Source organism: Python bivittatus, unplaced genomic scaffold, assembly GCF_059951505.1.
Source record: "Python bivittatus isolate LINGU-HERP-01145 unplaced genomic scaffold, Pbiv_v1 ctg000020_np1212, whole genome shotgun sequence".
NCBI lineage: Eukaryota > Metazoa > Chordata > Lepidosauria > Squamata > Pythonidae > Python > Python bivittatus.
The window spans coordinates 16281638-16569995 of record NW_028277030.1 but is presented as its reverse complement, the minus strand read 5'-3'; the positions used below and the strand labels follow the sequence as shown (position 1 = coordinate 16569995).

The following is a 288358-nucleotide window of genomic DNA, read 5'->3' as shown; positions in this document are numbered from 1 at the left end:
TAGATGCAGGTAACCGATCAAAGTCTTGTCCCTTCTTGTGAACATTGTTCTAATTTCTCCAGTTAAACATTCCAGAAATATAAAAGCAATAAAATAAACCCTAACCTCTTGTAATACTTTTTTTTTCTGCCTATCTAGCTCTGTTCTACGTGTGTGTGTGTGTGTGTGTGTGTGTGTGTGTGTGTGTGTGTTTTCCCTCCTCCTGTCTTAGTATTCCCTACCAGCTGGAAACTTTTACTCCATTGTAAGATCAATCATTGTTGTTCTCATTTTTTGCAGTGTGAATATCTGGCTATTTTTCCAGGCTTTTAAATTCCAGCTCAATCAGCATTTTTTCTTCTTGTTGTTTAATTGTATGCTGTTGATTCTGCTTATTTGTCACCTGCCCATTCCAAGATCTAGACATATGAAGCAGGTGATAAATATTTTCGTAAACAAACATAAAAAACTGTTAAAAGACAAATGCTGGATCAGACCAAATACTGTCAAATCCAGCATCAGATGGCCAGTCTGATGTCAGGAGGAGCTCCATAGGAAAGACACGAACATGTTAACATCCATTCTTTCACTGCTCCTAGCATGGTGCCTCTTGTAAGTAGAAGAAAGGTAGAACCATGACAACTGGTCACAACTAATCGCCTGAAGCTCATTTGCTTTGTTTAATGCCTTTTAAAGACACCCACCCTGGTAGGCATCATAGTTAATCACTTTGCACTGGCTTTTCCTTTAGGCTGAATCAGCTTCCTTGGATGTATTAAGGTTCAACTATTTTGAAAGATTAACACACTGTGAAAGCCCTCACCATCATTATTTCAGATCTTGGAACTGTGCCCAGCGTGCCATATCTGGTATATACTTACCATAGAGTTGCACGCAGGCATGATGATTGTAGAAATGTTATTCTTGGTTTCTTTCATCACAATCCCCACTGTGAATCTGCCTTTTTCTCATCAGCTGTACACTGACTCATTGTCTTCAGAATTCAAAGGTCTCATTCCTAAGGTTTGTTAAAGAAACACACCTGGCCAGATTTCCATAGCAGATTCAACCATACTGAACGCTGTTCTTGATCTCTGAGCAGTCTACTGAGGACTATATCCCATAAGTGGTAGATAAGGCCAGGACAAAAATTGTGTCCTGGCCTTGTCTACAGTGATTTTGATTTGGCTGTGTTTACATTTAAATATAAATAAAAATTAAATATAGCTTATATGGTTTTCCTCCAGTGTACTATTTAATAATTTTTCCCTGCTACCATATTCAAGATTACAATTTGGTGATAACTTTTGGATGGTCTCTGCGGCTTTTGCCAAGACTTTGGGGGAGGCTTTAAGCAGCCTTGAGATCTGTTTGTGCACTTCTGTGCTCAGGGAAAGCCAAATCAACCACATTGTGGCTTAAGGCACTACATCAACCAAGGCTCCTAACTTCCTCTGCAGTCACTGGCTCACAGTGGACTGAGCTATTTGCACCAAGGCTTCCCCAGTTCAAGGACAGAGGAGTGGGAAGATATGGCAGTGATAAGGTCCAGCCTCTCATCTCCCAAGCTGAGAAGTCCTGTGTGCAGAGTGTTCTCTTCATGACTTCTATAGTCACCATGGACATGCTATGCAAACATGCTTCTGCACCACTACTTGAATATGCAGCTGTTTTTGCTTAGAGTGTGAAGGACTGCACTGCACTGCAGGGTCCCAGGAGAGCTGGAGCTCACAGTAGCTTTGCAGTGAAGGAAAAATAGTGATGTGGAAACAGGTGTTCAGGATATAGATCTTTCCTAGCTTACATCCTTGTCCAAGCTAATCTGCATTTCAGGGCACCGAATGTGAGCACTCTTCCTTGGCCTCAATCAGCGGCCTTCATTCTTCCAGGCCCCAGCTTTCAGCACCAGGTGTGTCCTGTGCAGATCGGAACATAGCTCACATGCCTCACTCAACCGCAAACACACGTCCTCCTCCCAGTTGCCCGTGTTTATGAGCACAAGCTTGGTCAGAGAAGGTTCTACCTCAGTTGAGCTTCTGGCTGGCATTCAAGGGTGTGTAAGCACTGAAAAGGAAAGTCTCTTTGTCACCATTCACCAGTCTCTGATTTCCAGACTTTCCACTTTCCCAGGCTGCCCTCCCTCCATGTGTCTTATTAATTACTGTTGTTGTAATCCTTGCTTGTGATTCTGTAAGAGAAATACTTTCATTACAGGTAATGTTTCTTCCAGAGATTAACATCCACCTGCTTTTGTCAAGTCCTGTGAAAAGTGCTAATATAAGCCTGGCTAGGTGTACAATCCCTCAAAAACACACAGAGAACAACCTGTCTTTTTACATCTGCATGGATTTTTGTTCTTCTCAGCTCCAGATGTGAACATATGGCCATGGCCTTCGGGAATCCTAGGGACAGGGGGAAGATGTAGACAGAGAAGACAGGCCAATTTGTGTCCTTCTACTCTTCCCCATCTTGTTATCAACTGAGAGGGTGGCTGTGTATTTTTTGAGAGATGGTAGACACTTCTTTGCCTGAAGGTATGGTGGTTCCATCTTTCAGTGAAAGCCACAGTCTATATGCATTACAAAAATTAAGGCAATTATTCTTTTATTTGCCTGATCTAGGCATTCTCAATTCTCCCATGTGTTGAGGGGAGTGTGATAGGCATGTTATCTGCATACAGACAAATGCATGCATGCAAACATACATACGCTGTTATTTCCATGCAATTTGAATTAGAGTTCAGACCTTATAGGATTATAATTGCACAAGAAACCTAGAGGAGTAGGCTAGACTCCCCATGAAGGTATACTCACATACCTGTAACCTAAGAACATTAATAGGGATAGTGGGCATAGTTCCTATCTATAATCTTTACAATCAGCAGTAGAAATTCTAGAGCCAAAATCTTCACTTGAAGTAAAGAATTAGAAAGGTCAATTCCCCTTCAATTCAGGCTTGACTTCTGTTCAATACATTCATGTGGTTTTCTTGGCAACTGTTTGGCAGTGATCTGCCAACTCGTTCTCCCAGGACTTTTTGCCCTACAGCCCTGGGAATGTCTAATGGTCTTTTTTCCATGTCTGGCTCTTCTTGAGATCAGTCAGGGTCAACCAAGTGCTGCCACCTCACTGGGGAAGAGAAAGGTTAAGGTGCTTGTAAATTCACCAGTGAAGAAAAGCAAGGAAACAGTAAGTACCAAGGGTGCCTTAATTCCTGAAAATGAAAGCATTCTATCATCTCCCCAATATGGTGCTTCCTTGCAACTTAGCCACAGTTCTATGCCTTTCAGTTGCAAAGCTCTTTTCTTCTGTATCTTGTTAGTACAGCTGAAGCTCAGGACATCAAGATGGCATGATAAGCAGTGCTGAAGCTCAAGAAGCAGAACAGCACCGCAAGCAACACGCTCATCTGGAATAAATATCTGGCTTAGTAAGAACTTGATATTTCTAAATACAGGCCCTCTAAATCAGATCAGCTAATGAAGGGGAAAACATTCAGATCTAAATCATTGTCCATGGAAATAGGGCTCTAGAAAAATTTATAAAATCTGACAATAAGTTGGGAGGTGGGGGTGAGAATACAGAAAGTGCAGCCTATCAACATAGTTTCACATGTTCTTTACTGTCCTTGTATGTCAATCACACTCTCAAATGAATCTTCCCCAAAGCCTTGTTTCTTTGCTATTAGAGCACCTTTTAGTTATGTGACATCACCCTGGAACCCAAGAGAGCTGAGTTCTGGCCACTTTGTATCTTTCTTCAGAAAGGCAGAAGAAGCAATGATGGGTCAATAGCTTTTGAAAGCAATGTTTTTTAGAAGGTAAATTGCAGCATCTGTGGGAGAAGGGATGGGAGGGCAAGTAAAGTCACATGCATTGTGACAACTTTGTGCAAATGCCACAAATTGTGTAATTTGTAAATGATAACATGATGTACCTGATACAACTACAAAACTCCCACCATTTGCACAATGACATCATAATCTGTATGACATCATCATGGCTTCTTAGAGTTGTCTGTGACTGCAGCTCCTATTTTAACCACTGAATGCTGATGGGGATTTCTTTCCAGAATGTTGCTATTATTTAATGCTGCATTTCTTGCTTTGAATCCTAAGATAAGTTCACTTCAGGGAGTTATCAAAAAGCAAATTTCTCCTCCCTCCTCCTTCCTATAACCACTGATATACTGCCTGGGAAGGTCAGGGATCCTCATGAACAATCTCAGATGGGCATGAAAGTGGATTACTGTGAAAGAAAAAAGATTGGGAAGAGTTCTCCTCCTGAATGTCCTTGAATTAGCTCATCTTAGGATCCAAAGCTATTACTGACCAATTCCTACTTTCCCTCAGTTACCACACTTCAATCCACATTGCAGCCTACATTTTCTAACATCTTGGCATAAGCCAATTTAAGGAAAGGTGAAATTAGAATGTTTAAGAGGTCACTACACAAATGTAATTCCGATACAGAATTCCCAGCATAGTCACCATGCTTTACACACAAACTACGTAGCTAAAAGTCTCTAACACTCCCTTTCCTGTGGAAAGATAGTTATTGATTCAGGAACAACATCTTGAATCAATCATCTCTGAAACATTCTTGGGAATCCCTGATTGTGTAAACAACCCCAAATAGAAACAGAAGTACAGCTTTAGTGAATGTTGCAGATCATCCTAGTAATCATTGCTCTGATGTGAGAAGATGACACTGCCAAGAGGCTGTGTCAGTTTCAGCCAACTGGCTAACAAGGGGACCTGACACCCAGAAAGCTCTTTTGGAACACGACTCTTCTGATGCACTTTTGGTTTGACTTGCCTGATTTAGCACACTATATTTAGAAGAAGATCTCATACACAGTTCGGTCCTATCCATATTTATGCTAATCTGACTTGGAGGATACAGATTGCAAGTGATCCACTTGGATGACGTGCTTCCTCTTGTTGCTGCAAAATGCCTCAACACATCTTTGAGACATAGCTGACCTGCCCCAATTGGCCAATCCACCTGCTAAAAAAGGCAGTGTCTTTGCCCTGCTGTTTGGAAGCTAGGCAATGCTTTGTTTTGCAATGTTGCTTCAAAGCATGATTTGCTCAAATATCCAAAAAAGTGACCCTCACCATATTAAGGAAGCAGAGTTGAACACAATGGGACTTGCTCTCAAGAGTACACATAGGACTGCAACCTTAGTCTGCAAGTTTATGGTCCCTGATCTAGGTCTGCCAAGTTTCCATCAACAAACAAAAGAATAAGTGTTTACAACAGATTGCATAAATGGAATGACCTTGCATGCATGACCACATTCATCACCTTCATAGGACAACCAACCTGCCAAAAAGGTCATGCTTGGATCTTCATGGGTCCAGATGGCTTCCTGATCACTCTGATTCTTTTCTGCCAACTTAGCTAAAAGCTCTCTGGAAGAGATGAAAGATCTCTGAGTTAAAAGAAAGAAAATGAGTCTCTTAGTAGTCTTTTCAGAGTAGGTCAGAGCAATAGTTTGTCAGAAGAGATGCAAGTTTTTCAGTCTAAAAACTAAATTTGACTTTTAAGTAGCATGCTAAAGGGTACACTCCACTCCCAAAATAGGGCAATACCAGGATAAAATTGTGGGTGAGGCCATGACAAATATCAAATGTCTTGAATTGAATACAATGATTATTCCCTGTGTGCATAATCATTTTCCTCTTAAGTCCTATTAACTATTATAAATAGCAACAACTTTTGGAGGTGTCTTTGCTATAACCAAGGTTTTGGAGTCACACATAGCCTTGATTTGTCAGGTTATGTTCCCCCGGAGCAGAGGAGAATTGGAGAGAAACATGGACTAAATATAACTGAGCACAGACTGGAGCCCAAATTACAGCCAATAGCAGATTGTAATGGCAGCAAAGGAACCAGTCCCTTCCCGTCACTATTTCATCTTCCCAGAGTCATACAGTGGTGCTATTCCAAGTCCTGAGATGTCCACTGCATCAAGCTACAATAAGATGGCAACGATGCATCAACCAGGCTCACTGTGAATATTTTGCTAAATCTCTTGTGGCTAAAGTTACTCATGTCTTCTCCAAATTGGTTTTTACCACTTTCTATGGATGTACCTGTGTGGGGTTGTCATGATGATACAAGGATTTCAATTAGTTGATAACATGAAATGAGTTCATTGTACGCTTGACCTTTGCCCTTGCTATCTGGTTAGGGTTGTCAAGGGAGGCCAATTCCCAGAATTTGTCGTTTCTGGGTAATTTGATCAAGCATATAATGACATCTCAAGATTCTTGGATAAAGCAGCATATTCTAGATCCATCTGAGGCTGACTTCAGACTTTGGAACTGAAATTGTTTGGTCCTTCAGTCATTTCTCTGTGCCAGGAACTAGACTAGGAATAGGTCTCTGTTGGTTTTGCTGGATGTCTTACCAATATTTGATTCATTAGTAATAATGCCTTTCTGAACCATGTAGTTGGGATGGGATTGCTAGAATATTCTTCTTAGGCAATTTTTTAGACTTAGTTTTAAAAATTCTGTTCATTATGCTATTTGGCATTTATTTACATCAGGACTGGATTATTGCAATATTCAACTAGGTAGGGCTACCTTTACTTAAAAACTTTAATTGGTCTAGTATCCAGCAACGATGTTATTAGGCATTCATACACTGGGTTCCTTTCATACTTGCCTTGCAGCTGCTATATTGGTTATAAATCTGTGACTGAACATCACCACAAATATTGCTAATTAGTTGTAAGGATCTAAACAGCTCTGTAAAGATCTGTAAAGATCAGTGTTATTTCAGGGACCATCTTCTCTCAAATAAAAGTGCCAAGGCTAAATATACTTAGGAAGCCTTTCTCTAAATTTCAGGATTGATGGATTGATTGATTTTACTGTACCTATGTGCTGGCATTGGGAACAAACCCCCCAAATCTGGCTTTCTCAGTGCTAGTGTTCATGTTGTGGATTTCCACCAGCACCCAGTATGGTTTTGCTGGCCACACTCTCTCTTGCTGTGTTCTCCTAGATGAGTAATTTAAAGAAAAGGTGAGTGGGCCTTTATTCTTTAAATCATTTCCTTCCCTATGTCTTTGATTATCTGCTAAACCTGTCTCTGTTTTATCACAGTTTTTTTCTGTGAACTTTCTATGGTTTTAATGACTGTAAAAGCAAATAGGGTATAACCACCAGGCACCAGAGATGCCGCTTTGACATCGAGTATGAAAATCACCACTTCATTTTTTTTCCTAGCAATGATCATTTTTGGCTCTGTGTTGTTCATCATGCACTGAAGCTGGGACTAGACTAGTGCTGGTGCAGTTGAGTTACATCAGCATAAAAAAAAATTTGATATAAAGTCGTCAGTGGTACTGGAATTTCAAATTCTCAAGCAAGGGGTCTTGATTAGATTTCTAAAGATCTCTGGATGGTATAATTAGAACATCAGATTCTGTGCCAACCTTATGTACCTAGACTCCTTTCAAGGAGTCTGAAGCAGCATGCTTACCCCATCCATCCAAATAACTCTATAAGTAACTAGCGCCAGGTCATCTAGAAAGCCTTGCAACTGAGGAGGGGTGTCCTTGGCCTAATTCCACACTGCAGCCAGTTCACCAAATGGCTTCCTTGCAGATGTGGCCTGGCCTTCAATATCTACTGTTTCCAAACTTGATCTCTCAAATGGACTTTCAACATGAAACTCACCTAGTATGTTGAATGTAATTAATTGAAACCATGATGTAGGCAAAAGCTTTAAACACTAAAATAAAATCGAAAGCATGTTAAAAGCTGTTACATAGACTTCTCCACCAAAGTCTTTGATGTTTTTCATTGTAGGAACTGCAAACTGCCAATCTGTCTTCTGCAGGTTTCAAAATAGCCAGAAGTCATTGCTAGTGAATAGACCTGATCTAACTGCAAAGGCCTGGCAAGTTGCAACTTGTACCTTCTATGTGCTTCATGCCGCAATTCATACCTTCTTGTCCTTAAGAAGATTAATAAAACTCCCCATTTGATTTCTCAAGGCCATTCTTTTTCCTGGCCCAGCAGGATGAACATTCTTTTTGATATTCACTCAGTAAAGGACTAGGGACATTGTTTTAAATTCAGCCAGTCATTTGAAAGCAATCCAGATTTTATTTTTACACAATGCAGAAATGAGCACTGAATGCTTTCATCAGAATAGGAAAGGCTATGCTCCCTATAGTAACGTTACCACAGCAGCGGGAAAGCAGTGGGAAAATCCAAACAGTTATTAAAAATCTTTAAACCTTAATTGTTTAGGAATTAGGCAGTAGGTGAAATCACATATTTTTCTGCACAGTAAGCAGAATATTATTTACTCAGTTCTCAAATAACAGAGTAAAACTAGGCTGAATAAGCAACATGAAGTTGTCTTCCATATAGTTCGTCTGACCTCATATTCTCTGCTCTGACTGGCAGCTGCACTCTAGGGTCACAGGCGTTTTCTTGCTTCTGCTCTCTGCTATTTATGCTCTGGATCCTGTTTGTGTTTACTTGGCAGTGAATTCCAGTGTGCTAAGAACTCCTGCTAGGGCAGTCTCCAAATGCAGCTGCACCAACGCCCATCACTCCAAGAAGAATGGTCAGTGGGGAGAGATGCTGAGAGTTACAGTTCAGCAGTATCTTTACAACGCATGTACTCTCCCACCCAGCTATGGTCCACCTCAGGATATAAGTATCCTAATGACCTTAAATGAAGATGGGGTGAAAGTTAAGCGATCAAGGGACAAATAATAAAGATAATAAATATCTCGATGAAAATGTCTTGGCTTTCATAGTGCAAATCATGAAGGTCTCAAGGCTAGGACATGCTCAGACATGATCTTTGGAAAGATGCCATATCGTGGTTCTCCTTAAAAAAAAAGTGCAGAGAGTGAACAGGGAAGACAATGCTCCTCTATCCTTTCTGTTGTTGCTTAGACTAAAGGCAGATGTCATAAGATGAAGAAACAGAATATTCTCCTAAGATCTTCCTTCAGATCTGAACTAGCAGGCCTAATGTTGTACTAGTTCAAGGTCTTCAGCCTTATTCCTCCTCAGCCCCTATAATTCACTCCTGCTACAGTCCATAATTGCCAACACTTCAGACTAAGCAAATTTGGGCACCCAACAATCCGATGCTTTGTTTTTTCCATCAATTCCTTGATCAAGGAGCCTATAATGTGTAGTTTCTTTTCTGTCTAGGAACACTCATAGGACAAAAGTAGTGTTCACAAGTTGAAAACAAGGATACAAACAAGATTCACGCTTTTCATTTTTTAAAGGCATTAAAAATGATGCAGTAATTAAAACAAGAGTAGAAATTGGAAACATAAAAGCTAGATAATGATAAAATCAAACAACAAAACTCTGCAGCACAAGGGGGAGGGTACTTGGAGAAGGAGGCATTTTAACCTATATCAAAAAGGTCTAGGGGGATAAGGGATAATGAATCTCCATGAGGAAGGTTTCAAAGTAGTGGGGCCCACACTGAGAAAGTCCTGCCTTTTGTGCTCAATAATTCTGAAACAGGGAAGCCTCTAAATAAGCAGCATGATGTCTAAGGACACGTAAAAGCCTGCAGATATCTCCTTGGGGGCCTAACTAGGTTCCTTCACCCATCTGACTTCTTTTCCCAGATGGTTCAATTTAGTAAAATGTGAATTGGGCAGGCTGCAAGATAGAGGGACAGCCTCTAGCATCATTGTTCTTTCCAAGAATGTCTTTGGGCCTCACAGGCATTCTGGGAATAAAAATAGGTGGGTTGATGCACAGCGCCGCTTTATTATGGAGTATGCCTATCTGCCCAGAACAAAATGTGCTTTGTGAGTGGTCACCCTCCCACCTTCCATCCCCTACATTTGGTGGATGTGTGCAGAACATGCCTTCAAAATTCCAAATGGCCAGCTGGTCCAAAAGCTCACCTATCCTTATGTTTAAGACATACACAGAGATAGCTAAAAGAAATGCAATAATCCTTATTTCTCCAGCATGATTCGACCCTGATTCCTTTCACGTAATGAAGTTAGAGAATGTCATATACTCTGCATTTTTTGTGATGCAGCTCATGACTTTAAAAATGGCATACAAAATTGTTTGTAATTAGGAATGTTGAGTGCAAAACGGTGCCATCAGAAAAAGATATGTACAAAAAGTGTATGATGGGGAAACTTGCATATGAAAGTAAATGTAACTTTGACTCTGTGTGTGTTGGGGGGGTGTAATATGCAGAATGATGCCAATATCTATCAATAGAATGGATTTATAGTAAGACTATATGCAGAATTGAAAAGGAGTTGCATTCTGGGGTTAGGCTCATCCATATAGAATTTCTTTGAAGTTTGCAATAGTAATAATAGATGTTCTTATTAGAAAAATCTCCTTATCCAAGAATGCTTATGGATCATATATCCCAGCAAATGCCATGACACAGGATTCCACCATCCACAGATTAAGTGGGATGTTGAATACACGCTTTAAAATTGCCCTCTGTGAGTATCTACTTGAACATGGGACTAGCAAGAGGTGTGGCCAAAGGGGAAGAGTGACCCCAGCAGCAAGCCAGCCGACCAGCTGGAGTCCCCCTCTTGCATTCAGTCAATATATAAATACTCTTTTCCAATGCGAGTCCAGCCTGAATGCTGATTCAGCCAATTGTCTAGCTTTAGGCAAGTTGCCTATTTTTGTTCAAGTGTTATTTTAAGTGCAGCATATGGAATGACTCCTTGGCCTTTTGAAATAAAATAAAGCACACCTAAGTTTCTGAAAGTTGAAAAACGGCACTGGCAAATTGCTCAAAGGGGCCTCATGATATCATCTGAAGCCAGCCAATCGGTGGCGTGTGCAACAGGCTCGGGTTCCAAAGAAAGCAGAATGGCTTTCTCCTGCTCTCGGTCCCCAAGAGAATACGGGGTGGGTAAACAAGAATCCAGAGAGCGTGCTTTGCCCACACTACAGATGTCTGGATGTATGCTAGGATGAGAAAAACAGTAAACGATTGACTCGAAAAAGCAACAGGAGCTGTGTTATTTAAAAAATCCCAAACTTATATGGATGTTGATTTAAATTTGGGGCAAGCCCCCGCTGCCCTCTGAAAGGCAATATTCCTTTTGGATTAATCTGCTGGGAAGGCACAGATGGTGAAGCCAGAGCCAAAAGTAGATACAGGCAGAGCCAAAAGAGGATGAAAATCCCTTTGCTCCTGGCTATCACTTGGCCTCACCCTCGGTTCTGTAGCTTCCCAGGGTGGGGGACACATTGCTCTTATCAGAAGTTTAAAGCAATATTTTTGGAGTAAAGTTGAGAGTTGCGTATAGCCCTAAATCCATGGTTTACCCTGCCCTGAATGATGAGCGATCCTGTATTTCTGTTGCCTTACTATCCTTTTATATAGACTGAAATATATAAGAAAATCTTTTCTTCGGCAGCTGCTATTTTCCAACTGGTTCATCAATCTGAGCCTCAAGGAGGGGGATGAGAAAAACTATGGATCAAGAGTTTCCACAAGCTAGACTCCTATGATCAGGAGTGATTTTCACATAAAATTAAGTGCACAACTGTAGACAAGCGGACGTGCGTGCACGCACACATCATTTTCATTAAGTCCTTGTGCATATTCACATATGCTATACACATGGAAGCATCTGTGCATGGTCAAAAGGCATGGGAAAATATTTACACACCAGGCTTTTAACTTCCCACAGCAATGCCTGGAAATGAGCTTGCACTACTTAAGTCAAAATCGTTCCTGTCAAAACTATTTGGAGATGGAAGGCAGTATTTTGATCATAAGTAGCTATTAATTATCTATAGCATACATAAAATGCTGGAATCACAACTAGCTTCAGAAACTGGTAAATGTTTATCCATCCCTAAGTTTTCTTACGTTCATTACAATCTATATCAATAATTTCAGGGTTAGAATTGTATAATCACATAAAGAGTGATTGTAAAATATTGGATTATTGTTGTCATTGATTAAGCCTGGCTGTGATTTAGTATTGTTGCTTGCGTTCCTTGGATTGCGTGTGTGTGTGTGTGTTCTTGCAGATTTATTTCTTTATTATTTCTTCAAGAATTTCAGTAAAACAAGTTCAGTAAAGCAAGCAGCAGAAAAAAATTAGTGTCTTTTATTGATCACTAGAAAAGACACAACAATGGTGACAAATGTGGTGTTGTAGTCTCCCAAGCTTTGCCTTATCTCTGGAAGGGAAGAAAGGGATGTAAAAAAATAAATAAACAGAGGAAGAATAATGCTAGCCTTGTCATGGTGAGTTAATATAAAGAGATAAAAAGCACAATGGGATGGTTAGCTTTATTGGGAAGAGTAGTGTATTTGATATTCCCACAGATGGCTGGCCGTAATATACATTTTTTTTAAGCAAATGAGATACAGTAGTTCCTTTAAAAAGATGTTTGTTTTACTGATGCTACTGAACACAAAGCAGCTTATTAAGAAGCTTAATTGCTCCAACCCCCCCTCCCCCCTCTCCTTCAGTGCTACAAAACTAGTCAAAGTAGTCCAGGAACATTTATCACCAAAACCATTATTGATTGCAGAACATTTCAGGTTTCATAAGCTCAAACATCAAGAAGAAGAGTCCACTGGGGCTTCCGGTGGGAATTAAGGGTGGCTTAGGTGTCTTTGAAATAGTGGAGATGGCATCGGAGCTGATCGGTGGCTGCCAGCAAGAGCTGGCCACAACTTGCTCCGGATCAAGGAAGAAGCAAGAAATCAACCCATTTGCCTTCCAGACGGTTGTTCCTTGAAAGTTTGAGATAAGGGCTAAATTTGCAACTCTGGAAAAAAATGGAAGAAAGAATAGATAAGATGGACAGTTATGGGAAACAAATAGCTGGAGAGATAAAACAAATTTCTGGAGAAATGAAGCAGGTTACTGAAAAAATGGAAACATTGGAGAATAGAGGAGAAAGCAGAGATCTTGAATTGGAGAAAGGACTGGATAATACGGCTTTGCTGGAGTTAAGGGAGAAGAAATTTCACCTGAGATTCAGAGCTATTCCAGAAATATCAGGGGAAGTTATTAGAAGAAGGGTAGTTCAAGTGTTGGCAGAATTTTTAAATGGAGAGGAGGGAAAATACTGAAGAAGTGATTGACAAGGTATATCAGGTAAATTGACACTCTGCAGCAGTAAGACATGTACCAAGATATGTATTAGTACATTTTGCAAAGAAAAGGACCAGGGATCAAGTTCTGCAATGGCATTTCAATACTAGACTGAAGATTGACAATGTGGATATAATTATATTAAAAGAAATTCCCACTAGACTTTTATGTAAGAGAAAGGTGGGTTTTTTCCTTTTTCTTTTTTTTGACAAAGGTATTGAAACAGAAGATTTGGCTGACTGGGATAAACTGGAGGGATTGTTTTTTACTTTCCAACAGGAGATTTTGATTGAATTCTGTTCATAAAGCCAAAAACATTCTGGAAAAAACTAAAGGAGACCTGGAGGAGATGCAAATGGAGGAGGATGAGCAGACAATCTCAAAAGTCAGACAAGTCCTGGAGGCAGATGAAAAAGAGGATTCTGAGTTGGGTGCCACATAGACTTTTCCAACCTACTGACTTAATTATGGATTACAAATGGCTAACATGGAATATTAATGGAGCAAATACTCCACAAAAGAGAAGAAAAGTGTTTCACCATTTAAAAAAACCCCATAAGATGTAATTTGTTTACAAGAAACTCATATTAGAAAAAAAGGACATAAAATATTTGATTTGTAAGAATTTGGGACAAGAATCTATTTCAGCAGGTCCAAAAAAAAGTTAATAGAGTTATGTTATATGTTAACCCACAATTAAAACCAAAATTAGTATTGGCTGATGAACATGTTAGATTTGTTGGAGCAGAAGTCGACTTACAGGGAATTAAAACATTAATCAATCTACACTCTGAATGAGGATAAAGGACATTTTTTTAAATGTCTTATGGAAAAACTGACGAATTTTTCTTATGAAAATTGGTGCCTGATGGGAAATTGGGATGGGGTGGTATACCCACAACTGAAATATCAGAGAATATCAGAGAAGGAAGTTAAAAAGAATCAGGGTAAATTACCTAAAACATTTTTTGATTTGATGGACAATTTATCGTTAGTGGATATATGGAGACAGAAAAATGGCACTTCTAAAAAATATACCTATTTTTCAGAGAGACGCAGATTGTTCTCAAGGATAGATATGATTTGGATTTCAAAGATTTGCCAATACTTCTAAAGTAGAGATTTTATCAAAGACTTTTTCTGGTCATAACCCAGTGAGTTGGACCCTTAAAAGAAATCTAATTCATTCAGATGGAGGCTAAATGAAATGTTGCTGCAAAAGGAAGAGATAGTGAAAGATTATAAAAAAAATATTTTTTTTGAGAATAATCTAAATAAAGGTAGAGACTTGAGAATGGTTGGGGATGCAAGCAAAGCTTTTATTAGAGGGTATTTCATACAGCATAATATTGAGTTCAAAAAGAGGGATCAAGAGAAAATGTAAGCCATTTTGGAGGAGATAAAGAGGAAAGAGGATGAATTAAACCTAAGTATTTCAAACCAAATTAAACTTCTGCAGCAACACCAATCCATGTTAACATTGAGAGAATTGGAAAAAAAGATGAACTATGTCAAACGAAAAAATTTAAATTTGCAAATAGGCCAGGGAGATGGTTGGTGTATAAATTAAGAAAGGAGAAAGAAAAGAAAATATTACGAAACTTCAAGAGGATGATACTGTAATAACAGACAATGAGACTATACAAAAAAAAATTCATCAGTATTCTTCTAAGTTATATCAAAGAAAGGATCTCTCTCTGGAAAAAATAGATGACTGCTTAAAAAAACAAAATTTGCCAAAGCTTTCAGATAATCAAGGACAGATTATGAATGGACCTACAACAATAATGGAAGTAGCTGAAACTATAAAAAAGATTAAACCAAGTAAAGCACCAGGACCAGATAGGCTTCTGGGATCATACTATAAACATTTTGAGGATGAAATTCTATAACTGCTCCAATCTGTGATGAACCTTATGTTGGTGGAAGGTGGAATGCCAGAGTCTTGGAAAGAGACCAATATAGCATTATTACCTAAAGAAGGAAAAAAACTTGACTCTAACTAAAAATTATAGGCCAGTATCATTATTGAATAATGATTATAAGCTGTTCACAACAATTTCAGCAAATAGAATGAAAATATATATTACGAGAATTTATTCATGAAGATTAGTATGGATTTTTACCTAAAAGACAATTAAAAGATGATGTTAGAACGGTGCTGGACATTATAAAATATTTGGAGCAGCATAGTGAAAAAGAAGCCAAATTAATTTTTTGCATGCAGAGAAAGCTTTTGACAATTTAAATTGGCCTTTTATGTTTAAAGTTTTGGGAGATATACACTTTGGAGAGAATTTTATAAAAGGAGTGAAATCAATTTATACATCACAGAAAGTGCAAATTATTGTGAATGGAGATTTAACTAAATCATGTGAGATACAAAAGGGAATGAGACAAGGTTGCCCACTGTCTCCCTTGTTGTTTACTTTAGTTTTGGAAGTTTTGAAAAGAGATGTAAGGAGAGATGAGAAGATAAGGGGCATAAAAATCAAGAAAGAGCCGTATCAGTTGAGAGCCTTTGAGGATGATTTGGTGTTGGTGCTGGAGGACCCCTTGAAGGGGATTGAAGTTTTAATGAAAAAGCTGAAATAATTTGGTGTTTTGGCTTGTTTTAAAATTAATAAACAAAAAACTAAAATGTTGACAAAAAAATAAGGATCCACGAACAAGAAGAATTGATGAACAAAATGGGTTTTAAGGTGGAAAAAAAAGTTAAATATTTGGGGGTGAATTTAATAAATAGTAATTGACTTTGTTTCAGAACAATTATGTTAAGACATGGAATGAAATTACAAAAGATATGTTAAGATGGAAAAAATTACAGTGGTCATTGTTGGGAAGAATTTCAGTAATTAAGATGAATGTTTTACCTAGAATGATATTCTTGTTTCAAACAATACCGGTTTTGACAACTGATGTTCCATTTAAACAATGGCATAAAGGTATATCTAAATTTGTGTGGCAAGGTAAAAAACCACGAATTAAGTACAAAGTTTTACAAGATGCTAAAGAAAGAGGAGGTTTAGGTCTCCCGAATTGGAAGGTGTACTTTGCAGCTCGTTGTTTGGTTTGGATGAAAGAGTGGGTGACTTTGAGGAATAGGAGGTGATTGGAACTAGAGGGACATGATTTAAGATTTATGGTACGATAAAGTTGAAGTTAATGTAGATTTTAAAAATCATTTTATTAGACATACCATACTGAGAATATGGAACAGATAAAAATCTACATTGTCTCCAAAGGTTCCTTTATGGTTGTCACCACAAGAAGCTTTTTATAGAAGAGAAACAACAACTAAACATAAATGGTTAACTTATGGTGACGTATTGGAATTTTCTCAAAGAGACTTTAAATTAAAGTTAAGAGGGGAATTGATATTAGAAGGACACACGTGTCAATGGTTTTCCTATGTACAATTATAAGAAATATTTAAAATAGATAAAAGGACATATGGTTTTGAATATGGTAAGACTGAATCTGAAGCAGAACTATGTACTAATGATATTGCAAAGATGTATAAACTATTATTAAAACTAGAGACAGAAGATGAACAAGTTAAGGACTGTATGATAAAATGTGCTAAAAATTTTGGCTATAACATACAGATGGAACAATGAGAAAATATGTGGCAGAAAGGAGTGAAATTTACATTGTGTTATAACCTTAAAGAGAATTTTTATAAAATGATGTGTCGTTGGTACTTGTTGCCAGAAAAATTATCTAAAATGTATGAAGGTATTTTGAATGTATGCTGGATATGAACAACATGAAGGGACATTTTATCGTCTCTGGTAGACGTGTAAAAAAGCAAAAATTTCTGGAATGAGGTACTGTACATATTTATATACAAAAGATTTTAAAGATTAATATTCAATCAAAACCACAGACTTTCCTTTTGGGCTTGATGGATAAATTCATGGAACTTTGTTTTATATATGATAACAGCAGCAAGGCTTTTATATGTACAGAAGTGGAAAGATGAGATATTACCTACAGTGGAAGAATGGATGGTGAAGTTGATGGAGTTGGCTGAGATGGCAAAATTGACAGCTTTGGTTTGAGATAAGACACTGTAATTTTAGTGCTAATTGGAAACCTTTTTTGGACTTCTTGCAGGACACAGAAAAAAATGTAATTATATTGTATGGATTCGATGATTAGAAATAATATGGGTTAATAGAAATAATGCAAGTTACATTGTAAATTGAGAGCAAGGTTTTGATGTATATCATTACTTATATCTGTTGCAAGGAAAAAGTCAATTCTTTTCTTTCTTTTGCTGCTTTTCTCTTTTCCTTTTCTTTTCTGCACTTTGGATATTCTTTTTTCCTCCTCCTCCTCCTCCTCCTCCTCCTCCTCCTCCGTCATCATCATCATCATTATCATCATCATCTTAGTTTTTGTTAGTTTTCACTGTTCTTTTTTAAAAAATTTAATAAAGTTATTATATAAAAAAGAAGACTCCACTGCAGTATATGTAGCTGGACTTAAATTTTTGTCTGAATGTTGCAGCTTTGATGAAGGGCTAAATGAGACATTGAAAAATCAGTCTACAGAATTCTGAGAGAAAACATTCCCAAAAACTTTTAACAGAAAGAGATTTAACATTTAAGAGTCCATTTGTAACTCTTATATTTATGGAAACTGCTGCTCGAGAAATCACACAGCTGCATTCAGGAATAAAGACAAATGTGCATAAGTTTGCAATAGTAAACTAACAGTAACAGTTCAAAATGAACAGTGCAATCATTGTAGCAGAGCTTCACACATATCACTTCAATGCAGATTTAAAGGAGAAGCCTGCAGATATATTCAGAGAACCTATTCCTCAGGAAAAGTGTGTTTATTGATTTATTGCTTATGACCACCCCTCACAGAGAGATTCATCTGCTAAAAATAAGCAACCAGGTTACTTAAAAGGAGTACAATAGTAAATGTTATACATGAAATACTTTGATAATGAAAGGGAAACAGGGGTAACTAACCTGGAAATCTATAGCATAAAAGTTATGCTATACCTGTGAAAAGTGAAACCTGAAATATGGCTCAAATCAGAAGTGAATGGCAAAACCATATCAGTGCGATTAGATATTGGTTCTCCTGTATCAGTTGTATGAAAGTGCAAATTTGAGCTACTAACCTTAAAATCATCAAAAATAAAAATGTTCAGTGGAGAAAAGATTAATCCTATTGGAGTGATACCTGTAAATGTAAGACACAATGACCAGTAAGATGTATTACACTTACCATAATGGGAAAACAAGTGGACCATCTTGTGGAGGAAGAAATGGCAAACTGAAGACGACTCTGCAAAAAGCGAAGCTGATGACTGCAGTGAAGAACAAAGAGTCAGGGAGTAGACCGGCTCTTTGGAACCTCTCTGGACAAGGAGAGGATGGGAGATTGCCCACATGCACTCTGAACAGTTGCTCCTCACAAGGAGACTGCAAGACAATGGTCCCCAGTGGGTTTTGAGCACTTGGAGATGATAGGAATAGCCATCTTGCTAGCAACCATGGTTGGCACCTTTTAAAGGACACTAAGTTTACAAACTTCCTTTTCTAATCACATTTGGAAATTGCTTATTAACTACTTTTGAGCTATTAAAGACCTTCGGATCAACAAGTCTGAAAATGCTGGGTGGGTTTCCTTTTAATCCTTAATGAAAGAAAACTTGATTCATAAGCTTAAGAATTTTTAAAAATTGAAATAAACAGCAAAAAGCTAAATAAGACTGATCCTAGAAATCTGTAAATGGATTAAGGGTCCAGATAAATTTGGAATAAGATCTTGGAATTAATAATAAAGAATCCTTCCCATGGGAAATAGATTTTTTTCAACTTTTTGCAAGACACAATAAAGATAAGCAATTTTAAAAATTGGACACTAGAGGGAACTAAAGATTTTAGTTAAAGGAAAAAAAATACACAACTCTGATTGACAGCTAATTAACTGGGATGTATAAAATGATGCAAAATATTATAACATTGAAAATACTGAAGGACACTTTTGAAAAATGGAATCAGAAGTTAGTATCAATAATGTTGATAACGACATTTGCTTCTATGGATAGACTGTGTCCAAAAGTTGTTATGGAAGAAATGGCAGATGAGGAACAAGTTTTATTTCACAAGACAGAGATGGCATTGAAAGTGGATCAACAAATGACATGCTACAAGAGTGACATGGAAAAGGATGTCTCCCATACAAAAAAAGCCAACAACGGTTGCTGTTTCAAAAATCAAACAGGACATACAAATAATAAAACAAGAGAGTGACCTGGATAATTTTTTTATATTGGATTTACAGAAGAGGCTTGTTAAAGCTTTGAAGAATCTTGTGAGAAGAAACAAAGAAGAAATGAATAGTGAAATTCTATAACATTATTTGAATGGACTAAAGATTAAGACTGTTAGAAGTAAAACGAAAGAATATAAAGTTGGTTTATTTGATCAAGGTCAAACAAGATATGTTGTTATTTCTGGTAAACCTTAATGAACTTTCAGCTGACATCAGGACTGAAAAGATGATGCTTTAAGGATTTGTCTATAGCTAAGAGATGGGATATGGGATGAAGAGATAATTGGTTGTAAACTAAGAAGGGCCGAAGAGTTACTAACATTTTTTATACATCACTTGTTGTGATGAAGGTTGGAAGTCACTTCTTTATATATATTTATTTTCTCTTTCTTTATTCTATACTATAGAATTATGGTATAGAACTATATGTTTCTTTTCTTTCTTTTTTCTTTCTATTTTCTACATTTTTTAAATTTTCCTTTGCACCTTTCACCCTTTCTTTTTATTCTTCTTTCTTTCTTTTAGTTTGTATTAGATTTTACTATTGTAATAAAAAATACTTAATACAATTATATTTTTAAAAAAGGAATAGAAGTGGATCAATACTTTGTGGTCATGATTGGCTGAGGAAGTTGCCACTGGATTAGAATTTCTTCCGCAATCTGCATGTATTATTCCTCTCACGGAGACACTAAAAGTATGCTGAAAAGGGTATTGGGATGGTACCATGCCTCTGTGTGGGCACACACAAGCACATCAAAGGTAAAATGGTGTTCCAGGAGAATGTCACACCCAAGTTTCACAAGGCATACCCAGTTATATATTCCCGTATGCAAAAAAGGTAGAAACTGGAATGCTTTCAAATGTTCACTGGAGACCATGAGATACACCCATGGTTCCATAGCTAAAAAGAGTGAACTGTCAGGCTCTGTGATGATTTTAAACTCACCAATATTCCTTGCCTAGAATTGAGGACATTTTTGCTAAATTCACTGGGGAACAACATTTCAGCAAAATAGCGCTAGCCAGCAGTTATTTACAGATGGAACTGAAGGAAGATTCCGAGGTATTTCTCACCATAAATACACACAAAGGGTTATATTGTTATAGCAGACTTGTTTTTGGAGAAGCATCAGCACCAGTGCTGTGGCACAGAGCCATGGACTAAGGGCTACAAGACTGTCCAGGCTATTTAGATGACATCATTGTCATCGGAGAAAATGATGAGATGCATCTGCAAAACCTCAAGACAGCGATACAGATATTGGCAGACTATGGCCTCAGAGCACGACACAACAAATGTGAGTTTTTTAAACCTAGTATTACATGTTGCAGCCAACGCATTAATATGCAAAGCTGACACAAATCTACCGAAAAAAATTCAAGTCATGTATGTCTCAAGGCCACAAGACTCATCACGGCTATGACCCTCTTTAAGACCCATTAATTATTATAATAGCTTCTGCCAAATTTAGTCACCATGCTTCAGTACCTGAACACTTTACTGCAAGTGGGAAGGGCACAGCAGTAGAAAACAGTGCCAATTAGCTCTCATAGAAGGAGAGAAAATGAGGCATCAGACCCAGTGCTCACACATTATAACCCTTACTTACCAGTAAAAAATTGGTTTGTGGTGCCTCTTAATATGCTATCACCACAACTATGTCCCATGTCAATGAATGATGGCAAGGAACATGCAATAGATTTTGCCTTACATTCTACTCTTAGCTGTAGAGGAAAATTATGCACAGATAAATAAGAAAATACTGTTTTGATTTGGGGGAATGAAACACTTCAACCATCATTTTTATGGAAGAGATTTACTCTTGTCACTGAACATCAACCACTGTTGTCAATCTTCAGGCAGCAAAAAGGGATTCCACCTGAAACGGCTGCTCAAATGCATCTTCCCTGGAAGACACTGATACAAAACAGAATTTAAAAGGACTCACAATCACACAAATGCATGTGAATTATCTCATTTATTTTGACAGAGTAAACAATCTGAAAAATCCACAGCATATGGGGAGTCTTTCCACATGTTTTCCCTTACAGAAATTAAGAGTCTTCCCATCGCAACTGAGGTGATTCAGAGAAAAACTAGGGACATCTCAAGTCTCCACAGCAACACAGAATGATTGGAATGCACAGCAACAACATCAGTTTATGAAGTTTTACTACCACCATTTTGGACTTACAATTGATAGCAGTTGTATTATGTGGTGATTTAGAGTCATCATACTGTCCAAACTAAGAGGTCAGTTGTTGGAAGAGCACTACTGTACTTCCTAGCTTTGTTTGGTGGCCAGGACTAAACCAACAACAAATTGAACAGCTTGCATTGAGTTGCTCAGGTGGCCTACAGGGCCACAAGAAGCCCCAAATAATTCCACCCATAGGAGTGGCCTACTTTGCCATGGCAAAGAATCCATATAGGCCTTCAAGACCATTTTTGGGCACAATCTTTCTAATGTGGTGCATACATGTTCAAAATGACCAGAGATGTTTCCAGTGACTTCAACAGCAGCCATGCATACCATAGGGGTGTTGAAGGACAGATGTTCTAGAACAATTAGTGGGTAACAAAGGACCATGATTCATTATTAAACAGTTTCAAACATTCCTGAAAAATAATAGGTATATAACATTAGCATCATACCATCCAACTATAAATGGATTGACAAAAATGCAAGTCAGCATTTCAAGCAGTATCTGGAGAAAACATCACACTAAATAAAAAAACTTGCAAATTTTCTATTTACATATTGCAACACAATAAATGCAACAACAAATCAAATACTCTTGGTGGTATTTTTAGGTCACGCTTTATGGTAAGGTTGGATCTTTGCAAATCTAATTTGAGAAGAGGTGTTCAGGACAATAACGGAAACATGCTGAATAATCTTGTAATGTTAAAACATGACAAATTGACCAGCTAAAGAAAACCATGGTACAGAAAGAAGATGTTACACCTGATGTCGTTGGAGACTCAACTGTAATTCCTAAGTTACCACCATTACCCCAAAAGTAGACATACAACCAGTGGTTACTCCATAGTTGCCAGTACCACCAGACACACAGAGAGTTCCTGTTTTGGGTATAAATGCCATTCAGTGTGCACACAAAAGCTACCTGGACTTGGAATTATAATACTGTAGGGTCTGTATTTTGACAGGAAGACATGTAGTGGAATTGGTCATCAATATTATTGATTGATTAAGTATTCCTGTGATCAAGTATTGCTGCCTGATTATATTGGGCTGCTGTATGTGTTGCAACTGTTGCAGACTCACTGGAGTTAGATTTTCTGGAAGCCTCAGTAAACTAAACTTCAGAAAGCCCACTCCTGACTCTGCTGTCTTTTGCTGATCAATAGAAAAGATACAACAGTGATCACACTCATTTAGAAGGTCAAACATCCATTTCCCTGGATAAGCTTTCACAAATGTTTTGATGCTATTATTTGTATTGTCTTCTTGATCTTCTGCTAGTATTGTAACAGACAATTTTACTGTCTTGGGTTGATAACCATAGGATGCAGTCTAAGGGTCAGCAACAATTTGGCCCAGTTGTGTTGTGATGAAGTAATGTGCCTGAGATGTGCATCGGCTGTGCTCATTTTGTTGTGTTGTTATTATTAAGGTTAAATTATATATCTATATTCATTGGGAATAAGCACCTTCCTGAGTAAGCTCCTCTAGAATATGACTGGGATTGGGCTGTGGTGAATGGTTGTGTAATGGAAGAAGTTATGAGTTAGCAGATTGGAGCAAAAACGTGGCTCAGTGCTGCTGTCTCTGCACTTGAGGTTTATTGGAAAGAAGAACAATTTAAGTACAAAAAACCTGCATCAGACATGAGGTTCACTCTTGGGAGTTGAAAAGACCCACAAGTGTAATGAATGCCCACGGCCAGAGGTTTTTTCTGTCTCACCCTACCTCCACTAATGTGTGGTGAGGCATATGTAAGATACACACACTACCCTCCATTTCAAGTGGATGAAATCTCTGAGGTGAAATGGGTATCAAGGTTGGAGCCTACTATTCCCAGCAGTTCCACCCTTTGCTCTTGGCACTACGCACCTTTTTAATGTGGTCCACAATAGGATCTGGTAGTCAGGGCAGTCAGTGAAAGAGATAATGGAATCTAGTAACCTTCACCTGATGAAAGGCATGTATCATTATATGATAGCATAGGTGAAGCCTGAGCTTCTGTCCCCACTGCTGATTGCCCTCCAACAGCTGTTTCAACCAAGGAACAGGCCCCCAATTCTTCATGAGAGCAACTAAGGACTTGGAGAGAAGTTGGAGCAGTTCCTCCTCCTGATTCAACCATGGCTTTTAACCCAAAGGAGTCGATTGATTGGCTATTCAGTTCCTACCACCACCTTCTCCACTTCTGCAAGTATAAGAGCTTCTCCCAGCGTTGATCCCCACTTTCAACCTCCCCACAATGATGCAAGCTGCTAGCGCCACTGCTGCAGCAGCAGAATAAGAGGTATGTTTCTCAGCCTTGCCTCCTTGCTCTGGACCCCTTATCCCCTATTGACTACTCCCCCATTGCATTTCTTTTGGAACAGCCTGTTCCAATTTTATGTTAGGTACTGACCTATTGGACCTTGAATCAGGAACTGCTCTCCACTGTAGGTTGGTCAACTACTAATGATTTTATGAGGCCAGCATCAAAGATACAACTGCAACCTAACCACTTAATTCTAAGTCCTACCATAGTCCAGAACTTCAAGAATTGGAAATGTCTGCTGCCCATTACTTAGAGGTACAATAGACTAGCTCACTCTCCCAAACTGGTCAACCTGTCCTTGATATATAGCAGTTTGAGGTGGTGTTTTTATAGAGGGGACTTATTTGAATGATGTAGCTAATCCAGAACGGCCATGGTGGTAATGGTGGGGCTATGTAGGTGCTGGAGTGTATAGCCTTAAGGCAAGTCTTTTTTGAAAATGGGGGAAAAGGCTCTATTACATGTATGTATCTCTCTAACAAGCAGCAATGATATCACTACCAGCATAAAAACAGTGCCTAATTGGAAGAATTAATCTCCCCATATGAGCAAAGAGACATGCTTCAAGGAGGGGAGGAGAGATAACCTTTTAAATGCAACTGATGGGGCAATTGGAAAAACATGGAAATGGTTAGCAGTGTTTCTCAAACTTGGCAACTTTAAGATGTGTGGGCTTCAACTCCCAGAATTCCCCAGCCATCCATACTGGGAGTTGAAGTCCACACCTCTTAAAGATACCAAATTTGAGAAACTCTGGGTTGAGGAATCCCTCTAATAACCCCACGTCAGTGCTAAATAACTGAAAAAGAGTAAAGAACACACCTGAACCAGCTATTGTAATGATATGTAAGAAAGACCTTGGAAGACTGGGCAAAGAGATGCTGACAAGGGAACGGTCAGATAAGAGACAGTGTAACCCACAACTGGGTAGTGGGTGGGGCAAGAGGCTCAGAAGAGACCCTCCCTAGTTTCTCAGGCTGTAAAGGAGATGGGGTGGGGGAGGATTGTACTTTCAGACTTGCAAGATTCTGTCAATGCAGCTTTACAATAAAGTAGAATTAGCTCATCTGGTTGTGATTCCTATCTGGTTTACCCTGTGAGGCCAACAGCTGTCCTTCACAGCAATTCCGAGTCTTCCTCTTTCAGTCTCTCACCACTGGTAGTCAGATCCATAGGGGCCCCTTCAGTTGCCCCACTTGCTCCTTAAAGGGCTGCTGCTTCACTCTGAATCTCCACTCCCTCAATTCACTCCACCCGCCAAAAAGCATGATCGATCCTAACTACTAGATTGGCCCAGACTCAAAGGATTCTACTCCAATTGCAAGAGTCAAGACAACACCCCAATCAGATTGCCCAAACTGCATGGAGGACTCACAACAATACTGTACCACTAGAAACAAGCGCGTTTTTCAGTACTCGAAACAAAACAGTCTTTTTTTATCCCACATTCAAAACAAAACACTTAAAAGGTGTGTTTGGCTCCAAGCAGAGAATGCTTGAAATGACTATTTGGGACTCAAAATGAGTTCTGTTCAAAACACTGACTTAAATCCATGTTAGCAGTGGCGCAGCAGCAGCCCTTACCAAAATGGCTGACTTCCAAAACAAAGGGTGAATTCCACCATAGGTTTCTGGCCAAACAGTTCCCATCTCCATTGACCTCCTCATTGTTTTCCATTCTGTTTTGTGTCCCTTGAGAGACTTACGCTCTCCAATCATACTGCCTCATTTCATTTGCTTCAAGAGAGCTTTTATAAAAAAAGAAAACAGAAGGGGCTCACAGTTCTTTGGCATAACAAAGCAAATCTCCAAGACCTACAAGTATACGCATACAAAAGAAAAACTGGAGGGAACCGAAGGCCATCACGGAGTGAGAGACAGTCTTCTTTGGCTTTGCTTTTATTAGAGATTTCAACCCATCCAAACAGAATTCTGTTTCGAGGGCCAAATACAACATAAAATAATAAAAAACTTCAATCACAAACATTAACACAAACAGGCATCAAGTACTTTCAACTATTCTTGCAATGCAACAGGCCAAATCTGCAAATTGAGAACAGGTCCTTTAACTGGCAGGCTCTTAAAGTCAGCTCTTGCTTGCTCTGCCTGGGATCTGTACACAAAGTACCCATCGCACATATCTTCATTAAGTGTTTACGTTAAGCCCTTTGTGTATCATGCTAGTCAGGTGTTTGTTTTGGCGACGAGAACCTAGTTTCCGTCATGGATGCCTTGAAGCAATGCTTGCCTTTGGATGCGCAATCGGCACCGTGAACACGGAACACTCCAATTATATGCTCCGATGTGGCGAGCGTCCTGCAGCAGAGTGAGCGCAGCTCTGCTCTTCAGAAATCGTTGGTGGGGTTTTATAAAAGCCAGAGCTTAAGGCCAGCACATCTCCCATCTCAGGTTCTGTTCCTTGCCCTGGGAAACCTCTCTCCCATTCTTTCCACATGTGCACTTGCAAGGAGAGAGTACATGGGAATGAACTGAGTCTGCTGGACGGTATGGTCAGAAATAAATTCACTGATGAGTAAGTTAGCCAGCTTTTCCTTCCCTTAGCAGGCTCTGGAACCAAGATGTATGAATTGCTTAAAAAAAAAATCCAGTCCACCGTGCTGTCAGCATTATTAAGGCAGCATTTCAGTTCCCATGTTTTTCTGTGGACTCTTTTTTTTTTTTTAGTCATAATGATTTACTTTAACAAGAGATGAGTCTATGGAGGCTTCCTATGCATCTTCCCCTAGCTTACATAATGGCTAACTGTTACATCAACTGTTTGATCATGAAAAGACAAGTACTAGCAAACTCTGCCATACAAACTGGAGGGAGGGAAATGTCTAAAATTGCTTCCAGCCAAATTCAAAGCAGAACATTTTTACGTCTCTGTTCTGGAGCTTCTCTGCTTCACGGGGAAACTAGCTTCAGGTTTAAAAAAAAAAAAAATAGACAGCTGCTGTCTAGTGTATGAGACCATTGCTTCAAATGGCTCAGTACTGTACTGTAGCAAGCAGGTTTCCAAGAGGAGTCTCTCCCAATCCCACATGGATTTGCCAGGTGTTACATCTCCATCCTTCTGTATACCAAGCCTGTGTGCATCACTGAGTTTGTTCATCTACGTTGCTTACCATAAGCCTGTGGACAAAAATTAGGCTGGAGAAAGCATCTCTCTTATGAATCCCTGGCAACAAATCTACTTGTTGGGTTGTGTTAGGCTGTGGCATAATCACTACAAAGCCAGTGGCGGGAGAGCGGGTGTCCCCTTCAGCATCTTCCCTGCTCTCGAATCACAGAAACACATGCACATCTCTTAGTGTGAAGGAATGGTTGGATGAAGGCCGCGCTCGAGGAGATAAGCATTCCCTTAGCCCTCAACAGGAACATGGGAAGTTTAAGAAGATGAGACTGGCACCACCCTAAGGAATTCACGGTGTTGTGGCTGGCTGGCTTGGGAAGTTAGATTCAGTCTGGAGAGATTCTGTCTTGAGGTGGAAGCTAATAAACTCAACAGAACTGTATTTGTGCTGTCTCGGGGAGTTCTTTGGGCTGAACCTGACCCTTAGCCCCCCTGAAATGTCATTAAAGCTCATCAGGCCTTTGCATACGGAAGAAATTAGCAGTGCCATTGGTTGTGCTAAATAGGGCATGGATGCCCACCTCCCCCACCCCCACCCCCACCCTGCATCCTTAGGCAAGGTTTGAAGAGACCTGAAGCAAGGATTGAGCAGCCCCTTCCCAAGATTCCCTACATCACGCCAAGGTCCAGGTCAAGTACTGCACAGAAAGTTGGAGGAAAACACACGCGCACATTTTGCTGACTGCCCATGCCAGTGAGTTTATGTTTTAATGCAATTTAGCTGAAATCTCAGAGTATTTGTGCTAGCTATAATTAGTAAAATATGTCTAATTCTCTCCATGCTTAGAGAGGTCTGAACTAGCGCCAGCTCCCTATACTTTTCCTGACATGCAGGATAACACGGAGACCACCATACTCTATTTACCAATAACTGTTTATTTACGTTCCATGACATCTAATAACTTTTGCTCTCTTCATCCTGGCTAGCCGTAGTGGAAAACATAAGAAAACAAACATTGACTTAGTTTCTAGCTGAGTCCAGAAAAAAAATTTTTTTTTTTATCCAATCCTCCTAGCTTGTTAGGCTTTGGGCATTTCTCTTATTTTTTAAGCCTTGCCAGGAAAATAAGAAAGGAGCAGGGAATAAGATAACAAGATAGCTCCTTTCTCGTTCAGAACTAGAGCAAGAAAGCTGCTGTGATCAGGTTGAGCTTCAGAGCTTGCACAAGGATGATCTTTCTTGATTTTGGATCCAGTAAAAAGAGGAGCATGTTGATTTTATAAGTTCTTGTCTCTAACACAAATTGCTCCTCTTAAGAAACGTATAATCAAGAATTGCACTTCTGAAGCACTTAAGATCAAAAAGCTTTCCAGGCTTTTTCTGTTTTCTTCTACTTAAAAAAAAAAATTAATTTAAATTATTGGTAGACCACCATTAAAGGTGAAAACACACCAAAAGCTACTTACACTAAAATAAATAAATCAGAAATTAAAAACATTAAACTCAAAACAATGCAAAAGTTAAAAAGAAAAACCTCCAAAATATTAAAATCTCAGTTCATGTTGGAAAGTACCCAGCGGAAAGTTTGGGCCAGGCTGCAAAAATTTGGATGACCACAAAATGGCAATAAAGATACCAAAAAACGTTAACTATGTGCTGTAATCTACTGATTGACCAGATTTTTATTTTATTTAATTTAAGAGACATATAGGGCTGCCTATCTTATATACAAAGCCGGGCAGATCACAAAAACAGCAGTAAAAAACATGAAAGAAAACAATAACGTCAACATTAGGAAAATAACTCCCAGTGGCCCAAAACTCTACTCTTCCATACGTTGACATTTGCATCGTCTAAGCATTAGCTTCACCCTCCCCAATGCTTTACTGTTAGATTTGTTAGTTGGGGTAAATAAATAGGACTTTAGAGTTTTCATAAAAGCCAGCAGTTCCCATGGTGAGATATTTGATAAATATGGAGCCATATTATCTTGTTGAGAAATATGTCTTCTTTGACCAAGATCCATCTTACAAAGGAGAACAGGAAAGAAGAGGTCTTGTTTCTAGTCAGAAGGAGTCTGGTAGCACCCTTTCTGACTAACACTTAGGCACCCTGTGCATCTGATGAAGTGAGCTGCAGCTCACAAAAGCTGATGCCTTTTAATAAGATTTGTTAGTCAAAAAATGTAATTCAGAGAATTTCTGAATGTGTACAGTATTTGGTTTTACAGAGGGGCACAACCCTATCTAAGGCCAGTTGTAAGAGTATTTGATTTCCTTAGACTCAGCATGCTCATTTTCAACCACCCAGATACTGTCAAAGCAGCCCTGGATTAACCATGAAGCAAAATAAGCACCTGTTTAGGGCACCAAGGGAAAGAGGCACCACAGCGTGTTCTCCCCTAGTTATCATGCCCTTAACTCTTTCACTGCCACGCTCAACGTTAGTCAAATTTTTTTGTAATCGTCCTTATCTGCCGTGTTCAATTTGAATCTGCATTGTTTTAAAAAATGTTTCTTTGGCATGGTGAGTGACTAAAGTTTAAAAATTAGGTTTGAAGGTGTTGTCAGATATCATGTTTGTTTCAATCTCATGGTGTGAGAGTTTCTCTTCCATCAAGGGCACCATTGTTGGGCTGTGCTTAGGGCATCAATTGGCCTTAATCTGGCCCTGGTTCAAAGAGCTCTACTACTTTTCAAGAGAAGGAAATCAGAGGCAGTATACTGCTGGTCGTAGAAATAAAAGGCAGGCAATGTGATTTGCAAACTGAATGTACTTTTTTGCATTTCCAAAACTTTCCTGTTCTGATATTGAAGCCGCATCAGACAGGAGGGACAATGAATGCAGAAGACAAATCTAAATATAATATTTAAATGTGATGGATGTGATTTGAACATATATCTTCTATCCTAAAGGCAAGTACCTTGGCATGATTGGAACAGCATTTACATTTTTAAGTAAATAAAATAAAGTATGTCCACCAGTGGTGGATTTACAACAGATCTGCAATTATAATATCGTGTCTGCTTTCATTCATAGGTTAGCACATTCTGCCACAATAAATAATGTATGTATAATTATAGAAAAGCTAAGATCAGGCAAAGCATGTAATAAAAGCAAATTGCAACATTAAAATAGTATTTTGGTAGTTTTCAGTTCAATTAATTCATAATATTGCAAACTCTGAGAATTATACAATGAGTAAAATTGGATTTTCCATCTGTCACAACAAAACTAAAATAATATCTACTATTACTAATCTAAGAATGATTAGAAATTAGCTTAGAAATGAAAAGAAGTTGGCAACGTATTCTGAGCTTTCCCCTTTCCTCCAGTTTCTTGATCACTCCTTTTAAAGCGCATGGATAAATTTGGCCAATATATGGATTCAGAGGATAGAAGGTTACATGGGATCAGAGATCTGTTTATAGACAAAAAACTTGTTTCTGCTGATTACATTTTCAAAGGAATTCATTGTAAGTGCTAACTTGGTTCCTGTGGTAACAAGTTCTGTATCTTTTTTCTTTAAAAGGTTCTCTGACCTTAATATATATGTATATATTAAGAGAACCTTTTTAATCTTATATAAATAACTGATATCAAATACGATAATATTATTTTTAATTATGGTGTTTATTTGATTATTAGCCTCCCAGAGCATTGGATCAATTGGGCAGTTGTATACAGTAAATATAAAAAATAGATAATAAAACTGATTAAAAATACACACATAGAATACTTAATAGATAGGTGTAGGTATATCACATTGATACACAACTGCATATCTGCATGTATAATTCATAAGTTTCTTCATAAATAAAGACTGATATTGCGGCATTGGAAAGATAAATGTATGTCCCCTTTTATTCAATGGATTGAAGACCTGATTGTACTTGCCACTTATGAGCGGATTGCCTACAGACATAGACTTTGTATGGACAAGTATATTGAAATATGGGACTCATTTATACAAAATACAGTAGGTTAAAAAAAATAAGATGATATTGTTGTTAGTGGTGGTGGTGGTTGCACAGTCAGCCAGATGTTTAGACTGGATTTGGCATTTTTATCCAACTATCGAGTCCTTCCCAAGAACCTGGGATAGGCAGATGTTGTTGTCTGATGATGTTAAAGGTATCATTGCAGGATGTAAGCTGTTCCAAGTAAAGCTGCCTTTTGCTATTGACTGATGCTGATTTTGTCAATGTCAATGGTGTTCAAGTGCTGTTCCAGATGTTTTGGGATTGCACCTAAGGCACTACTGCTGCTGCTGCTGATGATGATGATTACAGTATCAGCCCAAATCAACCCACTGCAGGAGGAAGGCCTCTTTGTTGAAAGTTATAGACTGTAATCTACCATGTTGGTCCAATGCAGATTGACAATAAATGCCTTTTGATTTTCCAGCTGAAAGACACTGACAAAGACCAGTCATCCAGGCAGCTTCTCTACTTAAGGCAGGACTAGAAGCTGGGTCTTCCCATTCCTAGTCCATTACCTGAACCACAATGCCACATTAAAAGTCTGGGTTCAAACCCCATGTGCTGACTTAAGTTTGTAATTCTTGGCATGTAATGTAACACTTAAGTTTGTAATGAGAATTGCTTAGAATTGCCACCTTTTTTAAATAGTTGCATTGACAGGCAGCTATAACACAGTCCTCTTCTTGTTGGGGATATCTATAATGGTTTAATTTGGATATGCTGATAGGTATTTAACTTATCTTGGTTTCCCCATAATGTATTAACAGAATTTGCATAGTTTATTCATAAACAAAATGTAAGGAACTTACCTCCCTCTCTCCCTAAAAAAAGGATGGTTTGAGGAAGCGATACTAGCAAATGTTTCCTTTCCTATGTATGGTATACAGAGGTAGTACAGCTGCTATGCCCCAGATAACTAGGTGAAGATCAATTACTTGAAGGCTATATCTATGGTAAAAAAGAAAAGAAAAAAACCCTAGTTTTTACCATCCCAACCAAAGTTATCAGGAGTGGTCACATACATTAAGGAATGTAGACAAAATAAGAATTTTGGGTTTTTATTTTTTTATTTTTTATTTTTTAAAAAGGAAAACCACCCAACTCTTGTATCTTAAGTCCCTGTTGATGTAATTATAACCACACAGTGGTGTGGGTACAGTGTGGTTATTTTGTATATGGGGTGGAGGAATTGTGGTCAATCTGTATGCAAATGTGTCTGGATTTTCTGCTGTTGATGGAGAGGCAGTGCTGTGCCCCAAATCGTGTGGTCTGTTTTGGGCTCCCAAGCTCATTTCTTTTTCCAAAAGGAGGGTTACTCCTCTTTCATCTCTTGGATCCAAGTACACCATAATAAATAAAATTCTTCCTGTCTGAAAGATACATTAATTTTGGTGGTCTCAAAAGTAATGAAAATAAATACTTGACTTGGCATGCAGAGTCTCCGACTTGACTGAAGACCAGAATGTGTGTACTTGGAGCTGTTTTTACAAGAATAGAAGCTTTGGAAAACCTTGGCTTAAGATCGCCTGGACCTTATTTGTGAAAAAAAATAGACAATAAAGGTGAGAAGTGGACAATGAAGTCTAATTAAACATGATACGAATTTTGCACTGGAATGGAAGAGTGGAGGAAAGCATCATACCAAAGGGTTGTTGGAAGGACCTCCGGATACACTCCCTGGCCAGCCACGGCATGCTTCAGCCAACCATACAAACCTATTCCACCAGCAACAGCATCAATATCCAGGCGCTGCACTTGAGGCACTTGTCTTCTATTCATTTGTCTGGCAGCAGTGCTGCCATTGCTTAGAAGTCAAGTCACATTGACTTCAGTGGAACTTAATTTCCAGCTTATTGGAAAAGTCCAGCCAAAGTAAAATAGTTTAAGGCGCTGAACTCTTAAATGTGCATGTCAATAGGTAAGACCAACTGAGATAATTGGGACCAATTGCTGAATAAACCATGAAGAGAAACGAGCATGTTTTTAGTTAAGTTATATAATTGGCAAGGCAGACGATATGATTTACTTTTAAAACGCTCACTAGGCTTCATCTTTGCTCATAGGACTGCTAGTTGTTCAGTGGCCAAGTTCACAGACTAACTGAGCAACGATCAAATTCCTGTAGTGATTCTTTTTTAATCCATGGAGTGCAAGAGAATGCATGACCATGTATCTACATCCAAACTACAGTTCCAATTACTTTCTTATCACCTGTATAGTTACTGTACTGCAATAATTCAGTGTAAGATCTGCCATCTTTGATATAGGATTCTGTATTAGAGCTGTGCTCCAACATGGTGCCAACCCCTAACTCACTGCACAGTGCAACAATTGGAGTAAGTTTTAACCTGGAGATAGGGAGACTTAAAATCCTCTGTGAAACCATCTATAACATGCAGTTCAGGAGTTCAGTGGGCTGGAAAGGTCAGGCAATGTGCCATCCATCCAAAAGGAGAACTGTAAAATTGTATGTATGTATGTATGTATGTATGTATGTATGTATGTATGTATGTATGTATTTATTTGCTTGTCTAATGCCTTGGTGGAAATGGGCAGTATTGGATTTTAGGACTGACAAACATGACCTCAAATCAGAGTTACCCTTGCACTTGGGCACTTCATTAGACCCTTTTTAGATGGGTGACAAGATTGTGGGAGGCTGGGGGCGGAGGGATGTATATTTGCTGTCCTTGCAGTCATCCCTCTCTTTATCACTTTGTATGGTTTTGTTGATGGCAGCACTCGTCCTTACTAACCACTCACTGATTTCTTTTTGTCCTGGTCTCCAGTCCTGTTTCTACTTGTTGCTCCTTCAGTTACTTTGCTTATCCAGGCTTTCCTTTCTTTACATCCCTTTTCTTTCTTTCCTTTTACAACATATTCTAATCTTCTATTTGTTTAAAGTCAGTAATTTTAATTGTACTCATATTTAAATTTATTTTACTGATTCATTTGCCCCTCCTCCAAAAATCATGTCTTAATCATGAGCATATATGCTTGCCTGTGTATGGTTATTCTGACTATTAATCTATTTTGTCCTTGTAAAGGGTTTGCTGCCCAACACATCGATCCCATTTTGGCCTTAGCAATAGGAGAGCGGGTGCTACATATTCAGCTGTGTCACCAAAGAGATCAGTGGTGGGTGGAGCTGTAGTTGTATGGACACCAATCTTATGTGTCACAACTCTGGGCAGCCAACAAACAATAATAAAACTAAAAGTGACTAAAAAAGCAGCGTCCAAAAAGCAAATCCCAAAGCCCTATACAGCACTCCCCAACCAGTCAACAGTTAGAATCACTGGGCTCCAGCTTCACGTATCCCCCCAGTGCTTGAGGGAAGAACCAGCTTTTTAAGGCCTTTTGGAAGGTGAAAACGGTGGGGGTTTGCCAGATTTTGGGGGGAGGGTGTTCCACAGGGCAGTGTCTGTAATGGAAAAAGTACACTTCCCAGGTCCCATTAGGTGACAACATTTAAGGGAAGGGACCAGGAGCCCACCTACCATATTGGACCTGCTGGAGTGGGCAGATACTCTTAGGGAGAGGTGGTCCCACAAATAACATGGTCCCATGCCATGCAGGACTTTAAAGGTGATAACCAGCACCTTGAATTATACTCAGAAAAAAACCGGGAGCCAGTGCAACTCACACCACAGTGGTATAATATGGGCAAGCCAAGGGACACCCCAAACTGCATGTGCCACTACATTCTGGACCAGTTGTAATTTCCAGATGGTCTTCAAGGGCAGCTCCATGTGGAGCATCTTGCAGTAATCCAACTGGAAAGTGACCAAGGCAGAAGTGGCTGTGAGCAAGGCTTCCTGGCCCAGGAATGGCCACAATTGCCACATAAGATGAATCTGTGCAAAGCACCCCCTAGCCCTGGTTGCCACCAACTCCTTAAGCAGGACCCGCAAGTCCAGGAAGACCCCAAAATTGTATATCAGCTATGTCCAGGGGACTGCAGCCCCATCAAGAATCAAAGATGACACTACTCCAGATCTAGAGGGACTAATACCCCAAAGCCCCTCCATCTTGCTAGGCTAGTTCCTCCCCATCCAGATCCTCACAGCCTTCAGGAACTGGGTCAGTTCCTGAACAGCATCGCCTGCACGCTAGGGGTGGAACTGTACAACTGCGTATCATTGGCATACTATATCATATATCATACTACATCATCATGACACTATAATAACTTTGCCCACGAGCCTGTTTCTTCAATCCAGTGTGACATTTATGATAAGCTCTCCTTTACGATTAAGCCAGCTAGGGATGCAGCCATCCTGATTTGGTGATCTGTTGTTCAGTCGTTAAGTCGTGTCCGACTCTTCGTGACCCCATGAACCATATTGCGCCAGGCCTTCCTGTCCTTCACTGCCTCCCTGAGTTTGCTCAGTGATCTGAGCACGTGGCAAAATGTCAGTAAGGGTTGCATTGATAGCTGGTGCATTTCCATGACTAACAAATGCTGGTTTGGATCTACAGAAGTCCTAAACAGCTTCTCTGAAGGGCCATATATACCCATTCGACTCAGACTCTGCTTCCAAGCCAGGCCTGTTGGTAGTCTTCCCGTGAAAGTGATTTGGTTAGTGGACCAAAAGAGAGCCCTTCCTGTGGAGGCCTCAGATATGCCTTTAAAAGGGCTTTAAATGATCGTTTCAGGAGATGCTTTCATATGATTCTGAAGTGGCTGCTTTCCAGTACAGATTTTGATACAACATATTTTGATATGATGTCTTATTAAGGCTCAAGCTAACAATTTATTAAAATCATAGTTTCCTTTTTCCAGATAATGTTTAAAGGTTTGGATATTTGTTTTTAATCCATAGATGAAAAGGAATATATTGTAAAGTGCTTTATAGGAGCTACTCTCAGAAGGACAGCATATGAATAACTTTCTGAATAAATATAAATTCATTTTTAAAGTCTCAGTGTACACATACAGCAGGTTGCAGGCTATATACGAGTCCTGTTGTATAATGGCCTTATATGACCACACATCATCAATGCTATTATACAGTATATATTTGTATTCATCATAGGATATAAAAATTATTTAATCTATCATGCATGTGAAAAGTAGGATTCAGGCAGAAATAAAGCTACATAAGCTTCTAAGAATCCATTTTGACAGAATGAAGATTCTTCTGTGCAAAAAACAAAACAAAACTGGGAAGTATTTTTCAAAAGTGAAAAATGCATAAATACAACAGACATAAATTTGGAAAGTGACCATATCTAAATACTTCAATGCACAATAAAGAACAAAAATACTAATTAATTCCTGATAGAGTTTTAAGTACCTCTCTCCTAAATTTACTTTTTTTGACCCTTCTATATTGTGAAAGACTGCTAGGTGATCTCTGCCAGATTGGGCTGATTTTTAAATAGTCTAGACATATCGTAGATATAGATACTGTTGATATATAATGCCACTTCCCCTGAAAAGAAATTCATAGCCTATTTATTTTATATCCTATCTACCCTAGGTGGTTACTTACCTTGAGAGTTTATCTTGTGAACTGGCAAAAAGAAAAAAAAAGCAAGAGATGGAGAAAGACAGGAAAGGTATTTTTATGATACGTATGGATAGCCAAGCAACCATAATATGGCAGGAGATAGAAAACCAAATTATTGAGTTTCAGCCTACTTGCTCTTTTCCCTGGCCGCCATTTCAGAATGACATTAGACCAGCAGAAGTCAGCCTGTCCTTTGGGGAAATCTGCATGGACAGATGAGATTGTGTGGTAAAGTTTAGATAACAAGGACCACCAGAAGGAAATCTATACTTGGATGGGTTCCAAACATGGAAAGGTCAGAGTTTGTTTGTTTATTTGTTTCTTGTTGCTAACAACTGTCTTGTTGATCCATAAGCCTCCTTCCCATCCTGGAAGTGAAACACCTTGGTCATTCTAATGTGTTTGTTCAAATCCAGGGAAATATAATCAGAAAGATAACTTGGTGCTATTTGAGAGGTTAATCCTGATCAAGCAGCCCCTATTAACTGACACCAAATATTAGTGTATAAGATGTGAGAGCTATGGTTTAGGTAATTTAGGTATGGTTTAGGTAATTTAGGAAAAGTGAAATTACTTTAAACCAACCTTCAGATCATTTGCACTGAATAGACAAGGAATTTAGAGAGTTCCCCAGACTTTTTTCCCAAACAGGGTTTGGGAAATCTCATAATATATCAGCATTAGAAAGAAATGCATGCAAGAACCACTAAACATTACAGTTATGCAGGATAATACAGGTGGTAGTAAACTCTAGAATGAAACAGCTGAGGAGTGAACATTTATCTCTAACCTTGCTCTAGCACATCTCAAAGATTTAACAGTTCGTTGTCATTTCCTAGACAATATATGATGAAATGTAATTAAGGAAAGTATTAGATGGACCATGGCATGCAACTAATTTCCACTCCAAAGCCAGGAAGAGTTGCTCAGTCTCAGAGAGGGACATCCAGCACTGAAACTTCCCTTCTGTTGCCACTTTCTTAAAATCCCCAAAGGAGTCACCAGTGGGTGTGAAAAGATCAGTATTATTGTGTACAGAAAGAAGAACCACCTTGTACCCATCCCCCACCCATTGTGAATACAACCTCCAGGAATGTTTTTCTGCTCCACTGTTTGAAAACTATAAAACAGTGCCCAGGTGGACTTACTAAAAAAAAAAAAAAAGCCCAGTGGAAAGGTAGATAGTTCAGGGAAAGAAAAATAGTAATAATCAAAAAAGAATCCTGCCAGTTTTCACACTGGGGCTTTCAGCATGTTAGGCAAGAATCTTTATGCTGGTAAGGTAGAATTGCTAAAACAGAATCTGCAGCAGCTGTTATTCAACAAAAATGGTGAAAATACAAGAAGGGAATTTTTATTTTAAATCTGGTTGTTGTGCCTGTATAAATGTGTGTTTTGACGCTTTAACTTTCCTCTGTGTGTATAGATACACACACACACACCTGCAAGCATAAAAGCATATATGTCCAGGAAGACTTGCCATTAGGAAGAAAAAGTTGGGAGGGAATAACAGCTGGGGAATTGTCCGGTAAGAGGACCTAGTAGCCAGCAGTCCAGACTAAATACCTTGCAAACTGCTGCCGAAGTGCCTCAGTCTGGACCAGATTTTCTTAAACCAGAAACTTTAAGGTAAAGCTGGCATGAGCACAGGACAGGAGGAGCTTAAATAGTAAATGCAGTTGTTGAAACTGCTATTCACTGTAGAAGAGAAGCATCCGCTATAGTTTCAATCTGTAGCTGAGAGAGAGCTTCAAGAAGCAATTTTCATTGCACCTGAAGCATGTGGCTTCTAGTTAAGCCCATAGTTCACACAGTTAATCTTTCTTCACCATCGATAATCAAATTCATAAGAATGTGTTGCTTTTTTTATTCTGTTTTTCACAATTATTATTATTATTATTATTATTATTATTATTATTATTATTATTTACACAACAGTGTGAAATCACAACTGCCATTTCTTTAGCTGGTGTTGGCCTTCATTCGCATCAAGTTCTTCCCAAGAGCCTAGGATGTGGTAACGTGTCAGCGTAGTCTATGTGCGGATCCAAGCAGGGTGGCCTTTTGTAATTGACAGATGGAAATTTTGTCAATGCACAGATTTTCTAAATGTCATCCAAGGCTTTTTGGTATGGCACCCAGTGGGCCAATAACCACTGGGAACCACCACTGCCGGTTTATGCCACCATCTTTCAACTTTGGTTTTCAGGTCTTGATACTTTGTGATCTTTCCCCATTCTTTGTCTTCTATTCTACTATCCCCTGGTATTGCCACATCGATTATCCACACTTTCTCCTTTTCAACCACACTTAAATCTGGTGTGTTATGCTCCAAAATTTTATTAGTTTGCATTCGGAAATCCCACAATATTTTAACCTGCTCATTTTTTACTACCTTTTCAACTATATGTTCTCACCAATTTTTCATTACTGGCACATGGTAATTTTTACAGATGTTACAGTGAATCATTTTGGCGACTGTGTTTATTATTATTATTATTATTATTATTATTATTATTAATTTTTATCCTGCTTTTTTTTATATATCCTGTATAACTCAAGGCGGCGAACATACCTAATATTCCTGCCTCCTACTTTCCCACAACAACAACCCTGTGTAGTGTGTTGGGCTGAGAGAGAAATACAGGATAATCGCCCCATCTCGCACATGCACATTCCAGGAGATCTAGGTCAATTAATAAGAATTAAAGAGGCGGTGCCCTGGCATAAGAGCTATCTGGTAACACTGTGCAGCACTTTGGGTTCCAAGGGGAAAAGGACCTTCAGAGCACACGTGGACACCTAGCCCCTGCCACCAGCTCCCTGGGATTCCACAGCAGCACTGGCCGCTACGCAGCCCCAGGAAGAGACCCGCCTCCTTCAGCGGTTCCTGCAGATGCAACATCGTGTATTTTTTAATTTCAATTGACAATGGCCACTCACTCTGTGACCTGTGGGAGTTTACAGTACAGTACCATGAGGACTCCTCACATGCTCCCAAGCATTCTTCCTTTCAAATCCAAGTGCTGCACTGCTCTTCGGCCCAGACCAGTGGTTCTGAAACTGGGGGTAATTGGGGCATATCCTGGGGGTAACGAAGCCATGGGTAATTGCTTGTTTGTGAGTCGAGGATCCAGTTTGGGACTGCTGCTGGCGAGAGGTTTATGTAAAACAACAGAGCCTGTGACATTATTCGCGACCAGGGAAAGGGATAATTGGGTCAAGCAGTTTAAGAACCACTGCGGTAGACCCACATTTTATTTTTCACAATAGCCAATTAGATGCCTTTGAAAACCCAGAAGCAGCACTTGGGTACAGCAGCATTTTCCCACTTACATTCGCAAAGCATTTTTGTGTTTCAGTAGCTTTTTCCCACTTGCGCTCCCTAGTGATTGGTATTCAGAAGCCAAAGCGGAACCAATACAGATCCCATCAGGATTGGTAGCTGCAATGATTGGATGGTGGAACAACCAATCAAAGCAAATCAACACTAGGCACCTCCTCCCAGCAGTCCTCTGGAACTCCTTGCCTCAAGATAGTATTATACCAGGTATATGATATGCAAGATTCCTGAGCTCTGATATAATTTGCTATTTCTCCTCCCCAAGGTTTTAAAATTTTGTTTAAAATGTGGCCCTCTAGAGCACACAATAGAGAGGTGGGATACAAATATTCTCTACGCATAAAGCAAAGTATCTCTGTGAGTGCTGTTTTGCTCCTTGAAAGGATTACATATCTCTTAGTCATGCCAGCACGGAAGAATCCTACCATCCTTTTACATCATGTGGTGTGGTGTTGTGTTTTGGAGAAAAATGCATAGTAGAGCCACTGAAATATATGGAATTCTTCATTGAAAAAAAAAGTTAAAGCCATCCCAGCAAACAGAACCGTATAGCCTTTAAGGCCTGCCCAGGGGTTATATTATCTGTAACAACTAAATCTAATTAGTATTATAATCACAAGAAACATTTTCAAGTTGTGAAGATAAATTTGCTTTCCCTGGAAATCAGCTTGAACCTGAGTTCCTGGTGGAAGTGGTCACAGGAGCAACTGGTTCATGCATGATTCAAATGCGCTGCAGTTCAAGGACTCTGAATCAACACAGAAAACCATTAGCGAACTCTGGCTCCATGTCCAGCACCAAACTTTTCCCCTGCCTGCTCCCCTCCACCCTATTGTCAGGGATTGATCACGTGGACCTTACATGGTCATAAAAGGTTGCAGTTGTTCTTGCCTTCTCAGATCTTGCCCATTTTAAGTATGTTTGGCAAGTTCACCAAAACACCCAGGGCAACTTTTGTACCATCCGTTCTTTTAATTAGCTTTGTTAAACGAATAAAGAGTCTGTGAGTGATTCCTCTTGGAAGGCAACTGTCTACCGGAGATAAAACTCAAGCTGAAAGGTGGATCATGGTTGGGGGACAACAGGTCCTAATGCCTTTGGACATGATCTGGATTCAATTTGATTTGATTGGTTTGAGGGAAAGGATAGTAGCTCAGAATAAAAATGCTCATGTTGCAGGTGAAGGTATCAGACTTAATCTCTCATTTAAGAAGTATTGGGTAGCAAGGCTGAGAAATCCTTGGTGGGGCCACTGGAAAACTGTACAACAGAAAATCCTGGAGTAAACTGACAAAGAAGCACTAGTGTGCATGTATTTATTTATTAGAATTATATCCAGCCTTTTGTTCAGAGTGCAAGCAGGCATACACAGAGCTCCCTCCTCCCTTTGTTCCCCACAACAACTTTCAGAAGTCGGTTGGGCTGAAAAAAAATTGGCTTGCCCAACATCATTCAGTGAGCAGTGAGCCTCCGTGGCTGACAGTAGACCTTAACCAATCAGGTTTAAACAGTCAAACCAACTCTGGCCCATGAACAGGTACAATGAAATGATCTTCTCCCTCCTTTATGTTGCTACAGAACCCTTTAGTGGATTTTCTGTAATAACTGGGATTCCAAAAACCTTCCTTGTGCATTAATAGCAAGAGTGAGGAAGCTGTGGGTCTCATCATGCTGGCTTATTCCTCCAGTACCAGTGTCTTCGCCATCCGTGCTCCCTGCAAGCTGTATGTTCCATAATTGTGAGAAAGAGCCACAGTCCCCCCATGTCTGGAGCTCTGCACAGGTAGGCTGGTATGTGTGGAGTTGCCATATGTGTGACCACAGGAGAGAGCGGCCATCAGCAACGCGCATGACTTCATCATTGGGCTTCTATTGCATGAAAAGATCATGAGTAGCTGTAGCTCTCTGTCTACCGAGGGATGGGCTGCTGCTACACTGGGCAGGTTGTATCTGTCATAGTTTGCTATGATACCAGGATGCCTGTCTGGAACACTTCAGAATAGCTGTTGCAAGGAAGACAGATGGGAGTTTAAAAGGGGGACCACAGCCTGTGGGGAGTTTAACTGGGCTAAAACCCATCACTGCTAATCGGTAACATCCTAATGTTCAGTACTCCCGAAATTAGCACCAAGAGCTACAAACAGCCACTGGCACTAAAGTTCATCAGAAACTCTGCTGGCCTGTAGATTCTCCTTGTTTCTCAGGAAACTTTATTTTCACTCCTGGAAATACATTCCATCACAGTTGTGGAATAAAGCCTGAAAATAAGGCAGTCTGAACTTGGATGCTTCAAGGAATAAAACAAACAGATATATTTACTGTATAACTTATGTTTGAACCAGAAACTTGTTTACTTAGAAATAAATCCCACTTACAGTTTTGTTTTTGTTTTGTTTTTTAATAGAGTGAAGCCATGTTACTTGATTCAAAATATATTTACTTGGAAAGAAGTCCTTTAGGTTCAGCTCGATCTACATCATGCTATGATACTTAAGTTTTCTGTGTTATAATGCTCATCTATGTAAAAAAAAATACACTTTGCATGTAACGTAAAGGTGTGTGGTTTTGTAAATGCTAAATTTTGGGGGTAGTAGGAACCCATTGTTGCACTGCCAATATGAATTGTCTTTTTAGAATTATTTCTCACTGTCCCTATTACTCATACTTAAAGTTTATATAGATATAAATCAATCTTAGCCCTCTTTTAATGATCTTTTCTACCAATGAAGCTACCGATAGGGAATATGTTTTCATTTTGATTGAGGTGGCATAAAGCACTTGCAAGTAAATAAATAAATAAATAAATAAATCCCCTATATTCTTAGAACAATTTAGTTTACAATACATATTCCTCTTTAAGAAATTATTTGTTTTAAACTAGAATAAAAGAGAAATTTCATTGGACAGTTTTTCATTCATAGAAGTCTTTTACATTTTCAACTGGAAAAGGATGTGCTAAATCTTCAATTATACAAGGGCAGGTCCAGACAGAAAAGTTAGCTATTCTAGTGGGGAGAGCTATAAATTATATTTATAATTCCAAGTTGATAAAAGAAATTAAAATAACCCAAAGGGGCAGAAACTAAAATTAGAAGGAGTCAATATTGGACCTGGTGATAGGTAGCCCACAAAGTTTTGGCCTTGCTCACTGTATGCGCCATTCAATATCCAGCAACTAATGACTAGCAAAATTACTGCAGTCCTTTTGTCCCAAAATAACATAGGCATTTTGTTTTATCATCAGGGTTGAGGAATATAGCACGCTGAAACTGAAAGTAAAGATTAGTGAAACTGTTCAACTGACTCATGGAGACAAGAGCAGAAGACTTGTGGGATGAGAAGTACAACTATTTTTCAAAAAAGAATGCTTATTAGGTGTGACAAGCCATGTATTGTAGAACAAGGGTGCCCTCTAGAGTACCTACAATTTGGCATCCCTGAAGAGAAATATGGTTTGTGTTTTGTTCCCAGTATATATTCCCAGTTTGATTCATTTCCATAACAACTATATTGGCTGAAACTCCTCAGAATTCTTGGTAATATAATTCTGAATTGGTAAGAAGCTGAAAGAGTTCCCTAGATCATCTGATAAGCTACCTAGATCATCCCAATTAGAGATGGATTGTCTCTCATAATTGGTCCAAATATAATCCATCTCAGTTAAGAAACCAGCTTTTACTGTTCTCAAATTTTAAGAAAAATTTGAATAACCAGAAGTCCAAATATGTTCTCATGTTCCATAAGAACCTCTTTCATGAAAGAATTCTGCACATGGTCCAAAATCTAAAATTCCATCCAAGTAGGTAAACTGTCACTAACTACATTTGATACATTTCCCTGATCAATGATCTGTTTCTTTCCACTCTTCTCCTTCCCATTCCCATTTGCTTTGAAATACCTGCATTTTCTAAGACTGCTTAGTGACAAGGTATGTTTGTATTCTAAGGATGGTCTAGTGGGTCTGTAAGATTTGGAAGACTCCATAAAAGGAGTAATAACTCCTTTTTTTCTAGAACTGCACACATATTACATGTTTAGTCCTGTCCAACCAAATTATCTTACCAATGGTTCTTGCAGCACACAGTCAAATTAACAGATCAAAGGCATTATTTTGGGAATATAGAATCCTCACATTTTCTTCAGGAAGTATCTCATGAACCCTTGAAAAGAGGAAAGTTTATTACATCACTCTTTCCCATTAGCCAGGCAACTAATAACAGATGGAGTCATTGCAGTCAATCATTTTGTCTTGTTCACAACCTTCTCCTTCAGAAGGGAGAAGAACACAGAAAAAAATCAGTGTTTCTTCACCTGCAAGAAGGGAAGAGTTGGTTGAAGAACATTAGGGAAAAACAACAATGTTATATTTGAGCTCATGGGTGCAATCAAACATATCATTGACTTCTGAGAGGTGGATTTTAATAAATTCAGAGATAGGATCCCATGGCAGGAGAAGCTAATGAGAAAAAGAGTTCAAGTGGACTGGAGGTCAAGAATATAATAAAAGCAGAGATTTTTTAAAAATCCAATGAGGAAAAAAATGAAGGACAATAGAAGAAACCAATGTGATTACATGAAACGCTTAGTGAAGATCTGAAAACAAAGAAAGGACAAATAACAGGAAATGGAAAAACAACCAGGTCACAAAAGATTACAGATAGGTAGCCCAGAACTGTAGAACTGATATCTAGAAAGCAAAAGCTCAAACTGAGCTGAGAATGGTGAAGGGTAATAAGAATAACTAAACAGACTTATTTAGATGCATTTGAAACAGGAAAAAAAGTTTTTTCTCTGCTTAGTGAAGATTGCTGAATGCTAATAGATAAAAAAGATATGGAGGAACTAAATAATTCCTGACAAAAAAGCATATGTTCCACTAGGATATTGTGAAAAACAGAATGAGGAGACAAAATTGAATATTGAAATTTATAGGAATATGGCCAGGTAATACCTTTGTACTTTGAATCAGTTTCAATCTCTAGGACCTTAAATTTTCCTCTAATACCCCAGGATGAACCGCTTTCCAGGTATAGTACTGAAGGAACTTGAGGACAGCTTGGCAAATTTTTTAAGTATCATCCTTGAGAAATTCTTGATAGATTGTGGGTGTGTAGGTTGTATCTGTAGGTGTGACATATCTTGATTACAGGAAAACATTTCACTAGTACCCTCTGCCATTCTGAGAGCGAGTTACTGAAGTGAGCTGGACGGCATGATGATTAAGTGGCTACATAGCTGGCTCGGATTACTCAAAGAGTGGTCATCAATGGTTCCTCGTCAAACTGAAGTGAGATGTAGTGTGGAGTGCCAAAAGATTTAGTCTTGGGTCCTATATTTTTCATCATCTTTACACTTGGTTGAAGAGGTGGAGGGCATGCTTATCGAATCTGCAATGACAGAAAACTAGGTGGGATAGCTAACACCCAGAAGTGAGAAGTAAAATTCAGAGTTATCTTGATTGCTTAGAGAAATACCGTAGGCTGAAAAAGAATAAATATGAAGCCTCTTCTTAAAAGATCCCAAACTTTTGGATAGTTCAAAACTATATTGCATATTACAATTTTACAATATTTTTACAATGTAAAGGGAAATAAAAGAAAACCTAAGTCACTGTAAATAAAAAAGGGAAGGAAGGAAGGAAGGAAGGAAGGAAGGAAGGAAGGAAGGAAGGAAGGAAGGAAGGAAGGAAGGAAGGAAGGAAGGAGACGTCCTTCAACTAAAAACCACAAATCAAACACACAGGTGTAGGATGGGGAATATTTAGTTTTTTAGTAGAACTTGTCAAAAAGGTATTGGAATAGTAATTGACTGCAAACCGAATATCAATTAATACTGTGATCTAGCTGCAAAAAAAGACAAATGTGATTAAAGTTGCATCAACAGTGGTATAATTTCCAAATCATGGAAAGAAATACAGTAGTTCCACTTTATTCAGCATCGGCTAGTCTCTTTCTGAAGTATTGTGTCCAGTTCTGTGCACACCTTCAGAAGGAATCAGATAAACTGGAACAAGTTCAGAGAAGGGCAGTGAAGATGACCAAGGTACTGGTCGTCAGTGAAGAGAGATGGAATTGAACAAGTTTTGCCTTGAAAGAGAATGCTGAGGGGAGATATGGTAGTTTCTTCAAATCCCAGATTTTGAAAGGCTTTAATGCAGAGGAAGATCAAGATCTGTTTTCCGTCATTCCAGAGTGAAGGACATTGAATTTAAAATCATTATTCAATGTCCTGATTGAATCATTATTCAACTTATTCTGACTGAATACTAATAAGAGCAGTTCTACAATGGATTCACTTCCAGTTTTCAATGTGTAAGAGTTCTGCAATGGAACTGTCTGTCTAGGATGTTTTAATTTGGATTTCTGTACTGAGCAGAGGTTGAACTTGATGCCATGAAAGACTCCTTCCAGTTGTAGGATTCTTCGATAAACTCCTCAACCCTTCCTTAAGTAGTTGCAACAATAACTATGCAAATGTACACTAAACCTGAAGGCTTCTTATGCTAGTCCTGATTTTAATTACTATTTTTTTCTTTTTTTAACTTTTCTCCAAGTGTCCCTTACTCCTTACCCCTACATCTAGTAACAAAGATAAGAAGGAAACATTTTTGGATTCACTCTCCCCAAGGAATAGGATGGGGGCAGTGAACGCTTAATTTTAAGGCGATTTTTTTTCCTAGGGCACTTTCAAAATAGGATTTGTAGGATCTCTATGGCTCCTCTCTATTTATAAAATCTGGTTGTCAGTAGTGTTGGGGCAGAGTAGCATCTCCATCCTTCCATAAAAGTAACTTCATTATGGTGTGGCCTGCCAGGACAGGCACATGGCACAGGGGCAAATTATTTCCAGGACCGCTATCTCCAATTGTTTGTGCTCAAACAAGGTCCAATAGAGGGGCAAGCTTTGGGTCCCTTCTAGGAGACAATGCCATCGAGCAAGACCCTTCTCTGTTACACCACCTACCCGTTGGAACAGCACGTTCTCTGAGATTTGGATGGTCCTGACTCTGTTGGCCATCTTTAGGGCTTTGAAAATCTGGTTTTTCCTTGAGAATGAGCCCATCCTGAAATAGTTTGAGGGAATGTTAATATGATTGTAGTTTGACTTCAGTTGTGTTGTACTGCAGTGTGTTTTTTATGTATTCATGTTTATTAGTCATCATTGTTCTGTGTTTATAATTCCAAGCGAGTCGCTCCGAGCTGCAATTTGCAAGTTGGTGCACACTATTTAAATATTATATTTAAATATTTAAATATAAATATCACATTTATATAGCCACCCATCTTACACAAAGCGACTCTGGGCAGTGTACAACAATTAATAAAATAACAAGTGAATGAAAACAGGCATATAAAAAGATAAAAAGTTATCATTAAAATAAAAATGTTATCACAAATTTTGAAAAAATTAAACATAAATAAATCTGATGCTACCTCTCTGAAGTAAAGAAGCTGACAATACTAACTTCACACTGATGCTGCATATTTTAAAGAGAGGATCTGGGCTTGGTATTATCTTTCATGATTAAGTCGTCTGATTAAGAATATTCTGAATGTGTCAGACCAGACCAGGTTTGGGTCACTGCATTTAAAAGTATGAACCTATCTGTCCCCATCCTTCTCTCATGTTGAATTTATTTGAGCAAGAAAGATTACTTCTAAGATATGCCACTTCTCGGACCCTGAAATTTAGTGGCCATCATTTTGGAGACTAGAAAGCAGAGAGCCATTTTGAAAAGGCTTATAAAGAACAACAAAAACTCACAAATGAGGGGAAACGGGTGTCTGCAAGGGTGTTGTCAAAAAAATCAAGATGGCTGCCACAATGGTGTGATTAAAATTCAGTCCATTTTTAATGTGCATTACATACATGTGGTACACATAACAAGCAAAGCTTCGATGGCTGCCATTTTGACTTTTTTTTTAACCATACCTGCAGGGACCCCTAAAATAAATATATATTAAAAGCTATATTGAGTATAATTAATAGATTTTAAAACTTAGTATTAATATTTCTAAAGAGCTGTAATGTACTTCAAGGGGGAAAAATTGAGCTTTGTGGTTAAGTAATGTCAACCAGACCAACCAGATCAATAAAAAGGAAGATATTTTGAAATTTCCTTCCTTTCATGGGAACTAGATCAGCATGCATTTAGGATATTTAAAATACAGGCTGCTCTGCATTGAATCAAAAGTATTAAGCTAGATATCCTAAATAACTTAAATAACTTGTCCTCACTTAAATGAGGTCTGGAGGTTCTATCGAAGCTTGCGTGCAAGTTTAGAGTGGAAGAATTAAACAACTTCCAAAGGCTGGTGTAACCACGTAAGTTAAAAAGTATTGTTGAACCAGCTACCCACAGTCCTGTAAGGATAAAGTGAAGTGACAGAGAATTGTGTAAACTTTACTGGGCTCTTGTGGGGGGGGGGGGCCGGGCCGAAGAATAATAATACAACATGCAAAATATACTAAAAATGGTTGGGGATGGTACTCTTGATAGCTCCATGAAAGAGAGTTTTGAGTTCTCCCCACAGCTATAGAGTAGGGGTAAAAGCTAACTGCCAGCTAGAATCTTTACTTCGGCATTTAAAAGGAGAGTAACAATTTCAGTGACATATATATTGTCACCTAATTTGTCTTTAAAGTGTAATTACTGATTTTTGAAAACAAGCATAGATATCCACAGTAGTCATTGCTGAAGGTCACAGTACCCAAATGTCTCATAATACCAGAACCTTGACCTAGGGCTCAGCTATACAGAACTACCGTCAACGCAGCCCTGTTTCTTTGAGCGCATCAGAAACAACGGGCTCCCTCTACTGGCTTCTTCCATGCTTAAACAACTGAAGGTTCTGATATCTTCTCTCTCCAAGAAACTCAGGAAATCTTTGTAACTTTCTTGAGTTGTGGAAATGGAATTCAGGTATTTTATTCTGGCAGCTTTATCAAAAGTGTGCTATTAAGGAAAATTCTCATGGGAGGGAAAAGACTGCTAGGATGACTTGTCTTGAATTCTGATTCACCTTCTAAAAAGTGAGGGGTTTGTCTTACTAAACTGTTGCATGGTAGGGTTCGCTAACTGCTATCCAACATCCTAGGATCTAGGAATAAAACTTGCTGTCAAAAATATTGGAAAATCTCAGGTATGTTTGTCCTGCTTTTTATCAGAGTTTACATTTAGAGAAAGGTTCACAAAGGTGCTATGAAACAATGGGGGGGTGACAGTCAAGTGGAGTTCAGAAGAGTGAGATCAGTAAAGGGGAAGTAAGGAGGATGAGGTGGATTGAGTGAGTTGGACAAGAGCAGTGAAGGAGAGGCTTTGGGTAAATGAGGAAAAATGATCAGAAGGACATTTATGGGCGGAGTGAGTTGCTAAGAGAGGCTTTAAATAAGATACACACACAAACAATCAAGACACTGATGTCATCCAATAATAGAGAGGCCTTTCATTTTGGCATGGGTTGCATCAATTTTAAGGACTTTATCTGCCACCAGTTCTTGTAAATATCAACTAGCCAAAACCAAGCTGGAAAAAATAGACTAAATCTCAGCAATTCCTTTTCATATTTCACCTCCTAAGTGCAGTACTGGACAGAATCAAGGTTTTCCTCCATTATAAAATCCCAATTCAGCTTTAGAGCCAGTGCTATACGGCCTGAAGTTTGCCAAGCCTTGGTGCAGTGTTTCTAGCACAGCCATAAAACTTTGCATAGGAGGCCTCTGAGGAAAGCTGATGCTCAGGTGAACAACAACCATTAATAATTCACAGAAATTGCTTTTCTGTTCAGGAAAAGGAGAGCTCTGTGCCAGCAGCATTTCACTGGTGAGCTGCATCTGGCTAACCTTAGCTTGGCCACTGGATACTGGCTCTCCATGGGTCCAGCTGCCAGGTGAATCTAGCGCCAGATGTTACTGCTGTAATAATTTTGCTTTAGACAGATGTTAGGCAATTAGGAGAAGGGAAAGAAAACTAAGAAGATTTCTATCATATCCTTGCCAGAAAGCACTTGAAGATGTTTAAAGAAAAAAATAATACTCATGGATGTCACATTAAAGGTGGGAAACCACAAGAAAAAGTCATTGGTAGGAAAACAGCAGTTGGTTTCTTAGACCAGTGGTGGAGAATTTGTGGGGCCTTACCCCATTTTCTCCTCCCAATACCCAATTATTAGCAATGTGGATGTAAGGCATTGACCTATCACCTATTTATGCTTTCCAAGCATGGCCATCCCACCTGCAGTTCCCCTCCCCTCTTATCTATGGTTAGCCACAATGGCTACAGAGGCAGTGCCTACAGTTAGCCACGACGCCTAAGCTTACTCTTCCCAACACCCACAATTTGCAACATGCTCACCTATCCATGACAGAGCTAGCCCTCCCTTGCAAAATGGCATCACTGTTGCTCATTACAAGCTTTTAGCTTCTCACTAATTCTTATGCTACTTCAGATATTATTGTAAGAAAATATTCCAACAATTCCAAAGAATTAGAAGGCCCGCTGCCACGTGCTGGCTGACTGAGCAAAACACACCAGGACTGAGCAAGTTTACACATGCGCAAAAACTTATCCATCCTTCTGTATATGTGGAAAATAAGGCCCGAACCTCAGGGACATAAAAACCTCTCATTGTCTCTCATCCAATTTCAGGGCTTCGTAATATAACCATGATGTTTACCCTCCGTACTGTGCAAGGTCATCCCAGCTAAGAGACAATGCCATAGATTCAATTCTGGAAATCATCATGTGGCCAATGACTGGCTGGGAAGCTCTGAATAACTAAATAAAGTCACCATGTTTTCCTGAGCAAGTAAAGAAAATACTTTTAGCCTTTTACGGTCACTTGTGGGGTGAAGGAAAACTTTCAATCCAAAGACAACATACCCTGAAGGCAGACTTGCCAAAGGCCTGTGGAAGGCTAGGCACAGAAAAACGCTTCTGCTTCAGAGGCTGAGAAGGAAGTTGGTTAATTGGGCTTTCCTTGGATCCTGGGAAAGAGAGGGCTATTTCCTGTTAAACAGCCTTGATTATATCGAAGCATTCATCAGCAAATACCAGCAAGAAAATCCGACAGCAGGTTCTTGAGCCGGAGACTCAAAACCGCAGAGAAGAAGCACATGAAAGGTTTCCCCCACTCCTTTGTATTAGTATGTTCTTTTCCTTTTTTAACGCATAATTTTTTTCCCACACAATTTTGTTAAAATTTGTTTAAAATGACTTGTTAAAATGACATGTTCCTCTACCTTTGGCTACCCAGCTTTTGAAATGGCTTGCAACAACCATCAGTATAAACTGCTACCAGACAAATTTGTTTAAAATGACTTAATAAAATTCACCAAAATTGATTCTTTAACTGGCTCATTAGTATGAATTCAATCCCTTATTTCATCAGAAGCCTATCATCATTGTCATCATCATAGGCAAGGAATAATAAAATATTTAACTTCCTAACTAACAATCACCAAGGCTAGAAGATATCTGCAAATATCTGAAAGTATAAAATATCTAAGTTGTTCATATTGTCGTCGTCATCATCATCATCATCATCATCATCATCATCATCATAGCATTTGAGTATGGTCAAATTAATTAACTTCTATTATAATCTTTACAATAACTGTGTAAAACAGGTTAGTCAAAAGTAGATTTACTTTTATTTTAGAGGAGACACCAAATCTCATTAAGTCATTAATTTTACTGGATGGCCTTCAGCCAGAATTCTGTCTCAAGCATCCCCATATCACCCTACATTGTCTATTTTACAGATTGATAGTAATAATGTGAAGATATTATGTGGCAAAAATGGTAGCAGCCAAAGCAGTAATGAGCAACTTGTTATTTGACTAGTAAGAGCAACTTGTTATTTGATTGAAAAGTATTTTGATAAAACATTCATCAGTCCCAGACTTTTCTCCGCTCTGTCTTATTTGCTACTTTTTTGCTACTTTTTCAAACCATACAAATATATCCAAGCAGTTTTGATATTAGGAGAAATAGAGGCTGTTGTAAATTGGATCTCATTTTCATGTATAGTCACATGGCTTTCTCCTTTTCTCTTTCTTTCTAGTTTTGTAAAATATAAATGTTGATTTTTGTTGATTTTTCAGAACATGAAGAAAAGAAAAGAAAAGAAAAGAAAAGAAAAGAAAAGAAAAGAAAAGAAAAGAAAAGAAAAGAAAAGAAAGAAGACTTCTACAAAGATTGCAACCACGTGGAGTAAGTCTCATTGAACTAAGTAGGACTCATTTCTTGAGTCACTATGTGAAGCCCTTAAATTAATTACAGAGATTCAATTATTACTTTCCTTTGTTTAATCCCATTGTATTTCTGGTCGTGGCCCCCATGACATGATGTGTGCCCAAGGGGGTGTTGTGTAGGTCAGATGATCACCTGAAGTCTCCTTTTCCCTCACCATTTTGAAACTCCTTGTCACCTAAAGTACTGTGCTTCTTGTCATCCTTGGCACTACTTATTTCTTACTCACAACAGGCAATTTGCTGCCCTATGTTCCACCCCATTCCTAGTTGTACTGGCTACCACTGAAGTAGTTTAGACATTGCTGAGGGGTGATGAATCTGCATAAATCCTTCACAGTGTGATTCTCCAGAGGCTACACAATTTGACTTCTCAACATCCCTTACCATTGTCCATGCTGAACATGTAGCTCAGCAACTTCGATTAGGACACATGTTCCCTCCACTTGTCCTAGATGACTATGAGTATGTGTGTGTGATGAGATAACATCCTTTATTCCAGCTAAGAAATAGCTACCCACGTATTTTGAGCAGCTTAGATTTATAGCACAGATTAATTTGTTTACACATATCTCAACAATCTGAGAATGTTGTAGATGGCCTGCTGTTATTTTTTGGCTTTGCCCTTGCTTATTTATTACACAAGTCCACCCCCAGTGCAGTTTGGAAAGAGATGTGAGCAGCCAAGCGGATGAAAGCTAAAGGATCGTATTTACTATTTGCTGTAGATAAAACACAAGTAATCTGTCACCAAATGAAAATCAATCTAATCATTTTAGCTTTCAATTCCGAAGTTATTCTCCTTCCTTTCCTTACCTTGAAAGCTCTGACTCTGTGAGAAAAGAAAAACACGGGAGGTGTAAAAGTATCAGAGTGAGATTTCTCTGCTAAATGAGGTTTGTTTATTCCAAAACTGGTTGGAAAAACTCTAGGTGTAAAGTATCCTTCATCTGCCTCAGAACCTCCCAAAATTATGGGAGTCTTAATATGTTTATGCTTTGGTAGACCACAAGTTTTAGGCTTATTCGCTTTTCCAGAATGCAAACCTTCACAATAAAAGAACCTCCTTCATGTTTATTCTCACCAAAGCATTCATTCCTAATTAGGTGAACCCTGCTCAGGATTTCAGAAAGAAATACATATTGCATTCAGGGCTCCAAAGAAGCAGATTCTTTTAACAGACCAAAACCCAAAAAAGGATTGTTCAGATTTTGAACTTTTACATGTCTGCTTGAAATTAGAAAACTTAGACTGCAGTGTTAAAGACATTTCTAAGGGAGTGAACCCCACTGCATGAAAAGGATTTACTTCTGAGTAAACATATTTACAACTTTTACAAGAGATGAAAGAAAAGGTCAAGTAAGCTGCATTTTCTTCTACCCCACTCTACTGTGCAGTTCAGAACATCATTATTCTCTAAATAATATGATGCAAGTTTCTGTGCAAAATATGTGCTCAAAATCTGTATATAACACATCATGTATGAAAATGTCTGCACTACCTAAAGGATACATAGGGGAAGACAGTAATGTATATAGAGAGAAAATTGCATACAAAGGTACATATGCATTTGGGTACACTTTTTACAACAATATCACAAGAAAGAAATTAGTATGGACTTAATGGTTGGGCCCTAGTGAAAGTTATATAGACTGGGTATAGACTGACTTGTCTTTCAATAATTGTTTCTCCTAAGAAAAGATAATCAGTATATGAGACTCTGTACCTCTTGTATGTTGCTCGGATAGACTGTGCTGCCTCTAATGAATTTCACGCTCTTGGAACTAGGAAGCAACTTCTAGAATCAAATTGTTGAGTCAAAAAAGAAATGACAAAAAATCAGCCCAGGAAAGAAGAGAAGCTTAGCTTTTTCCTTTAAAAACTCTAGCTGTGCCCCTTTTGGGTAACTTTTGCTATAAAATGTGATTGTGACATAACTTGGAAAAGACATCCTGTTATGGCTAGAGAGCTGTGTGTGTATATATGTTATTAATGCTACATTATTATTACTATCATCAACATCATCAGGAAATGGACATAATGAAATCCTAACCATCATGGTATTTTACAGAAGAGACGATTTGCAAGGGGGATAACTTAGAACAATGAAACAATGGAACATCGTAATATCCACCGTTTATTCATTCCATATCTCACATTCGCGCTGGGATGGTTACTCTTGTAGAGTTGCATGTTTAATATACAAAAGCTTTGAATTAACAGGCATGGTTTGCAGGTGGAGAAAAGGCTTTCTTTATACTCGTGCTACAACAGGGAATAGAATGTCTTATTCAGATCCTTGCAGTAGTTCTGGCTCTGGGTAAGGTACCCAGTGGACCCCTACCTGGAAAGTTCTTCACAACCACTGCCACCACCACCACAGAGCAACCTGCACTCCAATCAGCAACCAGTACTCTCATTCTAATTGCCCAGAATGCCTGTCACACATTGGAGCAGGAGTAGGAAAACTTATGGATGCCAATGTATCCACAAATATTTCCCTGGGGGCTGGTGAGATTTCCAGGCTCATTTGGCTTTATTTTTGCTTCTGATTATTTTCATTAATATAAAGAAATGAATGGGAAGCTTCAGGCAGCAAAGCCACAGCTGCACCTTTCTTTAGGAGAACGCCCCTGGTCCCCATGTAGTCCCCACAGGCATTCTCTTAGAAGGTAACTATGATGGATTGCTGCAGGTTGGGAATGTCCAACAAGCAGGCTAGCTGGGAGTTGGGCTGACTGAGAACACCCTTTCATATCGTTGGGGGAGGGGTTAGAGAAGGAATGAAGGCCAGCAGTGGTGAATGTGCTTGATGGCTGGCCAGGACCATCCTGGCAGCTCTCTTCTGACTAGAGCCCACTCACAAAGGGCGTTTTGGAAAGCACGTACAACATGCTTTCGAAAGAGGTCAGACAAGCCAACCAGCCTGGAATGGAGCCGTCTAGCCCTTAAGAAGTCATTGTGAACAAAGTAGCAGCTGCTGCTGCTGCTGCTGCTGCTGCTGCTGCTGCTGCTGCTGCTGCTGCTGCTGCTGCTGCTGCTGCTGCTGCTGCTCTTCAGGGCCCAGTTCCCTAGAAGACGACCTTCACCAGACACCATATTGCCAAGGATGCTGGTTCTGTCACTACAGCCTCTCTGTTCTGCAATGCCATGAGGTTTCTCTAAAGCACAAGAGCTTTGAAAAAGCCCTTGGGTCTTCATCAGAAGCACCTCCATGTGTCGTGTAGCCAGGCCCTGAGACAGTGTCCTCAAGTACCAGCTGGTGCTGGAAACTTGAGTGAGGCAAGTCTCGAGGAGTGCCATGTCCACGGTCAGAGAGTTCACTCCTGGGGAGGGTGGAACAGCAATCGAGGGCAGCTGTTTGTATGCTTAGCATTAATATCAAATATAACGGTAATTTAAAACAGAAACTTTTGGGTACAGATCTGAGCTGGGGAAGCCAAGTTATGAAATAATATTTGCATCTGGAGTTTAGAAGCAGCTAAGAATAAGCCTGCCAGCATTTGCCATATGGTGCATCTTCAGAGAATATTTAAATACGTAAACACAGTGAGTTAATAAAGAGAATTGTAAGATAAATATTTCTCCCTCAGCTAGCGGCAGGGCAAATTATCAAGATAGTCAAGTCCAAGTGGAAAGTCTGAAACTGTGGGATGTAATGGTAACATGGCAAAGTATCTCCCTTTTAACTCCCATTAGCAGTTTCGAAATGACAGCCAACCACTTAATCATGCTTATCACACCAAAATGAATTAAACACCAAAGGTAATTGCCAGGGTTCTCCCAAACGTCTCTTAAAAGTTAAAAGAGCATTTTCCACTTGCAAATTATAACTTTCTCCATACCCTTTTTAATACTTTACCCCAAGTAATGAAGATTCTCATTTCAGCGGTCACCTTGATTACTTTATAATTGTGAGATACAAATGCTAGAAATGGGCCAGTGGATGGAAAGTTTACAAATGGTTTTATTTTCTACTGCTAGATGGGATGTGTGTGTTAGTGTGCTGCGCCATATGTTCTTCCTTTATTGTTACTATAAACTGCCTACAGAACATAATTATGGATAGTATTTAAATACCAAAGATAGAAACAGCATGGAAGCTGCATAATACTGAGATACTTTTCCAGATACTTTTCAGTTTATTAGTCTTGAAAACTGTATGAAAAAAATTTCACACAGCTCCCACCCTAAAGAGGTTCAGGAAATTATTAAAAACTTAGTTGTTCTCCCAGGCCTTAGGATAGGGTGGTTCTAGAGTCCCCATTAGTTAAATTTGGTCCTTACAGTTGGTTCTATTGTTCTTCCAGTCAGCCTTCTTCACATGTATTGTTTTCCATTTTTTATTCGTAAGATGCCCAGAATTGTTAAGGAGTTGTACGGCCTCAAAATTGGATAAATAAAAACTGCTTTAAAAAAATTTCAGCAGACCTGGGGCTAGGGTGAGCTCTAATCCTGCTCCAATTGTTGGTATGTCTGCAGTGTTTGCAACGGCTTTACTGTTTCCCCGTTCTGGGTTTTAGTAATTATATTCTTTTTGTTTTGGTGGCTTGTGTATTTTAATTGTTGTCAGCTGCCCCAAGTTGCAAACTTGATTGAGGCACCTCTAAGTTTGATTGGTAAAAAAATGTTTTGGGAAAATGCTGGGAAATATCTATAGGAGCAGCAAACCTTTATTCCAAAAATAGGTCCACATTTCCATGTGCTTGAGTGTTGTGCATAAAAGTGCTTACAAATGTTTAAAAAGAAAAGAAATGGACAGATTGATTTGGAAAAGAGGCGGGATGGGATGAACTTGTGCTGCTCTCTGTACTAATACTGTAATAGAAAGCAAAACGGGCAGGTTTTTCTATCTGTATGCCTGGCTCATATTATTGTAAGTCCCTTGAGAAGTGTTGCTAGTTAAACAGTAGTCTATTTTGCCAAGATCAAACTGATAGATCTCATGAGATTATTTATGATTTGTTTGAACTTTGGCTAGGATCAAAGCAAAGGGATGAGCACACAAGCTGGACTCTCTTTAATAAAATCCTGATACATGCAACTGGAGGCACAAATTATAAATATTGAGATGGAGATGAAGGAATACTTACCTTTTTTTGTTCAGAAGGTGTAGCGAAGCTACCAATTCAGTCACTGTCATTTGAGTCTGTGTGCGTTGGTTAATTCTGTTTAGAAAAACCTGTCAACCTCTTTCCTAGGAATAATTTTCAATGAACTCAGTGAGACTCACTCTGTATAGCTATTTATGGCATTGCACTCTGCCATATACATATAGCACAAAAGAAGGGCTTGCCTAGTGATTTTGAATGAGCTTTTGATTAGATTTTGAACAAGAAAGAACAAACTGTTGCTGTCCTAATGGTGTGGCGCTTATTGTTTAATTGCTGCCAAGGCAGCTTCTTAAAGAGGCTACAATCTTACACACGTTTTCCTCTGAATAGACCATTCTGAACTTCACCATGCAGAGATGCAGATTATCCGCGGAAGTTCCTGCCTATTTTTGAGTAGGATGCCACACCTTACAAGAATGAAATAAACATAAGGGAATTATTACTGGCACATTTGGTTAAGCTGGGCCTATATAAAGACTATGCCTTTAGAGCAGTGTTGTCCAAACTTGGCCACTTTAAGATGAGTGGACTTCAACTCCCAGAATTCCCCAGCTGGGGAATTCTGGGAGTTGAAGTCCACTCATCTTAAAGTGGCCAAGTTTGGACAACACTGCTTTGGAGCTTTGGAGACAGAATTGGTACCAGCGTGAGGTTGGGAGAGCAAACACATTTTTACGAATTGTACTTTGGAGGCAGTTGAAACAGCTGTCATTCTACTATAGGTTCTGGAAGGTTGGCAGAGATGCTGTTCTGCTTATCCCTCCAAAATGAGTGATACTGGTAATCATCACAGCATTAAAACTTAATACAACAAATTTAATTGAAACAAAACGTATTACAAACACCCAATTAATTAAAATCAGTTTAACTGTCAACCATTGGGTTGAATAAGAATGCCTCTACCTGCTTGAAGAAAGAAATAGATCTGTTCCCACGGTCAATGTATCACGGCACAATCCTTGCTCCACTCTTTCCCATGTTCATCTTGTTCCCAGGCCATGAGCATAATAGCCTAAAAGTCATCATTAAGGGTACTGATATAAACGTCGTATTTTTCCTCTGGGTAATATCTGTACCACTTTGCCATCTGTTACCTTGGAGGTAAGGTGAGGGGACCTGTTTTGGCTCTGAGGAGAGGTGTGTTTTGGGAGTGTTAGGAGCCATAAGGGTGTTCCCTCCCCTCTGGCCACCAGCCAGCCTTCCCCACCACTGTTTCTCTTCCAGCATGGGCCCCCTCAAGTAGTACTTGTTCCCCAAGTCCTTTTCATACCCATCCCTTCCACACACGCACACCAATTTTTGAAATCGCTTTCTCTCCATGGTTCCACCAAGGGAAAGGAAGGAAAGCAGAATTCCTCTATTTTGTTTGCAGAAAAAGGGGCATATTTGTGTTATGTTGTTTGAACAATATCCTGAAATTGTGTCAGTGAGTTTCCTTACTTTTAGATGTAGCAACTCTGCTTTTTCTCATTGCTAGGTCCGAAAATAATGAGAGATGTTGAACTGGGCTTTTGTTGCTTAATTTGCGACTTTGCTTATATTTAGTTTCAATTCATTTCAATTAACTCTACCCTCACTCCCCAGCCCAAATTAAAGAGTAATTGCCCTGCTACTAGCCAGGTTCAATTTTCTGACTCTGCAGGTCTTAGCCAGTTGCACAATCATGGCAGGGCCTATAGCCTTCCTTTCTGAGGCTATTTCTGTCCCAGTGTTTTCCCATACATTTCTTTGTATTTGACTTGGGATCCTGAAATTCCAGAGCGACTCATCCCCCATTCCTGCTGCAGTGCCCTGCTGCTTTTCCCCACAGGCTGGTCAGGGGTTGAAAGAGACAGCGGCAAAGCTAGAGAAGAAAACCAGTGATGTTGCCTCTTATGAGTGGTGCACTCATAAATCAGGGCAAGCCAGCAAAGGCACAAGATGGATTGGCAATGGAGACAGCTGCTTTTATGCAGGCATTGTTTGTGGGCTCAGGGATGGGTGGGTAGCACTTTTAAATCAAGACTTGTAAAAGCCTGGAGTGGAGTGGGGTGGGGAGTTAAACTGGACTTCTCTTGGCAGAGTTCAGAATCCTGAGAGTGGCCACTGAGATGGCCATTTTACACATCTCAGCTCCACATGCCTCAGATGGTGGGAAATTACAAGTATGGTCTCTCCGAAAGATCTTAAACATGTGATCTTTCAAATAGCCTTGTCCTTCTTTTGGATTTTTATGACACTCACAAACAAAATTCACATACAAGAAAAATTGCTTGGTCCATTGGAGCTGATGCACCCTAGATGTGCTCATTGCCCTTGGAGCTTTGCTTCCTTCATGCCTAACATACAATTTTTCTGCAACTTTCCCTGATGCAGGCTTTTTAATAAAAAAAAAGTGTTCTTTACAAGCTCCATTGTAAAATGAAAAAGAAAGCTATTCTTTTGTCAAACCACAAAGCCCCAGGATACACCTTTCTTGTATGCAGCTTTCAGCAATAAATGTGGTTTAGACAGGAGGAAGATGGATGTCCACAGACACCATTCAAAGCTGCAATTTGTTCTGTACTGCATCTGAGTCATGGATTTCACATGATCGATTTCTTTTACATTTTACATTTCTTTTACATGGATCTCACCTGATCAATTTCCTTTACATTCCTTGTTAAGCCCTGTGGGTTTCTACATCCTCCTCTTGAAATATATATCCATGAACAAAAATGGATGCTGATACATAGAAATATAACTGATAACTACATATTGCAACAAATCCCAGAGCCAACTCTACCTGTTATACACACACACACAAACACAGAGAGAGAAAGGGAGGGAGAGAGAGAACTCTTAGAAGTCCAAATACTATCAGCCATGCCAAAAAGAAAGAGGTCCCAATAGCTTTTTCATTTGCTTAATATAGAACACTTGTTTTTGTACCTAACATGCCAAAAATGATTGTGCTACAATAGGTCTGGCAGTAGAAATTATATGCCCTAATGGAATCTGTAAGTTAAAAGAAACACAGCATAGACTACTTTCAACATTCATTGATGCTACAGAATTATCACTCACTCGACAAGTACTGCCAAGGGTGCCCCCTTTCTTTCTGCCTCTACAAGTGTGATAGCCAGAATAGAGGTATGCAACCTTTTGCAGAATGAAGGCTGTACCTGTCTTTGGTGCAGAATTGGTTGGGGCCAGAGGAAAAACCGAAATGGGTATATTTACATTAAAATCTAATTAAAATTCATCCCATGCAGTTAATACAAGACTTTTCGTGTATTGACTAATTCCCCCACCCTTTCAATCATGTTCAAAATTATAATCCTTCAGAGATCTGGGAGGGCTGAATGCAATCTTGGGATCACAAGTTTGTTCCTGCATGATCTCTACAAGGCATCCATTTTATTACTTCCTCTCTTTCCCATGCTTGCATGCTGTATGCTGTAAAAGATGCAGTGGGAAGTGAAACTTTATGCTTCCACTGGATTTCGGTTTTTGATCACAGACAATATTCTGTTTCCAGGAAATCATGGAAAATGATTTCAAGTAAAATATGAAGTGTAAATTTGACTGTAGATGTGTCTGCTTATGTATGTTTACTCTTGGAGACGTAAAGAGGTCCACTACAGCTCATCTCAGGCCCATCAGATGGCCTTGATTTAGCCCTGAGCATTATTTTTAGTGTGGGATCAGTACTGGATTTATGGAAGTCCTGGCTGGAGAGGGAATGACATGGGTCTTTCTTTCTTGATGAGAAATAAGCACCTGATATTCTCCAAAGTTTGGATTTTGATTCCCATCAACCACAGCCACTGTGGCAACTGAGAAAGGACTATGAGACTTATTACCCAAGAGATCTGGAAGAGGCATGGTTCCTTACTGTTGGTCTAAATCAATGTCTGGCAAAGAGGAAAGGCTAAAAACAAATGCAAAAAATCCAGACTGTTGACAGCTTCAATATTCACATTAAGAAAGTAGGCGACCATAGGGCATGCAATCCTGCCAGAAAAAGAGATTTTCATACCATTAGCAATTCAAAATTGGATATCGTATTTACAGATACCCATAGAACATATTCTTAAGCAATCCGTTGCATTTTGCTTATCTAGACTGAAATCATTGCTGTAGCTACATTAGTAAGCAATATTTGCAGACTTGCAGACAAGTAGAATCTTTACCTTGTATTATTTTAAAATGTGCTGTTCATAATCATATAAGAAAACTCCATACTGAGTTTCTTACCATTTTGAGGCCTCTTCTTCCTTCTAAGGAGAATTACCCTTAGATAATTCTCCAGATAATTCTCCTTAGAATTAAGGATTTTGTTAGAAGTTACTAATCAGGAATATAATGGCAATATAGGATAAAATGGTGGCCACTGAGAAATCTTGTTAAAAATTTAATTGAAGGGCATATTCTTTGTGGCACAGTTCTTGCAATCTTGATTTGTTATTTTATACTCAAATGCTGCATTTTTATCTTTTTATGTTCTGATTTGAACAGCAACAAACAATATAACCAACAAACTAACTAACTAGTGCAAACAGTATGTGTGAATAAGGTAAATAGGGATCTTCTAGTTCAGAATGTTCAGAGTTTGTTTCACAGATGAAAGAAAAAGCATTTAAAGTTAAAACATTGGCCTTGTAGAATGATCTTGTTCTCAGTTCAGTTTGCTTATTTACCCCAACAGTCTTAGAGTCAAGATCTTACATAAACCTTTGCTTGCAGAGAAAACTGCTGGAGACAATCTGCTATGTGAAAGACCCCCAACCAAGTGATTTCCCAACATTGATTGGCATGTGCTTATTTGCCAATAGATCACTTCAGAATCTCACATGGTAGGAATACCCAAAGGGATATGTAGACATTACCAGAGAAAGCAGTGCTCTTGGCCAGTGAAACTAAACAGCATGCCTTGTGAACAAATATGCACAAAGAACAGAAGTTGCTGACAGGTATGAAATAATTCAGAACCAGGTTGCTCCAAAGCTTTAAAACAATTTCATAACACAGTAATAGAATACATCAGGGTATGTTTCATACTATATCTTAATCTGAATGGAATGCAGATTAAGGAGGTCGTTCAAGTGGTTTGATCACCCAGTGTTTCAGAAATGCCACTTGCAAACTTAGAAGTATTGGGAAGTAAGTGTGGATCTACACTCTGAATTGTTCCTACTTAAGCCCAAGATTTAGTGTTTCTTGGTTCCATATGATTAGTATGAGCACATGAATGAGGGATCAGTCTGCTGTTCAGAGCATCCATTTCCCTTGTCCAACCTCAGGAATCCTAAATGATGTCTACTTATCAAGTATCTTAATATGTGAGCTACACTTCAAAACTAAGAATTTGAAACTAGCAGAAGATGCAAGTAGTCCCCAGTTTAAGAACAAGTTCCGTTCCCAAGGTCTGTCCTTAAGTCAAATTTGTATGTAAGCTGAAACAGTATTATTGTATAACACTGTATAAGTAGTATTGGGTAATTAACTCAAACCAAAGTGTATTTAACTCAAACCATTGTGTATTTAACTTGAATTTTGCTACAAGAGGCTCTGTTCTTAACTATGGGTCATCCTTAAAACCAGGCATTCTTAACAAAGGGACTACTGCACAGTATATTGTGCTATGATTTCATTGCCATATTTGTACAAGGATATTTTTTTTTAAGGAATTGTGTGAAACTAATATGTGGATGGCCTTGCAGAAAAATCTTTGCTTAAGAGATGCCTCCCCTCACAAGGTTTAAAGAAGACATTGCTATTTGTCATTGTCTAGCAAGCATTAAATATCTAGATTCATATGACAAATGTTAAGGAATCTTGAAATTCCACAGGTCACCAAGGGGAAAAAAATGAGTTTAAAAAAATAGATTAAGTTGCTTTAACTTTGTCCTAGGTTTCAGCAGTCTATTCCATTCTTTTTTCCCCAAGTAATTGTTTTATTGCATTATAAGATGCAAATAATGCATTATAAAATACAGGTATTAGCTGAGTACAGTAATATTTATGCAATATAAACTAGAAATTGTTAACACTATGATAGTTTGGATAAATTAAATCTCTAAAGATAAGGAGAAATACATTTATATCAATGGTAGATATGGTTTCTAACATGTTGGTAAACACAAGGTTGCTTGAATTGTACAATGAAAGCTAAGTGTGGCATTGATAGACAATTATGAAATTTATATACATATATACACACACACACAGTATTGTGCAAAGGTTTTAGGCAGGTGTGAAAAAATGCTTAAAGTAAGAATGCTTTCAAAAATATATATTGTAATTGTTTATGTTTATCAATTTACAAAATGCAAAGTGAGCAAACAGAAGAGAAATCCAAATCAAATCAATATTTGGTGTGACCACCCTTAGCCTTCAAAATAGCATCAATTCTTCTAGGTACACTTGCAGACAGTTTTTGAAGGAACTTGGCAGGTAAGTTGTTCCAAACATCTTGGAGAACTAACCACAGATCTCCTGTGGATGTAGGCTGCCTCAAATCCTTCTGTCTCTTCATGTAATCCCAGACAGACTCAATGATGTTGAGATCAGGGCTCTGTGGAGGCCAAACCATCACTTCCAGGACTCCTTCTTTACGCTGAAGATAGTTCTTAGTGACATTGGCTGTACATTTGGGGTCATTGTCCTGCTGCAGAATAAATTTGGGGCCAATCACACACCTCCCTGATGGTATGGCATGATGGATAAGTATCTGCCTGTATTTCTCAGTATTGAGGATACCATTGATCCTGACCAAAACTTCAACTCCATTTGCAGAAATGCAGCCCCAAACTTGCAAGGAACCTCCACCATGCTTCACTGTTGCCTGCAGACATTCATTATTGTACTGCTCTTCAGCAAACAAACTGCTTCCTGCTACAGCCAAACATTTCAAATTTTGACTCACCAGTCCAGAGCACCTGCTGCTATTTTTCTGCACCCCAGCTCCTATGTTTTTGTGCATAGTTGAGTCGCTTAGCCTTGTTTCCACGTCGGAGGTATGGCTTTTTGGCCACAATTCTTCCATAAAGACCATTTCTGGCCAGACTTCTCTGGACAGTAGATGGGTGTACCTGGGTCCCACTGGTTTCCGCCAGTTCTGCACTGATGGTACTGCTGGACACCTTCCGATGTCAAAGGGAAGTAAGCATGATGTGTCTTCCACCTGCTGCATTAAGTTTCCTTGGCCAACCACTGCATCTGCAGTCCTCAACATTGCTGGTTTCTTTTGTGCTTCTTCAAAAGAGCTTGAGCAGCACATCTTGAAACCCCGGTCTGCTTTGAAACTTTTGCCTGGGAGAGACCTTGCTGATGCAGTAGAACTACCTTGTGTCTTGTTGCTGTGCTCAGTCTTGCCATAGTGTATGACCTGTGACATGAAACTGTCTTCCACAATCTCACCTTAGTAGCAGAGTTTAGCTGTTCCTCACCCAGTTTTAAGCCTCCTACACAGCTGTTTCTGTTTCAATTAATGACTGTCTTCCAACCTACATATGAAATTGATTATCATTAGTACCTGCTTGGTATAATTGGTTAATCATACACCTGACTCTAATCCTACAAGATCCCTGACTTTGTGCAAGTGTATAAACTGTGCAAGTGTAAGAATTGATGCTGGTTTGAAGCCAAAGGGTAGTCACACCAAATATTGATTTGACTTAGATTTTTCTTCTGTTCACTCACTTTGCATTTTGTAAATTGATAAACATAAACAATTACAATATATATTTTTGAAAGCATTCTTACTTTACAGCATTTTTTCACACCTGCCTAAAACTTTTATACAATACTGTATGTATGTGTGTGTGTGTATATATATATGTTTATGTATATATATATGTGTGTGTGTGTGTGTGTATGTGTATATATGTATATGTGTGTGTGTGTGTATATATATATATATATGTATATGTATGTATGTTTCTATCTTTGAACTTAATGCTTAATACCAAGTTCTCTATTGTTATTTATTATTGTTGATAAATGTTAAAAGAAAAAAGGAGCTGCTTGGAAAATTAGATAAATATTTGGATTTCTAACTTTATAGAAAAATGTATGTATAAGCAGTCTATTCCATTCTGATGCTAATGTGTTTCAGGATATATAAACTCAAAACAGTGGCATTCACAATGGTCAGTATGACCCTTGCAAGCAAAAGATTCCAGATTCAATCCTTATTATCTCCAGGAAAATTTTCAGCATAACTCTGGGGAGATCTGCAAGTCAATATCACTATCAGTAGTCTAAATGGACCAGTGACCTGACTCTGAAAGACACTTACATCTTACAACTCTATCATCCCTCTAAAAAAAAAAAAAATCAGTCAAAATGAGTTTATTGTCAGAGATTGACAATTAAGGGCATATGGCACTTTAAGATTTTTAGTGATGTAAACAGATAATGGATCTTCAAACAGTGCTTCCAGCAACCTATTGAAAACAGTGGAAGAGCTTCTGTGTTTGTGCAAACATGAAATCCTCTTCCAGGTATTGGAACTGGTAGATGGGCTTCTAGACAACGTGAAGCACTTCAGCAAGGAGAATTGTGATGCCTATCACTTCCCTACAGCAAAGCCAAGCTACCTCACATAGTCCTCCTGTTTACTCAGATATTGGCCCCTTTGAATTCAATAGCATATCCTTTCTCCTATATATGCATAAAGATTGAATCCCCCAAATATGCAGTAACTCCAATTAAATGTCATGTGTTTTACTTCAAAGTAAAGAAGTACATTAAATAATGCTTCCCAATCAAGAATCATGAGGTTTTAGCTCAGTCATGAGGTAAAATACCTTTCCTTGTCTAATAAAAGGATTTTTAAAAGAAATTTATTTATTATTATGTATTCATTTAAATTTATTATAGCTGCCCACCTCCAGTGGACTCTGGGCAGAGTACAAAACCTCAGAATCAGATAAAACATAAAACCATACAGATAGCCCAGACTAAAATGTTCTTAAAAGCAACACAGATCATACAGGGATTGGGGGGACCCAATTGCAGCTTGAATTTGCAAAACCCCAAACAATTCCTTGTTGGCACTAAAGAGCTACAAAAACCTCTCTGTTGTGCTATTAGTTTTTGCAGCTGAGATCTGATAACCCTAGTTCTTTTTAATATCACTGCAAGAAATAGTAGGCTTATTCCTTGTTCTTCCCCTCCTATTGTCTTGGGAAAGAGCTCTGACTGTTCAGAAAATGCAGGATTATCCCCTACAACAAAAGTCCCAGGTATAAGGAAGTTATCAACCTCTGCACCCATACACAAGCATGAAAATAAGGTGATCAGCTGAGAACATATATTTGGGAAAAACAGCTGGGTGAGCAACGTCTACATCAGAAGACAAGGTGGTGAACAGGGAACATTTTCCACCCTCCCCAAACGGTTGCAAAAGGAGCAAAAAACAACAGCCTGGCTGGGATATTCAGCTCTTTCCAAAACAATCAAACAGAAAACCCCTTCCTATTCAAGAAACTTTATGAAGCAGTTTCATTTAAATAAACACTACAGACGTTCCTGAGAAAGGATCTCATGTGGTCTGAAATGCTGCTCTGGGAAGTGGGCAGGTTTCACACCCTGGTTCTGTAAAGATTGGGCATCCAGACTAAAATTGGTCTAGTATCTTCCAGCTCTGGTGCATTTTTAAGTTCTAGCCCAGACTTGGTCTGTGTGGGAAGCATACTTTCCAGTCTCTGGTTTAGTGACACCACAGCTGCTGGATTTTTAAGGAGTTTGCCCTTTTCCTCCCCAGCATACTTGCAGAGCTGGCTCTGCCAAGAAATAACATTTAACCATGCTGAAGTCAGAGTGAAAAGAGAATTATTCAACATGGATCTGATCTGTGGGGTCATCTGATATTGACTTGGGTTTTGCTCATTGCCAAGTTGCTACTTTGTGCTTTTTAACCACTTGGAAGCAAATTTTGGTAAGCAAGGTTGATGAGCCAGTGAGGCATCTTAAATTTGCAATTCACTGGAGCAATGGAGATCACTGAGCAATGTGGTTGGCAAGAAGAAGACTGCTTCTCAAATGTTCGGCCTGCATCCAGATGAAGGAACTGTTAAAAAGGCAGAAGACTTCAGGCTCACAGCAGGATCATCAAAAGTTTTGCAGGCCTTAAAGAAATAGAATTCCACCTCCCCCCCACAAAAAAAAATGCATATTTCAATATATTTAAACTTGATTTAGATTAATTCAGCTTTAAAACATTAACTTTTTTTTAAGAGATCCCTATCAGGTTTGTAAAATTACCACCTTAATTGTTAAATTGTATGACTTTCAGGTAGGGACTTCACCTGTTTAATGCCTGTAAGAAGCAGATAGCATGATAAAACCTAACCTGTAATTTTTAAAAAATACCTCACTATAGAGGATGAAAGAAATAAATTTTGGCTTAAAATAGGAGGAAGAAGGAAAGAAATACTGGTTGAGTCCTTACTTTTGAAAACATAATAGTTGTTATTCAACCTCTTCTTCATCCTTAGGTGAATTATACAGGTTCCTTGGCATTAACTGATTTATTTACTTGATTTATATGCTACTATTCTCTTTGGAATGAAATCAGGAGGTGAAAATCAGCTGAAGACAAAGGGAGAAGGGGAGAGAGAGAGAGAGAGAATATTTTGAAGGGTGTGCTGTGTTAAAAAAAAGAAGCCAAATTGGGGAGTGTTCCAGGAGGCTAGAGGGCAATGGGCTTTTTTTTTAAATGTGAGGTTGGATATTCCTTGTTTATTTTGTTTGTTTCTCCCTCTTCCCCACAACCCTTGGGAGCATCCTGGGTGCAAACTGAAACTATCCAAGCTGTTAGCAGAGCAGAGGCACATGGGGTATTTATGTATTTGTTCAATTATTTGTTTCAATCTGAGGCTTGGAATTAGCCTCTAAATGAAGTGTCAGAGACTATAGTTTGAAAAATGGATGAACCCAAGCCAAGTAAGTGTGGCCAGGGCAAAACAAAACACAACAAACTCAACCATTATTTTATTAAATACTGTGCATTTATTACTTACATTGAATGAATTAAAAATAATTTTAGTCCTTAAATTAAAATGGAATTAATTCAATCTAAGTTAATGCTATTGCTGCCATTGTGTTTAATAATTTTCCCTTTCCATCACCTTGAAATGATGGTTTTGCAGCAATTTCCGGAGGGACCTCACCCAGACTTTCTGAAACCACACACAGAGCTGGGGGCTCAAGTTGTGTACCATTTGGCAGGACCTAAGCTGAATGTCTGCAGTCACCTCCCCCAGTTCCTTCTTATGATTGAATATTAGTCATTCCCTCTCACACAGGCCTTCATTTCCTATTCCAGCTTGGTGAAAAGGTCTAGAGTGTTCAGGATGCCTAAATTTGGGGGTACTTTTTGATGAACCAACTTGATTAACTTTGCTTTTCTTCTGATCACCAATGACATTCAGATATAAAAGTGAAATTCGGTTGAGAGGTGACACTTTGTGCATCATTGTCTTATACTCCAGTGAGAGAGACAGTAAAGAACAAAATGATCAGAGCTGTCTGGCCCCCAGACCAACTACAAATCCTCATGACTTTCCTCTTGATTCCCAGTATCTATCCACTGTTTGCTTGATTTTACAGGTTTCAGATGATAAAGTTGGCACCTAAGTTGGTCAGGTGGCACTTTGGTAATAAGGAGCAAATGGCCAGGGAAGCACCTAGGGAAGAGCTGTGCTTCCTGAGAGAGAACATCTGTCAAAATACAGGCTGGGAATGGAGTCAGTGGCAACATTTAGATCCCAGGGCATTAAGGCATGGCACTTTGGTTGCTTAAATAAGCTCAATCGTGGCACAGACCTTAGTTTTACAAAATTTGACTATCCCTGATTTCATCTGACTAGCAGGCTTGGAAATCAGTATTCTGTGCCTACTAATTCTGAAGGCAATTACCTACAGACTAAACTAGAGCATGAGAGATGAAATGGCCATAAAATCAAGGAAGGAAGGAAGGAAGGAAGGAAGGAAGGAAGGAAGGAAGGAGAAAAAGATGGATGACATCTTCAATATAAGTTTAGCCTTATGAATAAATTGCCCAATGGACTTTGATAAAGATATCCTCAGATGAAAAGGTCAAAGAGTTGCCCTGGATGTGACAAGGAAAAAAGAGCTAGATTCAGATTGATGTAATACTGTTATTATAGTATTATTGTATATGGCTAATCTGAACAACCCATGGCAGTTAACTATATACATAAGCATTGAAGAAACTATGCAAGTAAATATATCCATTCCAAAGAACAGCATAATGCAACAAAGTCAAAATATAAAAATAATATGAAAACTGTAACCAGGACCAGCATAACAAACCCATCTTCAAAGGGAAGAGTTCTGTTTAGCCGACTTACAGAATGATGACATTTGGTGCTGCCTGAACCTCCAGCACAAAACTGTTCTACCAGGTGAGAATAGCGCAGGAAACACTGTCTCTCTCACCTCCTGGAATGAGCATGCAAGATGAGTGCCCAGAACAGTTCAGTTCCACCTGGAAGAGGTGGCCCTGAAGAAGCCTAGAAGCCAAGCCATGTGGGTCTTTCAGGTTCAAAACCAGAACTTTGAATTATACCCAAAAATCTATTAGATGCCAGTGTAGCAATCCACACCATTTACCTGGGTGTAGAGTTTCTCACCCACCCACACAGAGGCTGCTGCATTCTGTATCCACTGCAGTTTCTGAATAATCTTCAAAGGCTCATTGCAATTATCTAATCTATCGGTGAGGAGGGTGAGAGTTATCATGGCCAGGATCATGATTTACAAAAAGTGTGCAAGCTTTCATATTTCCAGGAACAATTCATTAGGCAAGACGTCAAAAAAAAAAAAAAACAGAGGAGACAAAGTTCTGGCTGACCTTTAAGCTGGCACTGGGGTGCAATTTTAAATGGAAAGTGAGAGTAATACGTAGATGTAGAAACTGGATCGTAGCAGTTCTAGAGCAGCATTGCCCCAAGGTCTCTCCAAAGCTTGTTGAGGAGAAACAAGCAAATAATTATTAATTCTCATAATGTTTATGTAAAAGAATAATGTATCTAAAAGTGTGTAAGTTTTTATGTGCCTTATCAGATAGAGAGTTAGAGGTGGAGAAAGCAAATCAAAGTGAAAAGCTGACCCTCCCCTCCCCCCAAATTGTGAAGTTTTTAAAAAGTGGTAATAGAATGTTACACTGTGCAAAGAAACCATAATCTATTTTAAACTCAGGAGAATATAGTCAATTGTATATATGAACTCTTGTCAAGAATCCTATATGGGCAAATCTGCACTAGCTGTTTAAGCTGCTCCTGTCCTGTTCTCATACCAGTTTGACTTTATGTTGGTTTAAGAAAATCCTACCTGCAATTGGGATGTTTATTTGAAACAGGACACTGGATTAGATGGGATTTCAGCCTCCTAAAGCAGAGAACTTCATTGGTCTCAAGTGCAGCACGCCCAAAGCAGAATCGTATCTCCTTCTTTTCCTCTTTAACCTACAGAATGCACTCCTGAAAGTGACCTGTGATTAAAGATAAGCCGGATAGATATTTTATCTGTAGTTGGTATTATTGCTTTTACTTCTGTTAATTATAAGGTCATTGGGCTAACTTGTCTGTCCGTCAGCTCTGATGAAGTTGGGTGCAGATCAGGGAATATATTGAGGTCACCCTGGATTTTTAGCATGCAGCAGAAGACCAGAAGCACTGAGCATCTTTTCTGTCATCAGATCCTTTCACCTAACCTATGCCATGCTCCTCTTTAGGTCTTTCCAAGGTTTGGGGGCAGGGACAGGAAGAAGAATTTAAGATAACTTTTCTAACCTCAAAGGAGGGAGGGAAAAACGACCAACCCAGTGAGTAGTGTCACAGGAACCAAAGGTTTATTTCCTAACATTACTAGTGGAAATGTAAGGAGGGAATCCCAAGGTAACAACAATTTGTAGAAATATCTCAAGAAGTCTTTTCACCAGATAATAAAACTCAAACACCGTTTTTTTTCTTTTGAACATGAAGTATACATTTTATAATACCATCTAACTGATTCTTGGGATAAACCTATACTCTTATTCTGACTGAAAAGGAACCAAGAACTCCTTTAATTATTTAGTCTCTTTCAGAGTAATGCATGGTGCAAAAAAAAAAAAAAGATAATTAAACACTAAGGATAAGAACATTAGTAAAATGAGAATCTAATCTAATACTAGTTCCAGCTAGTATCACAGTTATTTTTGGAGTGCCAAATCACAATTTTTGTTTGAATAATTAATTATCTGGCCCTTGTGGCTGCTTTGAAGATCAGAAAAATGATATTCTGGGGGTGGGAATTGAATGATTTCCTCCCTTGTGCCTATCCAGCCTAGAGATGCTGCTGTTGGTGTGTTTGTGCAGGTCTTAATAGGATAATGCCTTTATTCCATTCCATCAAAATGTCAAGATCTGTGAAACAAAAAGTGCATTCATTGTTCCTCATAGATGTATTACCTTACAATGCATTTTTCTAATGGACAACATAGCTACTTACAGTTTCTTTTATGATGTGCTTCCTATCTTGATAATCCAATTTTGATACAAGGAAGTTCCATCAAGGAAAAGAATAGGAAGAAAGGATTAAGATCCAATCCCAGAAAACAAATTTTCCTATTTTGAAAATCATTTCTCCCCGTAGATTCTAATTGGCCAAATAAAAATTATGAGCACTTCAAGTCATAAACTCCCAAGTCATGTCTGATTCAACTGTCGGGGGAAAAAAATCTATGGAAATCCCATATATTTAGAATTAAACCACAGCTTGCACAGAGGTATAGGATGAAATGTACTTTTGCTTACTGGAAATGCAGTTTTCAAATATTGGTACATAAATCAAAGAAACTGCCATTATAACAAATATTTTATCTTGCAAGTGGTTTGATCCAGCTGTAGCCACATGTAATAACATGTAAAAGTTGATACGTATCTGAAGCAAGATTGGGGACCTGTGACCCTCCATATGTTGCTGAAGTTAAACTCCCAGTTTTCCTCACTACTGGCCATAGTACTGGGGCTTCTGAGGGCTGCAGTTTGGCAATGTCTTGATGTTCATAGATTCCTACCCCCTTTCTTGCCCTTCTGAGGTAGCAGAAAAAAATACGTTGCATGCCCCTCTGAAATTGCATTTAGTTGGTTGCAAATTCTTTTCTAGTGTTTAGGAACCCAGCTGAAAAAGGTACACATAAATATTTGTATATATAGCCTGCAAAGATTATATACACTGCATTTTACACCCATTTTTTGCTACTCTGCATATTTTTGTATGCAATTTGTCATGTCAAACATCTCTTTTGTTCATACTGTTATCAAATAGAGTCTTCTGTGTACCTTCCTATAATGTACACATTTTAGTGAAGTTTCAAGTTAGGAATTTTATATTTCAGACACAAGGTGAAATTAATTTCCATATATTTGAGAGAAATAAACTTCTTTCATGTAACTTCTGTGAGAAGCAAGATGAAGGAGAGGCCCATGTTACAGCAAGGAGGAGAGTGTGAGACTGTTGGCTTTTTTAAAACTAAAGAACAGAAATTAAGATGATCTGCCCCTCCTGTTCTCCTCACTGAGAATTTTTTAAAGAAATTCACATAGTCATCCCATTTCTGTTCACTCCCATTTAATTCTCCATTCTTCACAAATACAACAAATTAGGGAAGAATTAATAGTTTGGCACAACATTGCAGATTCCTAGTTTTTGCCATTAGCGGTGAGGATAGATTAAGAGGAGGGCCAAAAAGCAGAAATGTAATCCAGGCACAATGGAAGTTTTGAACATAAGGATTCCTGAAAATCAGTAGGGGTAGACGCAACAGTCTCTATAGGTGCATCATTCCCCAAATATGCAGTTTGCCGTAGAACTAAGACCAAGAGTGCTCTTACCAATTTTGACAAATTTGGAGCTGCTATCTTTCCTGTATAAAGCAGAGCTTGCCCTCAGCATCCTCCACTGCATGCAACTTTGAGTATTATGGTGGTTTTTTATCTGGAGTATCCCTTAAAGATCTTCGGGAAATTAAAATTGGTGCAGAATGCAATAGCCTGACCATTCATAGAAGCAAGGTATTTGGATCTTAGTAAGCCTGTTCTGCTCTTGCTGCTTGTTTGTTTCAACCCCAGTTTAAGATGCTGATACAATTTGGGACCCCTTATCAGAAGTACTGCCTGCATCTCCCTGAGCTTCCTTCTGTGATCAGCATCTGAGGTATTGCTCTCTGATCCGCCTGTGAAAGCTGTGAGATCAGCAAGTACCAGGAGCAGGGCTCTTTCTGAGGTGCCTCCATATTCTGACACATCCTCCCCCTTGAAGTAGGAAGAGACTCTCTTCACTGGTGCTCAGGAGGATTTAAAAGATTGGGTTGTCCATTTGACTTTGGTTACATACTTAGTATCGTGTACAACTAAGGCTTCAAATTAATCATTATTTTAAAGACATCTAGAAAAACAAAATCTGGATGATGATGATGATGATGATGATGATGATGATGATGATGATAGGTCATTTCACTGAGATACTGCTGCACATCATGGTGTAAGAGAAGCAGTCTAACAAAAACCATTTGAATTTCCAGTTCCAGAAGTGGTGAATTGTAGGGGGCTCGAATGCCACCACCATTTTGAAGAAATGTTTCATGTGTCAGATTTTGCACTCCAGAAGGCTATTAAAAGCTGCCATCTGTCTTGGTAAATTTTCAAAGATTTTGATAAACTTTTCAGAAGAAATCTAGAATTAAAGGAATCAGAATTGTCGGTTCTGCTCTCTTTAAGGAGAGCAAAAGTGTTAAATTGGGTTAGACTTAGTGAGAAAAGACCAGTCTTGTTTTTGTTTTGTTTTGTTTTTTAATAAAAAGGCCAATATGAGTTTCCAATAAGAAAGACATTTCAGCAAATGATCAGACTAGAGCTTTCTCAGAAAAGCCAGATTCTGCTTTCCAAATAATCTCTTGTGTTTCAGGAATGTGCCAAAACATTTTTTATGCATATGTTTACAGAAATGACAGTACAGCATTGAAATGGAAATGTACCGCTTCAGAAAACTACAAGAAATACCACCAGAACCAGATATAAATGGGCTGGCCTGGTCTGTGAGGTTTCGACAAGAACACTGGCATTTCTTCCAAGCAGGATAAAGAGTCGAGTGGGTCCAGACCCCTTTGATATGGCGGGTCCAGGTCATTAACTACTAAACCTCAACTAGTACTGGCCTAAAGTAAGTCAGTCATTTGGACAAGACCCAACGGACTGTCTTTCTTCTTCTCTGGCTTAGCCTTCAGTCACATCTGATTCCACTCTGTGGAATGCAGCTCAACTGGCCTGGACAACCTTCCCTCTTGACACCAGGTGTCCAACATGGCGGGAGGAGAGAGCAGTGGGCATCCCCCTCCCCTCCCCTCCCCTCCCCTCCCCTCCCCTCCCCATTAGTGCAGGAGTTAATGTCTGGGGTACTTCTGGTTATCATTCCAGTCATAAACAAATGATAAAATACTTCCAGGAATAAATGAATCCCTAGGTCAGCCATGCTGTGAAAAGGAAAATGTTTAAATGTGTGTGTGTGTGCGTGTGTGTGTGTTTAACCAAACATAGTTTAAAGTTGAGTAGGATTTTAAATCAACACAGCTCAGTATAAAAACATGCATTTTTTTCTCTCTCTCTCATAAAGACAAGCAGGGAAGTGTTAAGCTCCCGTCTTCAGTTATTTCACATTCACATCTAAAGGTCGTTTGGAATAAGAGAGTCAATATTCCCGTTAACTCTGTTCGTTTGAAATTGTGTATTTGTGCAGCTGTCTCTGGAAATCTTAATTGGAGCAGAAGTCCAGTACGACACCACTCTGGCCAGCTCGAAGGTTCAGCCCTGCAAAAACAAACAGAAGGACTAAAATCAACAACAACAACAGCAGTAGGGGCTTGGGGAGAGGGAAAACAAGGGGGAGGATGCTGCCAGGCCAATTCCTTCTCCTTTTTGACCTGGCAATATTGATAAACAAAAGGTACATCAAGGAGAGCTTTCATCTCCAGCATGATCTGCCATCTCTTTGCTCTAGTGAAGCCATAGACTTTTTCAGCCCTCTGACTGGGCTGGCTGGCTGTTCTGAGAGCTGGAGTCCCAGTGCATCAGACAGAAGACACCAGCCTGGGCCAGGCTGCACTAGGGTGGGGCAGTGCTGACAGAAACACAGGGAACAGAAAAAATGCTAATCTGCCTTCAAGTTTTGTTTTGTTTTTAAGCTACAGAGCATATTGCAAGGTCAACCATTAACCTAAAGGTAGCAGCAGCTAAACTTTTTCCAGTAGCATATTAAACAACTATGAGCTGGAGCAAAATTGTCTTTGGTGGAGGTCTCTGAAAAACAGCAGAGATGATGCAGTATGTGCTTTCCTATAAGCTTGGAGCGGGGAGATGGGGGGGGGGGCACCTTTTGTAGTTCCTGAGGTTTCACTACTGAAGTTCAGCAGATTTTTCAGCAATAATAGAAAATGGGCACATAACAGAGCTGCGATCAGCCTAAGGCATAAGGAAAGTTGGTTGAAATTCCATTCCACCCCATCCTTGAAGCTACAATCAGGCCTACCTGATCTAGGCTGCAGAACTCTGGAGGCTGTTAGATGGTAGTAAAGAGGTACAGAAAACTCTATTGCTGCCATCTAGTGGTTATTTCTATCTTTGCAGCTCAGATCAGCGGCTGCTGTTGACTGAAAATATAATTTAAAGTAAAGTGGCCCCCAGAATCAATTAGATTGTCCATTCCCATTTATCAGCTCTTCTTGGTGATCTGGGGAGCAGTACCTGAACTGCTGATATTTTATGCATGGGAAGATTGAGCTTCTAACATTCATAGCTTTGATTTCCATAGTGTTGTATATGTTCTTGGGATAGGGGGATGCAATTTCAGTGGTATTTGACTATTTCTAAACCTCATTTGAACTATGAGGGAAAATGAGATTAAAATACTTCAGTCTGCACTAGACCATCTTTGTCATGTATTAACTTTATTTACCTCCTGAGATTTGGGGAAGGGGCATCAGGTCAGACAATGGCATCATAAATGTGGGGGGCAAACATTTCCAATTTATTGTTCAGGTGATTAGGAGGTGAGAATGGGAGCCGTCTTCCTTGCAAAGGCCTTGTGGTTGCCTACCCACTCTGATCTTAATGTTTTTGAGAGGAAAATCATGCTGCCGAAAATTGGAAATTCTACTGATTTCCACCAGCACCACTTCAGGGGCTGCATATTCAGGCCATCCATGGACACCCACAAGGAGGGTCAAGGTGGTATCTGTGAGCACATGAGCATGCATGCAGTGCACATAAAAAGGAGCAGAGCTTCAACTGCATAATCACAATCGTCTTCGTGCTGATTTTTGTCGTCCCCCTAAAGATGCCTCCATGTGGATCTCTGAATTTAATCAATCAGTGCACTGGTCCTTTAGAGAACATCTTGATGTCTCAGAAATAAAACTAAATATATGTTTCTAGTGTCATTCATGCAGCCTTACAGAATGGTGAAATTATTCTTGGGCTGAACCATTTTGAACTAAAATTCTGAAGATCAGTGATAGAATGTTTCTATGTATGTAAAGATATGCCTCCACATAAAGCACTACATCATAAGGAGAAATAATTTTTAACCCAGCTTTCTTCTGTGATAACAGTTTTCTGTGTTCACTGATGGTGACAAGTAGTGATGATGACTGTTTCTCCATGAATGATCTATCTACCTATGTTTTCATTGGTACAGAATCAAGCACCAATGTATTGCTCCCATCAGGACTGGACTCCAAAAATAATAAGCAGGAAATAATTTCTCTTTTTTCTAATATTTAAAAAACACCATAATTTGAAAAAGAAATGTGTAAATATTGTGCCTTGCTATTCTCAAAGAATGAGGATGTATAACAGTACAATAATAATCAGAAGTATACAGTATAAGATAATTGGTTATCATATATATATACACATACATACATACATACATACATACAAGATAAGTGATCATAATAGTATGCTCAGCCTTCTTCAGGCAAAAATGGTTTAAAAACTTTTAGAAGTATTTTTAAAAATCCTTTTTAGTACCAGCATCATTTAAAGTATAGGTTAAAATAATGAACTCAGCACTGCTTTAAGCCTGTACAAAATAGTACTCAGCTGTTTCTTTTGTCTTCTATCAGATTTGGGTCAACTTACGTGGATTGATCACTGACGGTAGATTCAGGTCTGAGCAAACTGAATAATTTCAATCCATGTAAGGGCAGTTGGATTCTTAAAAAGGGCAGGGAGGATAAGTACTGTATCATCGTCAAACACAATTACTCTGCAAAAATGTTGCAGCCTTTAAATAAATAAAATAAAGTATTATGAAAGAGGAAAATGTCATGTCTAGAATAATCTACATTTTCCAGTTAATTACTAGGTAATGTGGAATATGGTAAAATATCTGTGGCTCTTTTTTAAACCCTACTTTCTCTTTTGAGAGTTAATCTGAACAGTGGGGTGTTCTAATCCTTAATGTCTGAAACAGACATGCTAGCAATTAAAATGTTAGGAAACAGGCTTTTCTATCCTTCACACCTAATTTGCTATTGTTTCTTTTCAAGTCTTGGGCTTCCCTGTGGCTTTTGTGCCCCTCCTTCTGTTTTATGGTAGCCTTTATGTGTTTTGTATGGGGGGTCTTGCATGGCACATAAGGATCCTTGAGGTCTAGTTAGAATCCCCTCTCAGGTTTAGCACAAGGAAAACACAGACCTGATTGATTGTTCTCTTCACGCTGAAGAAGGAACCATGACTCTGCCAATTAGGCAATTAACCCTTTTGAACTGTAGAGCTCTTTATGGGGTAGCACTTGATTAGTCCAATCTCCCATTCTGCCTCACATTCCTACCCCCCTCCCCTTTATTCTTACTGGACATTTACCATAGAGTCGAAGTCTCATCTATCGACAGTTTTTCAAACATAGACAAGCTCTCTCCAAATGTTCAGTTCTAAGAAACACCTATGCTGAATTTTTGTAAGATTTACCCCATGCACTTTTGCTCAGAGGATGAAGTCTTTAAATAAGATTATAGTCAATATCTTATTTTGATTATTTTAATTAGTATATCAATATGACCTGAAATCAAATGTGCAAATCCCAAAGGATGAAGTAGTGTGGGGAAAAAAGCACAGCTTTTCATACCTTTGTACAAGCTTGTTGTAAAGTATAGTATTTATTCAAGCTCATATGGAGGTAAGAAAAGCTGTTTGGGTCCAGCATTCTGTTTCCACTGTGGCCAGCCAGCAGTTTCTATGTAGACTACAACCAGTGCCTGATGGACTAATATCTTTCCACCGATATAAATAGTATATGGCTATGATGGTCAATGGTACTAATCCACAGTTTTATCCTCCAAAAATTGACTGAACCCCTTTTAAAGCCATCTAAACTGAAGGCCGTTGCAACATCCTGCGAAAGGAATTGAACTGCGCTATGTGTGAAACTTTTCCTCTGTCTTTTGTATAAACTGCTTCTCATTCCATAAGCAAAAAACAAGCAGCAATTAAGTTCATGCTATCTGGTTAATCATATCATTTGCACGGAGATAAATTCAGATATAACTCAGCTTTAAGACTCAGTTTCAAAACCATTTTTTGAGATGGTGCTACCAGAGCCCTGATTTTTGTAAGGTACTATAACACAATATAACTGTATTATACAGTTCTTAACTCACTGTAAGGCACTATAGCAGAATGGTGGCAAATAACGTGAGTTAAATTATATTCTAACCAAATAAGTACCCATTTCAATTCAATTCCTGGCTTAAAACTTCCAAGCCTGAGTGTTACATTTTTAGAACCTGACACCCAGTCGCAAGTACCAACCTAGTTTAGGAAAACTCAACGTTCATTTTATTTTCTGCATATAATAATTCATGAAAGCCAGTTTGATCTAATGGTTAAAGTACTGGACTACAAGAGGGAAGACTGAGTTCTACCTTAGGCAGGGAAGCCAACAGGCTAGGAAGAAGGCAATAACAAAACTTTCTGAAAGTGTTATCAAGAAAACTGCAGGAACTATAGTTGCCAAGAGTCAAGACTGACTTGAAGGGGGAAAAATCCATAGGTAAAAATACTTTTGTAGAATAAGATTTTTGATTTTCTCTTTTGTTTCTGTTGGGTTCTAGTAGAGAGAATCAGGAAAAACAAGAGGAAGTGGAGAGGTATTGATGGCACTTCTGTCTTCTTATCCTATGGACTAAGATGGTGAAGCAGACAATAACATGCCATCGATCTCCTCCTCATTTTCTGGTAAAGAAACTGTTGTGAGGAGCATGAACCTTTCTACTCTGCTGTGGACGTGAGTAGGGTTCAGGTAACAGCACCTGCTCTCTTCTGCCACTTACCCCACCGCCAGCTTAGACTCCTATATCTCACCTAATACAGGATGAACATTTCATAGGTCCATTCAGTTATCAAAGTTGATACTGTAATGGCTTTTACAATGATAAGTGGATTGTTTTGTTTCTTATGTATATGTTTATTTCTCATCATCCAAATCGTTTAGCAGGTTAAATTTTCAACTGGAGACAAATTCTTAGCAGAATAAGCCAAATGAGAACCATCTCCTCCTGATATGTGTGAAAAGGTGCATAGTTCCTGCATTGAAAACCAATGGATTTGGGTATGCAGTGGTGAGCAATCTATTAGATACATTTCATCTCATGAGGCATGTCAGGAGGGGATAGGCCCAAGAAAAGTGGGGAGGGAGACAAAAGGGAAAGTGGGTGAGTGAAGGGTAAAAAAAATGTCCAAGTAATAATATGCTGCTCCATGATATACTTGTTTTGTTTAAGGGATACTGAGTCTGAGTATATTCCTCTTCCAATGTAATGCAATGGTAACATTCTCATTGACTTAAGCAGCTACAGAATTGGATTGATGTAAACCAGCAAGTTAATGGGTGATAAAGTATCCTTCTCACCTCATTAACACTGTAATATAACATAAAACACGCATGCTGTTCAAACAATTGAGCAAACAAGACTGAAATTTGCAACAATTCATCTTTCCCATCAATTTGGTGGCAAACCACATCTGTGCTATTTTTCACAGTAAATGTTCTGGAGATGGCCCCAAAAATTCTAGTATGGGCCAGGGAATGTCCACTTCTATTGTAATGTAAAGTGGCATATTAACAATAAACAACTGTAACTACTTTGTAATCTGGCATATTAAAAATAAAAATAAACATGGTAGACTAGTTCAGCTATCAAAGACAGTGGAACAATAAAACTACATAGAAACATATAGGTGAAACAATTTCACCCAACCCAATAACATTGCTGCAACAGTATGAGAGGGCTAAGAGAACTGGCTTTATTGTAATGCAGAACAGTAAAAGTGTAGAATCCTGTTAGAAGCTAAAAATCACTACAGAAAAACAAGTGAGCTATGTGAAAAATGTTAAATAAATGATTATCCCCCATACCTATAACAAATGGAGATAGTAATTCTAGATTACTTTACAGGGATATTAACAGGATTATGGGGATAATGTATGTGAACCATTTGAATAGTTAACTGTATAAAAATAAATATTGGCATTATTTGGAATACATGTTGGCAATCATTTTATGCTGTACCCATTAAAGGTTAGACTGGATCTGGGAGATGGTCAACACCTTTTTGTGTGAGGGGTGATGCCAGCAGTTTTGAAAGAGGCTGTGGTGCACTCACTCTTTCCTTTTGAGGGACGTTCACTGAGACTGTGATCAGAGAAGAGCTATAGAGTACCTTAGAGAAAGCAGATTATCTGGACTCTTTTCAGTCAGGGTTCAGACCTGGCATGGGTCTGAGACAGCATTGGTCACTCTTATGGATGACATCTGTTGTGACCTGGATGAGGGGAGTATGCTCCTCCCAGTTCTGTTGGATTACTCAGGGGCCATCGGTACCATCAACTTCTAGTATCCCTCTAGACCCCCTCCAGGGCTTGAGGATTGGAGACATTATTCTGCAGTGGTTCTGGTCCTTTCTCAGTGGGTAGGTTTAGTTGCTAGTGGTGGAGAAAAGTGAGATCGGCCAGGTAGTTTCTCTCAGTCTTCTTTCCCCTGCTTTTCAACTTTGACATGAAGGTACTGAGGTCATACATCAGTTTGGGGTATAGTATCATCAATATGTTGATGATACTCAATTTTACATTATTACCCCAGGTCATACAGAAGATACTGTCAACCCATTGCCTGGAGGTTCTGTGGGTCTGGATGGGATGAACAGGCTGAACTCAAGCAAGATGGGATTTCTGTTTGTCCATCATGATTTTCTCACATCTCCAGTGTTGCCTCTTGATGGGATGGCACTGCCCCTGAAGGAGTAGGTTTGCAACTTGGGAGGTCTTCCTGGACTCATAGCTACTGCTAAAAGGGCAGGTAGAAGGTTTGGCCAGAGGGGCCTTTGCCCAACCTCAGCTAGTTCATTAGTTGCAGCTTTAACTGGAACGTGAGGATCTCCAAGAGTAACTCAGGCCCTCCTCACCACTCTTCTGGACTATTGCAATTTGCTCTACATGGGGTGGCCTTTGAAAACTACCCAAAACTTCAGTTAATCCAGAATGCAATGGCTTGGTAGTTGGTTGGTATATGTCAACAGGAGCATGTGACACCAGTGTTCCAGAACTTGCACAGATTTCCAAATGCAATTCAAAGTGCTAGTTTTGATCTTTAAATCCCTACAAGTCTTGGCTCCAACATATTTCCAGGATCATCCCTGCCAAGTAATTTTGGCCCACTCACATGTATGTCACAGGAAAACCTGCTAGTGCTTCCTTATTTTTCTGAGGTATGGGGGATGGAAACTCCTAGATGTTGTTTTTCTGTGGTTGGACCTAGACTTTGGAATCCCCTCCTCCCAGAAATTTGATCAGCTCCCACTTTATTGGTTTTTTATACCTTGATGAGAGTTATTTCTGAGAGCCTTTGAGTTACTAGCATCACCAATTACTTATCCATTAAATTATTTTCATTGTTCCTGCGGATGTTTATGTTGTATTATTATTGTTGGTCACACAGTCAGCCAGATGTTTAGACTGGATTTGGCATTTTTATCCACCTATTGAGTCCTTCCCAAGGACCTGGGATAGGCAGATGTTGTTGTTTGATGGTATTAAAGGTATCATTGCAGGATGTTAGCTGTTCCAAAGCTGCCTTTTGCAATTGACTGATGGTGATTTTGTCAATGCCAATGGTGTTCAAGTGATGCTCAGATGTTTTGGGATTGCACTCAAGGCGCCTTTGCATTCTTTTGTCACAGGCATGCAGGTCTTTATATTTTGTGATTTTTCTCCAGTTCTTTCTCTTCTATTCTGCTGTTTCCAAATATTACAACGTCCACCATCCAGACTTTTTTGTCTTTCTTATCAACAATTAAGTCTGGGGTGTTGTGTGGCAGGTGCTTGTCTGTTTGAATTCTAAAGTCCCAGAGCACTTTACCTTCTTCATTTTCGATTCCTTTGTCTGTTTTGTGGTCCCACTAGTTCTTGCTTGCAGGCAAATGGTATTTCTTGCAGATATTCCAATGCACCATTGTTGCTACTTTGACATGTTGTTGTTTGTAGTCAGTCTGTGCAATCTCCTTGCAGCAGCTAACTAAGTGGTTCACTGTCTCTTCAGCTTCTTTGCAGAGGCAGAATTTCCTGTCTGTTGCTGTCTTCTTGATTGTGGCTTTGTATCCATTTGTTCTTAAGGCTTGGTCTTGTGCAGGCAGAATTAGCCCCTCTGTCTCTTTCTTCAACTTAGGCTTTGCCAGGTCTTGTTGTTGTCTGCTTTGCCTGCTAGTTTTTTTGTGTACTGGCCATGTAATACGTTGCCTTGCCATGTCTCTTTTCTATTCTTCATTTGGTCTTTCTTGTAGGCCAGTTTGGTCTCTTCAGTATTCAGTAAGCCTTCATGGTATATAGCTTCAATGCATCTTCTTCACTGTCCTTCAAATATTCTTCCAATGCCCTTTTTTTTTTTTCTTCAACTGTCTGATATATTTGCAACATTCCACACCCATCTATGCTCCTTTGTGAGTAGAGTCTGTCAACATCACTGTGTGGATGAAGAACATGATTCATTGTCATTACTGTTCTGGTCTTCCTATCCAGGGCTTCTGGTTCTGCTTGAGTCCAGTCCACTATTCCAGCCGTGTATCTAATGCCTGGAATAGTCCAGGTGTTAATTGCCTTGATGGCATTTCCTCCACTGAGTTTGCACTTTAAGATCTTCACTCTCATGATGTAACTACTAACCTTCTTGACTTCAATGTGCTTGACATTGTCAACTTGAAGAATGCCCAGGTATTTGTAGTGATCTTCTTCATCCAGACTCTTGATGTTATTTCCATAGGGCATCTTGATTCCTTCAGTTTTCACTATTTCCCTGTTGATGGTAAGGATGGCACATTTGTCTAGTCCAAACTCCATTGCAATATCTTGGCTGTATATTAGGACAGTGTTGAGCAACGATTCTATTTCAGATGGTGTTTTCCATACAGCTTCAGATTGTCCATGTAAAGGAAGTGGGATAGCCTGGCAGATGTTTTTGATGTTTGGTAGCCATGGCCTGACTTGTTCAGTATTGTTTACAGAGGAATCAATGCAATGACAAACGGTAGTGGTGATAGTGAGTCTCCTTGAAAGATTCATTTCTTGATATTAACCTCTCCCAGTCTATCACCATTGACCAGCAACTGTGTCTTCCATTGTGCCATTGATCTTTGCACAAAGCTTCTGATGTTTCTACTGACTCCCGTTATTTCTAGGCACTTGATTATCCAATCATGTGGCAGGGAGTCAAATGCCTTCTTGTAATCAGTCCAAGCTACATTCAAGTTGGTCTTCCTTCTCTTGCAGTTTTCCAAAATCATCTTGTCAATTAGGAGCTGATCCTTTGTTTCTCTGCTGTTTAGGCAGTTTCCTTTCTGCTCAGATGGAAAGAGCTTGTTTTCAACTAGATGCTGTTGGACTGCATCAGCTACCATGCCAGTTAGCAATTTGAAAGTTGTTGTTAAGCAGGTAATTGGCTTGTAGTTGCCTGGTGCTGCCCCCTTTTGTTGGATCTTTTATTATCAGGTAGGTTTTGCCAGATGTTAACCAATCTTCAGTTTCACCTCCTTGCAGTATGTTGTTAAACTGCTTGGCAATGAGTGGGTGCAGAGCAGTCAGATGTTTCAATCAAAAACCATACTTTTCTTCACCTGGTGCTGACCAATTCTTGATCTTCCTTGCCCTTTTCTCCACCATTTCTGCTGATATTACAAGTTCTTTCATTTCAGCTTCTTTTTTATTCTTATCTACCTCCTTTATCCAAGCTGCATTCTTGTTGTATTTCTTTGGGTTGTCCCATAGCTGCGCCCAGAATGCCCTGTTTCTTTTTTGTCAGGTGTTGACTGGTTCATTGCAGTCTCTCCACTGATGGATTGGTAGAAACGTTTCTGATTTGACTGAAATTGGAGATTCTGCCTATAGTGTACAATTCAAGCTTCATATCTGCTGATCTTTTTGGCTATGGCTGTTATTTGCTGCTTTATTATTTCCAGTGCTTCTTTGATCTTCCTTGTTTCTAAGTGATATTTCTTGATTAGATATTCTTTGGTCTTTTTCTTCTTCAGCTTCTTTTCTTTCATCTGTTCTAGCTTGCTTGCATCTGATCTTAGCATGCTGATCTTATTTTCCAACCTGATCTTCCACTTTGGTGGTGCGCTGTTTGGCTTTTTTTTTTTTTTCTTGTTTGTTGATCTTGCATCCAAGGTATTCAGTTATAACTGCAGCTGTGCTGTACATCAGTTGGTTTGTTTCTTGCAGTGAGCTGGTGCTTATATCTGATATTACACTATTGGCATCTTTTAATACTTGTGCTAGCTGTTTCTTTGTAACAAGCTTCAATGCAGGCAACCTTATTCTGTTCTTTTTGTGCAGTTCTAGATGCTCAGTTATTCTTTGTTTCAATTCCTCTTGTTTTTTAGTTAGAGGGCTTTGTTCTTTCTGAGGAGAAGGCAGAGGAGAGGGTGCCTGACTTGGGAATGAAAATGATTCAATAGCTATGCTGGCTTCCTCTACTGCCAACTCCCCCTGGTTTGCCTCTACAGTCTGAGCTACTTCTGGCAAGGCTTCAATTTCTTTGCCCTGGGTAGATCTTTGCAGTTCTTCCAATTCTACTTCTGTGTATACTTTATTTCGTATTATAAATTAGCATTGATCTGCTAGCCTCTGTTCTGTTATTTCTGATTCTGGATGTTCTTTCCAGAACCAGTGTATTCTTTTCAGAAATCCTCTTCTTGTTTGTCTTGATTTGTAATAGCAGATCATTATTTCTTTGTTTTCAGTCTTTGTATATTTGTGACGGGTAAACAACTTTTCTTTCAGTAGTCCTGCAGCTGCTGGCTTGGTTGCTCAGCCAACAGTCCTGAGTCCTGTAGCCCACTTGTCACCAGATGTCCAGGAACTAGAACACCTAGCACGGTCCTTGTTGACCCAGGCGACGACCGATCCAAGTATAGGTTTCTGTAAATTACGTCTCACCATACTGTTTATGGGAGAGACGCTCTTCGTCTGGCTCCTCTGATGAGACCTGTCCAGTATGGTTGAACCTCTGGCATAGCGTTCATCCTCTTTGGAGCATGCAAACCCCATAACCTAGTGCCTCACTGGGGTATTGTCATTATTATTATGTTTTAATGTATTTGTTTACAACATTGTAAACCACCAGAGTCTTTTGACAGCAATGTCTAAAAATTCAGTAGATAAATGAATGAACAAATAAATATAGATTATCTAGGAGGCTCTAAATATCTTTCTCATGCAACCTGTTAATAGGGGCACAGAAATAAAGCTCCGGGAGTTTGCCAAAACTAAACACAGAATTTTTTGGCTCATGTTATTTCACAGTTGGCTTTTTAAGTAAAAAATGTGTGACCTCACTTTAAAGTAGAGAACCTGCTGCTGCAGAATATAAGGTAACATGGTTGTTAGTTCCAGTAAAACTATGCACTGTATGAAACATGTCAAAAATGAGTTCTTTTTCTCCACAGGGATCAAGAGCTGAGCGTAATGGATCATTTACTCCCTTGTTAAGTTAGCTCATTGAGTTTTAAGGGTGTTGACAAGCTTGTATGTGAGAATGATCTGGCATTATATTATTTACTTGGCTTTCCAAAAAGTATTTGACAAATTCCCAAACCCTTAGGTTTGTAACGAAGCATAGCAATCATGCAATAAGAGATGGATTGTTGTATGGATTGGCAATTGGATAAATGGCAGGAAGCAAAAAGCAGGGGAGTTTGTACAAAGGACAGTTTTCACTGGTTGGAAGTAAACAGTAAAGTGCTAAAATATTATTACATTGGTTCATAAAACTTGGATCTGGAATGAGGAGTGAGCCGTGCATCTACCACATTTGCTGATTGTACCAAATTATTCAGGATGGTGAAACCAAAAGAAGCAGAGACAACAAATGGGTTCCAAACTGGTAAATGAGATTCATTATAATGCAAGTTAATGCAGAGAGGAACAAAATATCTAGACTTCACATATGAAGTTAAGGAGATCCAAATTGTATTGTCGAAGGCTTTCACGGCCGGCATACGATGGCTGGTGTGGGTCTTCCGGGCTGTGTGGCCGTGGTCTTGAAGTTTTGTTTCCTAACGTTTCGCCAGCACCTGTGACCGGCATCTTCAGAGGGCAGGAGCACAGACAGGAGCAGTTCTCTCTGTGCCCAACTGCTCCTGTCTGTGCTCCTGCCCTCTGAAGATGCCGGTCACAGATGCTGGCGAAACGTTAGGAAACAAAACTTCAAGACCACGGCCACACAGCCCGGAAGACCCACACCAGCCATCAGATCCAAATTGTCTTTGACATTTTTTTAAGGCTATTAGAATCTTGGGAAAAGTCTTTGGGTTCAAGTATAAAGTAGTAAGAATGCAGCAGCCCTTTCCATCCTTTCACCTGTAGCAATCTCCTAAATGGTAGACATCTCTTTTCCTATATGGATGAAGAACATTTTTGTGACTTTGCCCATACTGTTTGAGAAGATTTGTAGGCTTTGCCCAGTTGGACAACCTCTTATGGTCTTAAAGTAAATAAAATAAGGTTGTTGGTAGGTATACAAAAACTGGATCTTTGAGGCAGGAAAAGTGGGACTTACTCCTTTAAAAAGGTATTGATCTCATTCCTCCTCCCCAACTTTGCTGAACAGGAAAACATAAGCCCCAGACAATGGGGATGGAAGATACAGGAAGCACAAGGGAAAGATGGGCTAATGCCAGTGGGAAAGCTGCCCCATCATAGAATTAGCTCCAGAAATCCTATCCAAACAGAGGCCTCAGGATACCACTTCACCTACCCACCTCCATCCTTCTGAGATGAAGTTCAGGATATTCTGTTTCTGCCTTCTTTCATTTGTGATCCATCTCTTTCTTGTTCTTCATTTCTCCAGCTAGAAAAGTTACAGCCACACCTATAAGACCACCACTGTTGAGTCTTGAGATTGAGGCAAGACACTGAAGTACACAGCGTTGCAAAAGAACTTTGTTTGACAGCTTCTCACTAATAAAATGTACTAAAACAGACTTTGCTCTTCAGACACTGAAAAGATGAATTCAGGCTGAGATCCTATACGCTGGGATAATAACTCTGGTCTGTGATTGTAATAACCTCTGTCTATCTATATACTGGGATAAGGAACTTTTTAAAGGCCACAGACTATGCTTGATGTTTGTATGAGCAACAATGCAAAGTAGGCAGGAACTTATCCCACATATAGACAGAGCTTAGATTATTACCTGAGTGATTTAATTTACATCCTGCCTTTATTTTGTACAACTCAAAGCAGCACACATAATGCTTCCTCCTATTTTCCCCAGAACAACACCCTTGACAGGTAGTTTGGGCTGAGAGAAAATAACTGGCTGAAAGTCACCCACTCAGCTTTCATGACTAAGGGAGAACTCACGATCCCCAGTTTTTAGTCCAGTGCTTTAATTACTACACAAATCTGGCTCTCCATTTGCTGGAGCTTTGTGGCATGAAGGGTTTCTTTGTTTTTAACTGTGTTACATTTTGCATGATGCTTCCTGATTCAACAATAGGAAAACATTTTTAACTGGGGGTCCCCACAATCATCAGCAGCACTGATTTAAACCCTTAATAGGACAAGGGTGTTAGCACTTGGAACTATGAAAGAAGCTAAAGAAGTCACAAAGTCAGATATCCTGGTAATATCAGTAACCTATTATAGTAAGAAGAAATGAAGGAACATAATATACACGGGCCAAAATGCAACTATTTCTTAGAAACAAACTCAAGATAAAACTCTGCCCAACAGCTGCAGCTCTTTCAAACTACATACGTTACTGTGGGCCAAAAATGTATTGCTGACACACAGTGAGCAGTTGTCTCCCCGCGTTAGCTTGAATGCCAAGGTAATTTCTGAGAAACTGGGACAATATCTTTTTTTTTTCTCCATTACTTCTTTGGAATACCATGATAATTACTATAGTTTAAAAATGTGAAATCTTATGAGATAGCCCAACTTCACGTTTTCTCAAATGAGTTCACATTAGTTTTGATTTTATGTGAATAGTATTTATTTACTTACCAATTTTGCCAGTACAACATACTGTGAAATTGGATAACAGCCCCCACTTCCTGAAAAAGTTTCAGACCCTTGCTCTGTCCTAACATTGACAGTTGTCAAGACTGACTGAAAATAAATTGTGTGGAACCAGCCAAAGGTTTATGCTTCACGTGTTGCACTTCTCTTTGAGAGAAGGTCATGGTTTTCCACCTCTGGGTTGTGTCCCACTAATTTTTTTCCGTAGGCTTCCAAGAAAAACCCAAAAACCAACGGGACCTGTAGAGCAATGCACAAATGGCATCTCAGACCTCTCCAACCCCTTTGCGTGCAGAGAAATGAGGGGAACAATTTCACTTAATTTTTCTAAAGAACTAAGGAAGGCCACTGGTCTCAAAGGAGTAGCCGCAGAGATGCTGTTGGCAGCCTGCCAGCCACATTGCATCCTTTGCAATACCTGCACTAGTATTTCCAGGGCACTGAAGGAAGGAAACGGCAATCATAATTTTCTCCAAAGGATATATTTGGAGAAAATGCCACTAAGGTGGCTGATTTGGGGGTAAAGGAGGAAACATTTTCTCAAGGGAAAAAAATATCTTTGGCAAAATACCTTTGAAGTCCTGGTTTTAACTCTAGGCCAGGGTTCCTCAACCTTGGCAACTTTAAGACGGGTGGACTTCAACTCCCAGAATTCCCCAGCCAGCCTTGCTGGCTGGGGAATTCTGGGAGTTGAAGTCCACCCGTCTTAAAGTTGCCAAGGTTGAGGAACCCTGCTGTAGGCCTTGCATCCCAGAGACAAGGGAGAGCGCTCAGGTCCAGCTGGAAATCAAATACAGAGATAGGATTAAAACACTCCCCACAGCAGAGTTCTGTCCTGCATTAAAGTCAACACCTCCCCGAAGGCTTACTTCAGGTGCTCCCGGGGGGGTGGGGGGGCATGGATTCCCTTCCACAGATTTGGATGAGCTCCGTGGCTTCCTTTCTCCCCACCCCACCCACTTGCACACCTGGGCAATCATTTGCACATCTCTCCTTTTTTTCTCAACTCTTTCCTTTCAGCTTCCTTGAGTTCCTCCTCATTCTTCTCCTTGCTAAATTCATGTCGTGTGTTTACTCCTTGCCCCACATTTCTCTCAACTCAGTTAAAAATAACAAGCCCTCGATATTTGGGAAATTGCTGGGATGATTTTTCTTTTCCCTGGAAAAGGTTTCCTTCTTTTTTCTCCCCCCCCTTCCCCCTACTGAGAGTTCAAAGGGACAAGTTTCCAGGGAGAGAGAGAGAGAGATCTCCTCACATCCACTCTGGCCACCAGGAGGGAGGAAAAAAGGGAGGGAAATGGTGGGGCAAGGAAATATACTGTTTTTATTCCCTTCCAGGACTCATTCTGGAGTCAGCTAAGGCTATGATCATGCTGCCTTTAGGCCAGAAGAAAGCAAATGAGCTGGACAGATTGGCAGAAATGAAGGTACTTTTTATACTAGCATAAAACACATGGAAGTTTGAAGAAACTATAAAGGGGCTATGGATTGGATACAGTCTTCTAGGCAAACACAGTTTACACACAGTTTCCTCTGGAGAGATCAATGGAACAAGCCATAAATAACTTTCCACACTGATTTTGATGGGGCTTCAGTGCAACCAACTTAGTGTTGGCCTAATCCTCTGTTTTCAGGTGCTCTTCTAGGACTGTCATCATCAGCCTTTTCAGAGTCAAGAACCACCATTATTCCCAGCCCCCCCCCCCCCCCCCGCCCTGCAAATCCACAGTTCACTAGCAAATACAAGACTTTGGATGCAGGGCTACTTGGATGCCATACACACACTGTCTTGCTTTTTATTGTGAAGAAAAGACAATAAAGAAATATACTGTAATAAATGCAGCAATTGAATGCATCAAACTTTGTAAGAGAATTTTTACCATTCACCCAAGTTACAGTTTCTAACTCTAAAAGGGGGGAGCAGGTTATGGGATGGAAACTAGTTTGTTTTATTTTCCCAGGCTCACTTTAAAACCTTGTTCTTTTTGTTTTATTTTTGTTTCAATTTTTCCACTGTCTTTAATGGTGACCCTTCTGTCAAAGCTGCTTTGTGCAGCTTTGCTATTATGCACCCAAATGTCATGATATTTTTATCTCTTCGTACAGTCAGAATATGCTAAGTGACCCCTTTCAGAGGCAATTAAGCAAAAATAAATGTGTAAATGGCAATGATTGCAGCAAGATGAATTAACATTTTGCATTTTATTTTATTTCTACGTTCATTTTAAACCCCTTTATATCCTTGGAAGGGCAAATACGCTTTCAAACGTCATCTAATTCCGGTGAAAAACAGCATTCCACCTCCATTCATAAAATAAAAATAAAACCTCTCGGGGCCTAATACTCTGAAATTGCTCAGGCTCATTCCCCATTGAAGGTTTCACCCCGCTGAAAATTGCAGAAGTTAGAGCCATTAATGTTTATTACATGTAGGAAAAGAGAGGCAGGTACCCATTGGCCCAGGGCTATAGGCAACCACCAAGCCTCTTTTTTGCAGCCCCTCAAGACCACTCTAGCCATAATTGCAAAAAGCCAATAGTACAGTTTCTCAGCATTTTGAGGTGGGGAAAAAAGCCAATAAAATGCTAGAGGAAACCCTAAAACAGGCATAACACCTGCAAGGTATTCTTCAGTTGATAATAATGCTAGACTGAAATATCTCTTCTAATCTATTGAAAGTTTTCTCCCTGCTTAAAGAGGTAGGGTTTTTTACATTCTCAGGGTACATTAGAATTTAGAGATATTATTGTTTTGAGGTGGGGGATGATGTTGGTTTATTTTTCTTACACATTTTTCCATTATTCTACAGTTTCCATGGCTGCCCGTGCTTCTTGATCTGAAAAAGCCCAATGAGAGATTTTTTTTTTCATGAAGTCATCCTTTTAGATTTAGTAGAAGTCAGGAAAGCTATAGAAATGATTGTGCAATCAACCCAAAAATATCTCAAGCCACCTCATACTGTAACTAAACAAAGTGGAAGATCTCACTATGACCCAGTCATGATTTCTCAAAAAGATTCTTCCCCTTAAAAATAATAAAATAAAAGTGAAAGCAATTTCCTATACTTTCTGACAGATTAAAAAAAATAGGGAAAAATACAAAACAGAAACTTACTAAATTGCTAGTAGAAATACAGGAAAGAAGATTTTGTCATTTTGATGGATAAAATGTTCTGGAAAACTAGGATTGCTTTTATTTAAAAATATTTCAGAACACACAGAACCCAAGTCTTGTCAGCTTGTGTTCAGGTATCGAACAAAACAAGGATGTATAAGAGAACTTACAACTCTTAAGATGATACTGGTTAGTTTCAGTGAAGTAGCTACCATATGTGCCCTCAGCTCATGCTTTGGGACTAACTGCAGATGTTCTCCAAGAGTCTATGGAGGCCATAATCAATATGGTGCTGAGTTCTTGTGATGGAGCATACTGACTGTTGATAATTTGTAATAAAATCTGGTATTTTGTGGAAAACCTGACAACTAAACATAGCCAAATAGGTCTGTTTTGCTCTCTGCATATAATTCCTGACCTTACTATATGAACTATATCCTCTTATCTAATTTGAGAAAAGTGGTTTTCCATACAGCCCCCCAAATACATCTAAAATGCCCCTGTGATATACTATAATTACATTAACCAAGTTCAAGTATTCTATCTTAATATAATCCCAAATTTGATGGTGGGAGTTATCAACTCTTTCTCTTATAAAATCACAAAGTTCTCATACATAATATAAAACTCTTTGCATCTGGAACACTCCATGTAAAGGAAGAAGTAGTCCTCATTTAGTGACAACAACTGGAACCAGCAACTTGATCGTCAAGTGAAGCGGTCACCAAGTGAAACCACAACTGTGCTTATGATCTTACTTCCTTTGCTTTACAAAAGTCATAAATGCGAGGATTGGTCGTAAAGTTACTTTTTTATCACTGATGTAACTGAACGATTGCTAAATGAGGCAGTTGCTAAACAAGGACTACCTGTATATGAATCTGTGGCAGCTAGAAGAAGGCTGGTGTTCACCCAAAAAGAAATTTGATAATCCAAAATATATGGAAAATTACAAGTCATAAAGAATGACTTTTGAAAAGCACCTCTAATCCAAGATCCTGCAGGAATCAAAATAGCTGGGAAATTATTTTGCTAGGTGTTATTTGTAGAAATGTAGCAGTATTGTTCCCATTCAGAACAGCTTGCTTTTTCTCTCATTTAGGAAGAGTAAAATTGGGGGTCATGCACTTTTTTTTGCTTGTCAGTTCTATACAGTAGTGATTACCCCAACTATTGAGTAATTTTCCTGGTAGATCAGATGTATTTTATATTCCCTTTTCCTTGTAGATTTTAATGTTAATATGACCTTTAAAGTTTATTTTTGTTTTTGTTTTAGAGCTTGCAGTACTAGGAAACAAATGGTGAATCTGGAAATTTTATTATTATTATTATTATTATTATTATTATTATTATCATCATCAACATCATCATCATCATCATCATCATCATCATCATCCATGGTACTGCTGTTACTATAAGATTGTACAAAACTTAATAAACGGAAAGTTTTGTATAATGTTATAATAACAGTAGTACCATGTTATAACTGTTACAAATTGACTAGAAGCTTGATGATATGTTTCTTGAAGGCTTTTATATCTATGTATCTATATTCTTTGAATTCATGAGGGATGGTAGTAACACTGCTGAAAAGCTACTGAGCTGTGAGGATGCAGGAATTATGTAGAGATCATGCTAGGCTCATACCTACTTTCTGGTGGTCAAAGAAGATGTGTCTGTTTGTTTATTGTATCCTCCTGTTGGGCTTTTAGCAGCTTCACAAAAATGCAAAAATATTTAAAATTCACAATCAATAAAATCCAAATACAGAAAATGCACTAATCAAAAATCAGAATAGTCCTAACACAATTCAAAATAATCCAAAAAACAGGCATCAAGCCCAAAATGCCCTCTGGAAGAGCTACATTTTCAACTGCTTCTGGAAGGCGACTAAGCTTCAGACTAATCTGATATCCTGCAAGAGTCCATTCCAGAGGGCTGGTGCTGCTACAGAAGAGCATCACCTCTGTGACTCAGCCCCCCACACCTCCCAAAAGTGGGGAACCACCAGTTGCTTTTCCTGACAAGACTGAATTGTTTGGGTCCATTATAGTGGGCAAATGCGGTCTTGTAGGTAACTTGGTGCCAATCCATAAAAGGCTTTATAGGTTAACACCAGTACTTTAAATTGCACCTGGAAGTCTACAGGCAGCCAATACCCAATACCCAGATAAGCAGGAACAATCAAGGAAGAAACGATACCCCAAAGTTACCATATATGAACAGCCAAACTCCACTCCTTCATGCATTGATAATGTTACCTCTCCTGTTAATTAAATATTTGCAAGAAGAAAAGCAAGCGCAGAGAATGCCAAAACCCTTTTTTTTTTTTTTTTGTTATTCTGTCAAAATATTCTAGATCTAGAAATCCTGGACTCATCTTCTCCTTGGCCATTTTCAAAACAGTACTCAATCTGTTTGCACGGAGGAGGATCCACACCAGCCTGCCAGGCTCCTCCTTGGATCTCAGTCTTCAACCTAATTGCAGGTTGTTTGAATATGGCTGTTTCCTCTGGTGAAAGATTTCTATCCAGGAAGGTGAATATAGTTCCCTAACCTGTTCTAGAATCATCTCCTCACCTGATATCTGGGTGGGAATAAAACAGGAAATCCCCTTTCCCCAGAAACAAGCTAATAGATACATGGCTCCAGTTTTCTCTTTTTAATTGGGTTTAGCAGGCTCAAGCCTGTGTGTGTGGTGTTAAATTACAAACTGAACACTAGAATAATCAAGGGGGAAAAAGATGTCATTAAACAACTAAGATGTAATTAAACAACAACTAAACAACTAAGGCAACTGAGCAAGCATTTGAGAGAATTGCTTAGTTGCCAATTTAATAGATTACATGAGGCTGAGATTTGCAGACCAAAGAAAACTCAATAAACTGTAAATAGTCTGAACAAATGGATAAAGAAGTAGAAAAAGAGTAAGCTGAAGCAACTGTAAAATTGCCCCAAACTGAGCAAGCAGCACTGAACAGAAATAAAAGAACCCTCATATCATTAGCCAGCCAAGACTAAGAACAAAAAAATCATTTTTCTCTCCTTGAATCCCACCTCTTACCTCTCGTTGAAGAGAAAAGAGACTTGTATTTTGAGAATACATAATTTTTCCCCAACTACCCAGCCCACTATTCAAATATAAAAGTTAATTAATTCACAGCACCATGTCTATTATTCAGGCATAGATGCCATTGCTCTTGCACCTGCAACACTCAAGAGGGAAGTCTTGCGGCATGGGAGAATGTCAATGTTTGCACCAAGGAGACAGTAAAAAGGGTAGAGGACCAAAGGGAACAATGCCCGATACAGTTCTGCAAGTATTCAGAAAAGAGATAACTGGCTGACTTGAACAAGGTGGATTTTTCCTGAAAATAGGTCCTACTGAATCTAGCGTGTCATTCTTCACAGTAAACATACATAGGATTATAATGTAGATCTCCAGTCTTAAAATCAATAATTAGGGAGTAAGTCCACTAAGTTGCTGAAATTCATTTTTAAGTTAACTTACCTACCTGAGAATAAAGGGATGTACTGTAGTTGCAAGTGAAAACTTATATAAAATTAGGAAACATAGTAAATGAGGTAGTTTCAAGGGGTTCATTCAGCCAAGCCAATGCTCTCTTTCTGTGCACCTTAACATTAGCTGTATAAGAGATTACCCACAAATCCATTTTAAGAAGCATATTGTTGGAATGTGCAACAAAAGCCTTGGACTCATGGGCCAGTCATTGCATTCCATTGTTAAGCACTGCAATTTGGTATTTTCTCTAATTGTCTAAATGAAAAAGCCTCCTCCAAAGAAAATGCCATCCCATGCATTGATTGTAGTGGCATGCAGCGATTTTTCAGAGCTGGCATAACAATTTTCAGTGATGGCTGTTTGAATAGAAATACAATCTTCCTCACCATAGCTGGAAAGACTTCCTGAATGCCTGCTCCGACTGTCATCCAGGTGCAAAGTGTTGATGGGCAACTTCAAGGTTCTTCTCTGCTGTAATAGGACACATGGCAAGCCTACTGAAATACGAACAATTGGACATCATATAATAGAGCATGTTATCAACAGAGGGAACAGCTTGAGCTGTTAAAGGTTAAATATAAAAGCAGGGATGCACAATTTATCCTAGGCTGAAGACTTGATCTTTGTGTGACATGCTGGAGGTTGCATTCCAAAATGTCGTGGCCAAATCTAAAATTACATTGGATTAAATTTCATTGAGTCAATGAAACAGTAATACAGTGGTACCTCGGTTCACGAACTTAATTCGTTCCGCGACTCTGGTCACGACCCGAATTGGTTGCGACCCGAATCAAATTTTCCCATAAGGTTCAATGTAAATACGGTTAATCCATTCTGACCCCTCCGAATTTGGTCGCCAACCGATTTTGGTTGCGACCCGAATCAAATTTTCCCATAAGGTTCAATGTAATTACGGTTAATCCGTTCTGAACCATATGTTTTGTTTTTTTTAAACCACAAAAATATGACACAAAGTACAGTACGAAGAGAGAGAACGCTAACCTTGCTCGACGCGACTTCTGGCGTGGAGGACAGGAAGGCGGGTGGGGAGGCGGTTATTGCTTGGAGGGAGAGTCCCCCTCCCTACAGGAAGCCACGACCACATGTCACAGCAGGGAAAATGGCCGTGGATCCTGTTTGTCACCCAATCTGGCGTTCGCGAACGGAAGCAAAATTTTGCAAACGGTGCTGTTCGTGACCCAAATTGGTTGTGAACAGAAGCGTTCGTGACCCGAGGTACCACTGTACAGTTAATGAATACTCTGTAATTATATATTTGATAATTTCCCCCTAAAAATTATAATTTGGTAAAATCTTTTGTAGGTCTCTGGGATCTGTATCCAGAGGCCTTTGGGGGAACCACACGTGGCCCTGGAGCCTCAGGTTGTGCTCCCTAGAGTTAGAGGTTAGGAAAAATAAATAAATAAACCTTCCAAAATGATCCCATACAGAATATGGCTAGAATTCAAACAGGAATTAGTTAATAGGTGAGTCTCTGGCTCTCTTCCACCATGATCATTGATGCATCTTGCTGATATGTCAGAGACGGAAAGGTGTTACCAAGGCAATTACTGCTTTCCACTCTTGCTGCCTTTCCTGGCTCTCCAGGATCCTGAAGGTTCGTTTCTCATATTTAAAGACAAACTTTCTTTACCTAACATGAATTAAGGCATCTTAATAAACATTGGAAAAATTCAGAAAGGGCATTATTTAATCTGGGAGTGATTTCCATGAGAAAATTGTACCTCTTCATAATTAAACTATTCCTTAGGACATTTCCAGGAAACCATAACAGTTAAAAGGAAAGGATGGCAACAGTGTCATCATCATCAGTCTCACCCACTTGTTTATGTAGAAAAATATGAAGAGGGCTGTACAGACAGCAGTTGAGCCTCTGCTTTGCCACACTGGGATAAAACTGCACCATTCTGCTTCCTTTCGTTACATACTGAAGTATGGGCTACAAAATTTGAAGAACAGAGCAATCCAGCTCTGAAGGTGAAATAGTTTCTTAGTTGTCTGATGGATCCAATATTTTCCCTAGGGGAGAGGAAGGAGAAATGGCCTTTTTTTATTCTCTCTGCCAATTTTTTTTTTTAAATCCCCCCTTGTTGCAAGCAACAGGAAGGAAATGCTTGAGAACAGGAATAGAATTGGTCTAAATATTTCCTTGGAATGGGAATGGAGCTGGAGAAATCAGTTTCTTCAATACCTAACCCAATCCACAAGTACCACCTTCCCCATTTTCCACACTCCAAGATTTAATATCTGGGAGGGAAGGAGTTCAGATGTAACTGCTGAGGGCAAAAGAAGAAATGTAATATTGGATTTCCCTGTCTGAGTTTGAAGCTTGTTTCTGGCCTTGGAGGGGAAATTCTAATGCAACTTACAATTCTTGAGACATCCTTCTAGGGCCTATGGAATTTGCAGCCTGGTTGTAGTCAAGATATCCACTATATATAAAACTTTTTGAACAAAATACAGAATGAGTGAATTGGAGGAGACTTCAAAGGTCATCCCAGTTCTCCTTGGTGAGGCACTAAATTAACTGCTACAGCATTCCTAATAGACTGCCATCCAATCTCAGTTTGAAATTTTTTAACAAACTATCACCTTCCATAATAGGCTCATACTATCAGGAAGTTTCTCCTAATGCTAATTAATTCCTAATTAGCTAATACCTGTTTTTCTTGTACCTTTAACTAATTGACTTGGATCCTACATTCTGGAGCTATAGAAAAGTAACTGATTATTTCTGACTCACTATGCACCCCTAATGTTTTCTTCATGGAACATAACACTACAAGTAAGATAACGTGTGACATGCTTATTTATGGGTATGGATAGCAAGTTATATCTAAGAAAATGAGCTTGAACTTTAAACATGGATCATAGGGTATTAAATAAAGCATATTGGTTTAAATTGCTTCAGTCTAGCAACAAACATTTACATGGCCCCCAGATTTCCCCACAAGTTTTACATTATTTGATTCTACAGTTCTTGGCCCTAAGCTTTCCAGAGCAACGTGGAAGTTTTGCTTGACTGATGCATTTGCGGTTGTGTGGTTTTTCTGTAGAAATCCATCTCCTTGCTAATAAAATGTAGTCTCTTTTTGCAGGGGTTAGGTTCCAAAAGAAGAGCTGGAGATACACAGTGGAACAGTTGATACTGCAGGGGAATGTCAAAGAGGCAGAATATAAAATTTACTCCAAGTAGAATTTGGCTTGCAGTTCCTACTTATCATTCCAATGGAGTTTTCCATTATTTTGAGTGACAAGGATTCTGATGCTGGGGCTCTCAGAGATAACCCTCTTTGCAACCCCACGCTGCTTGCCCAGGTTGCTATCAGAGATCAGTAATATTAAGCAGACCATTTAAATAATTTCCCTCTTCCAGCCCTCTGATCCCAGATCTGGGTGACTGAAACTTATTGTTTACCAGAAGATTTGCCACTTAAAATGAAGCCATTCTAGGTACTCTGAGCTTAACTGACACTCACCCAAGTTGTTGCCAGCAGTTTTTCAAGTTGTTTTCTTCTGCATATTAAGAGACAGCATAGCCCTTTCTCGTCTGGCTGCAAAGCAGCCAAAAAGAGCTTTTGATTTCCGTTCTGGTTTGCAAAGCTCTTGGCTTCCATGGAAAGGTGTTTAATGAAGCACATACCGTAAAGGTATGCGCTCCATCACAAAGTCCTGCTTCTGGCTCCTTTGCAATGCATGGTTACACAGGAGCCTCAGAGATACGAAGGCGGCAAAGCAACCTGTAAGGAACTGGATCCTGTGGACGAAAGCTTCCTATTGATGAAATCATGCCAAGAATGTGCTGAGACCTTATTTTCACTCTGCCTTCATACAAAGCCAATCTTTCCATTGATTTTGGTATTAAAGTTGGGAGGGGAATTTCAAAACACGGTTGTGGATCTCAGCGGGTTCACGATATCCTAGTCTAATTTCTAAAGCAGATTGCTGACCTGGGGTTCGTTGTGCCTACCATCTATATCAAGCCCAACACACTGAGCAGGTAGGTAGGTATGGCAGGTAGATAGATGATAGAGAGATAGATACTTTAATTACAGTCTTAGACCAAAATACAAAATAAAAGTATAATCAATAGATATAATAATCTTGTGGGACCACAAACCAGACAAAGTAATAGAAGATGAAGAAGCTAAAGTGCCCTAGGACTTTAGAATTCAAACAGACAAGCATCTGCCACACAACACCCCAGACTTAACAACTGTTGATAAGAAAGACAAAAAAGTCTGGATAGCAGACATTGCAATACCTGGAGACAGCAGAATAGAAGAGAAAGAACTGGAGAAAATCACCAAATACAAAGACCTGCAAATAGAAATAGAATGATTGTGTCAAAAGAAAGCAAAGCATGTACCAATCGTAATAGGTGCCTTGGGTGCAAACCTAAAACATCTGGAGCACCACTTGAAGACCATCAGCATTGACAAAATCACCCTCAGTCAATTGCAAAAGGCAACTTTACTTGGAATAGCTTCCATCCTGCGATGATACCTTTAACACCAGCAAACAACAACATTTGCCTATCCCAGGTCCTTGGGAAGGACTCGACGGGTGGATAAAAATGCCAAATCCAGTCTAAACAACTGACTGACTCTGCGACCAACAATAATACTGTAATGTTGTCTTCTTTTAAGTATTGGTCTTGGGCCATAAATAAATATACATACTTGTACTCAGATCACTTGTCACGCCTTGCTATATTTTGGTGATAAAGCAAAGAATTGTATGATCAAGGAGTGATCCTGTGCTGTTGCAAAAATCTTCATTTTGCACTCACAAAGACAGAAATCTTCCATGGCTCTCTGCTGTTTCTAAGCTGTGGGCTGCTCTTATAGCAAAGGTCTCTTTTCCCAACCACCATCATCTTTAAATTCTTGATCTTCAGGTTAAGCGGCCTCCATCAACCTCCTCAGTAATGGTTTCCACTGTGGAAAAGCCAAATGTGTGAGATGGGAAGCTATATAAATGTGACTTATAAATAAATAAATGTGGTGTCATAGTTCTGCTGTGTTGCTGGATTGAGAACTGGACTTTGTCTAGTTGCCTTTTTCTGACATAATTTCTGATACCCATTCTCACTCTATATGCCCCCCTCCCCCATTGTGCCCTTCTTCAATATCATTCCTGGAGATGCGCGTCCCAGAGCAATAGCCCACTGACTGGAGTACTCCTGATCAGCATTCCTGCAAGATAGACATGCTCTTTTTCATGTACAGCAAATTTTAACCCCTTTTCTCCACAACTATATTTATTCCGCTTCTCAAAATCAGCCACCATAACATTCCTTGCTGATTGAGCATCCTCAGTTCTCCCTGGGCTGGAAAAGTAGCCTTGTCCATTTCACCCCAAGGATCCCCATCCTGTCTGTTGATGTGGAAGCAGAGAGTGCTATGAGTCCCAGGCAGAAGCTGTCTCAAGCCTACCCCAGCCACAAAGGGCAAGATGGTGCCTGATTCAAGAGCAGCTGCACTTCTGAGCAGGGTGTGGATGAAAAGCAAGTGAGCAGATCAAACTTGAAAACTAAGTAATATTCACAGCTTTTCTTCTAAAGAGTATTAATAGAAATATGGCACCTTCAGGAAAGCAGGCAGTCAGAATAACAGATCATTGGCTCAGTACCAATGAGAGATCAGGAAAACTCCACCTGTCCCTTTTCAGGGTTAAAGAAAAGAAAATGGAGCTGTGGGGAGTTAGACCAGTATATTATCCTACTCTGTATGGGAGTCTTGCTATTTGTTATTCAGCAGCTGCACAACTGAATTTAGAGTGTCTTTTTTATATTTATCGTGTTACAATACTCAGAAACTAGTGTTCTGGTCAATGTTGTGGGATTTTTCCTTTTTTTTTTTTTTAAGGTTCCCACTGAACTATTGGTGAATGTCAGATTTCAACAAAATCTTTCATTCTCCCCCAGTGTCACCAGCTGCAATAGGCTGGAAAAAATCCAGCACAACTATAGATCCAGTTTCAGTATTGTACAATTATTCGCCTATTGCTTTCTCATCCATCAAGTATTTTATATTATCAGGAAGAAATGTCCCCAATATTATCTGTTTCTTACCTTGCTTACAAAGCTGAGGTGTCTGTGCTTCATGTACAAGATGGATTTTCATTCAAGTCTACTCTTCTGATTACTGTGGTTATTCCTGTAATCTGATCAATACCTTCAAGGATTTTCAGTCCATTTTGTGCTGTATTTTCCCATTTTATAGGCTCTCTTCAAGCTACATTAAGTGAGGTTTGCAACTGTTTCAGTCAATAATTAGTCTGGTTTCTGTGAGTCTTTATATATGTCTTTTAAAATTGCCTATAACAGATCTCCAACCTGAAAGTTCACTACATTTTTAGGGTATCAGTTTGAGAAAGTCTGGCTTTTAAAACAAAAGCTTTTTCCCTATTTGCTGAAAATTTGGCCAGAACCATCTTGCGAAAGAATAGTAGATATTGTGAAAAGATATTGCCAACCAGGTGTAATACATAGATGTTACAGACAGCAGTAGAGGAGCTATCTCCCACTGAAAACAACTGATAACTAACTAATGAGGAATAAAAGCAAATGTTATGTTGAAAAAAATTGAAGTATAATGAATGAGGTTTTTACAACAACAACAACTACAACTACACCCTCCTATTAGCTTAGTGTTCCAGCCAGCCAGTGTGAAGTAATTTACTTAACCACCATTAAGATTTTGACGTATCTCCCATGTAAGTGCCACTATCAAAAGAAAACCAAGATGCTCAGGATGCCACTGTGCCAGTCATAAAATTTGACTTCGGTCACAACTGTAGATGGATGTGCTGGGGAGGATGGTGGCTAATGCTTTCATGCATAATTTGTTGCCCCAGCACAGCGCATATTTCCAAACATGATATGAATAGACACACATGAAAGTAAACATATACTTTTCTGGTGGATCTTGCTAGTTAAAGATTCTCTCTTTGGCTGCCAGAGAAAAATCCATGATGGCAGCTGTCTATTAACTACAACAACTTTATGAACTCATAGGTTAGAGTTTTATCTCAGGTGCTCAGTGCTGTGAAGGTGGTTGCAAGATCACCCTTGCCTTTGGGCCTAAACTGGAGGCATGAACGCCTCACTCAGCCTGCTTCCCTTTGTTCTGTGTCCTTGGCCTTTCACATTCAACCGAGTTGAGGTTTTCTTCTTCCCCCTCTCCCTCTCTTACGACCACCATGGCTGGTTGCGGAGGTTCTCCCCCTTCCCCCACGTTCCCACCGCCTTCGTTCTTAAGTAGTTACAGTTCATTTGAAGGAGTGCATTGTGTATCGGAGACTTTCTACTGTGCCTTGCTTTTGTGAATGGTGGATTTCACCTCAGTTGGGTGCAGACAGCACAGTTGCTTAGCTTTTGTGTGGTCCTCACTATCACACCCCAAGGTGGTATGGTTTCAAGGCCCGGCCATTTACAAGGGCTAATTAAGATCCCACTTACAACCCTTCACCCCCACCTTTAATTCATACATGAAGCAGCCAGCAAAAGGTTTTGATTTCCTTTTTGGCTGGAAGACCTTTTGGCTTCTGTAAGCAAAGGAGGATTAGGAAGGGAAAGCACATAAAGGTATGTCCAAAATCAGTGTGTCAAAATGGCTGTCTCCCAGGAATGAAAAACATTATGAGCAGAGAGGACTAATTAGAAGCCGGTTCAGAACTGAGAGAGGCCAAACATGGGTGATCGGTTCCATGGTGCAGACAGGTCTCCTGTTCCCTCATTTTCTCAGCGGCTGACTTTAAGATAAATATCCTTTTTATTTTTATTTTATTTTTCTCATCTAGGCCATAACTGTCTCAGAAGCAACAGCCGGATAGAAGGAAAAATTATACCAAACAACATGGCATACTCTCGTTGTCTGGGCTGAAACAAACTAGGCCATTAAGGTGCCCTTTAAATCTATGAAGGCACTGTCCAACACTTCTTTATAAGTTCCACTGGGTACAGTGGAATTTATTTCTAGGTAAGCACATACCGGATCACAACCGTGAGGTAAAGGGTTGTTGTTTGCATTTACTAAGGAACTAAGTCTGTTGGAAAAGAAGCAGCTATCTCCTCCTGAAAGAGATCATGATCCATGTAGCCCAGGATGGCAGTTTTGAGTAGAAATGACTCCTTGGGGTTTCAATTAAGATTTCTTCTTAGCCCTGCCTGGCAATTCCAATAACTGAGTTCACACACACACACAATGTGTTGTACCACCAAATGATGGCCTTTCATCTTGGCTAGACCTGGCATTTCTTAGTAATGTTGGGTCACAATTGTGAATTCAAAGGTCTGAGGCATGGAGGTCAAGCTGCTGTTGGAGGTCACTGTCCAAAGGAACAGAACCCTGGTGTAACTGAGCCAAGGGCTTGTCGTTCTTGTTAAGTTGCTCCAATGAGTGGTCACTAATTTGCTGGTTTGAAAAGGGATAAAGCATGTTTATCCCATGGGGCAGAGGGTTTCCAGGGGTGCTGTCTTGATAGTTGTGTACTTCCAACCAGACTCAGAGCAGAGTGTTCTCAGGATCATCTAGGGAGCAACACTGGAAGAGGACTATCCTTGTTTATCTTTGCAAGTGAGTAGAGGAATGTGTTACAGGCCTTTGAATTGGTTTGCCATTTTTCTTAATGTCTTAAATCAGTGTAACATTTGTTATCTTCTGTTTCCTGTCACATAGACCTCCCAGAGAAAACAGAAAATGTGTAATTTTGCAAATTGCAGACAGTGTTGTCTGTCATCCTGTCCACACAACAAAAAAGACATAGGATTACAACATGGGTCTGCAAAATCACATTCCTTCAGTGTTTTAAATTACTATATACGGAGTTGGAATGTAGATTTGTAATGGGAGTTGTAGACTCTAGTATTGCTCACATTCTTCTCAGTTTACTACCAGTCCTATCTCCTAATGTCCACCCATTACTCTGAAAGCTTGAAGAAGTGGTGAAACATTACTTTTGTTCCTATCTTAGTCATAATGAACTATCTTGTGTCCAAGGTTTGACCCCAGTTGTCATTACAAGAGGGAATGTAATTTAAAGTAGGGCCACCTTGCAAATCCCTATAGCTGACATTTCTTCTTGTTCCTTACAAGCAAGTCTTGCTACTTACCTGCAGTGATAATTTATTGAGCAAACAGAAAAGTTCTTCTTTTCTGAATGTCTTTGCAGAGATTCTTCTGGCTCCCTTTTCGTATGAGAAATCTTCCTTTCTCAACAACCATCTCCCTTGTAAAGTAAAGTTCATATCTTGTATCTGAAGTAAAGGCAATAACTTTATATATGATTCTGATTTTGTTTTAGTGGTTTCACATCCATCCCTGATCAGCAAACATTTGGGGTGAAGGACCCAAATGATAACTAATTCACACTGGGAATTATCTGAAGGTGATTAGTAACCCTTTGCCACCTTTACTGTATATTGTCTTATGCTATATATTGTCTTATGCCTGCTAATCTAAGACATTTTGCTCTCTGAGGCAATCACAAATTTACATACCAAAACCCTGATTCCCAATAGCTGAGGTTGGTCGTTACTTCAATAAATTCAAAGAATTATAATGTTCTGTCCTTTTATGAAACCCCAGTTTTATGAACTTGCTCAATAGATTTGAGTTTCTTGATTATTCACAGTATAAAAGCCTGTAGATGTAGCCAAAAGTCATAATTGAGTAGTGACAGTAATTTATTGGATACATCTTTTATAGTAATGAGCACCTAACTGCAAACTGAAGCATAATTAAGGAAAAGGCCTTTTAGTTTGCTAAGTCTTTAACTCGGCAAGGTTGTCATGGCACACATAAATCAAGGAAAACTTATATCCAGGTCATTCTTTGTTTGTAAGCACTAAGAAGAGCAATCTCCCAAATATTTACATACACTCTTCAAGGTTTCAAGGCTGCTTAGATTATTTCCCACCATTGTAACAGGATTCCAAATGTACACTTCTGAGCTTCATCATGAATAATGCCTGTAAAAGGCTTGATCCACAGAACTACCTAACATCAAGACAGAGAACTGCATGAGAGCCAAAGTGCCAGTGCTATGACTACCAGATATGCAAGCAGGGATCCCAGTCTGTCTTGTGATATTACCTGAAATATAATATATGTGCATGAAATGGAAGGACCAAAACACAATTCTAAATTTTGGAATTCAAGAGCTTGCCTAGCCTATGCTTTAGGAAACCAGCAGGCCAAACTCCTGAAGCAGCAGCATCTTGCATGGCATCTTCTCCACACCATACAAGAATTAGCACCAAAAAAAAAAAAATGGGGGCGAGCCTATATTGCCACTGTTCAATGCTTCTAATCACTGTATGGGGGTGGGGGGGTGGGGGGGCTGAATTTTGATAACAAAATAGTTGGGAAGGGAATAGTGGCATCTACAGGGAAGGAGGACACAAGCAGCATCACAGCATCACGAGGCCTTTGATACATGCACAAAAGGGGCGGAGCTTGCTGCGCCACACTGCAATGCTGCTACCCGTCATTCTGACTGCAGCAGCAAGCTCCTGCAGGTACCTGTGGAAGGGAACTTAAAATCACTCCAGTCTATGCAGTTGATCCAACCTACATCAAGACTTGTGGGCTTGCTTCAAAGTAAAACCAAGGCAAGAGACCTCTGGTCCTCCAGCTGCTGCTGAACTATAACTCCCAATCACCCTATTCAGCATGACCAGTAGGTAGGAGATGCTGGGAGTTGTATCTACATTTGGATGGCCACAGGTTCCTTACCAGAATAAAATAAAGTTGTGTGCTACATAATTCACATTGTAGTTGACTGTTAGAGACACGAGGTACACATTTAAGGGCATTATGTTTAGTGATACAAGATGTGAACTCAACCGCTCAACTGTGCTTCTCATGTGTTTTGGACATGTTCCTACCTTCTCTCCTTCTTCAACAAAGTTATTGGTTGACCAAGACTCATCCTGAAGTTCCCCTGAAGAGCATGTGCAAACAAGCCTATGTGCAAATTAGTCGCTGAACAGGATGTGCACTGAACAGCATTTGCAAACTAATCTGTGTGCAAACCAGTCACGAGATGTGAACTTCCCTCATTCCTGTTCCACTATCATTAGCTTTCATGGTTGCAGTATAGCTAACCCAGGTCAGAATCCTTTTTCTGTACAGACTAACTGGGCTGCATCAGGCTGAATAAATCTAAAACTTAACATGGGCAACCTTTAGCTGGTTGCAAGTCACCTTGATAGGAGGGTTGAATATTTTTAAACAAGGAAGGGAGAAAAAGAAAGAAAGAAAGAGAGAGAGAGAGAGAGAGAGAGAGAAAGAGAGAGAGAGAGAGAGAGAGAGAAAGAAAGAAAGAAAGAAAGAAAGAAAGAAAGAAAGAAAGAAAGAAAGAAAGAAAGAAAGAAAGAAAGAAAGAAAGAAAGAAAGAAAGAACGAGCTCATTGGACAATTAATGACTGAGTTTCCCACATGCAAAAAACTCTCTCGCTTTCTCTCTCACTCACTTCATTGGGAGCATTTCTGCAGCAGTGCACATATTAGCAATTTTTCTGAGCAATCACAACATACCTTTTTTTCTTATTTAAGGAAAATAAAGTTTATTTTAAAAGGCTTTTGACTAAGAGTGCATTTTTTAACAAAGTACATAATCTTCTGAAGGGCTCCCCTCTCCTCTTGCCACTTCATCTCGCTGTCCTCTTGCTCGCGTCCTGGGAACAGGATGACTTCCTTGGGTAGCTTACATAGCGACTGTATACAGAGATCCAGTTATGCTGGACTGTCACATCAATCCAAAATACATTTACATTTTGCAGCCTTTTTCGTTTTGTTTTGCTTTGTTTTTCACAGGCACCTACATTATGCACTTCCAGTTGGCATGGAAAAGTCATCAGCCAATTGCCAAAGAGGCCAAGGCTGAGTGTGCTATGCTCACACACAGCTATTTGGTCAATCCATTTCCATACAGCTCTAGCAGCGGCTTTAGGACTTAATGGCCTTGATTTTTTCCAGTTTGGATAGAAGAGCCAGCAGCCTCTGGCTGACCAAGAGCAGGAAGGTCACCCTGCCTGTGGAGAGAACATGCTGGGGGCATTCGGTGACAGGATCCTGACATCCCTGCTAAGCATTTAATAATAGGTGCCCCCCCCACACCCCGAGCAGCTTGGCTCCAGTGGAACGCAATGGGCAAGAGAGCAAAACAAGAAGAAATCCTTTGCATACCGCATTTCAAAACTCTGCCTGTGCTTGGACAAGGCTGAGTGTTTTGCAGGAAGTCAACACAATGGAATGGGGAGAGACGGGTGGACTAGCATAACAAAGGAGGAACACTTATTTACCGTCCTGGCACATAAATTCTGAGTTCTACTACTGATATCTAAATTCTCACTGAGCTCAACCCCTGGTAGCAAGTTTTAGGGTCTCAGTGTAGTTTGGTGAAAAGCTGGGGGACAGGGGAATGTATGAACAGCAGTAATACGTCTATGTGTTTTAAATAATTTTTAATTGCTGAGGCAGTAATACCTGGTTCATGGAACTGCAATATACAGAGAAATGAAATAAATAGCTTTATAATATAATACATATATATTTTATATATGTATATATAAATATATGTATTACATTTATATGCATAAATATAATACATGCATTTATATATATATAATAGAGCTGGTTTTTAAAATACTCCCTTATCATTGGTGTATTAGGTTATTTTACTTAGTCATTTGAAGGTCATTAGCAGCATTCTCCAGAAGTGAGCAGAACAATGCAGGATCACAGACTCGTGACACCTTATGTCGTTGGAAAGGTTACAAAGGATTGAGGTACTGAGCCCTCCAGGGAAGCCCAATGACAGATCAGCAGACCATCACGTCTCGGCCTAGCTTGCAGCAGGCGATGTTTGCGAGGGCTGCAACACCAGAGAATTATCCAAGGATTTTCAGGGGTTGGGCGGGGGGCGGGGGGGGAGAACTTTGGCTTTCTTTGGTTTTGTGGTTTTGGTTTTATAGTATTATTATTATTATTATTATTATTATTATTATTATTATTATTTTTAACATGAACTTTTTCCCCTCTAGGGATTGGCTTGAATATGTTGTCCTTTCCGAAAGTCGTCCATTCCAAATGAGAAATAAAGCACCTGTATGTCAATCCACAGCACAAAAAAAGTCAATTTAAATAGAGCCATTCATTTTTTTCTTCTTCAAGTTACAATAAATCTTTTACAGCTTCCCCAGTGGATTTCTATTTTTAACCCAGTCTTTTAAAAAAAAATTAAAAAACAATGTACAAAAATAGAGCTTCTCCCTTATTTTTAGTGTAAAAATATCTCTCTGGTACAGTCTATTTTCGTAGTTTATTTGCAAGACACTGCCTCGGTCTTTTAACTGGGGTTGGTTGGTCGTATTCTCCTAGTCCTCTTCGTCACTGTGGTGTACTTGAAAGGTTTCTGTAACTCCACTTGTCCCTTTGGGTATCGTTTCATAAAGTGGACATCTTGCTGGTTCTCCCGGGTCTTGGGCCCTTTCCGAGGCCTCCCTTTTTTGGTGAATCCAACATACCAGCCTGAGTACTTTGCCGACATCAGGGCCGTGTAGTTGTTCTCCAAGACTTTTTCAATGAAGACACATTCTTTGCTGGTGCCATCCGGCTGCAAGGGAAACAAAGAGAAGCTCAAAAAGTGCCAAGGGTCTGCAAGCCATGGGACCGACGCACTTTCCCCTTCTAGAAGACAAGGGCAGGGAGGCCCCTTCTCCTAGAAGAGAAGCCCCCAAATCACTTCGAGTGTTACAGCTGCAACCTCCGTCAAGGGCAGAGGCGTGTTGCTACATTCAGCTCAAGGGCTGGACCTGGCTTTCGAGGATGGTGAAAGTGAACATCATTAAAATCCAAGTCAACTCAATAGAGGAAATATGATTACATTTAATAATTTCCTCTTTCTAACAGATTCAAAAGTATAATTTGGTGACAACATTTGGAAGCACTCTGGGGGCTTTGTCCCAGGCCTTCAGGGGCCTTGTGTGGGCCTGAAGCCTCAGGCCATTCCACCCTGCCCCAGAGATATATGTATGCCATGATAGTGTAGGGCTGAGGTAAAAGCCAACAGTTTGGAGTCACAGGACTCTGTTTCCTTCAGGAATGTAACTGTCCTTTGGTTAGAAAAGGAAGTTTCTAGCTTATATGGCTAGGGAAAAGTTTGTGAAATGATGGCTGACATTCTTTCACTTACCTGCCCATGAATAACAAAACCAGAATTATGCAGAATTGCAAAAAAAACGTGCAAAACAGATAACTCTTGCAAATACCAATTAGGCAATCTAGCCTTTTGACATTTAATTTTTATTACCTGGCTGCTTCCTGTTTTTTTAAACAGCCCAGCACAGAAGTGCATTCTAAATAAATGTAACATGCTCAGGCCAAAAGATTCCTTCCTATTCCTCCATAAAAAAGGGTCCATCATGCATGAAATTGTAACTGTCTCCTTGCTGCCACAATTGTAGCTGTATGCAGCCAAACCTTTTGTTCAATTCCATGGCTGGCCAAGTTCTCTTCCAGTCAAATTTCATAAGAGATTGCAGTCATATACACTTGAAAGAGAAGATGTAATATTGGTTTGCTTTCTTAAAAAAAAACCTATATAGTTTGTATTAAAATCTAGTTTAGAAGTATAAGCAAGTAATTCAGCAATATCAATGAAACCCTCTAATCAGACAAAGTTAGGGACAGAACCTAGCAAATCACATTAAGTTTCTCCATTAAAAGATTCATATATGTTAAATGGAAAGATCAAAGATAACTTACTTCTTTAAACTACACAGGCTGGACTTGTTTCAGAGATAAGTAATAATTGTAATGCTTATAATTTGTGTTGAAATAACACAGATGGACTATATTTGAGGATTTGTTTCTGCCAAGTTGGAGGCAAGAAGAAAATTCTTTAGCTTCTCTCTGGAATTGATCTATTGATTTCCTGCCAACATACAGGGGAGTCATAGAGATACGATTCTAGAGATCTGAAGTAATACTGTATGTTGTCTCTTTGCACCAAAAACTTGGTTCTTTCAAGCAACTGTGGCTGTTGCCAAATCAGCAACTTTCAGAACTATGAAAACACTACCATAAATGATATAATTCTAGCTCTCTGCATCTAGACTTAAGCAAAGAGGGAAGGGAGGAGAGGGAAAAGAAAAAAAGGAAAGTTAAGGCCAATCTAAAAATAAGGAAAAAATGTCCTCAGTTCACATTCCAATGCAAACTTAGTTTATACTTCCCCGAGCAATATACAAACTGAAACAGAGTTACATTTCAGTATTTGCACTTCTCCACACATTATGATATGGTTTCCCAAAAAAAATGCATTCAAGCATTATACATGATTGCACACTTATTACATTTATTGCACACATATATTTATTATAATATTTTGTGCAAATACAAAAGTGTATATTGTATGCTATGAGAAAATGCTTGTGGAAATGCATCCATTTGGTGAAATGTGCAAAAAAATTCATTTTTATGCAGACTTAAAAAAATAATAACCTGATGCAGGAATGGGACAAAGTGAACATAAGAGTGGAAAAACAGGAAATTGAACAAATCTAAAATGGACAGATTCAACCATTCCTAGTCATCCAAAGATGTCACAAAGATGTTAGTCCAGAATAAACATTTAGTGCCTTGTCTGAGAACGCAGCATGTCTTAAATCAGGCTTGTTCAAAGTTATGACTCTAGCTCTTATTATTAGAATAAAATTAAGTAGATTGTTGTTGTTGCTGTTGTGGCTTTTGTCCCAAAGGTCCAACCTTTACTTTAGCATCTCAGTGTAGCATCTACTTTTAGGATGCCAATTCTTGCGTAAAACTGATGACCTGCAGAGCCAAAGAAAGAGCATTTCCCTGTCTTTAAAGTAGCAGAGTAATCAACATCCAAGAACGCTCTGATTTGGAAGATCACCACCACCCCTGCCCCAAATATCCAGGTAGTAAGAAAAAAAGCAAGCACTATGGGCTTGGTGGGTTTGCTTGTTCTCCACCCCATTCCCAGAAAAAGAAAAAAAGAAAGCTTGTCTTCAGTTCTAAGAAGCTAATTGCTCTCTCATGTCTTTATTTGCTCAATTTTCATGTTAACCCCTGCCTTCTCTGCTGCCACTTCCTTCCTCTGTGCCTGCTGGGATTACGACGCCACAGATGGTAGCTTGGCACTAGCAGCAGCTCCAGCCTGAGCACAACCCCTTCCTGCTGTTGCTGCTGCCTTTCCCAACCCCCCACCCTCCCAAAACCTCTTTTTCTTTGAAACCCTACCCCCCCCATGCTCTCCCAAGACATCTTCTCTTATCAATCACAATCTCCATAGGATAGCAAGTACAGGCAGCATGGGGCACCATGCCCAGGCAGCTTCTCGTAACAGAGAGCTGCATACATCTAATCTCTGAGGCCACCATTATATGCATTAGACATTATACTATATAATGCATAAAAGACATCATATTGTCTTTTGTTGTCCTGTTTTGGCAAGAAGGTTATTCTTATTAACAGGGTTGTGTTGGCTTGGAGGGGGACTAAATAACAGTGTTCGCTCTCCTGCTGGTCAACTGGATCAGCTGCTGATCGGCTGGCGGTGAGTGATGCCTTTGGTGTCCTGTTACTGGACAGCTGGAGGGGCTGCTATTAGCTCCCAGTGATCTGAACATGCTCCCTGAGTGTACAGGCTGGCTAGAATCCAGCTGTAGATCCTACAGCTGACTTCTGGGGTAGGGAGGAGGGAAGGCTGCAGATCACTTTTTCAGGCAATGAAAATAACATTTATAGACCAAAAGATGTAGCATATGCATGCTTAGGCACTACTGACCATGCTCACAAAGCACTTGGATAACTTCTCTGTAGCCAAAGCACTTGACTTTGTTACAAGGAACTACATTTCTCCATTTCCCAAGCATGGGGAATGCTGTTCTTGAAATAGCAGAGCAGAGGCTGCTATGGTTAAATTCTGAGCAGAAATAATTGGCGGGAAGGCGGGGGGAGCGGCAGGGAGAAGCCACTCAATTCATGATGACATCAAGTTCATTATAAGCAGGATAAATTTCGGTTCTGAGAATTAAGCTAGACATTCCTCAATACAGCATGTGTTATGCATCCCAGTTTTCCCTTTATTACAGCTGATGTAGACATCTTTCTAGAAAATGCAGTTCAGTGAGAAGGAATAGTTTTTTCTCCCTAGCGATCAGAGCCAACTCTCTTTCCTTATCTTTCACACACACACACACACACACACACACAGAATACTTAGTTAGCACCTATACTTTTGTTATAAACGCTCTTAGTATGCCATGGGGGAGGTCCATTACAATCATGCTGGGGAGGAAAGGGTAAAACTTCACCTCCTTATAAGAGTCCCCCTTTCTCCTTCATTCGGCATTTGTAATGAATCCAGAGAAAACAGGAGGTATCGTTGCCTGCTAAATATTAAGGGAACATTTGATTAGGCTCTGAGATAGATAATTAAGAACTTTGTGCTTGCATTTGTTATCACTTGTTATCACTTGCCCAGGAGATGAGAGCTGGTGAGAAAATATGTGTCCTCAGCTGCTGTGAAACATGTTGGATGTGACAGTCCCTACCGACTCATGTAAGCTGGCCATTGGCAAATCTTGGTGTTTCACTCAGAAGCTGAATTATGGGAAAAGCTAGGAAGCCAAAATCTGTAAACCCTCCCTCTTAATGTGTTCTCAAAAAAACATTAGCTGGGGATTTACTACAATAATCTGAACACTGTTTTACTGCCAATCACAACAGGGGACATATGTCATATATTTCTAGCATCTCCCTTTACTTTCCATTGAAGAGGCTCAGAATATACCAGCAGACTGGAGCCTACGTCATTATTTCTAAAGGCTCCAGCAATGAGGTGATGCCTGTATTATGAATGTAGTTATGTGTGCCTTTTTTAAGATAATGCAGGAGACTGTAAAGCCTATAATACCGCAATTGAACAAAAATACTCAAAATGCATATTCAATATTAACTAGTGTGTTTGCTGCTAAAGCTTTATATCCCCTCAAGTACTGCTATGTTGCCTTAGTGTGGAGGAGGGATGTTCCTAGAAGGGATGAGTGAAGAACGTTGGAAGTGCCAAGAGTCTATAACCCCAGCAGGGTCACCCAAGGGGTGAAAGTCATCTCAGTTGCCCAGCTAAAGCAAACAGGTTCCTATACTGGGCAGCACTAATATAGGAAGATGCTGGAAGCGGATGATCATTTTAGTGACCACAGCAAAGGCATCATTTCATACTGTGCAGGAGACAGCAATGGCAAACCACTCCTATATTTTACCAAGAAAACCATGTGGATAGACAACATAAAGTGATTAATGATATAGTGCTGTCAGGTCAGATGGCACTCAACATGCTACTGAGGAAGAGCTGAGGATCTTTCAGAGTACTAATGGTGGATTATGACCACTAATAGCTAGATTAAAGCCTTCAGATGTCTAGTTGCAGATGTTGTCATGTAAGAAACAAAAATCCAAAGCTGCAAAGACAGCATTACAGTGGAAACATGGAATATAAGAAGCATGAACATGGGGAAACTCAACAAAGTGAAAAATGAAATAAAAATGGGAAGAATATATTGAAATTCTGTATAGTAGAGATGTCAGCATCCAAGATACCTTAGAAGATACTCCCTATATACAAGTACCTATGTATAATACTAGAAGATGAATTTATATCAGCATTTCCGTTACTACCATAAAAATTGCAGGAATTGATGGAATATCTACAGAAATATGGCAAGCCACAGAGTAAGAATCAATAAAGGTTCTAACTAAACTATGACAGAAAATCTGCAGAATGACACAGTGGCCAACAGATTGGAAGAGGTCAGTCCACATACAAATACTAAAGAAAGGAGACTTAATGTATAAACTATCATACAATATACTTAATTTCACATGCTAGCAAAATAATACTTAGGATCATGCAAAGCAGATTAGAGTCCTACATCGAAAGGGAGATGCCAGATGTTCTAGCAGACTTTAGAAAAGGCCAAGGAATACAAGACATTATTGCTGATGCATGAATACCAAAAAGAAGTCAATATGTTTCACTGATTATAGACAGGCCTTCAGCTGGGTTGACCATGTCAAGCTATGGAATGTCCATGGGAAAATGGGTATCCCAGAACATTTCATTGTCCTTATGCAAAGCCTATACACAGGATAGAAAGGCACAGTCCAGACAGAACATGGCAAAACAGATTGACTCCAGGTCGGCAAAGGAGTGAGACAAGGCTGCTTACTCTCCCCTTATTTATTCAACCTGTCTGCTGAATATATACTGAGCGAGGCTCGATTGGAAGAAGATGAGCATGTTTCAACATTGGAGAAGCATCAATGACCTGTGCTATGCTGATAACCCTAATCTGACAACTGAAAATGCAAACCATCTGGAAGCTCTAATAATGAAAGTCAAGGAGTACAGTGAAAAAATGGGACTAAGATTAAATATAAAGAAAATCAAACCAATGACAACAGGTACAGCAACCAGCCTTGGAACTGACAATGAAAATGCTGAAGTGGTAGATACCTTCTGCCTTTTAGGATTCACTATCACTAGTAAAGGAACCAGCAGTCATGCAATATGCTGCAGACTAGCATTTGGCAGGGTAACAATGAAGTCCCTGGAAAAGATATTCAGATTTCATTATGTCTCTAGACCCACTAAGATCAGAACTGTGCACGCAGTCATTTTCCCTGTGACATGCTATGAAGAGAAAGTTGGACTTTGAAGAAGCAGGATAGAAAGAATATTGACACTTCTGAACATTAGCGTTGGGAAAAATTCCTGAGAATACATGGATAGCCAAGAAAACAAACAAATGGTTCAGAGAACAAATCAATCCAAAGTTCTCACTCAAGGCAAAAATGAGCTGGCCCAAATTATCATATTTTGGACACATTATGCGAAGACCTAACTCTTTGGAGAAGGCTCTAATACTGGCAAAGATGGAAGGAAAGAGAAGAGGATAACTAACTAGCAGCAAGGTAGATGGACTTGGCTACAGTGATGATGAGTGCACTGTTGGAAGATCTGAAGGGCCAGGTTGGGAATAGATCTTCCTGATTAAAGTCTGCCTATGTACTCACTAAGAGTTGACACCAACTTGATAGCATATAACCGATCAACCAATCCAAGCTTTACAAACCATCCCAGTCAAAAACACTGGGTGGTTCACAACCACATTAAATCTGAAATGTCACATAAAGGTAAAACATAATCAGTTAAATAATCATTAAAAATATATACTTCATAATCATCATAAAACCCTAAAATCAGAAATCAAACTAGCATAAGCCCTGATAGTACTGTGCTCCAAAGGTTTACTAGAGAAGGGCTGTCTTAGTACTCCCCTAAAGGTGACCAAAGTCTACCCATCCAGAGGGCATTCAGATTGGAAAGGCTATCACATAGTAATGGTCAGTGGTTGAAAACAGAAGATTGGACAAGGTCTACTAACCGATCTCCAATTGCCCTGCACTGGACTAACAAGATTTTGTTCCCAATTATGTAATCATGACAAAAATTAAAACATTTTTTGTCTTAATTCAGCTTCTGAAACTCAGAAAACTTAAAAGGAAAATAAAGAATGGATGATATTATTTTTTATTATTGCTGAAAGGATTGCAAGCTCATTATGCAAGCTGAGCTAAGCAAGTTGGACACTGATCTAATGTTTGGCCCATTGTTAGATAAGTGATGTGATGCTCATTAGGGCACTGATTGCAAATAAACTCATCTGAAAATGAAAGCTTTACTCCATCTAAAGGAAACAGCATCTCGCGCTCTTCTGGAAACACACATGCAAAACTTCATGTTGTATTGTAATAGCTTCTACAGCTGTTCTCGTGTTTTTGCTCATGCAAGAAAAATCATATGGACTTTTCAGTTTGGAAATTAAGACTCCCAGTCCCCTGCTCAGCCCAGCTATCTTGCAAATAGGCCTCGCTAGCAGATGGTCAGGCACAGTGTCTGCTTCAATGTAGCTAACCAAGAGTCCAGTGTCTCCCAAGAGAATCTCCTCCACTGCCCAAGAAACTTGGATCAAGTAAACTTTTCTTTGTAAATACTCTAGTGCAAGATGTAAAATGAACACTTCTTTGTGAGCAACTACTTTCTGGGTGCAGAAAGGCATATTTAGTTCCAACCCAGTGAGTTTTCACCCTCAAATTCTCTTGAATCCAACACTGCCCTCACACCAACCTTTGGAATGTATCCTATCTCCTGTCCGCGTGTGGAAAAGAAGGAAAAAAGGGGTGGGGGGAATATCACAGCAATAAAAGCTCATAAATCTAAGCAAAAAATTGGCAGATTGTGGTGGGTATCAAGGAAGATAATTGAGCTGGAGCTACAACTTTTACATAATGAAACTATTGCATCAAATTGTCATAAGACTCTCCTGTTCTCAGCTGTCTGACTCCAGGCCAAGAAATCCTGAAAATATGACCAGGGTGATTCCCCATAGTCTATGCATTTTCAGCTGCTTCATAACATTGTAGGCCAGGCCATCCCTAACAGTAAAATGAAGGCCAAGCGTTACTCATTACATGCATTCTCTCCCACATACTGGCCTCTGAACTTCAAGAATCCTCTGAGAAACATACTCAGGAGTCTTAGAAGAAAGTTGAGCAGATATTAGAAGGGTATTGCAACAGTTAAACTGGATTCCCAGAGTATGAGTTTTGGCAATGAAAGGAGCAAGGGAAGGTAAGCAAGATGGAAACAGGTTCATGTGGGCACCATTTCCACGAAATAGAGTTATGTTCAGTGAACTACTTCACATTGGCTATCATGTCTTGGGAAGAGGCAGGGCCACAGCTCATTGGTAGAGCATGAGAAAACATCTCTTGCTTCACATCAGATAAGCTATGGAATTTGTTTAAATGGATTTTTAAAAGGATGTGGCTATACAAAGAAATCCATTATAATGGCTATGTGCTGCCTCAGGATAAGAGGGAGCAAGATCCTGAAGAAATCCAGTGATTCTCCAACCATAGCAGGAATGAATTACTGCCATCATGTTTTCTTGCACGGTTGTGAGGGATCTGGTTGGCCACTATGGGGAATAAAATGCTGAACTAGCTAGCCTTTTGCTTAGATCCAGCCAGCTTCTCATATGTTGTACAATTCAAGGGTAGCTGTATCAATTAATATAAAGCAGCCTTATTTATTCAACACATCCCAGTGCTGAAACAGACATGCCTGTTAATCATGTGAATGTATGGAAATGCCTAGTTCTTTTGTTTTATTTTTTTTTTCAAAATAATAGCCATAGGTAATCATTACTATAAAACATAAGGAAAGGACTGTTCCTTTTCCCCCATGGCATGTTCACCATGAAAAAGGCTCTCCTAAGACCCGCTGGGAATATACTTTCAGAGATGCTATTATTCCAAGCTAAGCGCATAAAGACACAAGTTCCTTGTGGCCCAGTGCAGTAAACATTTTTCATCTTAAACAAGATTCAGTGGAAATATTACTGATATTCCACAGATATTCATCAAGCATGACACAGAATAAGAGTATTTCATCACATAGATTCATCCTAAATTTAAGGACATTCCCCATTCTTGCTCTTTAAATTTCTAATTTATTGGTCAAATGTTTAGTCCAAAACTTATTTTTTTATTTCTTATCAGAAAGGAATATGGGGAGAAATGCTATTTTCAAAGTATTTATTTTCTTTAACATCATCACAAGACATACCAGAAGTCAACAGAATCTCACAGATTTATTTTAAAAATAACTTTATAACCCATAGTTATTTAAGCTGAAACCTTCCTTATGACCTAGAAAACATTGTTTTTATTGTATTCATCAGTTTACACCTAATATTTACTAATTTGGTTTTGTGCCTGAAATGCCTTCCTATTTGATGGCATCCATGACAGAAGTTAAATCTACAACATATATTTATCAAAAGCTTAAGAATATTTTTAAAAGTTGATACTACTGGGATATATCAGACATGGTACAAAGAATTGGAATCTTCAATGATGCTCCATCAATGGCAGGATCTTCTTAAAAATGTTAAAATGGTATTGACAGATTTGAGATTAAAGTTGAGTCATCAAAAAGTTATATTTAAAGTGTATTGGACTTCCCAAAGAATGTACTTGAAAAGATGGACATCAGAATTTCTCTGCTGGTGACGTAAAAAATTTGAGGGTTCATTGACTTACATGATATATCTTGTAAATTTTTGTCATTTTCCTAGAATAATATTTTAATGTATATAAGTAGATTGATGGGAAAATCTTTAAATGTTAAATATGTTAATGTGATATTCGCTTATATACCAAAGCTTTGGAATCTGACTGTCTATAGTACTGTGGATGGTGGGTGGTTAAAAGAATAATATTGAGAAATTGGAAAAATTGCATTATGCCAGGTACTAAGGACTGGTTTTTGGAAATGTATAACTTACCTGTCCTGGAAAAGGCAATATTTTCTAGTAATCAAAGGATGAAGCAATTTTCTTCTTTGGCAGATATTTTATATTTTACAATAATATTTTATTATAGTATTTTATTATATTTATATTTAAATAAATATTATTATTATATTATAAATATTATTATATTTACTATATTATTTATATTTATATTTATTTATTATATTATTATTTTATTATAGTAGTATTTATTATAGTATTTGATTATAGTATTATATGGCATTTTTAAACCTTTTTTTAAATTTTAAATGACCATGTTTAATATATAAGGTAGAATTTTTTCTTTTTCTTTTCCTTTTTTTTTTAGTCATTTTTACTTTTTGGATTGTTTAGTTTAACTTTATTGTTGTATATCTTGATATCTTTTAAAATAAAAAAAAATTAAATGCACCTTCAAAAGTCAAAGATTTGAATTTCACTACATTGTTTTTTAGTTCCCCTTAAAATTAAGAACTCCAACATTACATAATCACTCCACCCAATGTATCTGCTGAGTCCTGTTAAGGGTTCTCTGAGTGAGTTAAAAGTTTGGCATTTCCCATTAACCCACGCTCATTCCATCAGAAGTAAGATCAGTGTAATTTGTAAATTATAAAAACTCACCTAAGAAATTTTAAAATATTTTATATATATATATAAAAAATGAATGTGGCTTTTGAGGATCACTGCAAATGCATCAGCCAATGTTTGCAAGCAACTTGCTGGATCACTTCAGTAGATGGCCATACTTCATGACAACTCTCATTCAAGGACTTTTAGATTATTTCTTTTTTGCTGCTTTTTTGTGAAGACCAGAAAGGTCTTCACAAATGTACAGTTAGGTCGCCTTCAGGTTTCTTTCTAACCAGTTGGTACCAGCAACTTCAAACCAGAAAACAGCTGACACATGAAGAACATCTTTACAGGGTTCTGGGTGGAATATAACAACTGAAAACTCTTCCTTCAGGATGCCACAAACCAACTGTTGGCTAAGAAAAAAACTTGAGTTTTTAAACCTCTCCTTAATAGCTCCTTCAAATATATTTTTACAAAAATAAATCTTCCTTTATTTCCCGTCCTGCTGAGGTACTACGTATAATCTCATGTATTGTCTAACACTGTATGAAGTATTTTTCGCCAAAGGTGAAGTTGAGATGTGAAATGGGAGATACAGAAACAGGAAGAAAATTTTGTCCATGGTTTGGCTGAAATAGCTAGATTCTTACTCTCCAAAAGTCTACCAATATCAATCAGCAAAATCTGAAGCATTCTAAAGACAGCCCAAACTGAAGATAATATAAAACAGCTTAGCAGAAAGCTTAAATATTTACATTTTTGTTCCACTGGATGTCAGGTTGACATTTTCTAACATTTTAAACATTATCTACCTGGCAGGGTAACCAAATTGGAATTCAACCACAACAGAAAGCTCAGTGTTTATATATATTAATAGCTTCCATTTATGAAGTATGTGATTGAAATGCAGCTCCGTTCAACAGACAAAATGTGTGACCTTCTTCGACAGCCACCAACAGAGTATTTTACACATGGCTGAATGATAGCTGTGGAGAATATGTCAGACCCAAGTATCATATTCCCTTTATACTGCATTTGATCTAATTATTATAAACTACAACATCATTTCTCTTATGGATGTAGCAAAAAAAAAAGTTTTGACAAGTTCAGTTTCTGATTTGGATATTCTAGTTTCAGCAGTACAGAAAGTTGTATCAACTCTTCTGGATGTTCTAGTCTCTCTCTCTCGATATAGATATAGATAGCCTTTAAGTCAGTGTTGACTCCTGGTGATCGCCTCGACAAGTCTCTGCAGTTTTCTTGGCAAGATTTCAGAAGTGGTTTGCCCTTGCCTTCTCCTTCCCAGGGCTGAGAGAGAGAGACTTACCCAAGGTCACCCAGCTGCCTTCATGCCTAAGGCGGGACTAGAAGTCTCCCGGTTTCTAGCCTGATGCCTTTACCGCTACACAAAACTGGCTCTCCTATCGAATTTACACTCCCTATACCGGCAATAGTACTGTGAAAAATCTGCATGCAAAATCATTTGGAGGGCAAACAGCATCTGGAAAAGAAAATTCTTGTGGAAATGAATTGCTGTCTGAGATATCAATGTGGAATGTGCCTTCAGAAGAACAGACAAATATACATCTCACTGAAAGCAATGATGGAGAGAGGCAGCTTCTTTATTTAGGAGCCATCTAAACCTGCATCTCATTGAAATAAATGCAGCAGCCAAACTGACTCTGCATTGCAATGTGCATTTGATGCATATTTTTATATCCATTCAATATCTACTGGCAAATTGTAAAAACAAGGCTATCAATTGTATATTCTGTTGAAATAAGTAAAACTCCTTTATAAACTCACAACTCACCATACAAAATAATTCTGCACCTCTTAATTGACCTCTTGATTTTTTTTTCTTTCCCCTTCTAGGAATTCTTACTGATCTTCATGCTTACATGGACTGGAAATTCATCCCCTGTGAGCCCTTTGAGTTAGGCTAGGTCAGGAAACAGATTCCACAGGAAATACTGGAAGTCTACTGATAAAAACTTTGGTAACAGAATCTTGAAAACTTGACAGCATTTTCCCTTCCCTCCCCCTTAAACCAAAGAGAGTCAAGGTAGGGAAATCTTGAGTTTCTTTCTAACACCTTCTTCCCTTCCTGGGCTTAGTCCATGTTTTGCTAACACCATCACATTCCTTTTCCAAAATCATCTCTGTGTTCTCTAGCCCATAATATTATTTTTAATATGAGGAAGCAAGCATATATGAAATCCCCCAACTGTTTGAAAAAGATATTACTTCACTGCTGAAAAAAAAATTATGTGTTCTCCTATGCTTTCCTGCACACTGAAGGCCATTGATTGATTGATTGATTGATTGATTGATTGATTGATTGATCGAACTTATTTGGCTGCCTACATCATATAGTGATCGTAAATGGCTCACAGCAACTGATAAAAACAAAATAAAAAGAGGACAACCCTTCCCACTAGGTACCAGACCAATCAACTGTCAGCATCCTAGCTCAATCCTCATCCTAGCCCAATGCTTGGGGGAAGAGCCAGATCTTCATGGCCTTCCAGATCTCAGGTGGGAGGCTATTCCAAGGGGCTGGGGTGGCTACAGAGAAGGCACGCCTTCATGGTCACATTAGAGGATAACATCTGAGTACACACATACTGCAAAACAGCCTCAGTTTTAAAACAGGTACATCAAAAAAACCCTTCAGAGGTGAAAGCTAAATATAGCTTTGTTTGGAAAGTGTAACAATTTGTTCATGGCCCTTTAAAATACACCACATCATCTGATACTGTACTGTACTCTAGCAACTATCAGGTAATGTTAAATATATTGACCTAGAAACCTTTATCTCAGGAAAAAATAAATAAAAGCCACATTTCTCAGTAAAAAATGTTGCTTCATCTGTTTTATTATAGAGTTAGTTCAAGTTAGTGACTTACATGCTTCAGGTCCTAATGTGAGCAGGGGAAAAATGGCATATGAAAGATACAAGCAAGGGTGGAAAGAATAAAACGTTTAAAATTCCAAAGAATCTCATGAAATAATGAAAATATTAAAGTGATCGTCTAGAAGGTTTGAATTCCAAGCCTTGTGGCTTCTCAAGAAATGTTGAACAGAGATAGTAAAAGTTAGGGAACTATTTTGGCATGGGAACAAAGCACTTCATAATATAAATTTCATTCCCCAAATATATTTGTGTTATATTCAAATAATATGCTATTCAAATATAGTGCTTTTTTCAAATAGGTGAGTGAAATAAGCTAGCCAAAAAAGTACTACAATTAGCACACTGGAGGAAACATTCTAAGTCCCATGGCATGGTCAACTCGTTGGAAATCACTGCTTTGGTAAAAGTCCTTCTGTAATAGTTGGTTTTCTCCTTATCTTTATCAATTTAGGGTTTTTTTCCCCCAATATACTAAAGGGAGCCCCTAATAAAGGCTAATTGCCCAATCAACTATACCCAATGATCTGGTAGCAGACAATCCAGGGAACTAATGGGTGCCTTGCTCATTGGGAGCTACCATCTTGGATAGCATCCACACCACTTTTGTGGTGATGGAAAGCTGTCACTACCTGTACTTTGTACAGTTAAAAAAATGCCCCTGCCACCCCCTTTTTGCTCCCATTCCAATGCTACCCACTATCGAAGGGGGAGAAAAAAAACCCCCACGGTTCCCATCTATATATGCAGCAGCTTGAGAGAGGATTAAGGTCACGTTAACCCAAGTCAATACAACACATACCAATTGGGTTAGGTTCAGTATACCTACAAATGATCCAGTGTACTCTGGGGAAATTATGGTGTACTCCTTGTCCCAAAATTAACAAGGTTCTGGGATCACTAGTTTGCACTAGTCATGCAAACATCTCCGTCCAGAGTTACGTTTCTAGTTCGCCATCAGCAAGAGGGTAGCAACACTGCACTTCTGAACTGAAAGCTGCTAAACCCCAAAGTTGCAATCACAGTATATTATCATACTATATTCTGAGAATTCACTACAGAGATATTGAAGGTTTTCTATCAATGTTAACTGTTACCTTTTTATCATTTTGCTGAAATGATAAAAGGCAAAACATAAATAAGAAGTTAAAATCCCTGCATCCCAACTTGGTGATCTGATGCCCATAAGAGAAGAATAAAGCCCAATTACTAGTAAGGAGGGAAAACCTAAGCTATGAGAACTAATAAAGGGCAATTGGTGGGTGAAGGTATCATGAGAAACTAGGCATCAGAATAAGGATTAGCAACCTGCAGGACTATGGACAGCTCCAAGGCAGAGAACTTGCTCCAACCACTGAGAGAGCCAAATGATAAATCACTGTATCAAGCCCTGGCTCTATTGGGGAATGCTCTGCCTTGAAATCTACCTTTCTGCTTCCTTGGAAGACAAGCTGGAACCTCAAATGAAGAGAACACAATGCTTGCTAGCAAGATTGTTCCACTGCAAATGAATTAACCTGCTGACCTTGGATTTATCCTGCATCTGTCCTACTCCTTTTAGATTTGGTCATTAACAAATGAGGGGCACTGGCATAATCTAACATCACATTTTCAAAGAGTTATTATGGGTACCCTGCAATCCTTTCTTAAACTTGCTTGACAGTGTGATGATGAAAGGTTTTATCTACTTCAACTTTTATAATTTGTCATATAACAACTGTAGGATTGCAGGTACTCTAAGCTATAAAAGGCCTATTGTCCTACTCTTTCTGGATAGCCACAGTTATTTTATGAACAAAACTTCTCATGAACATTTTCCACTTATGTTCATGAGATATTGTGGATTGTAGGAAGGCAGGGTTAAATAATTCTATTCAGCAGGTCAGTATTCCCATGTAGTTTCCACACAGCTAATTTATAATCATCAAGTAAAACTTCAGGCAGCAAGGCACCCTCCAAACTGGCAGATAAACTTGCAGAATTCCCACAATGGTTATGATGGCTGGGGAACTCTGGAAACTGAACCCCATCAATCTGGAGGTCATCCTGACTGCAGAAAACTGTTTTACACCAAACTGGAAATACTATAAAAACGTTTGCATGGTCTATGTGTGTTAATTCCTGTCTTTCCAGCAGGAAATTCCTGATTACCACATTGCAAAATGGCTACATTTTGCCACCAGCATTCCATGGGAAAGTCTTGCTCATATAGCTCAAACTGAGATTCACACTGGCCCTTCTAGCCTTAGTCCCATCCATATTGATTAGCAGCACCTCTCCTAAATGCTAAGAGAGAGAGGGCCCTTTTCCCAATTCTAAGGTTCTGAAGAAACCAGGAACCAGACTTGGGATTTTAAATAACAATGGTCCATGAGCCAAGCAATGTGTTAAGATTAGGGCTATCCAAGACCATCTCCTTGGAGCACAGCTGGCCACCACTTCCTTCGAAGAATATGAAGACAGACTTCATGCCAGTATAGATCTTAGACTTACTGGAAATGATCTCACTGATTTATGTGCAACTGAGAGGTTATTTACCATGCAAATGATGATTGAGAATTGTAATCCACTGCACTCTAATTGCTCAGAGAAGCCACAACTCTAAAGATTATATGTCTAAAGCTGAGTTCCATTGTTTGTATTTTTTTATTGTTTGCACCACTGTCATGTTACTGTCATTAGTGTTATTTTTAATAACAATCACTAAATGTCTAGAAATTGAACATTAAAACCTGTAATTGGAAGAGGGATCCATCAGAAGCTTTGGAATACCCAGATACTGCCAAAACCTTCATCCTGTATAGGATGAAACAATGAAAGATGCTCTTACGTGAACAGAGAAAAACTGATTGCACTGAATATGCAAACAGCTATATGATATGAACATCAGTAAACCTGACATTGGGCCTAATGCTGGACGTACTTTTGACAAGTTAAAAAAAAAAAAAATGTGGTTCAGAAGCCAAATTCAGGGAATAATAGAGATTCCTGGGATGCTAAAAAAAACAGCTTTGGGGCATTTTGCACAACTGCCTCTGAACGGTGGAAGATGAACAGACTCTATTATTATACATCATCATCATCATTATTGTTGCATATTTTATGTTATCTGTGCAGTGATCAAAAGAGCAAATTTCAACATAAAAAAAGAACAAAAGCCTGTTTTAGTATCAAAGAAAGGGAATAGCTAGTGAAGACAGGCTCACCTCCACTGAAGTTGGAGTAAAATGCATGAAATTTAGACTTGACCTTGACTAGCCTGCTCATGTTTAAAACTATTAGCCTTGTCTACACTCACTGTATTTGCTACGTTGGCTGATTTGGCTACATTTTTTGTTAATGTAGACCAGCTGTGTATATGCACAGAACACAAACATACAATAAACAGATTTAGAATCCTGTTCATAACATCATGGGCAAATTGAGCTGTGAAGTGACAAACAATAATGAACAAGAAAAAAAAGTGTGTGTTGTGTGTGGGAGAGAGAAAGACAGAGAATGAGAGCAAATTCCAGGAAGACTGCATTCCGAGATCTTGAAATAAAACTCCGCTGGAAGCCTTGGCACAGGAGAACTGGTGGAGATGTAATTTAGCTTTGATGAAGGAAAGATGGAGAAGCTCATTCTTCTTAGGTCTGGAGATGAATGCCACTTGCGAAGGTACCTTGCCTAACAAATCACAAGGCAGGTAACTCATCCCGTTTCTCAAAAACCTGGCCCTAGTCAGACTCCCCTGCTCTTATTTGTAATGCCCTTTGTAGACGACAATAGGAAACCAAGACTTCAAAGCTCAAACCAGGTTTTCAGCTGGGGAAGAATCCAAAGATGTTCACTGGGAAAGAGAAGGAAGCCAGATGGCACATGCTGGTATAGTAAAGAGTTATGATGAGTAAGTCAATAGGAAAGGAATCAGTTTCATTACTGGCAAGTGAACTTAATGGGATTCTTCCCTCCCAGAGTGGACTTAAATATCTGTATCTTAACCCAGGCACAAAGATGTATTGTGAGCTTTACTGGCTGTTGAGTATATTAAAAATGCAGTTACTCAAGTTATTGCCAGAAAAAAAGCTGAAGCTAGGATATTAATGATGAACATGACATTCAGTATCACTAACATTTTTTTCTTGTTTTGTGTCTTCCCCCACCTACCTCCACCCCAAGTGCCTTAAGATGCTATTAATATGGGCAATGCAACTTGACTGGAGAAGTATGTTTCTATAACAGAATGTTCATACAGTTTCCCTTTTGATCAAGCCAATCTATCTGTTCAACATGTCAGAAATTGGGGCAAAAAAAGGAAGGCCAGGATAAGAATCAAAGGTGATATTTTACAATGAGGTTATAGACACACACATGCAAACAAAATACTAGTTTATAGGTTGATAGTCTAACACCATTTTTTTAAAAAATAGAAGAAATCTATGAATAAAATAAGTCTCCTGTTAAAGTTTGAATGAAAAATAAATTATTTCTATGTCAAAAGCTTTCAGAAGCTATAGAGACAGCTAAACCACCATCCTCCAACCAGTAGCCTTGATAGGTTGGACTAAAATTCCCATCTCCTCCTGCCAGCCTGACCAGTGAACAAGGTTGCAGGAATATTAAAATATTAATTAATATTAATAATAAAAACTAAATGTGCATGCCACCTGACTCCCAGTGACTCTGGGCAGTTATTGCAGCCCAACTGTTCACTTAGGAGGGGTATTTCTTTTCTGACCTTACATATGCAAATAGAGTAAGAATGGTAAGGTAATAGCACTAATTGGTACAGATGAGATCTGATGCAGCCCAGTGATTTATAAGACTGCAACCTCAGAAGTCCCTGGTGCAAGTTTCACCCCTTATGTGATTTTGTTACATGTCATTAGGCAAGTCTCTCTCAGTGGCAATCTTCCCCGTTCCATCTGGAATATTCGAATAACAAACAATACAGATCTACCTTTAAGAACTATTGGAAAAATTATAATGCATGTGGTGCTTTGTACATTAAACACATGACATGAAGTATTATTTTTTATTCATAATAATCCAATAATTATTTGAATAGTGGGATAGAAATGATTTTTCAAATAATTACTGTATTCTTTTTTTTATTAATTTATACTCTTCCATTCCTGCAAGAAAACCAGGCAGTATACAGATTTCATCCTTTCCCTCTCTACTCTTACAGCATCCTTGAGAAGTAGATCAGGTTGAGAGTCAGTGAACAGTTGAAGATTTCTAGATGGCTAAATGTCAATCTGAAGCTGGATCTCTCCATCCTAATCTGATAATAATCACTATTTTGTACTACCATTGTTGCTAAATGATGATCTCCTGATCCAGTAATATCACCTTTATCAGCTTAAAAAATCTGCTACTGTGAATAGAAGTATTCCTTGACAATTTGTTTCTAATGCTAGTTTTCCTAGTCAACAGAGAAGCAGTGTTATCTATTCAGTGTGTAGACAAACAAAACACTCAGTTTATTCTCTGAATGCTTCCAACATTACCAAGAAATAAAGGAGCACCTGTAAAAATCCTTTTGTGTTGTTGGTCACTGCCTCTTCAAAGTGGCTCTGACAGTCCAACAGACATCAGGAGAAATGGCAGGGGTTCCCATATTTGAAGGCACGATTCACACAGAAGTTTGCTCAAAACTAAATAACCTATCTTTCTGCACCTGGTTTTTATTTGAGAACGTGGCTTGCAGACCTACAACTCTGTTTTCTCTAAACTAAATTCACACTGTCTCCCACCACCAAACACTTAGGTTCCTCCCACCCAAAAAATTCTGATGCCAATGTAAGAGTTAATTCTGGAAGGGACGCAGGGAAGGTCCTTTCTAAAACCTCTGCTGTCTGAATTGCCTGTTCCCTGCCTGTGTCACACTCCAAGCTTGCCAAAAGTGTGACACAAACAAACCAACAAGAGCAAAACATGGGTGGGAACTATCCCTAAAAAGTAATAGAATTCATTTTAATCTGAAGCTTGCAGCTAAGAAACTATTGCATGGGCAAATGTTGTACAATTCATTGCATGCTTCCACTGTGAGTGTGTGAAGATCAAAGGTAATGAAATAGTCTTGTAATGTAAGAAGCATAAAGCCGATCCCCAATAAGATCTAAAGACTGCAATAGCATTCCATTTAAACGGTTCTTATTTTAAGAGTGATACCCCATTGTCTAACATCTCAAAATGTTTCTGCAGTTTTCTGTTTCTGCCTGTTTAAACCACCAAGGTAAGAGAGATTTCTATCATGTAATGCAAACTCCCAATTGTTTTGGAGAGAGAACGAGAGACGCACATCTTTTAACAATTTATGCAACTGTAAAATGGAAACCTGCATGTACCCAGAGAAATCAGTAATAAAACCCCAGTGGTTAGCCACAGTACTTAATTTTATGAGTTAGGGGGTTTCTTTTTTTTTCTTTTTTTTTTCTTTTTTTAAGTAAAAGCATGAATGCTTGAAGAATTCCACATTCCTCAAGTCCTGCTTTTCATTTGGGGTTGACAGGCAAAGTTCAGAACACATCATTATGGGAGTTCACAGTCACTGCTAAAGGTAACACTCATATTACAAATGAATTAATAGAAAACACTTACCTTCCCTACTAGCTTGCCTTTCCTGTTCATGCAAAGGTAAAAGTCTGTCTCTTTCCCTTTGATCCGGACTTGACTGCCAAATGTGTCTGTTTCCACTAGAAGCTGGGCTTGTAAAGGAAGAGGAAGAAGAAGGAAAAAAGGAAAAAGGAAAAAAAATACAAGCATTTACCAGACCGGTCATAGAGTGGATGAAGAAGATGCCCCCTTATATGTTCTCCACATCAGAGACAGAGTATCTTTGCTATATGACTGAAGGCATGCAATACAAAAGGAGCACACCAGCTCTCCTAAGTGATCCATTATATAACATAAGGAAAGCTTATGCTGTGGTACACAGTTGCTTTTTGATAGAAAGACAGATAGGATGTCAACTCTAATTAAAAGATCACCGTAGAAGTGAGAATAGCATTAGTTCCACAAAACAAGCCACCTTCTTTCAAATTTCAGGGGACATCTGGAAATGACTGATTCCAGATTGTATTACATATATATGACAAAACCAATCTGTACTGATTATACATCCCCTTCCAAAACCAATCCAGGTAAATCAAGAAAAAGAATGGGGGTGGGGAGGTGAGTTGCTACTACTACTTTCTTACTACAACTTTGTATGGGAGCAAGTAAAGAATTAAATTAAAAGGAAAGCTGGTCCTGTCAGTGCAGTCCTGGGGAAGCCACCTGTTTCAGATGGCATCGTGAGAGGGGGCGATAACTGCTGGCAGGAACTGGCATCTCAAATGATGAGATCAGAGCTTCCAGTTACTCTCATCTTTTGATAATCAACTGTCTCGGGATGGCACTATCTAGAAGGGTGTCAACTAGAGCCAAGCTGAGATTTCTCAGAAGATATTTCCCAAGGAGGTTCTTGAGATTATTGTCTTACTTCCCAACTGCACTAGAAAAAAGATGTCTGCTTGGCTGAATTTTCTCTGAAAATTCCCCGTATTAGCCTTTATCCCATCCGCACATTATCCTAATCCACCAAAGATGGAACATACATTCATGGAGTGTACTTACAGATTTTAATATTTCTTTCAAAATAAATGAGTCCATGCATATTTTATCATGCCCTGAAATCCATACATTAAAACATTCGACCACATGGGGCAGCTCATCTCGGTGGCCTCAGAAGTAAGAGGAATATGCCAATAGCAGCTCACAATAACAGAGATCATGCCCAAACAATGTGTGACATGTGACACCTACAGTAAAATAATATATTGTGTTGTGTTCCTGCCAGAGACTCCAGCCAACCAATCATGTCTTCTCTGAGATTATTCCAGCACGTTCCTCCTCTCTGCACCTCTTCCCACCCTACCCCCCCAAAAATGCAAGGCAGCATTTGAAGCCATTGTGCATGTTCAGGCCTTTTTAACTTGGTCAATGGTTTCCTCTACTCTTCCTTAAGAATTTTTTCCCCGTTTTCTATGAATCTTGACCTCTCCCTGAGCTTGTTTATAACTCCATCTTGTGTATTCATAGCACAATTTTAGCAGTGGGAAGATCCATATTTGGAAAATCCATTTGCTAACTGTAGCAAAGATTCTTCTGGAAGTTTTAGAATGATCTAAGCTACCTATAGGTTCAAATGACCATTCATTGTGGTGCAAAAAAAGTAAGGGCAGGTATTGAAAATGGACAGGTACATTCTTAATTTAAATCCATTAATTTTAAGGAGCCTCATGCTACAGAGTTAGAATAAGTAAGTTAACCTAACCTGACCAGACCAAACTCAAACTCTAAACTGAAGTTGATCCAAGATGGACCACAGGAGAACTTATTCACATCACGGTTCTAAGTCCAAAGCAGCCAATCTTGACTGCACAGCAGTGCAGTGAGCCAAGTTCCAGGAACCAGGCTCGGCAGTTTCAGAGAGAGCTGTGAACAGATGCTTTGGAAAAGAGACAGCAGGTGTTCCTTGGTTTAAAAAAATGCCTGCAAGGAAGATGTTAGCAGAGATGGTAAGAAAGGCCCACAAGGAACAGGGAAAGAGCTTTGCCAAAGAGTCGTGAGAAAGAGCTCTTTCTGGGATCCAAGAGAGCTGCTGCCAGTCAAAACAGACAACACTGGGCAAGGAAAGCCAATGGATTAACCCAGTGTGAGGAAAGTTTGTATGCTGGCCAGCATCACTGCAAGTTAACTTTGCTGCTTCTGTCTGCCAGTGTTGCTGCAGTTATAGGTCAAGAGCTCAGGGAATTCAGTCCTTCAACTTTTTTTTTTTTTTTTTTTTGCTGTGTATAATGTTGACTGTCAGATAAAAACAAGTTTTGGCAAACTCTGTCCTGTAGATTCAATAACAAATCCTAATGACAAAAAGATTGCCTATCTCCCATCCTCCATTCTCTGGAGCCAAATTGTCAATTTCAATCATGTTAAAGCAAATGGCATGGCCTCTTTTAAAAGGCACATGTATCTCTCTACTCCAAAGCACTCCAAGGAAAGCTGGGCAGTTTCAAAACTACGAGATATATCACCTCGCTCTCAAACTAAAACAAGTATGAGTAATACCCAGGCTGATTTTAATTTGAAAAGTATCACCTTAAAAAGATGTCAGTTCCCTGCTGTGAAAATTAAAACCATCTGGATGGCGTGATTTCCAATAATTAATGTAGCTCTCCTTTGACACAGTGACTAATTAAAATATGATACCCTCTGTTTTTTTTTTAGTACAACATTTGAATAAATTGTAAAGAGCCAATAAAATAATGGAGTAATTTTGGAAGAAATGAAAAATACCCTTTTTGGCTTTTTGACTAGGCTAAGAATCGTATAGCCAAAGCTTTATGCTAGCAAGAATTAAGCAAGGCAAAACTGAAGCAGGTATCCTTGGAAAACCACCAGGAACAACATCCAACCATCTCAGTTGCCACTGGGAAACAGGTTTCAAATGCACACACTTTAGAAACAACGTACTAGAATGGACAAGAGCACACCTACTTGGAAAGAAGTACTCCTCAGTTTAATCAACCACAAAGGTGCACAAGTGATTCCAGGCAAGCTTATGATTCTTGAAAACCTTGGGCTTCAGTCCCAGAGATCTCCAGAAGTTGTCATCATATTGGCATTTTTAATGAGACACAGGGTGGCAGAATGAAATACCCATTTTAAACTTAACACCAATTGATGATCTTATCCCTATAAAACAAAATCAAATTCAATTTCATTCTGGCTCCACCTACTGCATTTTAGAGCCTGGCCACTGACATCCTACTCAAAGACCCAGTGGGACCCCTTGCTTTGGACAAAGCTGCCCTCTTCTGATTTAAAGGATCATAATGTGAATTTGTGATGAGGCAAATGGACTATGGACCTTAAGGATCAGGGTATACAGTCTGAATCAGCCCATATTAGAGGCTGTGAGTCCACTTCTGGGATATATAAAGGCAGTTAGGCAAAAGGGTACACTAAGAGAAGGCCGCCCTGATTCCATCTGTTGTTTTTGTGGTTTATATATTGATTGTAAATAACTTTAGTCCTGCTGGGGTGTTAACACCAGTTGGAGCGCTGCACCCAAATGTCTTGTATAAAAGGTTAGGGTTGTAGATGCTAGCTCTCCCTCTTCAGTTCTCAACTTTTCTGCACTGAGCAAGTAAGTCTGAAGGGGGAAATAAGTACAACTCTTAGAAGGACTGGTGACCCTGCTTTATCAGGGTCATCAATCACTGAGGAGACTACTACTTGCATGCAAGTGAATTGAACAGTTGCCCTCTCCTTTTTAGACCTTGCCACTCAGCAAATGGGGGACTGATGGGGTGTGGCCAGGCTTCACAGGGACATGGAGTGTGGCCAGTGTTTGTACAGCCCCACACTTACACCCAATTGTTGCTTAATACGTGAACAGGGCTTATTGCCCGCTTCTGACTTTTATAGGGTGTGGAATGTGCTTGCACTGCTGAAGTGGGATAGTTTTTAATCAGTTCTATATTGTGAGATGGAACTGCAGGATACTCATGGTTCTACATTTTCAACCAACCTTTTAAAGGAGTCTTTATGGTGGGACAATATTTTTTTAAACAGGATCATATTCTTCAATGTTTTACCACTGAGTCACAGTCATGAGATGGGGGGCTATATAAGCCAGCCAGCCAGCCAGCCAGACAGACAGACAGACAGACAGATAGATACCATTACAAAGTTGCGAACTGCACATTACACTACACAACCTATATTATTGAAAACCTATAGACCTGACTTCTTTGCACAATGGGAGGGGTTATTTGCGTGAGAGAAGAAGTGGCAAGGAAGAGTGCTTAACCCTTCCAGCACAACTTCCATTCCTAACTAGGTATAACCCCCAGGACACCTAGGCCCACATCTGCAAAATAAACATAGGCTGGAACTCCACAGAGTAAAAACTTCAAGAGGAAGGAATTTCAGAGAAAAAATAGCAGGCAAGGGAAACATTATGCACATATATCCTTCTCCCAAATCAACCTCTTCTGAATCAAATGTAATGCATAGCCTGCCGTGAGATTTGTCTCTTGAGGAAAAAGCCAGCTGCAATGCGCTCCTTCCGTTAGCAAATTCAAGGGGCAGTGCCAACAGGTTTGTAAGGAAATACAACTACTGAGAAATGTGGTCACTAAGAATCGACACCAACTTGATGGCACATAATCAATCCTGCCCCCCCCCCCCCAAATTCTGACTGCATTCTGCCTTTCCTCCAGGAGCTCAAGAAAATGTACATGATACTCGTCTCTCCAATATTTCCCACAGCAATGACCCTGTGGATTAGGTTGAACCAATGCCCCCCCCCCCAGAAAGAACCTCCCTTCCTTAACAAAATAATTCAGAATCTATTTGGAAGCAGTACTCCCTTTCACCCACCCAATAAAACCTGCATGCAACCAGTCTGCAAGGAATTTTGCCAAGCTTGTTTAATGGCTAGAATCAGGCATCCACACTGATGGCTTTTAAATGGATTTTATGGATGAATGGCTGAGTGAAAATAATAAAAATTGTTTTATTTGCTCAGAAATTATTCCATACATATAAATAGGATCACACCAATTAGAACTGCATCAAAATTCATTAGATATGGCTGTCCAACATATATTGCATTTTCTTTCCTTATGTAATGGTTAATCAAAGCACTCTATAAAAATCCTATATGGAAAACACAGCACTGGTTTCACACTGTTTTGCTCTCAAATGTGAGCATTTGTTGTTGTTGTTGTTGAGAACAAGGCTCCCCAGCCTCTATTACTTTATAAATGGCTAAATAGTGTATTTTACTATGATAATTCAATGGATTTTTATGTGTTTCCATTTGGAGGGGAAGTCCCATTTACTAGAATAACTTTCAGCTTGCACTCGAGGCCAAATCTAACGTCTATTCGAATGCAGTGTAGAGAAAACAAAACAATTGGCAGTGAACAAGAGATATAAATTTTCTATGCTGTTGCATAGAGTTTCATGTTATAACCAATTCTATATACCCATTTCTAAAGAAGACGACCAAAAAAAAAAAATTCCTGTTGGCTTATTCAAATGTAAGCAATAATTATATCAATACATTCTAAAGCATGATGCTTCCAGATGGCAGAATTGACTAAACAGATTTGCATAAGTCAAAGTCTACATTAAACTAACAGAAGCCTTGCCTATTTTGTGTCTGTTACTATGATCATCACTTGGTCTGGAGTTTCTTTGTTCATGCGTAGCACAGGAGACCTTAAATACGTTCCAGGAGATTGCTGTATTTTCATGCTTCTCTATGCTCGTATTTGAACTCCCCATCCGACCCACGTTGACTGGGCACAGGGGCAGAATCTTTAGGGAGCAATCTGAGTCACATTCAGGATATTCCACTGGCCCTTCAATCTGGGTTTCAGAGAACTGGGCAGGAAGTCAGGTACGTTTAGAATTCAGCAGAACCTCTGCTCATCACATATCTTTTTTACTTCTGCTGCCAAAGTAAAAGCTAGAAAAGAAACTTGATATACTGTAGGAAAAAACAATAAATAATGAAAACAGAGAGACTAGGTTACGGGAAGATCTTCAAAATGGTCCTAGTTCTGACCAGAGGTTCAGTTGATTTCTATTTACTTAGAACTGTATCACTTTACTCAGAACTGTATCATCCTGGGCAGCTCAAAAATTTATTCCTGTTGCACAGGAGGAGAAATAACAGCACACCGTATTCTCTTCCCACATCAATCTCTCTCTAGGCCACTCACAAGCCTGTCCAAAAGCCAGTGTCTCCAAGGTCCCATGCTGTGGTGATTATAAATGCTCCAAGCACAAGTTAATCAGGAGGAATTTATTGAACATTTAAATGGGCTGGGTGAATTCAGATTACAAGCTATGCCTAATATAAGAAGATGTTCTTTTCTCTGTATGGTGAGCAGGTCTTATTACTCTGTACCCACTAATAAAAGTTGAAAAAATTCATTTTACAAATGGGAATATGTACGTTTGTATATTTACTCAAAGGAGCTCACTGTAATTTTTTTTCTCCCAGCCAAGTGAGAAATATCCTGAAAGTAAGTTTGGACTATGCTACTCTGACCAGCGGGAAAGGTTCTTGTGGATCTAGAATTCAGGTAGTAAGGACAAAAGGGAAACAGTAATCACAAAGAATGAACAATAGGTGTGTTTCATGCATTCCAAACAAACATAACATTCCTGGGAAAATTGAAGTAAAATATTGAGTTTTGGATTAAACAGAGGTTTTCATAAATGGGCACAGAAGAAAAACAGGTTTTTGCTACAGCCCATACTATAAGTTTCTGTAGGACTTCCATTTTTCTATAGGATATAAAAGAGAGAGCTGAAAGCTCTCCACTCTGCAAAGAACCCACTTATGGAGGTCAGGATCTAACCCACAGGGCCTTGAACTATTAGCGGTAGGGCATTGCCACCTACTATTCCTATGTAAAAGACAATGTGGTATTAGTGGGAGAGTTTTGAATTTTGCAGACTTTATGGCATTTTCCACTTTGGATTGATTTTTAGTAAGATTTCTCAGGGTATTGCTTTCTCCCCTGAGAAACACAAAATACTATGCTCCAGGATCTTTGGCATATTCAGGTTCTATTCTAAAATTCACCATTACAATTTTGTACTATCCATCTTCAGTAAGCCAGGTCATAAATAACCTAATTCAGCTCAAAACTTCACTTGCAATGCCTTAAATAATAGCTATTTAATCGTATACAGGCACTGGTGGAAAGTCAATTTTTCAAAGCACTATTAAAATCCACTTGTGTGAAAAACCGATCTCTGCAATCATTAGGTTCTAGTAATTGTTTATGATGGTGTGGTACAAACAAGAAATAACTAGGAAACTTAGAAAGATGCAAGACTAACCTTGGATGGAGATAGTATTTTATTGGGACTTCATGGCCCTCTAGTGAGTTAGATAATAACAGTTCACACTTCCTAACCCAATAGGAAGACAAGATTTTATTTCTTCCAAATTCTCTGTGAACATGATGGGGAGGATCATCTTACTTTCCCTGAGAGAAGAACAGAAGGTACTACTGAAGACAAAGGAAGGGGTGTGGAGGTGCCAAATAATTGCAGATATGGATGCCTTTCAAGATTAGCCATTACTTGGGAGGGGCAATTCGCCTGTTGCATTAACTCCATTTTTGTAACATTTAAACAGGGCTTCTTTCTCTTTTATTTTCTTCTCTGTTCAGTTACCTTCCGCCACCCCCATCCCCATCTTCATCCAGGGACGGTATGGCCTATTTTTCCATTGCTATCCCTGAGATTGCTGTTCTGAGCTATCAAATTGCTTTGTTATCCTGTCCCAAAGTGTCGCTCACAGGACTCATTTTAGCACAATGTTCACTTCTTTACATCAGTCTCCCCCCAGCTGTTGCCTTCCAGATGAGTTAAACTTCTGATCCCATAATGCATAGATATAGAGGGATCCCAGGTGAATTATGGGAATTGTAATGCCAACCCATCTGAAGGACAGGAATGGGGAAAGGCCACTGAAGACAGAACCCAGCAAATCATAAACCTCTGCTAATGAAGCAGCATGATTGAAGAACCTCCATTAACAGCTCAGTTTTAGGTACTCAGAAGGCAATATTAACTTGTGTGATGAGAATGACTTCCAAGAATGTGCAGATAGCATTTCCCTCGACTAGGCAACCACCATCTCTTTCAGGTGAGTTCCCTCAGCCAAAGATATCATCCAGGAGATCCTTGCCAGACTCTTTTTTCTTCAGTTTGAAAAACAACTTCAGAGTTTCAGTTTTATCTTTCAGTGCACTGTAAGAAAACTAGGGACAATATCATAAGCCCAGGACAGAGTGGGGGGCTCTGTGCCCACACAAGGACCTCCTCTCTTTCCCTACTCTGTAACCTTAGTTTTCCTCCAGCTGCACAAGAGGTGAGATATCTGAGGCATTCTGACAGCGGCTCAACTGTTTACCAGGCTCCGGATGCAGGCCACATATTGAGCCTTTCCTTCACCATATTTTTTCTTCTCATTATTCGGACTATTAGTCCATGGTAGAAGCTCAGCAGCACTATTGCTCTTCTAGGTCAGCAGTTTCTCTCCTGTTCATTTACTGCCCCTCAGAGAATGAAAGAAATTGACAGGGAACCTGTGAGTGTAGGTAAAGGGTTGCTAAGGTGTTTCCTATGAGTGCTGAAGGGCCAGAAATTGCAACTTCCTGGGCAAGAAAATCAATTGTAACATCTCAAGCTGATGGGATTATTTCCATCTGCAGTTCTGATGTTGCTATGGATGAATGCTATCATGTTGCCAAGTGATAACTTACCAGAGTGCCCATGATTAAGAAACTAGTTGCAAGGTATTAGCTATGCTGGAGAACCCAAAGGTTCCCTTTTTTTAATGAGAAAAACACTTTCTATCATAAAAACCAAGCCCTTCAGTTGGAGAAAGGAATCTTGGGGCCTCTACAAAGGGCCTAAAATAAATTCAACCCTGAGTTTAGTAGGATCAAACTGACATGCTTGGACAACAGGTTCCACCATGGTGCAAATTCACAAAACAGAATCCAGCGTTCTCCACTTCAGCATTCATGTAAAATAAACAGGCATATTCAAAAAGGAGGGTATATTTTAGAAAGCTCCATAACAAAAGAGTATACATTAGGACTGGTACATTTCTTTAAAATCTTATTTTAGAAAAAGTTGCACATACAACTTATTATTAAGAAGAACTGTGTACAAAATTGGGAATGAGAATGAATGTATTTTTTTCTGGGATTTTGTAATGCAGAAAAAGAGAAAAGAGAAAAAAATATTTATTAGTCACATTTATAGACCGCTGAAATCCCAAAGTACTCTTAAACAGATTACATGTCTTACAAGTTGTTCTTACATGTCAACTAAATAGACTTAGAAGGAAATCTAGTTTTCTACCTGTAAAACCAATATTATCATATCCACCAAAAATAAATAATGTATATTTAGCTGCCATTTAGCTAATAATATGCATAATAATAATATGTAACTAATGGCACTAACTAGACTTAGATTGGTCTTAGGTTGATCATCTTTAAAGGCCACACATGGATTTCTACTATATTAGAAATCTAGAAGAACTCTTGGCATATTTTTTTCTGTGTTTATTTATGAAGCATCATCAGGGTTTGAATTTAAAGAACTGTTAAGTGGAAGGAAAATATCTGCAGATGCTACTGAGATGTTTACATAAGAGCACACTGTTATTCAAGGCTAATAAAGCCTGGGGTTTCACATGCTTTAAAAATTATTCAGAATAAATGTTTCAGATCTCACATGGGAGTGAGCACAACCCCTCTGTGCTGTCCAGGCTTCTATGAAAAAAGATGCTTCTGTTCAAGAGTCACATTAGAGATAGAAGAATACTTCTTTAAGGACTCAGAACAAAGTTGACACAGCAGTAGCAAAGATAAGCTAATGTTCTCCATAATCTCATAAAGAAACAAATACAGAAATAGTAACCCTGGAGCAGATAGCTAGAGTTACGAAGCAAGTCATGGGCTTATTTATTTTCCCCCCTCCCTCCAATTTTGCAAGCAAATTTGACATACATCTTTTACCTGGTTTCTCTTTGGCAGAAACAGATCACTCAACAGATGCCTAGGTTTCATACTGACAAACAATAAGAATGGAAGTGATAAATTATACGGATGTCTCCAAGCTTCGCCTTGAATCCAAAGAGCAAGCTGAGATAAAAGTATTATGGAGCAGTCCAGAACCAGCTTAATGAAGGAATAAAATATCTGACCCAGTTTGCTGGTGTTTCACCTCCTACTAACTGTCCTGGACATAAACAGGTGATACAATTATATTTCCTAGGACATATTTGTCTGCTCTAGCAAACTGTCTCGTATGCACTGGTTTTATTTATTTATTTAAATTTACATTTATATGCCACCTGGCTCCCAATGACTCTGGACAGTTCACAAACAAAAACATTAAAAAGAAGAAAAAGTACAGTCACAGGCAAAAATGAAGAATAAAAGATGGCAAGGATGACAAAAAACCAGATAGGAACAAAAAAACAAACCCACATAACACAAGGGGGCTTCACTCACCCTCGCCAACGGCAAGGATTTTGTCAGTGTTTTGACACGACTTTCTGTTGAGCTGGTCTGGAAGCTCAAGGCATGCCCTAGAAAGGAGCCACCTCAAAATATGAACTTACCAGCATACAATTGCAATAGGACCTGGCCCTGGAAGAATTAGGTTCAAGTCCGCATTAAACTATGAAGCTGGTGATTTGGGGCCAGTCATTGTCTCATTAGACAGTTGTGAGAATAAAAGGGGAGAGAACTTTCCATACGTAAACCATCTACACTCTTCAGAGCAGGAGTGAGCTACATTTTCAGGCCATGAACTCTTTTTGGCTTTTGAGTGGTATTCCAAACACTGCACTTCAAATTAGATGAACTCAAAGCAAAGATGTGAGCATAACAGAAACTGATTTGGAGGGATTAAATTTAGATTTTAATTAAGTAATTGAAATGAAATTAAGACAGTAACAGATGTGTAACGATCTGGATATGGAAGGCATTTCCATCTGCCCTTTGCCATTGTCAGATCACTTCCTGGTTCAGATGAGCTTGACAGCCGCTCAGGACCTCCACAGTGTGAACAGACCAATTAAGATAGTCTGTGCTTGGCCCCTTATGGATCCTGATGGTTTCTGATAGGCACTTGGGGTTTTTCTCAGCAATCACAGTTCCTTTGAGTGTCTGGTCAACTCTTGGTAACAAAAGGTTGACATGATCAATTTGCACAATTTGCACAATATTTGCACAAATTGCATATTGTTTTCTGTCAAACTTTAGTCACTTAGCTCCAACAAACTAAGCCTATACTTTTGGTTGAGTTTTACTCTTTCTTTTTTCAACTGAATGCAAAACTTAAACACACACACACACACAATCTTTATTCCACTTGTATAGCAAATAATAGAAACATCATCTCTAAATGGCCATCTGAAGCAGAGTATGGATCCCAAAAATTCAAGGCAAGAAAGGTGTTAGACAAAAACAAAGCATATAATAATAGTCACTGTAATTTTTGATACAGATAATGTATACAAATGCCTCAAAATAAAATCAAAATCTCTGTCATTTTCTTTTTCCTGCTATGCTCATATATATTTCTCATTATTTTGATTTTTTTTTTAGTTTTTTTAGTTTCAGTGTTACAGTAAACTTCTTTGAGAAGTTGCTGATATCTGAAAACCAGTCCTCTGTAAATATGTATTAAGCATTGCACAACTCCCATTTTCTCTGCCTCTGTTTTCAGTGACTGTTTACATACTACACTAATCCATAATGACTGAGTTACACAACAGATTAAGCTAGATTAAATTGGGGTTAGTAGTCTATGATTCAGCATGTTGTGGGATCCCAGCCATTGTCTTAACATATTGTGAAAACCAAATGTATTGATTTGGGCATAACATGGTATGTCAATGGAGCCACTGTGATTTGTAAGCCCTCATTGCGAATTAAGAATGCTGTGTGAACCTATCAAATATGATTTGTTGTGGGTTTGGCATAGCACATTGGATGAACAGATTCAACTGTGGTTTATTCAATAAAAGATGGTTAAAGAAACCACAGTTCGTCACAATGTACAAACTAAATGTGTTCTCATTTGGATTGCAAGCTTGCTGGAGCACGGTTGTCTGTTCTTTTACTTTATAAAAGGCCATTTATTAGACAAGCGTAGTTTGCAGCAAGAATCACACTCCCTAAATAGCCCTCTCCCAACACAAATCCCATTGTAGAATTGCTCTGATTCAATCCAAACATTCTGAACTGAATCAGGATTTAGGAAGAGACCTTGACTCCACTATTTTATCTTTGTAGTGGGAGGGCAATGAATGACTAAGGTTAATACTGATATTCCATATTGGATGGAAGCAGGGCTTGGGCAACCCACAGCCTGGAGAAGCTTCCACTTGGGATACTCTGGAGGTTTCAAAGCACAGGGCCAATCGGGACTTTTCCATGTACCTAGTAGGCCTAGATTTTCTAGGCAGCTTTACCACGCATGATCAAAGAAAGCATGGGAAAATAAGCCAGATTTGCTTCTTGTGCCATGTGATTCAGAGAACTGTGGAAAGAGATTGGGTAGAGTAAACATATGCATTTCCATTCATGTGCCAAAACTCTGTGGAGTTGGCTCACTTGTTTCTCTTGCCTAAAATAATTTGGTTTTCATTAAGAAGGTGTAAATCCACACCAATTAAAAGTATTAGAGATTTAGAAGTAGTTTGCTTATAAATTGTATTACCAACTGACCAATGTTTCTAGTATCTTCCATCCTTACAGCTCCAACAGAATGTACAAACCTGTTAATTTTCTTAAGGCATCTGGACCCATATAGGTTGTTCCTTCTTGCCATTTACGGAAAATATTTGTGATACTAATTTAATCTTTCAATTGCTGACTCTCTCAATGCAAAGAACCAAAATCATGAGCAAATAATTTATTACAGAACACATACTTACCCTGAGAATAAGGTATCATCTAAATATCAGTGGTCCCAAAACTAAAATATCTAGAACTGATTGCTTGTCAAAAAACCTTCTAAGAGGTAACTAATTGTCATATTTTGCCATTGTTTATATTTTATCTCTTTAGTATAAGCAGTGAGAAGAAATAGAGGGAAAAGCCTGATTTTTAATTGACTCTTATGCTTAAAATATCATCCTCTGAAGAGATCTAATTTTAAAATTCTACTCAGCATATAGATAATGTGTCTTTTGCAGGGATTAAAAAAAGAAGAAGAAGAAGAAGAAGATGCCAGGATTAATTGCATGATCCTAAGTGCAAATTACAAAACCTTTCCCACTTAAAGGCTAAGTCTCAAAGGGAGTTTAATAAGATTGGGAGTTGTTCCTTGGAGGGTTTTTGTACACAGGAAAAGGATAATCATGAGGGTGGGGGGTGAATCCTGAGTCTACCATATGGCTAGTCCTAGTGTATCTATCCCTAAAGAAAAAAGTGTGACTGCAGAAGGTTTTGCATCCAACCAGTTGGTCAATACACACATCTTGCCTCATTCCAGGTGGAATTCTCACCATAAGGGTAGAGAGAACAGCATTTGTTGGTTTGTTTGAGTGATCTGGGGCATGCCTGGGAAAAAGCAAAGACTGTTAGAATAGCATCATATACCCTCATTAGCTTAACTGTACTACAGCTTTGCTGACAGCCTATAGAGCCGTTCTGCACTTTCATTACACAGCATCCCCCCTCCCTTACAGGATAGTAAAGAGGCCCAGACGATCAGAAACAGAATCATTTGAAGGGAGTTCCAGTAAGAACATTTCTCCCAGCCTAACATTATTTCACTGCCAAAGCTCCATCTTCCATGCCCCTGAATCACCCCCAACAGGGAAAATACAGTCCTGGCTGCAGCATGTTTGGAGGTCAAATAAAATCAATAGAGCTCTCTCTTAAATGGTTTACGCTAAGCCTCTCTCAACAGCATCAGGAGGAAGAGGGGCCTGTATCGTTTCTGCCCTGAATCTTTTTTAACCACTAAAGATCCAAACAAATCTCAGCAGTATTTGCTGCCTGGCTTGTAAAGTCATCCTGCCTCTTTTGTTGCACAATGCAGTTGCTTCCTTGCTTTGGGAAGCAGGACTTGAAAAAAATGGGAGAGGGCAGGAATTTAAATCAATACGCCCAATGGATCAGAAATTCTATTTAAAGCGGGCATCAATTAGGTGAGCACAGCTCACCGTTTAAAGGACATATCAGTTTAGCCCCAAGAGCTGAAATTTGTTGCACTTCCTCAGTTACTTCCCTGCTGAGAAACATATGTGTTCAAAGCCATAAAATAAGTAAAAATTTAAGGTTAGATTACAAAGCATTGTCAAGACTGAAGGACGTGTGTCTCAGTATCTAAAATCTTATGCACGTCTTTACTCAGAAATTCCTCTTTATTACTCCCAGGTACATGAGACTGAAATGCAAATCAAGTCAAGAATTATGGCATGATCCCAGGAATTTTAAGTTTTCTAAATGTGAAATGCAGTAATCCACATTTGGGAAGAATGTGATAATACTCCACAATCTGCACTCCCCTTTATTAGTCATACACATTCTTAGCCAAATAGATTGAAAGTTTTTTTATAGATTAATTTAAAAGGGAGCAGATATTGAAACAAAACCAAGATGTGTTTGCAGAAAGTAATCATTTGGGGAGGGCTATCCCCCTCCCCGCTTCTACATGGTAGGCAAGAAAGTATGCTTTAAAATGGTGCTTGCTGTGATAACACTTTCTTTGGGGAAAACTGTATTTTTTCTCTTCAGAATTACCGTATTATTTTTATACAAATATATATATGTTGTATCCATTCCTGAATAAACTCATTTAAATTTAATTTAAACTGATGCAGTTACTTGTCTAAGATTCCTTAAATTGGATGACATTACAAATTTAGAAAGAAATCTACAAAATGTACACAATGCAACATCCTTCCCCAATTCTGAATTTGCTAATAATTCCATTCTGTAATTAAATTAAATGTAAATATGTGTAGAAAAGAACCATCAAATGTAATCATCTTGTAAATACAGGCTGCAGAGTTCCAACACTTGATGTCAACTTTAGCATGAATTAATAATGTGACAGCTACTTATGTCTCATCTATTCAGGAATGCCTTCTGGCCGCTAAAATAAAATAAAATAAAATAAAATAAAATAAAATAAAGTACATTGTTATATCTAAAGGTTTCCAGCTCTTGTTTGATTTGGCCCATTTCTCTCTTCCTCAAAACTACTCTTTTCTTCAAACTTTTTGCAATCTCTTAGCCTACATCCCAGTCAGGCTAAGACAGGATATACAGATCCTGTTTACTCAATAGTCACCAGAAGTCTGTCCTAGTCCAGCCTAAGACCAATTCAAAGGAAAGAACTGCTGTGTCCCTGGTATCTGAATTCTCACTGAAGGAAGAAGGGGAGGAAGAGCAGTTCTGGCTCTCAGGAATCAGGTCCTAGCACTAGAAGTGAGATGGAGCATGCCTCACTACTCCTACTTGCTGCTATAACATTGAACCTGATCTTGATCATCTAATCTATGATAATGTCATCACTGTTGCATAAAAACCCAAAGGGCAAAGTGGTGGAGAAGCATTGGCTTGCATGGACAAGCACTTTGGGCAGTACTGTCTACTCAAGAATAGATTGTTACCCCTGAGGAGGACAACTTAAGTAATCAGGAATTACTAATGGCTGCTATGCTTGGGTGTAAGTTGGAGTTGCCTGGATAAAAAAAAAAAAAACTCTATGTGAAAGCAGTCAAGTACTGGAGAAAGTTCCATAAGAATCTGACTTTGTATATCTCTGTCTTGACTTCAAGGTGTGTCTGGCTTCCCAGAAACCTCAGTGCTTCACCTGGTCCTGACTGCTCTGCCCACTGAAGTTGGTGTATCTTGAACCTTGGATTAGAGATGGACTAAGATGTGACTATCAGCTTCACTGGCCATATCTTTATTAACATCCACTGTTCATCTTTATTTCTTTCTCTGTTTGTTTGTTTGTTTAAAACATTTATATAGCCACCCATCTTATACCAAACTCTGGGCAGCTCCCAACCAACAGTTAAAAACAACATCAATATTTCATTAATGCTTACATACAGCCATTTCAGTGCTGTGCCCTGGCCTGAACCCAGATTGAAAAGGTCTAGATAATCTGCTTCATCCAGGGCCCTCTGTAGCTGTGTGCCAACCACCCCCTCAACAACCTTCCCTAAAAAAAGAAGGTTGGAGACTGGGCAAAAGTTATCTAACACTTGACAAGGATGGGTAAGGACAAGAAACATTCAAAGAAAATGCAAGTGGGGACTTGAAGATACTCGCATAAAACAGGTTGTACGCATTGTAAAATATAGTATTGTACAATTTCTATAATTTTTGTCCTTCTTTGACAATACATGTGGCCTTCCTATTTTCAACTGAACCTCATCTTAAATCTTTTCCAATTATCCTTTATGACCCTTTCTTCCCTAGTCCAATTTTCATTGCTTCTCTCTTCCCTGTTGCTATAAACCACTTGAAAAAGGAACCTCCCTTTCTGTGTATAATACTCTGCAGAGTCTCAGGTACACCATGTGTCAAAGAATACCTACAAACTTCTTTTTGAAAATGAAAGGGGTTTCAAAATCATTTCGTGCAATAGCTTGAGGGATAGCTGGTTAAGGTCAAAAGTTTCTGGGCTGGTGCAAGCCATCTCTATGATCCTAAGCAGTTATTTGGATTGTGCCCAGTGAGACAATATTTACACTTACAGATGAAAATATTTCTTTTAAAAAATCCCAAGAAAACAGCTGAGAAAGTTGGATCTGTTTAGCCTAAATAAAAGTATACTTCAAAGTAAAAAATAAGTAGTCCATGTGACTTATTCCCAGGAAAGCGCTATGGGTTTGCAGATATAAAGAACAATCCTATCAACAGAAAATTAATCTGTAAGGGAAGAGTTTTGTTGACAGGTATCTTTTTCTGATATGAAACCTCCTTCTACCAGCAAGTAAGCATTTTTACTAAATGCTAAAGCCCCTTATATGGTAGGCATGGATCCCAGGATGTTTTCTTTTTATCATTTCAAATACTGAAGGAAAACCATTGCCCACTGATGACAGGGCAAAAGAAGTTTCCTTTAGATTAAGCATTAAGGAAAGCAGTGCAACTTTAAAAGTACTCTCATGCTCTCACTTCCAGTAGCAAGTGTTGTGTTTTCCTCCTCAGAAGTATAGAATTCTATGCTGGATAAATCAAATCGTCTCTTTCAGCAGTTCAGCTGTTTTTGCTTCCTTCTGTATAATTCCTTCTGTCCTAATCCAGTGACAATCTGAATTATGATGTAATCAGAACTGTGTTGCCCTATCATGGCTTCTTTATGCAGAACACTGATAGCTATAGAGATATTACAGCTCGTCGCAGCCATAAATATTTCAGATAACCTTAGACAAATCAAGATAACCTTAGACAAATTCTTTTATACACCATTTGTAATATTGGAATTACAGAGACTTATAGAAAAGGTGCTATGAAACGAGACATAAATAGCTGTTTTAGTAGTGGTAATAGCAATCTCTGCAAGGAAGTAGCATGTTTGGAAATAAAGAGGCATGCTTCAATGCCGGATACAGTGGTACCTCGGGTTACGAACTTAATTCGTTCTGTGACTCTGGTCGCAGCCCGAATTGGTCGCAACCCGAAGGAAATTTCCCCATAAGGTTCAATGTAATTACCGTTAATCCGTTCTGGCATGGAGGACAGGGAGGTGGCTATTGCTTGGAGGGAGAGTCCCCCTCCTATGACCACGTGTCAGGGGCGGAAAATGGCCGCGGACCACGTGTCAGGGGCGGAAAATGGCCGCAGACCACGTGTCAGGGGCGGGAAAATGGCCACGGACCACATGTCAGGGGCGGAAAATGGCCGCGGACCGTGTCACGGGAGGGAAAATGGCAGCATATCCTGTTCGTACCCCGAGGCGGAGTTCGCAAACCAAGGCAAAATTTTGCGGCCGGAGCTGGCCGTAACCCGAAAAGTTCGTTAACAGAAGCGTCCGTAACCCGAGGTTCCACTGTATATCCAACCTAGACACTTTAATGTATTAACATGGTAAAGAAAACATTCTGGAATTCTTTGCAGCCCCTTCACAGAAGCTCTGTCCTGTGTCATGTGACCAGGAGGGGGGAAGAAGGCAGTCTTAAGAATGGAGCAGCCAGTAGTATTCTAAGGTATGGCTGCCTCTTCTATAGCAAGGCACTGGGTGATTTTTTTCCCCCAACCAGATCCATCCCATTTTCAAACTCAGTCTTTCTTTTGCTGGGTTCTTCCCCCCACACTAGATTAGGTCTTTTTCCTATTTTGGAGAGTTATCTTGCTGACAGACAGATGGATGGAATGACAAAGTTCCAAGCCCATTCCCACAATTTTCTTTACAACATTCCAACAAATATCATTTGTTCCAGCCCAATGGAACATCAACTGAATTATCAACTTCGGATATCCAAGAACCAAATTCAGTTTCATTTGACATCCCAAAGGCCATGCTCTGGAAGTGAGTACTGTAGAGCGAGGACAAAAATACAGGCATTTTCCAAAAAAGAAATGAGGGAAAACTCTTGGCCAGATAAATAGATAAATTATTTCCATTTATATGGCTGCCCACTTGCAAGATGATTAGGGTTAAAACAAAAGATAAAACCATCAAATACAAAGGAAATGATAAAGTAATAAAACATATCCTATGTCCCATAAGATGACCATTTAATGGATAGGACCAGAAGCATGCCAGCCCTGTTGGATTTATAGGATGGGCATAGATAACTGGAGACAGACAGTTCCACAAGTAGGCTTCTCTACCTGAGCTACAAAACCCTGTGGTGGCATTTCCTAGGATGTTGGTGCTGGAAGGCTTCAGCCCTTCCAGGGTGTAGGCTGAAGTGGCTCAAGAGTTCATGGCCGCCATGGCAACCATGGACTTTGCTGAAGTCATCAAGGACCCAACACACATCAAATCAAATCAAATCAAAAACAACACAATAAAAAAAACACACACATCAAAACACATGTGACCTGCTTTTTATCTCAGTGAAATAGCAGTGTGATCTAAATTGGGGAAATGTTAATACCTGTCTCGCATCATGGTTGGACCATTATCTGATTGCTTTGGATCTCTCTGACGCTGCCTCCCAGTGCAGGAAGATAGGACCTGTTCAGTTGGTCAGCCCCAGGCACCTACGGGATCCAACTGGGTTTCAGAGAGAGCTTGGGGAATTTGCTGAGACACTGCTGCATAGTTTGACTGAGGCCTTAGTCACTCCTTTGAATGAAAGGACCACAGTGGCCTCGGATCAGATTACGCCTGTGCAGCCTCTTTCTATTCATGGATCCCAAGTGCAATCTAATTCTACAATCCAGGATCCCCCATCTATTCCCCCCAAATTAGGGCCAGCTTGCACAGTGGCTTACAAAACCTTATGTTTAGGCACCAACAAAATAGGTGTAGTGGTCCATGTAGTCACTAGGAAACAAGCTCAGCTCAGTGGCACCTCACTGCTTATAGGCCAGCTACAGTGTGATCCATAAAGAATTAAAACTTGTAATTCAGTTAAAAATGTAGGTAGATTATGCAAAAAAAGATAATACAAGGTGTTTCCTGGTTTTCTACCCTTATCGAAATAAGGAAGTCCTTACATTAGCTTTGAAATCTAGCTAGCCCACAAGGATATCGCAGAAAATGGAACACCAAGAAAAGTTAAAGGTTCAGAAATAAGAGCACAATAGTAAAAATTATACATGGCACAGTCTTACGAATCTTTATTAAGGGAAAAATGTCTCCAGGTTTCAGTGAGATTTCTTCCCAAATAAATATGCATAGGATTGCAGCCAAGCATTCCAATCCTATTACTTTCTACTCTGAAGTAGGGGTGGCCAAATCTGTCAAATTTAGTTTCTCTGAATTGCTCATTTTTCATTCCACCCTGCTTCTTCATGCAATTTCCAAACAGCCATCTTAAAAAAATGTGTATACATTCTGTCTACATTTTCCTGATACACAGTCATTTATTCCTTACAAGTTAGTCCAGTGTATACATTTTTGAAGGATATTTTTTTGAACATTTCTCTACCAATACATGCATTTTCTATGCCTTTTTTAAAAGCCAGGAAACACCATTACAGAATTTTAAGAAACAGTGCAAATTAACTGCATTCTAGTTCACGTATTTATTCAAAACATGGTTAGTTTAATCCATATTTGTCCTGAACAAAAAACTGTTCCCATTGCAACTCTGAAATACAGTGTTAACGTGACTTGCTGTTAAGGGATGGCACACAGAATATTAGCCTCATAATGCAATTCTTTATGCATTTACTCAAAATTAAATAAGTTTTTGCTCAAACACCTGAATTACTTTTAGCACCACAGCATACTTTAATTTCATTAAAGTCACAGTTCCTAAGGTTCTGATTTCACCAACATTTCTGCAAACATTCAGACGACAGTCCTAAATACAGGAGAGCCTAAGTTAGCTGCACTTAACTCAATATGTATGCAATGTGTACGACTGACTAGCTAGACAAAGGTTCTCAACGCTGAAGTTAATAGTCCCAAAATGAATGCATACATTCAATCCTGACTTGTTTTTTTATTATGCACTTGGTGTATAGCGTACAGTGGAATGACAATAATTATTCTGTTCTGTTCTGTTCTGTTCTGTTCTGTTCTGTTCCAGCTATGATTAAACATTTGCCCAAATAAAAAGTGGTCTACTAAAAGCTTTATAAGTTCTATCAATGTTGTAGTAAATCAGATACCACTGTACATTCATGGCAGCTGTACCCCTCAAAAGCATTACATTTTTTGTGATTCAGCATTCAAGGCTGAATAAGCGACTGCATCATTTCCTGCTCCAGCTAAACTGCAAATGTTCTTCAGAAGACAAATGACTCCAACCCATGATCTAAGATGGGCAGATTGCCACACACACCACTCCCATGAAATTTCACCCCTCTCCTAGAAAGGCTTTTCGCTTTCCTTGACAATCCCAAAAAAGTCACCTGAAAACTTGCAAATTCACCTGGAGGTTTCACTTTTTGATAAAAGTGTGAAGGATGTGCATTACAGGTCCAAAAAGCTTTTTCGGAAGAGAATGCAAAGACCCTTTTTTGAGCCTCCACAACTGGGTGACAGCACTGCATGCTCGCCCTATGGAGGATAGACTCCCAGTACATTTCTGCACACCTGAAGTGAGTATTGCTAATCCAGCTACAGGGACCATCACTGCCAGGTGGGTGCTGTTGTACAAAGTAAGTCTCTGTGGAAGAGTTGGAAAAGCTATGACAGTGGCCGGCTTAAATTATAGTAGATACTAAATATACTGTATAATATACAGTGACTTTCTGTTTTGTTCCACTCTGGTGTTAGGGGAAGATGCAAATTCTGATTTGTATCTTCTGATTGTGACAGCCACTAGCAAATGGGGTCTTAAGCACTCTCCTTCCCCAGCCACACACCCCGATTTTGAAATGAAAAAGCCTGTGCTGGCACCAATGGATGTGTTCTTGTCTTTTATGAGTCTGCACTTGTAGAGAGTGATTGAAGATTTAAGCCTCCCCCACCTTCACATGATGGGCTCAGTAAGGGTCAAGCCCCCACCTATTAGGCTAACATGAAGTAAATACTAATGTAAGGAAAACCCACTAGCATAACAAAAATTGTAAGTGCATTCATGGAAGCTTTTGACAGCTTTCAGACTGCCCTAGTAGCTTTCAGAAGAGCAGCTGGGATGATATTGCACTCATAAGGTAATATCAGGTAATATTATATTGACTAGTCTTCAGGGGATTGGCATTCACATTGTTATAAAGCTCCTCGCAAGATCAATCATTACACTAACAATATTTGTATTGATTATCTAAACTGGAGCTGCTATTGTCTCCATTGTCTCACTTCCACTTAAATTGTTCACAGATGGGATCCTATTTTTTAGCTTACAATTCTAAAGGGAACTCTTAAATCAACAAAGAGCACTATAGACAGAGACTCCCATGCACAAAGCAGTGAATGAAAAAGACTATTTATCCTTAAAACATTTTAAGTCATATTTTCTTTCCTTCAGAGTTGAGTAAATTCATTGAAACCAACTTGCTGCCTCCAGATACATTAGAAATACAACTCCCAGAATTCTAAGCCAGTGTTGGAATTCTGGGAGTTGTCATCCTAACATAGCACAGTGGCAGCGGGTTGGGGAAGTCTGATTTAAAATGATGGGTATATTTTGGCATCCCCTCTACTAAATGTATTATACAAAAATAACAGATCAGGACTTCGCAGAGTAATCTTTCTGCCTGTGGGGAGGAATTTGGCAAGGTGCAAGGTAAACACAAAACTGAACAGAGGGGAGAGGATGCTATAAGAAATATGACTGACCCATATGCCAGCAACATCATAAAAATAAAGTCTCCTTCAAGTTGAACTCAGTTCCTGGTGACTTCAAAGACATATCCATGTAGTTTTCTTGGCAACAACACAGAAGTGCCTTCTTCTGAGTTGTTGTTGTTTTTTTTAATTTCCCAGTCTAGCCCACTCCCCTGGGATTTCCTAGTGGTGTTCCATCCAAGTGACTGACCGAGTCTGATTCTGGCCTTTTGAGATCAGCCCCAGTCACTCAAGTGCAGCTACCTACAGTAGCTGGGTATCAACCAATTTTCCCACAAACTAAAATAGGGATATATTTTCCTGTATTCTCCAGTCACAGGTACTCACCAAATCATCCCTCCCACGATTTTTCATTGTTGAAAACAACTCCATAGAGTGAATGCTTTAATTAGTTACCATAAAATAACTTGTCCTCCCCTGATTTAAAAGACCAAAGATAATGCAATTTCTCATTAAGGATAATGGTATACTGTAATAGTATTGTTCGAATACTAAAGATGCATGAGAAAAAGATGCATGAGAAAAAGATGCATGAGCGACAGACATGTTAGTCAGGGGCCATCACGTTGGGCTTGACTCCTGATAACTGAATAGGCAAATGCTCACCGTCTCAGCTTGTGTCCAGCAATCAACCAAGGAGAATTCCATAATATCTTTAACCTCGCTCACATGTCCATTGTCTACCCCTTTTTCTACTCCACCCAACCTTTCCAAGCATGGTAATTTATTTATTTTTATTTTCATGTGTTTATTTAAAAGATTTGTATGGCTGCCCATCTTTTTTTTTTTTTTTAAATTTGGCCACCCATCTTAAAACACAGTTCTGGGCAGCCCACAACAGTACAAACCCCACACTATAAAAACCATAAACCATAAAACACAACCAAAACCCTGCACCTCAGTTATTCCCTTGGGATACTCCAGCAACCAACCCAAAACATCTTCATTCTACCCCAGTGCCTGGGTAAAAAGCCAGGTCTTGATGGCCTTCCAGATGTGCGTTTCTGCTTGCTAATAATGCCTCATAGGTAAGTATTTATTTGATCCAAGACTGGTTCTTCTCGCAATCTATGGTCCTCTTAACCACCTCCAGATCCATTATATGAAGGTTTCTTTTTCTTACACTTTTTCAGTGTCCAGCATTCACAATCATACGTAATCATTGGAATGACCATTGCTCTGACAATATTGACCTTTGTTGTCATAGAAATATGCTTATTCTTCATTAGACAAGACAATAAAGTTCATCAGTGCCTCCCTCCCTGAAATTAATCTCCTTTTTTTTTTCTCTAGCACCTCCTATTTTAATTCCAGCTGCCTTCTACTCCAATCCTGCCATTCTCACAACTTATTCTTTATATAAGATAAATGGATATGGGACAATACACTTCCTTTTCTGATTCTGAGTGATTTTATTTATTTATTTATTTATTTATTTATTTATTTATTTATTTATTTATTTATTTATTTACTATAACCTACCTGGATTCCTAGTCATCTACAACTATAAAAAGAAAAACAATACTCAAACCCAAAATAATACTATAACACTATAATGAGAGCCAGTTTGGTTTAGTGGTTAAGATACTGGGCTAGAACCCAGGAGACCGAGAGTTCTAGTCCTGCCTTAGGCATGAAGCCAGCTGGGTGAACTTGGGCCAATCATTGTCTCTCAGCCCTGGGAAGGAGGCAGTGACAAAACACTTCTGAAAATCTTGCCATGAAAACTGCAGGGATTCATCCAGACAGACACCAGGAGTCAAGGCTGACTCGAGGGTACCAAAAACAAAAAAACCCAACCCATCATACAAAAATACAGGTGGTTGCCCACTCATCCTTTCCCATACATCCTCTGAAACAACTCAGTTTTTACTAAATTCAGGAAGGCCATTAGAGTGGGCATTAACTTAGTCTCAAAGAAAAGGCTATTTGATAAAATAGGAACTGTGACAGAAAAGCATTTTCTAAAAGCCCCTACCTCTCCACCTCTCATAAATGTAATAGATTTTTGTTGGGGAACATGTCCCAGACAGACTGATTCTAGGCAAAGTAGGCAATCCTGTAGGTGCTTAGAAGCCAAGCCATATCCAACTCTATAAATTAAAATGAGCACTTTGAACTGCATCCAGAAAGCTATTGGTAACCAATGGAGGGTCTGCAGCACAAGTGTTAGACCATAATGGATCACTTTAAATAACATGTAATACCCTATTCCGGTCATGAGGCTGAATGAATGAATGAATGAATGAATGAATGAATGAATGAATGAATGAATGAATGAATGAATGAACGAACGTTTGGCTATACTCTAACCTAATAAAGAACAAAATCATGTCTATTAGAATAAGTAGGTATCTGGTGAACATCAGTGTTATGAGTGCCCCCTACTTATGTTAGGATAACATCCCACAATTCCACATTTTTGTAAACACTATAACAAAATTCAGAGAAATATAGCTTCTGTTCACTTCTTTAAAAAATTAGCATTCTTATGCATCGTTATTTATTTATTTATTTATATATTTATTTATCAAATTTATATGGCTGCCCATCTCACAAAAAGTGACTCTGGGCAGCGTACAACAATTAATTAAAACAATAAATATATAAAAACCGACATTATCAAAAAATGTAGAAAATTAATTACAGCCTGGGGAGGAGGAAGCTGAATATCTAGGAATGACAGTTCTAGCAACTCTTGGTTGTTCTTGAAGCAAACAGTTCCCAAAGGTAAAAGAAGGACTTGTGATTTTACTAGAGACAAGGATCAGAAAATACATCTGTCTTTGATCAACAGGGATGCCTAGAACTGATAACGTTTCTCTGTTCTCCACACACATGTCACAAGTGCAGTGGGCAGTAAAAGGACAGAAACAATCTATCACGTGGGGATATTTCATGTTTTGATGATCACACTGTGATACCAGAAAGTGCCTGACTGTCAAACCACACCAAGCCTGTTTTACACTCAGCTGCAGCAACAAAGCTGCAAGTAGAACTTGGCACCTCACACCTCCCTGCTCTCTCCATGCCACAACATGCCTCCTGGGACTGACGCATACATCCAATTCCTCTTTGCCAAAGCTGGCCTCTAAAATTAGGCAATCTGAAGATCTCGTAATTCACTTTAGCACCGCCACTAATAATTCCAATGAAGAAATAAACAGCAATGTCCACATGTGTTGTGCAAAAGCCACACCACACTTTGAACCTGGGAGCAATTTTGGGTGACAGGTGGGGACTCTTTCACACGTTGCATTCTTACTGTGCACATGGAATGCCTGATAAAAAGAATGGAATCCAGGCAGGGGCCAAGCCCATTTTTAAAGACACAGATGCATACGAACAAGCCTGCTGGCGCGCTCTGCCGCGTGATGCATCTACATCTTTAAAAACCTATCTTGGCCTCCTCGCATCATGTGTGAAATGGCTCTCTGGCTGGCCCATTTCTTAGATATGTGTCACACATCTGGGGGACACAAACATGACCATTCAACATCCACGGGCCAAAAGCCAATGTTCAAAATAGGACTCTTCTAGGAAAGTGCTCCTCCCACCCCACCCCAGCACCTTGAAAGTATCTGCAGAAAGGCAAAACAGCAGAGCAAATTAAATAAAGGATGAACTCCTAAGAGCACAGATGTTTCAAATGGTTGCTGAACCTTTCAGAACAGGATCCAAGGTGATGGTAGTGGAGCCTGGGGGGTCCTGCTTGCTTGGCTCTTTGTGGTTCAATGGAGCAGCCTGCCTTGTTCACCCCTGCTTCTAATTCCTGCCACTGCCCAGTTACTCCTTCCCAACCTCTTTGTAGCCACTTTCAAAGAAAAATCCTGCCAAACCCCCACGCCACTGAAATGTGCTCAGGATCGTCCCGGGGAGGACACTGGCCCAGCAGCAGCTGGCCCAGAGGCAAGCTTTCCTGCCTGTCCTTGTTCAATTCTGGGTCCTCCTGCGACAGCACAGCTGCCACCATGAGTGATCATGCTTATGTTGAGGTCATCACTGCCCCCAGGCTAACTTTATGAAAATAAATGGCTGGGAAGAAGTAGGGTGGGGTGAAGAGAAAGAGAGGGGAAAGTCTTTTAAAAGTTATTTTGTCCTGCTGAGATTCTGAAGGGAAGACGAGTACAAGCAGAAATATTTGGCTTGAAAGAGAAAATTGCCATCCCTTCTGGTTCCACTAAATAAATTATAGATCAGAGTCACAGTTCAGAGAGAGTCGTTTGGTGATCCAGAACCGTCAGGCTGCTTGCGGACAGCCAACTCTTAGGAAGAAGTACTAATTTCTAAATAGCCTTCATTGAACTGATGCTTGCAGAAAAGGAGGCCTGTGTTTAGCTAACCAATCCCTTAGGCTCAGTATTACCTTCACATAGTTTACTGTTAAGCTCTTCATCACGGCGAAGGAGAGAAGAAATTATAATTTAATTCCTTCTTTTCTTATGTATTTGCAATGCCTTATAAACAGAAGAAAGAACTGATCTACTGTTCCTTTCCATTTAAATCCCTTATTCCTTCTAAAATGACAAACATGGAGGACACCTTGATCGTCTTCCTTCCAGGACATGGGCTAAGCTCACAGACAAACAGCACAACCAGGATTGCTGAATCATAGGCCTTCCAAAATGCTAGGTAAGCCTTATTCAAACAATGGTAACAATCTACAAGATTATTCAAGAAAGAGCTCAGATTTTGTCTCCACTTCACTTCTTGATAAAGTCCATAACATCTCCAGGAACCTCTTTTTTATGACTCTCTGAGCCTCCCAGAATCATGCACCCACCAATTCATAACAATACCATTTTCTGCCTTTTTCCCGCGGAAAAATGGAATGTATAATCCCTCAGACTTCCTTTACACGTTTGAAATAACAAAGAAAATAAACACTAACCTCCAAAACCTACCTTGAAAAACCAGGCCTTGCCCACTTACATGGTGGCATGACATTATCAGGCTATTCACTGCAGCCCTCTGTCTTTCCACCCACAGTCCAAAATGTTGCCCATCCCTGTCTTCAAGGGCTACTGCTAGTCACTGGAGATACCGCTGGGTTACATGAACTAATGGACTGACTCAGTACAAGGCAACTTTATATGTTGAGAAATATTCCCATTATATAAAAGGATTTAGAAAGCTTTACCTAATCTTATTTGCATGCATGGTTGAAGAAACTTACTAGCAGAACTCTTCCTTTCTTATTGCAACCCCTACTTAAATTACTTTTTCTAACACAGAGATTAGCCTCACAATATAGAATCACAGCATCAGCAGAATCATGCTCCTGGGGGAGCATTAACACATGCAACACCCCACCTGCAGCTTGTTGTGATTCTATCAAACCAAAACCCACAGTCTGCTGAACATGTAACTCAGCTGTCTGTTGAAATGTATTTTTGTCTCATAAACCCAGAATGGGAAGTTTCAGAAACAACTGATCTGGCAAAACAAAAAAAGTAATTACACACTCATGGAGCATTACAGGAATCTACTCCAGAACAAATACTTCAAAAATATAAAATCACTGTACAATATCTTTGCAATCTGTAATATATTTATTGGTACAAAGTTTGCAGTGTCGAGGGCATACTTAATTTTTTTTGGAAAAGGTCACTCTCTAAGGAAATAAAAAATACTTCAGAGGGGAGGTTAGCATTCAAAATGATAAAAATGAAGTGCTGGGCAAATAGGAACAAAAATAAAATGTAGCAACAATCAGCATAAGTAGTACTTATGAGAAAATTGGAGCAAAATCAGAAACACAAAATAACTGCTTGATAGTAGGATTATTAAAAGGCATTCAGAAGTGAAAATTTAATACAATGCAAGGTCATAAAAACCAAATAAACTTTATATTTGACAAGCAGAAACACTGCAAGCAGGACTCAGAAAGTCATAGTGGTCAATCAGATCAATATCTGATACAGACACCTCTTCAGGCATCTAATGTAACGCCATTCAATTTCTTCAGTGTAATTTTTAAAATGGATTATTCATGTGTTCTAACTTGTATTGGGATGTACAATTTTTGTATACGCTTAGCTGTCTTCAGAACATTTCTGTTGGAAAAGGGATATAGACAGTATGCATAGGAATTATCCTTCCTTTAAAGAAGATGGACTAGGAACTCATGGCAATTCTTGCTCTTGGGATAACCATCAATCTAAGTCCCATCCAGATATTCCAAGGAAGGAAGGAAGGAATCCCTGTTTCTGTATTGTGGCTTCTTTGTCCACTAGCTGCTGTTAGACCATCCTTCTCTAATCTGGTAGCTTAGGCTGACTGGGGCTGATAGTTAAAGTCTGGCAGGTACCAGAGTGGGGGAGATTGTCTTGGACCAATACTCCGAAAAGTTGAACTAATAATCCTGCTATCCACCAGCAAAACAGAAAATAAACTGAGAGCTAGCAAACCATATATTCTTTTCCACAGAACAGGAAAAACCAACATCCAGCTCCTAAGGGTGCTGTTGTTCAGTTATGTTAAGAAGCTAATTGGTTATAATACCTGAGCGCAAGTAGATCATAGAAAACTGCCTTGTACTACATCAGAAAATTGGTCCACCAACTTCAGTATTGTTTACTGTAACCAGATATGCTGAGACCAAGCCAGAGATCTCCCGCACGCAAGCCAGGTGCTCCCTCCTGAGCTACAGCTTGGATCTGACCAAACTCATTATCCAGAATTCCAAGCCAGTCAATTTCACCTCCGCATATCCTGTGCTATATTATGTGAATGTCACCTCTCTATAATTTATCGTTTGCCCCTTGTTTTGGCTCTCAGGAAGCCATTCAGATCCAGAGTTCAACTGCGCATAACACAATGCTACCTGTGTTAACATTACCTTTCAGCATAACAGTGAAGTCCCATACTTTGAAATAGAATCTCCCAGCCGTGAAACACAAATAAAGCCCTTTCCTACCCCAAGCAAGACCAGCCCTGTAAATGAACTGCACACAAAGAGTGAACAAACAGTATAGAATGTCCTCCTGCTTTTGTGCGCTGAAAATCCAGTGTTTCAGCTTACATACGGCTGCCTCTCCTATCTATTCCATCAGTGTGAGATACCATGTAATGCGAATCTTTGCCTTCCATTTCCCACCCTTTTCCTTTTTAAAAGTCAGTGTGTGCAAGAGAATTAGTCAACCACTTCACATTGTTATAGTCAAGTGAAGAAAGCATCGTACAGAATTGCAAGATTTAAATCTAGTTGATGAACAGGCAACCACTTTTTGAGTAACCTGTCCAGACATAATCCCCCTCACATTTTTCCATGATCTAAAAGCACTTCAGGAACACTAAGCATCCCACCAGTATGAAATATTTGGAGAATCATTAACATTATCAGTCTAGACTTAGCTTGATTAATATCCAATTAAATGGATCCTAGTTTAAAAGCCATATATCAAAATGATTACACCACTCAGTTCAATATATTGTTGTAACGTGGTCTGTTTAGAGTTCAAAATCAAATGTACTGCAAGAATGTTCTATGCCTGGCTGATGGCAAAGGGTTTTTTTATGCTTCCAAATAAACCCTGAGTGCTTAAGTGTAGTATGACTTTTTAAACTTTGCAGTTACTCAACATTTGGGATCACTGATGAGACAGAGCAAACTCTCCCAAAAGTTATAGATACATTCTTTGTTTTGGTTTTTTTTTTTTTAAGTAAAGGATCACAGTATCATAAAGCCTCCACTCTATTTTACTCCTTCAGCCTATTGTACTTGAAATTTGTCAATTCTGTTTTTCAAAATGTGACGATCATTTGCGTATGAGTCATTGGAGGCATGGATTTTTTAAATATCACTCAGTTCTGGCCCCAGTTAAATCATAATCCTCTACATCAGTCCAAGTGAAATAGAGCTGTTTTCCTAACCATGTTCTCTATCAGCCCCCAAACTGAAACCCAAGCTGTATGCAGACTTAACCCAATTTTAGTCTGAGCAGAATTCAAACAGCCAATTATAAAAGTTTTGCTAAACTAGCAAACAAAAACACTCAATCATTTCTCACTTGTTCATTCTTCTTCCAAACTATGAATCCCAAAGATTAAGAGTGAGCAACCCTTCCATAGCAAGTCCACACATTCTAAAACTTTTCTGAATTCTGAGAGCTGCAGGAACAACACAGTGATGAGCTGGAGGAACAAGCCCTTTTTGACATAATGCAGAGTCACAGAAAAACCCTAGAACCCAAGGTTAAAAAGTAACCAAGCCTAGTATGTTGTACCAATGCAGCCAATGGGTTAGTAAATGATCTAGTTAAGTATAATATGGACACCGTATAGCTTCTTGCTTATTTAAGCTAAAACTGTACTACCCTAAACCAGCAGTGTGCTACCACATTTCAATTAGACAATCTTAGGGGCCAGGGGACTGGACTACAAAACAAGAGACATGGGATGCAGGTGGCCCACTCCTGTCACATACACATATTCTTGTATTTTGTAAAATATAGTGGGGTCCTGAATCAGTCTTACATTTGTGATGCCATAGAAATTATCATGCAGCAGAAGATGGCTTTGTGCACAATCTAGAACATTACCATTCCCAAGGCACCACTTCTACTAAGCAGAACTCCTTCAGTTCCTTGCAGCACATCACTAAGCTAAAAGCAATGAAAGAAATTGGGCACCAAGCTGAGAATTCTGGGAATTGAAGTCCACTTATCTGGAAGCTGCCAAAGTTTGGGACCAGTGGAACAGGAAGGATAAGTTAACATTTTTGAGTTCTAATTTTCTGAGTTGAAAATATATTCATAATTGATTTTAATGAATGTGATGGACCTGGCAAGCCATCAAAATAAACATTATTTTATTCACCTCCACCTCTCACTCCATTGATACTATAGGGATGAAACTGGTCTCTCTTTTTTTTCCTCCATTTTTCCACAACCAATCATGAATAATCCACGGACTTCCACATACATTACTGAACCTCTTCTGTCATACTGTTTGCCTATGTTAGAAGTTTCAAGAAGGAGGACACACTGCTCCAGTGGGGAATCTGAGAAGAATTTTATTGATTGATTGATCATATTTGTATAGCCGCCCATCTCACAAGAGAGTGATTCCAGGCAGTGTACAACACTCAATTAAAAAGACCCAATAAATACATATAAAACAATAATTAAAACTATAAAAATTATTTAAAAAACACACAAAACAGGAGAGGATGATGTTAACTGTAGTAAAGGAGCCATCACAAATTCTCCCCAGTCTCCTGGGAGTCCCAAACCTGATCACATAGCCAGGTCTTGAGGGACCTGCGAAATGTTAAGAGGGATGGGGCTAACCTCACTTCTGGGGGGAGAAGATTCCACAATGCAGGGGCCACAGCAGAGAAGGCCCACCTCCTGGGACCCACCAAATGTAATTCCCTGACAGTTGGGACCCACAGCATGCCTTCTGTGCCAGACCTGGTGGGGCGAGCAGATGTAATCAGGAAGAGGTGGTCCCTCAAATAACCTGGCCCCAGATAACAGGGCAAGACTCCTCCCTAGGCATCTCCACCAGAACTGCAGGAAAGCCAACGTCCATCTGTGAATGAATCCAAGCAATTTTGTCCAACAGATGCTGAGCAAATTCCTCTGCATGCCCTTGCAAGAGGTCCTCTGAGCCCCTCTTACCCAGGAGGGCTTGTGTCACCTGAAACAGGGCTGCGGAGCAACTATCTGCAGACACGATAAGAGCAGAGGAGTAATGACACTTCGCCACCCTTACCGCAAATAGGTAGGCCTTAATAGTGGCTCTGACCCATGTTTGGTCGAATTCATCTCTCATCGAGTGCCAGCAATGTGCTAGACATCTTTTTTCTCATTTCACCTCCTTCACCTCTTCCATAAACCACAGGGAGTGTCGGGATCCCCAAGAGGGGAGAGATCACATGGGCACGATCTGATCCAAGGCCTCAGCCACCCCCTTATTCCAAGTGGCAGCCAGGGCTTCAGATGGACTGTGCAGCAAACCAGCAGGAACAATCCCCAGCTCCCTCTGGAACCCACCTGGGTCCATTAGTCGCCTGGGGAGGACCAACCTAATAGGTCCAGTCTCCCTGCAGTGGATAGTGGCGCTGGAAAATCCCATGGTAATTAGGGCGTGACCTGACCATGACAAGGGGGACACTGAAAGCTCCCCCAATTTCCGATCACATAACCACTGCTCCAACAGGAACATCCAGTATGGCCACTGTCCCGTGTCAGGCCCCGGATGACCTGGGATAGGCCAATGGCCACCAAGGTGGCCATGAACTCCCAAGCCACCTCAGATCCCGCTCCTAGAGAAGGCAGATTGAAGTCCCCCAAACCATACCTCTGGGGAACTCCACTGTCAGCCCAGAAATGGTGTCAAGGAGCTCAGGCAGGGAAGTTGCTGTGCAGCAGGGAGGCTGGTACAACAGCAGCAGTCCCAACTGATCCCTGGAGCCCAACTTAAGGAACAGGGTCTCACATCTGGTGATCTCTGGTGCAGCACCCCTGAAGGCCATAAAGGATTCCCACATGACAATCGCCACACCTCCACTGCTACCCCAGGATCTCAGCTGATGCCACACCCAAAACCCAACTGGACGTAACTCTGAAAGGGCAACCACCCCCTTCCAGATCCAGCCAGGTCTCAGTGATACATGCCATGTCAGCCCTCTCATCAAAGATTAAATCACTGATGAGGGCAGTCTTATTACAGACCAACCTAGCATTAAGAAGAAGCAGCCGGAAGCCAGGGCCTTTGAAGATTTGCTGACAAGGCACCGGGGCTGAGACTGAAGAGCTGGAGTGCAAAACCGATATAAGACAATGGTCCCATGTTCCCTGAGACCTGTCTCCCACCACATCTCCCCATAATACTTCGGCCTGCCCCCATCCCCTCAATGGCAGCCCCATTTCCATATCCAAGTCCCTCAGTTCCCAAGACTGAGAAGCACCTGTTGTCCTCACCAGCCATCCCAGGAGGGGAAGCCAGGTGCCCTGAAGCACTTTGGCTTTATCAGCTCTCAGCGCCATCAAGGTACCTCGCAACCACCTCCCCACTTCACTGCAACACAGTCACACATGCAAACATTCACAGGCACACCTCCCCTACTGTTCCCACCAGCAGGTAGAGGGCGTCCTTCCCATTCACCCTACGTCAATTCCTCCTCGGACTCTCACCCAGAGGAAGGAACTCACACATTCACACACTCTCACACCCCACTAACTTCCAAGGCACCCCCACCCTGCTGCTCCCACCAGCTGGTGGAGGCTCCCATCCCATCACCCCCACTAAATCCACTCCCTGGCTCTCACCCAGAAGAAAGGGAAAAAGGAAGGGATCAATACACAGTTCACAGTGGGAAACCCACGGTTCAACTCTCAGGCACTTCACTATTAAATAGGAGCTGCAGCGTGTATACCCCTTAGAAAGGAATTAAAATATAAAACTAAGAAGTACAGTGAAAAGTATACTCAGCAGTAACAACTACTGGTATTACCTGGACCATTTAAGCAGCAAATAAGGCAAAACCATTTTCTTTTATTTGGTAGTTTGCCTCATATTTAACAGGCTAATGGTCCTCTCATTTTGGTACTGGATCATTGTCATGGCTTACTTTATTCAATTTTGACAAATCAGGGAAGCCAAGCCGATGGATCACTTCCATCCCATAAGCGCACCCAAGAATAGCAGATAGAAGTAAATTCTCTTACCATATTTGTCTCCATCTTCTCCTTTGGCACTGATCCGCCTCCCTAGCACCTGGATGTGTTTCCCACTGGTTCGGCTGTAGAGCTGATAAAGTCTGAGCTGTTTCCTGCTGACATCATCTCGTGCTCGCGTCTGATTTTCCACGTGTATCCGAAAATCCACATTTTCTTCAGCAACAAACATCTGATTTTCAAAACAAGGAAAACCAAACCATGAACGATGATTCCATTTTGAATGCACAGATGGTGCGCAGCATAGCCGATATTTTGGCTGACTAACTTTCAGAAGCCTGCAGACATTAATATTGATGCTGGCTATTGAAAACTGCAAGGTGACTCGTTGGGACCTAAAGCGGATATTGCTTGTTTCATGAGGGACTGGCCACAACAGCTTGGGATTAATGCAACCTGCCTGAAGGACAAAGCATTATCACTAAGACCTAATAGTAATAATAACAGTGTATTTGGTCAATGACCAGCAAAAAATTAAAAAAAAGAAATGCAACACCAAAGCAATATCTAATAGATGAGATAAAATACTAGCATAACAAAGATAAAATAACACATAAAAATGTGACATACACTGCTATAATGATGCATTAATTACTTGGGCAAGTGTAAATCTAAACTACTACAGACTATGAATTAAAATACGTATCATCTAAAAGCAAGATATCTAGTATGTGTTAAATCTAAAGTGATAAATAAAACAGAAGTGATTATTTCCGTAACCAGTTGTGCCTTGTTTTCATTGTGGCAAAACAGAATTTGGCTACTGCACAGGTGATAAACAGTTTCAAATCTTCCAGAAGATGGTTCATATAGAAATTGTCTGGTCTGGTCTTCCTGAAAATTTACATATTAGGGACAAAATATAAATAGACCTGATATCTATAGAGTTTACAATGTAGTAATACACGCAAAATGGTTTCAATCTCCTTGTCGCCACATGGGCAAGTATGCTCGGTTAATGAGATGTTATGCCTGGCTTTGAAAAATGCTATTCTCAGCTTGGGGAAAGTTAGATGTTGTAGATATTTTGCTAGTTTCCAAGTGCCCTTATTTATCCAAGTTCTACTTGTTGGGGTACCCTATTAACGTCAACCTGAAATTCCATATTCTTTATTTTTTGAGGGAGCAGTTGTTTGGCTTGGTCACATACTAAAGAAATTAGGAATGGTATAGAAAGCCCATATAACGCCAATTTCTGCTCTACAGCCTGTTTCCAGGGAAAAGGAAAATTGTCTATTAAAATTAAAGGGGTCAGTCCAACTGGGAAGAATTGGATTTTCAGCCAGTAATTTATCATCCTCCTCCAAGCCCTTACCCGGGTTGCAAGCATTCCTGTCTCAAGCCTTATCTGGGTATTTGGTATTCCATTGGGTGTAGCAAGGAAAAATCTCAAAAATTTTGTTTGCACTGTTTCCAGTGGGTCCTTCTTCACATAAATTCCTACTTGTGCCCCATAAAGGATTTGGGCCAGTGGTTTGGCCTCAAAAAGTTTTAATGTCGCAGGGATTACTTGTCCTCCCCTTGCATAAAAGAAGCGCTTGATAGCACTTGTAGACCTAAGAGCTAGCTGCAGTACATGATTCTGATGTGCTTTCCAGGTGCCTTTAGTGGAAAACCACCCCAAGGTATTTAAATGCAGTAACCTGCTCTAACTTGTGCCCTTCTGCTCTCCAGGATTGTTGGGTGGCTGTCTTAGCAAAGACCAGAATTTTAGATTTATCAAAATTAAGAACCAGAACAAAGAACCAAAATATTGCTGCTATTGCTCTTTTCAGCCCTATAGGGGGTTTGATCCAGCCAGGCAGTTCCTATGTGCTCAAGGAAAGGACCAGTGTGCTACAGCTGGTATTACCCTGATGCCCTGTAGCTGGGACATCATGATCAAATAGTAACATTGCCTGCCTAGAGCTGAACTGCTGACCATTGTTAGTCAAAGCTGTTCTTGTTGCCTACTGAAGGAGAGGAACCAACCATTTGGGGCAAATGTCAGTGTTCTCCGCTGAAACTCCAGGACTGGCTGCTCTGAGTTCACGCCACTCCTGCTTTCCAAAGGACCAGGAAACACCAATTTCTCCTTAAGGGCAGAGCATTACCAACGTTCTTTCTTGTTCCCCATGAAGAGTGGATCATTTTCTCTCCCAGATCTCCATTAGGCCTTTGTTTCCTCCTTTTTCTATTTAATGCAGTACTGTGCAGATGCAGCTGTGACAGTCCTAACTTCTTTACTGCTGCTTTTACCCTTGGTATTACTGTTTTTATTGTTTATTTCGTTTTATCTGATGGTTAATAATGCATTTTTCAATCTGTTTTTTAACCCCTCTCTGTGGGTTATATATGGATCTATCCCTGACCTCTCAAACAATTTCCTGTACTCCAGTACAGCACATTAAGGCACATGTACACAGACTGCAGAAGAATGACTTGCTTGGATCCCTCTCCTTGCTTTGTCCAGGACCTCTGCTGTGTTAGTGCAGGGCAGGGGTTCTCAAACTTTTTCAGACCGTGGAACCTGTTAGTTTAAAAAAAAAAAAAATTCCCGGAGCTCCTGATCTGCAAAATGGCAGCCATGGCATTTTTTGGTGGGAGAACAAGCCCTGCCCTTTCCGCCGTACTATAGGAAAACTGTTCCTGGCTGCGCTCAAGTGAATTTTTTTGTTTTGTTTTGCCCTGTAACAGTCCGTGGGAATATCCTTGAGAGATAAGAGAAGGAAGAGCCGCAGCCAGGGCAACGGTCAGATAAGAGACATCTCAGTCCACAGAAGGAATGGGGTTGTGGAAAGCATCTCAGAAGGGACACCCCCCCCCCATCCTCTGGAAAGTAACAGCAGGAAAGGAGAGAAGTGCGTTCAGACTTGCAAGATTTGGTTACAGTAACATGTAAGTACTCATGGTTTTGGTTTCCTGTCTGGATTACCTTGAAAGGCTGACAAGCCTTTAATCTCTAGACCTCCATCAAGTTCTCTGGTGGAGAGGAAGTTCTTAGCTTGAAGCTCCTTTTCATTCCATTGGAAACCACTGAGCTAAGAGGACCCAGCGCTGAGCATCAGTGCCTGGAAACTACAGGTAGCCCAACTCAAGCTTTATGCAGGCATCCAACAATGCATTCCCTTGGCCCCCAGTAAATTCATTCCTGGCATTTTCACATCACCATGATTGCAAGGTGACCTGCGTGTGCCTTTCGGCCCCGGTTCCACAGCCTAGATTCTCTAGGGCTCCTCCTCACAAGAGCGAACTGGGCACATGCAGCAATCTCTAAATCCCACCCGGTGTTCTGCATCCAGCATTTTCAGGAAGCATGAATACAGTTCTAGAGGCAAATCAAGTCTACAACATACATGCCCAGCGTGTAAAAGCATAGTATAAAAGCAAGCGGAACCTATACTCCTGGATGATCCTCGTGATTACATGTATTCCAAGCATTTTGGGAAAGAACAGCAGTTAATTTATGATGAAACATGTGCCTGCTGTTGTGTGGGAGAAAGAGCATGCAAAGTCATGAATGTTCCTCACCCCAATTTTTAAAGTCAACCAAACTTTGATTTGTATCCCCTCTTTTGTTCAAGAGCTTAAGATGCTCCCTCCTCCCACAACAATCAGAATACTGAAATCTCATACATTTTTCATATTCTTGCACAAAATTACATTCAAGAAACACACATTCACATGCACACACAGACATGCAAGTGCTATGCAAAGCTCTATTCTCATTTGTCCTCTTTTTAAATGTTGCATTTCCTCTTTCTTAACAATGCAAAAGTTGTCAAAATGGCCATCTTAGTTAACCTTGATATAATGAATATTTTATTTTCATTAGCTGCAAAAGGATAGCAATGGCTTCAACAAATGGAAAGGAATCTGAGTGTGGCCTTTACACAAGCCATTTGGATTGCCTTATTCTACCAAAGCATTTAATAATGAAAGTACTATATAAAAAGCGTTCAGACATCTCTGTGCTTTTAAAGGAGATTCACTTCTAAAAATTAAATATTTCTGCATTTAGAGCTCTTTCTGGTTTCAAAAAGTAAAGTAATGTGTTCCTTTAATACGCCAAAAACACTTCTTTTAACCTTCCAGACACTGCACCAGCCTAATAGTAATTATTTCCTTTATGACTTTCCAAACATATAAAATTATCTCAGCAACGTCAACATGAAATATCTAAGATGTCTCTTTCCTTCGTCTGGAAAGTAGGGTAATCACTATTTTGTTTTCATGGTTTGGGCAGATTTCTACTCTGCCAATTAGAAAATTTGCAAGGCCACTTCCTGAGTCTTTTTTTTTTCAGGTGTGTCTTGAAAAGTAACACATTATTATTTGCAACCATTTTCTTTTCCAGTCCTAACTGCAGCACCATTCATCAGCAAACTGCTAGGCTGAGGTTACTGATGGAATCATTGGTGGGATAGAGAGGACCTATTTAACAATGACGCATCCCATTTTTTGTAATGAAGTTAACTACTGTAGGATCATACTTACAAATAGTAGCATGTATGTGTATGTGTCTCTGTGTGTTTTAAGTCTTAGTTACATATGAGAACAGAGGAATAATGAATATGTGACATTTTTTGTCATCACAGTCTAAGTATTAATTTATGGAAATCAGGTTGCTATCGGAACTTCAGCCCATCTAACTCTTGCCACCTCCCTTTATTTTCACTGAAAGCAAAAAAAAAAAAAAGGAAAGAAGAATGTTTCTCACTGGATTGAGTAACAGAACCTCCTCTTCCCACCTTTCCTATCCTTTTATCCTGATTTTTCCCCATCCACCATGTAAGTTTCTAGATAGCTTGGAAGTTGACATAGACCATAGGTTTCCTTGATATATATGTATTCCTAGTGGCATGGGAAATTACTCTTATGCCAACTTTTGGTAAAAAAAATAGTATCAAGGCTTCAGCAGGCATCTGTTTTTGGCTTTTAGAACATAGAAATATAGTCCAAAACAGATACAGTTAAATTCTGCAGAAGACAAAACAGTAAGAGTTAAAGCCCAGAGCCAGAAGCAGGAAAAAGGGCAAGAACATGATAATCAGAGATCAGAACGATATTGTTTTATTTAGTGTGATGGGGAAAAAAATCTGTGAAATTCTGGGGGGAAGGGGGAAGGTGTGACATTCTTGCACAATATAGTTATGAGGTCACCAAAGAGACGGTAATATAAAAGCTTTTTTTCCCCTGTATGATCATTTCTTCACTGATCTGCAGCTTTAGTGACTTCTCACACTTCAGTTAAATCCAGATGGACGATCTTATGAGGGAATACCTCTATGGTGTTTTTTCAGACCAGGAAGCAAGGGCATCCTGGGAATCTGCAGCTTGGCTGGGAAATGAGAAACAGAAAATAGTAGTAGCCTTCAGTAACCAACCGCAAGTTCATTTTACCCTGAGAATGAAGTAATAAAAACAGAACCTTCTTTTGCAGAGGAAGAAAAAAAATGAGAATTAGAGGACAGATTTCAGCACAGTATTAGTCACAGGCATGAGTTAGTCACAGGCCAGCAGTGGTCAAGAATGAAGACAAGAGGAAGAAATAGGATAAGGGAAGCAGAGTCAAAGCAATTTGCTCAGATTGAATAAAGTCTGGGGGCCAGAGGTTCATATAATCAGGTGAACTCAAATCAGCTTGTGGAATTATTTGACAATATTCAGACAAGGTGATAATGCACTTTAGATGGTACCCTTCTGAATCACAGAATTCAATCTGCCAAATTTGCTGGGGAACGAGAGAGATGTAAAGTTTCAGAATCCAACTGATGAAAACCTCATTGAGAGAGAGAGAGAGAGAAAGAGAGGGGGGGGAATGAAAGAATAAGAAAAAAGAAATAGGACCTTTGTGAGCATAGAACATCTTCTTGGAAAATGGCGCTGACCCAAGCAACACCACTTTCCACAATATAAAAACTGCTAAATTTAAAAAAAAAAACCCTCTTGCAGATCTATCTCAAGTCATCATTTATATCAAATTCTATAATTTAACTACATATGTGGCACAGAAAACCAACATACAATTGGTGTAGAAAAATCTAGCAACAGAGTTAGATTTTGAGATCTTTCAGAGTTAGATTGGAGGTTTTCACATCATGCCTTTGCTCCTACAGGAGGGTAATAGCACTGAATGCTATATTCAGTCCAAAGAAAGGATGAAGTTAGCAAGGATAATTAAAATTTATCTGAATGAAATACAGCATATGCTTTCCATGCAAAATAACTCAGTTTCAGCCTTGAGTATCTTCAGTTAAACCTGTCCAGCTAGAAAAGGCCTCCATCAGCAAGAGAAGTTAATATACTTGGTTAGACAAGCCAAGGGCCTGATTCAATACTTACATGTACACATATCCATCTTGCTATTTCTTAAGGTAGTCATTGTTATGCAAAGTGCAGACAAAGAATGAGAAGTAGTGAACAACAGGAATTAAGGACAGGCAACCAAAAAAAAACTAAATATGGTTTGCATTAACACAGTGTGCTGTATCTTTCCATACATTTCTTTTCTTTGCAGACCATCCTTGTTTTCACCTGCTTCACCCATTGCCTTTTGTTCTTTAAACTTCTCAGCTCTTTTTCAGGATGTCATCAACTCCATCTAGCTATAACTTTCATGTCCTTCCTTCCTTCCTTCCTTCCTTCCTTCCTTCCTTCCTTCCTTCCTTCCTTCCTTCCTTCCTTCCTTCCTTCCTTCCTATGGTTCCTTTGTGATTCCATCCTCATTCATTCTCTCTTATGACAAAATCATTTCAGTGTACTTCTTAGTATTGGTCGCTGACTACATTCATTCATCATCCGAGGGATGTTATCTAACTTAGATAACTACCTTTTCCTAAGCAGCCAAGGGGCAGAGCAAGCCAAGCCATGGGAAGTGGAGCTGGCAGAACCAGGATGCTCAGAGCCACTTCCCACAGTGGACAGGTGATCCTCTTGACTCTCCCGGAAGCAGGGGGGAGGTGCCAATCCATCCTTAATTCCTAGAACTTCTCGGCTGGCATCACTAGGCACATTTGTATGGTCGGTGTCACTGCCCCTTTGTCTTTTTAAGCACACTGCCTACCATGTGTCATTTGAAGGACAAGCAGAGAGGTGCCTGGAAAAAAAAAAGACTAAGTAACATCCCTGCATCACCCACTCATTCTTAATCCAATTTTGTTTGGTTTACCATGCCCAAAATACCACACCTCCATTGTATTAAACTCAGTTTTATGTTTCTCTGGATATACCCAAGTCTCACTTTCATATAACCAAGTAGGCAGAAGCACATTCTTACCACAACCATTTTCACTACTTTTGACTAATATTCCTTATAACAGACGACTTTTCTACCAGCATTTGTTCATCTTAAAATTTCTCCATTCCTTTTCCTACTTTCAGTAACCATTCTGCAAATGTACACAAATTCATCTACTTGCTCTAATTTTGGGGTAGTTATGTAAAATGTGCCATTGTTCACTCTGCTTTCCTGTCAAACTGAAATACCTTGATCTTCAATATATTAATTTTCTGATCCATACAGCTCACTGCATAAGTTATCTAACATTCCCTGCAAAAAATTTGGTTCCCAGCCAACAAGGTATCATCTGCATATAAAAGTACATTCATGCCCCCAACCAACATACCTCTAACACCATGAGCATTCCTTATACATTTATTGATAATACATTAAATAACCATTTGCTATACATTCAATTTATTCTAATATAGTGTATGCTTTATTTCCATCATATACCACTCTTATTACATTCAGCACAAACCCTCAACTCCATATTCATGTCATAATTCAAGCTTATTCACTTTATGATATACTTTCTCTAAATAAACACAGTAAACTTCTCTTTGCCCATTCATACATTTCCCAGTGAACTGCTGAAGAGCAAAAAGCTACACTTTGCTCTCAGATATTTACTCATTGTTACCTCTTACACCTTTTCAGTTCTCAGATTCTGCAAATGCTTTCCTGGGCACTCTTAACAAGCTAATCCCCTTGTAGTTTGTACATTCATTCTTGTTACCTTTCCTTTTGCATAGGAGAATAATAATGGGATTCTTCTAATTGTTAGGCATGAAGTTTGTATTTATATGCGTATTAAACAAACTGCACAGCCACCCCATTCTAACATTGCTCCAGTTGCACCATTTACCCCTGCGGGGTTACCAATCTTCAACATTCTCACCACACTTATGATTTCCTTTTCATCATTTTTTCTTGGACGTTTACATTTATAATATCTAAACATAAATATAACATATACAATATCCAAATTTTCATCAGTGTAGTCTGAAAAGCCCCTCCAGTAAGGAGGAATCTAATGCATGTTGGATGAGAATCCAATTGACTGTAAACTTTGAGCAATACTCAAGGAGTATTGCTATCTGACAATGTATTAGAATAACTAGTTTCCATTTTCCTGAATCAATGAGTCTTTGGCAGTAACATCACCCCCTTACCAAATCTTTGGAATTCTGATATGCAGTATCATCCTACTTCAAAACTTCTCATCTCTGTTGATTGTTTCTCTTTGGAGCCAATTTGGAATCTAATTTGAGTTGCTCTGCGACATCATTGATTTGGAGTGCTTTTGGGTAAGTGAAATTCAATGATGTTCCCTTGAAAAGTCTTTGTTAATGCAGTCTAAGTAAAAAGCACTTAGGAGATGACACTGAAATTGAACAGGAAGAAGAAGTTGACTGTTGGGTCAGACCTCCCTCCAGCTGTCAAGATTCAGAAATAGGAGATGGGACGAAGTAGAAGGGCAACTCTGGAGGATGGAGAAGCTGATGGATCCTTTATGAACTGGAATGACATTCAAAACAGTGAAGTCATACTAGCCTTTGTTTTATTTTATCACACTGAACTAAGTATATTGTAAATTGCTAGCAACTTAAGCAACACTAGGAATGTGCTCAGTCTTGTACTCTTAAACTATTAATACTTTCTACATATTAAAAGAAAAATCCTGATGTTCCTTAGAAGTAGTATCAGAATATTGATCCATAGCTTCTTTTTTCTTCACTTTTTTTAATTGATTTTTTAAAAATGTTGAGCCCATCAAAATACCTTTTACAAAAGGCTCCTTCCACATATTCTCTTGATACAGCCTCATAAATTAACTCTGTAACAGAATGCCATTCAAACCACAGCAGGATTGTGTTACTACACAAACTTTGAAACATGATCCGTCCTGGAAAGTTCAGTTACTTGCGTACAATAGGTTTAATTGTGAAGCATCAAACAATGGCTGTGAACAGCCATGGAAAATATGTAAAAAAAGCAAGGGTAGGTTTATGAGCGAACTTTTTTTTCCATCCACCATCACATGACTTTTGCAGGACAAATACCTGCTCACAGAACAATCAGTGTAATTCTCACTGGTAATACGGCATAAGCTTTGAGAATGTGGGAAGCTATCAAGGACCCCAACAACATTATTATTATTTAACTATATATCCTACCTTTCAGCTTATAGCAGCTAGAAATACAAATGATAAAATACAGGAATAGAAACAGTACAATTAAAATCAACATCAAAATTGAAATTGGTTCTGCTAACAATTAAAAGCTTGGAGAAAAGGATGGGTTTTCAACACTTTCTTAAATTCTAGGAAAGTGGGAGCCAAACACCCCTCTGTGGGGAGTGTATACCATAGTCTGGGGCCTGCAGGAGAAGAGCCTGTCCTGCATATCGGATAGACAAGCTTCAGACAGCGGGGCTTCTTCAAAAGAGCCTCTCCTGCTGATCTAAATGACTGGGCAGGTTCACAGCAGGAAATATCAGTGACTTATATTCTGAAAGAGTGTGGAGGAAAAAAAAACATTTAAAAAAAATTATTTCCATATTTATTTTTCAGATAGCCACAGTAAATGGCTTTAGTTAAGAAGCTGGCTATGGTTGTCTTTCCCGACGTGATGCCCTTTGGAGATATTAACTGCAACTCCCAAAATTCTCAGTGAGCTATAGTAATGACCATAGTATGTTATATACTGTATTATTTCAGAGAATTTAAATGGTCCCAGTCTTAGATTTTAATTCCAATTATGCACTTACTAAACTTTTTTCCTTTTAAAATGCATTATGCTTTCCCAAAGAACTTGTTATTTGCTTCTACTGTTTCTGCTGAATGAAAACTTCAAAAAAGGAAAATGCCAGATGTGGACTTGGCTTCTTCTAATAACACCACGTTTATACCCCAAGCAAATACAGAAGGCTGTGATGTCAGACCACATGTATGTATGAATTTATTTATTACATTTATTTATTACACTTGTACTCCACCACATTCATATCAGAGTTTCTGTTGCACAAGAAGAGAGGGAGGAAGAGGCACTTTTGTGGTTCCAGAAACCTAGAATTAAAGAATAGAATGCAAAGCAAATATCTACTTTCACCTGTCACAATCCATTTCACATATAGTAGGAATTCTGCTTATTTATCTTTGAATGTGTCTGCCTACTGGAAAATTATAGTGTCGAAATTTTGTGATTTTTTTTTAATTAAGTGCTATTTTATGGCACAAAGTGAAAGTAGAGAGTTGGCCATACTGGCTAGAGATTCAAAGACTTGAAGACCTAACACCTCTGGAAGATGCAGGATTAAGGTTAGGCTGATACATGCAGTAATTCATGCCACAGCATGGAACAGGTCAAAGGAGACCTAGCAGGAACCACTGATTCATGTCACAATGGCCAGCTGGGATTACGGTGTCAAATTGGAAGGGAAGGCCACACACAGTGGGTCACTTTCCAGTATTTGCCTGGTGAAATAGATATACTTGATTTCCCACATTTCTTAAAAGTACAACAGAACAAGTCAGGTAAATACCCTAGCACCACTGAGCCCAACACTTCATCAGCCCAACAGAATATGTCACAGCATTTTAAGTTTTAGAAGCACTTTCCCTTTCATCAGAAGCGTGCATTCATATTATTTATTTGGGCATTTAGCTACCACAAGTGTGTGTGCGGACATACAGCATACTGTATAACTGAGCACTAGATTCCTGTATTTTGAGGTCAGGCAGAAAACAATCCCACGGTATTGCCTGAGGCAGGGGAAGATGCATGTATGTGTCATGTTTGCCCATAAAGAGTGATTGCCCTTAGGAACTTCTTATAAAGAACGATAAGAAATTAAACAAACATTTGCTTAGGCTCACACTAAGAACTACTGAACCAGGGAAAAACTACTGAAAACTGGAAAGTTGGACAATTTTTAAAAGTAACACAGTTGTCAGTTAATATACAGTATAATAGAAATTAATTTTGTTTCACTTGAATGTAATCTTAGTTAATTTCCAAATTCCCATATAAACTGAACGTAATATTTTGAAATAAGCACTTATCTGAATCTGGCAGTACAGTTTGCTACTCCACAGGAAAACTCCATACTGTATATAGGGTGGAAACTAAAGGCCAAAGTGGCCCCAGTGGTGGCAGGAGCACTCGGGGCCATGACTCCTAAACTGGGAGAGGGGCTCCAACAGATCCCAGGAACAACATCCGAGCTCTCTGTGCAGAAGAGGGCAGTGCCAGGAACAGCTCAGATACTTCACAGAACCCTCAAACTCCCAGGCCTCTGGTAGAGGACCCGAGCTTGAGGAAGACACAGACCACCCATAGGGGTGAGAGGGGATTTTTTTGTAATATACATACACACACACAAACATATAATGTGTAAAATGCAAAATATGATTGGAAATTCTTTCCAAAAATATGCATTTGGAAACATGCATGTTTGGAGAAATGAACATAAAATATACATGTTTTTGTGCATTTTCTTTTTAAAAAAAAAGCAATCTACCATGAAAATTAGTTGAATCATACTCATAAAAATAATCTGAGACATAGCAAAACTGATAGAGATAGGGTTTTCCTCATTTTAACAGGCATGTTTCTCATCATGCCCTATCATGGGATGGCTGCATATGTTCAACCCATAAAACTGTGATATAGATTTGCTTGAATTAAATTGAAGTTTTAGGCCATCTATTAACTGATAGTTTTTAAAAAAATACTTGTTAAATAGGTACAGTTGGAAGGCATTAGTAAGAGTGAGAAGGCAGCGCTGCATTGGCAACACAGAGTGCTTTTTCTGGCTTTCTGTTAAAGAAAAGGAGTTCACATCAGATTCTACTTCTTTCAGATTCTTCTTTAAGAGACCACCTCTTAAAGACAGAAAGGTCCTCAAGAAGTAACAAATATAACAGCCGCCTGCTTTGGCGATGCAAATTTATACTAATAAGTGGATTGATTTCTGATGCCCCAGGATAAATCTGAAGACACATTTTTGGTTGCAAAGAGCAGAAATTGCTAACCAAACTTTTATCTTATACACAAAGAGCAGCAACACAATGTTGCAGTGCTTCAGCAGCATCAAATTGACCTGAAGCAAAAAAGATGGGCAAGCTTCAAAAAATTCAGAGAGAAATCATTAAGGAGGATTACATTCCCATGATTATTTTCTTAAGGTCATTTCAGGATTTACAAGGTTAGTGGTGCAATTGTGCATACGTGTGCATGTGTATAAGACTGAGTGTGTCCCCGGGAGTCCTGTGTATTTGAAAAAAACTGCAAAGAGTTAATTGTGTAACTTCACACTGGCCAGACAGAATGTGAATAGTCTAATGTTAGGAGCTCCACGTCTGCTCCAAAATTCTACCTGAAATTCTCCCTAATATACAAAGTACCTATTTATTACTGAGTTAATATTTCTCTCTCTCTCTGCATGTCTCTTTTAAAAAAAAAAAACTGGAAAGCATGTAAGAATAAACTGGACTGGGAAAGTGGCACTGTTTATTCAGTTCTTCAGCATGCCCTGAACCCCTTCTCTGAAAGGAAAGGTGATGGGATGTTCCCTCCACAGAGTCTATATAGAGGCACAGTGAAAGGTTATTATTGTTGTTTAATTAGTTGCATTGCTTATGTATTAAAAAAAAAAAAGGAAACAAATCCAGTGCAAGAAAACAAAGAATAAAAGGGAGAAAAATATATAATATACGTCATGCAATATATTAAAGAAAGAACATAACTCCATTTTTAAATAATGCATTAAACTTTGACCACACTAAATGATATTGTCCATCTTTTCATTAGAACAATAAAAAACCAATTTATAGGTAGAGGGTGAACACATATCTTCAGTCCAACATTTTAAAGCTGAAATAGCGATATCTTTCCATCATAACAAAGCAAACCATTTTTAAATACTCCAGGCACAATAAATCCAAAATTCTTCATAAATTGATAAATTCCATATTTTTGTATATAGTTCAACATCATGTTCATATCTTTAAACCACTTATTTCCCTCTCCCAAATCATATTTACAAACTTAGGGATATTAAATTCCTGATACTTAAAACAGGAAAACTGCAGAACATGTTCCTATGTTAAAATCCCCTTCAATATATTACACTTACAGCATAATGAGGCTTGACAATGAACCTTTTTTCTGAACATCCTCTGAGGAGTCCAATAAACATTTAAAAAAAGGAAAACTTCTGTAGAATTTCTCATATCCTAAGATCATAGGAAACATATTTAACATTCTTTAAAACCCAGTTCCACTGATTTGTCAACACGGGACATTCTGTTCCAAAATTCTTGCAAATTACCAATATCTGATGTATTACTCTTTAATTGTATATTAAAATGAACTATAAATTTAGAATCTTCCAAAACCCTTTTCAATAATAATAATTTGGGGTTCAGATGCTGCCAATGCATCAGGTCGAAATTATACAGTTGAGAGGAGTATTAATTTAATATACTGCCATTGTTCAAATTCTTCTGGCAAAACAGCACATGATTTAAAAGATTCATTTACAATGAGCAGACCTAAAGAATTAATACCACTTTTTGCCCAAGGACTCCAGGGAAAAAAAAGGTTCTCTTGCAATTTTCAATCAAGGATTATCCCAAAGTGTCATGTGTCATGAGAATGGGGATCCTGAGAATAAGGATCAAGTTTAAACTTCCATCCCAAGTTTTTCCAAATATGCCTTCAATGCTGGAAAAACAACTGAATTTGCACTAAAAAGAGAACCAGGTCCTGTCAAGATCTCAAAGGGGTCCAATAATAACTTTCTAGTTGTACCCATAATGATTTTTGAAGCAAATCACTTAGAGTACAAGTCATAATATAGGCCCAGTGATAAGGCTGGAAGTCCAGAAAATTAAAGCCCCTATCTTCATAAGTAAATTGCAGTTTAGATAACAAAAACATGGGAGTCTGTCCATCCCATAAAAACTTTTTCAGTATCTTATCACTCTGACTAAAATATCTGATAGTATTAACATGGAGATCCCTATATATATTCATTTATTCTTGAAGTAATATTCATTACCCTAACAACACCATCAATATTAATTTGAAACAAACCATTTCAAACATTTACTTTAAGCAAAGAAACTCTCCTAGGAATGGGTTTGCATCAAACCGAGTGCTGAGTGCACACCGCAGAGATCCATTCTAGGCCCTCTAATGTTTTACATATTCCAAGGTATTTTGAAAAACTCAAACAGTAAGCAAAATCCTATTCTTTATAATTTCCATCAATAGGTTCTTATGATTGGAAGTACATAAGACTATATATACCATATATTTTCACAAAGAAATGCATTATCTACCCTGATACTGAACTAGCCACAAGTCTTTCTCATAGTGTCCCTCTAACCAATGACTTCTAATGGGGATTCTCCAGCATTATCAGACTTAGGTCACCTTTTCAGAAGAATGGAGCTAGACAGTGCAGCATATTGGGGAATAAATGAGTAAGAGGCCTTTGGGACATACAGCTCTGGCCCATTCAGAGAAATCAAGAAAACCAAATAGCGTATCAGAGACATGCAACTAAGGTTACCAATTCTGAGCTGCAAAAATCAGGACGATCACTAGATGGCATCAGAGTGAATCAGAAAATTCTTAACTTTTTGCTGTTGTCTAAGTAGTGATCAAGGGGTTTTGTAGCCCAGGCCTCGGAGACTTACTAACTAGTAACCCACAATTTCATATCTCACCTGTATGTTTCTGCAAGACCTGCTTGAACAGGATGGAGGCTGTACTCTGATGCACCAATTGTTAGAAATTTTGCTGCTGGAGGAAAAGTCAAGACACCTTTCCCCGTTCCACGAACAAACCAAAATGGCAGCTGAATCCTTCTTCACTACTAGTGGCGAAATTGCACCCTCCATCGTATGTTAAGGATTAAAGGGCACCAAGCAGGCCACATGGCAATGCTGACACTGTACCAGCATCTAGTACCTGAAGCAGCCATTTAGACCATCTAACAGAAGGCCAGGCCTCCCAATTCTAGAGCCAGGTGTGGATCAGGAATTGCTTCTGATAAATTCAGACTACATGCCTAGGAACAGGTCTCGCTCTTTTGGAGAGGGGAGTGAGTGATCAGTTGGGGACCTATATTGTACACAATATACATGTGTTCCATCATGCCTAGAGTGAATTAGTACCTGCTAGACAAGATTACAGGTTTCATGGCAAAAGACAAAAGTTCAGAATAAAGTTTTGGCATAGGACTAGAATGTATATTTATTGATTTACATTCTAAACTTCTTTTCATTCAGGCATGGATCCCAGGACACAGAAACACCAATTATGAAGAACCATGTCCTGTTTTATCAAAGTTATAGCTTATCATCCCAGCTTATTGTTAAAAAAAAATCCTTACAGCAATTTTTCTTATTAACTACAAAGTCAATAAACCCTGTGAGCTACTCCTTATCACAAGCGGCTTTCATACTTGAAACACAATGGGAAAGTGGTTGCTTGCACCCAAACCCAACTCGCTTGTCACAACATCATGATCCTTTCCACCTAGAAATTTTTAAATGTGCCCTCATATAGAAAATGCCTCTTTTCCAGTTCCTGATTGCACTAATCTGCCCATTCTCTATGACAGTCTGCATGAGTGGGGTAGATTTCTGCCCTTTCTGTGGATGTGGTTTGGCAAGCTTAATGGCAAGAAAATTCTGCAATCACACTTCAAGTTGTGGGAACTCCCGTGCACCTTCTTTTCAAAAGTACAGCTAGATCACTTTTTAATCACTTGTTTGGAGACTGTAGCAGGGATGGAGACCTGATGGCTCTCCAGAACTTAGTGCAGTGCAATTCCTGTTATCTAACCACTGGCTAGCAGGAGGTGCCAGGTGTTGTAAGCGCAACAACTTCTAGAGAGCCTCGGGATTCACTGTCCTAGCCCACATAAGTATATCACACGAAGAATTAGGGATCTAATTCTGCAAAATGTTGTGCCAAACAGCCTGTACAACGTGCTCCATCATTTCATATACTGTATGGAAACAGGCACATTGACTGTTTTGCATCATCAGTGTATGTAACTAGAAATAAAACCCTGTGGCCCCATGTTTTCACCTAGCAAGGCCAGCAGAATCTAGACTGAGGCAAGCTACAAACCTCAAGGCCAGTCCAATCCCTATGAAGTCCATATATGTGTTTCTAACATTTGGACAATGTGGGATCCTCTTCACAGTGACAAATGCTAAGGCACAGTCCAAGGGATGAGGAAATGAATTAATGGTGCAAAGTTCTTAAGCAGAAATTATTACAGCTTCTCTGGCTCTGAACACATCTGTGATGTTATTTCCACCAAGTAACTGTAATTTCCCCACTCCACACACTTAGACAACATGTCTGAAGACGCCTTTCACTTATCTGCCCCTGGCTGTACTTCCCATTTTTAGAAAAGGGAGTCTTATCCTTGAAAAAAGCCAGTGGACATTCATGTGATTGCAGAAGGTTTTTACAATGTCCATGAGCCCAACTAAAACTAAACAGTTGGCGTAGAGAGGTCAGGGAAAAGGGCTTTCCAAAAAAGCAGAGGGAAGAATGGGATCTGATTCTTCAATCAAGTGACAGAGGGAATATTCCAGTGCTAAGCTGGTTCAGTTTTCCATAATGACTGATCCATGCGACTAGTTGGGGAGTTAACCTTGCATGAAGGGGACACCATGTCCAGACATTTCAAATATGTTTGGGGATGTAGTAATATTGGCTATTATTCAGTACATGCTGCTCCACGTTATCCTCAAGGGCTCAAGAATATAACAGCCCTATGAAGTAGATTAGGCTAAAATATTATGACCAGCAAGTTTCCTAGTTACATGCAATGTCGACCTTGTAACTCAGCTGCTTTTGTCTGATTTTTTTATCACCATACTGCACTGCTCTCAGTACTGAATAGTCCTTCTGTAGCCATATCAAAAAGTAACAGTGGGATATTTAAGATAGCCATGTTGCTGTTCACTTTTTTCTTTCTTAATTATGGCTGACTGGTCCTCTAGCAGTGGGAAAGGGGAGCAAGTAGCATTCAGGGCCCTTAATAGAGAGAGAGCCTTATGGTTAAATGAACTATTTACTAAACTCCTAGGTCATGTCTAGGCTATGGAAGGCCCATAGAGGAAAGGAAATCAGTCTTACATATGAACACTATCTCCATTCCCCCATAAATACACATGCCCCCAGCTTTCATCAGACTGTCCCTCAGCCTTCTCCAATCACGTTGACTAGAGACAATCAGAGTTATATTCCAACACATCTGTAGTACAGTGCTTTAGGAAGGACTGACCTAGATCAAACTTTGAGCACCTTTCCATTCCATCAGGTTTTTTTTAACACTCTTTTTTTTTTCCTACTATTTTAATTCTGTCTCCACTTTTTAAAAGAGGGTGCATTATTTGTAACATCAAACAGATCTCTACAAAAGGGATCTCTAGCCCACACATGGCTACATTTCATAAGGTTCTTGCAGTACTAATCTGTATGCTGGTTGGATGGGGGGGGGGGGAGAGATTGCATCAAAGGATTGTTCTTTAAGTACTACAAAACATGATGTGAGCTTCACAGATGTGCTATCTGAAAGGGAAACATCTGGATCATGTGAAAACATCAACTGAGTAAAAACACTTCACATTACAAGAAAAGAAGCAATGTTACATGGATTAAATATCACATATCAAGTTTGGAATCAGCAACCTCACCAACCAGAAAGTAGTGGGGTGGGAGCTGACCAAGTGGCTTGGTCAGTGGGGCTTCCTGGCTCTAGAATTTTCAGAAGAAAATAAAAATATGGGAGCTTTCTCATGTAGCCATCCCAGAATCTCAAGTATCGTTTCTTGAATGAAAAAGGTACCGAAGGCACAAAAGGATTTAATATATATCTATCAAGAATTGAACTGTTGGAGCTATTTCTGAGTTCTTGGCAAGTTAAAATATGCGAGCTTGTTGCAATATTCTCCTGCAACTTACTTCTGTCTTTGACAGTTAGTACATTTATGAGCAAACACATTCCTTGCTGAGCCTTAAACAGTGTTAGCTGAGATATTCATTAACTGATTGTGATTTCCAAACCTGCCTGAGAGCTGCCAATTTTTTATCATATCCTGGGAACTGTCTAAATGGCATCACTAAATGCGTGGCACACCCATAGTCTGCGGTCTGGACATTTTTATTCCTGTGTTACAAACTCAAAACCCAGACTGAAAACTCTTAACCATTTGTCCACAGAAAAATCCAATTTAGCTAACCCAATCCACACATACAGAAAAAGCAATATTTTCCATTAATAGTAGAGCTGAGATTTGATGCAGGCTTATTGGCTAAGACAAGGTGGCCATTTCAAAGGCATTTTTGGAAGATTTATGATACTGAAATATGCATGTGGGTATTTGTGAAACTGACGGTACATGGACAGTTATAAGGGCAAGACTTCATTTCTTAAAATCTTGCTTAATAGTTGGCCTTGGCATGAACTGCACTCAAACTCCATTTGTTCTAGCCAGCTCCTTAATATCAGTTTGAAGATGCCTCACGATCTATTCTTGAAAGAAACATCTCCATAAAGAATCTTTCCTCTCATCCCCATCCCATAGCCAAGGCTGCCCAGCTTTATACTTATCTGATCCAACGTTAAAATCTCCATCTTCCCCCAATGCTGCCTCCCTTCCACATGACTGAACATGACTTCCCTCCATGGCTGTTTTGGAGTGATCAAGCACCAGGCATCTGCCCACACAATGCCTCATTAGAGCTTCATAAAGCACCAGTCAGGCATTTCACAGGCTCCTTATCAACATGGGTTTAAACAGATGTAAAAAAAGACCACAAATGACAGGTGGCTCATGCAGTGGAACAACACTAGTTGAAGGTTAGGGCTCCCCTGTCCAGCACTTGTCAACAGTTCCCCATCAGAGTGAGACAGACAGCAACATGATGAGTTAGAGCATGAGCATTAGAGTGAGAGGAAGCATAAGAGATAGATGAATGAGTAAAAAAAATGAGCAAGGGATAGAGTAAAAAAAATAGAGCAAACAAGAGCATAAGACACAGTGAGAGTGAGAGTGTGTGTGTGTGTGTGCAAATGTTGGAGCAAGGGAGTGTGCAAGACAGATGAGCACATGAGAGAATTGAGGGAGACAGATGTGCAAATGAAACAGATGAGCAAGTAAGAAAGATGAGTGAGATTGATAGAGAAAGCAATAGAATGAGTGATGGGAGAGAGAGAGAGAGGGAGAAAGAAAAAGAAAGAAAGAAAGAAAGAAAGAAAGAAAGAAAGAAAGAAAGAAAGAAAGAAAGAAAGAAAGAAAGAAAGAAAGAAAGAAAGAAAGAAAGAAAGAAATCATGAATGATCCATGGGATGGGTGGGGGCTTCCTAGTAGAGCAGAAGAGGTGGAAAGCCCCTGCGTACCCTTCAGATCAGATTCTGACAGATACCTAAACCCGTGGGTCTACCCATCTGTCAAAACTCTCTACAGCCTCACATTAGAGAGAGAAGTTGGTGGATGCTTTTTCTGCTTACAAGAAATCCACCAATCACTGCACCTTCATCTGCTCCAGAGTAAGCTGTCAGGACAGCACCAATCAACAACCTCATTATCAAGGCAGAGTAGAGACTCCTTATTGGGACAAATCAAATTATGCCAGAATACTTTTGTGCTACCTCATCACTTGCCATAAACCACATTAAATCAGCTGTGCCTCTAGCCTAATAAAAACACCAGCAAAATGATTGCATTTATGACATAGTTAAAAAGATCTTACAAAAGATCCTGAAAGTGACATAGGACACCCTGAGAAGCATGTGTTCTGAACGTCCTGGCCATCCTGCGGTAGCCAATGGCACTGATTACTCCAACTCAACTTTCACTCTGGCAGAAGAGGATGAATTCTGATTGGATGGGGGAAAAAACATGATATTAGCTTTGGCTACCTTCCTGTTTACTGGATTCAATTGCACTTTGCAACTTCATATAAGAACACTATAGAAAGTGGTTCCCATAGCCCTCAAGCAAATGCTCATGGTTGTGCAGAGTTGAAAGATGCCAGTCTTCGTTTCTTCCCTTTAGCAATCTGAAACCATCACCTTTTTGTATGTTTATTACTGCAGCCTATTTGGAGATGTCCCACCCTGCCTCCAGAGCCAGGAATCCAAAGGGGTTGGTTAGAAGGATGAACGTATTCCTTTCTCAAATGATAGCACAAGGTTGGCAAGTCAAACTCATTAGCTGCCCATCTAATATTTGAAAGGTACACTGCTCCGGTTGTGCAAGGTGCTAAACAAAACACAGGCCAAATGGCAAGCCCTGTGCATTAATCAAACAGCTTGATCCCTCTGGACCACCCCAACCAACAGCATCGCATCAGGACAGACGGTATTCGGAGCCAGCTGTACAAGTTGGATGTTGTTAAATTCATACAAGGGAAAGCACCTGGTTTGCATTATTGGCAAAGGCATCTATGAGCAATGCACTTTCAGCAGGAATGAGGGTAGTAAGAAAGCATAAGGGGAAGTCCCCACATAAAATAAATATTGTGCATGCCTAACCTGGTAATATACAAAAAGAAATAGGAAAAAATATACTGGGAGCACAGATTGTCCTTAGCCAAGGCACTTCTGTAACTCTGGGAGGAGAAAGACAAAACTCCCCTCCTTGCATTACCTTCTTTCCCCAGGCATTCAATGTACACACAACTTCACTGCCAAGCAAGTATCTGAAGGCTTGATCTCTCCCAAGTTCCCTTTTGTTGCTCTTTGAAAATTAAATTTTAACACCACAGGACGGGGTTCAGCCCTCCTGAAGCCTCATTTTTGCAGGCAAAAGTATTTGGGCTTCTGCAAAGACTGGTAAAATGCTGCACACCAGTTTCTTGTAGTGATAGCAAGAGAGACAAAGCCAAATCATTTATACACATTTCTTATGTAGGGGGGAAATCCCCCCACACCTCTGCCACAAAAGTGCTACTCTTTATGCATTCTTTCCAAATATGTTTCAGAAAAGATTGTGCCTTCAGAAAAGGTGACTTTGGGGGCACCTTTGCTCCACACTTGCCAAAGTATGGGGTGTGCCCAGGGAAGAGAGGTATAGAGAAACAAGAAGGGGTGTGGTGCATATGTTCTAGAAAACAGACCCCCACAATCAAGAGTTTGCATGGTTTCTCCCAATGGATGTATCCATGCAGCAAAATCTGTATTGTTCAAACCTGTCAAAAGAGTACAGAGTAATACAGAAAGAGGAGAATGCACAGAAGAAGCAAACCCTGCATATAATTTTAAATACATATTCACAACTATCAAGACTATGAACTTCCTCTTTTTTAAAAAAATAAATGCTGGAGTTCTTAGGAATCCAAATTATGTGCCAGAGACCAAATTCTTTGCACAAGTGCAGGAGATGTACAACTTGGAGAGAGAGAGGAAGAGATAAAGAAAAAATGGGAGAGGGGAGCCATAAGGGGAGTTGCTGATCTACATTTTGTAGGTTTGGACGTGAATGATGCTTCCTTTTAGCACAATCTAGTTAAGTAAAACATATAATTTGGGCTCTGTGGCACAGGTGGCAAAGCAGCCAAACATGGACATCTGTTCAGTTCCTGCTAAGCACATGGGGCTCTGAACCTGTACATTTTGCACAAAGCCAGTAGCATGGAATCTTGGCAGTTGGTCCCTCTAGAAGCAAACCAAATTAGATCAATGGAAGTTGCACATATAGCTACCAAGTTTGAGAAAGAGAAACAGGAGGAAGAATGTTATCCTCTCCACCGGCTAACCACATTTTGATCAGACTGCTGTTGATTCATCTGTTAGTCTCTCCCCTCATCTCTAGTGGCACTGACAGGGCGATGAGAAGCAAGACACTCTATCTATATGGGCCCAGGCCTACCCAACATATCCTCCAGGGACTCCTCTTCCAACACTCTCTTTCTCCTTCTCCTCCCTGGTCACTTTTTGTCTGCCACCTCACTATGCAGCCTCTTCTCTTTCTCTCTTCACATCCAGCTTCTTCATTTCACTCCAGGGCCTCTTGGCAGCCCATACGAAGCCACCAAGAGCCATCTGGGAAATCAAGATACGAGGTGCATTTGCACATCATTCTGTAGCAGGCCCAACCACTCTCTACAGTGAAAGACAGTGAGAGAGAGACGGGGAAAGCGCCTCTGCCATTCCACTACTTGAAAAGGGAAAGGAAGCAAGTGGGAGCAAGGAGGGACACATGCTAAACTGAATTTCAGAGCCCTGCAGGCTGCTGGGGCCTGATCACGTGCCTGGGGATTCAGCCTTAGTAGTGTCATGACTAATTTAGACACCCTGATGATATAGAGAGGCAGGGAGACGACCTTGGAGAAGGAAACCAAAGCTCTTTAGGGAAACACTAGGTGCAGAAGAAACATGCCTTACATCCAGAGAGTCAGGGGAGTGTTACAAAGAGACTCAGACTAGCCTCCCCACCATCCCCAACTCCGCAGGGTGTAAGAGGAAGGGAAAAGAAGGCACAGACATGAAGACTTGCAAGGTTCTGTTACTATAGTCTATCTCAGTAAAGTACAGTTCTAGCCTTCCTGTGGAGTCTGTTTCCTGATCTGGTCTACAGTACTTTGAAGGGCTGAGAGACGATGCCTGTGCTTCCCACTAGGATGCTGACATGTGGGTCCAGTCAGCCAGAATCAGCAAAACCACAAGGCCATGGTGGTCTAAGTGTAGGGAAACACCTGGCTCCAGAAGTTCCTGAGAAGGAGTCACAGAAATCCATAGGAAACTCAGGCCCATAACTCCATGGACCCCCTTCTGTGTTCTTTTGCTAAGCAAAAGAGGAGAGAAGAGAAAAAGAAGAGAAATGTTGAGTGGGTATTTTACCCTCTGATGTAGCAATCCAGTAAATTAATGGTAGAGAGAGACAGGCACATAAGTTTGGGAGACTTCATGAGTACTACTCCTCTTATGTGTGTTTCCCCACTCTTTTATGATATATTGGGGTTAAAGACTGCAGTGCTTCAAAAGGTTGGAGATGGAACAGATTGATACAGAACAGTGATTTCATTGATTGCCAAACCATCAAAATGAGAGACATTCATTGGACCTTTCAATGTTCGAGTCCATCCACTGTCTCTGATTATGAATTATTGGAAAACACAAGCAGATGCTGTTATCCAGCTGTAACCCATCTGTTGGAATCTGGGGCCCAAAACAGGAGTTTTTGCGCATACCAGCACCTTACCTGGTGCTGTCTGGTGGTGTGAAGACAATGCGACACCTGGCTTGCTGCCTCCTCCAGACTCCTGCGGCACCAGGGAGAGCACCATAGCAGTAGTTAGTGTCACAGTACTTATCTTCTATTTGTGGGATTTCCACAGGCTCTGTGTTGGCCACACTGGGAACGATGTGCTAGGTTATACAAATCTTTGGACTGATCCAACATAACTCTCTTCTAATGTCTAGAGGGAATTGCTATTAAGTCTTGTATAGCATATGGGCTTGAGGGGACTCCAGTGAAGACAGCCTGGCTTTGGCTTAACGAATATGCTTTTATGTTAACCCTTCAGGAGATGCTATTATAAAGCCCTGCTTTACCACACCAATGACACATTGTGCTGACAAATAAAAGCCTGCCCTAGAATTAGGTACCTGGACTAATACATTACTACTGTTGTTCCAAAACATTTACATGACATTGTCTCTCCAAATCCAGTCCTTCATGTGTAGCTATGGTGTCCCTGCTCAGCACCACAAGAACAAAATCCTCAGTATGTACTCAGATGAAATGATGTCCTCGCCTGCATAAGAACCTGAGATTGACCATATCATACCATCTGAACTGTCCTGGCTAGCAGCAGCTTCTCGGAATATCAAGTTTTTTCATGTCTCCTGCTGCCTGGTTCTTATTTTCAACCAGAAATGCCCAGGGGTCAACCTGGGTTCTTCAGCATGAAAAGCAAGTACTTTAAGAAGGAGCTAGTGTCTTTCTCTCTCTTCTCTACTTGTGAATTGTAGTGTATAAGCCCTGAGGGTTGGGGGAAAGCAAAGGCCTGTGGTTTTTGTTATTCTCCTGAAAGATACCCGGTACTGTATAACCACGGAGCTATAAACGCAATCAACAAAGTTGCAAGGAGATCAAGGATGTTTCACCAGAATCTCCACCCTGACCAACTATATTTCACAAGCTAGAGCCAGCACTTCCTTGCCTCATAACTCATCCCACAAAGAAAAATAGCCCAAGGTCCCACCCTGCTACTTGAAAACTTAGAAGAAATAATGTGGTCCTGACTCCATAAGAATCAGAAGATACTCTTCTTCACAGACATACCCTTTAGGTTGTCAGACATAGCTGGCTTGTAAAAGAAATGATAAGCAACATTCACAAATCTGTACTGAATGTGCTCTGAAAGTAGCATTTGGAGCAGAAAGACATAATTGGTAGAACAGTTGGTATCAGCAGAAGATATTAACACTGAGTGCTAATGTACATTAGGGTTTTATCGTGGTCTGCAGCATCTGGTTCGCGGCATCACACACAGTATTTCCTGACACTATCTTTCCCTCAGTACTCCATTTATTCCCAGACATTTTTCATGCTTTGTTCCCCCAGTGACTGTGGTTTCCATGGACTACTGAATTTGTGTGGTCCAGTTTAGAGCCACTGTAGTTCTTAATACTGAAAATGGTTTTATTGCTGAAAAATCTGTTGTGCTTTTTTTTTCCTTACCTCAAGCAGGGGGTGGGAAAAAAGGAATTCCAGACAGGAAATTCCCAATTATTTTTTCCTTACAATCTATGTAGACTGTGTTGCTACATGCCATCTTTATTTCAAGAGCATCGTTCTTGCATAACTGTGCAGATGTGCATGCATTACTTGGATTTTTTTCCCTTTCTTTTAAAGCAACCTTAAACCTCCCACTTCTCCCACAGTGACATGTGCCTCTAATTATAAATCAAATCAAGCACATGAGACCTGCCTCATCTGCTCCTCCCGCAATTACACTGTTTTGGGTTGGTGGACACAGAGTATACCAGATATACACTGTGTATAATTATGGACAGCCCCACAGCAATTATTGCATTTTAGGAAAACAATTTGTTGACACAGTGCTACCTTTTTAACTTAAGAGGCTCTTGTGTAGATCCTACTTGTGTTTTCCTTATACAAAATATTCGTTTAATGCTCCATAGCCTCTTTCACAGCCTCCTTTTTGCCATCCCCCATCAGTCCTACAAGTTGGCAGAACCAGTGGAGAGGCAATTCACGACGTCACTGCCTAATGGAATCAATGATGTCAAAGAACGATACATCCTGCTTTGTGTTTCTTTAGGTAAGGAAATCCTAGAGGATTTCTCAGTGGGGGGAAAAGAATCTGAAAGAGCGACTTATGATTGATTTCTGTACCGAACGTGATCCCGCCTCTTCACCGCAAGCATGTTAACTGGGGAAATCAGCACATAGTTTTAGACTTACCTCAATTTTCTTTTCAAGGTCAGAGTTCAGCTTTGCAAGCTCTTGATACCTAATAGGCTAATAGTGCGTCCCTGTGTGTCTTCATGTGTTTCTTTCTTACCAGATGGTATCGCAAGGCTGCACATCACCTTACTAATATCTCAACCCCAAGAGCTGCTGCTGGCATCCCTGATTACCTGGTCTTCTCCAGTTTTGCACCCTCTGGGCAGACAAATGGCAACTGCTGAGATCATGTCACAGGATACACTTTTGTTGGCTCACTTGGAAAAAATGGTCAGGCACTCTAAAACAAATGGCTCTTCCTACCTCCTTTGTGTTTAGATTCATCTCCACATTCCCCCAAACAGTTCAAATAGCTCAGGACGGTAAGTTATCTTCTTCCTGTGCTCTCCTTCCCACTGGAAATAGCTAGCATCACCACCTGTCTTGGGTGGAAGGGACCCATAATAAGGGGCTTTGAAACTGCACTGAATGAGAGCAATGAAATACAGCAGAATCCAGTGGGAATGAGATGGTAGTGATCGCTGCATTCATATGGTACAGGAGCTTATGTGTTTTCATGGGCTTACAGATGAACAACTTCTTTCAAATCAAAATTTGTTTGAGTCACAACAGAAGCATGGAATGGGGGGGTAAAAGCTGGTTTCAAGGGGTGGAGCGAGGAAGCTGAAATTTTAGGACTTCACAATTCATTATTGCTTTTCTTTCTGTTCTTTTGCTTCTCTTTCAATTTCATTAAGCGGGAGGTTGTTCAGCTGTAGAAGTCCAGTAAAATGAGTGTGTGATTGGATTCAGGGTCACACGAATATAGCACCTCATTAACCACCCAGAGTTGGTTAGATTTAGGCAACATCCAAATTGAACTGAAATCAATCAATCAATCTTGGGTTTTAGGATGACCAGCTCACTTCTGTATGAAAGTTGGAGTAAAGTATGACCCTGGTTTAAGCTATCAGAAAGGGGGACATGGAGGCCATGTGGAAGGGGACTAGAAAAAAGAAAGATTTTTTTTAACAAATTGGGTGGATCCAGCTGACAAATTTTGGTTGAAAATGTTCCTACAGTTACCTACTTAGGCCCTAATCTAGGATAGGCTCTAAGTGCATCTCTCTGCTTCTAATCCCTCTCAACCCTGAAATCATGCTGCCCCAATTCAGCTGAAAAATGTTAGAATTGTTTGAGTTTTAATTTTAAAAAAGTGAAAAAAGTGAAAAGTGAAAAAAGTGAAAATTTGGAGCATTAACCACCACCCCCAAAAAATTTTAAAAGCCCAGCATTAATAAGTGTAAATTGGAGGCATCTCAGAGGCAACCATTCCCAGGGCCACTTTAAAATGCTCCCAAAGTGCTGAAAAGTGGCCTGAAACAGCCAATTTCTGGAGAGTGTTAGAAAGGTTTAATGATAGCAGCCGTTTGCCTCCCCAAAGCTTCCCATTCCCATCCATAAACCTCAGAAAACCATTTTTAAAAGGCCAAAGAAAGCCTGCCCCTTCTAATGACCTCACCACATTACCAAATGGCCTCCTGGGGCCTTCTTTAAGCGAGGAGAGTTGCAGCTTTTGACCCTTCAAGTACTGTCCATCCATCCTTAGTCTTTCTTAGCCTGCCATCTTCTGCATGCTTGGACTGCCATTCCCATATTTCCCAGCATGGCATCTAAACTCCTTCCAGTTTTATCTGCATTCATAAAGTATAGTAATATATTATTATTATTATTATTATTATTATTATTACTACTACTACTACTACTACTACTACTACTACAGTATTTGCTATACTTTATAATGTTGGGCACAAATCTCAAGCTGTCCAACTCAGAGAAACTGGAAAATATGCTGAGAAGGATGACTGGGGTGATTGTAAGCCTGGAAGTGGTTATGAAAAAAAGGAACCGCGTATGTTTAGCTTGAAAAAAGGCTGGCTGAATGGGAATGTGATACCATCTGAGGATCCAGACCTGTTCTCTATCAGAGCGCAGGACAGAGAATAGTGATCCTAATTTCCAGGAAGGCTCATTCCTGTTGAATGTTAGGAATGTTAGGAGGTGATGAATTCCCCTTTCTTGGATTTGCTGAAGCAGGGGCTCCACAACCATTTGTCTGGGGTGCCTCAATTTTGATTCCTGCACTAGCAGGGGGTGGAATCCAATCCAACTCTAGGATTCCCTCACCAGTTCAACTGCAAATTAGAAATTGAAATATTGGTTGCTTCCATTTCAAGTAATCATGATGTTCAATGGCTAGATTGACATCTTGTGCTAAGCCATGAATTGTCTGAATCAAGGATTATTGGATAAGTCATGAGTTTACATGGTTCACTGTGCCTTTTGGATTATGCACTATGCCTTAAACTATGGTTTACAAACTATCAACAACACTAAGCCAAAACTGGTTAAACCACTGAACAGTTTAGAGTGATCTCTGAACCATTTTTTATGATTAAACACATCTATGAACCTAGTCATTATGTCTGATCTGGAACAAGCTCCAATCAGGATTAATCACAGTTGACTGAAACAAGCCAAATGCAAGGTATGGTTAATGATTCTAGCTTATTCCAAAAGCCAGAGTTAATGCTGACCCTGGTCCAGACATTATAACAAGCCATAGTTGGTTGAAAATGAAAGGGAATATTTCTGATCTCTTTTCAGCAGAGGAAGAAAGAAATCATGAAAGCTTGAAACTCCTACATATCATACCAAACTCTGATTGTTTCTTTTTGAAAGAAGATCAAGAGAAAAATTGGCACAGGCTTTACATAGCTTCTGCCAGAATTATTGCTATTTGGGTTTTTCAGAGAGGCTTTAAACACTTTGAAGACTAATAGCTGTATTCGTTTGGTTCACACATCATGCTAACTTGAGATTTTTAACCATGATTTGTTGAACAAGCTATAATGGCCAGGTTCACACATCACTCTAAGTCACATAGAACTCTCAAATCCTCCGTTAGCAGTCCTGAGAAGTCTCCAGAATTCAGCAGTGTGATTGTCAAACATGAAGTAGGAAATACACAAAAAGTGCAGTGCAACCCTGAAAGAGATTTTTCCACAAAGAACAAAAACTCCTATCCTTATCACTATCCCAAGAAACTGATGGAAGAAATGGAAGATCCTAGCTTGTCCACCTTGTGGCATGGCCACACTCTAACTTTCCTATCAAGCGTGGCCCTCGCCCCTCCTGAACTGTTAATTGCAGCTCCCTCTGTGCTAAGCCATAATGGGTGGATTCATGCCCATCGTGAGAAGGCCAAAATAAACAAGCCAAGATTAAGGCTAAATATTACTCTACCATAGATGATCAATACCTACATTCTCATTTTCATTCTCATTTTAAGCCCAGTGGCAGCAAATTGCTTGATTTAGCAATGCACTCCTAATTATTTGTATAAATCTAATGCCTCCTATAAGTATTTGAAACTCACCTTTAAGAGCAACATTAAGAAGAAAGTATATTTTTCTGATTGAATAAAAACAGTTTGAATACAAAGTTACACAGCCTGCATTATTCTTACTTCCCCCTCTCGCCCCACCCCACAACATTTGCTCCATTCCCAAATCTAAGAAGATGATTTTTACTTATATGGCTACATTTAGAAAAAAAAACTACATAGGCCTTCTTTGAACCTGTAAGTGCTGACATGCCCATAATGGCAGTACAGTATCCTAAGCATGAGGCTGTAAGAAGGTAGCTCCTTGTGTGGCCTGACACAGAAATAAACAAAGCCCATTGGCAGCTGTGCTGACAGATCATAAACTTTCAGGTGTATAAATACTAACAACAACCAAAATGATTAGAGGTCTTAATGTGCGCCAGCTAGGCGAAGGTAATTTGGGCGGTGGGGGGAGGTGGAGAGACGCAGGGCAGGGTCATCATTTCTGAACAGATAGGGGTGACTAAGCAAAGAAATCAATACCCAGCCCTGCTTTCTTTGAAGGGAAGGGGCATGGATTAATCATGGTTAGCCCACCGTTTGTATAATTAATCTCAGTGCTGAATTTTCAAATAATTCAGCAGAACTAAACACGGGCTGGTCTTTGCCACAGCCTGACCATAATCTGGGTTGACATCCTTTCACAGCAGAAAGGTTTCAACTTGAATCACACAATAGGCAAATCTGGTATTTTAACCTAACACTGTTTTCACTGGAAGGCCACCCAAGTATCTGTGGTTGTATTTTTTTTTTCAATCAGTCTTGACACAATGTAGATTGTTATAGCCTTACATTTAAGCCATAGTGCTGTTTATTTCATTTGGGTTGGTGTATTGTCTGAATAGAGCCTATTATGGCTTGTTCAACGAATCATAATTGGAACAAACCATGGCTTAATACACATCAGGCCAGCAAATGTTTAGACTGGGGTAGGCACATTTGAGCAAAACCAGTCAGCTCAGAATGCTAGTTGGTATAACAGACTGATCTTCTTGCACTCACCCCACCCCACTCTTTACTCAAAACAATTCCTTCAAACTGTCATTCACTTTGGGTTTATCTGCACTGCCTGGTTGCCCCATCGCCAGAAGGAACCAGCAACTATTTCTGCAGGACATCACCCCCTACTAATCCCCCACTCACTTGTGAAAATGACCTCAAAGTGCGTTTTTCTGCTCCACTTCCAAAATACATTTTTGTCACCTTGAGGTCCCTCAAATAGCACACTTCAGTTGTATAGGCTAACTCCAGCAGTTGTAAAGGAAGGAATACCCCTCCAACTAGTGAAGCTTAACTGTGATCTCTAATACCTTTTACAATGAATGTTGTAATAACAAAACAGCTGGAACACTTGCTTTAACTAGAATGCTGCTGGTTCAAAATCCAATGGAAATCATTTTTTAAAAAATTACTTTTTTTCCCTTGAGCTTCCTACTTTTCCCTGTGCTTTAAAAAAAAAAAAAAAAATCCAACAGTTGCACCATTACATCATTCTTTCAGTCACCCAATGTAAAAGTGTTTCACCCCCTCAGAGACAGAAAAATATTTTCCTTTAAAAAAAAAACTCTTTTGGGTTTGAATCAGCAGCCTTGTATTTACAAGGCAAGTGCTAAAATCATTGTTTTATTACAACATCCATGGTAAAGGTACATCTAAAATATACAAGAAACCAATAGAACAGTAAGAAATTGGGTTTTTTAACTGCTTGCTGTACTGCATAATTGTGCATTTTGATGCTTTAATTTCATATGTGTGTGTGCATATATTTATTTATGGGTGTATATATATGTCGATACCATATACACACCCACATAAATAAGGCCACAGGAAGAAAAGCACTTGGCCATTCCCTTCCTGGGACAAAACAGTGGGAGGGCTTAGGAGCAGGCAAATTGTCCAATGGGAAGACATAGTAGCCTGTAGTCCAGACTTAATACTTGCAAGCTGTTATCAAAGTGTTTCAATCCAGACAGGATTTTCTTAAATTAATTTAGAATCAAACCAGCATGATCATGACACAGAAGCAGCTTAAATGGTAAGTGTGAATTTGCTCGCTCTCTGGCCAGGGTATGCAAAGGATAATAGAGTAATTGAACAGTCTAAATGTGTACTTTTTCTTTCTCTCCCCCCCCCGCTTTCCCTGTCTAGAAGCATTGCTACGCTGGATCAGATCATGGGTGCCTCCAGCATTCTGCATGAAAAAACCACCACCGAGAACATGAGATGGGTCTTGCAGAAGACTGCCACTGGAAACCACTGCAGCTAAGCACGTTCAGCAGGAGCAAACAAGTGGGGAGTCTGTTGGGAGAGCAGCTGACACTTCCTTTCCCCATGATGGCAGCTGCATTAAGAGGGCTGGGGAGAAATATTTAAATTTTGAGGCAGTCAAGGTTGGCGCAGGCAGGAGAGATTTTATCCTATGTTGTGGATTGGTATATGAGGTGTACACGTATTCACTTACGTGTGCAGCCACCAACCCACTATTTAATACATGTTGCCCTCAGGGCTGAAAATATGGGTCACCTTGCATCTAGAATAGATGACAATTATAGCCATCATATAAAGCACTCTTGATAGTTTTGTTGTAAAATATTTGCATATTTTTGGCAGGGAGATGTGTTTATCAAACATAAGGTTTTTTTAACCTGTATCAGCATCACTCTGAGATTTTTAAAACTCCACCAGGAAAACCCTATGTATTTTGGTATGCAATTTTCCACATCATGTGCCAATGTGAACATGGTTTCTTCTAATGTATACATTTATCTATGCAGCTCTTACTCATATATACAGTTTTGAATCGGGGAACGGCAGTGTAAAATTGAAAAGTGCACAAGCTGAAAACCAATTGCATTCCAGCTGCTAACTCATGAAAAGTAAAAAGAGGGGGAGAGAATAAGGTTTTACATGCAGACAAGGTTCACACAGCATGCTAGCCCTAAGTCTTTTTTATTGGCTTTGGCTAAATGTGTTGGGGAAACCCACCTATTTGTGGCTTGTAAACAAAACATGTTGTGTTAACTCAGTCTATTGTAGTTTATTTAATAAACCATGTGGGCAAACAATGGCTTAGCCCAAACTCAGTCAGGGATTGCCAGCTCCTCTCTTCCTAACAAATTAGTTAGTGGTCCAGTATAGATAGCCCTGGATGTTTTCCATCCTTCACAGTAGGCCATTTCTCTACTGGCAATAAAGCCTTTTCTTGCAGTGATTTGCAGGGTCTGCCTCTGCCTTTGCTCTTAAGAAGCAAAAGGGGGAGGAGCAGAGCCCAAAAAAGATTTGATGGGAGTGTTCAAGGGCCTGGATGATGCATCCCTTGGATGCTAGTGTAGGTTTTCCAAGATCATTTTTGCAAAAACTCAAGCAAACAGAGATCTCCACACATACATAGCTAGTATGTGAATCATTCTTCCCACCTTACTATCTTGCCTCTCCCTTCCCTTTTTTTTTTTTCCTATTGAAGGATTTTTTAAAGGATAAATTCCTTGGAGGCATGGCCCTGCTAATTTTTACTCAGTAATCTCTAGAAGGCCCTTTGTATGCTGTTGACGTGGTTGTCAAGAACAACAACATGTGTATGAAAACAGTTCACCAGAACCTGCCCTCTATTTTGATTCAGCCCTACTCCCTCAGACTCTGCATCCAAACCTTTATGATTCATAGAATCACAGACTTGTAGAAAATCAAGAGCTAACACATTCCTAAAAGACAGTTGTCTAGCTTCTGTGTGACCATTTCAAGGAAGGGTAAAATCCACCAACTTTCTAATTAAGTGATGACCAACCTAAATTGCAAAGCTTCTTAACTTCAATTAATGACAATGGATTGTGTGACTACAACTCCCATAATCCATTGCCATTTACCATGGACTCCAAAACATTTGAAAGGCATCAGGTTCCCAACCTCTCCTCTAACTGCTGTTATATATCAAACTCTTCTCCCATCAAAAATGTTCCTCTGATTCTGCACCCAAAATCTACAGTCTTGTAACGTAAGCCCTTTAGATCTCATCCTGCCCTTCAGGGCAACACAGAAGAAGTTTTTGCCACACCTTCTATAGAATAATAGCCCTTCAGGTGTTTAAAGAAGCTAGCATGTCCCCTCTGCAGTGTTCTGTTTTGCAGGTTAAACATACTTGGATGCTTCAACATGTTTTCATAGGACATCTTATCCAAATCCCTAACAATCTTTCTTGTGCTTCATTGAACATGATCTAGTTGATTTATATATCCTTTTTTTAAAGTGTAGTGCCCAGAATTAAGCACTGTACTCTGAAAGGATTGCATGAATTTTCAAAGTAAACATTTGAAAGAATGATATACTGTGATTTCTTTTTTTTTCAAAATATTTCAGATGTCTGTCATCAATATTTGTTGCAGTATTGTAAAGCAGATTAATAGGGTCTCCCACAATGCAGATTGGGAAGAGGAGAGCTGGGAAGAGTACTGTTTGTCTAAAGCCATCACTGAATTCAAGGGAGAGGTGTGAGGGAACTAAAGATTTCCCAATTATCAAAAATTCAAAAGATTGCAACTCATGATCATTGGCAAGGGGGCAGGGGAGGTAGCAAATTTGAAACACTTAGCACTCTTATTAACTCTTGATTTGAGGAAGTGAGTCTATAGCTAGCTTCACACACTGTGCTTAATATGGTTTGTTCACTTAGCCAAGGCTCATTTTACAACTTGTACTAAGCCCTATAGCATACTTTGTAGATCACAGTAGCTGGGTTCACACAGCAAACCAAGCCAAAGCAAAACAAATCATGTTATGCCTATGCAGTGGGTGAAGCCGGTATGCGGAATGCAAAAGTTTCAGTAAACAATACAGTCCTGTGCATGTTACAGTCAACTCAGAAATAAGTCCCACTGACTACATGGGACTTAATCATTCTACATGTGTTTAGGAATGTAGACTCTCAGTTTTACATTGACATATCCACACAAATCCCTTCTAAGTCTCACCTGTTACAGTTTAAATCAGAGGCACACAGCCTGAGACCCCACAACCACATGTGGCCTCCCTCAAACCTTGGATGTATTCTTCCCTGTCAGTGATCTCTCAGATATTCTCACTGTATTTTAACAATTGATATGATAGAAGAGGGAAGTTATTAAATGCATAGCATGTAATCATATTAACTCTAACATTATTTAGGAAATTAAATTGCCCTGGTCCCACTACTTTTTGGAATGCAGGCATAGCAAACTACCGTATTTTTCCATGAATAAGACGCTCCCATGTATAAGATGACCCCCACTTTTCCAACCCAAAATTAAGAAATCAATATTTTAAAGATAAAGCAGAACACATTTTTATTTAGTAATTAGGTAACATTTACACGAAACACTCAGTGGGAGGAGGTCCAAACTGTCTCTCTGCAGCTCTATGTCCATGCTCTTTTGCATAACTCATTACATTCAGTTTGAATTTTGCAGAGTAAGACATTCGCTTATTTATTTGTTTATTTTCCGACATCTTTATGGGCTCAGAATGCTCTGACATTACCAGTCCCTGTTGCATCTGCGCACTGCCTACACGCTCTCCACCTCCAGCGGGATGTGTTCCAATTGGTTTGTTCAGCATCAGCTGACGTCAGTTACATAAGGCTCGTGATTGGAGGAAGCCTGTTTGCAGAGACAAAGTATGGGCAGTTTCGCAACCACACAGTTCTCTCCTCAGCTTACTTCCTTGCATAAGACAACCTTCAATTTTTAGTGTAACGATTTTAGAAAAAAGTATCATCTTATACACGGAAAAATATGGTAGTTACTGGTCTGGTATACCTCTTAGCCTTAAAAAAGACAGCCTTTTTAAAATAAACGCATCTCATAGCTTTTTGTTTGTCTCCAAATTATATTTCTGCTCCCTATATCACCATTGTTTAATCATTCTTTATGTTATTATCAAGCAGCCTTCTCCAACTAGGCGCCCTCTAGATGTTTTTAATCTTCTTGAATCAGCATAAACAATAAAAGGAAATCCTATGCAATAAACAAACTAATAAAATGTATGAAGTCCCTTACTCATATTTCAAAACAAGTCAAAACTCTGGGAGTGTCTTTTCTTTTTTTCACCTGTGAACATAACAGACTTGGGTCGGTAGGTGCTACTTTAGAAATGTAATAATCTCATGGATGCTCTCATTTGAAGAAAGCATGCGAATGCTGATCACAGCCAGCTACAATGAAAGGATTGGAAAACATTTTGCTGTAAGGACTACAAGCAGCTCTTTCTGGAATTTGTAGTCCCAGACATCTGGTGGGCACAAGGTTGGAGAAGGCAGACCTTCAATCCAGGCCACCACAGCAACAACTGTTCAGCTCCATATATACCTGCAGCAATGAATCCTATGGCATCTCCAACATTAATATGCCTGTTGTGGCCAATAGTTATGGATAAACTTCCTGGAGAAAAGCATGTCACTCTCCATGCAAAAGAAGCTTCTTGCTAAAATATGAACGCTGTGGTTTTGATGGTGGAGCCACACTCTTATGCCAAGCCTAGCAAGTCAAATAAAGTTATGCCTTACTAAAATATTTGCACCAGCCCATGGCCTGTTTTCTATGTACTGTTAAGGATCATGTCAGCCCACATGGTTTCAGACCTTCCTCTCGGCGACTGAGCTCCTCTTTATGATACTCAAATTGCAGGGCAAAAGAAACAGCTGTCATTATCTAATCCAGCTCCTGAGAGTTTGTGTGATTTTTTGCAAGACCAGACAGTTCCTTGCAATTCATTTCTTTATAATGAAGCCTACCAACAATCTCTGTAAACAAACAATGATTTATCAAACTAAGCAACGAATATTAAACAAAATAAAAATAATAATATTAATAAAGCTTGGCCTGGGCCTGCACTTGGATTCCCACAGCTTTTCTGGCTGGCTGGCTGGCTGGCTGGCTGGCTGGCTGTGAACTGATACTGCTAAAGTCAACGGAGATGCTGTGCTGGAGCTTTATGAAAAGAGCTACCTGGCCTTGGCGCTGCTCAGGTTCTTGGCATGTACTACATTCTGCTGCAAGCTACAGAGATCAGACACTTGGAAAACACAACTACTATCATTCTCATCAAACTACATATAAAACCAGATCTTTTGTTAATAGGCACACTAAGTCTTCTCCAGCTATCACCCCTGAAATGAGTCAGCGTCTCTACCTTTAGGGCTACTTGAGTAGCAGCAGCTCCATCTGGACAAAGGCGCCTCAATTAGAAGAGAGGAAGCCAGTCTTAGTACCTGCTCACTTTGAGGAGCTAATCCCATGTAGATCTCGCCCTTCCACCAGGAACAGTGATCCTAGCTGTGCTATGAAAATTCCCCTCACGCACCACATAACCCAAACACTGTCGTCTGGAACCACTGCAATGAACACTCAGCAAGCACAAGGCTTTGCCCTGCTTTTAGAAAATACCATTTTCATTGGTGCTGGCTGTATCTCATTAAGAACAAGCCCAGTGAGCCCAAAGGGCCTTCCTCTCATTTAATTATTTATTAATTTGATTTAGTTATATTTATTTAATTGTTCGATTTGTTTAATTAATTGATTGATTGGGCTCAGCAGGTACTGTTAATACATCAGCCAAAAGGTATTGGTCGTGAATAAACTGGGCTGGAGCACAGAACTGGGCAGGTTAAACTGCAGAGGCAAGACTGGCTGGGAGACAAAATGAGCTGTCTTCCCAGGCCAATTTCTGTTGGCAAAGTGTGGCCAGGCTCTCACCCAAGTCTTTAAAGTGAAGAAGAGAAAGGGGCCAAGCTAAACAAATCTTTACCCCAGTAGACTGAAAAGGGCTGAATTGTATGTGGGTGGATGGGGGAATAAATAGATGGGTGGATAGATGGACTGAGTGGAGGGTAGAGATCACCGTTAGAGAAGGATCACGTCGTGATTCTGCATTTTGCACACTTCTTTTCATGCACAGCAAGCCATAGAACTGGGCTCTTAGGCTATCTCATTTAAATAAACTGAATAATGTGGACATTCTTTGTGGATGTCCCCACTGTTTTCATTTACTGAATTTCTCTTCCATGATATCCATTGATACACAAAAATAAACCTTCAAAGTATTTGCCCCTTCAAAGAGTCTGAAGGATTCATATGGCAGCCCACCTTCCCAGTATCTGCATAAGCTTGATTTCATTGCTGCAAATTATTTTTTTTATATGATATTGTTATTATTTAGATTTATGTCCCATCTTTCCTCCAGGAGCTCAAGGCAGCATGCATAGTGCTTCCTTGCCAGTTTTTTCCCCTGAGACAAAGTGACTGGTCCAAAGTTCACTAGTGAGTTTCTTGTAGTTGAGGGTAAATGCAACCTGGGTCTTCCAATCCTAGTCCACCACCTTGGTATTACTGACAGGTATCACAGTACCATTTAAATATTAACTTAGAACCTGTGGCCTATCATCTCATTAAGGGTGAGGGCAAAGAATATTTCCTTTTTCTAATTAAAACATACAACCATCTGTACTAACTGTCCATCTACTCTTCCCACAGTTAGCACTGAGGTTCATTAGTATTAAAATTAACAAGGATTTAAGAGCATTAGCCCTAGTTCCAGCTGCAGCAAAAGATCAGCTACTTCAAGAGGGAGCTGTGACATGAGTCGTTGTTAATGTTGGATTCCCTGACGATCGGCGATTCTGCCTGGAACCAGTAGGATCTGGAGCCCATCCAGTTGTTTGCTGCTAAAAGTACACACTTCATCTAAAGAGGGCTTTCCTTCCCACCATTACTTCCCTTTTAAAATGCACACAGGCAAGATCTCACAGGCTACTAGCTATAATGAGGTTCCCTTGATTTTGCCTTAGCGTACTGTATGACCCAGCCAGTGATGATTTAGTTAGTAAACCATAGTTATACAAAGCATGGCTTATGGTAATGTGTGAAAGAGTCACAGAACAACCGATCAAAAGTATCATATTACAACTGTACATGAGGAAAAAGTGGAGTATTTATCTAGGTTAAACAGAAAAAAAATCAGCAAGCCAAACAGAATGAACCCACCCACCCACACAGACATACAATTCAGCCCCCTGCAGAACTATCTCAGAGACAGAGCCAGCCCTAACATTAGGCAGAATGAAGCCAATGCTGGACAGTGGGGAGGAGAAAAACAGTGACGATCCTCTGGCTATCCCCCTTATTGGAAGATAAAGCAATCTACCCAGCACCCCGCTTGAATTAGTCTACTGTCCTTGTATGTGGAAACAGGTGTTATCCAATCACGAATCAAGATTCAAAAGCCATTCTGTTGGGACCCTATAGGTAGAATGGATAAGGAGCTCCATTTCACCCCCTGCCTTGGGCAGCTGAAGGTCTATAGCTAGCCATGGAAAGCTGGGTTCTTTAAGTATCCTTCCTTAACAGCAGGGTAATCTTAAATAAGAAGTACTGAAGGCCAAACTTAGTTCCCACAAGGCATGCCAAGGATCACATTCCCCAAAGTTGGTGGATCAGGATAAAGGGGTGGCTCAGTGACTGTATGACCAAACTAATGACAACAGATAAAACAACCAGCCTTAGAATTGACAATGAAGATACTGAAGTGGTGGATAACTTCTGCCTTTTAGGATCAACCATCAACAGTAAAGGAACATGCAATCAAGAAATATGCCACAGACTAGCACTCGGTAGAGCAGTCATGAAGGCCTTGGAAAACATATTATAATGTCGTGATACATCTATACCTACAAAGATCAGAATCGTGCAAGCCATGGTATTCTCTGTGACACTCTATGGAAGCGAAAGTCAGACTTTGAAGAAGCATTGACGCTTTTGAACTTTGGTGTTGGAGAAGACTCCTGAGAATACCATGGAGAGACAAGAAAACAGACAAATGGATCACTGAACAAATAAACCGAGAGTTCTCACTTGAGGGACAAATGACCAGGCTCAAGTTATCCTACTTCGGATACATTATGCAAAAACCTAGCTCTCTGGAGAAGTCTCTAATACTGGGGAAAGTAGAAAGAAAAAGAAGAAGAGGACAGCCAGCAGCAAGTTACAGTGGTGATGAGTGCATCATTGGAAGAGCTGAAGGACCAAGTTAGGGACAGATCGCCATGGAGAAAATCTATCTATGTGGTCACTAACAGTCATCAATGACTTGATGGTGCAATCAGTCAATCAATCTGGGACTGTATGCAGCTAAGTGGTGTTTGGGAGATTTGTTCTGGGCTGCCAGGCTTTGGCAGTGAGTTCTTATTGCTTTTTCAGGACCTCTATCCCTCCCACTCTTTTTCTTAGAAGACTCAATCAGTATGCACAGTGGGTCATTTTTTTCCCCCACAATATTTTAACCCTATTGTGATGGAATGACTTGCAGGCCCTGTGCAAGCCACCCCAGGGCAGGGGAGGAGGGAAGCATGAGAAAGAGACTCAAAGTAACCCCACCTTAGTTATGCTAGTTGTAAGTCAGTCTGGAGAATTGCTTTAACAGGCTTTCAAGATTCAGTACTTTACTCTATTAGCTATCATAATCTTTTCATAAACCTATGTGGTTCTTGTTTCCTGAATTTACCTGCCTCACAGGGCTTGACTCCCAAGCAAAACTGACTCTATTGACAGTTAATTTTAACCATCTAGGGTTGATCTCCAGAGACCTCAGAGTTCGACTCCTATAATCCACAGCCAGCATGTGAATCCATGTCTAAACATTGTACAAGTCACTGGGACACACCAATGCATTTTTGTTAGAATATTGGGTTTCTCAATCTATTGATTGCAGTGGGACTGTTTGTTATTCTGATCTCACCTAAAAGGAAGTCTTGACAATCGAACTGAGGTCATGACCACAGGGTCATGCACCAGCATTACATCAATCATAATTTATTTTACAGAGGATCAATACTAACTTGTGCTGTGTAATAGACAGTACTGTAGTACAACACCCTCAGTGAATAAGGCCAAGCAAAAGGACCTCTGTCCCTTTATATCTTGCGTGGCAAATCATAATCCAAGCATAACACCTAATGAAATTTGTTAACTGGTTTGTTGATGTTATTCTGCTATGTTCTTGCATATCTGTCATATAAAGATACTTATCTTTGTTTTTCCATTTAACAGCTATCTCTGTTTTAGCAGCTGTTTCATTTTATAAGAATCCTACAGCAGATAATTAAATTTACTCAGACAGCTGACAGGAGGGATACTGGATCTAATGGAATTCCATATATTGTTATCTCTTTGATTGCACCAGTGATTTAAGATCTAAGTTTTCTGCATTATAGCTCAAGCAATTTCACCAGATATGGCTACAGGCCCAGTCAGCATTTGATGAGGCTATTAAATAGTTGACAGAACTTGAAGTTGTAATGTAACCAAGGGAAAATAATTGCTATGTCTAACTTCATAACTTACAGTACAGCAAAAGTGATGTTAATCCAAATCCCACCAGAGTGAATATTTGATGCATACTTTTACATGAATTCTTTTCATAGAGCGTTTACTTTAGAAATACCAATGAGAATTCTCCATGAACGCAATCACCTTCTTGAAGATTGTTTTAAGTTTTGACTGATTAGTATGTAAGTTAAAAAGGCACATTAGGACAAATACATACATACATAAAATTTTATAGAAGAAAATAGTAATAGAGCTTTGAATCATTAAACCAAATCCTACTTTTTCATTCTACTTCATTAGAAAAAAAAATATACTTTTCCTTAGTAAAAAGACATATCTAGCTTCCAATTGCTTTTAAGATCCACTTATTAGGCTGGATTTATACAGAAGTCAACTGTATCACACATAGAGGGCATGCTTCGGACCCCCTCAGTAAAAGAACTCCATCTAGCGGGGTCCAGAAGGCGGGCCTTCTCTGCGGTAGCCCCCGCTCTTTGGAACATTCTGCCCCCGGAGGTGCGATTGGCCCCCTCACTCCTGGCCTTCCAAAGGGCCTTGAAGACCTGGTTCTGCCACTTGGCCTGGGGTGGGGAGGGAATACTTCAAGCAGGGGGATGGCTAGCCCCATAGAGGCCTGCTGTCTTCAGCCCCAGATTCTTCATCTTCTTGGACTCTCCTTTTCCTCTTTTTTAGTAATGTTTTTTTAAATGTTGATGTTTTATGTATTTATATGTATTTATGGTTTTAATGTTTTGTGTGAGTCGCCCAGAGTCCCCCATTGGGGGGAGATGGACGGGGAGAAATTTAATAAATAAATAAACAAACTACTTTTAGGTCAACATATTAAGCTAGATTTATACAAACACAACCGTTGGGGGGGGGGGAACCCTGATCTGTGTAAACTTCCTGTGCCTGACTGGTGATATTTAAATATACCTATACATGAATGATCAATACAGGTTGATAATATGTGTGTATTAATGAAAGCCCCATCCAGGCCACTGATTTTTGGGATGTGAGGCTTAGTGTGCAAATGGGCAGATGTGAATATTTAAATAGCCAGGTGCATGTGATAAGCTTGTATGGAAAATGTCTTTGCTGAAGAACTTTCATGAATTAGGCATTTGAAAAGAATAGCCCTTGCTAGTTAAGAATCTTATTATCACCCATTTTCCTCAACTATTCCAAAACACACATTTCTTCAGCAGTATCTCCCAACAGTATAACTGACAAGCTAACACAATTTTTTTGAATATTTAGTTAGGAGTTTATTTTAAATACAAGATTCCATTCAGAACCTGCTTTTGAAAAAGAATGCAATTTCACTTAGACCACTTATGGCAGACATCAGTGCCCAACCTGAGTAAACCTTATGCTTTGAATATTTTCTCACTGACTTACAGTATATTGGAAAGGAGCAATTTGCTTTAATAGTTTGAACAGAACTGGTGAACTGAGAAATGTATAAATGCTAGTAGGAAGGAAATGAATAGCGTGTAGTGTGTTGTGATGAATGATTGTTTGTTGAAGAACCAAAAATGGCTATGTATAAGAGCATGCTTCAGTCCATTTTGTTATAGAAAAATGAGTTTGGGATATGTCAGGAGAAATAAAAAGTAAACTCAATGCAGTGAGAATGGGTTACCTAAGAAGCATGTATGGTAAAGACAAGAAGAGATAGGGTCAAGAATGAATGAGTGGTAAATGAATATGGATTGAATACAGAAGTGAATGACTGGTATGAAAGAAATACATTGAGATGATTTGGTCAAACTCTGCCTTAGCTCTGATACTGTCCAAATTCTTCCAAAGCAACCTGCTTCTTTCTGGAGTTGACTTTAACCAAACTGCCTGACCATTCTAACTCAGTTTGATGAAAAAGAAATCATTTTATTCCTTCTCTCTCTCTTTTTTTTTTAAACAAAATTTCAAAGAAGTTCTCAGAATTCTCATGGGTTAAGTGTAGATTCTCACCCTTAACTGAGTTATGAGATCGTTGAGGCATTTGTTGGGGGTAGGGGGGTTGTGTCTTGTCTTTCACTGTACATTCGTCTTTTTGGAGGTCTGTTGTCTCCCTGGCTTTCCACACTTCCATTAAACCCCACAAGGAGACTATGAGGGAAGTATTTCTTTGGGGGGTTTTTCAGATCAGAAAGTCTTCAGGACAATGGGAAGCTGTGTACAACACAAGTCAACACCAGCACTTTCTACCACCTAACAATAATAAAATCAGCTCAAGAATACAGTTAAATTACATTCTTCCAATTCTAAATCATCCTGAGAATGAAGGAGAAATATTGTAGCCTCTTTCACAGGAAAAGAACATCTTAAGAAAATTCCAGGAAAGATTTTGACAGCATCGTTGGCCACAAAGTACAATAAAAAATACAGCCTGATCTATTCATGCTAAGCCAAGTGAGCCCCATTAAGAACTGCAACATAGAACTGCAAAATCAGAAATAAGACTGACACAAATTACCATGTCAATTTGTAAAGTCTATTCATGATTCCTAAATGTGTATCTATACAATTACATTTGCAAATGTTATGGAAACCTGTATTCCCTTTTCTCTTTTTTTCCTGAGGAATTATCAATCTATTTCTGTTGAATTTCTGTTGAAATTCCTAGATTGGTCACCAGGACAGTAGTGCCTAACTTTGGTTGACTTGGTGGTCTTTGTGCAACATATAGAGGAACTGTGCTCCAAAAGTAGAAAAACAGTGCCCATTGGGGGAAGAGGCTCAGAAGTTTTAAGGGGTGAAATGGGTGTCTTAAGCATATGCAAGGTTTTATCTCTTAACCACCACCACACCACACCCCCAAAGTTCATCAAAAATGCAAAAAGAAAAAGGGCAAATCTTTGGCATCATTCACTTAGAGGTGGCGGGTACAGAAGTGATGCTGGAGGTCACATGAGTCCCAGGCCACACTTTTTGCACCTGGATTCTACGATCATGGAAGACCACCACTGACTCATTGCTCCCTCTTTTAAAATGCTGCCTCACATACAGACTACTATATTAAGCTTTTCCAATCTTCCCAAACCAGTGAGCTATAGTAACACAAAGGGGGAGAGAGCAATTAACAAAGCCCTTCCAACCTGGAGGGAACAGCTTTGCTTACCCTAAATCATCCAAATTTACAAAATCCGAAATATGCCAAGTAGTTAATGTGAAGTGGGAACTCTTCCAGATGGTTAGCTAGAGCTAGCCAACCACCAGTCTATAATATCTGTCTGTTGTTCTGAGCCGTTCCAAGTAATACAACTTTTTGTAGTTGATGACTTGAGATTCTGTCCATTCCTATTGTGTCCAAGTGCTTTTTCAGGTCTTTTGGTATGGCACCAAGCGCACCGACCACTATTGGCACCACTTTCTTTTTCCACATTCTCTTGACCTCTATTTGAAGGTCTTTATATTTCCTCTAATTTTTCCTCATTAACCCTTCTACCTCTAGCCACTGCAATGTCAATTATCCATACTTGTTTCTTTGTAACGACCCTGAGATCTGGCTTATCATGGGCTAAATGATAGTGATATTATTTCCTTAATGTGGTACAGTGATTAGGGTGTTGGAGTGTTTCTAGGGAGACCCAGATTCTAGTCCACCCTCAGCTATAGAAGCTTAGACAATTTACGGTTACTTGCTCTCTCTCAGTCCAGCCTGCCTCATAGTTGTTGTAGTGGGGAAGTACAGTATATGAGGATGGGGTGCTATCTGTGCCACTCTGAGCTCTTGGAAGAAAAGCGGGATATAAATCTAATAAACACACATTGTAAATATTAGTATTCATAGTTTTCTTAGAGGAATGTATTTAATATTGTTACAGTTTGTATCATTAACTGAAATAATTTACTGCCCTTTATAGAACACTGCCAACAAATTGATGTGTCCCACCTCATTCAAGATGCTACAAATCATTTTAGCATTTTAGGATGCAATGAGATCCTCTGATAGTTTTTATTTGCAGAACTATCACAGCTTCCACCATAGAGAGTAGGCACCCATTATGCCCAAGAGGGCTGTCCCCTTCTATTCAAATGAATGGGGAATCCCACCCATGCACAGCAGAAAAGGGCATGACATTTATCCTCAAAGTCTACCCTACTGCCATAAGGTAATAGGGTCAAGCTTGGCATAGTCTTGCCTTTCACAGGGCTCCTTCCTTTCTTGAAGTAACAAGGTCTGGGCAGGAGAGAAAGGGAATCCTGCTCATTTCCATCATCTGGGGAGGATGTGTTCAGGGAGCAGAGGAAGAAAATGACAAAGTGGCAATCAAAGTCACCAGCATTACCATGAAGCAAGGTGAGACTCAGCTGCAGTGAATCAGGTAAGGTTAAGGACTGTACTTCTGCCCACCCCCTGCTTTTCTATGCCAGGAGAGTGGCCACTGATTACCCTTTTTTTGGTTGCTCTGACTGATTAGGAAGCCCCTTCCCTGCCACCTGCATGCAGATGGATCCTGCCGAGGACTCATGCCAGCCCTGTTGCTGCATTGGCCAATGCTGCAATAGGAAAATGACCCTAGTGATTCTTTCAGCAGCCCGATGGCTCAGTGACCTATCCTAAGGAATCTAAAAGAGACATACTGGGGACTTCTAAACAGAGTGGTTGAGGTTGATTCTTTTTCTCCCATGGTCCTCCCATTTCACCAGAACAGCCATTCGTGGTCACTGGGGAATTCTCTGAAGTATCTTACCTCGCTGGAGGAGGGAAAGGGAGGGAAACGGGCTCCACTCTTTTTGTGTGCAAGTAGGAATGCACGGTTGCACACAGGGAATTTTGGCTCCGTTTTTGTGTCTGCTCACTTCATGGCTGATCTCCTCACCTCTGTCTCACAAATTCCCATTCAACCCCAATAAAGTGCTACAAATGAACAAGATTGCTTTCTGCACGTTTGCATGATTTATTTGTAGGCACATAATCTGGCTTTTTCTGCCATATAAGCCAGAAGATTGTTTATTATAATGTTAGCAAATGCTCTAGAGTCCCCCTTCCCGAAAACTGTGTTATTGTGAATCTTCAAAATATTTTTTGTAAGTATATTTGATGAAGTGGACTGGAGTTCAGGAAAATGTATTATGCCTTAACCATACATTAGGCTTTCAGGAAACTACAAGGTTGTTTATTGCTTTTGCTGAGTTTGAGTTTCTCTTTCTAATCAGTTGTTTCCGCGAACAAATGAAGCAAATGTAACTGTTTAATAATGATGAAGGAATACTGAATATTCTGTGGCTTCCTTGTATTTTCATTCTAGTCATCAGAAATTTTAATGTAAGATAATATATCCAGTTCTTCTGAAAGGTTTTTCTTTCCTTTTTTTTTTTCTTTTACATAGAGGCTCTAATGCTTTCCTTTTGAAATCTCTAAACCAAACTGAGAAGTGAAAAGTCTATGTATTTATCCATTCATTCATTCATTTGACCAATGAACCAATAAACCATAATTTGGTTTCATTTTGTTTGTCTTTCTTGATCTCTAATTTTTCTCCCTTTGGTTTGATATTCCTGCACAGAGTCATGTCTGAGATTTTCATTGTGAAAACTCTGGAGGGGCCTTGCCCAGCCACAAAAGAACACTTTTAATGTATGGGGGGAGGAAGTGTGGGAAAGTGGGGGGAAACCGCTGTGATAATAAAAGCCAAAGTGGGATTTGCTTCTGGAGTCCTGAAAATTGGGACCCTCCTTCCTGAGAAAAGTAGGCAGCCCTTTCCCAGACCTCCCACCTCCACCCAGACTCTGATCACTGGAAGGCCCTCTCACAAAGAAAAATACTCAGACCATGACAGCCTAAGCTGGGCCCTTCCTCTTTCCTTTTATGTTGCTCTCCATCCTAAGGTGATGCCTTTGAATGCCAATAAGGAAACTGTTGGGCAGCCTCAGACAGCCTGCCATTCTTTAGATGTCCAATCTCCTGCCTTTGCTGGGGGAGAGAGCCCATCAGGTAGGCTAGAGCAGCCCCCATGAATTTGGGTGGTTGCACCTGGCCAGCTAGGAACCCAGGACAATATTCATCACGCATGGGCTTGTGGTGGAACAAATGAGCACACAATAGGCCTTTATGGCTGCTGCCACTAATCAACGTGGTGGCAGTCTGGTATTGGGATTTAGGAGCGGCACGGCTAGGGAAGTTCACGGCAAGAGAAGACAATCTTCTGAAGACAAGGGCAAGGCTGGGAGGGGGAATGTCCAGGGCTTCACAGTAAGAACAAAGCAAGACTGGAGACCATCCCACCAGCTACATCAGAGTTCAGCTGCTTATCCTTAGGAACTGAAATGCACCCCATTCCATTACGATTGCTGTTATTAAAACCTTCAGCTCCAAGCATTGCTATGCCTTTTTTCCTGGCAATTCAAACATAATGACTATTTACTAACATAAACGGGTCTGGGCTAGCTTTCATCCCATAGCTGCACTAGACTCATCCACGTTCCTGGTTCTGTGTTTATCTCATGTTTTTACTGAGCAACTGGGTGCTCCTGGGGAAGGTTCCTTTTTGGGATGTTTGCAACCACCACAACATTTGCCATTAAATATTTATTTGAAGACTGACTCCTATAGGCCAGTTAGGAAATGATGCAGTTGTCCCTGAACCTATATGTGCCATTTGTGGAAAAGCCATCTTTACTTTCATTATAAATTGGGAAAAACATTTCATAAATTATTCCTATAATGTATCTCTATTACTTTCCATTAATTTCAGTACTGGCATATATAAAGGCAGTTGTACTGAAACAGATTTTATACTGGGCCAAACAGAACATTTTAGTGAATCTATACCATTGTTTTTAAGAACCTTTTTTAGAAGGACTTCTTAAAGGATAAATGCTTCCAAACAACTTCCGGTTCTTCCATATGAATGGCTCCCAGCAGTACCAAGAAAAGAGAAGAGAAGAGATGGAAGGATGGGGAAGGGAAAAATTACACCTGGAAGACATCTGGACCCCTTATAAAATTCCATGAAAAAGGCAAATAATTTCCCCAATGAAAACCTCGTCAGAAACACCCATCTCTCAGTTGATGTAAATCCAGTCCAATCAATCTTTATTACGGTCAGTGACCAGCACAAACATAAAACTCACGACAAAATCTTTCTGTTGATAGAAGCTAAAATGCCAGTAGAATGAGAATTTTAAAAAGTTAACCAATTTCTTTTGTTAAAGATTATCACGTAACAAGACCTTACATATTTTTGTCAGTATGTCTTCAGGTTGATTACATCCGTTCAGAATTGAGAGAATCAACCTGAAGACATACCTCAAAAGAGGTAAGTAATAAGCTGTTATATCTTTAAATACTGAAATGAATGGGAAGTGAGCTCTTATTCTATTTATCTTGGATGTATTGCTTATTCTTACAAGGTTGGCCTATTAAACACCCAATCTTTAAATCTTTAAACTTCCAAACATTTCCAAATCCCCAAATTGCTGTGGTATTCTCTAGATGAAAGCACTTAGGGTTATTACCAAAGACAGCAAATAAATAATAGGTGCAAGTCTGAATTTGTATCCATCTCTAGTGGATGGCAACTGATTCAACATGAAATTCCATTGCTTAGGCTGTTCTCTATAACATGTTTACCTCACCCTCAGAAACAAATCCAACATTTGACATTTTAAAAAATAATCCCTATTAGGACCTGGTGCCTTTTTCATTTTCTAAATTGCAATTTGAGCATTATTCTCATGATTTAGACACCAAACCTGTGTGGTGAGGCTCACTGCTGTCTCAGGACTGGGCTACATAATTCTTTCCTGTGATGTTGATTTCACCTTAATTCCTATTTGCGCAGTCACAGAGCATGCAAAGCAGGGACTCTGATCTCATCCAACAGTAGCTGAGATGGGCACTAGAAACAGGGCTTTTTTGTAGTGGGGTTGAGGAAATTCCATCCAGGAGATGTTCTTTTAAATAATCAGATGTTCCCAAGCTATGTAAGGGTTTCAAAGGTAAACAGCAATATTTTGAATTATGTTCAGAAACCAACCACAGTGCAAAGATATATGCAAGGGGAAGATTTAAGATTATATTAACTGACTCTGTTCCATTCCCATGTTTGATCACTATGGAGCTCCATCAGCCAGGCGCCTACACTGGTTCAGCAGCTGGCCATCTAATGCAGGATCCACTTCATCCATACCAATAACAATACCAGGTTCAAGCTTATTATTAACCTTACAATCCAAGACACATCTGCCAGGGTGTGAACCCTTTGGACTCAATGAGGTTCACTTCTCAACAGATATGCATAGAATTGCCCTGGTTAAACACATGTCAAATAGAGGACACCAAAATGTTATCAATGATATGTGTTAATCTCTACTAAGCAATAAAAGGGGAGAAAGAAAAACAATTATTACCACGCAGTAACCTTAACTGCTGCTGAAGTATTTAATTTGTGTAATGGGTTGTGGTTTCTTTTTGCTTGTCTGGTTGCATTTCCTCATTAGTGTTTTAAAATCTGCCAATATGTAATTACTTTTCCAAGCTCAAGGGAAAACTGGAAAACTGGTTCTGCTGCACACATTCAATTGTCTTCCTAATAAATCTTTCCTGATATAAAAATGGAGTGTTGAGCAGATGCCCAAAAGAAAGTATAAGAAATGTATCTAATATTCTGAGGCTACAAAACTAGGATTATTCTTTATCTACCATTGTAATAAGATATTCCATATCAGCCATCATGCCACACTACTTGCTGTGACTGCAAAGGGAATAGTGAAACTTCTCCATATTTACTTTTGAACCTCTCAGAAATGCTAACATGTGGGGCAAGATCATGAGCATACAGGTGCATGTACACCCATGGCTCACATACATGCACACCCACAGAGTCTCTGCTGCTGAATGGCTGGAATTTCTGGCCATGCATCAAATCTAGCTCGGCCAGAAACATGTCCAGCAAAAGCAAGAGCCACTCACAGTGTCCTATCATTCAGACTCTGTTTTGCAGTGTTGGGGTTCCTCTGCTGTTCTTTCAGACACATAAACCCAACAGCATTTTTTTATTCCCCACAGAACAATCTCTTGCTGCGTGTATCTGGAAATAGCTCTTTGCTCTTGTAAACAATTCAAATGACTTAACAGAAGATGACTTTGGCCAATCCTGACATTCAGAAGTCCCAAAGGGTCCAGAAAGACAAACTGATCTGTGCTCACTCATACTCAGCTCTGTCCCGTGTGCAGCTGTTCAGTTATTCGAGGGCTTGGATGTGTAGGCACTGTTTTTAATTGCTCCATTGCCTGAAAACTCAAGTCGCTCGCTGTACTTTCATAAGACCTGCATCCAGAGCACTGACAAATTAAAAAATTTTGAGTTTGAGACCACCAAACTTTGCAGTACTCTTCAGCTCTGCAACATGCCAAAGAAGAAGGAGCATGAGGGTATATCCAACACCCCTTATTTCTACTTCTCTCAAATTTGCTTTGAAAGGTTCCTCAACCTCCTCATTGGGTGGGGGGGGAGTCTATATAAATACAATAAATAAATGCAAGCTTTCACACAGCACACGGTCTGTAGCCCCTGGAACAGCAAACAGCAACACAGCAAGCTCAGGTAGAAACTGCCCCTTAGCTACAGTGGATCCACCATACAGTCTTAACAGAAACGAGAGAGTTTCTCTCAGTCCACATAAAACCACGGCAGCAGAATCACTGCATTCTCTTATTACTCCAGATGCTGTTGTGGATTGGAGAGGTAGGAAATCACAGGCACAGCGCATGCAAAAGCATAAGAGAGGGAAACAGCTCCAAGATAATTCCGTGCGTGTCTCTGCCTGATAGCATAATTCTCTCTTCACCTGCAGAACTTCCAGAAGAGGCTGACCTCCACACATGCCTATTCCAACCTCGCTGTTATCTCACATATTGAAGTCTTTGCATTTTCCTTCAGCTCTGTGCCTTCTTTAATCTTTCCACAGCACTCATAAAATGTGGTGACCCAACTCATCGCCATATTTCAGTTGAAGCCTCACTACTGCCAAGTCAAGTATTACTGTTTGTTCTCAAACTAGCCCCAAAGGACATTTCCATGAATTTGGCATTTACTTCCAAGCTTGCATGGACTGATGGAAACATTCATTTAAAAGAAGAAAAGAAAAATCTAGGTGCTTAAATTTCCCAAGTCCAGCAGATCATTAATAGTACTGGCAACATAGCTTTACTGCTAGATCGCCAAATGTCAGAGCAATTTTAGCCAACAGAAACAAATTAAATTTCTTGGCCACTTGACCACCAAACTTTGCAGTACTCTTCAGCTCTGCAACATGCCAAAGAAGAAGGAGCATGAGGATATATCCAACACCCCTTATTTCTACTTCTTTCAAATTTGCTTTGAAAGGTTCCTCAATCTCCTCATTGGGTGGGGGGGGGGATGTGCAGAAAAGTCTTCAGAGACAAAGAGGAATCTATTCCAGTGGTTGTATGCATTTTATTGAATGGGAAGTGCTGGATTTCACCCAATACATCAAGGTGGCAAGCAAAAATATCTCTCACAAACCTCCAAAATAAACTATACAAGTGCCCCCCTCCCTGAAGCTGAAAGGCCTGCCAAGTGTGGAGAAAAGTCTGATAGTGAACTTCTAGCATACAACTACAGTAAGACTTAGCTGACTGACACCTGACTAACAGCTGAGCCAAAAAGAATATTTGATAGCTGTGAAAATCTCACAAAAAGATACCAAAACCATGGCTGAGAAGCAGATCCTTGTGGCTCTTGTGCTCAATTTAATCTGCTCTTGCCAAACTGATGCTTTCCAGACTGGATAAGCTAAAGTGTTGGATTATAACTCCCACCACCCAGGGAATGATGCAAATCCAGTATATCTGGAAGACACCAGAATAAGAAAGGCTAATCTAAGGCAAAAGACCTGTTTTATTATAGGTGCTCTAAGACGTAAGTCTTAGACAGATCATCATCATCAAGAGGTTACTACCTCAGTGCCACCTCTTATTTGAAGCAATACACAGCCATCATCTCCAAACCACACAAATTCATCCTGCCCCATCCTGGCATCGGATGTTTTATGCCCACACACACATACCTTTTATCATGACACCAAACCAGGGAGGTAAATTAAACTGAGAGTTGATGATCACTCAACTATTTTTTAGGGCTGAGCAGACATTTGAACCAGGGACTTCCAGTCTCAATCATATAGTCTTAACCAATGCAACAGTCTGGTTCTCAATCTTCCCCCCCCCCCCTTGGAGAGCTGTAGGTACCTATTATACATGCAGTCCCTCTTTAAAACTTCTTGGCTTTACCAAAGTCTAGATGGATAAAAGCCTCTGTGCAGCATGTGTAGCATACTTTCCCATCTCTAGTTATTGATCATGAAACCATTCAGAGAGCCATTTCAGATAATGGAAATGTAATCCCAGTGATGGCTTAAGAAGATTAGTGCATAATGACATCACAGTTTAAGAGCTGCCAGTTTGCATAACCCAGCCAATAAATAAACCACAGTTGGCTGGGTTCACAAAACAGAAACCATGCTTTACAAAGTCGAATAGCTGGCTTCACACAATACTTATGTCAAGCTAAAACTAAACAAACCACATGATAGCTTAGCGTAATGTAAGAATCCAGCCTGCATCTTCCTTGCCTGTCTTTGGAAACCTATAAACATCGTGCTGGCTGCTGTTAGAAAGACAATAGTAGACTACCACAATATTCATGTGGGAAGGACACCATCCTCATTCTTTGCAAGCAGACATAGTTGATTCTGGCCTAACCATCTCACTTCTCTTTTTTTTCCCTTCCTGTTTTGAAACTATTCTACTTCCTTCCTTCTTCTTCCTCCCAACTACATCCAGTTCCCAAGTATACTGATGTTTGGCCATATCAAGCAAGGCTACTTTCCACTCTGAAAATCATCATCATCACCACCACCATCAACTAAATTTCTCCATTTTTTCCATGTAGCACAGGCAGCAATTACTAGAGCTGATCCACTATATTATATTTTTCATTCATTTCAAGTGACATAGATGGAGGGCAGTGGGGAAATTCCTATGGATTGGATCCATTGTAAAATGTTGGAGTTACCCGAGCCGTCTTTATTTATTTATTTGTTTATTTTATTATTAAATTTGTATGCCACCTATCTCCCCCAATGGGTGACTCTGGGCAGCTCACAATTAAAAATCAAAAGCCTGTAAACAATAAAATACCCCATAAATAATTAAATTACTCAATCCATAAAAATCCACTATAAAACAAACCCTATACATAAATACTAAAAGCATTCAAGATGATGGGGGTAAAATCAATTACCCCACAAGCCACTTCCACTGATGCGAGCCCCCATCTGGCCCCCAGGCCTTCTGGCATAGCCAGAATTTCACACCTTTCCTAAGGGCCATGAGAGTGAGGGTACACCGCACCTCGGGAGGTAGATTGTTCCATAGAGCAGGGGTCTTTCAATTTAAGTGGAAAAACCCTAGTCGCGACCAAGATTGAATCAAATAACACTTAACAAGCTGGAAAAGTAAGGTTAACTGGTGACCAGTAAACTACCAAGTAATATGCAATCAATGGATAAAATCCTTTCCTTAAACACTTAAATTTGCTTCCCTGGTGTAATTCCTATGATTTGGTGGGAACTACTTTGAAAGTAGTTTAAACAATTTGGGAAACAATCTGTATTAATACAACATGGGCATTTTAAAACAAAAGCAACTATTTAACGTTCCTGAAATAAATCTAAACAGATCTAAGACTAAATGTAGTCTTAATGTCATGTCACCCTTACTCAAAATAATCAAATCTAATCTAACCTTACTCAAAATAATCACTGTAGTCAAAATCCACCTCAATCTCTCCTTCAACCTCCAAACTAGTCATCCAGCTCAAATCAATCCAGAAAGGCCAGACTGCGAAGTGGGCAATTAAAAAACAAAAACACAACTACCAGCCTGAGATTGTGTTTTCATCATCTCATTAAGACTGTCCACACTGAATTTCAAAGCTTCCAAGTAAAACTAATCAAATGTTTTGGCTTTGTACAGTAATAGCCATAATAGTGGGCCTCTATTAAAAGACAAGATAGGAAGGAGAAGAATGTGGGGAACCAATTTCTCACATTACAGTTATTTGTTTGATTGACAATACAGTCCATCCCAAGAGTTAGACCTCCCAGGTCCTGCCTCAACACTCAACTTTTGCACAAGGATCCTGGCTTATTCCCTTTGTCTCCCACCACCACCACCTCCTTAACCTAAGGCTGACCATGCAGCTCAGAACAGCCTCAGGCTGAACCCTGATCACTGTCAGGGCTGCTTTGGGGCCCTGGCTGTTCTTCTAATTTTTTTTTTTTTTTTTTTGGTTCTTGGCTGCATTTACATCCCACCTATGCTGCAGGAACCAAGCAGTAGAAGTTCTCCTGGGCCAAATGTGTCTTCCCAGCAGCCCTTTGAGGTAGGTTAAGTTGAGAGACAGGGATTGGTTCAAAGCCCTCCCCCCCCACCTGGGGAGGGGTTTTGAGGTCTAATAGGATTTTAACCTGGGCCTTCCCCAATCCTCCTTCATTGCTCTGTCCTCAGAGGAAGGGAAGAGAGAAGGAAAAGACAGGGAGGCTGACTTTTCATTCCTTCAGAGTAAATCCGCCTGTCAGATCTCCTGCGCGCGGAATGTTGCATAATCAGCACTAAATAAAGTATGGTTCTAATAGTAGGAAAGTTCAGAGAGTTTCTTCCCCCCCCCTCCCCCCTCTCATTATTTTATTACTTTGGAAAGCTTGAGAGCTCCAACTGTATAAATGCCAATAACTTCCCAAGTTTTTTAAGGCTCCTGCTGAAGTAAGAGATCAGATTTTAGCAAGTGCTTTGCAGGCAACCAGCCAAAAGCCTTCTGATTCACTAAAAGCAACGAGTGGACAAGAGAGGGAGGGGTCTGATAAAGTTGGCGAAGGAGGAGGGAGGATTAACTTCAGTTACCGCACAAATTAAAACGAGAAGAAGGAAAAAAAGGGGGGCGGCTCCTTCTTTTCCTCCCCCTGCCAAGTGCGCCCATTTGCCGCGCGCAAACGCCTTTCCTTCCAACCGCAAACTCATTTCCAGCCAAGCTCCGAGAGTCGCTTTCTGCTGCTTTTGCTCTCGCTCTAGCTCTCACTTCCCTTCAGAGTCCCGTTCCCGTGTTGTTTTTTCGTACTGTAACTGGATCGGGTTTTTTTCCAGGAAGGTAAGGCTACGGCGCCGCTTTCCGGCTCGCGAGGTGGCTCAGATTTCCCCGAGTTGAATCCGTGTGGACGGGATCAGCTCCTTCCCAACGCGAAAAGACCGCAACAGAAAGGCTGGCAAACAGGTGCATTCCGGGCGCGACGGACGCCGGAGCAGCGAACGGGGAAGGTGCGCCCGGCAGAGCCTTCAGTTCCCGCCGCATCGGGGCTCCTTAGCGGCGCGCGGGAAGCAGCGACGCAAGGCGGCTGGGGCAGGCCTCCAGGCGCGCAAGGCACCTGCTCTGCCAACTCCGGAATAGTCCAGATCGCGAGGCGAGGCGAGGCGAGGCGAGGCGAGGCGAGGCGGGGTGGGGTGGGGCGGAGCTGCTCTGCTCGCACGTGTTGCGTTTACCCCAGTTTCTAGCTGCGGAAAAGACTTCTCCCCCTCACGCACACCCTCGCTTAACAAAAGAAAGCACAGCTAAAAACGCCTCTTTAGAGTATCCTGGAAAAAAATGGGGTCGACTCCACCAAACTACAGTACCCACCACTGTACTTCCCCCCCCCCTCACGTCACGTCCCTCCCTTGTATCAAGCATCGTACGACAGGTAGAGATACGCGGGGAGTAACACCGGCCTTTCTAAGTTCCTTTTCCAATCTATACTCCCCCCCCCCGCTTCCGGGCTGGTTTCTTAAGAAAGGGGGGGGCTTGGCCCATCCGATTCTATTGTCGGCCTCTGCCCCCCTCCCCCCCCCCGCTTTCCGCCGCCCCACTCTTTAAGGAAGAAACTGGCGATTTTAAGTGTGAGCTCCTGATCAAAGCCGCAGCCACACGCCCCCCTCTCTCTCGGGCTCCCAGCACAGAAGCTCCTGCCCGCACCGTCCACAACCTTTTGCAGCGGTTAACTTTTCCCTCTCACCTCATTAGCCAGTCTCAGGCCCTCCACAGAAGCATTCGCTACTGCAAAGGCTCCTGCCGTCCACGAGGCAACGGCAGCCGTGTGGGAAGGGCGCCGGGCGGAGTGGACTCGAGGAAAACGCTGACGGTCCTTTGGTTCACGCTGCGGCTCCAGCGCTCGCCGAACGGAAAAGTTCGGAGAGCGAGAGGCGCCGCTTTGCAGAGCAAGTGATTATCCGCCGGTTTTACTGGAGAGGAGATCAGCAGAATAAACCAGACTATAAAAACGCCCAGGAGCTTACATGGGAGCGGTAGCCCTCTATTAAAGGTGCCTCCCCGGGCTATGCCCCAAGTCCACGCCGGCACCCCAGAGGGACGAAAGGGGGGGAGAGTCAGAGGAGAGGAGGGGAGTCAGGGCGCTTACCTGGACTTGGATGCAGAGCAGCAGGTAATGGAACCATCTGGGGAGAAAGGAGCGAAAAAACAAAAGATCAGAGGACGAGGTGAAACGGTTAAACTTCGGAAAAAGACAACCAGACCCACGCGGCGTGGCTTTGTTTATAACGGTCGCGAGTAATATCGTCAGAGCCGGACCGCTTTGTTTTTCTCAGGGGAAAACCGCCGCCGCCCGCCCCCCCTTCCCCCCCAGCCGCCGCAACAGATCCAAACCACCCAAACCGGGACTTTGAGAAAGCAAAGGCAGGCAGGCGCGCGCGCCGGGGAGAGAGGGGGGAGATGCCACCATCCTTACAGGCAAGTGCAGGCGGAGAGCGGGGAATAAGACATCGCTGAGTGAGGTGGAGCGGCGGGGGATGGTCAAGTGGCTTCAAGTGAACGGCGTCAAATCCCCCGCCGCAGGCTGGCCATGGGAAGGGTCCTGCTCCGTGAAGCTCCGCCGCTTTCCAGCGATCTCGCTTGGCGCTGAGCAGCAGTGAGGAGAAGTTGAAAGCCTGCCTGCTTTGCCTCCACCGAATGACTCCCTTAGACATCAGCTCTCCTCTTCTCCCCCCCCCCGCTCTCTCCTCCTCCTCCTGCTTTGGGGATGGATGTGTGTGTGCGTGCGCGCGGGTGTGCGTGTGTCTCACTCCCTCTCTCGCGCTCGATCTCTGGAGCGGTGAAGGTCCTGCTTGATTGTCAGTAACTTCCGATCGTCAGCAAACAAGCCTCCCCCCGGTCGCGCCTCCCCCCTTCTCAGCCTATTCTTCCCCGGCTCTTTCTTGGATCCGGCTGCTGCCCAGACCAAAGAGCAGCCCTGCAACCAGCCTGTGCTTTGGCGCTCAAGGATGGCTCTCGGATCCCAGAGGGCTCTCTGGCTGTCTCCCCGCCTCTCCTCCTGATCGAGCGCAGCCTCCGACCAGCGCAGGGCGGCGGCGACGGGCAGGTTCCTGGCGAGGGCATCGAAGAGGAAGGGGCGAGGGCTTGCTCGGCCGAGGACAACCCGAATGGGGCGACCAGCCTCGTCCCGCCGCCGATCCAGCGCCTTCTCCGCCTTAGTCTCCCTCTTGTCTTCTCTCAACATCCTCCCCACCGCGCGAGAGAGCGCGCATCCTCGGCCAGCGAAGGGAGGTGCTGGCTGCTGCTGCACTTGCTGGAGGCGAGGGACAATCGGGAAGCCAGCTGGCTGCCGGCCCCCGCCTCCCTCCAGTCCCGTGGCGGGCGTGGAGCCTCCACCTGGGCAGCCAGCGGCGACCGCAGCAATCCGGGGACAAAGCGAGCGTAGCCAAGGCGCCCGTCTTCTGGTGCGGAGGAGCGGGCGGCTGACAGGCGAGACCGAGGCAGGGAGGTTGGAAGGGGAGAGAGCTCTCCAGCAGGGCTGTTTGCCCGGCTCGAGCGGCCATGTTCCGAGGCAGTCTATCCCTCCAAAAGCAGGAGGGGGCGGCGGCGCACGGGAAGTCGCCTCCCTACCCTCACGACTTGTGGGCCTCCCAGAAATATGTCATCCCAACTGAAAAGGTGTTGTTGGAGTAGTTGGAAACTTTCGGTCTGTCTGATCTCCCCTATTCCGAGGCCCTGTCTACAGTAGCAGTGCACTTCGGAATCCAGGATCAAAAAGAGGAGGACACAGGCTGCAGGGGAGAAATGTTATAGGTCTGTGGTATGTAGGTCTGTGGTCTTTCCAGCCTGCCATCTTGGAATTGGTTGGTGTATCATGAATATCTTTTCTTACTTGCGGTTTAAAGCACCATCCATTAAAGCATCCCAGTTCTCCCTTATCCCTAACCACAGCACAAACATGCCTCGGCAACACTGGGATTTTTTGCTATGTCCCTGGGGTGTTGCCTTCATCTCATTCCTAGTCCATAATTGAGACAGGCTTAAGTCGTCCTTAGCCAGACTGGTGTTAAATAGCTTTTCCCCCTTTATTCCAACACTGTCCAAGGACAGCCTCATGTCACTCACTATCTTGGGAAGAAGTCAGTTGACTAGAATGACCCTGAGAACCAAGGCAGTCAAGGCAGGAATAGGGATCGGCAATGAGGAGAGCAAATGTCATGTTGCTATAGTTTTGGCACAGATAGGTGGCCCCAAGTCAATAGAAAGAATGGCCACCATAAATTAGGTTGTCTGGATGGTGGCTTCCATCCTGTGATCCTCCGTGCTAACCAAATGCCTTGTCATCGCTGTTGGGTGCCAATGCTTTCAGGCCAATGATCGATCCATGTGGCTTGTACACACACCCTTCCAGTGACCTATGGGAGAAAGCTCATTACCTTCCTAAGACACACCACTGATCTGGCCTTGCCTTCCCCAGAAGGGGTAGTAAAGCACTATGAGGTTTCACTCTGTCTGGCAGGACCCAATCAGTTTAAGCAGGAAAGATTAGTTGTTCTGGAACAAGAGGGATTGACCTACGACTGTTTAAATCCTAGGTTGGGTACAAGATAGGGCCAGGGTGAGGAGAACACCAGAGTTGCCAGGATGGTCTGGTATGAATGTAAATTGCAAGTAAGAGCTTGACAAATACTCTGACCCAAGAGGAGTTCTTTCAGTAACAAGATGTGGTAAACGAGCTCTGCTATGTTGGGAGGACAGTTCACCTCCTCATTTTATTGAGTGGGGTCCTGGAACCACTGTAAAGGACAACTAGGAGCAGTAAAAGCCTAAACAACTTCACCCTTTAAGAGGAAACTATTGAATGAAAGAGAGCAGCTGCATGGCCATGAGAAGGGACTCCTGACTTCACCTATGTTGGAGCCCAAGCCAAAAGTTGTAGAACCAGGAACCTGAAAGAGAGCCCCTGTTTTTTCTTGGATGGAGAGCCTTTTAAGATTGGTTTATGAAGTTGGGAAGGAGACCCAATCTCAGTCAAAAAGGGAAGAGGAGATCTGAGCAGAAGGGACCCTCGGTGTCTGATCCCAAGGGACCTTGCTTCAGCTGGAAATCACAATTCCTTTTGCCTGCTGCCTCTGTGGGTGTACTATGCACTCAAGAGGAAGCTTTGCATTTGCCTAGATTTTTTCAGCTCACCTAGAAATTAGAAGTCTCAGACCAGGTCATCTTTAACAGCAGGCACCATACGAAATCCAGCTCTGTGTAATCTCCTTCCTTCTGCCTTCTTCACTCCCCTTCCCTGACCAGAAATGGCATTGTCCATTAATGAAGTATAGCCATCTCTCAATGGATTTTAACAACAGCAAGTTGTTTTTGCCTATATCCATAGCAGCATTGGATAACCTGTGACCCTAATCCTAACCCTTTGTGGAAATCCCCTGATCAAGATTGCTGAGGACAGATACCAGAGTTTCCTACCATTTTGAGGTATCAAACACTTTTAGTATGCCCTAAAATGGGCATATCTCTGTTAAAAGAAATATAAAATTAGCCCCACCTTTATGTATGATGTGAGCCTATCCTCTGTGGGTGTCAGCTATCCAAAAATATTAAGTAAGTTCAAAAGGTTACCTATCCCTTATTTAAGGGAGTAACTTCCTTAGGGCCAGATTAAGATTTCTGCCTCTGTCTCCCCCTCTGCACCCCCTCTCCCAGCCTAATCCTATACATTAAGAGGACTATTCAACTTTTTCAGCTAAATTAGGAAGATTTTAAAATGTGCATTTGCCCAACATTAAATCCAATATACCAAAATGATGGCTGTTGGCTAGAAGCATCTGAGTGGAATTGCTGATACAATTATCAATCAATGTTATACAGTGTATGGATAGTGTTTGGATAAACCTGGATTCATATCCTTGATTTGGGCTTCTTGTGGTCTTTCAGGCTAAATTCAGACTTCTATCTGTAAAAAAAGGGGGGGGAACTGAAATACATGCTTTTTTGGAGTTACACAAGCACTTTTTTTCACAAGAAATGAACCCCACCGCGGCCATCACATCCTTCCTCCCCCCCACCCCCACCCTCGATTGCCTATGGATTCTGATTCACTGTAAGTCTTGATAAAAACGATGACATGAATCATCCCAGTTGCATTTAAACCAAATTTCATCCTTTCTGGATTGTAGAAAGTTGCAAGGATGTATGTCTTCATGTAATATGTGTGTGGGAAATACATTGGTGTGCTTTTAGACACTGACACTAAAAAGCATGTTTGAGCATCTCATTCCTGGACTTTTGGAAACATGTACAGATATCACAGCAGGCCAAGATATTCAAGGTAGCCAGCTTTAAAGCAATCAAAACTTCAGGTTTTATGTTCCTAGCCCCTGCCCCCTTTTATAACACTGTCAGGCAAAGATGGGATGTGTGTCAAAAATTGTGGTTATTAAGGTATTCATGGCATATTAAGAAAGTATGGATGAGTTCCTGCTGAGGGCAGAAATGTACATGAGCTACTCTAGCGCCACAGTTGAAGGAAGAACACAGAATAGGTTAACAATAAGAAGCTTAAGGCAGTGCCCGGGATTGCAAAAAGGTCTTTGTGTTTATGGAGTGAAATGGGGAGATTTCACACTGAAAGAGTGCCAGTTTTAGTTTGGCCACACTGACATATAATAGGGAAATAGCATAAATCAAGCTTCCCCATTCATACCTCCTCCAGATGTGTTGGGCTTCCAGCTCCTTGAGTATCAGACATCTGGGAACTGAAATGCAACACATCTGGAGGTTACCAAGTTGGGAAAAGTTAGCATGACCAATAGGGAGAAATAGCTTGAGGGGAGGGGAGAGGAAGAGAACTGCAGTGATACCACCTTCCCTTAAAACTATATGGACCTTCCTACATAGGAATGTATAGGACAGCACAATATATCTATATAGTCTATATAAACCAGTGTTTTTCAAACTTAGCAACTTTAAGATGTGTGGATTTCAACTCCCAGGATTCCCCAGCCAGCATGCCAAGTTTGTCAAGTTTGAAAAATGCTGATATAAGCAGAACAAAAATCCAAGCATAAATAAATTAAAAGAGAATTATAAAAATGGGCTATGTGTTACTGAATAAGAGGAAGTAGTTTCATTGCCACTATAGCAATTGTCTGTAATTCCACAAATATCAATGGATCTCATGCAATGAAGAAAATTATGATTGCAACGCCTGGTTTCTAAATAGAAATTATTGTACAAGGGATGAGAGAAAAAAAACTTCACTGTAAAGGGCTGTCATGAAAAATGTTGATTTCTTACAAGGAAGCATGGTTACAAAAAGGAAATCAGGATGTATGTGGGGAGAAAAGCCAGTAATGTTGGAAAGAAAGTTATGCCTTGTGACAGTCTGAAGGGCACCTGCAATCTAATCTCAGTAAGTCCATCAACCTGTCTAAACAATACCACTTCAGATTGCAAGTGAAGAATGCATAGAGTTAATTTAGTTGGTTTGGATGATACAATTCAGACAAAGATTGACAAATCCAATGTGTGAGAAAGGGAAAGGAAGGAGATAGCTGCAAGGAGTGCCACACATTTACCTCTGAGAAGCGACGCAGGAAGCATTTTCCATCTACAAGCAGACAAAAAAGCACCTTAAGCTCATTATGAAGTCAAGCCAAGGAGAGAACACTATGAGTTGCTTGTTTCAGAAAATAATAATCTCTTTAACCTGCATTTCTTCAAGAGATACCTTGAATTTGTTGGACACCCTGCTGAACACTGGGCCATGCCATCTTCAAACAGCTGGATTGGCCAGCAGGCTGTGCTGATTGGCAAAATCAGTGGATGAGAACATAGTACCCAGATGCTCTGAGGACAATTTTCTTACAGAAGAACCAGACCAACATTAAGCTGTAGGTGTCCTGGGGAAAGGAGACGTGTGTAAGTTCAAAAGGGTTTTTCAATACCTTGTTAGTCCAACTGATCAAGGCAGGTCCTTGTGTCAGTACTATCAATGTGTAAACATTGGCAATATCTACAGAATGAACTCCCATTACAGGGTCTTCCTTCTACATCTGGCTTTGGTGCCTATTTCTTAGTTGGATTTTGATAAGGCTGTTTTCCATTTTTATGCAATTTTATTCTGCTTTGATGTGAATCTGCATTACTTATTTAATAAAAGTTTTGTTTTTATATATTTTACCAATGTAAGCCATGTTAGCATGTGTAGGGAAAATGGCACAGGAATGTAGAAAAAAATACATACCTACTTATGTACAACTAGCATGATGATAGCTTTACAAAGCTATTTTTTTCTTATTGCTGCTTCTGCCACACTGGGAGATTATTTATGTCTGAGCCTCTTCCCCCCCCCCCCATGTTTTCACGAGTAAAGTAAAAAAAAAAAAAAGTCAAAGGAATTTTCCCACATCCCAGCTGTTTCCCACCAGTTGCCAGTCTGAAAGAGTTTTCAAACACTTCGCTTGCCATCTAGTGGTCAAGTAATGAGGGTGAAAATAGTATTTTGGAGCAAATAACCTGCCTGTGCTATTTGAGATGAAGGAAAAGGTCCAGTCTCTTCTTTTTGAACCAGCAGCTCTTATGCGAGAGCCAAATTTGAAGACATTTGCACTGAGGGCAAAGGTTTATGGCTCAGAATCTAAAATATGGGAAAAAACTAGGTTACATTTGTTTACGTCTTTTGGAACGGAAAAGTCTTTTTAAAGATAAATATATTCTATATTTACAAAAACAAAGTACATGCATCGCATATAGACTGATTATAATGGAGGCCTGCAGGATGCAAAAAGGTCAGTTAAAACAAGAATATGCACTTGTTCTAAAAAACAAAAATAAGCACAACAAACAGGCATTTTAAAAACCATTCATAAATCTTACCGTCATTGTAGTTTAACCTTCTCCGCCCTGGTCCCTCCAACTATATTGGGATTATAACTTTCAGAATGTCCAGCTAGCACACTGACTAGAAATTCTGTGAATTGTAGCCCCCACCCCCAACATCTGGAATGCACTAAATTGAGGCAGGCTGTGGTTGTACATCATCCATGGCCTGTGGCTCAATATCACAAAAGAAGAGGTAGGAATCAATATCCTCTCAAAGTATTCTTATGTATTCATCATACCACCATATACATCTATAATTAATAAAGCCTGGTTGAGCTAAAGGTAGATCCCACATCAGGAATAGCTGTAGACTATTGATGCAGGTGATAATAAATACATGGGCCAAGAGTCAATATAAGGATATATGGTTAAAAGATGCATGTTTTTTTAACAAACAATGACAAAGACACATTCTAGAATTAAGTCTTATTTTCGGGAGGTGATGATAACAGCATTAGCACTAAAATGTATTTGGTACCAGCCATTCAGGTAATTTAGAAAGAAATAGCTGGTATTTAATTTCCCACAAATATACAACTATTTAAAAGGAGTAGTGATAAAATAATTTTCAGATGTAAAACTGTGGAATGTATCAACTTGTGAAAACCCTTGTGCTAATGCGGGCTAGAAAGCATTACTTGTATCACTGTACTTGTACACAGCGCTGATCTTGAAGAGAGTGATTTGGTTACCTCTGCCTTACCCTGCATAAGTTGGCACTGTAATCAATAATCATAACATTATCTAGACGTGGCTGAGCATCAAGCCAAAACATATTGACATCAATCTTCTATCTGCAACAAGAAGAAAACGTCAGCGAACATCCATCAGGATAGCCAAGGTCCTAAGTGATTTCCCAGAGATTTAAGGAAGACCAGTTTATGAGAAAGATTTTAAAAAATAAAATAAAAGCACCATACTCTAGAGAGTTTCCATCTCTAGAATGATGCCAAATAAAAATTAATTATGTGCCAGTCACAGGTAGACAATACTGAATGGTGCCCCCCTCCCCTGCCAAAATAATGGGCTTGTTTAGAACTACTAGGAATAGTCGAAGACATCTTCTCCAGGGATATAGAAATATTGGCTCTGGATGGAGCTTAAATATCAAGAGCAAACTGCCCAGCCTGATATTATTCTCAGCATTAAAAACATACCTGTAATATGTAGCAAATCACTGTGTCTGTTCAAGCAGCAGACATGATATATTTTCCTGCACTTCCCCCACCCCCACCCCTTACCCAGTGGTGCCATTAAGACTGGCTCACCAGGTTCAACCCTAGGGTCCACAGTCCAAAAGGTCTCACATTCAGGACCAGATACATATCTTTAAAAGAAGAGAAAATAACAGATCCACATATATTTTTTTTTCTTGTGGCTTTAATCCATCAAGATAGTGTTTCCCCAATTCTTGCTCTCTTTGTATATAGATTTAACCCTCAGCCAGCCTTCCAATTAGCTGGCATAGGCGGTGGTGTCCCACTTAGTTGGAGTGCACCAAGTTGGCAAAGGCTTTTGTAAGGACAACTCTAGACGACAAATTTCTCAGAAGGGAGGGGAACCTTGGGTCATTTTGATGCAAATCAAGAAGCTATAAATGCACCACAGTTTTTGGAAGCATATTAAATTAGCTGCTGTTCATCCCAAAATTTATATGCGATCAGTATGTTCTCCTTACATGGCTGTTATAGGTTTCCTCTAGTAATGAAAGCAATTCTTTTTCTCTGCTCCAGTGGATTCCAAGTATCAGTTGAACTCCCAGACACCTCACACAGTGAGTGAGGCATTCTATAGGTCCCAAGAAATTAAGAGCATACTTCAGCAAAAATCTCCCTTTCATCCACTGGATGCCTCATCAGAACTTAGAAATGTGAGTAAGAATTGCTGAAAAGGCTTGTTGTCTTTCTACACATCCTGCACTTGACTCTTACTCTTTATAGCTCCAAATCCACAACTAAGAAAAAATCCTAAACATATTACAATTAATTTAAAAAGTGATGGCCCACTTTTCAAACATATCCTGTAAGAGGAGGATAGCATATTAAACCTAGAATGCTATACACACTCAAACTCATCGGTGGGATAAATGGGATAGTTACTTTCATTATTATTTAATAATTATTCCATATATTGCCATGTATGAACCATCTTCCCCATTTTAATAGCGCTTATCTTTCTCTTTTAAACTCTGAAGTAGTCCCTGCTGTAGGCTATGAATAATGAATAATCTTGCACCTTCTTCTCCAGGCTATCCGCCAAAAACTGACTTCAACTTTTCTAACAAATTGCTGATGGAGTTTCCCTTTCCCTCCAGATTTTCTTACCATTATTCTTTTGTGGTTTCAGCTTGTTATATTGTTTCTCCTTCCTTAGGCATTGATATCTTGCCAAAACTCTGTCTACGTTTTATTCCTAAACTGATTAGGCAATGAGTTTAAACAGAATTATTACCTGAAGGAGTTATCTCAGCACCATTTTGGGCTTGCTTTTTAAAATTCCATTTATCTTTTATACCAACTGATACAGTGAAAAATCACACACAGAACAGCCATGTCTTTAATAACATGGAGGAGGAGGAGGGACATGGATCAACCAAGTGGTTCCTTGGCAGTTTATCAACTGTAGGCCACTAGTAGATTGCTTTCCGTTGGTCTTAGTTAGAGATAAATGACCTTCTAAACTCGTATACCTCCACTGAATTAAGTATGTACAAGCCATACCACTTTTGCAAATCATATTATTTATGAAACTACACACTTACTTGCATTGTACTTCATAATTTACATATCTCTGAGCATGGGACTGTTGCTGTTATAAAGTAAGTTTAATTAGCACAAGCAAAGATCATAAATCTCTGACGGAACTTTTCAGAGTACCAAAAACAGCTATCTGAAATCATGAGGTAAATCAGAAAAGCAAATAATTTAGGGTATTAACAGTGGTAGAAGTGTTAGCTATCTAGTAAGCTGTAAAAAAAGTATCTTTAACACTGGATTTGCAACAAAAATTAAAAGGGCACAACAAAAGTTGAGAAACCTAATTAGATTCATTACTAAAACAAATTAAACACTACAGTGTGTAATTAAAGGTAATACATGCAAATCTAAAACAAATATGCATGTCCATTGATTGATTGATTTAGATCTTGCTTCTCAACCAAAACTGTTATAACAACATTCTTTGTAATTTAAAACTATTAAAAGTTTGTTATAAAATTATGAGTTGATAGTGGACCCATTAATATTGAAATACATACATCAAGTAGAAGCACTGAACTATCAAATAACACTATGCATTAGGTTAAGTTTTTGCCTGTATATTTATAGGTGCTGTTAAGTACTATTCAATTGCTTTCCTATCAAGCAAAATCCACACAGCCATTTAAAACAACTTCTTGCTTTAGGAATCACTTCTATTCTGGACAAAGCAAGAAATTAGAGTCGGCAGTTCCTTCCTACAAGAACATTTTCAGCAAGAACCTCATACAACTTGTGATACTTTCGGTTGACTACTTCTTGTGAAGCCATCATTTCTAGTGCTGCTCCTTCCTGTGTTGTAACTTGACACTAAACAGGTTGGATTTTAAGTTAGCCTCACTCTCTTGAGAAATTACATTTGTTTCAGGAAGTATGAATTTGCTAAGTAGCACAGATTGATGAGTGTGTGGTCAACTTCAAGTAACTAAATTAATGGAGGAAAAAGAGCTTCCTATTTAACAAAAAAAATCGCATCTTGTTCTTTGAAAACTTTGTCCTGCTGGTTTTCTTTAAGAAACCAGTAGTCCAAATATTATGGTCATTGCTAAAGCAACATATGAAGCACAATAAATATGTTCAGCTTTGAAAGCCACTGCTTTTGCTGGAATAATGTTATACTGCCTATGGTAGGTCCAGCAAATCGCTGCAGTTAGGAAACTGAAAACAGTTAGGAAATCTAAGTATTATCAGCTTCTAGTTCTCAGGAACCTCCTTAAACTGTTGCTAACTTCTGGTTATGATGCAGTTTATCATATAAACCCATAGGGCCGCACAAACATTTTTTGGAAGAAGTGGTTCAGATTTTATGCAAGTTCAGCACCTCTTTGTCCATTAACTTATTTCAGGCTTCCATGCCAGCCTAAAAAAACAGTACAACTGCTTTAAGAGTTGTATTAATTTTAATGCATGCATTCCATAAGCAGTGGCATCATTTTTTTTTCCATTCCTTCCTGGTAGGTTCCGCCATAGGTGCAGATTCAGTGTGTGTAAGTCACATGGAAGCAGCAGTTGTGATGGTTTCATTTAAGAGGAGAAATCAACGGTTTCCCCAAATGGCCCAGACTGTTTGGGGTATTCATCCAAAACAAAAATATACTACACAACTGGGATCACTTGCTTCAGCTTGTTTCTCTTCCAGACCATACCAATCTGGTTGTACTAGGAATGGCCCAGAAGTTTATCCTCTGAACCATAAATTATTAGTAGCATTCCAGATATGGTATTCTCTGCCAGACCCAGGTCTGAAACACCATAAACCCCTTCAGATAATTAGCCTACTCTGGAACAAACCAGCTCACAGTGATTTGGAGGAGAAATGGGGCATTCCAGAATTCTTCAGAAGTTCCATTTCTGGAAAGGTCAAGTATGCACAGACCTAGTACTAATATAGTTCAAGGACAACCTTTTTGGGCTCAACAAACACATTGGGATTTTGAGTTTCTCTTGCTTGCCACAGGGGGTCGAGACTTCGCTGTTCATAAAATGACTACTATGCTGGATATGACAAGTTCCCAAAGCAGATAAAGGTGCTTCCTGCCTACCAGGGCACATCTGACCTTACTTTTGTCTTTTTTCAAGACACCTCAAGCTTACATCCGTTATGCACACTCCCAGGTTCGGCTTATGGTCACTCACTCACACACTCACAACCTGTTGAGGCACACAGATCTTGTCAGCCCCCTTTGCATTCTACCTGGGTTTTTTTCCAGATAGGTCTGGCTGGAGCAGACAGACACACAGCCCTGGTCAACAGCTGGGAAATAATTAGGGACACACTCAAATCACTTTCACACTGAACCCTGAGACACATCAGGCTCTTTGGAATACACAGAGACCTGGTGAATTTAAAGTAACAGCAAAACTTTACTAGTTACGATGTAAATTTGCAATGTTTACAACATTTACAATGTACAATTTGCTCTTTCTCACACGCACACTCATCCACACTTACCCACATCCTTCTCAACGAGGCTGCCAGGCACTAGCTAGAGGGATGGAAGCCAAGCTGCCAAACCTGGATCCAAAGATGACTCAAGGAGTAGGTGGGCTTCAGGACCCCTTTTATCCCCCAGAGTCCTTACTTTGTTGATTCACAGGATCGGCAGCTATTCTTGCCTTATTAATGTACAAGTCCAGCAGGGTTCCATGCACTCAGGCCCAACTTCCTTTGTCTGGTTCAGGTGACATTTTTTCCTTTGTTTCCTTAACAACTTGTTTCCTTCTCATCCACCTCCCCGAAAGGATCTTTTAGACAAGATCCCTGGCTTTTTGTCCTCTCTGCTTATGTGCCTGCTTCATCTTTAGTTATGGCAGCTTCAGCCTAGCCTCACACATCCAAACAATGCACTGAGCTGCAATCCCTCAGTGTTTTCAATTTCTAATGAAAATGTAGGGCCTCAAAACATTCTTGTCAATAATGATACTTTTCAAATGGCTGTTTGCAGGCTGTCAGATTCCCAATTATTTAATTAAATCTAAATATAAAATATAGTCTGATGAGGCAGGAGGCTTGGAGACACCAAATGAAGTGTTTGTGGACACAATGATTCCCATGTACAATCCCGTATCTTCACATATTACAATAGCCAGTTACAATTCATTAATATTTGGCATCTATGACTCAAACAGCTGGAAGGGTTTTGCTAAGTACTTGTATGCTTTCCTTGCTGTGAGCCAATGTGGTCTATCTGGCTTCAAATCACTAGGCAATGATGTCATAATCTAATCCCTATCTTTCAACCCAATGTTCTGAAGGGGAAATCATGAGGCCCTAGCAACAAACGTGGCCAAAAGTGTACTAAATTTGCAAATTCTAATTATCTGCTCTATAGCTAGAACTTTTGGGCATATAGAATTTAGTATGCAATTAATTCTAATGGCAAATGTCCCCAAGATGGTTGTCAAAATGAGATTGTCACCAAATAAATGAGAGGGAGGTATCTTGATAGTAGTTCAAGATTTGCAGAAGCATACCCCAAAGAATTAGAAGAAATCCCATAAGAGTTAAATATCAAGCCATGAGGACTAGGCATATTCAATGAACTTATTGCTTGATGCGAGAGAGGAAAAATAGAAGACCCAAAACTGGCAGAGGGCATAATTGGCGGGCAAACTGTGAAGAGGTGTACTTCACATTGCTACATTTTGTTTGTCCCTAATTATGCATTTATTCAAGTTAATTAGGAATTTGTTTAGTCGTTAAGTCGTGTCCGACTCTCCGTGACCCCATGAACCATACTGCGCCAGGCCTTCCGGTCCTTCACTGCCTCCCTGAGTTTGCTCAGTTTCATGCTCATTGCTTCAGTGATGCTATCTAACCATCTCATCCTCTGCCGTCCTCTTCTCCTTTTGCCTTCAATCTTTCCCAGCATCAGGGTCTTTTCCAAAGAGTCCTCTCTTCGCATTAGGTGACCAAAGTATCTGAGCTTGAGCTTCATTATCGATCCTTCCAATGAGCAATCAGGGTTGATTTCCTTTAAGATTGACTGGTTTGACCTCCTAGCAGTCCAGGGGACTCTCAAGAGTCTTCTCCAGCACCACAGTTCAAAGGCATCAATTCTTCGGCGCTCCGCCTTCTTTATGGTCCAGCTCTCACAGCCATACATTACTACTGGAAAAACCATAGCTTTGACTATGCGGATCTTTGTCGGCAAGGTGACGTCTCTGCTTTTTAATATGCTATCTAGGCTTGCCATAGCTTTCCTCCCAAGGAGCAAGCGTCTTTTAATTTCATGGCTGCAGTCTCCATCTGCGGTGATCTTGGAGCCCAAATAAATGAAGTCTGTTACTGCTTCCATTTCTACCCCTTCTATTTGCCAGGAATTGATGGGTCCAGATGCCATGATCTTAGTTTTTTTAATGTTGAGTTTCAAACCAGCTTTCACACTCTCCTCTTTCACCCTCATCAAGAGGCTCTTTAGTTCTTCTTCACTTTCTGCCATTAGGGTGGTATCGTCTGCATATCTGAGGTTGTTGATGATTCTCCCTGCAATCTTAATTCCGGCTTGTGATTCTTCCAGCCTGGCATTTCTCATGATGTACTCTGCATATAGGTTAAATAAGCAGGGTGACAGTATACAGCCTTGTCGTACACCTTTCCCTATTTTGAACCAATCGGTTGTTCCGTGACTGGTTCTAACTGTTGCTTCTTGGCCTGCATACAGATTTCTCAGGAGACAGGTAAGGTGGTCTGGTACTCCCATCTCTTTAAGAATTTGCCACAGTTTGTTGTGATCCACACAATCAAAGGCTTTTGCATAGTCAATGAAGCAGAAGTAGATATTTTTCTGGAACTCTCGTGCTTTCTCCATGATCCAGCGAATGTTGGCGATTTGATCTCTAGTTCCTCTGCCTCTTCGAAACCCAGCTTGTACATCCGGTAGTTCTCGGTTCATGTATTGCTGAAGCCTAGCTTGTAGGATTTTGAGCATAACCTTGCTAGCATGTGAAATGAGTGCAATTGTGCGATAGTTTGAGCATTCTTTGGCATTGCCCTTCTTTGGAATTGGAACATAAACTGACCTTTTCCAATCCCGTGGCCACTGTTGCGTTTTCCAAACTTGCTGGCATATTGAGTGCAGCACTTTAACACCATCGTCTTTTAGTATTTTAAATAACTCAGCTGGAATACTGTCATCTCCACTAGCTTTGTTGTTAGCAATGCTTCCTAAGGCCCACTTGACTTCACTCTCTAGGATGTCTGGCTCAAGGTCAGCGATCACACCAGCGTGGACATCAGGGACATTAAGATCTTTCTTGTATAGTTCTTCTGTGTATTCTTGCCACCTCTTCTTAATCTCTTCTGCTTCTGTTAGCTCCCTGCCTTTTTTGTCCTTTATCATGCCCATCTTTGCACTAAACGTTCCTTTCATATCTCCAATTTTCTTGAAGAGATCTCTAGTCTTCCCCATTCTATTGTTTTCCTCAATTTCTTTGCATTGTTCATTTAAGAAGGCTTTCTTATCTCTCCTTGCTATCCTCTGGAAATCTGCATTCAGTTGCTTATATCTTTCCCTTTCACCCTTGCTTTTCGCATTCCTTCTTTCCACAGCTATTTGTAAAGCCTCATCAGACAGCCATTTTGCTTTCTTGCATTTCTTTTTCTTTGGGATGGTTTTAGTTGCTGCCTCCTGTACAATGTTACGGACCTCCGTCCATAGTTCTTCAGGCACTCTGTCTACCAAATCTAATCCTCTAAATCTATTCATCACCTTCACTGTGTACTCACAAGGAATATGATCTAAGTCATACCTGAGTGGTCTAGTGGTTTTCCCTACATTCTTCAATTTAAGCCTAAATTTTGCAATAAGAAGCTCATGATCTGAGCCACAGTCAGCTCCTGGTCTTGTTTTTGCTGTCTGTATAGAGCTTCTCCATCTTTGGCTGCAAAGTATGTAATCAATCTGGTTTCGGTATTGACCATCTGGTGATGTCCATGTGTAGAGTCGTCTCTTGTGTTGTTGGAAAAGAGTGTTTGCTATGACTAGCTTGTTCTCTTGACAGAACTCTATTAGCCTTTGCCCTGCTTCATTTTGTACTCCAAGGCCAAACTTGCCTGTTATTCCGATTACTCCTTGACTTCCTACTTTAGCATTCCAATCCCCTATGATGAAAAGGACATCTTTTTTTGGTGCTAGTTCTAGAAGATGTTGTAGGTCTTCATAGAAGCGGTCAACCTCAGCTTCTTCAGCATCAGTGGTTGGGGCATAGACTTGGATGACTGTGATATTGAATGGTTTGCCTTGGATACGCACTGAGATCATTCTGTCGTTTTTGAGGTTGTACCCCATTACTGCCTTTCCGACTCTCTTATTGACTATGATTGCAACTCCATTTCTTCTAAGGGTTTCTTGCCCACAGTAGTAGATATAATGGTCACCCGAATTAAATTCACCCATTCCCGTCCATTTCAGTTCGCTGATTCCCAAGATGTCGATGTTCAGTCTTGTCATCTCATGCTTGACCACATCCAGCTTGCCTTGGTTCATAGATCTTACATTCCAGGTACCTATACAATATTGTTCTTTGCAGCATCGGACCTTCTTTTCGCTTCCAGATACATCCACAGCTGAACGTCCTTTCGGCTTTGGCCCAGCCGCTTCACTCTTTCTGGAGCTACTTGGAATTGCCCTCCGCTCTTCCCCAGTAGCATATTGGACACCTTCCGACCTGAGGGGCTCATCTTCCGGCGTCATATCTTTTAGCCTTTTAACATTGTCCATGGGGTTTTCTTGGCAAGGATACTGGAGTGGGTTGCCATTTCCTTCTCCAGTGGACCACATTTTGTCAGAACTCTCTGTCATGACCTGTCCGTCTTGGGTGGCCCTGCACGGTATAGCTCATGGCTTCACTGAGTTACGCAAGCCCCTTCGCCACGACAAGGCAGTGATCCATGAAGGGGAAATTAGGAATAGTTTGTCAATATAAATCATACTGCAAATAAGGGTGCAGAATGAATGGGAAAGATTCAGAAATTAGCAGTGAGATGTAAGAGCTGGGAGCGCTATTTTTAAGAGTGACCAGCCAGTCATGAGCTAAGAATGTATAACTGCAGTAACTACACATTTGTCACATTGTCAACAAATGTTTTTGGAATGTTGATTTGTCGTCCTCATATCATCACAGAAAGCAGCAGTTTCCTTTCAAAGCAAGAGGCATTAGATTATGAATGCGAACTATTTAATTATGAATGTGAACTATTATGAAGGTGCCTATTTAATCAAACACCTTCCCTACAGATAAGCTCGAATTTAGTCCACAGATGGTGGCTTGTTTGAGCAGATCCCACACATGCAAGTACATGGCCTAGATCTGCCTGTCACCCATCTCCTCCATTAGGTCTTGAAAATTTCTTGTAAGTATATATCTATTACATATTCTCCTTTGGCTGCAATTTAACAGAAACTCCAAACATCCCAAAAGAATTGCACACAGATGGACTGAACATTAAGCACAATCTCAATTCCCTGTTTAAGTATACTTCATGAAACTGCTTTCCAAAGAATTCCATGGAAGATATTCATACCTGTTATAAACGCACCTTAAGGGGATTGCATTGCAAGTTTTCTTTCAAGTCTTTACTTTATTCCTGCAGTCCCTGTTTCATTCTTTTGAGACTGCCTGCTTTGTTCTCAAAAATTGTTTAATTGTCATAATTCTTGAGACAGGAGATCTTGCATATTGTTGACTGAGGACATGAACAATGCAGTGTTTATACAGACCTGTTAATTTCTCTACCACCTTTGAAAATGCATGATAATCTCAAATAATATTCGAAGAACTATACTCTTTTTTCTTGGCAGTATTCTCTAAGAAAACTTTTAAGAAAGGATTTATTCCAACCACTTAATCATTTGTGCAGAATTTGAGATTTAGGTTCTTTGGGACAATGGCCAACATAATTCTATAATTCAATATAACAGAGCTAAAATTCTTTTTAATATTAGGAAACTCGTGGGAAACAGAGGACAGGTAAAATTCCACCACAGCCAACAGGATCACACAGTCCTGGAAAGTAAGGCAAAAGAACCTCTAGTATGACAGTTTTAAGACAGATAAAGAGACAGAAACTCTCTTTATCCTGCAAAATAAACCTGTTTTCTCACAGACTGTGTACAAATCCAACTGCCATTCCTTTTGTGAACATAAACCAAAGTAATCAGGAAAAAAAAACTGAGGATGGAAGATTTTACAGGAGAATCTAGTTGAGGGAAACATGCCCTGTTCTCTAAATATTAAATAATCAGAGCAGCTTCCTCTAAACCTTTTTGTAGCAATAACTAAGCAAGCATATCTAAACATTCTCAGCACTTGTTTTGTTATCATGATAGATAACTATCTGATTTGTTGAAATTATCTTTAATTGGGCCATATTTACTTCATATGACTTGTAGAAAGGGAAGAAAATATGGAGAAGGCAATACTGGCTATTAAAGGGTTGGGAGTTTTATTCTGGAAAATCATGGGGTAGAAAGACTCTGAGCAGTCTTCACAAACTTATTTACAATTGTGATAGGAATCTTCCACCACAAATGAGCAGCATTCTTGCACATGCGGTCTCTTCATTCAAAGCATAAATGAATCCAACAAGGATAGTTTGGGCCCTACGCTAATACCTTATAGATAAATTAGTACAACTTCTGAGCACATACAAAATACAGTTCAGATCATGCCAGGTGGTTTGAGGTCTTTATGAACTGAAACATAGGAAATCTTGGATGCTCCCAGTTCCCAAGCTCAAGGCAAAGAACAGCCTTGCAAGGCAAATAGGGCAAGGCTATTGCATCTCACGTCGGTCCTCTCTTCCTCTACATGGCATGGACACCTGACTCTCCCCCAATCTTCCCATGTCTTTCTTTAACCGCACCTTAGCTGGGTGCTGCCCGTGCAGCATCCACCCAACCAGTCCACCCAAGCATCATCACAGCCATTCATAGCCCACATGCCACCCCAGTCAACCCCTCCCTGATCCTCCCCACCCTTCCTTTCCTTTACTTCCTTTTAGCTGCCACCAGGCACTATGTGTCACACTGCCTCAGATAACCTTCCCTTTTTTTGTCATGCTGAACATCTCTGATGGAACATGCATGTTCTGAGTGACCTATAGCACAGGTGTGTTCAACCTGGAGTTGCCTGTTCCATCCACAGGACCTGTTGCATATCCCTGTAAATAACCAACCAAACCTAGGATTTTATTTCATCCTAACAAACTGTTATTATGCAACAGCTTTAAACTGTGGATTTCTAAACCTTGGCTTCTTTGAGACCAACCAATCATAATGCTAAGTCAGACCTGCCTAAGTTAATAATTTGCTCAAATGTGAGTGTGAAACAGTCACACTGTGATTCCTGGTTGTGATGTGACTTTGCAAAAAGAGAGCGGTGTTTAGCCGGCATGAAGAGTTATGAACCAAGGATGAACAGCAAACCAAACTAGGGTAATGATCTGAAGGCTTTACGACAATAGACCTTCTACTGTTCTTAAAGGAAGGGAAGGAAGTAATATAACAAGAAAATCCAAAGCAGAATCATTTGGGACAACATCTTATTCTGGAATTATCTTCCACAAGGACACATGGAGGGGCGCAAGCTTTGGAGGCAGCTAGTTCAGTCCAACAAATTTCCTAAGTGAAACTTTAGGCTATATGCATGACTACCCAAATAGACACAAAGGTGAGGGTAGCTTTAATGTAGGTCTTGGCCAATTCTCTAAGAGTATGGTAGCAGCTGAAGTTCCTGAAATATGATCAAAGCTGACATATCATTTGGTTTCAGTGCTAATCAATGCATTTTGAAGAAAATACATAATGGTTCCTAAGTCTAGTGAGAGGCATTTTGCTATACATCTCAGTACAACAAAAACATTGAAATAAAATTGCAACTGCAGGTCAAGTCTTTCTTCTTTTAATTCCATACAGAAAATGTTTTGTTTGGAAGCCAGAGCAAAACATTGGGTTCTGGAGGTTCTATTGAACTATTTACTGAAGTCCAGTAAAATGAAATGTGGGATGCACTGGTTCTTTCAGATTCCAGAAAAAGCAAATCCAGACAGGGCAAGTAAAGCAATGGTGGTGCCCACTGCTCTTCTATAGCCTCACAGCTCCATGTGGCATGTCCTGCCAACCCACCCATCCAATCTTTCCACCACCCTTCTTCTTCCCTACTTTCAGCCACCATTGAGGTTCCAACTCTACATATCGCTCAGCCCCCCAGTCTTCACACGCATTCCCTCCCTGTGCTGCCAGTGTCTTTGGCACCACCCACTGTAAAACAGCCCATTTCCTCCCAAACTTGCATATTTCAGTTCAGACACCTGAAACCAGCTGTTCTGTAGACAGAATTTTTTGACATCCGTAAGACTGAAAAATATTGAGAGAATCAAATGCATTAAAAAGATAGCATACAATATATTGCCCACTAAGCATCAGTAAATATGACAGAAATTAAGTTTGCTATAAATTGTGGTCCAACCTGATAGTTTATGCCCACTTCCAAACAAAATTTGAGCATTTAGCATATCCGATGTTCAGTTTAATCAGCTCATAAAACAAAGTCAGCTTATGATGAGATAAAATATATGAAGCCAGGTAGAACTGAGTGTTGATTAAAGTTTGCCTAATGGAAGTAAAGATGAAAGGATAACTAAGGTAGGGAAAGGCAAGTAAGATCAGTTATGTGTAGAATACACACATTTCTTATTATCCATTTGGTGTGTGTTAATGTAGCATACATTAAAGCTTTTTTAAAAAAGTAGAAATTAGAAATACTGAAAAGCATTCCTACATGAATGGGTTGGTGGAAAAGTGAGCATTCTACGAGAAATTACACAGCATGGGTACTTGGGCAAATGTAAGTGATCCAGTTTGTATGACTGTAATACAGCTCGTACAGGACAAATGCTGTCTTCACATAACAAAGCAGCACAGCTACTTAAAATACTAAATTTTTATTTTCACATTTACATTTAGTCTCCCCATTCCCAGATCACCACCACTATGCATTACCAAAACATTCCATACATATTTTAAACGAAAAGGGTGAAGTCCTGGTATTTAAAACAGAACAGTTTCTGACCACACATTTTTGCCAAAACAAACTGGACAAAATTCATCAGACTCTGGAGAGAAAGCTCCATCATTTATACAGAAGACAATAATCTATAAAAGAGCCACCTAGCTTCTCTCTTTCAGAGATTGCTTTACCTCCAGGCTTCTTGAACCACCTAAAAGCATACTAAAAAAGAAGTTTTATTTAATCTTCTGCTAAATACTTAGAACATGGGAACAATCACAACACAGATTGCACTGTAAAATTATTTAGTACATGTAATGACCGCAAACACTACTTATGGGTTTGGAATATAACACTGAATACAGTATGTCTCATCCCATTGCAGAGTTAATACAGGATGCATGTGCAGGAATTCCAAGTCTCTGCTAATTTTAAAAAATTACCAGATATACCATTTAGTGCAGATAGATTACAACTGTGCAATATATTTCTCTTTCAAGCAGGTTCACACTATACCTGGCACAGTAAAGGAGAGCAAAAGGAAGGTATATGTCTCAGAGAGGTAAATACTGCCTGAATCTCTCTTGCACTGCCACGTATCCAAATCCAAATACTTCAGTCGCAATTTGATTCAGGCACAGACCATCTGGAATTACCTGTTCTGTACATAGGACATTTTCCATTTCCTAGAAGTAGCCACCCCAAACCAGGATGTTTACTGCATCCTAACAAACTATGAGCATAAGCCAGTTTTAATTGTGGATTTATGAATCCTGGATTCTTTGGGACCAACAAAGGTATGGACAAACCAATACAAAGCCTGCCTGGTTAATTGTTTTCCTGGCCAATAGAGGTTTGGGACCGGATAGTATGTATCCTAAGGAAGGAAAGGATGTAATGGAAAAACCAAAACCATGATAATGCCAGGCTAACATCCAACTATGGGAGGTTTTCCTGCCCATAATGCAGGTTGGTTATCATGGTAAGATTCTTCAGCTTCCCTGTCAAGCTTTATAGTGAATGGGCAGCCAAGCCCCAACCCCACATTCACTAATAGCCAGCAACATTTCATTTCAAGCCACCTTCAAGCCACCTGAAACATGGCTTGGGATCACATAGGCAGGGAGATTACCCCAAACCCTTCCCTTTTTACTAGACATAAAAATGATTTTTCTTTTCTTTTTTATTCTTTTAATAGTACTTTTATTAAAAATTACAATTGCAAAGATAAAAACTAATGCAAACTAAAAAAAAGAAAAAAATAGAAGGTGCAAAAAAAGAATAGAAAGAAAAAAAGAATGGAAAGAAAAATGGAAAAGAAAAAATAAGAATATAATAAAGAAAAAGAAATAAATGACTTCCCCCTTCATCACAAGTATAAACAATTTTAGTAGCTTATCACCTTCTCTTAAAATGATCTTTTTCCCCACATCCCAAATATAAACAAATCCTTAAAGCCTCATTGTTTCAATCCTGATCAGCAAAAGTCCATTAAAGGTTACCAGAAATAACTGCATATCTATTTTAACCTTCATCAAATTAAGCAACTTTATATTCCTTCCTTTTACTTTTAACAATCTTGATCTTTAGTTCTGTCAAATAATCTCCTAGAACTTGATTTTTTTTCATTTTTTATCTCTTCTCATGAAATTCTTCAAAGTTTTAACAAGCCTCTTTTGTAAATCCATTATAGGAAAATTATCCAGGTCACTCTCTTGGTTTGTTATTTGCATATCCCTTTTAATTATTAAGACATCAGCCAGTTTCTTTTGTATGCCCAGTGTAGCATCTATTTCCATATCATTCTTGTAGCTTGTCATTTTTAAATCCACTTTCAGATCAGTCTCAATCTTATGAGGTAAAACTTCCATAACATCTTTTAAACACTGTCTGTCTATAGAGGCAGACACTCTTAAAATTAACTTGAGTCCATTGGTCAAAAGTATCCTTCAATATATCCAATGTTAAAATATTTTGCTTCATTCTGTATTAGTAAATCAAATTTCTGTGTTCTCCTTCTTTAATTGTAATCTTTAGTTCCTTCTGGTTCCCTCTAGTGTCCAACCTTCAAAGTCGCATCCTATGATGTTTTTTTAAATAATTCATTTTCCAATGGGAAGGATTCTTATAATTCCAAAATCTTATTTCAAATCCATCTGGACCCTTAGTCCATTTGTAACTTTCCAAAATCAAGTTCTAATCAACCTTTTGCTGTTTATTCTTTTTTTCTTTTTTTAGTCCTTAAACTTGTATTTAAAACTTCTTTCACTAAGGATTGAAGGAAATTCACCTGGTGTTTTCAGACTTGTTGACCCAAAGGTTCCTAATAGCTGAAAAGCAGTTAACAAGTAATTTCTGAAAGCAATTTAAAAAGGAAGTATGCACAACCAGTGTCCTTAAAGGTACCAACCATGGTTTGAGCAAGATGGCTATTCTCTTGCCTTCCGCTCTAAACAGAGATCGCCCACCTGTGCTCCAAAGAGTTGATGCTCGCGAGGAGACCGCAAGACAGTGGCCCCCAGTGGGTTTTGAGCACTGGGAAACCATGGGAATAGCTATCTTGCTCACAACTGTGGTTGGCCCCCTTTAAAGAACACTAAGTTCGCAAACTTCCTTTTCTAATCATGTTTGGAAATTGCTTGTTAACTACTCTTAAGCTATTAAGAGACCTTCAGATCAACAAGTCTAAAAACACCAGGTGAGTTTTCCTTCAACCCTTCATGAAAGAAAATTTTAATAATAATTTTAGGAATTTTAAATGTTTGAATAAACAGCAAAAAGTTAAGTAAGACTTTAATCCTAGAAAGTTATAAATGGATTAAGGGTCCAAATAAATTTGGAATAAGATTTTGGAATTAATTATAAAGAATCCTTCCTGTGGGAAATAGATTTGTTTGGACTTTTCCAAGACAAAATAAAGATAAGCAATTTTAAAAATTGGACATTAGATGGAACTAAAAGTTTTAGTTAAAGGAGAAAAATACACAAGCCTGATTAACCACTAAAATGATGTAAAACATTTTAACATTAAAAATATTGAAGGACGCTTTTGAAAAATGGAATCAGAAGTTAGTATCAACAATGTCAATAGTGATGTTTGCTTCTATGAATAGACTGTGTCTGAAAGATATTTTGGAAGAAATGGCAGATGAGGAACAAGTTCTATTTGACAAGACAGAGTTGGCATCAAAAATAGATTTACGAATGATAGGTTATGAGAATGACATGGAAAAGGATGTCGCATTGGACATACAAAAGAAACTGGTTGATATTTTAAAAATCAAAAGGGAAATACAAGTAACAAACCAAGAGAGTGATCTGCATAATTCTTTTATATTCGATTTACAAAAGAGGATTGTTAAAAGTTTTAAAGAATGTTGTGAGAAGGGACAAAGTAGAAATGAAATCAAATTCTACATTTGAATGGACTGTTAGAAGGAAGAAATATAAAGTTGATTTGATCAAGGTTAAAATATTTTGTTATTTCTGGTAACCTTTAATGGGCTTTCTGCTGACTCTACGATTGAAAAGATGACGCTTTATGGATTTGTCTATAGATAAGAGATGGGATATGGGATGAAAAGATCATTGCTCGTAAACTAAAAGGGGGTGAAAAGTTACAAAAATGTTTATGTGTTGTGATGAAGGTTGGAAGTCATTTCTTTATATATATTTTTTTCTTCTTTTGCACTTTTTTTTTCTATTCCTTTTAGTTTGTATTAGATTTTACTATTGTAATTGAAATTCTATCGATCTAATTTACTTCAAGATCAGCGATATCAATAGATCAAATGCAAGACCTGTCTGCTGTTTTATATACTAGCAATCCATGTACAGAACATTTAGGAAATACCTGGGTTTGAAAAATACTGAGTACAGTAAGCCTACATTAGAAAATGCAAAAATATATATATTCAAGCATCAGTAAATGCATAGGTGATTCCATTTTCTTATATACCTCCTTTAAATGGTTTGTGCTCACTTCCAAATAAACATGAACACTGACATATCCATTGTTTCATAAGTCTGTGGAAATCTAATCCATACGTTCACTTCTGTGTCTTAGAAATGGATTGTATACTGTTAGCTTAAGTATGAAAAAGCTTGTAGTTCACTGCTGTGACCCTGGAATGGAGACAGAGAACCAACCAGTTTCCTTCTTAGTGTCAATGGAATAGTGTGAAAGAATATGGATACAATAAATAGTATTTATTATATATGCTGACATTATCTAAAAGGATAGGACCCTACTGGTGTGAAAAGTAGAAGAGAGGTCATTCCAGTAGTTTATCAAAAGCATTCCAGTGCAAGGATCATATTCTAATTTCAATATTCCTTTTATCTTTCTATTGCATAATAAACCAAACATATATAATCTGCAATCTTGCTTTGCTCCAGGCTCTTCTGCAATTCTTTAGCAAGGGGCCCAGTGATCACTGTAGTTTGTGCATGCCAATTAAAGCGTTTTGTTGCACCTATCTCCAATTTTGAGTATTTTTCTCACATGCCCATGAAACAGCCAAGACACAAACTTACGAAGCAGAGATGTGCAAAACATATCACACAACTCGGTATAAGGTGGCACACGCACCTCGAAGCATGTATTCACTTGCCTACACATGGATCTGAAAGACAAGCTCCAGCACTTTTTCTCTCTTTTATTCAGGCACACAAGATGGCGTGATGCACTTCAAGTTCCTGGCTCCCATCACTCCCCACAACCACCACCCTAAAAGGCAAGCTGAGTTGAGGCTGAGTAACTCAGTCAGCCAGAGCGCTTCTAGGGATGAGGCAGCAGGGAGAAGGCTGGCAGTGCATTGGGGGGGGGGGGGTGGCACAAGCTTGCTGGGTGGTGCAGCTGAGGGGCCTGTCAGGCGAACAGAGCAAGATCAGCAACCAAGCCAGTGCAGTTATGATGGAGGAAGAAAAGGACAAGGTGTACCAACCTTGCCTTTCTTGGCCCTGAAGGCTCCTCTGGATTTGCCTCAGCCCAAACCAGGAAAACCTAAATGATCCCACATTTCACCTTAAGACCATGATCTGCCTGGGATGCTCCAGCCAAACTTTTGAGGAATGTGCATTTGTTCCATGTACTGAACGACGCACATTTTCTGCTTTGTGCACATCCCAAATGTGAAACCAGGAACAGGTGATTGTAGTAAAAACAAAAAAGGAAAGACACCCTCCAAGTGACATCCAGCAGAAAAAGACAGCTCAGATCAGTTATGTGTAGGAACACAATTTGACTTAATATGTGTTGCGTATACTGTTATAACTCACATTAAAGCTTTTAAAAAAGCAGAAATTAGAAATACCAAAAAGCAATACTACATGAATGGGTTGGTGGAAAAGCAAGCATTCCACAAGAAATTCCACAACATGGGTCCTTGGGCAAATGTAAGTGATCCGGTGTGTATGACTGTAGCGCAACTCATACAGGAATGCTCTCTTCCCATAACAAAGCAGTGAAACTATTTAAAATACTAAACTTTTATTTTCACATTTACATTTAGTCTTTCCGTTCCCAGATCACCACTACTATGCATTATCAAAACATTCCATACATATTTTAAATGAAAAGGGTGGAGTCCCAGTATTAAAAACTGAACAGGTATTGTGGACCACACATTCTTGCCAAAACAATCTGGACGACATTAATCAGACTCTGGAGAGAAAGCTTCAGTCAGGTATTAATGGTTAAACACACAGGACTGTAATTTAAAAAGGAGCCATTTAACTTCTTGCTTACAAAGACTGCCTCCATTGCCAGAGCTCTTGAACCACCTAGAAACATACACAGGGAAGTTAGCTTTATCTGAATCTTCTACTGAAATTCGTAGTCTTACAACAGCATAAAACTTGTGAATAATCACATATTATTTAGTAGATGTAATGCCTTCAAAAATATTCATGGGTACGGAATATATTGAAAACTTCTCCAGTTATAGGTTTACTACAGACGCATATGCAGGAATTCCAAGTCTGTGCTCATTTTGAAAAAAGTTTGCCAAATGCTCCATCAGGTCACAAAGTTTAAAATTATTCAGTGTATTTTCCCATTCACAGCTTACAAAGCATAGTAAAGGAAAGCAAAGGGAGTGTATCAGGCAATTAACTCAGTTGACTTCTGTCTTGCCCTTCAGTATTTTAACTAAAACTTTCAAGCATTTTCCTTTAAGTAGCTACAATTTCACTCAACTCTCCTTGACAGGTCTGAATTGCTGAGGGGGAGAAAAACATTGCTTCAGAAATTTTAGATTTACAGATCTAACCCAATAAACTTGTTCCTGACACTAGTATCACCACTTCCTAGCATGTTCTCTCACATGCTGTTTGACTGGGGGGGGGGGGAGCTTAAAAGCTATAAAATAGATTTGATCTAGAAACAGGAATTAAAGAGCAGGCAAGCACATCCAGCAACGCTCAACTGCAAAAACACTTTATTTGGTCAAAAATGTTATTGAAGAGCCCTAAGGGCTTACTGAAAGAGCTCACTGACCCCCTAAATGGAGAAAAATGTTAACATTCTCCATAATCACCACCAGAAAAACCTCTTGTGGTGGTTTTTCATTGCAATAACCGGAAGAAATAGCACAATTCTGTTAATTTAAGCAATTTTATCAAGATATAATTAATTCCATTACCTTCGGGTCCTCTGTCTTGTAACAACTCTTAATGTAATTTGCAAACTTGGCTTCTAACTTAGGAAGATTAATTCCCTATTGAATAAAGGAAAGAGACAAATACAACATTAAAACAATGAACTACAAAATCTATAGTTCACGCTACAAATAAGTTAATTTAAGATACAACTGACTCACATGCAAATGCCCTAGGGAAATCTTGCAACTGTCAACGAAGACCCATGGAACTGCGGTTCACATGGCAAAATATATTAAATGGGGACTGCAAGCTAAAATTACAATTGGCAGGAGCAAAAATCTACTTCTTCCACCAAAAGATGCCTAATGCCTTTTGCCTGGAAGAATGCATGGAGGAAAAGGTGAGGAGGCGGGTGTCCCTCCAATGTGAAAACGCAAAAATAATATAAGCACAATATTTATGTGTTCACCACCACTAGGAGGTTTACAATCAAGCACAAGTTTTCTACATTAAAAACACATTCTACCACAGTAGCCACAACTGTTCAGTATGATAAAATTACCTTTTCCATGGTTGTCTGCATTTTTGTTTTTATCTCCTCTATAGAGAATTGTTTTGGTGATTTTACAGGCCGTGGTGTTTTAGGAGTCTCTGGTGCCTTCTCTTTCTGGGATTCTGGAGTCTGAAACATACCAAACTAGGGTTAAAAATCCCTCAACAATAAAACAAAAAATCTGATGAGTGACAATTTAATTCCCAGTACCTGTTACATAACTGTATTCTATTGATGAGATTATATGACTGACGCCCAGGTTTCATCATGGTGTGCTAAATCTAAGCCCCAGCTTGTATTAATGAGGAAGGGAAAAGCAAGCAGACAAAAGGTAGGAAGGGAAAAATCTTCGGCCATTATGCTGTCTGGACAAATAATAGCAAGCAGGGCTTACTTAACTTCAGTAGTTTTATATAACGGAATGTATTTTTTAAAAGACATTTCAAGTATGTGCTTCTAAACCTCCAGTAAATGTTTCTTTTATGTCTGTTTAGTAAAATGTCTTTTAAATCTTTAACTCGGCTTTAGTAGATACAAGTAAGAGTTTCATCATAAATAATACCCAATACTATTTAGCATTTGTCTTTGTCACCACATTTTTAGTGATTATTCTATCCACATTACAGAAGATATTCATCCATCCACTTCTGCAAGGATGATGGATTGTGTCAGTGTTCGACTGCAGATGATTGTACAAGGATTCAGCCTACTCTTTGCCTTGCACCCTCATCCTACTTTTATTTGGAAGTCTGTGCTGCTTTAGCCAGTTCATTTACAGGTAGTCCTGGCTTAATGACTACAAGTGGGGCTGGCAACTGTCACTAAGCAATGTGGTCATTAAGTGAAACATCACATGACCGCGCAGGACTTATGACATCACTTTCATTGTTAAGCAAGTCACCGTGTTAAGCCATGGTTAAGTGAATCACCCAGTCATTAAGCGAGAAATCACATGACCACAACTTGTGATTTTACTGCCGGTTTCTCCACTGACTCTGCTTGTTGGAAGCTGGCTGTGATGTACACAAATGGCAATCACATGACCACAGGGATGCTCCAATGGCTGATCGTAAAGTTACTTTTCCAGCGTTGTCATAACTTCGAACAGTCACTAAACAGGGCAGTCATTAAGTGAGGTCTATCTGTACTTCTCTCAACTATACAACTAGTGCTATTAGTTTTTATCTTGTGATAATTGACAGGGAGAAGATCTTGAATGAGCATTCTATGTTTTTAAGAATACATTTTCTAGATTCTAATTTTAATTCCTATAATACACAGGTATTATATTTTAATCAGATATTAAAAACGTAGATTAGCACTACTTCTAATTTTCTAAATTTATGTGAGCCAGTGACGAAAATTAATCTGCATACTCACTTTCAATTTGGATACTGTCAACTTTGGTGTTGCCAACTTAGAATCTTTTCCATTCTGTTTTGATTTTGGTGTCTTCTTCACAGAAGAATCTCTGGCAGGCTAAAAGCAGAGTACATGTTAATAGCCTCATTTTAATATTCTCAAAAAAAAGACTAAGCCAACTATTACTTGCCAGAATTTTTAGTCTACAACTTCCACAACCCATGTTTTTGTCCATGTTGGCTGGAACTGATGAAAACTGAAGTCCAAATCTACAGCCTGCCACTACTACAAAGGCTTAACTACAAGTTCATATAGAAATGAAAATGCAAAGTTCAGTGTTCCAGCAGAGTCCAGCCAAACAGTAACAATGCCATATGCAGGCTAAATGCTTATTTTCCAGTCTTGAGCAAAATTCATCTGGCATCATCCTCTTAAGACATTTTCTGCCTCAAAGGTATGGGGGGGGGGGGGGGCATGGCTTTAAATCAGTTTAGTTCTAATGTAGCCTGCTCAAACAATTTGGTTTACAGAGCATATGTTAATCTATTTGCATAGCATACAAAACTGTCTGAAAGAACATTGCAGTCAGTCAAAAATAATTGACCTGTAAGAGCCGTGTACTCAAAATGGAAGCCATGTCTGACTCTGAATACATGTTTACTTATTTCCACCATCTATTTATCTATATGCAGTAAAAACTGCTGTTTTAGAACTATTCTTATTTATCTTCTAAGAAAACCGGGCTGTTATTTTAAGCTATAGCTCCACCTAGTGATGCTGTCTCCAGGAACATTTATATAACTTAACTCTGCACTAAACTATTGAGCCAAATGTGGGAAAATTTTAATTTAGCCTTACATAAAATTTCGTAATTTGAAAGCAGATTTTTTTACATTTATTCCAAATACTTCCTTAACCAATGCAATTTGAATCAGCTCAGTTGCCATCCTCTTCATTTTTCAGCTCAAAAATTTACTTTTAAAGATAAGAGAAACACCTTCCTCTTTCTATCTTACAATTCACAAAAACTTTTTCCAGTTCAGAGATTCTTTTACCTTCTTTAAGTGCAGCCAAGTGCAGTTTCCCTTCACAGAAAATATAGTTAAAACACATAGGGAAAAGATAGAACAAATAGCCTACTGTGCCAGCTGAATGGTGTCAACATTGATATTCAACAGATATATGCTGTTCACTGTTGAAAACAGCACCTTATCATTCAATAAGCAATGTAATGTGAGAAGGCATGAAACAGAATAACCAAATGCATTTTCTGGGAAGAGGAGACAAACAGCTACTCCTAAACGGGTCATCTGGTATCCACAATATTGGGGAGAACACAGGAAAATAATGTTCTGCACGTGGACTATCGAGTTCCATTCTGGGGTCAAAAGCAACAAGATGTGTAAAACTTCCAGATTTTAATGATGCAGGCTGCCCATCCTAAATAGGTTTTTAAAAGCAGAAATTCAAATATTCAGCACAGGGCTACATGATTCTGTCTGGATTTGCAGCTTCCAATGATCTCCTTTGAATCCCTTAAATTCATATACCTTAAGTCCACTTTCACTTCTCACTACAAAGTCAGATATTATGAAGTAGTTTAAGGAGTAGAAATACTTACCTTTTTCTGTGGAATCTTATCTTCCTCATCATCATCTTCGTCCTCATCCTCATCATCACTGCAATCAAAATTCAGTTTATGTAAATTCTTTAAGCCTGTCAAGTCTAATAAACTTGATATCCCAATCCCAATTCTATACTAGCACAGGGTGGGGGGTGGGAAAGAGCCAAAACGGCAGGCACAGTGCAGCCATCCCCCTTCTTTGTGTGTATGCAACACACATTAGGGGTTGCATCTTTGATCTCATGGCTTCGCCCACCATCTTGATTTTTTTGACCTCTATCCCCACAACAGATGTTGGAACAAGATGAGAAAAACAGCAACTTAATGGAAGACAGATCTTGATGAAGAATGTGGTATCCCAGTCTAATGGAAGTTTCACAGAAGACAGCAGCAGGCCTAATCATGTGAAATTTTTCTTAAGTTTTTAATATGAAAATTTAGATTCTCTGATAAAATCATACTTCCACACATTATCTAACCAAATGTAGAGTTCAGGTATGTAATACAGGCACTATTTTAAAAAATAATGTAGTCTCTAAAATACATACCCAAAATAGATTTAACAACTTTAGAGAAATGTTTCTCAATTGTATTTCCTACCCAGGCTACTTATTTAAACCCAATAAATTACTTCAAATGTAACATACTCTTCTTCATCGTCCTCGTCGTCATCATCATCTTCATCATCATCCCCCTTGTCTGTCATCCTTGCTTTTTTCTTTGAAAGAACAAATGTAAGTTAGGAGAACACATGTACCATATTCAATTCTTTTTACATCTCCCAATGTAAAGATTATCAAGGATGTCAATCAAATTAGGAAAACGGTTAATCTGTTTCTTTTACATGTCCCACTAGAAGCAGTTCAACCATCAGTTTTATTCACAGGCTTGATTCACAAAGTGCTTCAGTAATTTTCTTCTGCAATCTAAAATAATTTGGGTTCGTGTGGCTAAATTTACAGCACAGGAGTATTCCTAATATCCTGCAGTACAGATGAAAATAGCGCATTCCATCTGAAGCTTACCTGGGGAACTTTAGCCAATGTCACACCTGCAGGTCTTTTTGCCATATTTTGTTGTACTTTATCCTCTTCATCTTCAGATTCTGGTTCTTCCTCTAAAGCTATTACAGAAGATAGAGTAAACCAGACATTATTTTCCAACCATCAAGACAAAACTGAAACTAAATTTTATTTAGCAAGCTGAATGGAAATAACCCAAATTAAAACACAGAGTGTTATAAACTTCCATACCTACAAGATGTTGTCCACTGACATAAACAGGTCCTGAGCCACTTTTCAATCTCAGAGTTACAGGAGGTGTAATTTCAAAGCCACCTAATGAAACCTTAAGGGGAAAATAGAAAGTACAAATGAAATGAAAAAAATTGACAGGCAGAGACATCATTAACTGGAACTCAAACCAAAACAGGCTGAAGGAGGTAGCTATTATTTCCAAACAAAGCTAAAAATTGCAACCCAACTGACTAAGGATCCTTTGCTCAAAGTTAAGATAGCTAACCAAGGAGACCAAAAAAAAGGGGGGGGGCTCTCAAGAAAGGGAAATTTCTTTCCTAAGAAAGGGGAGGAAATACAAAACACACTAATTCAGTTTAAGTAGGGTTGCCCTTGAAGGCCTAAACTCTGCAGAGGACCCAAAATACAGCTGCCTACTTGCAGCCCTAACCAGTTCAGAATAACACCTGTTTTGCACAAGTTTCACTGGCTGCCAGTAGGCTTCTGGGCCCAATTCAAGGTGCTGGGAGTTACTTATTAATCCCTCCATACACTTGTTCCCTCTGGGAATGTCTTCTGAAGGTATTATCTTCCCATCCTACATGGCCCAGCAGGGAAGGATGCTCTGAGTGCTCCCCCCACTAAGCAATCAGAGGGCTGAAATCATTCTCAGTATCAGCCTCCTTACTCTAGAACAGCATTTCTCAACCTTGGCAGCTTGAAGATGCATGGACTTCAACTCCCAGAATTCCCCAGCCAGCATGTTAGGGAATTCTGGGAGCTGAAGTCCATGCATCTTCAAGCTGCCACGGTTGAGAAACACTGCTCTAGAACAACATGGTCCCTGAGATCAGGCTGGCCCCCAAACTTCTGTCCTTTAAGCTGCATGTATTTCCTAACATTTTCATTATAAACAACACAAAAATGTGTTCAAAACATCTGCATTTCACTATTCAAACCAAGCACATAAAAAACAGAAGTTTTATCACAAACTTGGAGCAAAATAAGTTGGTCATAATATAAGGCCTTTTTGAGCTTTTGCTTCAGATTGGCTTTTTCCAAACCTGGCTCTTCCCCACAGTATTGGCAGAATGAGAAAATGCAGAAGCAGCGCTCATTTAAGCAGACAGCAATGCTGCTGGACTACACAGATGCCACATCTCAATTCATCAGAACTTATGAATAGTGCCCACAGCTGTCTGCCTTTAAAAAAAAAAAAACCAACTGGGGAAGAATCAAAAGAAATGTCGGTAACCAGTTATCAGTCACTTCTGATTCATGATTTGAAGGACATAATTTTGCCACAATCTTAGTACCCAAAGGCGAACATAAATTTTTGTCGAGTACCCTGCATGTTTATAGAGGTGTTCCCAATCAAGGTTTGTGAACTGCAAAGCATTATGCTGCTTTTATTGAGCTTGATATATAGAGTGCTTAAATATTAGTCTATGCTTAATATCATGACTATGTTGCTTTTGTTTGTTAAGCACTGGTGGCAGCTTGCCAAATATGTAACTCTGCTATGTACTTGGGCCTTAGAGAAAAGAGATACCTCATCAATACTTACCAATATGGGGGAGGGGGGATCTGTTTTTGTCCCTGGGCTCTACTGAAGAAAATCACTTTAAGCTACTCCTGCTGGGCTTCTGTAGCTAGATACACATGCTAAAAACAGTGTCTGAACTATTGCTTCCCTTCCTTACAGGAATTTCCATGGCCAAGGGTGGACTAAAACCTAAGTCCTCCTGCTTCTCACCCAACACCAAGCTATCCGTTCTGCAAACCACTGGAATCCAATGTCTTTACTGATAGAGACTTGACTGTAACACAAGTAGCATTTCTGAAATATAGTGGAAAGACCTGAAGTTATTTCTGAATTACTACCTCTTGCTGTAGGAGTTGGAGTCTATGGATTATGGCTAAGCTTGGCAGTTGAGCAGCCTGACAAATTTAAAAGATCCCTCTAAAAAAGGCTAGGACCAGCTCCTTAAGACAAAGGCAATACAATGCCTAAAGGTATTCTCTGGAGGCAAGTATGCACTCCAAGGAGAATGGGGAGAAAAAGCAGATTCCAGAGGAATGAGGAGACTAGCTGAAGAAAAACAAATGAGTGACAATAAATTAGTCTGTGCTGTGTATGGAGAATCCCTGCCTCACAACCAGCAAACTATAAGAGTCATTAAAACAAAGCCCTGGTGGAGAATTGGGGATCTGGAAGAGATCTTTTATTCTTAGATGCTATGATTTGAGAGAATGAGAAAGGTGAGTATGCTAAAAATTAGGGAAAGCAGTCCCACCAACGGTTGCATCCATGTTCTTCTTTAATAAATTCCCTATCTCTTTATCAAAGGTTGCAACAATAAGCATTGTAGTCACATGTGAAACATTAATCAAAGCAGGTGGGAAAATCTTTTCAGCATGTGCTTAAAGAGAGTGATTGACTATAAGCAGGACCCAAAAAACTAAAGGGCCAGTTAGATATTTGAAAGGAAAATTGTGTAACAGCATCAGTTCTCAACAATTACCCATTAGGACAAACTCTAACAATGGTAATATATCAATACAAGGTAACTAATGGGAAGGGTTTCTAAGAACAATTTACAAAGGCAGAGATCTGAAAAGCATGTTCTTCATTTCCAGAAATAACAGCCTAGATAAACTAGTAGCGTAATGAACACAGTATTCCTGTTACATTAGGTACTTTCCAATTTAACAAATCCAGATGCTTTGGGCACACTAACTTTGAGGGAAAAAGTCAAATAGACACAGGCCTGTAATTACTTGTATAACTTCTGGGGTGCATTTCAAGGCAGCCTATTTTGTTATAAAGTACAAATTGGGGATTTTCCTCCCCCCAATCTCATTTCTTGCCCTCTTATTTGGGGAACAGCAGACATCACATAATCCTCCAAAGTAGGATAATTGGCAGCTGTGTGCTGATATAATGAATCCAGTTGAGAACACCAAGACCATCAAGGGTAGAGCAAGTAACACCAAGACCACCAAGGGTAGAGCAAGTCAGCTGACATAATCAGAGGACAAGGTTAATTCTATCCATCTTCCTTCCTCTGTGGAAGCTCTGACCTAGACATTCTACTGTGTGACCTCAGTGGGACAAGTGGTCGCAGTAACAAGCTATTACTGGAGCCAAAATAGCCAGAATCAGATTATGGGGCAGTTAAGGGTAAGATAAGGGATTTTCTTCTAGGATCCACAACTGCCAAAACAATAAATAATTGGAACATATTTATAAAGATGCATTTTTATTATGTCATCTATTACTTATGTTATTTATAAAGATGCATTTTTAGAACTTTATTGAAAAACAATACATGAGTGTAAACATACACTGGAATTCAATTCTTGTTACCCAGTCAGAGTTCCCATAATGTGGAGAAAGCAATGTATTTAAAACAGTTCAAAATTCTCATAATGCTAGAGTGCAACCAGTGCCAGAAATGGCAATTTACGCTTGCAATTCTTTCTACTCATTTTACTGGACAAGAAATATTCTTACCGTAGGCTGAACTGACATCTTCAAGGATGCCAGTGTGACTTTTATCTGGTTGCCTTCATAGTCCAATGCTTCTGCTTCAACAACATGTAATTCATCTTTAGCGCCAGTTCCTAAACTAACCTGCATTGCAAAGTACAATGTTTTAGAAGACGTTTTCTTTATCTCCCAAGTACCTCCGCCAACAGCAATCAGTACTAAAAAATGTACCGTTGTTTTATTACCTATCCAGACAGAATTAAATGTAACAACTGAGCACACGCTACCATAACCAGCTTGCATATTCAGCAACTGAACATTACTGCATTGTATACTGCATATAACGGGGATTTTGTTATGTACATCTGAGGATGCCTTGCATGATGGTGATTAATGATTAAAAGCATTTTAAACAACCATAAACCATGTCCAAACAGCAGCTGTAGTCTACAACTGTCAATTAAAATTAGTGTCTTCACCACAATTGAAAAATGAAGTGTCCTTTTATTTAATCTGCACACTCAGTACTTAACTCAAGATTTCAAATTCCCAAGAAAAGGAAAAAACCTACCGTTCTTAGAGAAAGTTGATGTTCGTTTTCTTCATCATTCACCTTAAAGTGATATGGCTTATCTCCCTTCAGTTCACAGCCTGCAGAAGCAATATGTTGTGACCATGTAATTATAAAAACTTAAATATAATCCCACTTCAGATCAAAATACAAGATTTATGTAATTATTACATTTACCTATAAAAAATGTCCTACGGAAGTGTTTTCCCAAGTGTACAGTCTAGACAAAGCTGCAACACGTGGGGCAGCTAATCTTCCACCGCAATGCCAGGACTTATTTAGTACAGCCACCAATTTAGGATTTACAGGTACAACAGCAGCAGCGAATGTCGTTTTATTCTGCCTGTAGGCCACGAAAACGACGTTGCCATCTACAGTTTGCAAGATGCATCACGCCCTACCTAGGGAAGCACGTGGCCATCCATCTTTCTTCCCCTGCCTATCTCCAGTATAATACTGGCATCGGCGCAACCGTTTCAAGTGGCACCAATTTAAAACGACCCTGTCGGAGACATGACTGATGCGAAGGACTACTTCTCCTGGATCGAAAAGGAACCCTACTGCTCCGCTACCAACTGTACCTGGATTCGCACATGCTGGGCACTCGGCTAGAGTACGACCCCGAGCGCCGTACGAACTCAGCCAGCAAACCACGGCTCAGCGTGTTGCGTGACCAAAACCAATTGCATCGTTTAAAAATTGAAGTGGAAAGGCGCCGCGACGGAGACCCAGAGAGGAAAGAGGCCTAACTCGGCCACGTGGCGAGGAAAGCAGCAGCCGTGGTTTGGAGGGGGGTCCAGCCAAGGCGGCGGACCGCGAAAAATAAAGCATTTCTCCGGGGCCCGCACGCCGCTTTCTCCCTGCCAAGGCGGCCGCCTCCGCCCGCCAAACCTCGGCCACGTGCGAAGGCCCAGTGGAGCAGCCTTCCCGCCCGGCCGCCCCTGCAGCGGAAGAGAGCGCCGGAGGCGGGCGCTGCAGAAGCGGCGCTCGACCGATTTATTACCGAAAAGGAAGGTCTGCGGGCGCAGGGAGCCCATGTTGTCCATATCGCTGTCCTCCATGCTGCTGCCGGTGCTGCTGCGCGCGCCTCGGAGCGCTTCCTCCACGCGCTTCGGCCGCCGAAGATTCGGGAGAGAGAAAGGAAAAAAAAAAGGCTCGAGCACTATGGCGCCGACGCAGCAGGAACAGCAACGACCTCTGGGAAAGAACCCGCCTTTTGCTCCCTCCCACCTATATGAAGCCCCAAATCTCGCGAGAGGTGACGGTAACCTTTGGCGGCTCAGCAGCCGCGATTTTACGCGGGGGCCTCACAACGTGGGTCAGAGTGGCTCATGCGGTTGGAAGAGGGTGGGGCTTGGTTACGTCAGTGTGCGCAGGCGCTCTTCGAAGTCGAATTGCGATGCTCTGGGAGAGGGAATTCTGGAGCTTTGGGGGAATTCCAAGGCGTATGTCGTTCTTCTCTACGCGCCTTGAGAAAGTCTTAATTTCCATACAATATAGGGAAAATTGGGTTTTCTTGTCTTGTCTCCCTGTTGTTTGGGTCATACGTCAGTAGCAAAAGTCACTTGGATTTCCAGTCTGCCTGTGTTTGTTCCACCTATTAATTCAGAACACTCTAGATAAATGCTTCTGAAAGTGTGGCCCTAGGACTCCTGGGGGGCCCCAAGACCCTCTCAGTGGCCCTCAAAATCAATATTATTTGCTAGCCTGTGTTGAAAAATAATACAATGTTAAAATTCCATCAAATAATAGTGAGAGGCAGTAGCAGCAGCAAACGCTTCAATTTTAATTTTTAATACATATGGTAAATATCAATAAATATAACCCATATAAACGAAAGCTCTTTTGGGGTCCTCCATAATTTTTAAAAGCGGGAAGGGATCTTGAGAGGAAAATGTTTAAGAAACACTGCTCTAAATCCATGAAACAGTTATCCTAGATCAGATTGTCACAGTCTTATGTAAAAGCATTTTATGCTTTCAGATATCAGATAATTAAATTTGATGAAGCATCGGGAATATATATTAATGCAATCCCATGTACATCCACTTGCTGTTGACTTCAGAAGGAACTTGGTCTCAAATAAGGATATAAAATCACAGTCTTAAAGGAGGGAAGAAAAGGATGTAATCATTTCAGTGTTATTTGTAGGCTATCCTGGGGTATGAAAATAAAAGGCTGTAATTTGTAATTGAGTCTGAATGTATATATACAGTAAGTAAAGTACAGTACAGTTCTTTCATTGTATAGAGCCACAGCTGGGAAGGTAGCCGAAGCAAGTAAAAAAAAAGCACACTTACCAACACTTATTTCTGCTGTTAGAGATAGCTCTAAATCTAAGAAAATCCCCCAACTGCAAACTTAGGCTGCATTTATATAACACACTGAATGGCCCAATCACCTTTAGCCACCATGTACCTAGCTCACATAATTAGTGTGTGGTTCAGTGTGGTAATGCAAACCCAAAAAATCAGGCCAATGGTTAAGTGTATAATGAAAATACAAATTTTGTATTTCAGGAAGAATGCAACTTTGTCCAAAGCATGTTTGTCTACAGGAGAAAAGCAGAGGGGTATTTGGGAAAAGACTTGAATGGATAGATGTGGGGAAAGGGCCAAGTGTTTTATCCTCCCCCTCCTTTTCCCCAGTATAGTTCTCCCCTCAAGACTCTGCTTTCACCTCATGCAGGAAGATGGTGGTCTGTGGTGTTGTTGCACTCTATGAACAGCTAACTGGGCTGCCCTGGGTGTTTACTTATTGGAGGCTGAAGACATACAGAAATTGCTATGCAGACCTTCATGCCATAGTTTGGACATATTGGAATAAATCTGTGTCAGCATGTACCCAGCTCCTCAAGAGCAGTTCTCATCTCTCAACCAAGAGTCAAAAAAGATAAAAGGGATGGTAACACTGGAATATGATCTGATGCTTGGTCATGCTGACGACCTGGATCTCATGAAAGGGAAGGCCTGTGCTTAGAAAGAGATCCACTTTCTAGGACAAGTTATGGCTGTGAGTATGCCTCAGAATAACTCATGCTATCTGACTCTGTATCGGGCTCCAATAGTTATTCCAGCACAGAGGATTCTTTCCAAGAAATGGCTAGGAAGAGCAAAGAGTTCATGAAGCAAGTGTTCTGTAGCTCCAATTTGCAGTCAATGTAGAACCCAGAGTGTCGTCCCTGGAGCTCAAATATAAAGCCTCTCCTTTTGGGTGAAGAAGTACAGCAGAAAAGGCCTTGCTTTCAATGACTTCTCATGAGCAAACTCTGTTGGAGGCATCAGAGGAGCTGAAAAAAACAGCAGTAGCCTTGCAAAATCTAAGAGCACAGTGTTCCTTCCTGCAGGGGAGCCCCACTGGAGCCACGGCTCTTGGCCCCTCAGCTCAAGCTGATTGTTTCTGACTGTAGCCAGCTGCTCTCAGCCTTTGAACAAATATATACAAATGAGCTGCAGAAGCACTGTGAGCACCCTGCTCCTAGGCTGAGTCCTTGTGGCCCCGTTTTCCAAACAGTCTGGTGCTCTGTATGCAGAAGCTGCAAAAAACCTCAGAATCCATCATGGGGACAGTAAAATGGTGGCATGAACAGAAGGTGTTCTGGAATGGAAGTGCTGTAGCCACACTGAAGCTTGAAGAACAGCAGCAATACAAGGCCAGCCCTGCCACCCTAAGCGGCTCTCAGGCATCCTGAACATGGAAGGACTGCAAATTGTAGGAAAAGTGTCCCGTCCTAGGAAGCAAATGAGAGCCTGACAAACATTGTCCGTTTTCTCAGATGTAAGTATATTTTCTCTAATGTCTTTTTTGAAAGTTAAATAAAGACTTCTACTTAGGATAAAAACAAAAAAACATCTGGAAGAAAACAAACATCAATGAAAAATCCATACCCCGGCATATTACATACCGTTTGGTCCTTATTCTAAAAGAGCCCTTTCTCTTCCTGCTGACATCTTCCTATGATGTTTTTTGGAATCTGCTATATCACTAGAGCACCAAGACACAGATGGCTCTTCTTAGAATCCAGCCAACCAAGACTGATTTAGAGTGCCCTCTGCACTCCAATAGCAAACCCTTAAAACAAACTTTTTTTTCTTTTTCATTTCTATGGAATACATCTGTGCTGTCCCTACTGAACTTCTATGGAATTGGGATAACAGCAGGTGGCGCTAGCAGAGCTTGAACGATTTAAATGGCAGCCATATCACACAATCCTTAAAAACACAAAACACTTTAAATAGATCTTCATACTTAACATAAAGCAGGAAAATAAATTGATTGTGGAAAATACACTGATTTTTTTAAATGGGAAAAAAAAATGATTTTTTAAAAACTACATTCAACTACATGAATAAGTACCACTGAAGCAAATTTAGATAATTTGATCTAACAGGTAATGCATGTATTAACTCAAATTCCGTCTTGGAGTTACTCTTCTAGTTTGCTACTGTCATGGTAGACATTTAACCATGATTTCTTTTTCTATTTCTTTTCTGATTTCTTTTCTATTTCAACTTCAAAACTGCTGCTGTGTGATAAGAAAAGGGAAAAATGGAATAGGGACCTAGGCTTTTTTCTCAGTAACTAAAGCTTTCTGGAGTACTGCTTGTTTGGTTCAAAGGAAGAAGGGGGGGAAAACTCTTGTACTAAGATAAAGATAAACTCTTGTACTAGCTTGCTATCCATCTAACAGTTTTTCTGCAGAGTAGATGACTGCAGGACTGCCCCTACCTGTGAGCAGTGAGGCTATGGCCTTCGGCAGCAGATGCTAGAAACACCTGCCTGGGCTGGGTTCCTTCAGCTGGGGGACAAATCTATGGAGACCATAAAACCTTTTAGAGTTTCTAATCTAGACTGTTGTACCTGCCCTGGTGGAGAACACTTTCCAACCACTGGCATTCAAGTAAGATTCAACTGCTAATCTTACTAGCTTCTGTACGTGGAATGAGATAGAGGCACTTTCTTGTCTTTTACCTCAGCTCCTAAAATGTTTGAAACCTGCCATGTATACTGTACATATTCTTAAACAGAGATACCACATAAGTTTTCCTCTGTAGTCAAAAGTAAACCAGTTGTTGATTTCTACCCACAGTGAGAATAAAGCCACTATTGCTTGCAAGTCCACCCTCGATCCAAACATCATCTTAACTGGACATTATTGTGTATCCAGAACCAACAAGAAACAAGATCAAAGGAGTCTGGGGAGGAGCATCTGGCTGTCAATCCAATAGGACTACAAAGGGCATAATATCATCCAGGGAGAGCTACAGATATCAGTTGAAGCTTTAAAAGCCCTAGAAGCAGGGAACATCCCAAGCCAGGGAAGAAATCAAGGTGTGATAATAGCCCAGATGATCCAAATGATTTGCAAAACTGCAAAATAATGTTTCTCAATGGATTCTGAATTAAAAAAGCAAAATGAAAAAGAATGGGAGGAAATCTTACCAGTATATTTTATTCAATGCTGTAATATGACTCTTTCTGAGCAATTAAATATTGCAAGTTTGTCATGCACATGTTTCCCTGATTTCTTGGAATCAAGTCAGGGTTTAGATCCTATGGAAAAAAAGATTTAGAATCTCCAGAACCATTGCCCCGAAATGCCCTATTACTGAGAACTGGAACAGTAAATGACCTTAATCTTAATGTATCACATCGCGCTGTATTTTCAGTGACAGGCAGCAAAGATGTGTATCAAGTTTTTTTCATCGATATTCTCATGATTTTTTTTTCAACCTCTTGCAATTTTGTCAAGGTGCATTAACACTTTGTACTAAAAGCGCTACTTAAAGTTCTGAAAGAGCTTTCTGTCTAGAGCAAATGATTCAGAATTAGCCTTGTGTTCCATGGGTTATTTCCAATTGCATAGAAAGTGTTCTCCTCCAATCCATAAACTAGCAGAAAAATTAGAAAGTGCAGATTTGCTGTCCAATGCTAATCCCATTTGCCTTTGTCCTGGCTGGCAGCAAGAGGATAGAGTCCTCATTTCCTGGACAGGGTAGGCTCCCTGGTGGGGAATCCATCCGCCAGCCATACCATTTCCATGATTGTCAATGGTTTTGACAGATGGACAGATAAGCCATTGAATTTAGCCGACTGTCAACCTTTGCCCCCACTTTCACCTTTCCCAGGTGCCTGGGCAGGAAGTGGTGGCAGGTGCAGTGAGAAAGAAGGCTCTGTTCTCACTAGTCTTTGAGGCAATTCAGAGACCTGGATCAGCCCAAATCGCTGACAGCCTGAAAACAGCTGACAGGTGGGGTAGGGTGGGGGAGATTATGTGGGCCATCTCTTTCTCTCTCTCTCAACCTCTGCTGTTACATGGCACAACTGCTTCACTTCTCAGCTATTTGGTTGCTTTTGAATCTGGGTTTAGCAATTTTTCAGAAGAGCACTAAGCCTCTAATTGTTTGAACATGGGTTTAGCACTCTTCTGGAAGAGGGTAAACCCTTGTTTAAAAACAGTCTGTGTACCATCCAACAGGTACTGGGGAGGGGGGTTGCACAAGATCTCCACTTAATCTCTGCCACTTAATCACTCAGCCCCTTCACTACTACTGTTAGTAACTACTACTTGGGCTAACCCTGTCTATCCTGTATAAATGATACACTAGAAGGATGGGATCATGCAAGGCACTTCCATTCCTAAGACTACTCCTCTCTTACTCCTACTTTACTACTGTCGTGGTAGAAATTTAAACATGATTTTTTTCTCTCTCTCTTTGAGCTTCAAATCTGCTGCCAAGGAATAAGAAAAGGGGAAAATAGAATAGGGAATAATCCTTTCTATCCTATATTCAGAAGGATGGCTAAATTCTCATTTTCTTTTAATTGGGGTAGTCTATTCTTTTTTTTTTTGCCCCAAAACTAAACTGAATGCTAAACAAGGGCTAGATAATGCAGGACATCATAATTTGAATTATAATCCAAATATTATCTTAATAAAAGCAACTGAGAATAAGGCCGATCCTGCTATTTGACAGAGAAAGGTAACAGCAGCAATTCTTTCACTATTCATTTTATTCTCATTATATTTGGTGAGAAGTGCTTGTGGGATTTTCTGCCTCCAGTTCCAGCATAATTTGGACACTGTGCACCTTGATCTGGGTGGGGCAGGGGTTGGAATGCCACTTGCTATGATGCCTTGGGCAACCCAGCAGCTTTTGGGCCTTGTTTATCATCTTCCCTCCCTCCCTTCCTTTTCCTTTCTTTGTAGAAAAAGAAATCTTTAAAAAAAAAACTCCAATATAAATTTCATAATCTAAGCCTGTACTTTCACCAAGATGATATTAAGTATTTAAATTGGCATTACATTAAGCAAAAATATTACTCTGAGTAAAGCATTTATTTTAGAAGAGAATTGTGTCGCATCCATACTGTTATATTGGCTCTTTGGGATAAATCTTGTTTTATCTTTTCTTTCGGATGCAAATAGTTGCCTTTATAAAAAAAATTATCAAATGCTATAGATAACCATATTCAAGATACCTAAGCAACCGGTTATTTTTCCAAATAATAGTACAGATAATACAAATCCTTTTGATCTCCATCATCTCCTTCTCTTTTATATTCAGTGCCATTATTTCAGGCATACTCATTAGGCTTAAAGCAAGATATCTCACTGCATTTTCTTATTACCTTTAATACATCTTTCAGGGATGCAAATATCTTCTCAGAGGGAAAAAATCATATTCGATCTGCAAACCTGAAAAGTACAATCAATCTATGATTTAGTGAGTTATGCATTTTCACAGGTAGTAAAACTGAGTATTAATTCAAATAAACAAGCAATGAAAAATTATTTCCAAAAGGACAGCGCATTTCATCTCTAATCAAAATATTGCTTCATTCCTTTTTCATTCTCGCAAATAAATAACTTCATTGTTGTGAATCAATCAAGTTTCTACTGTGGGGTTGCTGTTGTTTTTTGTAAACCAAAAAATTGCCGCCTTTTTCAAACCAGGAATGATAATACTAAATGGCCATTTCATTGTTACTTATTGCTACAGCATACCTACGTGCCAAGTTCATTACAGTCTCTGTTTCTTTAAAGAGGCAGCACCTGCAATAAATAAATAAGGACAGTACCATTCGCCAGCCTTATTGCTGTGGTAAAATAGGGATCAGCAACGGGAGTAGCACATTAATGCCAGCATTGACTTTTCTGCTAGCTTAAAGATGGATGGCTAACCCTTCAACTCAGCCGCCCGCCTGGACGAACTGTGTGAGAGGAGGAACACCAGATGGAGTCAAAGGAATAGCTAGAGCGACCTACCCCAAGCTGGTGCCCTCCAGACATTTAGAGGACAATTCCTATCCTCTGTGATCCCACCATATGCCCTACCCATTCCCCCAACAGCAGCCTATTGACATAACACCTCAATAAACTTTTTGAACAAGTACATCTTTTATGCATTTGTAAAAGCCCAATTTAGTTTGTTGTGGGTTTTTTTTAATGAAACGTAAATAAAAAAAAGCACCACCATGAAATATAACCTGCAACATTAATTCCTAGAATGCAGTATATAAAGCAGTAATGGGATGGATAAAACATGGTGACCTTCCAAGGGCATTATTCCCAGTGCAGCAGAGTTCTTTAAATATGGACTAAAATCCCAGTTCAGTAATGGAGGCAGAGCTAATAGCATTTGAACAGCATCTTTCCCAATCCAATATAACTGATTCATTGTCCAATGAAGCCATCAAGAGTACAAAATGATTAATATTACATTTCTGCTGCTGTCTTCTTTGAAGAATAAAGCAGAACAACCCTGATTCAAACAGAGATAATATAGGAAAAGTGTGTCTTCTGTGAATGAGAGGGGCCTGCAAAAATAGGTCTTCCTATTTAAAGGTTAGTATAATTCCTCTTTGACTGAGATGCCCCACCTGCATCTGGACATCACCACCACTTCATATAGGGGAACATTTCGTGGCATGCTCCTTCATCCCCACATTTCCTCTTCAGGTAGAAAGCTATGATATTAGGGAGAAAGATAATCTGGAGGGGAACTTTTCCATAATACCTAGTTTCCTCTTGTGAAGATGCTGAGTTTAAGTTTCATGAAGTAATACTCAGTCACAAGAGCCCCATGATCAAGAAGCATCCATAGTCCAGACTTATGTCAACCAGTTCTCCTGGACAGCTACTAACTCATATAGGGTTACTCAGGAACTAGAGGTACAACTCTTCTTTGAAAAGAGAGTTGGCCTCATCATAAATCCACCATCTCTAAAGGGGCGTGCTATTAAATCATTTTCTAAAGACTTCCGTTATCTGCATTATTTTCCATCAAGATTGATCACTGGGGGCATGGGATCCAATTGGAGCCTGTCAGCAAAATTGCAGAAGAATTTTTCTTAATGGATTGTGAATGAAAAACAATAATAAGAAAGCATAGCGAAATATCTGGGGAACAGTCTACCAGTATGACTTCACCTGCTTGGTCAAGAAAGAATCTTTCCCATCTCTCTCATGCATGATTTCCTCAGTTTTCTTGGAAAAGGGAACATTTGGGGGACCAAATATCCTATTAAGAGAAATATTTACAACCTTCTCATAAGCTGAAACTCATGAATGGCCTTTTCTTCTGAAAGTAACAAGAACCAGAGTAGTGCAGTAGTTGAAACCGGAAGTTTAACCATAATTCAGCTATTAATATTGCATCATTGGTTTAACGACAGCTAAAAAATATGTGCTTTTCCTCACAAAGTAGGTAAAGCAAATGGGTTTTTTTTTTCCTATCAGTTACTGTATTAATTTTTCATTAGAATCCATTGGAAAAAGTGATTTTTGCATTTTCCAATGTACTACAAAGATTCATGTGCAACAAAACTCAAGCACTGGCTATTGTGATGTTTTGTTCATTTTTAATGTGGGACAAGATGCCTGAAAAAAGAGTGCAGGGAGTTGCAGGGATTTCTCTGAAGCCTGCTTTTCTTCTTTTTGTCTGGTCCAGCAGGCATCTCATCAACATACTGTAATAAAATTGCAAGATTTGGACAGGAGAAGATTAACTGAGCCAAATGAACTGCTGGAGACTCTGTTGAATAGCAATATTGCTGAATATCACTTTATTAGCAAGATGTCTGACTGATTGAGGCTACAGTACTGGCAAGCTGGATCTTTTTTTAAGTCTTCTAAAGAAAGGCATTCCTTCTCCTCTCCAACACCTGAGGATGGTAAATTCAGGTGAAGGAAACCAAAAATACATCTTTGATTAAAAGATTTTAAGAGGGACTAAGGAGGTAGGCGGAAAGGAGGAAAAGGCAAAAAAATAATAATAATAATAAAAAGATCGATTCACCATAAGGTGCCTGTTGTTTTTTCTGTTGTTCTAATAAAGTAAAAGATTTTATTATTATTATTATTATTGGAGAGCCTGAGCTCTGCCTGCTCTATGCTTAACCTATATATTTGTTAATAAATTGAATGTTTACAAAGTGGCATAAGCATTTGTGCTTATTAATTCAAATCCCATCATTTTCTGTCAAAGTCTGTTGTGTTATGGAATTGTTCTACAGTTTCCAGCATGAATCCCAAATGTCTTTTTTTCTTCCTGAAGTCCTATCATATTCAGTCCTGGTATTGAGAGTTTGGCTGGCAATTTTTGCCTCCTAGTATGTTTTGTTTCTGTTTGGTATATTACAAGATCTTGGTGCTGTTAATCAGAGATTCTGTTCACTGCAACTTCTGTTTATTTTCAGTAAAGAGTTCCCAGTAAGTGAAACAGGATCAATTTACTCCCAATATATATGAATTTTTCCATATGACATTTTTCAATTTTAGATCTGCTAATCATTCAAACCTGCAAATGGGGTAATCAGAACTTATTTTGGTTTGTTCACTGTCTCCTTTTCCAGCTTACCTTCACTCTAGTTTAATTCTACACCAATGTCCAAATTCAGCAAAAAAAAAAAAAAGTTGCATGAGTATTTGTAAATATTTTTATACATTCTTCTTGTTTGGCCTAACCAAAGGACAATATGTATTTAACGTTAAATGTCCTGCCATCATGCAAACAGGAGCTAGCCTTTCCCTCCTTCCTTCCTTCCTTCCTTCCTTCCTTCCTTCCTTCCTTCCTTCCTTCCTTCCTTCCTTCCTTCCTTCTTTCTTTCTTTCTTTCTTTCTTTCTTTCTTTCTTTCTTTCTTTCTTTCTTTCTTTCTTTCTTTCTTTCTTTCTTTCTTTCTTTTTTAACAAAATGCTCTTGGTTTGTGTTTATTTACCCTGGACATGGGCCAGAGTGGAAAAGCATTAACACTTTCCAATTTTGAAAAATTTGGCTTGTATTTTCATTGCTGGGAGCATGCAATTACAGACACTTAGTAAGAATTCAGCCTTTTTATATCATGCCCTGGAGCATAAAATTAAGAGGCCAATGCTGACTTTATGCTGCTTTCAGATGCAGTTGGCTTCAGCATAGATCAACATGGAGACGGACTGTCGCCTCTCTATTGAATTAAGTCTATATTTTTGACAAGTATGGCAGCCGTATCATCCCTTTAATCACCAACAATCCATTGTGTCTCTTTATGCTAATAAATAAAACATCCCACGTTGAATATTGCCCAGTAAGCGTTTGCAAAACCTGCAGTCGCCACCTGCCTGCCTGTTTAGCAAGGAGAATAATAGGATGGTAATAAAATAACATCAAATCACATTGAGGGGTTGTATAGACACTCTCAGCAATTAGTGCAAAGTGCCAATTGGATACGAATTGAACAATACCGTTTCTTTTTAATCCAGTGGCCCATGCATATTTCACTAACTCGTCTCTAGACGTAAAATGAATTTAACAAGATGATGATGGAGGTCAGAATACTCAGTAAATTCTTTAAGAGAGCCTCTGGAGTTCTCACTCTTACTGGGCCAGGGTGTTAAATTTCTCTCTCTGTACATCTAAATAGGAAATCTCCTCCCTTGGGCCAAGGGGAATGGAACTTGCATGGCCTTTCGCTCAGCAGGATCGAATCCAGCCATTCATTTGAAGTTCAAAAGCTGAGATTCCTATGCAAGATCAGCCTGCACAGAGAAGACCTCCCTCCTATGGTGTGAAGTGCTTCTGCTGCTGTTTCCTCCATCTCTCCCAGGCAACTCCTTCTCTTCCTCCTCACATTCCTTTCCTGGGTGCAGCAGCCTTGTCCCTCCCCTTCTGGCTGGCATCTGGCCAGCCATCCTATCTACAGGGCTTAGATAGATCCCTGAGGTGATCCCTGAGGTGATCCATCTACAGCAGGGTTTCCCCAAAGTGGTCAATACTGACCCTCAAAGGTTGATGGGACTACCCAAGGGGTCAATAAAGGGCTGAGGGTTTTCATAATACTATTAGTTAAAGTAGTATTTATTAAATTGTTTTCATATAATAGGTTTTTGGAGGGTTGATGAACAATCTGAAGCTTCATGAAGGGGTCAATGCGCTGAAGAATTTCGGGGGCCCTGATCTATGGTATGCCCAGCAAGACTGCAAGTCATTCCAGGGAGCTGTGCATTCACGAAAGATGTTAGGAGGGAATGCCTGGTCCAGCAATGGAGTGGGAAATCATTTGGAGGGGCTTGGCCTCATTCACCACCAGTTCTCATCCTGTGCTCAGAAGGCTATTTTATTTCACTTCTTAGCCCTGCATAGCAGAAGAAACCAGCATTTTGGGGGGAGAGTCACTGTGGGCTACACACTCCCTCATCCAGACTGCAGGCATTCACAACACACATTCCCTCAAGTGGGACATAGTTCTTGTTCATGCACAGAGTCCATTACCCAGCTCTTCTCTTTTTCTCCAGAGAGAGAGAAAAATGTGGCTGCTTCAATTTGGGGGTAGGGGGGAGAACTCCAGAGGGAAGCTTGGAGGCAAGACGCACATGACCAACATCATTCCTATAGCCATTGATTACATTCTGCAATTTCAAAGAAGCTGGACAGTCTAGGTCATTGAAACCGAGGAAATCTGTTTCAGAAACTACCAATTCTGTAGGAGTAGGTAAAATGTTTGGCCAGGAATCTGCAACAGGTTTTGATTGCTATTTCTCTCTGTAGCGCTCAGCCATTGCTTCCAGGAAAAATGAGGAAACTGAATGCTTTATTTCAGCCTTTATCCATACCTCAAGCTGGGGATGAAGGTACTATTTTTATCTAGGATCTTCTTATGATTGGTAATAGCATGAATCCAGCTCCATTAACTTTTTAGAGACGACTTCTATTTGGAGCAGACCCATGCTTCCCGTGGTCTGACTGGAGCACTGTATTTTCTTTTGGAATTTTCCATTTAACTAAGTTACCAGGTGATGTATTTGTCTGCTACAACGCTAAATGTTTGGCTTTTTAATATTTAATGTTTAGGGATGAAAAGGGTTTTGTTTTTTGTTTTTTCTATGTACTAGAACTCCTCTTATCTAGATTTAAGAAGAGGGCTTAGTGCACGTATGGCCAAACCTCACATCCCTCTGTCAGAAGAATTAGCAGCTGGCCTGGATCTAGTTGATGACTCGTAACTTCAAACGGTTGCTGAATGAATGGTCATAACTTGAGAACTATCTGTATATATATCATTATTATTACTTTAGTTAGTGTACCATTTTTACTCCAAAAAACAGATAAATACATCTGAATCTTTGGATCTCTTTGGTCTAGAATGATTATCAGAATGAACAACCATTTTAGGATTCATTTTAATTTGCTTAGGATTCTATCGACTATTGTGAAAAAAAATCCAAGCCGGACATAATGCTTTATGAGAAAGTATTATTTTCATGTGGGATAAAAAATAAAAATATAGCTATTATCATTTCAACCCCCCCCCCTTAGACTCAAGTAAGGAATTACTAAAATTACTATGATGAATATTGTTTGACTAATGTCAATTAGATTAATATAGGACAGTTTGGGATATGCAGCTCATTTTTTAAAACAAACATTGATTAGAATTTTCCCCTAAAGAAGACCTAACAGTTTTTAAGAATAATCTTGTTAGAGAACTGAATGAAATAGAGAGGCTTTTACTATACCCAATTAGAGTATTACATTTTGAAAACTGGTGCCAGATCTTTCTCTAAAAATGGTCATATGTCCTTTTTAAAAAATGGAAGGAACATTTACAGCTTCAGCTGACAGAAGAGTTTTACAGCGCTTGGGTAACAGCACTGAAAGGAATCTGATTATGATAAATTTGAATGAAAACACTTTTTAAACCCTTATATCAATTATATTTGACACTATTGTATAAACTGAAAATGATGTATAGAGTAGGCATGATAATTGTTGACTGACCACCTGCCTGCATTTTGCATATGTCAAATAATTAAAGCTGTAGTGGCAATTACTGTTAAGATGTATCAAGGAAATTATTGGTTATAAGATCCCTGATGGCAGCTCTCAATTTACCATGGCTGTTATTGAAAAGCTACACAGGGTAAGATCTGGTTAGCATTTAGGTGGGAGACATCCAAGAAATTCTAGGATAGTAGACTAGATTGGGAAGCTGAAAAATGTTCTGGAAGAAGAAAGCAATGGCAAACTACTTCTGTATTGTTTAGAATACTACATGGGTGAATTCATAAAGACCCCAGGAGTCAAGCTTGGCTTTACTCATTCCTTTAGCAATCAACCTGAAGCCAATAGATTGGTCAGATTCCTTGCTCTGAGATCAGTAGGAGACCTCAAGCAAGGAATCAGAAAATCCAGCATCAGATTCCCAGTAAGATTCTCAGATGGCTCTTCGATCTCTAATGTTGGAAAAGCCTACAAGGGAGTTTAGTAGGAGTTGGGCAGGGCAGATTTGGAGGGATTTAAAGGAATCATTGTGTTCTCAGCCATCCTACTAAACTCCCTTGTAGGCCTTTCCAACATCAGAGATTCTTAACTTTGGAAAGAGCCATCATACTAATATACAGCTTAGCCAACATCAGAAGTGTGGAGCACTCTGAAATCAATGTATAGAGATGATGTGAATGTAGAGATACATTTTTGTTCATCTTACTATGTTAATCTTAAAAGTAAAAAGTTTAATGTGGGTAGCAAGATGTGCACTTGCTTCTGAGGACTATCACTCTTTACTCCTTGCTAGATTCTTGTGATTTTTGTTCAAGAGAGCCTCAGAGAAGCACATTTATAGGAAAATTGGACTGAGAAATTATATAAAAGAAAAATGTCCCTATTGAAACATAAATGAACAGGCACAAAAACAAAATAGAGAGGCATGGGGAAATTCTCTCCTTAAAAGAGGAAAAATAAAATTAAATAAAAATGTTATAAACAGTATGGTAGATATTTTAATCCACTACTGACCAACGATTTTGTATGACATTCAGACTATCACAGTAGTCAGTGACTAGCATATTTTGGATGTTTTATGTGTTTTAGATGTATTTATAGTTTTAATGTTTTTTGTAAGTCGCCCAGAGTCCCCTATTGTGGGGGAGATGGGCGGCGGAGAAATCCAATAAAATAAATAAATAAATATCAGTAACTGTCTGGCTGATCACACTATCACAATGGATCTGGTCCACAACCATCCAAGACATTGTGTGGTGCTCTCTGAAATGGTGTCCCTGCAAATATGTGGGACCTCAATTCCCAGAATTCCCAGCCAACAATGCCTAATGAGAATTCTGGAAGTTGCAGTCCCAACATATCTAGGAGAATGCATTGGAAAATATAGTAAGCAGAAAAATCCAGTTTCTAAATATAGGCACATTCATTTACAGTGGACACATGTTTGTTTTGGAAAGCACTGGAATACAGTAAGTGGCAAAGCAGGTTGCATGCCATGTTATGCTGTGAGACCTTACCTGGACTCTCTTCTGTTAGATTTAGGATCTTCTTTCTCATTCAGTAATTTTAGGCTGGAGCATACTTTCTGTTCTATTCCCTTATTTCTTTTTCTTTAACTGCAGGTCCTGAGCATTCAATATGGAAGATTATATCAGAAATTGTATTCCTTACTTCTCAATAGTCCTTCAGTTATTTTTCTGAAGTCAACTCTTTACCTTCTTAACTAAGGTTTCAAACTCAAAGTCACCCTAAATAAATCTTTGCTAAACTTTACTCTTATTATCCAGGGATCCTCCCAACCAATTAAACTATACCATTTTTTTTTCCTGTGGGCTTGGTTGATATGCTAGTAAACTGTCTCTCTAATTCCCATACCAATACCCTTTCCCCAAGTCTTTCTCTAACTTAATTAGATATTCTAGCACTTTGGTTTAAAATAGTATTTAATTTCACTTAATGGATTTCAACCAAAATATTAGGATTCCCCAAACAGACATGTTCCTTCTCATTATTTTATCCAAAGGCTTCTGTTTCATCTTTTCCTTGCTTTGTCAAAATCTAGTTAATTGACTATACTTAAAGTACAATCTTAGCAATTTCCCTTAGTGAGGCATCAGTGCTTCTTCTATTAACATTACCTAATTGCAGTTATAATCTCTAGCTGATAACTTCACCCACTTCACAACTATGAAAAGTAGTAAATGATAAATATTAACTCTCGGCTTAAATATATATAGACTCCTCCCAAATTTACTCTGTGTTCCTTTGAGTGTAGTCTTATAAGAAAATATTAGATTAATGGGATTTTTCTATGTGAATCTGAGGGAATGGAGTTCAAATACTCATTTCATCATCTTGTTAATGGAAGCATTACTTCAGGGACATAGGACCTGAAACAGGTTTTTAAAGTTTATTCCAAAATTTTATTCCAATTTGTCAAGATGAGTTGCTAGTCTCCAGAAGTACAAGGAAAGGAAATACACTAAAAATAAAACAAGGAATATAGTGATAATCTAAAGTTCTTTCTCTATCTTCCATGCACACATGTGCTCACATGATTGATTATGTGCCATCAAGGTGTTTTCAACTCCTAGCAGCCACCTAGATAGATTTTCTCCATGACGATCTGTCCCTAACCTGGTCCTTCAGGTCTTCCAACGGTACGCGCATTGCCACTGTAACTGAGTCCATCCACATGCTCACATACAAATACCAAAAATGCTTTTTGCATTTTCTGTCATCATAAGGTAAATGTTAACTTCACATATTAGGTGAAGGTGACTGGGGTTGTAGCCCTACACCTAGAGGGTTACAGATTAGAAAGGCTGAGTTAGAGAGTCAAGCTAAAAGTGATGACAGATTTAAATCCTCACTCAGCCAAGAAGCCCACTATGTGTTTTTTAGTTAAAAACAATAATTTGCATTAATTTATTCACAGGACTGCTTGTAAGGGCAAAAAGGATGTAGTTTCAGCCAGAAGAGGATGGAATATAAATAGAATAAATAATGAGAGGTTTAAAAACACTTTTGCTTTCAATCCTTTGCACACTTATTTAAGAATGTCCCCTTAAAATTAGTCTAGGATATGCTTCTGAATAAACAGACATGATACTGGGCTAGAACTCCCAGTTGAACCTACAATGGGGAGACAGCTAAAAGATGACTTAATCCGTTGTAGAGAATGCCTATTTCTTCCAGAATTTACCATTCTCTGAATGAATTTCCATGTTCAGGGAATGAGATACACTTATGTCAGATTTTCAGTTCAAATTATTCCAGTCACACTGAATTTAGCATATTATGAACATTAACCTCTTAGACATAATGGATTTCTGCCATTGATCAAATTGACAGCAGAGAACAGGAACAAGCACAAAGAGAGGTCTCTTGTAATTCTTTCCTACTGGACTAATTTAGGTGTTATCAGGGCATCAGCAGTTGTACTATTGCCTCTCCCATTGGAAAGATGCCTCTGGAAGAAAGATGTCGGTTGTCCACTAAATGATGATGAATTTTAACACTAAAGTCAAGCATTTTCTCCACATCCATTTAGAACTGAATAAAACAACCCAGGTAAATATATTTAGAATGTTCACCATATTAGGCCTCAGCTAGCAAAAAATGATAACTGGTCATTTCCTCCCCCCTCTGCAAAAAAAAAAAAAAGTGGAAAATATACAGTAATAAAACCCAACAGGATTACATATTACTAGTTCCAAAAGTACTCTTCCCCAGGTGCTTATGTGAATTGTGCTTTTACCACCCACTTGCCAAGTACACCTCTAAGCATGGGTGGAATATATTGGGATGAACTCAGAAAAAGCGCAGTAACACCCCCAAGCATGAAAAGTCAATGATAATTCTTCTGAGGAATTCTGGGAAGTCTAGTCCATAATTTGGAGGGCATCCATGATGAAAAAGGCTGCCTTTGGGACTGCCTGTCTGGAAGAAGCAAGAAGCAAGGAGGAAACTTGAAGCAGTCAAATCTCATGAGTCACCTCTGAAATAGGTGTAGAGTATTATTATATAATAGGTTTAATATGGCCAAAAAAAAAAAAAATCCAAGACAATTCAGGTAGCAAATGGGAAGATGTATATGACTGCATAATTAGCAAAATCAACAAGAAAGAATACTGGCTATTACATCTAGGTAGACAAAGATTGCAAAAAAAGTGAAAATTTCCCATGTTAAGATTGCCAGCGGCTAGTATCAAAGATTTCTGCATAATGAACCTAACTTCCATAAATTATAACACTGTATTAATTCTGTTTGGAGACCCAGCAATGTTCTGGGGTGGTTAGACCCAATGACTATGCATAAGTTTTCTTTCATTGATACAATCTGGATGTTGACAGTGAGTGGATTATCGTGCCTTTTCAGTGATTGGCCATGTGTTTCCCCGCACCTTGTAAATACCTTCTCTAAATGATTATAGGTTTGTTGCTTGGAGAAACTTCAATTCTGTTATTCTGGAGGTTGATGCTCTTTACAGTCTGCTCAATTCTTTTTTTTTTTTCCATAATATTTTTATTAGAGTTTTACATAATTAAAAGCTAATAGATAATTAGAAAAGAACAAGAAAGAGAAAAAGGGAAAGGGAAAGGGAAAGGGAAAAAAAAGACAAGTAAAAAGTGACTCCCCTTCCCCTCCAGAAAGTATAAGCATTTACTTAACACCTTCTCTGATATTACAGAAAAAGAAATTATTCTTCCCATTTCTCATGTAAACAATAACCAAATTTTTTTAAAAAAAACATTGATCAGTCTGACACAGCAAAAGCATTAAGAGTACCAATAATAACCCATATGTTTTAAACTTAAGCAATTAAATCTAATTTACATTTTGACATATAACTTTCTGTAATAAGTAAAACATAAAAAAAATATCCCCATAAGCATAAAGAATATCAATAACAGTAACATATATTTTAAACTAGATCCAATAGGTCCCTTTTACATACTAACCCCTAACTTTCTCTAACAAATAAGAAATAAAAGATTCATCCCTATATAAAAAAAATCTTTACATTGTCTTACGGTTCTGGTCAGAAAAAAGATTCCAATAATAATAACCTAAGTTCAAAATTTATACAATTTAATCCTGGGCAAATAAGTCTACTTTGAATATCCTTTTCTTCTTTCTAAGAGGCTTGACCTTCAGTCTGTTCTTCAAATAAAGTCCCAACAGTAATTTCTTATCATTTTCTCCCTGTCTGTTTTCAGAAGCAACTTCAGAGATTTAATGTTTCCCTTCTGTGGATCCAAAGTAAAATAACTCTCCAACTTACCCTATGGTTTGTAATATGAATATCTCATTTGATTATTAAAACATCAGCCAGCAAAGTTTGTATATCCATTACAATTTCTTTCTCCATGTCATTCTTGTAATCAAACATCTTTAAATCTATTTTCAGATCCACAACATCCTTTTCCTTATCTTCCATATCTCTTTTATAATCTGGCACTTCTTTAAAGTCCATTTTAAACTCCTTATTCAAATCATCCTCAGCTTCTGTTTTATCCAGTAGAATCTTGTCTTCTTCAATAACCTGTTAGATCCAATTTTAAAAAGAAGTCCTGAACATTGTTCCCAAGCAGATTTAAATTCTTCTATAGTGAGACAATGTTCCTCCATTATGTTAGGATTTATCTTCTCCTTTAATTGCTCTCTGGTTCCCTCTAGTTAACCTTTAAAGCCCAGTCTTATCTTTTGTTTATTTACAGAGCCAAAACTTTCCCAGGGTAGGTTTTCTGACAATTAAATCCAAAATCATCTGCTGTATTTTTATACAATTTAAAACAGTCCATAGAAAAAAAACCCTATTCTTTCAAATCCATCTGGTCCCTTAACCGTCCCCAGTCAGCATTCTTACCTCCCTTTCACTGTTTCCAAAAGTTAAATTTTTTCTTTTTAATCTTTAAACTTACTTAAATCTTTCTTCCAGAATAGAAGGAAATTCTCCAGTGTACAGCAACTTGCCTTTCAGAAGTTTTTTAATGTCCAAGTAAATCAGTAATAAGTAGGTTCTGATGGTAATTAAAAGAGAAAGAGAAAGCAAATCTGGTGTCCTTTTGAAGGCTCCGAGCCGCAGCTTGGGCTCAATGTTTCCCATGGCTCCCAGAGTGCTCAACCCACTGGAGATTGCTAAAATGTGATATCTTCACAGGGAGCCTCTATAAAGAGTACTTATGGGTGATCCAGTCATCTCCTTTGTCAGAAGATGTTCCAAAGAGCCGGACCTTTCGCCAGCTCCTCTAAGTTGCCGCAGTCATTGGCTTTGCAAAAAATGGAGCTGAACTCAATCCATCATTGCTCCTCCGGAAGTCCTACAGTCTGCTCAATTCCAGTTAAACTATAAACTAGAAGAAACATGGAGATCTGAGCTCATTACTGTACTGAGGTAGGCCCACAGTTATGAACACATCTCTGCACTTTTGACAGTATTTATTTTATTTATTTCTTACATTTCTAAAATCCAAAGACTCTTGGCAGTTAATTAACTATTAACATAATTAAATAATTAAATACAGATTGCAGAGTTGTCCATGCTGATGTCAAGAGAGATGCTGAAACTATGGAGCTTATGCCACATTAGACTCTGATATGTCTTTAACAAAAGACATTGAACCAACTCTTTCAATCTTCAGTAGCAGAACATGTTTTATATCAAGAATATATAGAGATGCAGTGTGAGGATGTTCTGTGTTAATTGAAAAATGCAAGGACTTAATGGAATATGAACATAGAATTGCTCTGGTTCCTTCTACTGAGTGGTAGGAATACTATACCCTGAATTTCCGAATGACCAGTGGGAGTACTGGTTGCTTACAAAGTAAGCCAAATGATAATCAGAAAAGGATAGTCTTTCTCCTTCTATTGCTTTGTTTAGGATTTTACTGCCTCATCCTTCTGGTGTCCACTTATAATTAAGGCTTATAATTTGAAAGCATAGTATCATATAAACACACACTGAATAAATGAATACAATTAAAATGCAAAACTGTTCAGAAAAAACACAGAGGCCCACAGAAACATATAAGAAATCCCTTCAAATCCACTTGGTCAAATATACATTAAAAATCAAGTTACCAGCATTGCTGTGCTCTTCCTCTTTTGCATAGCCTAGTATTCTTCACACTGGCTACAATTCCTACCATTCCCAGCTATCAGGAGTTTAATGCGAGCTCCTAAAAAGTGAACCGGAGTATTTGAATAGTGCAGATATTTATGGTATGCATGCTTTCCTGGATTTTTCATTTCTGTATAGTAGGCACAATGATTTTTAATGGAAAACTCAGCTGAAGAACCAGCATCATTTCCATGTGAAACGGTGTTATTCAAAGTCAAAAAGAAACTAAACCATGCCTAACCTTTGATTTTTTTTTCTCAGAAATTTACATTCAGGAAATTACTTTTTGTTAATGTTAATTTGCAGAGATAACTCAAGTTGTCCCCTTCTGTCTGATCCTGCTTTGTTTCTCTTTTGAAGACATTTGCCTCATAAACTGCACCAGAGGGCACTACAGACTGCTTAATTGGAAAATCCCCTCTAAGAAAGTGGCAAATGTACAGAAGAACCTATTCTGTTTATTTATACCATTCTACAGTTCAACAGGAAAATATTTTATTTACTTGATTTGTTATGCTTATTTTTAAACACTCTGTGCATAGCTGTTGTAGGCTTCAAAACAAGGTAAAAAGCAGCATTTACTTTCTTATTTGCACCATCTAATTGCAATGCTAAGACATCAAAAAAACAGGATTTGGTTTAGGTTTTAGCATTAGGCTTCTTGATTTGGGAAGTCCAGGGTTCAGATCTGTGTTTATGAAGCCACTAGTTGATCCTGGACATTTCTGATGGATCCACATAGAACAGGCACAGTGAAAACAAAGCAAATGCCCCCTCTCTTTTGCAGTCCCCTGACTGGGAAGCAAATGAGCTAGGGGATCCATTAATAGGAGGAAAAGGAAAGGAAAAAAAACCTGCTACAGTATGTGAGTGAAAGTCCAGTTGTGTAAGGTAGGATTTAGCCAACATTCCATTTGAGGGTAGCTTTGATTATTTGAAGAGCCGTGGGTCCTCTATTAAAAGGTGTCATCTAATTAAAGATCTGTCCAGTCTAAGTCCAGTTTAAAGCTAAGACCCATGAAGGAGAGCAACTTGAATGGCCAATAAGGGCTGGGCACATTCCAACTCCTAACCATATCAGCCACCAAATGATCAGTAAAGCAGGTCAGATCTTATCCACAGCAAGCATTTTGTTAGGAAGAGGAAAATCAATACTTTACAACTGGAAAAACTAAGGATGACTTTAAGCCACCTCAGGTATGAGCTGGACACGAGAAAAGATAATATCATGAGGATATGGAAGAGTTAAAAACAGTTACTAGGGCATGCTCATGCCATGGTTAGAGGCAAATGAGGAAAAACCCATAGCACTGTCTGTAGTTAACCCACCATTGCTGTACTAATAGAACACCAATGAGGGCAAGCTTTAAATCATATTAACAATGGCTTGGTGATGGTAAAAAGCTCTATGATTGATGAGGAGATTGTTATTGTCCATCCCAACATCCAGGACATCTGATGAATTTTCCCCATCACCAGCTATCTGAACATTTAACTGGAGAAGCAAGGACTGATGCATATCCCATGCATAATTATATTTATGCATGGCACAGGGTAAAATAACTTTCTTCAAAATGGCACTGTAAAAAGCAGGAATATATAGCTCACAACAGCAATTGTTGTTTAATGGAAACAGCAAAATATTTTGAATATTGGTTTGTTATGGAAAAGTGGGCTGCTTCAGATAGCCCATCACATCATGGACTAGCACAGAGGTTTTCTCTATGATAGGATGACTAGGTATTTTCCCAGATTCAAACCTCTTCAATGGAATATTATGCAACTGCTTCAGGAATGAATACAGTAAGATATTATGACATGTAAGATCTATGAAGATTTTTGTTTTTTTCTTTGTTTTTTCTTTTTTCTTTTTAAGTTAAAGAGGAATGAGAGAAAATGCCAGTCATTCTGTTAAGTCAATATCAGCCATCACAAGGGAGCCAATAGGGTTAAAAGGTAAGGTAAACATTTAATAAATAAAATATTTTCCTGTTGAAGAGTGGCATAAATAAATAGCTTTGTTTAGGCATCTAAGCACAAGATATGCTCACTTGTCTTGGGTGAACATAGCCACACCTATTTCCCTTGAAGTAGTGCATTGATGATATTTATTGCATAACAATTGCTATAATGAAGAAGAGTTAATGCAATGAATCAGTGTAAATATATAGCTGATAGATGTCCATAATGTCTCGGGCTCTTGGAATATGAAGTATATTTTATGAAAGAATCAATATAGTTACTTTAGTAGAAAGTAATGGAAAATATCCCATCCAGACAGCAAGGGCAGATAAGTAAAAACATTATAAAAACTGTATATACCCCTGTTGTCTATAAACATCTTTGAAATGAAAACACACTTCTTTTGTGACACCACTGAAATGATATCAACAGAAGACTTGCTGTGAATATCCTGAGATCAAATATATGTCAGCCAGCAGTCATTTCCCTTCAACATGTACATTCATTTTTCATCCTCAGCTATAATGCAGAAGATCAAACAGGATCTGTTTTACCAGTGGATCCCCAAATTGCTGGCAGTAATCAGCAAAGTTTTCCAGTTTCCAGTGGATTACTGATAGCAAACACCCATACACATGCATATTGTTCATCCTTCAGAATTAAGCTGAAGGCAAGCATGGGGAAAGAGAGGAGTAGATATGAATGTAAAAAGATTTGTGCATGAGTTCAAATCCTGATACTGAAAACAAATTCCTACACTGAGCATGTACTGGAAAGCACCTTGGTCTGCAGTGCTACGGATACCTCTCTACCAAATGGGCATTCCTACCCTTTCATTCCCCAGTCTCTTCAAAGCCATTTGGAAAGGACCTTTAGTTGTCTTCACTTCTCTTGGCCTTGAAATACAGGCAACGTACTGAAATCACTACTGGCCAATCAGAACTCTCTCCATTGACCAATCAGAGAGCACAAAAAGTTATTAAATTAGGATTGTGAACTGCCAAGGTCCTGACAGCCCATTCCCACGCCATACAAAAAAGAAGATTGATACCACAACCATCACCACCCTTCACCCACACACATGTTGCTATAATGTGGTTAACATCATCCTCTCCTGTTTTGGGTGTTTCTATAGTTTTTATAGTTTTAATGATGGTTTTTATATGTATTTATGGGTTTTTAACTGAGTGCTGTATACCTCCCAGAGACACTCTTTTGTGAGATGGCAGCTATATAAATATGATCAATAAATAAAAGAAAGCATATATAATGGAAAGGTATGTGAAAGATAATTAGCTGTGGGAAGGGAAGATCCTTTATTATATTGTTTATAAAAACATTTGAAGATGCTCTAGGAATTCCACTTTAAAACACACAGCCAGCATGGATTCAGGTTGATTTGACTGCTTAGAAGCTCTTCTTGTTACTCCTCCTTCATGCAGAGTTCCCCAGGTGAGGAAGCCATAAAAAGGTACAAGAATGGTGATGGTTCCCTGCTTTGACAAAGGACTAACCAGGATGCAAAATTCCAAGATGCTTGGGGGTGGAGGCTGCTGGTTTTGTTTTTTTGCCAACCGTTTTGAAATGGAAGGGCTCGCTTGAGCCCAAGAAGCAGGAAAAGAAGGCAAGTGCTGCTGCTAATTAAGCATGAACTGCCCACAAGCTCCTGAGCTGTAAAAGAAAAGATCAGCGTTGCTTCTATTTTAAATAAGCCATCCCAGAACCAGAAAAAAAAGCTGCTTTGGTTCTCAAAGTGTCAGGCCCAGCCCAAGAACAACAGAAAACAATCCAGCCAAATTCAGTTCTTTTATTGCTTACACCATACAGACAGAATCTTGCCAAACTAAATCTGTATTACTTTAACCTAGTGGATATACCCTGGAAGATTTTAGCTATCCTAAATCTCCTTCTCTTCCCATGATCCAGCTCCAGAGTGTGTTGACTCTTCTCTCGCCCCCCTTCCTGGAATGTGCTCTTTCCTTCCTGACAACCTGCTGCATTACTCTAGTCCATCACATCATCTCCCCTTTCATAGACACATTCCATCACATAAAGACAGCCAGCATCATCTGTTCATAAATTTGGAACCAATCTTGAACAGGTGCATAGTCCTTGTACCTTAACGCGGCATCTTGAACTACTAGTTCCATATGATTCCAGTGATGGAATCCTAATAGAAAACCGTCTATAGCAGCCTTCTCCCACCTGCTGCCCTCCAGACTAATTAAATTACAAGTTGCACAATTCCCAAGCAATCCAGTTCACTCCAATAATGAGAACCACCCATCTGCAGGACAAGACTGAATCCCAGCAAAAGATTTTTTTAATTCCACAGGTGATTTGTAAATTCCTGTTTTACATGTAAGGTTCCAAACATATGCAAGATATATCATAGTGATGGAGACGTCCATTGGAGATTCAGGCACTAAGCAGGGCCTCTTGGAAAAGAATGGAGTTTATTTGCTTAATTGGGGAGGGGGAGGGGAGAACAGTGCCTTGAAATCTTAGCATTGCTTTGGAAAATCTATGACACAAAACCTTCCATGTAGCTAATGTCCTGGAACAGGTCAGAGCTTGTTAATGTGTCTCAAGAATGAGTGGGTCTAAAAACAAGTGAAAAGCATGATATGATGAAGCTGAAAACATGGCCAAGGATCTTGAAATTGCCATTACTAGCCTGGCAGTATTGAAAAATCACTATGACAGTGATATAACCTGTAGATCACAAAGAACAAAAGAAAATATCCAGCAAGCTGGCACAGCGGGACAGTCATCTCTACAGGCTATTCCTAAGAGCAGTCAAAAATACATAAAAATTGATTTCTGTTACCCTGTGTTAGATACAATTCTTGTTGAACTCGACAGATTGTTCACCTCTCACACTAATTGGCTCTTGAGACCTCATAGAGACCTTGGAAAGAAAAAATGAATAGAAAGGGTGAAAGGAAAGAAAGCACAAAGAATTACAGTACTTTTGTAAAGAAAACTGAATATTATTCTGGCAGGCCTATTTACAAATTAGCATGGCTGGTCCACAACACTTTTCTGCCCAAGACAGAAGAGAAGGTCAGTCTTGCCATGCAACTCCACATATAAAAGCTGATTAGATTGACAATTATGTTGGCATCAGTGAAGGGGCTGCCTATCGCATTGCCTCTATAAAAGCAGACTAGTTGAGGTGGCTGAACTGGACAGTAGGACATACGCAGATCTGGTTAGTGGCCTTCAAAGCTTTGGGTGCCAGGCTTAATACCAGGTTTGTTGTCAATCTTGACTCTCCAGACATTTTATTTAAGAAGTGGTTTCCTTGACAAAGACTCTCAGACATGACTCAGCCAGATTCATCTCTATTGCAGATAAGAATAAAGCTGTATACTGTACACACTAAAGGTTTGCCCCTTGAACAAACAGGAAACAAATCCTTTATATGAAGTTATAGAAGGTTTAAATCCTAGGCTTTTTTCTCCCACCTTTCCTAGTTAATACATACCTGTTTTGGCTGCTTTCTTGATGGCCTTCAGAGACATCTGATCTCTGTTAATGTAACAGTTCTCTCCAGCCTGGGAAGCATCAATTCCAGGCTCATTAGCTTTCCTCCTGCCAGAGCCACTCCAAAATTTGACTTTTGGTTGCAGTTTTTAGTGTGATGAGAGTAATTATATTGTGTTTATTGAAGTTAACTCAATATAAATATAGATCAAATCCATTTTACTTTTTCTCCTAGCACCACCACCTATCTTATTGGCTAGTTTCAGATACCGAAATCCCTTCCCATCTCTCTGCTCAAGCATTGAGATACAGTAACCTGTTCTTTCTGAGCCCTGCCTTTCTTGTGCATAACCCTTGAAGATACAGAAGCTATATGCAATTTTGAGCATAGGACTGGGTTCATACATTGCTTTAGACCAATGCATAGATTGTTTTGGTTTGGGCTAAGCATGTTGCATGAAATCAGTCACTGTAGTTTGTAAATCTTGGCTAGTAATACTAATAATACTAGTAATAATAAAAATGCCAAATCCAGTCTAAACATCTGGCTGATTGTGCGACCAACCATAATCTTCTACATCATCATCTGTCTTTCCTTTGGCATCACAAGATGAAATACATAGCAGATCTCCCCTCACTTGATCCCCACAGCAGACTCTGCGCTATGTATGAATCTAACCAATTGTGGCTTCATTAATAACCATAGCTTGGTATGATGCATGAACTCTTCCTACGTATTTTTATCCTAGTCCCAAGGTAGAATGGGCAACCTGGAGCTCTCCAAATGATCTTCGAGTATTACACGCATCATCCTTTGTCACTGGCCATGGTGGAGAGCTGATGGGAATTGGAGTACTGGAGAGCCAGCCACATGTTGCTCATCTCTATCGTGAGGAATGAAATTGTGCCCCATTCTATGAGTTTGGCTCTTGTAAGGTTTATGATGTTTGCTTGTGCCTCCAATCTGTACCCAGCACTGCCGTTTATCTGAAGATTAACAGCAGTCATCCTGGCTTTACATGTGTCTTAGGCTTCTTGTTATGGGAGAGCTCTCTGCCGTGTCAGAGAAGGGGCATCCATTTTAATTACGCAGAGAAGCTTTTCTATCCATTATTTACTATCTACAGAAAACAATAAAACCTCTATCAAAATGGAGGCAAACCCAAGAACTATTTTTCACTCATCTTGTAGCACAAATCACAAGAGAAGTAAAACTTAACCCAGGAGACATCTGTGCCTTCAAATCAGGGCAGCCAACAAATTCAGAAGAACTCAGAGCAAAAGTACATGTGAGACAGATGCAAAGCGGGGTTGAGATACAGGCTGAAGGGCCACCTGAGATGCATGAATGTCTATGTCTGTGTATTCACTGAATCTTTCCTCCACACTGCAAATTTATCCCCTTCTTCTGTCTCAGGCATTCCAGTTCAATGTTTATTTCATCTGAATGAAAAGGGAGAGATGACTGAGATTCATATCCAGGTGTCTCTCAGCTGTTGGTCATGTCGTCTGTAGCTTCTCCTGACTGACCTTTTCCCACATTGCAGTGGGGAGGGCCTTATGCATTATAAGTAAATGATAATGGGGCGGCTCCCATCTGTACCTGCCAAAGCAGGCTCTGGCTGCCAACACTTAGGCAGTGTCATCTGGTGTACAGTAAAGGAATGTAGAGATGACTCCTTGGGGAAGGATGGGGGAACCGTTAAAGGAGTGAAATGGCAACTCAGTCCTGTGAGAGTGGAAATCATGGGAAAAAAACCCTCAAAATAACCTGACCTCGATTCCGTTTTCTATGAGATGGGGTAGAGAGAAATTCTGACAGGCTTTCAGGACTGATGTCAGCCCTTTGAAGTAGGCCAGGTCAGGAAATAGACACCACAAGGATCCCAGGAATGCTAGTTGATTGTTGTAGGGTATAATAACAGAATCTCGAAAGCTTCTCTTTCTCCCACCTCTTTATGTTCTTATTCTTTTGTGTTTTGTCTTTAATTATTTGTTTATTGTATTGTTTTATATGGACTCAATTATGGGTTGTTTACTGAAGATGTACCCTGCCCTGAGTCATATGCTGAGTGGACAGCTATATAAATTGAACTAATAAATAAATAAAATAAATAAAAGTAAGCAATAACAAAAGAAAATTAAAATAATACAAATGTGACCAACAAAAAGAAAAAAAATAGCAAACAAATAAATAACAAAAGAAGTGCAATTTCAGATATATAAATGTGGAGTCCATATAATGAAACGAAAAAGAATATTATATTTTTGTAGGCTTTACTTTTTAATCATGCAAATTTCTGTTGGAATTATTAGAATTCAGTCACCAAAGTTCATGTATACCATATTATACTTTTCATTTCACAGCAGCTGTCTAATTAAATCACATATACAGTGTGTGTGTGTGTGTTCAACTGCACATTCTACTAGTAATGCTGCCAGCTGCAACACTGATGGGTATAGGTAATGTTCATTCACCAACTTTGGGGTACACATACTTATATTTAATGTATTTATTTAATGTTTTAGCCTTCCTTTTGTTAAAAGATATCCTAATTGAAGTTGAGGCTACCACTTTGTTTATGATATCAGACTAGAATCCAACTCCTGCAGAATCCAGTTCAGAGGTCATCTGATTTATTTATTTTTAACTCTTGTCAGGGTCACCAGTTCCTGAGGTTCTCACCCAGCCAGAAGAGTTAGCCAACAGTAAAATTCACCCCTATGGAGCAGACCCTATAACCTGCTGGTTTTTGCAAAGCAGACTGCAGATCAGTGCATAAAAGCTGGCCAATGAAGCAGCTGATTTGTGCATTTTAGGGTTTTGCCAGTGTTGCTGAATTAGAATTGCAGAACTGCATCCTATGTCCACACACGTAGGGGCGTTATGGCTTCTCATCATCTGCCAGAGTTTGCTTTCTATCATTCTGATCTTATAGCTTTCCTAGGCTTCAAAATGCATTGTATGATGACTATGCAAATCCTGCAAATAGTGACACCACGCTAAGTGCTACAGAGATGTCCCAAATCGGCAAAAATCAGAAGTGGAAAATTGATGGCCCTAGAGATGTTATTGAACCTCAGCTTGGCCATGGTCTGGGATACGGGAAGTTGCACGGTGCCACCATCCATGGCCCCACATAAAGTTTAGAGTCAGAATCACATACATAGGCAGGTAGTCCTTCAAGCAAAGCCTTCCAAAGTGTTTCATTGGGACTGCTCTTGAGGGGGCCACCAAACTATTTCCAATGAAATTAGTGTTTTTCTTTACCATTCCCAGCTCCTCACTTTCCATCCTACATTGCTAGGGGGCATAGATAAAACGCTGGGCCCCTGGCTCATGCAGAATTGACTTGATCATCCATTCCTGGGTGCTTCTAGTGCATGAAACAGCAGTAAAAGAGAGTGTCCTGTGATTACAGTAATATTGTACCTGTGTAATGTCTTTTTATGGCATTGGGGGGGGGGCAAGAATGTAATGATGGAGTAGAAGAAGGAATGGGCGTTAGCAGCCACAGGCAGCCACAGCCACATACCAAAACTGAAACCTCACACAGAACTGTTGTTCAGCTCAGAACTGGGAGATGCATCAAGGCGGTAAATGGAAATAGGTCAAAAGGAGGGGAACATCTTAAAGGCCAGCACATCTTAGCCAGTCAAAGCTTAATAAGAATCTCAGGAGACTAATTAATGTTGAGTGGCTAGGAAGATGACATGTTTTGAGGCCCACCTGACATATCTCACATGACTTCTGCTAGGACTACCAGAGCAGGACTGCAAAAATCTGGACCACTACTAAACAGCAGCAACACATCCAAATTTGCTGTATCTCTTTGCTTCCATCTGGTGGTCATCCGGGTTTTTTCAGCCCAGGTCTGGAAGTCCTTGTTTTGCTTTTCCTAACTTTTGGAGCCTGGTGGACCCATTTGGAATGTAGAGAGAGTTCTATTGATACTTTGCCAGCTGCCATAAACCATTTCTCCCCTGCTGTCTTACAGTATACCATCATCCAACCATTTTTGAAGTGACATGTAGCCTACGCTCATTTCTGTGTATCAGCACCATGCTAGCTGGATGACTCGAGGAGATGTGGCCTTTTTGTCATTTGCCCTTAGCCACAACATAAGCATGTCTAGTCACTGCTTTTATTCTGCCATGTCCTCATGACATGATCTTTGTCTCATCCTCAGCCCATAGCAAGACAGTTAAAGTTATCTTCAGCTGTTCCAGTCATGTTCTCTCTCTTTTCCTGACAAAATATTTGCCCTGAATATAATTCAACATGTTTCTCCAACAAGCTGGTTGCCTGCACAATCAGGCCACCTCCTACCAGCCACTTTGAGACATCTCCCTCCTCTACAATCACTGGGCCCTGCCCTCCAGGGTCATTTTTGCTTGGGCAGCAAGAGCGACCAGACATCTGGCTTCTGCAGAGGCAGGACTGCCATCTCATCTCCAGGCTGTGCAGACTGATACCTCGGGCACCTACTATTTCCAATGCAAAATCCACTTAAGGGATCCTGCAGCAGAGACATGGGTTGCAACCTAAAGGTACATAGAGGCAACCCCACTTATTAGCTGTTGCAGTGGGGTAGCAAGCAATCCAGATGGGGCTACTTGTCCTGGAATCCCAGCTGAAGTCTATCCAATGAAACTGAAGAGCTCATTTTTACTCCAGGTTGCTGGTGAGGGTTGTTCCTTTCCAAATGCAGTGTCCCCTTACCTGTGGGTACAATCAAGTATGAGTGACATTTGAGGAGAGCAGAAACTAGAAATAAGCACACAAGCCCATGTCAGAAGTAGGCTGAGTCAATTCTATCACATGTCAGGAAATGTAGAAGTGGAAAGTTCCATGAAATCATTTTACCTGGCAGGTGCTGGTTGCCATCAGCCACCCAAATAGTCCACTTGCTGTTGTAGAAGAAAGGGCAGGGTAGCCTGCCATCATGCTCCAGAAGGGGCTGAAAAAATGGATGTAAGGCTTTTAAATTTGTTGTACACTTCTTTCTGGGTGCAGACATGCTCCTTTCTCTACAGCCTCCAAGTTATTTTATTATATATCAGTGCTGATGGAAGGGGGATGTTGGCAACCAAATCTCTACTTCCTCAAATAACAGGACAAGGTCCAGCATGGCATCCACCTCCTCCTCCCACCAGTATATCTGTGATCTAGCAGCCATGTTTTGTGGAGCACTGATGCGGCTGAAGTGAAGCACCCTGGAAGAAAGTAAAGTGGGTCACAGAAACAGCACCTTGTTTCACTGCCCTGTTGGACTGCACTCCATAGGAGCCATAGCTACAATGAAGAAGAAGCAGTGAGGAAATTGTTACAGATGGGTGAGAAATACTGTGTCTGACAGATGATAGGCACAAAAAATGGGGACATGGGGTGAAGCAGGAGGGAGCTCTCCTAATGTTCTTGATACACCTCAAACCACCTCCTTTGTGCTTGTGACCTCAGCCAGTCTACTTTTGAACAACAGTTTAGTGCTGTTTCAGAACAGCACTAGACCTATGTTCAGAATTAGCCTGACATTATAGCTTTGGGAGCAGTCCCTGTTGCTTCACTCATGACCTATTCGTTGGTCAACTTGACAGTGGCTAAACCTACCTACCATTTTAAGTATCCACTTAGAATTGTCCAACCCCATTCCATCCCACACTCAGCAGAACAGTGCTTGTGGGAGGGGAAATCAAGCTGGGAGAGTCCAGCTCCAAATAGATAATTAAGGGCAGCACCATTGACTGGTATCATCATTAAGGCACCAGGCTAGAAACTGGGAGATGGTGAGTTCTAGTCCTGCCTAAGGCATGAAGCCAGCTGGGTGACCTTGGCCAGTTACTTTCTCTCAGCCCTGGGAAGGAGGCAATGGCCAACCACTTCTGAAAAACTTTGCCAAGAAAACTGCAGGGACTTGTCTAGGCAGTCGCCAGGAGTGACTGACTTGAAGGCGCACGCACACACACACACACACACACACACACACAAACCCTGCCCATGAAACTGAATATAAGGCAGTGGATGCTCTATGTTCAAAAGGATAAAAATACTCAGTTTTCTGCTCCAGCATCCATTTTACAAACAGCATTCTGCAGCACTCAGCTTCTCAGGAGTTTTATATATACACAATCAATAATTTTAAAATAATTTTTTAAAAAAGCAAGGATTCAGCAGCATCTACAGGGGGGCTCAAGGAAAGGCAAGATGACTGTCACAACCATGCTATCAAATCCCCACCCCTTTTATATGTTTGCTGGCATCACATGCGCATACAAAATGGCAGGTTTCAATTGCACGATCTCTATCACCAGCTTGCCTTTTTTGACAATCCACCCACCTCCTTGGGATGCTGTGGGAAAAATACCCAGGTTCAGTATTGCCCCTGGACCCCATGTGGAGGATCCAGGGCTAAGCAATAATAATAATACAGTAATCATCTATATTTTGATGCTTGACTAATAAA

The 288358-nt window shown here is 39.7% G+C and overlaps 2 protein-coding genes and 2 pseudogenes across 4 annotated transcripts; 1 reads left to right on the top strand and 3 right to left on the bottom strand.

Moving 5' to 3' along the window:
• Positions 1–82355: 82355 nt before the first annotated feature.
• On the bottom strand, positions 82356–108615 carry LOC148216991 (uncharacterized; annotated as a pseudogene).
• FGF18 (fibroblast growth factor 18) lies at positions 107072–224861 on the bottom strand. 3 transcript variants are annotated; one of them, XM_088134996.1, is made up of 8 exons: positions 224694–224861; positions 224542–224573; positions 223668–223719; positions 219432–222917; positions 219105–219141; positions 163092–163272; positions 129016–129122; positions 107072–109102 (listed from the first exon to the last, which is right to left on the bottom strand). In XM_088134996.1, exons 4-8 carry the CDS (start codon positions 219464–219466, stop codon positions 108836–108838), a joined length of 627 nt encoding a protein of 208 aa, XP_087991122.1. In that variant the 5' UTR covers positions 219467–222917; positions 223668–223719; positions 224542–224573; positions 224694–224861; the 3' UTR covers positions 107072–108835. The 3 variants fall into 3 exon arrangements, with proteins under 3 accessions (XP_087991122.1, XP_087991129.1, XP_087991126.1); XM_088135003.1 differs by lacking the exons at positions 223668–223719; positions 224542–224573; positions 224694–224861 and adding an exon at positions 218703–218928 and having other exon boundaries at positions 219432–219620; XM_088135000.1 differs by lacking the exons at positions 219432–222917; positions 223668–223719; positions 224542–224573; positions 224694–224861 and adding an exon at positions 218703–218928 and having other exon boundaries at positions 219105–219266.
• Positions 224862–245087: 20226 nt separating this feature from the next.
• On the bottom strand, positions 245088–256265 carry NPM1 (nucleophosmin 1). Its single transcript, XM_007441762.4, has 11 exons — positions 256058–256265; positions 255055–255134; positions 254508–254627; positions 251009–251102; positions 250781–250878; positions 250403–250473; positions 249753–249810; positions 248150–248248; positions 246779–246898; positions 246258–246332; positions 245088–245397 (listed from the first exon to the last, which is right to left on the bottom strand). The coding sequence occupies exons 1-11, from the start codon at positions 256113–256115 to the stop codon at positions 245359–245361; spliced, it is 912 nt and encodes a 303-aa protein (XP_007441824.1). The 5' UTR covers positions 256116–256265; the 3' UTR covers positions 245088–245358.
• Positions 256219–258745, top strand: LOC112542461 (HAUS augmin-like complex subunit 7; annotated as a pseudogene).
• The last annotated feature ends 29613 nt before the right edge of the window (positions 258746–288358 follow it).

What these genes read in the sequence shown, in the direction of transcription:
- FGF18 (XM_088134996.1), bottom strand. Translation starts at nt 219,466, where the DNA reads ATGTCTTATTCCCCGCTCTCCGCCTGCACTTGCCT. An exon ending in CTCTCCGCCTGCACTTGCCT is followed by an intron (nt 219,142 to 219,431) that starts GTAAGGATGGTG and finishes CTTTCTCCCCAG; the next exon opens with ATGGTTCCATTACCTGCTGC. An exon ending in AGAAGATGGAGACAAATATG is followed by an intron (nt 129,123 to 163,091) that starts GTAAGAGAATTT and finishes TTCCTTTACAAG; the next exon opens with CCCAGCTTCTAGTGGAAACA.
- NPM1 (XM_007441762.4), bottom strand. Translation starts at nt 256,115, where the DNA reads ATGGAGGACAGCGATATGGACAACATGGGCTCCCTGCGCCCGCAGACC. An exon ending in ATCAACTTTCTCTAAGAACG is followed by an intron (nt 254,628 to 255,054) that starts GTAGGTTTTTTC and finishes TTTGCAATGCAG; the next exon opens with GTTAGTTTAGGAACTGGCGC. An exon ending in TGCAGACAACCATGGAAAAG is followed by an intron (nt 246,333 to 246,778) that starts GTAATTTTATCA and finishes TTTATTCAATAG; the next exon opens with GGAATTAATCTTCCTAAGTT.